Source organism: Leopardus geoffroyi, chromosome D2 (assembly GCF_018350155.1).
Source record: "Leopardus geoffroyi isolate Oge1 chromosome D2, O.geoffroyi_Oge1_pat1.0, whole genome shotgun sequence".
NCBI classification, from domain to species: domain Eukaryota; kingdom Metazoa; phylum Chordata; class Mammalia; order Carnivora; family Felidae; genus Leopardus; species Leopardus geoffroyi.
The window spans coordinates 49,788,771-50,072,052 of NC_059334.1; the positions used below are offsets into that span (position 1 = coordinate 49,788,771).

Below are 283,282 nucleotides of genomic sequence, written 5' to 3' on the forward strand. Positions count from 1 at the left end.
GCTTGTGCTTCAGATGCTGAGAGTCACAATTGTTCAGAGGCGCCCAGAGCTGAGTACTCTCCTTGTCCTCTCTTAGGTCCAGGAAGTAAATCTATTTGCAGCCTGTTCTCCATCCTTCCATGCTCTTGTAAACCCTGGGAAGTACAAAGCTCCTGAGGGGCATTCTCGTTCCCTGAGTAACATGGTTGTTGTGCTCTTTTTCTCTGAAAGCTCACGTTACTTCAACCTCTCTTCCCTTCCCAGTGAATGAAACCTTGAAGGCCGTGTCCCATGTCCTCATCAGCCTGCCTGTCACTAGCACAGGAGAGGGAGCGATAACAGTCGTTTCAGGAGCAAGAAGTAGGGACACGCGAGCCACCAAGCAATGTGTGCCAGATGCCATCTGTGTCTTATCTGGTTTAATGCTTCCCAAATTCCCATGTTGTTGCTGATGAGGAAAATGACACTTGAAAATCTGCGTAGGGACGTGTATAGCAGCTTTATTCCGAATCGCCAAAATCTGGAAGCGACCAAGATGCCCTTCAGTGGGTGAATGGACGGATAAACGGTGGTACCTCCAGATGACAGAATATTATTCAGCACCGAAATGAAATGAGCTAGCAAGCCAGCAAAGGACATGAAGGAAACTTACATACATATTACTAAGTGAAAGAAGCCGATCCGAAAAGGCTGCACACCCTTTAGGATTCCAGCTATACAACATTCTGGAAAAGGCAAAACTACAGATAGTAAGAGATCAGTGGTTGCCAGGGTTAGGGGAGAGGAAGGGATGAACAGGCACAGAGGATTTTTAGAGCAGTAAAGCTCTGCTGTGTGATACTATCACAGTGGATCCTGTCATTATACATCTGTCCAAACCCACAGAATGTGCAGCATCAGAATGTACATTGTGGGCTCTGAGTGGCTGTGATGTATCAGTCTAGGTTCATCGCTTGTAGCAAAAGTAGCACCTTTGGTAGGGAGGTCCACAGCAGGGGAGGCTATTCATGTGGCGCAGGGGGAGAGGGGGGCCGTGGACACATGGGAAATCTCTGTACTTCCCTCTCAGTTTTGCTGTCAACCTAAAACTGCTCTAAAAAATTAAATCTATTTTTTTTTTAAATAAAGTGTCACTTGGAGAGGTTAGGTAACCTTATGTGGCTTGCCCAAGGTCTCATGCCAGTGACTGGCAGCGTTATGATTTGGAGTCCTGTCGTTTCTGGCTCCCCCACCCGTTTTCTCATGAGTGCATGAAAACAAAGTGGTCCCTCTTGATCAAAATAAAAAGCTTCTGCACAGCGAAGGAAGCAATCAGCAAAACTAAAAGGCAACCGACAGAATGGGAGAAGATATTTGCAAGCGACATAACAGACAAATGGTTAGTATCAAAAATCTGTAAAGAACTTATCAAACTCAACACCCATAAAACAAATAATCCAGTGAAGAAATCGACAAAAGACATGAATAGACGCTTCTCCAAACAAGACATCCAGATGACCAACTGACACATGAAAAGATGCTCAACGTCACTCCTTATCAGGGAAATACAAATCAAAACCACAATGAGATACCACGTCACACCTGTCAGAATGGCTAAAATTAAGAACTTAGGCAACAACAGATGTTGGCGAGGATGTGGAGAGAGAGGACCTCTTTTGCACTGCTGGTGGGACTGCAAACTGGTGCAGCCACTCTGGAAAACACTATGGAGGTTCCTCAAAAAATTAAAAATAGAACTACCCTACGACCCAGCAATTGCACTACTAGGCATTTATCCATGGGATACAGGTGTGCTGTTTCAAAGGGGCACATGCACCCCCATGTTTATAGCAGCACTATCAGCAATAGCCAAAGGATGGAAAGAGCCCAAATGGCCATCGATGGATGCATGGATAAAGAAGATGTGGTATATATACGCAATAGAGTATTACTCGGCAATCAAAACGAATGAAATCTTGCCATTTGCAACTATGTGGATGGAACTAGAGGGTATTATGCTAAGAGAAATTAGTGAGTCAGAGAAAGACAAATATCATATGACTTTGCTCATATGAGGACTTTAAGACACAGAACAGATGAATACAAGGGAGGGGAAGCAAAAAAGAATATAAAAACAGGGAGGGGGACAAAACAGAAGAGACTCTTAAATATAGAGAACAAACAGAGGGTTGCTGGAGGGGTTGTGGAAGGGTGGGGGGGGGGGGATGGGCTCAATGGGTCAGGGGCACTAAGGAATCTACTCCTGAAATCATTGTTGCACTATATGCTAACTAACTTGGGTGTAAATTTAAAAAATAAAATTAAAATTAAAAAAAGAAAAAGAAAAGAAAACAAAGTGGTCCCTGACTTAGCTTTGCCTTCCAGCACTGGCCTCGCATGGCCTCCTGCACCACAAGCAGTTCCTCTTTCCCAGTCTCTGGGCCGATTCTGTGTGGACAGCAAGAGGTGATGGCCCTCAGTGTGCCCATATGACAGGCCAGAAGGGACTAGCCCAGCCCCAAATGCAGAACGAAGGTAGCACTGGAGGCTGCCGCCTTTCTGTCTGCTGGTAACGTAAAAATTAAAACAGGTCCCTTCCATATGTTCAGGAATAAAGTTAGGAAGATTCAGGTCCAGGCCAGAGCCAGACTAGGCCTGACTTGGTGCGAAGGAACCCTCTTATTGACCATATCAGGGGGGCGTCCCAGACCAAGGACTGGAGCTGAGTGAGGTCAGACTCAGAAAAATGAGGGTGTCTACACAATGGAATCGGCAGATTTTATGCACAGGACAATTTCTTCGTAATCAGGATAATTTTATCCATCGCCTCTTAGGGGTAAGACATGGTTTCCTTGTACCAGTGGAGGAAATTCTCCTCAGAAACCTGGTGCTTGCTGGGGAAACTATTAAGTATTCTGGGTGAGTATAATACTGATTTCAAACAACTGTAGCTGAAGTCATCAACAAGCACAATGGTCATTGTACATACAAGAATCGGGGCCATATTTTACCTCTAGGTAAAAACTATTTTTAAGGTGTTTCGTAAACCACTGGCAAGGTCAACCATACTCAACATTCCAGAACACACAGGGGAAATCTCCGTGGGCGTGCCCAGACCTCTAGGCTACAGCCATTCATTGTTCCGACGCTTCCTGCGCCCTGTACAGAGCTGTCCCGTCGTCAGCAAGTCTGCAAGGCCTGTCTGTGACAGGGTCTGTGGGAGGAGGCAGGCCCACCGCGCTGGCCCCACAGGTACTGACGGCACCGAAGTGTGCACACCGTCAGGCTCACCCCCAACAAGCCTACTGTGTTCCCGCAGAAATGAGAGCCAAAGCAGACCACAGGGTCATGGTGAGCATAAAGTACTAAACACAGAGCACTTTGCACCTAACCTGTCATATGGTCAGTGTTCAGCAGTGGTCAGGAATAGGGTCACTACTCCCATCACCAGGCCCCAGTGCATTAAGCAGTATCTTCCTGATGCTTGATATAGTTCACAAATAAATGAGTGCATACGTGAAAATGAAACACAAATGAGTGAAGAACTCCCCATTTTTGTAATGAGGATATTAAGAGTCAGAAAAACTATGTTATGTAGCCTCCCTGAAACAGAGTTGGCCAAGGAGATATAAGTGGATGTTGTGAGTGGAGCTTTCAGGAAAGCAGGTTAGCGGGGAGACTGACAAGTAGCACGAGTCTGTCTCTCCTCTCTCTAGGTGTGAGGATGGAGATGTGATGGCTGGAGTTTCAGCAGCCACTACAGGCTCTGAGTTGACCTTGAAGAAGAAGTTGCAAGCTAAGGGTAGCAAGACTTAGAAAGAAGATACCTGTGTCCCTGATATCTGTGGGGCCACCATAATGTTCCTGGACACTCATCTCACCTTTCACATGGCAGAGGGGAAATACCCTTCTATCTGATTCCAGATATTACTATGTTTGGTTTATGTTACTAGAAGCCAAATACATTTCTAACTGAAAATGTTCTGTGACCTGGCCATCTCTGGATTTTGCTCCTCCCAAATGCCTGTCCCTTCTCAGCTTCCTTTGCTGGGCTCTATTGTTCTTCCTTCTCTAAACACTGGATTAATGTAGGGCTCAGGCCCACGCCCTCCTCAAATCCCACAGCTTAAAATACCAAGCTAGTGATATCCAAAGTGACATTAGTAGCTCAGACCTCTCCCCCAGACTCCTATCCAACTGCCCAGTTAGCATCTCCAAATTAGCATGCCCCAAAGAGAAACTTAATATTCCTCCGCCCTCACAAACAGATTTCTCTCCCCACTCCCCCATCTCAGAACATGGCCCCACAGCTGCTCAGTCCAAAAGGCTAAAAAAGTTATGAATTCCTGTCTCTCCTTCAAGCCCAAAGCGAGGTTTGTCACTTCAGAGCATAACCCACATCAGCCCACATTTCCCCATCCCCTGATCAACCAATCCCCTGCCCTGGGCTCCCCGAATCTGTGCAGGCCCTTGCAGCCTGCCCTGCACATGGTGTCAGAGTGCCACTGTTCTGTGCAGACTCCCCTTCAACAATGTCCTGTGGCTGTAAGAGTACAATCCATGCACCTCACTTTGGCACCCAGGGCCCTATGATCGGCCCTCACCTTGCCCCTCTCCACCACCTTCCAGCTGCACTGGCTTCCACCTCTCTCCCTCCAGGAAGTGCCGGCCTCATTCCCCACTCAGGGCCTTTGCACTCACTGTCCCAGCTACCAAAAGTCCCTCCCCAGGATCATGCTGGGAATGGTACCTTTGACTCTCGCCCTACAGCTCAAATATCACCTCCTTGCCATCCAGGAGCCTTCCAGTGGCTCCACTCCTCTCCATCAGTTTACCTTGTGCTATTTTCTTTGTGACTTCATTATTATCTGAAAATGGTCCTATCGATGCCTTTGTTTTCTAGTGCATTATTTAGAATGTGCACCTCATAAAAGCAGGAATTCTATTTGTCTTCATCCTGGCTTCTAAACTGTGCCCGCCCAGAGAGACTTCTCAGTCTGCAGGCTTCCACCAGAATTCAAGAGCCATGCCATTGTTATCAAGTGATACTGTTTATTTACTCGGTATCTTTAGCCTTCCTTCTGATCTCCCGCTCTTCCATTCAAATTGATAACATGCACACATGTACCAATTGACCTTTCCATCCTGGAGTTCTTAATGTTTGATTCTGCTTTCCGTTCGAATAGTAGAAGGTTTAGCATACTTTCAGAGCCTTTGCATATAAAAATGGTTTTGCCTTAATATATAAAAGTCAAATTAGGGGTAATAAACACAATTTCTCTGAAAACTTAGAAGCTGCCCCATTGTCTTCCAAAACTTACTGCTGTGAATGAATAATCGTACCATTATCCTGATGGGTGTTTTGCTCCTCCCGGAGCAACATGTGTGCTCAGATTCCATACTTTTATACCTACTTTTAAATGATTAGGGGTGCCTGGGTGGCTCAGTCAGTTGAGCATCCAATTTCAGCTCAGGTCATGATCCCACCACTCAGTGAGTGCAAGCCCCACCTCACCCCCACCCCCATCGGGCTCTGTGTTGACAGCTCAGAGCCAGGAGCCTGCTTCAGATTCTGTCTCCAGCTCTCTCTGCCCCTCCCCCTGCTCGCATTCTGTCTCTCTCTCCTTCAAAAATAAAAAAAATTAAAAAAAACATTTAAAAAAATGTCAATCACTGATTAGATTATGAGGATGTATCTACGTTTGGTTGGGTTTGGGTTTTTCATAGCAGATAATAAATATCATTATTTAAGTAAGTCTACAAACCAAGTATACTTTCCCAGGTCAGAGACGTTTTCAAACCTTGTATCCTTGGATATTGCTTCTTTCTGAATGTTTTTATTTCTTCCTCACAATAGCCACATTATTCAAAGATTGATGCTTTTATTAGGTTCGGTAACTGTTCTATTTCTTCCTATTAGTTTCATCCCTTTGTCCTTTTTCAGTGAATTCTAGGAGAGCAATTTAAGTTTGCCCTCGACATTACAGCATTTTTCTGCTGGTTCAATCCTTCCTTTCACTGACACTGATAGACGTATGTGCCCCTGAATTCTTTTTCTAATCTGAATTCATATCTCAGCCTGTTGCTTTGTCTTCCTCCTGATCTCTTTCAATAACCTCACATATTCTTCAAGTTCACAAAGATCGTGAAATATTGATCTTTAAATTATTTTTTTTATTTCCTCCTAATAATAAATAGTTCAAAAGTTGTGTTTTCAAATGTAGTCTGTGTATTCATTCAGTTGAGAGCTTTTCATTGGTTCTCCAGTGATTCTGTTTTTTTGGTATATTCATCCTCTGTAAAGATCTCCTTGACAATAGATATGCATCACAATTTTACCATTTGTGTCCTTCTATGGATCCCCTGGTCCCCTGGAGAATGTTCCCTGCAGAGCTAAGTTGGTTCATGCCCCTGTCCCAATGTCAGTGGTTTGGTGGCTGATACTCATTTGGGGGGCTAAGGATGGTCAGGTTCTCTGACGCACTTAGGGGCAATTTATGTCCTCACAAATAAAGGGAGGGGCTTGGTTTTCTTCCACCAGATACAGTGCACAGAAGACATAATGATGCTCTTCCTCCCTCAGCCTCGTCTGCAGCATTGGTCTTTGGGCACCACACCTTTCAGGATTTGTTGTGACATGCTCGAGGCTCTCGCCTTATCTCCCCCAGACTGCAATGGGCAGGGAGGCAGGGATGGGGATGCTCTTCAATACTCTGCTGGGTTCACAGCTTCTTCAGATCTTGGGGGAGGGGGGACACCAAGGCCTCTTCTCACCTACCTCTGGCCAACTGAGCCGCTAACAATGAAAATGTCATCAATTGTGCTCCTGAAATCTGTCTCATTGTTGCTGAAGATAATAGAAATCCCTCCCAAGGCTAACAATTGTTGACAGTGTTCCTGTGGCTTTTTTTGTGTGTTGTTTTCTGGTGATTTTCTGTACTTTCATGTGTATTTTAAGGACAAGTTGGAAGAGAGACTAGTGGGGCTAAAATAGCCTCAGGCCACAGCTAGCCTCCTTTTCTTTGACTCTTCCATGACACAGAGCCCAGAAGCTGGCAAACGGTAGATTCTCAGTAAGGAAAGTAGAAAAAATTTAGTTTGGTCTGAGACATTTGGAACCAGAAGCCGACCTGGAACCAGCCTAGGATTTAGGTCAGGGGTCCGGATGTAATGGGTCACAAGAGGGGAAGTAGGCAGGAGACGAGTCCAGTGTGGACAGGAGGCTGCCCAGGAAGAGTCAGCTGAGAGGCTGGGGACTCCATGTGGAGCTGATATTGGGCCATCAAGGATTCTGAGGTCTTGCGTCTTCCTTCAGGAGAGTATTGGGAACGGCTGGGCTTGGGAATGCCATTGACCTGCGGTGTGGGCCTCAGGGCAGCAGGATGTAAGACCCAAACCGTGTAGCCAAGCCCTCCTGGCCCCTCTGCAACATCTCCGCATCTGAGGCTCCATCCCTGAGGGAGCTCCTCAGCATCCAGGGACCGAGGCTTCCATTCCCAGCAGGTGGTCCAGCCACCTGCTCCTGGTGCTTACCAAGTCTCCTCCTCCTTCCACCCCAAGACTTTCAGACTGGGGTCATGTGAACCCTAAGAGTCCTCTTCTCTGAGCCCCATGTCTTCACAAAACGTGACTTCTAGATGTGTGTGCCCAGGTCACCCCACACACACGCCCCACATGTGTTTACTGAGCACGGGCAAGCCAGCGAAGGCGTAGGGCAGTGTCTGGGGGTGGCCGTGGCAGGAGGGACGCAGGATTCTGAAAACCCTACCTTCCTCTGCTCAGTAGGGCTGAGGGCAGCAGGGCCAGAGGAAGGCGAGAATAAGTCTCTCCATTTCCTTTGCCCAGGTCACTAGGGAAAACAAGCAAGGAAAACTGAGGAGGGGCGGAAGAGCGACGATGCCATCAAAGCACCCTGAAACAGCCTCCTGCTCTGAGAACCGAGCCAGCCCCCGGGTCCCGCCACATGTGCCCAATCACTCCGACCTCCTCTGCCCTGGAGAATGAGTCCTTGGAAGAAAAACTGCCCCCACCCCACATTCTACTCCCGGAAAGGTGCGAGTGAACGTGTCAGCCACCAAGGGTCGCCAGCTCTGCAGGACCCTAGCCTGCATGTGACAGTGACGGTCAGAGTTCGGAGGGTTCCCAAACCTGCTCCCGTCCCACCTCCTGTCACAGTCGGGACAGAGGGATTCTGCAAATGCTTTCAGGAAAGAATCATTCTTTCTTGGGGCATGTGCAACTGCAACTAGTTATTTTAGAGCACATTCCACATACACATTAAAGGGAGGTTAAATATCGTGCCTAAAGCAACGAGGGAGACTTCTGGGAGCTCTGAGAATCCCCAGCTCAGTTAAGTGGGTGAAAGATGAGCATGTGGGAGGGAGGTAGAGGAGGCAGAGGGGGGTTTGCCTGCGAACACACACCTTCCAAGCTGATTTATGTCCCACACCTCTGACCTGTCCGTCCACATGCCACAGGCACATACCAGAAAAACACTGACATTGCAACTTCCCACGTTGTAAGACACCGCAGAAGCTCCAAGACAGAAGTTCAAAGCCATAATAAAAGAAAGCAAGAGAAGCCTCTCGCCTTACTTTTTTAAAACCATGGAATCGTCCCACCTATAAAAAGTATTTTTGGGGCACCTGGGTGGCGCAGTCGGTTAAGCGTCCGACTTCAGCCAGGTCACGATCTCGCGGTCCGTGAGTTCGAGCCCCGCGTCGGGCTCTGGGGCTGATGGCTCAGAGCCTGGAGCCTGTTTCTGATTCTGTGTCTCCCTCTCTCTCTGCCCCTCCCCTGTTCATGCTCTGTCTCTCTCTGTCCCAAAAATAAATAAACGTTGAAAAAAAAAAAAATTTTTTTTAAAAAAAAAGTATTTTTATTAGGGAGAAAAATGAGGGGAAAGAAACTTAACGTATGAATAGAGACAGAGAGGATTAGATAATGTCCCCGATACTACTATCACTAGAAATATTGAGCCTTAAGAAAGTCACTAACTCGCGTACACACATGGGCACAACCCTAGGCTTTGCACACGCAGCACCTTTCCAGTGACTGCTCAGGATTCTCTCCGTGCCGCTCTCCCGTTACTCCAAAAGCGGCGTTATTACTTTTCCCATTAGCACTGGGTACAGCCTGCACCTCTGCCTGCTGGGCCACCCGTCGGCCACCCTTCTCTTTCCCCAGGCTTCTGTCAAAATCCCACCCAACCCACAAGGACATCGTAAATTCCGTCTTCTCCAGAGAGCTAGGCCTGAGCCTCAGCTAGGAGGAAGGTCCTCGAACCCCTGGTTTCCTGCCACATTTATACTTTCCCTTATGATCATCTGCGTACACATCTTCCGTCCCTTAGAGACCCGCCACCCCCCCCCCCCCCCCCCCGTCAACGGCAGCCACAGCCCCTCGACACCTCACACTATTCCTGGCACCTGGACACTCAAGAATTTTGAGGGTGGCTGAAGGTGCGAGTGGTTTGCAAGCTCTCCCACTAACCGCATCGTCTGGTTTCGTGAATGTGTCACAGCGCAGGGAACTGGCTTTCTCGTTTTTATGATAAGGAGAGAAAGGAAAAGGAAAGACGAGGAAGGGGAAGGATAGAAAGAGAGGCTTTGGAGAAACAGGTTTATTGAACTCTTCCCTGGCAGCTCCTGGAATCCCGGAATTATTGAGGGAACAGTTTCCTGAAAGGATTGACCCTAAGTTCTTCCTCTTCTGAGTCATGTATCCTACAAAAATAGCTAGAAAAGCAACTGCTCCCTGGCTGCGAGCTTTATATATGTAGTCAGGCAGAACAGGGCATTGCTCACAATTCGTCCCTGTTTATTGAGAAGACTTCTTATTAAGCCCAGGAAGGGTAAAAGCTGAGTGTCTGAGGTTTGGAAGGCGGGCTGGGCAGGGATGGGTGTGAGAAAGAGGGGCAGAGGGGAAAGCAGGCAAGCCTGAGGGGCCAGCCTCCAGCCTGTGACTCCACGCCCTCGGTACAAGACTGCAGAAATCACGAGGTGCCTGCTACGTGTGGACTTGCAGAAACCAGTGGCAAATGGGCTTCCCTGCCTGTGAACTTGGCAGAGCAGAGAAGCCGTCAAGACGCGGGGCTGTGGCTGCAGAGGGCAGCCAGGCCCACAGATGCGGCCAGGTCTCTACTGCAGTCTGAGGAGTTGAGGTTTGGGCCGATTATATCAACGTATCAACATTTTCAGGGGCGGTAGGCGTCTCAGCTTGGATTCCTTTACACATACACATGTAGGCTTAGCACGATGCCTGAACTAAGCAGGTGCTCCTTAGTGTAAGCTCCAAGTGGCACTTTGGACCAAGAGGCTGTCACCAGAGCATAGCAGAAGCTGTTCTAGATGAGATGAGCCGCCCTCCTCCACCCACTTTCTAATTCTTCCCACGCTTTACACATAACCAACTCGGGCCAGAGGCGGGGACTCTCCGGGGCCCGCTGTTCCAAGTGGAGACCACAGAGGCCCCGAATCACGGCAGGTTTGGAATCTAGAGGTGCTGGGCTGGATGCACCCTCTCCCATAGGGGTCCCAGGCGCACGTGCTCACAGAGAGGGCTCTACGCCCATTGGTTTGGACCTCATGAGTCCATCTGGGAGATGATTAAAAGGGGGGAGGGAAAGATGACACATTAAATAATGTAGAAAGCAGGGTCGTGTTTACTTTAAAGATGGAGAAAACAGTTTGCCAGTAAAACACAGTTTTCTGTTTCCCTCTAGAATTCTGTTATTAAAAATAATCTGCGATGAACCTCAGCACCTCTCTCACAAGACCTTCCAAAAGCTCTAGTAATAAAAATAATAAAGCATGTTCAAGAAGAGCAGAGTGCATTCCAGCCAGACAGCTGGACCACATTGCCTTCTGCACGGCTGGGGGGAGCAGGGAGGACGGCAGCTGGCAGATTCATAAATTAAGCACATTAAGGACAAAATTAGTAAATGTAAGTAAAGGAATGTTGTTTCCCCGGCCATTCGGATACACTCACACACGCCGTCTAAACATAAACATTAATTCGACTCTCGCATCCTCTCTTACTTGTACGCACAAGCACCACGGACACACAAAGGCAGACCCCGAAAAAGCACAGATGCAGAGACTCGCACACAGTCAATCCTGATTTGTGTGCACATGAGCACACTACAAAGACAACACAGGCACCCACAGCCGGCAGTAAATGCGCTGGTGGCTCTCCGTGGCTGTCAGGCTTAACCTCTGGAGCAGAGTGTCACGGAGAGGGAGCGGGAGGGCCAGAGTCCCCGCAAAATCTCACAGAGATCTTTCCCGGCAGCGCCTTATACAGAATTCTCTGGCCCCAAGTAGCGAAACAGTAATGCCCGGGGTTCGTTGAGTGCCACAGAAAATGAGGCCCTGTGGGTTTGCTCCTCTCGTGGCCCCCAGCTCTGAGGCATGCTCGGTGCCCGAACACTACCTCAGGGTCTCTGTGGAGGGGCAGACCCTGACCTCTTCCCCGAAAAGCGCGCGTCATTAAGATGTGCAGGGTGAGCCTGGAGCGGCCCAACCCTGTCCAGGTGGAGAAGCATTGTTTGGTAACCTCCAATGTCCCCCATTTTAAAGTCAAAAATTTTACAAAATGCTCACTGAAAAAAACCAAATATTGGGATTTTGAGAATTACATTTTGTAACATGTGGTGGGCACGGGGTGCTTTGTTTTCTCTCTCCGCCCCACAGCCCTACTCCTTCTCTGTTCCATAAGGACGCCTGCGTTCTTTGAGAAGATCCACGGAGGGTATGGGACCGAACTCCCCTCCTCAGGGCACAGGGGCCAGCGCCCCCAGTGAGTAGGGGACGCCTGGCCTGGCCAATCCAAGTCTTGCTCTGCAGTTTTGTGTTGGGACTTGGGAGAGAGACACTCTTTCCTCTAGATTTGCTAACGTGGATGACAGGACCATGGTCATCTGTGGCCACGCCCTCCCCTCCCTGCTTCAGAGAAAGGGTAAGTCAGCACAAAGGGTGGGGGCAGGGAGGCCTGACTTTGCCTGAGGGCAGCGAGCTCGAGTGAGTCCTGATTAACACAGATAAAGTCACATCTAGAAGACTCTATTAAACTCAAATCTTGTTATCACATTGCACGTGGACATTAAAACCCCTCAGATGGCAGCAGCTATGTCTGCTGGAGGTGAAATTGGGGATTTTCAGGCATTGGAGAAATTCTTTTGACGGGAGAAACCACACCAGAGGGCAGATGCTAAAAGGAGGGCTGGCTCCTGGGAGCCCCGAAATAGAATACAAACTGCTTCTCCTGAACAGTGACAGTTGGTCCCTTCAGAGCTTGGCTAGTCTTACCAATGAGGGCATCCAGCAGCCAGGTCACACAGCGGCCACAGGGCCTGTGGAGAAGGGTGGGGGTGCCCATCTGGGAGAACACAGGCACTCACGCAGGCAGGCAAAGAGAGCCCACCGCTTGACCTAAGGAAGACTTCTCTGTGTGGGAACATTTCTCTCTTTCTATTTTAGAACATGACACATGGTAAGATTCACATTCTAAAAGATGTGCTTTTTAACTAAATAATAATAGATCAATGAAATCGTGGAAGATATCCACCCCATAATGCAGAATTAGCATGAAATGTTTTTGTACATCTTTATTTCTAGATGTTTAGATTCAAAATAAATCAAAACAAAATGTTCTCAGCTTAATGTAATTTTATCAACATAATAGGTTCCTTTCCTCAAGTCAATTATCATTAAAGTTTATCAGAAACCTCCCCTCTATCGTAAATGGAAAGAGTAAGTGTGAATGATATTATTTTTCTTTTGGAAATATTCGCTGGGTTGTAGAAAAGCATGTTGAGGGGCACCTGGGTGGCTCAGTCGGCCGGATGTCCAACTTCGGCTCAGGTCATGGTCTCACAGTTCATGGGTTCGGGCCCCGCGTCAGGCCCTGTGCTGACAGCGCGAAGCCTGGAGCCCACTTTGAGTTCTGTATCTCCCTCTCTCTGTCTCTCCCCTGCCCCTACTCACACACTGTCTCTCCCTCTCCCTCTCCCTCTCTCTCTGTCTCAAAAATAAATAAACACTAAAAAAAAAAAAGAAAGAAAGAAAGAAAGAAAGAAAGAAAGAAAGAAAGAAAGAAAGAAAGAAAAGCATGTTGAGATCCTTTCAATTTATCTGGAATAACCTGATGAGTCAGAACTAATTTTCCTCAAAGCTTTAAAGACTGAGCCTAGAGAATCAACATCTGCACGTGCACACTCGCTCACCCACTCACTCACACACTCACATCCACACACTCATTCACACTCACACACACGTGGCCCTGTGCTAGCTGCCTTGGGGAAATTAAAAATTAATAAGATGCAGCAGAACCTTCTATTGAGGCTTCCCACTGCTGGAAGAGCTAAAGCACACCCATAAATAATTCTAGAACAGGCTGGTCTAAGGAGGTCAGAGTGTTTTATAGAGGAAGTGGGACTTGAAGATGGAAGCACTTCAGATGATAAGGCGGGAAAACAAGAACATTCTCAGAGGCAGGGACTGAGGTGTAGGTAGTCTGTAACAGATGGCGGAGGTCCTTGAACTCTGTGCTCAGAAGTCTGAATGCTATTACACAGGCGAAAGAAAGTCTGTGAAGGACAAGTACTGGACAGTGACACCCCCCAGGTATGTGTCTCGCGGAGGGCCTTCCAGTGGCAATGTGGAAAGTGGTCTGAACTGAGTTACCCTAGAGACAGCTGAGGCTGTGGTTGAGGCCACTGAGCTGCAAATGTGAGGACTACGGACAGAATCGGAGTTTCTCTCAGACTAGCAGAGTAACTGTAAGGAGTCAAAAAGTCTCCCAAGATAATGCCATTTACAGAAACAGAATAAAGAAAAGGCCTAGATATCCCCCCCAAGACATTAGTTCTAGAGACATAAAGAGCAGTCCACTTATCCTGGTGGGAAAGTTCTATCAGCAGAAAAAAAAAAGGGGGGGAGGGGAACAGCAATTCTCCTTTATCACCCTTCTTCTATTCTCGGCTAAAGAACCATTAAACCCAGAAGAAGAAAGTAAACCCAACGTGAGGAAGAAAGGATGCTGTGGTCCCCAGAATGCATATATGAGCTCTCCTAGTATATGCATGTGGGTTTTAACTCTTTTTTTTTAAATAGCAGACTGGGCAGTTCTGCTTTTGCAGGACCATGCCTTTACTCGTGGCAAACCCTTTGCTAATCTTGCTTCCTTCTTGGGTTTTAATCACTGGGAGTTCTTCATACACACCCATACTGCCATGCTGATTTCCCTGGAACTCCATTGTCATTTTGTGGCAACTGTATCCTCATATTGTGATCAAATGATTTACTTTGAGGAATGGAGTAGTTCAGTGGGATCACAGTCAAGGTATTTGTCATACCTTCTTTACTATAATCTCCCTGTGCATGTTTTTTTTACTGTTTAAAATGACTAAGGAGGAGCCATGGGCACCAGTAAAACCCAGAGTGGGTGAGGGGTCCTGGGGGGAGCTAATGAAAGAAGAGTCTTGGGGACCCACAAGTATCAGTCCTGCTCAGAGTCAGCCATGCATGCTCCCTCACCTCCTCCCAGACCCTCTGCTTATCACCAGAGGGCTGACTGTTCCAAAACCATCGCTCGCATTAACCATTCAGTTGGCATGAAGAACCATACAGGTTGAAAGCATGCTTGAGAAAAGAAGAGGAGGTCTCAGAAGCATGGAGGCCAGAGCAGGCTGGGGTTGGGGGAAGAGAACCCATGGAGGAGGAGGGTCAGGCTGAGAATGTACACAGTAGCAAGAATCCCAGGAAAGGCCCAAGATTAAAACCTGCCTTTGATAAGACTTGATGCAGGGCCCTGGAGTTCATATCACGTGCTCTAAGTGGTCAGGCACCCACTTCCCTACCACAGTATAGTGTCCACATCACAACTTCACCATTCACTGGCCCCTGCCAGAAAGGGCCTTTGGCTGCAGGGGATTCTCCCCCAGCAAAAAGAGGTGGGCTTCAGTACATGAGCATCATTTATTCAAACTGTTCAGGCAAATTTATCACTGGAGATCCCAGAAGCTCATGAAAATAGAGCTTTCATTTCTGCCTTGACAGACAATGTTATGTATGCTAATATCACAGGCAAAGTTAATAGAGATTGCCTTTTCCTTAGTGAATTGAATTTTTATTTTACTGAATATTGTTTGAGATAGATGCACTACTCAGAGGCTTCTTTTCCTAAACATTCATTCATTCCATGAGTCCCTGAGGATGCCACATGTGTGCTGGGAAGAGAGGCCTTTGGAGACCAGAATAACTTGGCTGCTGCTGGAGGGCTGACTGTCAAAACTGACATGTGATGTAGAGACAAGGGAGACACCGAGCGCGGAGGGTGACCAGCGAGCCCAGGAAGGGCACGGAGCAGGGACAGGGAGGACAGGTGGGAATTTGCTGGGCAGAGAAAAAGAGAAAGGCAGTTCAGAAAGAGGAAATGCCTCTTGCAAAAGCCAAGATCTTGAAGAATTAAACTAAGGAAGTAGCAATATAAATATAGGGAGGAGAATAATACAAGACCCATTAAAGGGGAGTGAATTCCAAAGACCTTCCATAATGGGAGTGAAGGAGCAGAGGCATCGAGCCTGACAATGTCAGGGCTGAGGAGCCGGAGCCAAGGTGGTGTCTGATTGAAACTGGGAATAGGAAGAAGCAGAATTTCAGGGAAGGAAATGAGTTCAGTCTTGACCATGCCTGTGGGACAGTCCAGGGCAGGTCTTTACTGGGCCTTGCTCCTGTGGAGGTCAGGGAATTAGGGTCCATAGTAGGAAAAAATCCAGGACATCTGAGTTACTCAGAGCATTTGATAAATTAGCAGAGAGCAGAGATATGCGGAGTACATTTTCCTACGGTTTGTAGAATTCAGATGTGTAGAAGTTGGGTGCAGAGAAGAAGACATAGTTTGGAGAGACTACTGAAGAACAAACATCCCCAGATGTAGAAAGAGAGAGAGCAGACTAGTAGGCATGTGGGCTTCTTTCTTTGTGTCAAGAGCTTTCTCTCTAATGCCTCATCCAGTCGTCCTAAAGACTGTCCCTTGTTGCTATCGTCCCCATTTTGTAGGTGAGCAAAGTAAGTCTCAGAGATGTGAAGTGACTAGCCCGTAACCACACAGCTATTACGCGGCAGAGCTGGGATTCAGATTACTGCAAAGCCTGAGTTCTTGCCACTGTGCCGAGCAGCACCACGACTCTCTGACAATGGCAAGGTCACGCCTTCAGATTCTGGAAAGAGAACAGGTGAGAGACGGATTGAAAAACCGCCCGACCACTTTGACATCCATCCGGGGCATGAATGCCGGCCTAGTTCCCCTGGGGTTTGGGAGGTAGGAGCTGCATTGAGTGACTGAAGCAGAGACTGGAAGGGGAACAACATAACGCCAGGTTCTCTTTCCAGAGCTTCACTGAGAAGTTGAAAGTGCTTTCACCCAGGCTTCGGAGCAAGAGCGTTTTTGTTTCCCCAGGTTTTTGCTGCTGTTGGTATTTGAAACTTGCACAAGCTCATCATCTGTGGAGAAGGGGTCAAAGAAGGAAAACTCAAGGACTCAGGAAAGCAAGGGGTTAAATATAGGAAGAAATGAAGTATCTAAGAGAGAGGAGGTGAGGCCTCAAGATCTAAAATGAAGGAACTATTATTCCTGGATGAGGGGGTGGGGGCACCTTTGCTGAGAGACCTAAGAACGGGGAGAAGAGCCAAGAAGCAGATAGATCTGTGGCTTTGGAGACAGGAAGCCGAAGGAGCCCTCATCAAACATAAAGCAGGGGGTGTGGGCAGCCACGGAGATGGGGGCGAGGAGGAGCGAGGTGACGGGAGGAATGGAAGCGGCTGCCGGCCAGAGTCCCGTGTGCAGTGAAGCGTGAAGACCACACACTGGCGTCGCATGGAGAACGTAACCCTCCCGTCTCCTTGGCCAGCCCTCAGCCGCAGGTGAGCAAGGAGGGGGAAGCAGACGGCTCTGCGGGTTCACAGTTGGGCTCTGGCAGAAGGTCAAGGGGGAGAGGGATCCCACCGGACTGGCGGGACACGACACGGAAAAGACATTTACCAGAAGAAAGGCTTGTTGCCATGTATGTTGTGACGGGAATTGGCAAGACTTTTATATCATCAGGAGTCTAATTCAGCTCAGTTTTGAACAACGTTGAGATAGCTCTCCTTAATGCTTTGTTTCAAGGTTCCCTAATCTTGTACCCCCACCTCTCTTTCAACACACAGAAGATAAATGCTAAAGTGACAAACTTCCCAGTTTGCTTCAGGAGACAGAGGAAAGCAAAGCTAGAGGGCCATCTAGGATGCAGAGAGGAAAGCGTGAACCGTCTACACGCACAGGCAGCTCTCCGGGCCCGTGCCGTGCGCACAAGTGACGCCGGGTCTGGGGAACTCAGGACTGCCAGTGCTGCTCTCCTCCAGAACTGGTAAGCGTGTCCTTGGAGGCTCAGCTTGCTTGGAACCGTCTTCTTCCACATTCTTCTCCTTGCAGCAGTCTCTATCCTTTTATCTTGAAAATAAGGCCTAGGACCTGGAGGGGCTTAATGCCTCCAAAACTCTAGCAGTTCATGGCCCTTCCTTCTTGTTGAGTGGCCAGTCTACAACCATTTCTGATGCATCCTCCGGGGACCCTCACCCCCAATGCAAAGCGAGAAACATTCAACTATGAGAGCTCTTCACAGAGTGAGAGACATGGCCATGGAAATTATAATCCTTTTAGGGAAAAAAAAAAAAAAAATGAGTGGACCCAGGGTGCTGGGTCTTTCCAGCTTCCAGACGGATGCCAAGCCGACATCAGAGGCCCAGGCTTGGGACAGACAGGAAGCCAGGATGGAAAAGAATGCCACTGTTTAAACACCTTCCCGGAGTCTTGTGCCTCTTCACCAGAGTCTTAAAAACCATTTGATCCAAAATACTTAAAAAATGGTCGAGGGGCGCCTGGTTGGTTCAGTCAGTTAAGCATCTGACTCTTGATTTCGGCTCAGGTCATGATCTTATGCTTCGTGGGTTTCAGTCCCCCATTGGGCTCTGTGCTGACAGTGCAGAACCTGCTTGGGATTCTCTCTCTCCTTCTCTCTCTCCCCCTCTCCTCTCTCTCTCTCTCTCTCTCTCTCTCTCTCTCTCTCTGAAAAATAAATAAGTAAACATTTTTTAAAATAAATGAATAAAGTAATTCCAAAACGTAGCCCCTTCTCATCATCTCGGCCACTATCAGGCCAGTCCAAACCACCACCTTCTCTTCCCAAATCATTACATGAGACTCTTCCCTCTTCCCCCTGTTTCTGCCCTTGCACCCACATACTCTTCCAATCTAGACACAACACAACAGCCAGAATAATCTTTTTAAAGCTTAAGTGAAATCATGTCACTCCTTTGTTGAAAATCCCTCAATGCCTTTCCCTCTCAAAGTCCTTAAAATGGCCCAAATAATTACCATGGCCTGAAGTCCTCACCATCAGCATCCCCAAGGACTCCTCTGTCAGGCTCATCCTGGCCCCACCCACACGGGTCTTGGGTCCCATCTCAGGGTTTTCATAGGCTCCCCCCAGGTCTCCTCCTGGCTTGTTCCCTTGCCCCTTCAGATCTAGGCTTTACCTGGCCACCTTATTTAAAACTGTCAGCACCTCCCTCCACCCACCCAACTCTCTTCTCTTCCCTGCTCTCTTGTGTTTCCAGAGCACCGATTACTTTTCTTCATCTGATATAGTTTAACTTGTTTATTTGCTCATTTTCTCTCTTCTACCCCATTCCATCCCTCACTGAACATAAGCAAGCTGGGATATTTTTTTCCTCTGTTTTATTCACTTCCTGATGTCTACTGCAAAGACCAAGAGGAGGGCCTCAATAGACCTTTGTCAACAAATGCATAAAAAATCAGGTCTCTCTTCACTTTCTCTCCTTCCTGTAATTTCTATCACCTTTTGTGGTTTTTTTAATTTTTTTTTAACTTTTATTCATTTTTTGATAGAGACAGAGCGTGAGTGGGGGAGCGGCAGAGAGGGAGGGAGACACAGAATCCGAAGCAGGCTCCAGGCTCCGAGCCGTCAGCACAGAGCTCCATGTGGGGCTCAAACTCACAGACTGTGAGATCATGACCCGAGCTGAAGTCGGACGTTGAACTGACTGAGCCATCCAGGTGCCCCTGGATTTGATCTGATCTGTGAGGATCCCTCCAGTTCTTCTCTTTCTCTGCCTCAGATTTTAGAGTCCATTTGTCATTCATTACTGCTAGTGAGTTTTCATTTAATCTGTGCCATTGTGGACTATTTTTTAATTTCCAAGAACACTGTCTTGTTCTCCTGCTCCTTTTTCATAACTGCCTAAGCTTGTGTTTAATCAAAGCAGTGGCTCCTAAGCGCTTTCTGAGACCAGAAAAGACGCTTCTGTTTTCAGCATTAACTATTTGAGTCTGGGGGGGCTTGCTTGGATTGCAGGGCTAGACCCCTCCTTATGCCAAAGTGCTGGCTCACAGAGCCACCCAGTGGCTTTTTCCCACGCATCCGCATTTGTGAGCAGAGGCCTTGACTGATCCACTTGGAGTCAGAAACCAGACATCAGGCTCCAAGTCCTTCCTCCTGCTGCCGCTTCCCCACGTGGGCCTCACTGCACACCTGCCTGACACAGAGGTACACCAGATGGTCCTTTAACCCCCTTTCCAGATTCTGCAGTTGATGAGTCCATGAGTAACATACTTAATAGCATTTGATAGTTATTGGATAATTTTCTTATCACCAAGGTAATTATCAAAGTAATTCCACTTCCTGGTCATTACCCTACACAATATTTACAAGGCGGCTTGTTAAGCATGGTACAGAAATCATAGTTTTAAAAAAAATTTAGAAATGATGCTTATTGAGCACCACTGCATCCAAAGTTTAGGTTTGTCAAGGGACATCATCCTTGTTTCTGTGAAGCTTAAATACTCATTGGAGAGTGTTCCAAATGATCCACAGCTGTGATCCAAACAAACCCAAACTTAGTGGGTAAAAACAACAACCACTTTCTTATCTCTCCCAATTTCTGGGCCCAGGAAACTTGGCAGTTTGGCTGGGTGATTTTGCTGTTCCACGTGGCATTGCAGAGGTCACTTGTGGTATTCAGCTGGCAGGTGGACTCTTTTGGAGGGACCAGGCTGGTTTCACTCACACATCTGGTAACTTGGAAAAGATGGGGACAGGGCTCAGCGGTGACTGTCAGCCAGAGCTCTAACACTCCCTCTCCAGCATGGTGATCTCAGAGTAAGTGGACTTCTCAAATGGGGCCTCGGGATTGCGAGCCTGGGTGTTTTGGTAAATGAGACAGAAACTGCATGGCCTTTTATGACCTGGTCTCAGAGTCAATGGTAGCATCACTTCTGCTATATATTATTGTTCCTAGCAGCCCACTCAGATTCAAGGGAAAGGGGCATAGAGACACCACCTCTCATGGGAAGAGTGTCAAAGAATTTGCAGCCATGTTTTAATATCCCCACAGGAAGCAATAATACTTAAAAAAAGAACCTCTTTAAAAGAAACCTCTTAAAAAAGAACTTCTTAAAAACAACTTGACCTATGCATGACTGTTTACAGCAAATCTATTCATAGACACCAACAATGAAAATAATCCAAGGGCCCTTCAATGGTTGAGCAGATAAACAAACTATGGTACCCCCTATGATGGAATGCTACTCAGCAACAAAAAAACACGTATGTTATTGATACACGCAATAACTTGGATGAAACTCAATGGTATTATGCTAAGTGAAAGAAGCCAATCTCAAAGGTTACATCATCTGTCATTGCATTTATGTAACATTCTCAGAATGCCCAAATGATAACTATGGAGAACAGTTTAGTAGGTGCCAGGGGCTGATGGGGTGACTATAAAGGAACAGCACCAGGGAGTTTCTGGAGTGTGGAACAGTTTTGTACGCTGATAGTGGCAAGTGGGTACTTGTGTTAAAACTCGTAGAATTATACTCCCCAAAAGTGTCATTCTTACTGGTATGTTAATTTTAAAAATAAAATAAAACATGGGAATGCAAGCCGGTGCAGCCACTCTGGAACAGTATGGAGGTTCCTCAAAAAACAAAAAATAAAACTACACTATGACCCAGCAATTGCACTACTAGGCATTTATCCACAGGATACAGGTGTGCTGTTTCGAAGGGACACGTGCACCCCCGTGTTTATAGCAGCACTATCCACAATAGCCAAAGTATGGAAAGAGCCCAAATGTCCATCGATGGATGAATGGATAAAGAAGATGTGGTATATATATATACAATGGAGTATTACTCAGCAATCAAAAAGAATGAAATCTTGCCATTTGCAACTACGTGGATGGAACTGGAGGGTATTATGCTAAGTGAAATTAGTCAGAGAAAGAGAAAAATCATATGACTTCGCTCATATGAAGACTTTAAGAGACAAAACAGATGAATATAAGGGAAGGGAAACAAAAATCATATAAAAACAGGGAGGGGGACAAAACAGAAGAGACTCATAAATATGGAGAACAAACGGAGGGTTACTGGAGGGGTTGTGGGAGGGGGGATGGGCTAAATGGGTCAGGAGCACCAAGGAATCTACTCCTGAAATCATCGTTGCACTATAGGCTAACTAATTTGGATGTAAATTTTTAAAAAATAAAAAATAAAATAAAAAAAATAAAGTGGGTGGGAACAGTAAATAAATAAATAAATAAATATAAAACAACTTTGAACCCAGTGACAATTACCTTATTCTGGGCTGACTACATGGGCACTGAGGCAATTCTGAATAAGAGACTTCATCAGTTGTGCAGGGGATGCATGTGCTGGGGAAGTGAGGGGAAAATCCTGTCTCATACTCTTCACGCCCTCACCAAGGGCTCTCAGTTCATTCTGACCTGACTCAGGAGTGGAGCCCCAGTGAGTCCTGCCTTGCCCGACAGCCAGGGACGGAACAGAGGCACAGAAAGATTCAGGAACCTGCAGGAGTCACACACCAAGTCGGCAGCTCTGATTGCCAAGAACCTCCTGCTTAGCAGAACTCCTCATGGCCCTGTGAGCATCTGACGGCAGGCACAAAGGACACCCGCCAAAACTCCTCCAGACCCCTCCCCAAGCTTCATTTTTCTGCAATTAAAATATTTGTCAAAGACGATTTAATCCTACTGCTGTAAAGTGCTATGTCAAACAGATTTGGCTCAACATTTTTAAATGTTCTACGAAATGGTTACTCCCAACAGTAATTCAACTATGTTACCATGGCTTTAAACAAAAACAGCAACTAAAAAGACCATATTTTGACATACCAGGAAAAATCATTTTGAGGCACAGAGTCATGAATACTTCGGTAGAAAAAAAAATTAAGTCCAACTGTAACAGAGATCCCTAAAATGAAATCTCAGAAAACCTGTAAGTCAAAGGAGGGACAAATACAAATCTAAGGAAAGCAGAGGCCATGATATTAATACCAAACCGTGCAAGAGAGCGGTTTTTTGGGAAATTCTTGATTCGTTTAGCTCCATTTCTATTCACCACACTTTGTTTGGATTGCCCCTTTGGATCAGGAGTAGTCTGAAATATAGCTAATGGTAAATCCAAATTGTAAAGTAGACAGCTATTTCCATAAGTGAAAATACACGTAGATGTGTAAGTAGGTTAAGTCCATTTATGTGAAAGAGTATTTAAGTGCTAAGGACAGATTGTGGCCTGAGGAGCCTCAGGGAGGGGGGAGGGAGGAGATGGAAGGACATCTTCGAGGTTCAGGCGCCTGCAGAGGGAGAACACAGGGGCACAGGGCACGGCGGGGCCAGAGATACACATGGCCACAGACCGTGTGGGTAGAGAACTTGGTGGGTAGAGAACTTGGTGGGTAGAGAACATGGCGGGAGGCCACAGACACTTAGGAAGGCACACGCCTGCCCCTGCCTGAGTCACACTGGTGGCCCAGACTCCTGGACATCACTCCATGCCCTGACTGAAGCCAGATGAGAAGAGGAAGATCTCACGCCAGACACCAAGAATGGACCGCTGCACCTCAGGTTTCCCAAGGGCACCCCTGCTTTCTATTCCTCTCCTTCTGAAGGCCCCAAAGTACTCGATTACCATTGCATCTGTGAGATATCTAAGGTTCCGCCTTCCCTTTGGCCTTCTATGTCTCCATTTTTTTTCTTTGCTAATTTCTTGCTGGCAAATAAAGACCAAATGAGGAAGAAACAATCTCTTAGAGAAACCAAGTTGTGCTTTTTGCTCCCGGTCTGTTACTAAAGATGTCATCAAGAATCCTCTGTGGTTTTGTTTTTTGTTTTTTTGTTTTTTACGGTCTACCCAACACACACAATGTAGAATTCTAGGGGGGAAATATGCAATGGCACGAGGAGGGTCACATTATGATGTTGGGAAGCACAGTCAAAAAGAACATCAATCCTCACTGTGGTTTCACGTCCAATTTACGTCACAGGTCAACACATACAGTAACTCCTCCAGGAATTATAAGGACAGAATAGAATAAACCAGTGTCCTAGGGAGGTTTTAACGTATCTACTTTGATACACATTTTTAACAGTTCAAGTACATAGAAATCAAGACATAAAGAATCCAAATAATATACAATCTGTCCCTGGTTCGGAAGTATGCACATTACTTTTTGCTATTTCAGAAGAGTGCTGTAGGGGGACTTGTAACAATTAATCATGTTTTCAATTACAAAGAGAAAATGAAATATTAATTCTGATCTTCACTGTAAAACTCACGTCTCTGCTCAGCCTGCCTATGACATGTCCTGGAGAAAGACCAACAGCCCAGTCATGTCCTATAAAATCTACACAGAGAGACAGTGAAGTGCATAGTCCCTGGGATCAAACGGGCTGTACCTGGCTCCAACCCTGTCATTCACAGTGTGACCTCTCTATACCTTAGTCGTCCTCTTCTTTAAAATGGGGAAATGACGGGGGCGCCTGAGTGGCGCAGTCGGTTAAGCGTCCGACTTCAGCCAGGTCACGATCTCGCGGTCTGTGAGTTCGAGCCCCGCGTCGGGCTCTGGGCTGATGGCTCAGAGCCTGGAGCCTGTTTCTGATTCTGTGTCTCCCTCTCTCTCTGCCCCTCCCCCGTTCATGCTCTGTCTCTCTCTGCCCCAAAAATAAATAAACGTTGAAAAAAAAAATTTAAAAAAAAAAATAATAAAAAAATAAAATGGGGAAATGACAGCCGTGGCCTCAGAGTACTATGGGGCCAACTGAATAGAAGGTTAGAGTAGGTGTTAGTTATTAAATACATACATAGAATTTCAATCTATCCACACTGGGAATCATTGAAATATTTATTCCCTTTGGGGAAAAAATGTTATAGGTAAAAGGCACATTTATTCCTTCTAAATTCATACTATTTTACAGTAGGAAATGCGGTACACATAAAATGCTTCTGAAAGTGCCCAACAAATAGAAAATGCACAGTAATAGCTATTATTATTATTACTACTACTACTACTACTACTACTGCTACATCATCCAGGGCTTAAAAACACTATTAAAAAGAAGCAATTCAAAGGAAGAAATGGTTCGTGCGAGAGATTTGCAACTTTAAGGCTGTAAGTGTGGGGGCATCCAAGAAAGGAAATAGAAATCTTACACTCAGAAAATTTCAGAGAATAATTCTCAGTCTGTATTACTCAAGAGCTTTAAACATGCACAGAAGAGAAAACCCAGCTCGGCCTGGCTTAAAAATAATCAAAACACACAACTTGCGATCCAAGTTAATACAGCTTTAGAGTTGGTTGACCCAGGGGCTCTCCAATGTCATGAAGCTCTAAGCTTCTGTCTTTCTCCCACAGCACTGTTCCATCTTCTCATGACTACAGTTTGGCCGCCTGTAAAAATCAGACGATAGGCTTCTTCATTCTTGCCTAGAGGAGGTCCCACTATTTCAACATAAGTTTCTGCACCCCTGTCCCTGAAGACTGTGGCCAGGGGAAGGGCTGGTGCCTACCTGAAGCAAGAACTGGGATGGGTGCTCACCTTCCCCTCCGATGGCAGACGGCAGAAAAGGGGGGAAATTCAAGAGATAATGTGGGCAGTAATAAATGTTGTAATAGTGCTGAATAGTGAATAGTAGTAAGTGCCGAATAGTTCACCACTGTGTTCGCTGTATCCCTGAGTGAGTTTTTCCGGCTGCAAACATTGGATAGTTAATTAGCTGTGCACACCATACACATCCTTTGATCCTTTGAGACAGATTTGCCACATGCGAGCAGGCCAGTTCTGCCTGAAGGGTGGCCGGTGAGCTATTCTGTCAGAAATCATTTGCTGACTAATTAAATATCCAAAGAGATCAACAGGCTTCTCGTGTGGTCCCTTTCAGCCAAGTGTTTCTGTGCTGGGCAGCATGAAAATCCAGGATGATGGCTCCACTGGGCTCAACATGGAGATGTGGCCCAGAAGGCCATAGTCTCACTGTGCCTGAGGCTGAGACCAGGTCAGGAGGGCCAATGCTGACCCAGGCCCAGGCCGTGCTCCCTCTATCGTACTTCCTCAAATTAGCCGTGTTGATTACGCAGCCAAATTACACAGCTTTCTGAATTCATCCAAAATTCTGACAAAAGATTTTTTTTTTTCCAAGTCTGGTTTATTTCCAAAGGTGAAAAAGTCTAAATTGTAAAATATTTCAATGTCTCAACAAAAGTAAACAAGGGAGAATTAGGTGAAAAATCATGGAAGTTTATAAAAACCCCTACACAGAATGAAGAATCCCCAAGGGCATTTGTCTGGTTTAAATTAATAACTTAGGCTACGATTAAAACACCGTTTGTATGAATCCTCCAGTTACCCCACATAATGAGAAAGGTCAAGGTATGACCATGTGTGACGTATGGTTTGGGGCCTTGCTCACATTCTTCCATTTGGAATGAGAGCTCGCCTAACTTCACCTGGAGGCTCTGTGCCATTAGCACGGAAGCATGTGCCTCCTGGAATCTCAGGAACCTGTAGCCCCACATCTAGCCTGGAGTGATACTAGCTGTGGGCCCTGTGCCTTTTCGTTTAAAATTCACTCAAACAATATAAATATCCGTAAGATATAAATAAAGAGCTAAAGAAAGAGTAAAATATTTCTTTTTTTTTTTTTTCAACGTTTTTTATTTATTTTTGAGAGAGAGAGAGACAGAGCATGAACGGGGGAGGGGCAGAAAGAGAGGGAGACACAGAATCGGAAACAGGCTCCAGGCTCTGAGCCATCAGCCCAGAGCCCGATGCGGGGCTCAAACTCACGGACCGCGAGATCGTGACCTGGCTGAAGTCGGACGCTTAACCGACTGCGCCACCCAGGCGCCCAAGAGTAAAATATTTCTTAACCAACTGAGGCAGAATCACTCAGAGAATCGTGGCCTAGGTACAATGTTCATTTAACCCTATAAGCATGTACTTACTCTCTTGGGAACAATGAAGCCCCATTGTCACATCCATTTAGTGGCATCTGTTTACCTTCTCAAGCACTTCCCTCACTGGTGGCTCTTGGGCAGTTTTACAGCATCTCAAATATGTTTTTGGGCATCCACTCAGGGGATCACAGTTACTTTGTTTCCACCTTAGTAACATGGTGAATCATGTTAACACATTTCCTTTTGTTGCACTATCCTGGCATGGCTTAGACAAACCTTTCTTGGTCTGGACTCACTATTTTTTTCAAAATGTTTGTTTACTTTTGAGAGAGAGAGCAGGGGAGGGGCAGAGAGAGAGGGGGACAGAGGATCCAAAGCGGGCTCCGAGCTGACAGCAGCAAGCCCAATGTGGAGTTTGAATTCACGAACTATAGATCATGACCCAAGCCAAAGTCAGACACTCAACCAACTGAGCCACCCAGGTACCCCAGGACTTACTACTAAGAACATTGATTTGTTAACATTTTAACTGACATTCTGCATCTCTGTTTATGAGTGAGATTAACCTATATATTTTCCTTTTCATGCTGTTCTTTTTCCAATGTGGGATCAAGGTTATGTTCACAGTTTAGAAAAAGATGAGGACTATTTCATCTTTTCCGGTGTTCTGGACCAGTTTAAATGACAGAAAGTATCTATTCCTTTTAGGATACTATTTTCATAGTACTTTTTGAACTACCTCTTCAATTTTTTCCACGGTCATTGGGATCTTTTGGAGCTTTCTGGAATCAAATGTAGAAGTTTAATTTTCCGGAATTTGTTCTTTCCATTTAGATAACTTAAATATATTTTAAAAGGGTTTCTTTTTAGAATAAATGTTTTACGTTTCATGAACCACACTGAGCTTCTTACTCTTCTGTCCTAATATTGTCTCTCTTTATCTCTTGACTACTGTCAAGAGGTTGATCTATAATGATACTTATAATTTTTTTCATTTGTCAGTATTCATTAATTTGTGATTTTTGTTGTTTAATGACTCCTTTCTTTTTTTTTTTTTTTTTTTCGACGTTTATTTATTTTTGGGACAGAGAGGGACAGAGCATGAACGGGGGAGGGGCAGAGAGAGAGGGAGACACAGAATCGGAAACAGGCTCCAGGCTCTGAGCCATCAGCCCAGAGCCCGACGCGGGGCTCGAACTCACGGACCACGAGATCGTGACCTGGCTGAAGTCGGACGCTTAACCGACTGCGCCACCCAGGCGCCCCAATGACTCCTTTCTAAAATACATTTAAAAGCAGGAACACTCCTCTGAGTTGCATTTAAACATAATATGTCATGCTGTTGGTGGTATTTATTCCTAAATAGTCTGTACTTTGTAACTGATATTCTTTATAGTCAAGAGTTGTTTAAAACACTGATTTAGGTTTTTTGGGTTTTTTTTTTTTTTCAGAGTGGATCGATCAGTTTAGAGGGACTCTCTTTTTGTAGGTATTACCTTCAGAAGGTATAGCATGTATGTTTTCTTATATGTGTGATAATAGTCATAAAATTTCCCCGGGTGTTGGGAAAGAACATGTATCTTGCTTATTAAATATTATAGTACATCAGTTATATTAATTGTATTATTCAAATCATCCAAATTATTACACATTTGTTGTCACTATTTTGGCCACTTTCTGAAGTATGTGCAAAAGCACACATGATTAACACATCTTAATGGGTTTTTTAACTCTTGCAAGATGAACATTGGCTGCAATAATTACAAAATTCAAAAAAAAATAAGTACGGGGCACCTGGGTGGCTCAGTCAGTTAAGCGTCTGACTCTTAATGTTGGCTCAGGTCATGAATCCAGGGTCATGGGATCAAGCCTGCATTAGGCTCCACATTGAGAATGGAGCCTACTTAAGATTCTCTCCCTCTCTCTCTCTCTCTCTCCCTCTGTACATTTCCCCCGCTCACATACACTCTCTCTCTCTCTCTAAAATAAAAAAAATTAAATAATATGGATTTATGAATGGATAGAAGGATAGAAAAATGGATAGGTATTTAATAAAGGAAACAGCAAAATATTCATTGTAGACTCTAGATAGTGTGTGTATACAGACGTTCAGTGTATAATTCTTTCAACTTTTCTGTTTGAAGATTTTCATAATAAAATGTTCAGGGGCTCCTGGGTGGCTCAGTTGGTTAAGAATCTGACTGTTGGTTTCAACTCAGGTCATGATCCCACAGTTCACGGGATCAAGCCGCACATCAGGCTCTGCACTGACAGCACGGAGCCTGCTTGGGATTCTCTCTCTCCCTCCCTCTATATCCCTCCTCTCCTCGCTCACTCTCTTTCTCTCTTGAAATAAATAAATAAACATTTTTAAAATGTTCAAAATAAACATTTTTAAAGCCAACTTCATGGATGTGTGCTTTAAGAATGCCCACCAAACTAAAGTCCTCAAAACAAGTCCTCACTTGTCTTCATCACCCACAGACATTTACGACTGAAATTGATGCAAGAAAATAGAGCATCGCTGGTCTTGCAAATAAATGCTCAAGTTTAAAATCTATAATAATAACAACAGTGAACACTAAAGCTTCACTGTGGACCAGAGCATGTATTATCTCATTTGCTCTCCACAACAGCTCTTTGTGGCAATAATTAATATCATCATTTTATAGGTTAGAAAACTGAGCCTCTTATAAGTAAGGGGATTTTCCTACATCTAGACAGCCTATCAGTGTCAGAGCCAGGATTCAAACTCAGTTCCATGTGACTCTAGAGCTCACACCCTTTAGCCTGCAGACTCTGCAGACCTGCTGGGTCAGTACAGGAGCCACTAGCCACACGTGGCTTCCAAGCACTTGAAATGCAGTAAGTCTTCATTGAGATGTCTTCTGAGTATAAAAGACACAGCAGATTTCTAAGACTTGGAACAGAGAAAAAAGAAAGATCTTTCTGATCATTTTTTAATATCATGGGCTAAGATAATATTTTGGAAAACCGGGCTGGATAAAATATTTTCAAAAGTAATTTCGCCTGCCACTAGAAAATGTTAAATAACATATGTAGCTCACACTAAATTTCTGCTGGGCGGTGCTGCTCTAGTCCTATTTGACTCTGATATGAATTGTTTTGTGTTTCTCTCCTCTGATGTGAATCGACGGCCTTCTTGCGACAAAAATAAGAACACTAAGAAAGGTGGCAAAAAGGATCACATTAGAAGCACATTGTGCCAGCCTGAACTTCAAGGAAGGGAGAAGGTGTTGTCCTATGTGGGACAGTGGAGGCAGGCAGGCTTAAGACTGCCAGGCAGATGGCATAGAAGGGCTTGTGGGCTGGTTTAGCTACAGGAGGGGTTCTTCTGTGAAGGTCAAATAGACCTGTGCACACGAGGATGGGCCAGTCATGGGAGTCGCTGGTTACCGAAGGCCTGCGACATGAAAGCGTCTCGACTCTGCTGGATTCACAGAGGCTCATGGTCATTTAGTAACAGTGACTTTCACTCCCTGCTCGTCTCAGCCTCCCCTGCACAGAAGTGTGGAAGAGGTAAGAGTAGAACCCCAGAGCAGCAGAGATAAGGCAGTGCCTCCAGGGACACATGTGGCCCCTGGGCTCTGGAGCCCCAAAACACTGCGCCCCCTCCACCCCGTCTCAGAAACCTGAGCTCACACTGAGGCAAGACTGGAACGGAGGACACGTGAAGGGAAGTAACAGCCTTAGGTATATTGGTGCCAGATTGTGAATGTCTTTGGAGTCTATCCTAAAGGAAATGGGAAACCACTGAAGGTGCAGCAACAGGAGGCAAATTAACATCAGGTTGGCAAGAGGGACAGCATCATGGAATTTAATTGAAAAAGACTGAAAAGTCTGCTGGTTCTCCAGGAGCGTGTGCCAAATGTGACACTTTAGCAAGATGGGAGACTGCTGCACATTGCCAGGAGGGGCTCCAGGGGGACTTCTAAATCCTTCCTCTAGATGTTCGATTTCACTATAAACCCGTTTCTAACGTCCTTTCCATTTCTGAAATTCCCTGACCCTGTCATGCTGTGATGTTGGGGCTGTTCTTTGTTCATCTTTCCACATGTTTCTGAAGAGGAATAACTGATAGAATATTGACTGATTATATGTAAGCCATAGAATACGCACACAGTGTATGTTATAATAAAAAGAACCATCCGAATGCATGACGTTTCATTTCCAGTCATCCTAGCTACGCCCTCTGTCATATAGAAGATAATATCTCTTCCATTCTCTGCCCCAAATGAAACGGAATTGTAGAATACTGCAGATATTGTGGTCGTCGTGCTAAGCTACACTGGTTTTAACAAAATAAAACCGCTCAGAATGGAATGGTGGTGCGCATCCTCCAGCCTAGTCCTTGGAACCATCCCCATCAAGTTGCCAAAGTGGTTTACCAGTCTTGTAGATTGCAGCCTTCATCGTGACCTTCTCACAACCATATTCATGGTGGATGGCATTCATGGGGCGTGAGGAGCCGGCTGGGCTCCTTTCACATGTGTTTTTCTGACGCAACTCTGCAAAGTGGGTCCTAGTGGGTGCTCATTGAACTGACAGGAAAACTCAAATTCACAGACTTTGTCCCCCTCCTAGAAGGGCATCTCTCCAGACCCCACGCTCTTTCTAGGACCTCAGGCCACCTCTTAACACCTCCACATAGATACTCAAACACCAGGAGTTTCCAGATGCCCCTACCCTTTACCCGGAATTCCCTCAAGGCTAAAACACTCTGCTTCTTCCACCATTCTCCATGATCCTGAATCCTTTCTCTATCCCACTCACCTTCTGGTGGCCATTCCCCATCCACCCAACACCCCCCACCCCAGTTACTACTACTGTTACTCTAATTGCCATTCACTCCATATCTTTATCAAATTCATCGACAAGAATGAGGAGTAAAACAAAAGGCAGCACAGTATGGGTATTCAGCTGTAGAGTCTGGAATTCCTAGGTTCCAGGGTCAGTTCTGCTACCTGTGAACACCGTGATAGGGTCAAGCTAATGAAAATGGCTGGGCCTCAGTTTCCCCACTCGTAAAAAGACAATTATCTTTGCTCCCTCCCAGAAAAGTAGAGGCACAGGAATGGTGCAACTAAGGAAAAAGCCAAATCAGGCAGAAGCAGAAGTACCCTTGTCTGGAGAGAAGACAAGTTCAAGTTCTGATGCACTACAGAAAAGGTGGTATCATGTAGCATTGAAAGCATGGACCCTGGAGCCAACAACCCTTGATTCAAGTCCTTAACTACTTTGGTTTCCTCCTCTGCTTAACAATAATAGTAGGAGTATCTGCCTCACTTAAAGAAGCTACCTTATGGATCCTGGCCAAAAACCCTGTTACAACAACACCCAACTTTTCTGAGATAATTTGTTGGTGGAAGAGGCGCCTGTAATTCTAACACAGTCTTCAGTACATGGGAAGGCTCGCCTCTCAAAGATTTGTTTATTTATTCGTTCAAAAAAAAACATGTTGAGGGGCATCTGGGTGGTTCACTCGGTTGAGTGTCTGACTTCAGCTCAGGTCATGACCTCATAGTTTGTGAGTTTAAGCCCCACAGCAGGCTTTTGCTGCCGTTAGCACAGAGCCTGCTTTGGGTCCTCTGTCCCTCTCCCTCTTTGCCTCCACCCCGCTCATGTTTTTGGGTTACAACAATGAAAAAATATGCCTGACCTCATGGAGCTTACATCTTATAAGAATAAGCAGTAGATAATAAGTAAGCAAATCAAGTAAGTACTACGGTATAACAGCACAAAAAGAGAGGAGAAGACAGGTTGCAATGTTAAGGAAAGCAAAGCGGGACCTCGTGAAGAAAATGACATCTGAGCAAAGACTAGAAGGGGAATATCAGGAGGAGGAGGAATTTTGCAGACAGAGGTGCTTAGCGGTAGGAATGTTCTCCATGGATGCGTGCCTAGTGCCCCAGAGGAATAGCAAGGAGGCCATGGGGAACAGACTGAAATGAGGGGAAGAAGAAAGGTCAGAGAGATATGGGGGCCAGATGGTGGAGGACTTGTGGACCACTGAAAAGGTTTTAGCCTCTGCTCTAGGTGAGTTGAGAGGCACTGCAAGACTTTAAACAGAAGAAGGCCACGAGCCCTCTGATATTTTAAAGGATCATTCCAATGGTTCTGTTGATAGTAGCCTATAACAGAGGAAACTGAAGCAGCTTCTGTTAAGAAGCTCCCACAATAGGGACACCTGGGTGGCTCAGTCAGTGAAGCGGTGGACTCTTGATTTCAGCTCAGGTCATGATCTCACAGTTCATGAGATCAAGCCCCACGTCAGGCTCTGTGCCGAAAGTGCTGGAGCCTCCTTGGGATTCTCTCTCTCCCTCTCTTACTCTCTCTCTCTCTCTCTGCCCTTTCCCAGTACACACATGTGCTCTCTCTCAGAATAAATAAATAAACCTAAAAAAAGTAGAATCTCCCAAAATAATCCTTAGTTACAAGCAGGCTGTGTCTTCAACCAAAGAACAACAAAGGAGAGGTTTAGTAATTAGATTCTAGACATGTTTTTCATTTTTCTCTTTTTTTGTGGTAAAATGGCATAACATAGAATTTATCATCTTCACCATTTTTAAATTTTTTAAATTTTTATTTCAGAGAGAGAGAGAGAGAGAGTGCATGTGGGGGAAGGGAGCAGAGGGAGGGAGGGAGAGAGAGAGAGACGATCTCAAGCAGGCTCCACACTCAGCACAGAGCCCGATGTGAGGTTTGATCCCACGACCCTGGGATCATGACCTGAGTGGAAACCAAGAGTCAGACACCCAACCAACCGAGCCACCCAGGAGCCCCGCATCTTCACCATCTGTAAGTGTGTGGTTCAGTGGTATTAAATACATTCACGTTGTCATACAGCCATCACCACCATCCATCCCATAACTCTTCATTTTGTAAAATGGAAACTTGAACATCCTTTGAAGGTAGAGACAGCCATATTTCCTGACAGATGGTGGACATTTGATCCGATATCATAAGCATATCCTTTTTTGAACAAAATGTGGTCCAGGCATCAACCATTGGGCTGTGGACATTACTTCTGTGGAACTGGTCTGTTGGAGATGTTTCTATAAAGAACCCAGGACTACTGGGCAAGCGGCTGCATGTCCAGACCTCTTGTCTGAGTACATTATCCTATTACCCTGAAGGTCATACGGGATTTCTCTTACACATTGTTGGAAATTGTCACCAAGGTGTTTGAAAAGCCAGAAGCATTCTGTTGGGTCCAGGAGTCATAGTTGGTGCATGGACAGACAGAAGATGCTAAAGCAAAAATGCATCCTGGCAATTAGGGCTGCAGTGGCTGAAGCCAGGCCCAGGGCTGAGGGGAGATGGCTCCCCCCCACAAGGCACTGCACCCTCTCGATATGATCTGGGATGGGAGAGCCCAAGCACCACCTCCCAGGGTTCTCAAGGACCCACGGCGCACCAGCAGCCCCTTGGGCTACTCCGTCTTCTAGCTTACCTTCTGCTTTTGGACACATTCCCAAAAATATCATGATAGTCTGGAGCCAATGGAAGTCCCAAATGTTGGCAACATCTTTCTGTAAAAGGCCCGATGGTAAATATTTTAAGCTTTGTAGCCACCTGTCCCAAGTCACAAGTCTTTTGATTTTTTCCACCCATTTTAAAAAGTAAAAACTATTCTTACCTCGCTGGCCGAACAAAAACAAGCTGTGGCTGGATTTGGCCTGCTGGCCATAGTTTGAGGACCCCCAGACTAAACCACGCATCTCAAAAGGGCCTCATGGGCCACCATGGCAGTCCCAAGGGTGAGGTCTCACTGTCCAGCTCTCCAACTGCCTGCCTTGTCCCCTCCAGTGCAGCCAGGCTGGGCACAGAGCTTCGAGGTTATGCTTACCATGGTCAACTTTCTGCTGGGGCCCTAGCTTAGTCATGACTGCTGTAACAGTCATGTACCAAGTGTGGGCCCACTGCTAAGTCACAGAGATGCCGCACAAATTAGAACAAGTCACCTGCTCTTCACAACACTTTCCTGCCATCTACTGGAAAAACTGTTATAATAATAAACAGAGCGACACCAACTATGCATTTGAGTAGCACTCCCTTAGAGTTTTGCGATGATCTTGTGCTCAATTTAAGCAGTGGCCCTGAGTTCAGGAAATATAGAAGGGGAAGAAACTCACTCACAGGACTTCCAGAAGATATCATGTAAATGACAAAAAGATCTCTCTTCCACAACTTTCTAGAGTTTGTGGGATAGGAGGCAGACGGGAGAAGGGAAGCAAGAGATCTCATTGCTGTTCTCATCCAATCTTTGCAGGATGAGACTGGAACTCTGCCCTACACTGAAGGCATCCTGAAAACACAAAGTCTTTCTCAGGTAAATGGGATTCCTACAAACTTGCTTGGACTCTGGAGAGGCTGAGAAGAGAGGAGACCATCAGCACCTGCTGATTTGAACATGCTTCTAAGGGGCACACAGCACTGAAGCCCTATTAGTTTTGAAAGGACTCTGAGCTGAGGGCCAGGAGAACCTGAGTAAGGCTAAGCTTTCCCACTGACTCTATGACCTTGAGTGAGCACCTGGCCTCTTCCTGCCTCAGTTTCTTGGTCTTTCTGATAAGAACAACACTACTAATGATGCTATCTCATGGAGGTCATGTGACAATGGTATGCACTCCGTTTGCACAGCATTATAATTAGAATGTGCAATCCAGCGACCAAAAGGCTGGAGCGAGAACAGGAAGTAAATGGAAAAGGTCTGGTTCTACTTAAATAAAGTGTAATCGAAAAACCAGGAAACACTGCAAGATAAGAGATAACATGAGTCCAGGCTTTCAGGACCTAGCAACAAATCCCCAGGTGTCCAAATGAAAAAGGAAAAGGGTCAGAGACTGAGACCAACTCATATTTGCAAAGACTATAAGGTCCACCATCTCTAATTTAAAACTAAAGCCTTTGCTATTTACTCTGGGGAGGAAGGGAAGAAAGAAACAGGGGGTGATCTGTTTCACCCTGCCCCCCAAGTCTCCTGAAATTCCCAGCATTCTAAGGCAGGGAGAGAATCCAGGTCAAGAGTTCCCACAGCAAAACAGGTGTGGGCACAGTGTAGGCTCAGGAAACCCAAGGAGCATGTCAGATGGAACCCGGGGGGCCTGGGATGCAGAGAGCCCCATGTCAGGCCTGGGGTGGGGAGCAAGCATAAAGTGCAAACATCAGACTCAGATCTGGTAACAAAACCATCCGAGGAAGAGCCAGAGGATCCCAGTGTTGTGACAGCTGCACAGGGGCAGCTCAGCACCGGGGATGCCTGTGTGGGGACAATGGGTCCTTTGTGGGTGCAAGGCAGGGGGGTGGTGCAAGGGGGCCTCTCCAGGACCCCGGGAAGGGAATGTTGCATGGGAAGGGCTGAGCATTACAGTTCACCAAACTGTCTACCATGAATTGACAAGGCCTTTGACCAGCTTTAAAAACCAGTTTCCATCTCCTCATCCACATACCATAACTGAACTTCCATGTTGAAGCTTCTGTCTGGAAACTTGGGGTTTCTCTGGGTCTGGCATGTTGTAGAGACTGCCTCCTCCTTCGAGCCCAGAAGGGCATTCAGCACACACATGGCACACAAAACATAGACAATGTCCAATTCCACTCTGATCTGAATTAGGAAGGCAGGAGCCCCAAGGGCTCACCAGCCATGCTTTCTATAATTTTCTTAAGAGATTCAGGAGCAGGATTCAAGCTCTCCTCCTTTCACATCTTGCTGCTCTCATCCCTCATCACCCTTCACCACGAGCAGCCACCACGAGCCAGGTCCACAGGGCACAGCTACCCTTGGCCTCCATGACTCTGTCCTCGGAGAGTGGGCACTGTACCCTGTGCTGCTCACCAAGCCACAGGCACAAAATCCTCCCCACCCCCCAATACCCCACCACAATCTGAGCCCAGATTGTAAATTTCAGGGAATTTGAAGAACTTGGAATGAGCCAAGGGAGCTATAACAGAGAATAACTTAGAAGTAAGCCCACATCTGGCCACGAACTGACACTGTCTACCTTACTCAGGATCCTCTGTACGGCCAAAGGTGACCAGCCACCAGAGCTAGCAAGGCCATGATCCGGCCTCCATCTGCTACTCATGGGGGATGTTTCTCAATTTGTTCAGAATTCAGACATTTGGGATACCTGGATCTGCTCACAGACCCCAACATCTCCCAAGTCCCATGTCCTGCCCCGGAATCCACCATTTCCCAGGATGATTGACAATAAAGGCCCATTCTCTTTAAGACAAACCCACTCCACTCAAGGTTGAGCCTTGGGGTCTTGACCTGATGGCCCACCATGAGGCACAGAGGATGGAGTGCAGATAGATGATGATGATGCTTGGGCAGAAGTGTTCCTTGTCGCCCAAGGGCCTTTCCTTCCCCAGACAAGTAGACATAGATTTGCCCCATGATTTGGGGAAGGAGAGTCAACTGTGGAATCAAAACACAAAGACAAGACAGACTTAGCTTCTTACTTTAAAAGGTACCATCCAGGTATGAAGCCAAATATTTGAAATAGAAAGATACAGAGTTTTGTTACCCACCACGACTACTGTCCTCATCTTCAATGCATCCATATATGTGAAATGGGAAGCTAAGAATGTATCTTCTTTATATATGTAACCTATTGTATGCGTCTGTGGGTATCAGAGTGTACCATGTGTGTATATGTGTGTGTCAGTATGTGTGTGTGCGTGTGTGTGTGTCTGTGTGTGTCTGTGTCTTAGTGTCTCTGTGTGTGCAGGAGTATGTGTGCACCCTCCAAGCTGGGGAACTGAAGGAATTGACGGGAGAGGAAGCATAAGGCTCAGGCCCAGCACCAAGGCCATACTCTCCCCCCTTCCCTCTGTAGGCTGAGTGGACACAAAGCAGACTGTACTTGAAGTCTGAAGGTCTGATCTAGAACGGAAACCAGAGGACAGTAGCGGTGAGCCTCTTAGAGAGACCTGTGTCATCCAGCCTCAGGGGAGAAGTGGGTCTGAGTATGTCTAGGCACCAGAGGACACATAACAGCCCCACCTGACCCACACAACAGGCAAGAGAGGCCATCCTTAAGTTCGAAAGGGACCAAGGGGGACTTGGAAGTTAGATAACCCGGGTGGATCTACTCAGAGTCTTGAAACTGGCCTATGGGAAATTGCATCAAAGAACCCACTTGGACAGCCTCACTGTCCACTGAGACCCAGTGGAGATTCTGCTACCACCTCAGCAGCTCTCTCTGCCCAGGGAGCCAGGGAACCATAGGCATCGCTCCCAGAGCCCTGCCCAGCCCGTTTGTGGGTGGCCCAAGAGAATAAGGAACATAAATTGGAAATAGGCAGGGATCAGCAGAGGCCCCCGAGAGACCAAGGCCTTAGTAGAGGCTGGCCAGCCTGTGGTCCCAGGTGGGTGGTGGCGTCCAACCCTCTACACTCTAGTTAGAACCAGTCCAAGGATACAGTGAGAGGGAACCAGTGAGTTTTAAACCTAAAAATGGTTGAGCAATCATTAACTCGGGAGAGTTAACCAGGAAGTGGTGATGTATCTGTAACAGGCAAAAAAGAGAAAGAAACTAGACGGGGATTACAGGAAATAATGGCAGTGCCATTTCCTTTACAACCCAGTCTAACTGAGAGCTCTGGCCCACTACAAAGACATTTCCAGCAGTCCGCCAGTCTGTTTAATCGGCACCCTGAGTAAGTCCCCATGGAGAGGCTGCACCAGGTAGAATCCACCTACCCTGCCCTTCCCTGAAGGCCTGTCCCAGCCCATTGTCACACCAGTGTGACAGATGTCCAAAGCAAAGGAGAGAAAGCAGGTTCCATCAAAACCGCATGATTGTAATCTACGCTGCTGTTGCTGTTTTTAAAGGATTCCTTCGGACTCGAATGATCCGTGTGGAGTGAAAGTCAATAAACTTCAGACCATAAAACAGAGAGCAAACTGCTCCAAGTTTTCGGACGATTTTGCAGTGTAAAGCCCAAAGCCGTTGGGAAAGGTTCCTAAGCGTGCCTGCACTGCCCCCTGCTGGAAACTTCCCGCACCAACGCGCCTCGGCCACGGGCTGTCGGTGTGCACCGCGAGAGCGCTCAAAGACGCCCAGGCGTCTGCGCTTCCCCCATAACCCGTCTGTCTTCACAAAACACTTCCGAGGCGACCTTCTAAGTAGAGCCGTTCTTAATTCTTGGAAATCGCTGCATCCGGACGCTGACTCGGGCCCGGGAGCTGCTCTGGGATCCCCAGCCGGACCTGCGGACCACAGCGCCCAGACCGGCCGGCTGACTGTGGGTTGCAAGCCTGGACCGAGGGGAAGCTCAAGGAGGTGATAACGTGTTTTCAAACAAGGATGAGCGGCTTGCTGCCATTGGAGTCCCCCGGGGCTGTCCCCTCTACCGTCTGCTAGCACATCAGAAAAAGCGCCTTCCATAGCAGGGAAGAGGACCCCTACATGACATGGCTTCTGAGCCCAGGAAGTGACTGGGCCCAGCTTGGGAAGAGGACCCCAAATCTCTGATTGGGCACAAGTGCTTCCTGAGGGGGAGGGGCAGCAGCAGAAGCTGCACAGAGATAGTGTAAAAGTGCCATAATCAGAAAAATACAAGCAAACCTTTGGAAAACTACCCAACATTAAAGACCACGTTTGAAGGTTCCTGAGTGTCCAACAATGTGGGAATGGGTATGTTATAATTAGTAATAGCCATTTAACAGAGGGGACAGTTTTTATTTACTAATGTGACCACACTGTGCCTTTAAAATGCACCCAAAAAAACCAGAAATGTTCATGGTGACTTTCTGTTTGAGAGGATTAGTAACAAATTTTTCCACTTTGTATTCTCTATATTCTTATATTACAAGCTGTATTGTTCTTGTAATCCTAAAAACATCTTTATTTTTAAAAAGAACACTTGGAGGGGGCGCCTGGGTGGCTCAGTGGGTTGAGCGTCTGACCTAAGTTCAGATCATGATCTCACGGTTCATGGGTTCGACACCTGCATCTGGCTCTGTGCTGACAGGTCAGAGCCTGGAGCCTGCTTTGGATTCTGTATCTCCCTCTCTCTCTGCCCCACCCCTGCTCACGCTCTGTGTCTCTCTCTCAAAAATAACTAAACATTTTAAAAATTAAAAAAAAAAAAAAAAAAAGAACACTTGGAAATAAGAGAGGTTATAGACACACAGGTTAGAGTACTTGACCTTGGGCAAAAAGAGAACTCCATCTGCTTCCAAAGAGGTGGAAGGTGGCCTACATGATGTCCATTCTGACAGCAAGGATACAGAAGAGCTGGGGGCTCGGCCTGATTGTTCTCACTTCCTCATGAACAGGACAGGATGCCCTCTGTTGAGGAAAGGGCTGCTGGCCGAGAAACTGGAGCCTGAGGAGTGGCCACGAGAGCTCAAAGGAGACACATAGGGGACAGGAGTCTAGTGTTCGGTCAGAGGTATAAATCTGGCACTGGATGGCAGGCAGGGGCTGGTGGCCCCACTCCCCTGGCTTTGGGGCTATGAGAAAGCTCTTTATCATGGCTTTCCTGACTCTTGAGGGTTTGCCTTAATTTTTCTCAGCAATACTTTCGTAACTTTTAGTATAGAGATTTTGTATGTACTTTGTTAGGTTTCTTCCTAGGTATTTGATGGGGTTTTTTTTTTTAGTTTTTTTACTTATTTATTGTGTGAGACAGAGAGAGAGAGTGGGGGGGAAAGGGCAGAGATAGAGGGAAAGAAAAGAATCCCAAGCAGGTTCTGAACCATCAGCGCAGAGCCCAATGTAGGGGCTTGAACCGTGAGACCATGACCTGAGCCGAAACTTAATGGACTGAGCCACCCATGTACCCCCTAGATATTTGATATTTTGATGCCATTGTAAAAAAATACTTTATTTCATTTTCTAATTTGTTGCCATTATGTATGAATACAATTAATTGTTTATTGACTGTGTCCTGTTACCTTGCCCAATTGCAGTATTATTCTAGTAGTTTTATTTTATATTCCATAGGATTTTCTACATACACGCAAGTGCGCTTGGTCAAGATCTTGCTCTCATAGTCAAGAGGAGATGTAGCTAAATATTATTAAAGCTGCACAGAAAGGTGCAAAGATCATAAAATACGTAATGACAAAGTGCTGTGGGATGTCTAAGAGCTCTAGAATCACTGGGTAACATGAAACCCTTAGGTTCACAACCAGCTCTGTTTTTCACAAAGTGAAACATAACTGCCAGAATTAAGCTTCACAGCTCCGTGACACAGGCAAGGTTTGTTGTCATTATTTGAGACCCAATGGTCTCAATGGTGTGCCCAGTGTGGCAGAATGATGGATCTCTGCTGGGTGCGTGATTTTTATATTTGTACACTTCCCACCATTGGGCCAAAGATGGTCCTTGGAAGTTATCTAATGATTAAAACCATTAAGCTGGAAAGGACCTCTGATGAACCTCTTTTCTAATTTAGCACTGCTACTCTAGAAGATTGTTTGCCCTCTTGAGGCACAGACATGATCAGAGCCAGTTAATTATGCCCCTCTGGGTTTCAGAAGCACTTTCAACACACAGAAGAGAAGCAAAGTCCCTCCCTCTCCTGTGCTCTTCAACCGGACTTGACCTACAGTCTGACCCAACATCTATTTCCTGTTCGGAAATCCACTACTTTTTTTCATGGAAACTATACCAACTTAACCAATTCATTCTATAAATTCCATGTTTTTTTCTTTCCCCACCTGGACCCTAGGATTCTCCTTTTGATGTTCCCTCCTTTGGAGGGTGAACAAACCAGAACCTCATTGATCCCTTCCAAACAATACCATTTAAGCCTCCAGCAGTCTGCTTCCCTGGGGTCTGTCAACAAAACAAACAGCCCAGAACTCATCCAGGACTTCTCAGGAAAGAAAAGGGAGGGAAAAGAAACTTAAAACTACTGTGCCCTCTGGTGGTCATGAGAGAAACCAAACATACCAAAATATCAAATTTCCCAAAAGTTCTTAAGCTACATTTAAAAATATTTGCTTATAATTTTATAAAATATACCTTTACCATCAATTACATCTTTATAAATGTTACAAAATAAGTTATATCTATAATTATTAAATCTACTCTTTAGATTTACCACTACTCTTTTTTTTACTCTTTCTTAATTACAGTACTATTTGTACCTATTTGATCTGTTTTTCTTGATCTTTTCTTTCGTGAATTGTCTTTTTGAGGTTTACAATTTTAAGGTTTTCTTTTCTAACTTGTTTTTTCCTTTTATTCATATTATTTTTATCTTATACTTCTTTGAATCCCCCTTCCAAGAAATGCATATTGAATGTCTTTTGGTTTTTTCCTTTAGTGATAATAAAAACACTACATGTGAATTTTCTCTTGAATACTGTTTTGATAAAAATTACAGATTTTGGGAGTACCTAGGTGGCTCAGTCTGTTAAGCATCTGACTCTTGATATCTGCTGAGGTTGTGATCTCACAGTTGTGAGATCAGGCCCCACGTCGAGCTCCACATTGAGCGTGGAGCCTACCTTGGATTGTCTCTCTCCCTCTCTCTTTGCACCCCCCAAAATAAATATACAAACTTTAAAAAATTACAGATTTTCATATGTAGTGTTGTCATTTAATAAACAGCATGTTGCTATATTTCTTAATTTCCCACTTTAGCCAATTCTTATTGATGGAATTGAGCACATTTTTTAATTTTTATTTACATTTTAGTTAATTAACATATAGGGTAATATTGGTTTCAGTAGAATTCAGTGATTCATCGCTTAAATATAACACCCAGTGCTCATCCCAACATGTGCCCTCCTTAACACCCAATACCCATCTAGCCCATCTCCCTACCTACCTCCCTTCCATCAACCCTTAGTTTGTTCTCTGAGAGTCTCTTGTGGTTTGCTTCTCTCTTTCCTCCTTTTTCCCCCCTTCCCATATGTTCATCTGTTTTGTTTCTTAAATTCCACGAGTGAAAGAATTGAACACATTTTAAATGACACAATTTTGCAATTTCTATTGAAACATTTATTGTTATTAGCTTGCTATATTATGGGAAGAATTTGTGGCCTTAAGATTTTTGTTTATTTTTTGTAATGTGTTGGTTGTCTTCATACTGTAATGAATTAGGTTTGTAAAAATTTCAGACAGTAGAAAGTCTTTCAGACTCAGATTCTCTCAGTTCATTCTATTTTATTGTTTTGTAATATATACTTAATTTTTGCCAGCTTGATTTAATAATATTAACTGAGAATGGTAAATTCAAATTTCTAAACAGCATATTTTGTCAAATACTCCTTAATTCTAAAAATTTTTTTTTCAACATTTATTTATTTTTGGGACAGAGAGAGACAGAGCATGAACGGGGGAGGGTCAGAGAGAGAGAGGGAGACACACAGAATCGGAAACAGGCTCCAGGCTCTGAGCCATCATGAGCCATCAGCCCAGAGCCTGACGCGGGGCTCGAACTCACGGACCGTGAGATCGTAACCTGGCTGAAGTCGGACGCTTAACCGACTGCGCCCCCCGGGCGCCCCAAATACTGCTTAATTCTAAATGTTATATACCTTTGTGTCAAAAAGTAACAAAGTTCATAAACTTTTTAAAACACTGTCTTTAATAAAATCATAATTTTTGTTAAATGCTACATATATATAGCCGATTTCTATTGACTAAACAATGCTTAATATCAACAATGCTGTGTTTGTATTTGATAAGACCTTGCAGGGTTATTTTGTTTCAGGTGCTCCTACCGCAGTCCAATGCATATCCTGTCAAGATGACCCAGGGAGTTGGAAGAAGCAAGGCATTTGGAATCAGAACTGGGCAGAATCCCAAACTTAGCACTTCATGGTTGTGAGACCCTGGATGTGCAATGGACACCTCTCTAAGGTAGAGAGAGTGCCACTGCCTGCTACATGGGATTGTTGTGAGGAATAAATTATATGTAATATACATAAATGTCTACGGAGACACATCTGTTTCCAAAAGCATCAGTCTTGGGACTGTTCCCAAGTACATTCTTGGGAGCTTTTTTTTTTTTTTTTTTCCTAGAGAGAGAGAGTGAGCACAAGAGGGGGAGAGGGGAAGAGGGAGAGAGAGAGAGAGAGAATCTGAAGCAGGCTCCGCACTCAGCGCAGAGCCCAACGCAGGGCTCAGTTTCACGACCCTGGAATCCTGACCTGAGCCGAAATCAAGAGTTGGACACTCAGCTGACTAAGCCACCCCACCCAGGACACCCATTCTTGAAAACTTTTGTGTAGTCACCATGGGCTAGTATTTATGGGGGACCCAATATGCACAATGAATTGTAATTTTTAGGCTAATCAACATTTAGGAACCTATCCTGGAAATCCAGGGGAAGGAAGGTCACACATTGGTGGAGTGGCAGAGAGGCAAGAGCGGGGGTGGCAGATCTAATCATTAGTTAGGAATAACACTGGGAGGATAGGGTTTGTTGGAATGTGGGAGGTGAGAGGGGAGCTTCTTTGGCATCAGAGGATACATACTGTGAACATTCCCAATCCACACCCAATATTTTATATATAGTAATTCCTTGTGTATTTCTTGTCTTTAGATGAGTGAATGTATTCCCACTAATCTTTTACTAAGGTTAAACAGGAAAACAGTTCAGTTCTAATCCTCTGGTTGTTATCCTAAAACAGTATCAGCCTCATTTAAAATATCTTAAAATAGCAATGAATGCACAAAATCCTATTTGCCCTTTAGATAAGTGGAAGACTAATGATTTTTGGCTTCTCTCAATCCACTTTCCCATTCCTTCCTATTGTCTCATTACCTAGTCTGTAATCTTAAGTGCTGGAGAGCCTGGATAGCTCTAGGTGTCTGACTCTTGATTTTGGCTCAGGTCATGATCTCACTATGCTTGGGATCAAGCCTCACACCGGACTCTGTGCTGAAAGTGCTGAACCTGCTTGGGATTCCCTCTCTCCCTCTCTCTCTGCCGCTGCCTTGCTTAGGGCCTCTGTCTCTCAAAAAAATAAACAAATAAACATTTTTTAAAAGAGAAATCTCCTCTCAAATTTAAAAATAAATGAATAAATAAATACATAAATACATAAAATGATACTATCTTGAGGGTGGGGGAGGGATAGATGAAATATGTGATGGGGATTAAGGAGTGCGCTTGTCATAATGAATACTGGCAGATGTATGGAATGGTTGAATCACTAGTTTGTTCACTGGAAACTAAGACAATACCGTATGTTAAGTGTACTGGAATTTGAAATGTTGTGTTAAAATTTTTTTTAATTATTTTAATAAAATAAAATGATACTATCTTCTCTCCCAGTGTGTGTGTGTGTGTGTGTGTGTGTGTGTGTGTGTGTGTATGCATTGTTGTTATTGTTGCTGTTACATCCATTTCTCTTAGTCCACCAGATTTGTTAATAATTTAGCCTTACCTATTGGGATTTGGTGATTTTCTTTAATCTCCAATTTCTCCAAGTGGTTTTGAGGCCCACCAAGAGCTTTTATCTCCCAATAAGACTGATGGTTCTGTTGTGTTACTTAGTTAGTATGGTGTCTCCTGTTGGGTGTCCAAGAAAGGAGACCCTGAGACAAAGACTTAGGAGCAAGTAAGTTGAGAAGCACAGTTAGGCAGTGGGAAAATGAATGAGAAATGGAAGGAAAATCAATCGAGGGTACATGACAGAATGGGGTACCACTGTGGGCAAACGGAATACAAGCCTGCTGGTCCCTCTGGGAAATACAGAACACACTCCAGAATTGCACAGCTGGGAAGGGAGCAAGCTGGGATATTTCTCCATGAATTCCTATTCCTCCTTGGTTGAAGGTGATTCCTGAAGACATTAAATCCCCATCACTTGAGGTCTGCCACACTCAAAAAAAGCCAGGCAAATTCCTATGGCCAAAGAAAATCCTTAAGCCAGGAACTTGGGTTCTTGAGGTAAGGAGCCCTCCACAAATGGGAACCTTGCCCACTGAAGCTTAAGGTGAACTCAGGAGATACAAGAGGGGCACCAACAGCATCTGCTAAGGGTGGTATTTTATAAAGTCCCACAAGAAACACTTGGCTTTGCCAAGTGGACATGTTTGGGAGTAACCTCACAGTGGTGCTGCTTGTCCTTGGAGCCTGTGCCATGAGAACACCCTCCCCAGAGACCTCCAGGCCTGTGAACAAGAAGAGAGTCCCCAAATTACATCAACTTCCTCTTTAGTTGTAGAAAGATTACAGAAAAATATTATGTCCCTTGCTTTGCGAGTAAGCACTTTTAAATGTTAAATATTTTGTAACTAAATACTTTAAAGTTTTGGGGCACCTGGGTGGCTCAGTCGGTTGGGCGGCCGACTTCGGCTTAGGTCACGATCTCGCGGTCCGTGAGTTCGAGCCCCGCCTCGGGCTCTGGGCTGATGGCTCAGAGCCTGGAGCCTGCTTCCAATTCTGTGTCTCCCTCTCTCTCTGCCCCTCCCCCGTTCATGCTCTGTCTCTCTCTGTCTCAAAAATGAATAAAACGTTAAAAAATAAATAAATAAAATAAAATAAATAAATAAAGTTTTATCACTAAAGGCATTTCTGAAAATGTTATTCAGAAAAATGTAGGAAAATACTTTCTAACAGCTTGTTTTATGAATTAAAACACCTCATTTCAGCTCCTAGTACAACAAATTTTATTTTAAAAGCATTCTAGTTAGTAAACCAGCAAGTTCAGAATCAAATACTGGAAAAGTCATAAACGCCTACCAACGTTTGTATACTATACAATGGAATATTAGTCAACCATAAAAAAGGATGAGCTCTATCATTTGCAATAACTTGGATGGACCTGGAGGGTATTATGCTAAGTAAGGTAAGTCAGAAAGAGAATATGGTTTCACTTAAATGTGGAATCTAAAAAACAAATGAATAAATAAAAAACACAAAACAAGAAAAAAAAAACAGAATCAGACTTAGAAACGCTAACTGATGTTGCCCGAGGGGAGGAGAAGTGGGTATGGGAAAAACAGGCAAAGGGGAGCAGGAGATACAGGCTTCCAGTTATGGAAGGGATAACTCATGGGAATAAAAGGTACAGCACAGAGAATATAGTCAATGGTATTGTAGTAGTCTTGTGTGGTGACAGATGGCAGCTATGCTTATCGTGAGCATAGCATAACACATAGAGTTGTTGAATCACTATGTTGTATACCTGAAACTAATGTAACATTGTAGGTCAACTGTACTCAAGTTAAAAAAAAAAAAAAAAAAAAACTTACCGACATTTGAAATGCCAACTACAACGCTTTTTAATAGTTGAAATTTTTAAATAGCTGGAAGGATTTCAGAAATAAACAAAAAGGACACAAGCACAAATGACGTGTTCACATGTGCCCACTGGCATATTTTGCCAGATATTTACATTTTTTAATGAAAAACATGTCCCAAAATGGTATAGCATAAACCATTTTCTCAATTAGAGTCCATTTCCATAGTGCTCTGAAAACAGCAGTCTTTGATAACGTGAAGCATACATTTAGCACTCACCCTACAATTTATCTTTTCTCTTGTTAAGTAAACACTAGGACTTCTGTTTTCAGAAATGGAATAACCATCAAAGTACGCTTGAGTGTCTGAAAAATACTATGCACTTGAGTGCGCCTGGTTTCCATAATGAAAAGATGCACTCAACTCATAGCAATTTTATCAGATTTGAACATTTGGAAAGATACTTCCATTACCAAGCTCTGCACCACCACCACCTCCATCATGCATTTATCACTAAGATGGAAGTTTCTGAAAGAAAACAAATCTATGTAGCTGTTCTTTAGGCCTGAAGAACTTAGATCTTGGTGGAGCATTCAAGAAATTTTTAAAAGCTCTGGAATCTAGACAGGCTACATGTGTGACCTACCAATGAAGGCTCCCACAGGTCACGATCAGGGTCTTTCAAGACAGTGGTTCTATGTTGAGTTTAATCTATATTTAGAAGAACTCTAATGTTTCTTATGAACCCTCAATGCAAGTGAGATAACTTCGGGTCTGAAAGTGACCAGCTCTGTCCTATTGTATTCTTACAAATGAAACGTGTTGAAATGAGGAAGGAAACTTTAGCTGAAGTGCATCTGCTAAATATAAAATGACACTTTACCAGTAACAATCTCTTGTTTGTCTTGGAAGAAGAATTATTTTTATCTTCAAATGCAAAGACTCATGGGTTTCATATTCAGCTCTCAAAGTCACTGCAAAAGTTTAGGTCAATTGCAAAGCAAGGGAACAGCCTACAAGACCACCTCACTTCTGACATCAGTTTCAGGTTTGTGGAGTTCCCAAAAACCCCCTCAGTTTTGACAGCGTTGCTTTCCCAGAATTCGTGTGACAATACGCACAGCGTATTGCCAGCCAAGGAAGTTCGCCTGAGCCTTGATGTCCAGGCTGTTTATTTGGAGTCCATCACACAGACATGATTTATTGTCCATGTGGCCAATCTCAATCTCCATGTAACCCCAAACTCCCACCCGATGTCATACTATTGCTACCTGGAGTGTCCAGGTCCCATCCTGAGACTATCTAGTGTGGCAGCCCACACCCTAAATCACATTTTTATACTACTCAGTATAATTGAAAGCTTCCAGGCAGATGAAGACACCATCAAGCATGACATTCCAAGAGCTTAGAGGTCCCCTTCCGGAACCCAAGGACAAAAGTCTGACCTTTTGGGGGCAAGGTTAAATTCTTTACTACACAGTAAAGTCAGGTGTATGATGATTACAATTGCTTGGTTTGTATTTCAAGAAATGTGTTTGACTATTCTGAAACATGGTCGAAGCTTGTAAAGCCTTTAAAACCAACAGTTGCTGGGGTGCCTGGGTGGCTCAGTCGGCTGAGCATCTGACTTCAGCCCAGGTCATGGTCTCATGGTTCACGAGTTCGAGCCCTACATCGGGCTCTGTGCTAACAAATAGCTCAGGGCCTGGAGGTTGCTTCAGATTCTGTGTCTCCCTCTCTTTCTCTCCCCCTCCCCTGCTCATGCTGTCTCTCTCTGTCTCTCAAAAATAAATGTTTAAAAAAATGGTTTTTTTTTAATTTTAAACCAACAGTTGCATTTTTTATTTATTTTAAAATAAAAATCATAACTTTTTTACTTCCATTACAGCAAATAAAAATAAAACTAATTTTTAAGTTTTACTTGGAAAGAAAAATGAGTACGAAGGGAAAAAAGAAGAGAGGGAGGCAGATCATTTGTATGTCCTTACGTTTATCTTGCCTTTGTAATGTCATCACTCCCAACAGATTTTACTTTCTTCTTTAAAGTGGGGAAATGCCACAAATAAGAGAAGATGAGCGAGACACAATGACCAAATGCAATGTGGGATCCTGGACTGGACCCAGGAACAGAAAACGAACACTAGGGATAAAACTGGTGAAATTTCAGTAAGACCAGTGGTTTACAGCAAGTGTTACTGTTGGGTATTGTGCCAATGTTAATTTCCTGGTTTCTATTGCTGTTATAATTCTCTCAGTTGTTATTATGAGGGAAAGCTGCGTGAAAGATAAATATGACAACCCCTGTATTGTTCTTGGAACTCTTCTGTAAGTCTAAAATTGTCTTGAAAAAAAAAAAGTTAAAAGAAAAAAGAGTTTTAAATGATCTGTTTACTCACGGATTCTCTAAAATAATCATTTTAATCTTTTCAGAGGTCAACCAAGTCTTTGATGAAAAGTAAGTACTATCTGCCCTGAAAGTTCACTTACGCCATTTTGCAAGTTCACAGACCCACATGCGGCCCATCCACAGGCCCCCAGTGAAGAACCCAGGCTCCAAGGGCTGCAGCTAGGACTTGGGTGTGGCCGGAAGTGACATCCAACAGATTATCTGAGCAGAACAACTTCTGTCTCTCCCTGCAGTCCCAGTCATGGGCTGCTTGGGAGGCCTTCCTACAAAATGGGCTTACAGAAACACAGTATTTCATGCTCGCCCTTGACAGCTCCTCAAATGGGTCATTATGAGAGGACTACACTCACCCACACAACAAAGGCCACCTCCTCTTTCTGGGCCAAGCAGCACCATAAGTATATCCTAAAGGGATCCTAAAGACAGCCCCACTAAGTGATACCAAAAAGGATAATCAGCTCTGGGTATTAAAGCCTCAGCAGGAAAGAATGGCCTGGGGCCTAGCACTGGGAATAGACCCAAATATATACTAAGTGTGGGGCATCAATCCCTACCCCCAAACTGCCCCTCCCATCTTCTGCTTTATAAGCAACTCCATCAAGAAACTGAATGAAGAAAGGCATAACTAGTTACATGCCAGAAATAAACCGCAAGGATAAAAATCTGTCTGAAGCCTGCACAGTTTCCACAAGGACTAATGATTTAGACTTGAACAGCTGGGGGAGTTACAAAGTTACAAAAGTGAAGATGCACACACTAGGCGTCTCTAATGCCGAATTATTAGTATCAGGTAAGAATAGTGAGATCAAACACAAGACATATCTGCTCGAAGGGACAGAAGCAGCTGTAGAGAACAGGAATGGCTAGTCCAAGGAGAGGCCAGGATGACTTCCAGCCCTGAGAAATAGCTAGCAAGTCAAGAGACACTTGGATGGCTCTAGCTGAGAATTCAACAAACTTACCAGAGAATTGCATTAAAGCACAGATCCCTCTCTTTCAATAGGGTCAGCTCCTCAAGCCTGGCCACTGGTCAAAAGGGGCCTGAGAGACAGCCAGCTTTCTGCCAAGCCCTGGCCTCCATGATGGACATAGTGGGATGGTTTTGGAGGGATGGGAAGGCTGCTTAGTTCAGTGAGTATACAGAACAATGGGACGGAAGACATAAAACACAGCTGTTGACAAATGACTAAAGGGGCTTGCATTTTTGACAGGGACTAGAATAAACACAGACTTGAGACATAATGAGAAATATTCTGATAAACTCTTCCAGGAGGGCAAATTCTACCATTCTAGACCCAAAGACTGCTCAGAACTATGGCAGCAAGCGAAGGACTTGAGCATCATGCCATCTCATGGAAACTTCTGGGGCAGCCCCTCCCTTCAAAGAAACCACAAGTCCCTTGCAAGTCAATAACTTACTTTATAAACTTGGATCCTGCAGCTTTCATTCCACATTTAGAATACAATTATCTGATTTTTGCCCCTCTGGGGAAAATATCCTAGACATAGTATGTACATTTTTAGGACTTTTCGATACATATCACTAAATATCTAATCCGAAAGACTGTCTCAGTCTACACATGGATGAAAATGTCCATTGCCCTACTCCCTTCTGTAATTTTTGCCATTAAGTAGTTAGGGAAAAAAATTTCCTATTTCACCTGGCATTTTAAAAAGATTAATAGCAAGTCTGAGAATTTTTCTTTAATTCAATTTTTTTCTTTTGTGAGGTGCTGTCCTTTGCCAGATTTCTAATGAAATGTTTTATTTTTGTATGTTATCTTTAAGTATGACAGTTACTAATATTTTCCCAGCTTGTCATATTTTACCTTCACAAATGGTGTTGACACACAGAAGTGTTGGATTTTAATACAGTCAAATCCAGCAATCTTATTCTTTATTATTTCTACCTTTGTTACCATGGTTAGGAAAGCCTTTCCTAAGCCAAGATTATAAAAATATTAATCCACACATTCTTCTGGGCCTTTTGTGGATCTGAGTTTTACATTTTGTATTTAATCCATCTGGAGGCTATCTTGACTATAGTAAGATTAACGTTTCACTTTATTTCTCTCCCAAATGTTTAGCCTTTTGTCGTTAACACCATTTATTGAATTATCTGTCCTTGCCTACCATTCTGAAATGCACGCAAAGTCGGGGAAGAGTTCTTCAGCAATTGTTCAAATCTACACTGCCGACACCATCACCCGGATCCCCCGCCTCCTGTTGAGTGTGGGCCTTAAGTTGCTGGTGGTGGTTGAAAACTGGGCCCCATTTAGGCTGAGGGTGAAGACTGCTAAGTGTCTGTCTAGGGAGCATTAGGTCGCATCAACTCCAGGCCTAACTGCTTTCTCCCCTATTTCCATTCAATATGCCTACTTTCCTGAGACTCCTTAAGAGAATTTATGTAGATTTGTGAAAAAAGTAACTAAAGTCCTCCTTTACAGCCACCTTTTCCCACCAAAGCTTTGTCATCTACTTTCCTGGTGAGATCTGAAACTTGTCCTAATGTCCACAGCTGATCCTGCCCTCCACAGAACCAATAGACCCAGAGTGACTTCCAGGCGCCTGGTGCTGTTTATCAGCGGATGAAATGACTCCTGGTCCTGGGGTCTGGGAGGTGATGCACGCAGCCCTACTGGCACGGCCTTGGGAGAGAAGAAAGCAGAGACACTCATACAGCATCGCCCAATCAGACATGAGGTCTGGCTTTTGCTGTGTGCTTCCTGGGCTTTGAAAAAATAAGAGTATGTGGCTGCTCTACAAGGAAGAGACAGAGTAGGGATTGTGCCCCATCTCCTGGTGCAATACCCCTGTCTCTCCCTGACTCTGGAACGAATGACAGGAGGCACCACAGGGAGTTGTGCAGTGGTGCTGAGGGGTCTTTCAGGAGTAGGAGACATCAGGGAAGTTTCCACTGCACACGCAGGGACCTCTCAGTGAGGCAACTGCTGGCCCAGGTTTTAAGGAAGGTAGTGTGTTTGTTTCTCAACTAGACTGTCAGCTCCCTTCATAGAAGGGAGTGCGTCTTCGCATTTGTGTCCCCAACATCCATCGCAGTACCTGACACTTAAAACGGGCTCAGTTGGGGCGCCTGGGTGGCGCAGTCAGTTAAGCGTCCGACTTCAGCCAGGTCATGATCTCGCGGTCCGTGGGTTCGAGCCCCGCGTCAGGCTCTGGGCTGATGGCTCAGAGCCTGGAGCCTGTTTCCGATTCTGTGTCTCCCTCTCTCTCTGCCCCTCCCCGTTCATGCTCTGTCTCTCTCTGTCCCAAAAATAAACGTTGAAAAAAAAAAAAAAAAAACGGGCTCAGCATGTGCTCACGTGGGCAGCACATACACCAAAATGGGCCCGGCACACACAGATTCAATGAACTTAAGTAATGATGTATTACTGGTGATGGTAATGACTAATATTACTTAACACTTTGTATATACTCTGTGAAATTAATTTTTGGTTCTGTTTTGCTTAACAGGTAGGTGGCTTTGGGGTAAAGGACAAGAACATAATAGCAAGAGGAGACGGGTCTCCAACTAGAAGCTCTGGAGGAGGGAGCCTGAAGAGAGGTACAAAGAGCAAGAGAGCTCCAGGAAGAAGGAAAGCAAAGGTGATTCCAAGAAAGAAAGAGCCCCAGGCAACAGCAGCCTCCGTCCTCAGGAACTTGGCAGCCATCCTTCCCTGTCCAAATCCCCTCTTGGGGAGGCCAGGATCCTATAAAAGTGCACTTGAAGGGGTCTTAGGGTATTTTTCGAGATCCTTTATCTCTAGATGCTCAAAAGCCATCTTGTCCCTTCGCAGTATCACACGACGGGACTAAGGACTTCATGCCTGTGTCTGAGTGGGCTCTGCACAGACGCCCCATAAAAAAAAGAGCTCTTGCTCCATGTGCTGGTTTTCAGGACTTAAAATTTCTCCACGTTTCAGTTAGGTCTCCAGTTAAGAAGAAAAATCTAATTTGTTACCCTACAAAATACTGTTTTCTCTCCATAACTTCTCCATGAGAAATTTCTCCATAATTCACAAGGTATATGAAGAATAACTTTTTCTGGGTTCACTCACATACCTGTCTTTGCTCTTACGGAACAGAATGGGGGTCACCTGGCCTGGGCCCTGGCTCTCCCAAGAAACCCACCTGGCACCTGTCCGGTCACCTAATCATACCCCGGTCTCCCCACCAGGGTAGGAAGCCTATCCAGAGTCCGGTAGCTAATCAGTGGTGGAGCCGATATGCAAACTCAAGACAAGATTCTTACCAAAGAGATCTGAAGGGAATAGCTCTACACCTGACAGCAGTATCGACCTTCCAGGCCCTCGAAATTCTTCAGTTGTGACAAATTCTTCCCCGTAGTCTCTGCTTGAAAGATCTGCTCCTAGCTTCAGAGCTGTAACTACAGAAACTTAGTCTTCGCTCATGCAGAGGCTCAACTCATAACCCCTAAGAACCCAAGACTCTTCTCCCCCCGCCCCGGCCAAGACTTTGTTTCCTTCCACGAAGCCCTGCAAGAACCCCGGATTCCCGATTTCCTGGCCCAGCAGACGGCTTCCCGAGGCTGCTATTCCAGGCCTCGCTAATCTGAGCGGCTGCGTCTGGGTCAGTGGACAGGGCGCCTCCTCCTTGAGGCCAAAGGGGATCCGCCTGTGGACCTCGCGCCGGTGGAGACCCTCCAGAGCCCGAGCGGCAGGGCGCGCGGCCGAACTACGTTTCCCACAGTGCTCCGAGAAACCGGGACGACCAAGGCCCGGGACCCGGCGGGCAGGCTCGCGCGGAGCCTCCTGGGAGTTGTAGTTCGGTCCGCTCGCGCCGGCGCTGCTGTGGGCTCCGCGCCGGCCTTTGTCTGTCTGAGGGCGCGCGCCGCTGCGGTGAGTGAGGCCGCCGGCCGGGTCAGTGAGCCCAGGCAAGGCGGAGCCGCGTGGGCGGGCCGCCGCCCCCTGGCCCTCCGAGGCCCCAGTGGCCTTGAGCAGGCCTGGCCGGCCTGAGCCCCGAGGGGGGCCGCCCGCGAGGGGAGAGGCGTGCGGCCCGCACAGAAGGGTCTAGCTGGACCGGAGAGCGGGGTGCTGAGGTCCAGCACGCAGGGCGGGCCCGGGGTGGGGTGCTGAGGCGGGAGGGGACAGTGTGCCCGGGGGAGCAGGGGCCCCTCCGACCGCCGCTCCGCAGGGCAGAGCATGGGTGAAGGCCCCGCACCCTGGAGACGCGGGAGGGGGAGGCCACAGGCAGGTGTGCCCAGGGGCCTGCAGCGAGGGTTTCACGACACGGTCCGGGGGGGAAAACGCAATCTCCAGGGAGGGGGAATGGGAGAGAGATCAGACTTGTCAGGGTGGAGAATGGGAGAAAGGACAAAATGGACTCAGAGGTGTGGAGAAAAAGAATCACCCTCCTCTCATCTTCTAACCCTAAAACTATCACCCAAGAGGTTACCAAGACAGCAAAGTTTACCCCTTCTGCTGGGCCTCTCCTGAGGACTCTCAGCATCAGGCCTTCAGTCTGTAGGTTGTAGCAGAGATTTTGCACATTTGGTTCTTTCGTTCTCCCAAGATCGACGTGATATGACAGTGTCATTAACCCATTTAGTCAGTGAGAAAATAGAGCCGGGGCTGTTTGGTTACTTGCCTAAGGTTGTGTGGGGGTAATGGAGCAGACAAGGCAAGAATCCAAGTTTCTCATGGCCTAATTCTGAGTTTTTCAAAAGGATAAATAGCCTTTCTGATAGGAAAAGCAATTTTCTACTAATAAAGCTACTTCTTTAAAATCTTCTGGAAACCATTTTCTCAGATTTGTGACCCAGGGAGAAAAATAAGACAATGTCCTTTTTTTTAATCAAGAGACACAGCTGAGTTGTTACTTGTTGGAAGATCTCAGCATGCGCAGAGGTAGAGCTATAAATTCTACCCTCTTGTTCGGACCAGACTATTTGCTGGATGCCCCAGGGACAGAGTCCAACCCTGGGTAGCAGTTTTCATGCCTTTTCCACAGACTCTTGATGGATGTGCAGTAGTTGAGCAGTAACACCTTGAACCAACAAATGAACACCCTGTAGCATCCTGGCACTCTCACAGAGGATTCCTTTGTAGCTTCTACTCCAAATTGGAAGTGAGGCCTCCAAATACAAGTTTTTTGGGTTTTTTTATTTTTTTCCAAATACAAGTTTTAAATGCCTCTCCAGTCAAAACAACACGTAGCCAAGTGTACAGCTGTCAAGTGTAGCATTTGTTTACTTTAACAAAACAAAGCACTGTAGCATCACACTGCTATTGCATTAAATCAGGAGGCGAGCATTTTGATGAAATATATTAGATGGAAATAAGGATTATACATTGAACCACTGCATACAGTGTAAGAATTCGGTAATGAGGATCCTAAAGTAAGAAGGAAATACTCAAAAAAAAGGGGGGGGGAGGGATAGAAAAAGATAATATGGAGCAAGAGGATTCCTAGGATCTTGAAGATCAGTAAAATCTGGTCAAGCACTGTTACATTTGATTCCATTTTATAAAAATTCTCACCAGCTCTTTAGTGATTAAAGAACTGTCTAGTGTAAGGGCATAGACTTTGGACCTCAAAAGTCTTTAATTTGATCCTTTGCCTATCGTTGACTCCTTATTGGCTCTGAGAATTGGAGCAGGTTACTTATCCTAGTTGGAGTACCTTGGCTTGGTTTTGGGAGTCTGGGGTAGGTCTTCCTTTTCCAAGAATTGACAAGTATTTACACATAGAATTGGTATTCTCATACCTTGAAGAATAGGAGAGAGCAGTCTGGATCTGGAACCTCCTAAATATTGCTAAAAGGTAAACATACGAGATCTCTTGTTCTGTCCTTATAACCTAGGGGATCTGGAGGGGAGAGCTAGAGCCATTTGCATCCTAAAACCAATCATGAAGGCTGAAATGTTGGGTTTTTTAGATTCTGAATTCCTTTGGAGGCTTGAAGGATAAAAGAGAAGGTGGTTAGATGGGGAAAGGAAGTGGGAGATCCCAATCACATGCCAAGGCTAAAGTACAAACAGGAGTGACCATTATCTTGGGATTGGCAGGAAGAGATTTATGTTTATGTGTTCTCTGCTTTCCCACCTCGTGTTTCCAGTTTGACTCATTTATGTGTGGTCAGGGCACCTTTTGGCCAACTTTGCGGTCACATTATAGGTGACTTAGATTATATCAGTCCAGATTTCCTCCATTTACTCACCCCAAACTGGAGCTCATGTTGACTTTATCCTTCTCACTTATCAATTCTCCTGCCCTTTCCTGTTTGTTTTTGTTGTTCTGTTTTTTGTTTGTTTGCTTTTTCCTCCTCAGGTGTTCAAGAACAGCCCATGGAAGAATCATATGAAGAGGTGGTGATTAAGGTCATACGGCAGGCGTGGACATGTTTGGATTTCCAACAGCTACCCTGCTGGACTGTCACGGAAGATATGCTCAGAATGTAGCATTTTTCAGTGAGTGAGTCGGTTGATCGCTGAGATGCCCTCAGCTCACAACATTCCGTGTCCCTGTCCTCAAGCACTGGTCAGCAGACTGAGGAAGCAGAGGAGACATTTCTTTGGAGGAGTTCACTGTTCCTGGGGGTTACAAGGAAAGCTTGCAAGCTAAAATTAGAAATAGCGGTAGAAATCAAGCAAGAGAATGGTCTTGATATGGACGCAGTTTTGAGGTAGTCTCTGAGAAAATGAATGAGCAGCTTTACATCTCAGCACAGTCACTGAACAAGGGTAAGGCAGAAGAACGAGGAGAAAATCTTCCTAGGATGACTCCAAGAAAACTGTTAATAGTGATGAAGGGCCCAGTGCGGTAGGAGGCTCAGAGGCAGGGCAATACGGAAAACGGTGTCAGTCAGCATCTGCATAGGAAGTGTTTGAGAATAACTTCCAAACCAAAATTGGTCTCAGTTCCACTGTGGCTTAATAGACTGAAATAGCATGGATTTTAAAGGGGAAAGTTTCTTGGATCAGATTCTATAATTGTCCTAACGTGATCTATGGTATCAGATAAATTATTTAATTTCCTTGAGCTCCAGGCTCTTCATCTGTAAAATGGGACAATAAACTCTACCTTGCAGGGTTGCAGGGATTAGATAATAGATGTAATGTACAAAGCGACCTGATATATATTTTTTCTGTTGTCATGGAGCTTACTCCACTGTCAGGAAAACAGATTGGTATAGAGATGGATTTCTCATTTATTGATTTCTTCAGAGCTTGTACCAACTTTTATATTTTTTCTTACTGGAGTGCCTCCAAAATTTTAGAGCTTTAGGCCCTACGCAACCTGGATCCGTAAACTTTTTTGGAGTCCGATAAAACTTGGGTATGGGGCTCTATTTGATCCTATGTAGTTTTCATAATTTTTCTGATCCTAAGGCGAAATTAAACTAAATTTAGAGGCAATATACTACTGTGGAGCATGCCTGTGTTTGAATCCCAACTTTACACTTAGCTGCAAGGTCTTTGACAACCTCCCTATGCTCTCATTTCCTTATCTGTAGCAATCTCATAGTATTGTTCTCAGGATTAAATTATCTATGCAAAGTTCATAGTATAATGGCTGGCACCTAAGCACTCAAAGCATTGTTTCTTTTTTCCCTGTTCTTCCCACTCAGCATATTGGTGCATCTTACATGACTTCCCTCTCATTTTACCAGATGTGATGACAGAAGCCCACCACAAATATGACCACTCTGAGGCCACAGGATCCTCAAGCTGGGATTTCCAGAATTCTTTCAGAAGGGAGAAGCTGGAACAAAAATCCCCAGATTCTAAGACACTACAGGAAGATTCACCTGGAGTGAGACAGAGGGTCTATGAGTGTCAGGAATGTGGAAAATCCTTCAGGCAAAAAGGTAGTCTAACCTTGCATGAGAGAATCCACACCGGTCAAAAGCCCTTTGAGTGTACCCATTGTGGAAAAAGCTTCAGGGCCAAAGGCAATCTTGTTACACATCAGCGAATACACACAGGAGAGAAGCCCTATCAGTGCAAGGAGTGTGGGAAAAGCTTTAGTCAACGAGGTAGTCTGGCCGTTCACGAAAGACTCCACACTGGACAGAAACCGTATGAGTGTGCTATTTGTCAGAGAAGCTTCAGGAATCAAAGTAACCTTGCTGTTCATAGAAGAGTTCACAGTGGTGAAAAGCCCTATAGATGTGATCAGTGTGGAAAAGCCTTCAGCCAGAAAGGAAGCTTAATTGTTCACATCAGAGTCCACACAGGCCTGAAACCCTATGCCTGCACACAGTGCAGGAAGAGTTTCCACACCAGGGGGAATTGCATCCTGCACGGCAAAATCCACACAGGAGAGACACCCTATCTGTGTGGCCAGTGTGGGAAAAGCTTTACTCAGAGGGGGAGTCTGGCCGTGCACCAGCGAAGCTGCTCACAAAGACTCACCCTTTGACCACTCTCTTCAAGTGAAGTTCTCTTTATGAATTAAAAGTGCAAAATCCTCAGATCGAGCAACCTATCCAATTCTATGGAATGAATGCAGACTCTTTCAGAAAGACCATCATTGGGTAGGGCATACTGACTTTTCTCCTTTCCCCCAAATGAATATGAAAAATAAATGTCTTGTTTATTATCATTATCACATATGTTTCATAATTTCTGTCAGTTTATTTGGACCTGATTTCCCAAAGTAACTCCATTAATCTCACGCATACTGGGAGATTGTTCTGTGTATAACAGATAGAGATTTTAAATCTGTAGTTGACATCATTAGTTTTTTTAAAAAAATCAGCCCCTTATGAATGCCAAGATCTTTTCTTTACATGTTCAAATCAATCTTGTATTGGATTCAAAACCACTGGTAAGAATTCATCCCAAAAAGCTTGATAGCAAATCCTTATGATCTAAAGAGGTAAATTATATCAAAGGTCTCTGGACACAGAAATGTTTTAGAAATACTATGGGTTTGATCAGTGATGCAGTATTGCTCCCAAAGATACCCTGATACCAGTTGAAAAAGTATAGAAGAATGTTCATATCACCCCAATTCATTATAGTCATAAACTGGATAAAACCCAACAATAGGTAAAGTTATAATATAGTGGGGTATGTTCATATAACGAAATATAACTCAGCAATAAAAAATAACACAGCTGATACAATAATATGGAAGAATCTCAAAGCTTTATATTGAGTGAAAGAACACAAATACACACACACCAAGAAAAACTAATCTATGGTAATAGAAGTCAGATAGTGGCTAACTATAGGGGGAGGGGCTGGGTAAGGACTGACTTGAAAAGGGCACAAGGCAACCTTATAGAGTGAAAACAAGTGCCATACCTTATTTCAGGTTTCAGATGGTGGATGCCTGGGTCTATAGAATTGTCAAAGTGTACTGAACTCAACATTAGGGTCTATGCATTTTCTCACGTGTAAAGTATACTTCAGTAACAATGAGATATTTTTAAAACACTGCACACAAGTCCCTTAACACTAATCTCATGAAGAGATGGGGGTCTGTCCCTCCCACTTGAGTCTGGGTAGGCTTGTGACTGCTTCAAACAAAAAAACAACTGATGCTACATGATATCCAAGAATAGGTCTGAAGAGCTCTTTAAAGGTGTGAAAAATTTCTACATAATTCTCTTGAGACACTTACTCTGGAGAAAACTAGCTGCTATGTGAAAAGCCTATCTTAAGACCACTATGATGGACAAAGCCGCTTATAAGTGCTCCAGTGGAGAGCTTCAGCTGAGGTCCCAACAGAGAGCCAGCATCAACTACCAGCCACGTGAGTGAGTTATTGTAGATGTCCAGCCAAGTGTAACCTGCAGATGACTGGAGCCCCAAGTGACATCTGACCAAAACTGTATGAGAGACCCCAGTAAGAACAGCCTTGCCAAATTCCTAACACAGAATCATGAGAGAAATCAAAAGTGATGGTATAACCACTAAATATTTAGATTATTATACAGCAATAATAGAACATATTTTCTAAAAGGATAAGATACTATGAAAAGAAAAGGAAAAGTCTGGGAGAACAACTTGAGATTTTCTTACTGATTAAACCAAAACAGGAAATCATGATTTAAGATTCACCGGAGAGCTTAAGATTTATTTTTTTTTTAATTTTTTTTTTCAATGTTTATTTATTTTTGGGACAGAGAGAGACAGAGCATGAACGGGGGAGGGGCAGAGAGAGAGGGAGACACAGAATCGGAAACAGGCTCCAGGCTCTGAGCCATCAGCCCAGAGCCCGACGCGGGGCTCGAACTCACGGACTGCAAGATCGTGACCTGGCTGAAGTCGGACGCTTAACCGACTGCGCCACCCAGGCGCCCCCGGAGAGCTTAAGATTTAAAAATAAACATTTATTTTGACAACATAGAAGGCAAGACATAGAGTAGTTAACCCAGATACAAGTTAATATGAAGACGTAAATGCTAGTCTCTAGCAGTCCTGCACTGTAAGAAATTTATTAGATACTTCAGTAACAAGGCAGTTTAAAAACACTGCCCACAAATTCTCTGATCTCACGAAGGGATGGAAGTCTATTTCACCTCCACTTGAATCTGGATTGGCTTGTGACTGCTTCAAACACAAAAAAATAGCAGAACTGATGCTACATGACTTCCAAGAATAAGTCTGAAGAGCTCTTTAAAGGTGTGGAAAGTTTCTGCATGATAGGTAGAGATAAATACATACAGACACAGCTATATATAGATAGAATGCTAGTTCTGCAGAACTAGTAAATAAGGAGTAAATAGGTCAGAAAATATAAAGGGCCTTTAAAAATATTCTTTCTATTCTTGATACATGTACTATTAGATTTCTTCAAAGATTGTTGGCTGCTTATATTACAGTAATAACAAAAGAAAGTTCCAGTTTAAGAGGACACTGTAAGAAGATCCTGGACCCCCCTCTTCCCACAGATACATTTAATCTACAGCCACATATGAAACCATTTCCTCTTTACAAAACTAAAAACTAGCTGAGTGACTCCTATATATAACACAAATTTAAAAACCTCACATTGAAGCAGGTAGAAGAGGCTGAGACCCTTTTGCCATAAATCCTACCCCTAGTACAGCAAACCACAATCAGGAGGGAATACACAACCTGAGGAGCAAAGAGCTTAGCCCCACGTTGGTTATTCCAACTTTTAAGACTGAAGACAGGAGTCCCCAAAACATGTAGTTTTGAAAACCAACAGGACTCACATTCATGAGACCCACAAGACTAGAGTGAACTGAAAAACAGCTCTTAAAGGGCTCTCACACTTGGGGCGCCTGGGTGGCTCAGTCAGTTAAGCTCTCAGCTGGGGTCATGATCTCATGGTTCCTGAGACTGAGCCCCACGTCAGGCTCCACACTGACAATGCAGAGCCTGCTCGGGATTCTCTCCCTCTCCTCTCTCTTCCCTCCCCATTGTGCTCTCTCTCTCAAAATAAATAAATAAACTTTAAAAAAGGGAGGCAGGGGACACTCACACTTGGACTCACCCCAGAGAAAAGCACAAGAGGCAGCCAGTTGAGAGGTGCCCAGACTTCATGTGAAAGAGTCGTATTTTCGGGGCACCTGGGTGGCTCAGTTCATTGTGCGTCCAACTCTTGATTTTGGCCCCAACGTTGTGGGAATCAAGCTCCGCATCAGGCTCTGTGCTGAGCTTGGAGACTTCTTAGGATTCTTTCTCTCTCTCCCCCTGCCCCTCTCCCCTGCTCATGCTCACTGGCACTCTCTCTCCCTCTCTCTCTCTCAAAAAAAATTAAAAAGGAGTATTCTCTTATCTTAAAGTGATGGCCTGAAGCACAAGCCTCTAATTGAACGCACACCCTAGGGGCCTTGCATCTCCAGAGGTGGAAGATGGCTGGCACCATCTTTGCACTGTCCCTCTGCCTCACTGTTCAGCTCACCCGTTATCTCCCAGGAGGGAGCTTATGCCCTCCTCTGGCACACGACTTCTTGCAGCTCTGGCCTAGGGGGACAACTCTAGGTCACCTGAACCTGGTGCCCAGTGGGGCTTATGCCCATGGGTCCACAGGACTGTAACCAATGTAGAAATAAGCTTTTGACTGGCTACCACCCTCAGGGCACAACAAGAGACAACAGACCAAGGCACTCAGTGTTTCAGTGTAAGAAGCCTATTAGCTTATCTTCATAGCTGGGGCGCAAAGGGCAGGATTGTAATTGAACACACAGGTAAGGGCACATGGTAATTCTCTCCAGAGACCTCGAGGACGTCATCTTCACGTTCTCCCTCTGCCGTGCTCCACAGCACCAGTATTTCCCAGAAAGGTGCTCATGCGTGTGTCTCATGTTGTCTCATGCTCATGCTGATTTTTATGGCTCAACATCCACAAATCTATCAAGGTGACACACATTAACCAAATGAAGGGTAAAAATCCTGTGATCATCCCCATACAGTAAAAGCGTATGACCAAATTCAACATCTGTTCCTGACAATAAAAACTCTCAATAAAGTTGGTAAGAGGAAACACCCCTCAGCAAAATAAAGACCATATAGGACAGCTAACATCATACGCAGAGTAAAAAGCTAAAAGCTTTTCCTCTAAGATCAGAAACAAGACAAGGATACCCATTATCCTCACTTTTATTCAACATAGTAATTAAAACCCTAGCCAGAGCAATTAGGCAAGAAAAAGAAATAAAAGGCATTTTATTTCGAATTAGAAAGAAGCAAAACTGTCACTATTTGCAGATAACATGATCTTATATATAGAAAACCCTAAAGACATCGCACACACACAAAAAAAGTTAAGACTAATAAATGAATTCAGTAAAGTTGTATAAATAAATACACAGGGGCACCTGGGTGACTTAGTTGGTTGAGCATCTGACTCTTGATTTCAGCTCAGGTCATGATCTCACAGTTTGCGGGTTCAAGCCCTGCATCTGTCTCTGTGCTGACAGTGTGGATCCTGCTTGGAATTCTCTCTCTGCCTCTCTCTCTGCCCCTCCCCCACTTCCCCTCTATTTCTCTCTCAAAATAAATAAAAATAAACTTTAAAAAAGAAATGAAATATACAAAATCTGTTGCTTTTCTGTACACTAATAACAAAATATCAGAAAGAGAAATTAAGAAAACAATCCCATTCACAATTGCATCAAAAAGAATTAAATATCTAGAAATAAATTTAACAAAGGATGTGGAAGACCCATACACTGAAAACTCTAAGACATTGATGAAAGAAATCAACGTTTATTTATTTTTGGGACAGAGACAGAGCATGAACGGGGGAGGGGCAGAGAGAGAGGGAGACACAGAATCGGAAACAGGCTCCAGGCTCTGAGCCATCAGCCCAGAGCCCGACGCGGGGCTTGAACTCCCGGACCGCGAGATCGTGACCTGGCTGAAGTCGGACGCTTAACCGACTGCGCCACCCAGGCGCCCCGAAAGAAATCAAATAAGACAAATAAATGGAAAGATATTTCATGCTCATGGATGGAAGAGTTATTATTGTTAAAATGTCCACACTACTCAAAGCAATCTACAGATTCAGTGAAATCCCTGTCAAAATTCCAATGGCATTTTTCACAGAAATAGAACAATCCCAAAATTTGTATAGAACCATAAAAGACCTGGAACAGCCAAGGCAATCTTGATAAGAACAAAGCTGGAGGCAACATGCTCCCTGATTTTAAACCATATTATAAAGCTATAGCAATCAAAACAGTATGGTACTGGCATTAAACAGACACACAGATCAATGGAATAGAGAAGAGAGCCCAGAAATAAATAAGCACATGGCAAATTAATCTATGATGATGAGGGGGGTTAGATGGGTGAAGGGAGTCAAAAGGTACAAACTTCCATTTATAAATAAGTCACCCTGCCAAGGCACTCCCTTCATGGAGTACCCTGGGAACCCCCAACCGATGGCCCACCTCAGCTCCAGCCACCCTGCCAGGGCACCCCCTGCAAGCAGCACCCCAGGAACCCTAGACCCACGCCCTGCCTCTGCTCCAGCCACCCCCCTCCCCAGGGTGCCTCCTGTGCTGAGCACCCCAGGACACCCTGGCTTGTACTCACTTCAGCTTCAGCTATCCTGCCAGGGCACCCTCTGCATGGAGAGCCCCAGGACTGCCCCAGGCTGTACCTACTTCAGCTTCAGCTGTCCTGCCAGGTGCCCTCTGTACAGAAAGCCCTACCTGAGGTTCTAGCCTATAGTGTCTACCACCAAATTTGTGAGAAGGCATTCAGATCAGTATTGACCAATGGAAATACGATGCAAACCCCAAATATGGGTTGCATATATAACTAAATTTTCTAGCAGACACATTAAAATCATTTTAAATAAATTTAATATTTAACCTATATATCCAAAATATCATTTTGATATATAACATAAAAATGACTGAGAGACTTTAGTTTCTGTTTGTCATGCTACATCTTCAAAACCCAATGTATGTGTTACACTTATAACACATCTCAACTCAGACTAACCTCTTTTTAACTGCTCAATAGCCACTTGTGGCTACTCTACTGTGTCGCCCTTAAATGATTCAACCAGGCAACTGTTAAGTCAATGCCAGTCTTGAGTTTTCCCAGCTGAGACCCAAACTTCACACTGTTAGAAAGTTGTCCCTGCCATGCTCTTTCTGAATTCTTGATACTCACAAAGTCTGTGAGTATAACAAAATGATAACTAAGTTTGGGTGGCTTGTTATGTGCCAGCAGTAACTGGGATGCCAGTCTGAAAGTCTATAATTTATTTAAACGTTTTCCTAATTTAGGTGTTTTTCCCACTTCTTTTCAGGATTTTATTATAAACAATGCTATGATGAGTAATATAAGCTTTCTAAGCTAATCAAATTATTTCCTTGAGAGTAGATTTTCTGGGTCAATGGGAGCATACATTTAGATTGACATTCATGTTGTCAAACTGCTATCCAAAGCTTAACCAGTTTTCACTAATAACACACATATGCCCAACGGTGCTACTAATTAATACTAACCATTTTTAGTTTCTTGAGTTGAATGTTTAGTTCCTTTCCTTTCTGTTCTATAAAATTCATAAATAATCTGGCTTTAGCTTATGTTTTAAACTACCACTGATATATTTGTATTATAAAAGATTGAAGTAATGCACAAACTATATAAAAGGGGCCCTACACCATTATATAATTTGGCTTTTTTCCCACTTAAAGTCTTGGTTATCTTTCCGTGTCAGTTAAAAAATTAACCCATTAAGTGCTTATTGATTGGATGGTTGCCTTATAATTGCTATGTATTAAATTACTGCATGGTAGTCCAAAGAATGCATGTATCTTAATTTAACCATTGCCCTAGTGATAGATATTATGGTGACTCAAATTGTGCATTACTATAGTGCTCTAAAGACTGCCTTTACTCTTTATTGGATTTTAAGAAGTAGAAATGTTAAGTCAAAGAGTAGAAGCTTTCTAAAAGTTGGCAGATACAGTCAAATTATGCTTCTCATCACCAAACACTTCATTAATTCACAATTCCTTCAACAATATGTAAGTGTGCCTATTTTCTTGCACCCTCAAAAGCACAAAATATTTTTATCTTATTAATTTTTTGTCAATAATGACAAAAAAATCTGATCATTTTAATTCACATTTCTCTAAAGCTGGTTATTTCTTTTGGACTATTTATATTTCCTTTTTCTGACAACTGTACATTCATATTCCAAGCCATTTCTCCACTGAGATTTTTATATTATTCTTATGTACCTTTATGAACCCTTTAGATATTCTAAGTATTGTTTGTTATTTATGATGGTGATAATATTCTCTCCAAGTCTGGCTCTTTGTATTTTAACACCATGAAGCCTATGGTCATACAAAAGCTTTTACTTTTTATGTGGTTATTTATTTTATTTTTATGGCTTCTGTATTTTCTTATTTAGAAAGACAACTAGGTTTAACTATATTAAATTATACATTAATGTATATGCGATTAAATATTTCAAAAGAAAAGTCAAAGTAAAAATTTCACTTCATCATACCAATAAAAACATTCTTCTCAAAGATAAAAAAACCTTTGGACTTTATTTTACTAGATCTTTTTGAATACATAGGATATATACATATAAACAAAATAGCTTCATTTCTTAAAATGTAAATTGGACCACAATATGTAGATTTTCTGCAACTTAACTTTTTTTTTAACTGGAACAAGGTATCATGGGATATTTCTATGGCTCTCTATAGAGCTCTACTTCATTCTTTTTACTTGCTACATAGTGTTCTATAGTAACTATTTCCATATTGATAAACATTTAGGTTCTTCAAATATTTCACTAATACAAACCATACTACAGTGAACATCCTCACAAGTGAGAAGTTCTCCAGGATAGAGGTACGCAGACTATTTTTGTTAAGTGTGTGATTTGTCGAATGTCTCCCCTTTGACAGTCAAAAAGAATAATTACTTTTGCCTGATTTACCACACTAATTACATTTGATGGCTCTTTCTTTGTTATGCATTTTCTTATGTTGTTTAAGGGCTGAACTCTGAGGAAAAGCCTTCCCACATGCATTACATTCATAAGGTTTTTCTCCGGTATGGATTCTCTGATGTTCCACAAGGCCAGAGCTATGTCTGAAGGATTTCCCACATTTCTTACAGTGATAGGGCTTTTCTCCAGTATGAATTCTCTGATGTCCAATAAGGGTTGAGCTCTTCGTAAAGACTTTCCCACAGTCATTACATTGATAGGGTTTATTTCCACTATGAGTTTTCTGATGTCCAGCAAAGGATGAGCTATACCTGAAAGATTTTCCACACTTACTACAGTGATAGGGTTTCTCTCCGGTATGCATTCTTTGATGACTAACAAGTGTTGAGCTCTTCCTAAAGGTTTTTCCACATTCATTACATTGATATGGTTTCTCACCAGTATGGATTTTCAGATGTTCCAACACAGTTGAGTTATCCCTAAAAGCTTTCCCACATTCCTTACATGTAAAAGGCTTCTCTCCACTATGTATTCTCTCATGACGAGTAAGGGCTACATTCTGAGCAAAGGCTTTCCCACAGTCATTACATCTGTAGGGCTTCTGACCGGTATGAATTCTCTGATGACGTAAAAGGATAGAGTTCTTTCCAAAAGCTTTTCCACATTCATTACATTTATGAGGTTTCTCTCTAGAATGAATTTTCTGATGATTAACAAATGTTGAGTGCTTCTTAAGGAATTTCCCACATTCAATACATCTATAGGGTTGCTTGCCTGTGTGGATTTTACGATGATTTAAAAGGGATGAGCTGCTCATAAAGGCTATCCCACATTCATTACATTTATGGGGTTTCTCACCAGTATGATTTCTCTGGTGGCTAATAAAGGAGGAATTATATTTGAAGACTTTCCCACATTCCTCACATTTATAATGTGTCTTCTCTGCGGAACTTCTGCCCTCCCAGTCCAGGCCTCTCTCCATCATGTCAATTTTTGTTTGTTCTCCCAGATCAGATCCTTCAGAGGTATTTTGCTTTAGGGTGGACACCTTTGTTTCAAACCAGTACTCCTGGACTGAAAAAAATTTTTTTAATTCAAACACTCTCTATGTTGAAATACTGAAAGTGTGAGCTGCACAGGATAAGAATAATGTTCTCTTCTACACAAGGAAGGGTTATGTAAAATTAATTCATCCCACTTGTGACTCTTGCTAAGAAAAGATGGCAAGACTAAAGATAAAAGTTAAGTAGGTGTCTAAAGAAATGGCAGGAAGTTATATTATAAACTTTGTATTTAAAGAACGCAAAGAGCATCTAAGAAGTTGGCAAGTTAGGAAGGTAACACAGAACCCGCCCCTCCAAAAATAGATGAGAATGTGAGAATACACACAAATTTGGAGAGAAAACCAAGTATTACAAAGCAAACCATGATTGCTAGCACAGAATCCTGTAGGGTAGTACATCTGAGAACATTTTAATGTCTCCAAGAACTTAAGGATAACATTTCATTGTGAGAATTTAACAGAGAACCAATATTTAATGTATCAGAGAAAAACCAGACAAAACATTTAAGGAACCAAAACAGTTCTCAGGCCTAAAAGATTCTAGACTTTAATCTAAGTTTTTAACATACCTAAAAAAGAACATACCAAATTGTCACTTTTTTGTTGTTGTTGTCACAAAGTACACACACAAGACCCAAGAGAAAATATGCAAGATGATTCTGACAAGTAGATGCCAGAAAACTAATGCAGCCATATTTGTGATAAATCAACAATCAATGATCAATTCTTTTACTGAATGAATTTTTCCTATATACAGATATAGATATATACACACATACACATATATTTATATTTTTATTATTTGTATTTATATTTATTATGATTCCATACATCAGATACTAGAGCTAAGATTTATTTTTTTAGGAAAATGCAAGAAATGAAGCCTGGTGAGTAACAGCCCAGATCCTTCAAATGGCCTTTAAAGGGATATACATTTAATGTATAATGGTTAAACTAGAGAAAATTTCAAGATACTGATTGTAAGGGTAGGTAGAGGCAAATTAGTCATATGAAGAGAAATGCAAGTATATGGACATCTGTTTTATGACAAAGGTAGCTTGCAGAGCAGTGAGGAACAATGGTACTTTTTTGGGAGAGTTAAACATGAACGCTACCTCTTACCATGCATAAAAAATCAGTTTCAAAAGTATGATAAATCTAAAAGGCAAACAATAAAGCTCCTAGAAGTTAACATAGAAGAATGTTTTCATGAACTTGGGGAAAGATTTATTAAAAAGGACACAAAAAGCACTGTCAAGAAAGGGAAAGATTGATAAACTAGAGATCATTAAAATTAAAACTTCTATTCATCAAAAGACCATTAACAATGAAAAGCAGAGAGAAGGGTGATACTGCATATGTAATCAACAAAGGGCTCTCTGAATAGATATTTCGTGAAAGATGATATATAATGGCCAATAAACATTTGCAAATGCCCTCAACCTCATTAGATATCAGGGATAAGGATATTGAAACCACATGAGATACACAACACACCCAAAGAATGCCTAACTTCAAAAGACTGACAATATCAAGCACTGGTAAGGATACGGAAAAATGAGTACTCTCACACACTGATGGTAGAAATATAAATGGTACAAACCTTTAAAAAACTATTTGGCATTATGTAGTAAAGTTGAATATATGCATATCCTATAAAATAGAAAATCCACTCCTAAGTATGTGCCCAGAAGAAATGTATCTACATGTGAACCAAAAGATAACCCATAAAATTGTTCACAGCATCTCTAATATTAGTCAAAACCTGGAAATATCCCAAATATCCATCCAAATATATGCAATAAGCTATGGTATAGCAATACAATGAATGAAATACTCCATTTCATTTCATGTTTTCAAAGCATGGTCCCCAGTCCAGTAGCATTAGCATCAGCATCACCTGGGAACTTGGTAAAAATTTTCAGTTCACTCTAAACCAAATAAATAAAAAACTCTGAGGGCTGGGCCTAGTAATTGTACTTAAGCATGCATTCTGATGAATGCTAAATTTTTAAGAATCCTTGGTCTACACAAAGGACAATGAATGAAAATGGCCAAATAAACTTCAGTGTTAGTCTGGGTGGGGAGGGGTTAGGGCAGGGGAACATGGCTAATGATTGGGAGGGATCAGCATGTTATTTAGTAGTATTCCCAGGGTTCTTTTCCTTGACCTGAGTGTTGGGTACATAGTATTCGATTTAAAAATACTATACTAATTTAGAGGTGCTTAGGTGGCTCAGTCAGTTAAGCGTCCAACTCTAGATTTCAGCTCAGGTCATGATCTCATGGTCATGAGGTCGAGCTCTGCATCATAACCAAGAGGCATTTGATAAAATTCAACATCGTACTTATTTTAAAATAAATAATTTCTTAATGAAAGAGGTGAATTAAATTTTTTTAATGTTTATTTTTTTATTTTTTGAGAGAAAGAGAGACAGAGACAGAGCACAAGTGGGGGAGGGGCGGAGAGAGAGGGAGACACAGAATCTAAAGTGAGATCCAGGTTCTGAGCCGTCAGCACAAAGGGCTCGAACCCACGAACTGTGAGATCGTGACCTGAGCTGAAGTCACACACTTAACTGAGCCACCCAGGTACCCCGAAAGAGGTGAATTAAATACTTACTACATATAACATTCAGGTTTCCCAAACCAATAACCAGCTAAATGGGAGAATCCTAGACACAATCTTATTAGAGACACAAAAAGACTATCCTATCCATCATTACCATTATTGTTGACAATACAAAAACAAGTCGATATAAAACAAACTTTAAAAAAAAACACATGCTCGACTACACTCCTGATAAGAGAAATGCAAACTAAAATTACAATAAAATTAAAGTTTTTAACTATCAGTTTGGCAATGATCAAAAAGTATAAGACACTGTTGGCAAGGTATGATCAGATTGGCATCCATACATTGTCATTAGGAGTATAAATGTATATAATCTCTATGGATACTGGTAATATTCACTGAATTTAAAAATATACTTACCCTTTCACCTACAAATTCTTCTAGAATTTATCCTATAGATTTACTTGTACTTGAGAGAACTGATGTGTATAAAGATAATCACTGCATCATTCATAGTTATTATGTCCATCAACAGGGAACTGATAACATAAGTTACAGTACATCCATAAAATGAAACACTGTATACCCATTAAGAATAAAACAGCACTCTAAATGATGTAGCTATTTGAAATGATTTCCAAGATATTACAAAAGATACACAATACTGTACTACCATGTGCTTTAAAAAAAAAAAAAAAGGAATACATGTATATTCTTGCAAAGCACACATTATATCCAGAAATTTCCACAAGAAATTTATATGAGAATGCCTCCAGAGAGAGGAACTGGATGATTAAGAAAGGTATGTGAAGGGAATGCGTGGGTGGCTCAGTCGGTTAAGCATCTGACTCTTGATTTCGGCTCAGGTCATGATCCCAGGATCAATAGGAATGAGCCTCACATTAGGCTCTGTGCTGACAGTGTGGAGCCTGCTTGGGATTCATTCTCTCTCTCTCTCTCTCTCTCTCTCTCTCTCTCTCAAAAATAAATAAACTTAAAAAAATACATAAATAAAGGTATGTGAAGAAGACTGCATACAATTTGAACCATCTGAATTTTGTACCATATGTATTTCTAAAAACTAAAAGAGTAGAATATGCAGAAAAGGAGGATGAACTGTGAAACATGGAATGGTTGTGAAATCTTTGTCTAAAGATTTATTAGTCTTCTAAATGGATGGAATAAATATCAAAGGAAACGTTGCTAGTTTTTACTACATCTAAATTCTAAACATCTTATTTCAAAAAATACCAAAATTAAAACAGAAAGAACAAAGAATAAGGAAGACTGAGTTACTACTACTACTGAATTACTCAATAAGGAATCTACACAAAAATTTAGAGGGAAAGGGGGCGCCTGGGTGGCTCAGTCGGTTAAGCGACTAACTTCAGCTCAGGTCATGATCTCCTGGTTTGTGAATTTGAGCCCCACATCAGGCTCCTCAATGATGGTGCAGAGCCTGCTTGGGATTCTCTCTCTCTCCCTCTCTCTCTGCCTTTCCCCCATTTGTGCTTTCTCTCTCTTTCAAAATAAATAAATAAAACTTTTACAATTTTAGGAGAAAAAAAGTTAAACATAGTAAGAACAAAAGAATTACTGAAAAGCGTTAAAAAAAAACAAAACAAAACAGGGGCACCTGGGTAGCTCAGTCATCTAAGCACTCAACTCTTGATTTCGGCTCAGGTCATAATTTCACAGTTCATGAGATCAAGCCCTGAGTTGGGCTCTGCTCTGGCAGCATGGAGCATGCTTGGGATTCTCTCTCTCCTTCTCTCTCTGCCCTTCTCCTGCTCACACACACGTTCCCTCTTCCTCTCTCTCTCTCTCTCTCAAAATAAATTTAAAAAAACATTTAAAAAAAAACCCAGGTTAAACAAATATATCACTGGTATTTTCCACGAAATATAATTATAAAAGTTTCTCTGAAGATGATATAGGCAAAATGACAATTACGAGTTTTTAAAAAAGGAATACTAGCAAGATAAATGTTGTAGGTGAGAGAAACATCATGTTTAAAGACTTTGAAATGAATTATGATGCAAAGAAAGCGATTTACAGAAATTTATGCAAAGTATACACAGAAAAAAGATGAGAGCCAAGAGCAAAGGATAACAGAGACATTTTAAAAGGGGAGAAAATGCTTCCCCATCAACTTGTTTGCTAAAAATAGTAATTATCTGATAGTTAGGAAACTATGCTTATAACTTGGAATCTGCCACTGCCACTATATGATTAAAGATGATGGATATTAAAACCAGAAAAGGATATATACAGTCATTTATTAAGCTAACCATGAGAGAATTTGAAAGGAATTGAAAATGGACAGAAGATAGAAACAAAGTACAGCCCGACAAGTGCCTGAAAACAGGGAGGGAGAAAAAAAAAACACATGAAGAGACTGAGGACTTCAGGCGAGAAGTCATGGGCCTGAGGCCCTCGAGAAGGGAGCAGCTCTCCACGGGCACGGATAGAATGAGGAGAAAAACGGCAAGTCATTTGACGCAGCGATGACATTAAGAGGAGGAAAGCGGCGTCAAGTTCCCCCACGCGGCTGCACAGACACGCGCCCTCTGAGGTGAGCCTTGTGACCAACAAGTCCTCCTCACCACTCTGTGCTGAGCTGCTGCTTGAAATGGCCCCGCCTCACTCACCTGAACAAGGACCTGATGGAACTTGCTGTACTTCCATCCATGGCTCTGACCCTTGCTCCAACTGGGTGATTAGTTTGGGTTTGGAAGAGAGAAGCCCTGTTCACAGAAAAACACAAAAGGAATGTGACTATGGTCATGAGCACAAGCGGTCATCCCAGACCTCAGTCTCAGGAAGGTTTCCACATCAGAGAGGCCTAGAGGGTGGTATGAGGATGTCCAAATCATGTCCAAATCATGCTAGTTATAGAAAGGTAGGAGGGAAGGTCAGTTAGAAAACCAGGCCTCCTTGCGGATGAGAATTCCTATTGTTGGTGGCAGACAAATCCTGAGATGGAAAATTTAGAAAACTGGGCTAGACAACACACATAGCTGCCATCTTAAACTCTGTATGGCTCTGACTTTCTGAGAGATGGGACTGTGCATAAACTCCAGCCTCTAAGTCCATGCTAAAAACAAACAAAACTTCCTATTTACGATTTAAATACCCCAAATCATTTACCCTGTGAAAACACACAGTTGCCCAGGAAATCAATTTTGAATTAAAAAGACATCCTTACCCACTGACACCAGATTCCCATAGTTTTCCAGCATCACATCCTTGTACAGGGCCCGCTGAGCAGCATCCAGGTGTTTCCATTCAATCTGGGTAAAGGCCACAGCCACATCCCCAAATGTCAGTGATCCCTGCAAAGTCAAACCCAATTCTTCTCACCAAGGAATGTTTATACCCTGAAGTAGGGAACCAGGAAGTCCTCATCAGAAAAGGAGAGCAACACCTTCAAGGCCAGCTTCTGATACTTCAGCTTGTTTATGCAGAGGGAAGTGGAACACAGTTAACAAAAGGACCAAGGGGGAAAGTAAATGACAAGCTCAGGAAGCAGACTTGCTACCCAGGAACAAAAAATCAAAAGAAGCTGGAAAATCCAGCCAGGAATAAGAGGAGGTCATGGCCCCTCATTTCAACCACACTCCTCACGTTCTTCCAACACGCCTATCATGCTCCCTCCTCTGGGCCTGGCATTTGCTCATTCCTCACTTCACAGGTCTTTGCTTAAATGTCACCTCCTCAGAATGTTCTTCGCTTTTCTCCCATCCTCTACCACTCTCCATCCCATGTCCCACTTCACTCTCTTCACAGGATTTCTCACTACTTGGCAGGACTAGATTTATCATCTATAATGTGAGCTCCAGGAGCTTAGGGACCACTTGGGTCACTGTTGTCCCCCTCGCCTTAAATACTGCCTGGAACATAGAAGTGTTCAAGGATTTGTCAGTCAACAAATAAATAGAAACTCCAAAAGGCATGCAAAATGATAGTGGATTTGTCCTAGAATTTACTAGGAAATAATATATATTTGTCAATTGCCTTTCACAGCAATAGCAACTTAGTATGTACCATGCACAGTGCTAAGCCCCAAGATAAACACCATCTCTCTGCGTTTCTGCCATGATGGTCTATAAAGTAAATCTATTTTATAGCTAAAGATACTAAGGCTCAGAGAGTTGAAAGAACTTGTTCAAAGTCACAGGGCTGGTTGACTACAGAATAAAAAGGGGCTTTAAAAAGTGATAGTGAGACAATGGAGCAAATAGGAAGATATTTCATAACATATTAATATGTCATAACATATTAAAACATATTAAAAGGAAAAAATGGATAAGCCTAAAAAATACTTATACAAAAGTGTTTCAAATGAAATAATTTGATTTGTTAGTGCAATAGGAATATGGATCATCTTTAATTTTTAAAATTTTCCTTTACTCTTAATTTGTATAATAGTCAAGTAGGCCTTACTTCCTTTCAAAATGCTAATTTACTTCCTGTCAACTTCTCAAAATTCTTCAAAACCCAGTTTTCTCCAGCATACAGGCAAACTCCAGCCTGGCATTCTAGATCCCAAATGTTTCCAAATTTCTCTGGAACCCGTGTTCATGGTTCAAATATAATGGCTTCACTCATGTTATAGCCTTCCCCTAGTCACCCCACCTTCTGCAATTACGCAAACTTAATTTAATCTTCAGGAAGAACTAAACACACCCTGAAGACTCCTCTGACCCCTGAACATCAAGAGGGCATTACCATCATTGTGTCATATCTATCAGCCTCTGTCCTTGTATGATGTGTCTGTCCTTCATCTTCTGCGAGGTGGCAAACTCACTTTGAGACAATGGCTATTCCTTACCTACAAAGTACTCTTCAGTTTCTAGCACTCTAGAAAGCATGGGTAGCAACCATCTATTTAGTGAATGACTCTGTAATGTGTAGAGAGGACATGAAGGGAAAACAGTGGGGAGAGGGGTCCTTTCTCCGCAGCGCTGCACCTATCCAGGATTGGCTCAGGGAACCTAATTTGGTCCATACACAGGGCAGAGCACCTTCCAGACAAGCATAAACCCAGCTTCATTTTGAAAGGGTGGCAATTCCTCAGGAAAAGTTAAAACCAAACTTGCCTGGATCTGGGCTCTTGGTAGCCTTGGGGCCATCTGTCTCCTGAACTGTTCTCCCAGGCAAGGGCAAAGAATCCTGAATAAGCCAATCTGGGAAAGAAGAAAGGAAATATGAGGAAGTCCCTCCATGTCCTAAACTAGCTAGAACTTGCTCTCTGCAAGCTGAACCGACCAGTCCTCCACCCTCCCTACTCCGCACAAAGGTGGGTAGACAGGTGAAGGTGGTTAAGATCAGGACTGGCTGCCTGGAGTCCGGCCTGGCAGCAAGCTCCAAGCCAAGCTCTGGCTGTCAGGCACCTTCGCCAAAACGGTGGAAAGTCTCGTCGGTGACTCGATCTCTGGGCCTCAAGGCAAGCCTTTAAACTCTCAGGCGCCGGATAGGGGCGGCCATTCAACACAGTACGGCTCATCTGGGTGGGGCCCCGGCCACATCTGCCTGTCCCCTCGTAAACCGGCTCCTTTCTCGGCCCGCCCTGGGGAAAAGAGGGGCGCACCAGGTCTCAGTGCCTGCCTGACGGCCGCCGTTCCAGAACGGCGCTGGGCGTGCTGGCCTACGAGGCTGCGCGCGCCGAAGAACTGCGACCACCCAAAGCGGTACTGGTCTCCGAGACCGCGAGCAGGCAGAAACCTCGCTCTACTCACACGGAGGCCGGCAGGGCCGGAAACGGAAGCGGCCGCGGAGCCCCTGGGAAATGTAGTCTCGGATGCAGTCAGATCTCAGGGTCTCCATCGTATGCCTATGTTGGCATCTTTGGAGAGCTTTGAAAAGTAATGGGGCCTTGGTCCCAGCTCCAGAGATTCCGGATTTATGCTCTAGGTATAGTCCTGGCATTGGGATTTTTAAAGTTTCCAAGTGATTCTGATGTGCAGCCAAGATTGGTACCCAATGCTAGAAACTAATGCAAATCTGTAAGGCATATTTTATGTTACTTTGGGGCAGCTATTTATGATTGATTTGTTCACCTATTGGTTTCAGAGTAATGCTGTTTTGATTTCAAGTTAAAAAAAAAAAAAAAAAAAAAAGCATGTTAGAAAAGCAGAGCACCCAAAACACTAAGATTTTTCTATTTGCTAGCATAGAAGATGGAACAAGATTGGATCCGTTTTTTAAAAATGTGGTTTTTTGGGGGTGCCTGGGTGGCTCAGTCAGTTGAGCATCTGACTTCGGCTCAGGTCATGATCTCACCGCTGGAGAGTTCAAGCCCCGTGCCAGGCTCTGTGCTGACAGCTTAGAGCCTGGAGCCTGCTTCAGACTCTGTGTCTCCCTCTCTCTGCCCCTAACCCACTCACATTCTGTCTCTGTCTCTCTCAAAAATAAATAAACATTAAAAAAATTTTTTTAATTTAAAAAATAATAATAAATAAAAAATAAAACTTTTTTTCAGGGCACCTGGGTGGCTCAGCTAGTTGAGCATGTGACTTTGGCTCAGGTCATGATCTCATGGTTCATGAGTTCAAACCCCACAATGATTTGCTACTGTCAGCACAGAGCCTGCTTCCCATCCTCTGTCCCCTCTCTCTCTGCCTCTCCCCTGCTTGTGTGCTTTCTCTCAAAAATAAATAAAACACTAAAAAAATAAATGGATACAAATGTGTTATTTTCTAGAAAAAAAATCCTCCTTATACACTCCAGGTATTGGACAGATTAGGAAGGAAAAATGTATCTCTTTTGTTCAGTTAGGACTTCTTATTTGAAAGACTATTTCTCAGAATGGGGCAGTTATTCACTGAATTAATAGTGATTAACCAATGCCCTGCTAAGTGCCACTCACTAGTCTAGATGCTAAGGACAGAGCACTTGACAAGGCCTCCCTCCTTAACCAAACTTTGTTCAGGGTCTTCTCAATCCTCTTCTCAATAAGGCCTTGTCTTTGGCCTAATGAGCCCAATTTTAGCAAAGGATCCCACTAAACCAGTTCATCAAGAATTCCCCCACCCTTGGATCCAATCAAGCTTCTTTTCCCCCATCCTTGATACCTAACCCAATTCTGCTCTGCCCTCCCCCCACCTTGATACCTAACTAATTTCTTCCTAGAAATTTTCCATTTACTCCCTCACCCTATCAGTTGGCTACAAAACCCCATTTGACCCTGTTGTGTTGGGAGTTAAGCTCAAGCTCTCTCCCATATTGCAATGCAATGAAATCTTAAATAAACCCTTCTTTTCAATTCAATAAGTGTCAGTATAATTTCTCTTTGATGCAGTAAACAAAATAAACAATGTCTCTCCCCTCAAAGATCTTACATTCAGATGGGCATCAGGAAGAGAGAGATTCAACAAAATCAGGGTAAAGAGGTAGGAAGAGGATTCTTATTTAAAATAGAGCTGTAAGGATTGGCACCTTTGATAAGAGATCATATGTTCAGAAGTCTGAAGGAAATGAGGTAACAAGAAGGAGTATACCTGTGGGAAGTCAGATAAAACAGCAGATGCAAAACCCCTACAGAATATGCTTCATTTATTTGAGGAACAGCAAAAGGCCAATGTGCTTACAACACTAAAAACATAGGGAAAAGCTAGAACACGGGTGTGATGATTAATTATATGTGTCAACTTGGTTGGGCTAAAGGGCACACAGACAGCCGGTAAGACATTAATTCTTGGTGTGTCTGTGATAGCGTTTCCAGAAAAGAGTAGCATTTGAATCAGCAGACTGAGTAAAGAAGATCCACCTTTACTAATATGGGCAGGCATCATCCCATCCTTTGAGAGCCCAGGTGAACAAAAAGGGGAAGGATGAATTCTCTCTTTCTTCTTGAGCTGAGGCGTTCATCTTCTCTTGTCCTCAGACGTCAGAGCTTCTGGTTCTTAGACCTTCAGACTCTGGGACTTCCCCCAGCACACCACCCCCTCCCTTCTCAAGCCTTCAGCCATTGGTCCCACTGGTTCTTGGGCCTTCAGACATAGACTGAATTACAACGCCAGCTTTCCCAGTGCTCCAGCTTGCAAGTGGCAGATCATGGGACTTCTCAGCCTCTATAACCACATAAGCCAACTAATTAATTAAATACACATACTATCATTCTATTTCTCTGGAACACCCTGACTAATACAATGTTGGTCCATTTAGTCCACTGCAAGGATATTGGCTCTAATTTTGAATGATATAAGCCATCAGAATGTGGGGAAATGGGAAGCCTCATTGTTGGTAGGATCATAAAATGGTGTGGCCACTTTGGAAAATAGTTTGGCAGTTCCTCAAAACCTTAAATATGGAGTTACCATATCATTCAGTGATGCCATTCCTAGACACCTACCAAAGAGAAATGAAAATATACATCCACACAAAAACTTGTACACACGTGTTCACAGCAGTGTTATTTATAAGAGCCAAAAGTGGAAACAGCACAAATGTCCACCAACTGGCAAATGGATAAAAAGTGTGGTATATCCAAACGATGGAATGATACGTGGCAACAAAAAGGAATGAAGTAGTGATATATGCTACATAATTGATGAACTTTGAAAATAATACTAAGTTAAAAAAAAAAAAAAAAAGATAGTCACAAAATACAATGTGATTCCATTTATACAAAATGTCCAAAAAAAAGGCAACTTCATAGAGACAGAAAATATATTAATAGTTGCCAGTGGATGGAGGGAAGGAGGTATGGGGAATGACTGTTAATGGGTATGAAGTGATGAGGGGTGATGTTTAAAATTAAGGGGCGCCTGGGTGGCTCAGTCGGTTGAGCGTCCGACTTCAGCTCAGGTCACGATCTCCCGGTCCATGAGTTCGAGCCCCGCGTCGGGCTCTGAGCTGACAGCTCAGAGCCTGGAGCCTGCTTCCGATTCTGTGTCTCCCTCTCTCTCTGCCCCTCCCCCGTTCATGCTCTGTCTCTCTCTGTCTCAAAAATAAATAAATGTTATAAAAAAAATTTTTTTAATAAAATTAAATAGTAATTATATTAGTTTCCTAGGACTATCATAACAAAGTACCACAAACTTAAGCAGTAGAAGTTCATTTTCTCAGTCTGAAGGCTAGAAGTTCATTATCAAGCGAGGCTGGTTCCTTCTGAGACTTTGGGTAAAATCCTTCCTTGACTCTCCCTACCTTCCTGTGGTTGCTGTCAATCCTTGGCATTTCGTGGCTTGAATACTCCTGTGTGTCTCTGTCTTCATATGGTATTTCCTCTTATAAGGATAGCTAGTTATATGGGATTACAGCACACCCTAATGACCTCATCTTAACTTGATTATATCTACAAGAACCCTATTTCCAAATAAGGTTACATTCTGGAGTACTGGGCGTTAGGACTTCAAGTATGAAGGGTGTGGGGGAGGACACAATTCAACCCATAAAGCTTAGTTTTGTGTTTTATGTTTTGTTCCTTAATGGTTTGCCTTTAATACCTTTAATTTTTTTTAACGTTTATTTTTATTTTTGGGACAGAGAGAGACAGAGCATGAACGGGGGAGGGGCAGAGAGAGAGGGAGATACAGAATCGGAAGCAGGCTCCAGGCTCTGAGCCATCAGCCCAGAGCCCGACGCGGGGCTCGAACTCACAGACCGCGAGATCGTGACCTAACCGCGAGATCGGACACCTAACCGACTGAGCCACCCAGGCGCCCCCCTCTAATTTATTTTTAATAAAGTTCATATATTATAAGAGAAAGGATCTAAATTTGTCTCAAATGATTGCATAATCTTTTCAACACCTTTCATTGAAAAGTCTACTCTTTCCTCCAGCAAATCAAATGTCATCATTATCTTATGCCACACTATAGTGTTTCCCAAACAAAAATTTGGGGGATTTCTTAATCTGTGCTGTTTTTCAGAAACACAGGGCTCAGATAAACTTCAACACTCTCACTATTAATAGGAAGCGGTTAAATAAGTTATAGTAAATCCAAATGAAAGTTTACTAGGCAACCATTAAAAATTTCATTGTGGATATAAACATATATTACATAAATGTGCTGACAAAATTGGGGGGGCCTGGGGTTTTTTTAATTGAAGTAAAGTTGACACACAATGTTACATTCATTTCAGGTGTACAACACAGTGATTCAACAACTACACATTATGCCATGCTCACCACAAGTAGCTACCATCTGTCACCATACAACTATTATAATACCATTGACTATATTCCCTGTGCTGTACCTTTTACCCTCGTGATTTATGGATGAAATATTGTGAGTGAAAAAAAAAATCAGTTTCTAAAAGAGCCTATGTAGCATAATCCCATTTAAGTATCACATAACAATGACATAATGCCAGAAACATGCTCAGCAAGGGCCTACTGTAAGGTATGACTCAACTCAGGCCAAGAACTATGCTAAACCTTCTACTTGAATCATTTCATGTAATACTCAAAGCAACCCTATGAGGTAGGTGCTATTACTATTCTCAACAGAAAAAACTTTTTGTTCTAGAAATTTCAAAATATGCACAACATGGGAATAATACAGCCTCCAAGTATCCATAACCCAGATTCACAAATATTGAGACCATGCCTGTTTTAGTTTATCTGTCAATCTCTCCTTGCCTTTTACTGAACTATTTAATCTATAAATAATCAAGTATATATCTTACCTAAGGGCATTTTAGTTTATTTTTTACATTGTATCATTATTACACTTAAAAAATAAATAATAATTTGAGAGGTTGAATATACACATGGACAATAGAAAGACCATATATAAAAACAATCTGCAGCAACCAGCTCAGGAAACCAACCCATAATCTACGATAACTAGCCCAGGAAGCCAGTCTGCTTGTAGGCTGACTTGTAAGATGTCAGAATATCATCTCTAGCAATCAGCCCGGGCAGCCAAACTATCAATCATCCCCAAACAGTCAGGCCTTGATTAATAACTGACAATATCCCTAAGTTTTGTCCCCACTTCCAATTTAGGATCAGAGAAAGCCAAATATGCTCCCCTAACCAATCACATAGGATGCCCTCTTCTACTTAGCCACCTCCAGTTTCCCTGCAATCAGGGCATACCCAAAGCCTTCCTTTTTTCCACTCTAAAGCTTTATCACTCCACTGCCTTTGAATCACTGCCAAAATGCAAGGGATGGTAGCTGAGCACCTTGCCATAGCATGCTTCTTCTCATTTGGTTGGTCTTCACTTTTTCCACAAATTCTTTATATCTAATATCCAGTCCAAATTCAAATCTCTGTAAGTGTCCCATAGATTTATTTTGTGTCTAGTTTGTTTGATTCAAACGGGAACCCTTCAAGCCAGGCCTGGGTCCTTACAACTTGATGGTAGTAGTCTTTGGAACTTTCTTGCTCTCTGGCAGACAAGTTGTTCCAGGCTTGCTCTATGCTTTGTCATGAACCAGCCATTTCTCCAAAGAGCCCTGGCTTTTTCAGTTTACTGCAGTCTTTTGGAGTCACTTACAAACTGGAGCTTGTGAAAGAGCCTGTGGAACCTCAGGCCAGTTTCATTGGTATCCTCAGCTTCTTGTTGATGATTCCGCTCAGAGTGGAGCTCTCTTCTTGGAGGACTGTATTATTTGGTGGCATTTTCTGTGTTCTGGGTTCCAGAACTCTCACGACCTTGGAACAGCTGCTGAAGCCTGATGGTGATTCGACCCCCCCTCTTCTAGGATCCGTGGGGATCCCCTGATCTTGGTTTTGTTGAAGATACTGTCCAACGGGATGTTTTCTCCTGCTATCCTAGTGACTCAGTCCATTTTTGTGAGTGATTTGGGGAATTCATAAGGATCTTGCCCTGCTCCTCGTTTAACAGATGAGAAATGTTTAGAGAAGCTAAATAATGTGGCCTCAGTGTGCTCATCTGCAAAAACGTTAATAATCTCTGCTCGCCTGCCTCCCAGGACTGTTGTGAGAATTAAATGATATAAAAGAAGTGAAAAGTCAGAAATTCAAGGAGAGGGATGCCACAGAGCTCAAGGGCAGAAATTCCTGGAGCAGCGCCTCCACCTGAAGGGCATGTCTCTAGTGTCTGGGGCCACCTACAGGTCAAAACTGAGAATAACAGTTACATTAACTTTTACCGCCCGCATTGTGATGCACACCTTCCATGCCTTATTCCATGTAGTTCTCACAACAGCCTGAAGGGGACAGGTTTCCTGAGCCTCATTTTACAGAGGAGGAAATCCGGGCTTGGTGACATTGATAAACTTGCTCGTGATGTCAGTTTTCTGGTGGCAGAGCCTGTATTTACACCCAGGCTATCTGACTCCACAGCCCCTGCCTTCAGCTGCTCTGCTCTGGAGCCTGAAGGGGAGAAGGTGTGGGTTTTCACCGAAATGAGGGAAAGACAGAAGACAGAGGAGAAGGTGAGCCAGGTTATTGAGCTATTGAGAAGCCTGTGCAGCTATTCTCAATATCCTCTTTCACTGAGGTAGGTGACTAAGCTGAAAGCCAGGCTAGCACATTTTTGGGGGTAGCCTCCCAGATTGCAATTGCCCCCTTAGAGTCTTTCAAGGCGTTCTTGGAAATATGCCACTCTTCTAGGGTTTCCAGATAAAAGTCAGGATGCCCAGCAGCGTCTGAATTTCAGACAAACATTACAAAGAACACACATCTAAACAAAAAAATAAGGCCATTCATTGTGTATCTGAAATTCAAATTGAGCTGGGCATCCTGTATTTTCATTTGCTAAATCTGGCAACCCAACTCTGCCCACCCCACGCAGGCTTTTTTCTTTTACATTTTTTACATTTTACATCATCCTAACACAACATCTAAAAAGCCACAATTTTTTGGTTTAAAGATTTTTAGCCCTTTAGGGATACCCTGTGATACGCTTAACCTTAGTTTGGGGGGGGACGCTCCTTAAGAATTTATCTACTCATTAGTATCCTTAGTTGGCAGTGGCCGACATCTTAGAGAAAGTCACCAGGTGGAATCTGAAGAAAGGTGAAAGCACAGCAACAACAATCAGGATGAAGAGGCTGCTGGGGGAGGAGAGAGGATTCATAACGCTGAAAACCACTAAAACCCTCACCCCCAGTGCTGGTGGAGCCCTGGGGAGAAACAGCACTGTATGTGACAAGGTACACAGAATATACTCACTGAATGCTTTTGAATGAGTAAGCGCAGGAATGATGCCGAGGTGCATCTAGTAGCAGGAACACTATAATGATAAGTGTCTACCCCTGGATCCCTAGCAAGGCAGCACCAAGAGCCCCTCATTACTAGGCAGGACTAACTTCCCTCCTTTCCCCTCCCTGCTTGTCTGAGGGCACTTGACCAATTCTCTCCTTTTCTCTGGGCCTCAATTCCCAGTCTGAAAAGTGAAGAAGGCTGGATGAGACCCTCCTTATCACCCTCTTCATTTGTATGCTTCACATTTGAGCACATTCCAGGGACAGTCTGGGAAACAGAACTGGACATATTCTTAGAACTTGTAGGAATCTGGAAGGAGGCAGCTCTGTGTTCCCCTGTTCTAGCCAGGAGCCAACCTGGCTGGGCTCAAATCCACACAGGAGCCCTGACCTCCCTTTTCCAGCTCCTACAGTGATTTCTGCAGCTTTCCTAGGAGTCCACTATGACTGGACCTGCATCTACCACCATTTCTATGTTGGGTTGATCCCTCAGCAGGCTGAACTGGGAGGCAGGGCCCAAGGGGTCCAACAGAAGTTCCTTTCCTCATCTCTATTCTGGCCTATTCCATTTGTGATCCCCTGAAAAGATGAGGTGACAGACAAATGTGCTATACTGAACGTGTGCCCAATTCAATATCCAAGGTGCTGAGTTTCAATCCCGGCTCTGCCATTTACCACCAGCAGGATCTTGGGCAAGTCACTGTCCCTTTCTCACTCATCCTCTGTGCCTTCAATTTAAAAATAAGTGAGCAGGGGCACCTGAGTGGCTCAGTCAGTTGAGCATCCGACTTCGGCTCAGGTCATGATCTCACGGCTCATGAATTCGAGCCCTGCATCAGGGCTCTGTGCTGACAGCTCAGAGCCTGGAGCCTGCTTCAGATTCTGTGTCTCCCTCTCTCCCTGCCTCTCCCCTGCTTGTACTGTGTCTCTGTCAAAAATAAATAAATACTAAAAGTTTTTTCTTAAATAATAAATAAAACAGGGTTGTTAACAGGCAATGATAAACATTGAGCCCTAAGCCCAGTGCAGGGCATCCAGGAGGAAATCAGTAAATGGAAGTCCCTCCACCTTTCTTTCTGTGTGTCTCCCAAGGGCTCTCCAGCTGAGGCCTACAGACTGATGTGCTCCCTGGCCAGTGCTCCTCCAGGTCCCAAGACCACAATAAGCAGAAGATGCAGACCCCAAATGAAGACCTCTCAAGCTTCTTCCCAGAGCATCTGGCCCTGGCCACATGGAGGACTTAGCTGGGCCTCAGTGGCCTCAGGGGGCCATACCATAACTGCCCTTCTCTGGGGTCAGGGATGGAATCAGCTAAGAAGAGATGGCAAAAGGGTACTGGATAGGGGTGGGGCAAGACTAAAGTAAGATTGAAAAAAAAAAAAAAGTACCACTAGATACATCCACACAGCAGATCGTTTGACTTGGAAAACAGATACGAACATTCCTGTGAGCCTCAGCCACACTATTTAGGTAAAAAAAACTCCTTACTATATTGTGAGTCCCCTAAACAGGGCTCAAGAAGGACTTCTACTAACAAGTCTGCATTCATAAATGTGACAACTTGGAAGCACTGAACAAGCTCCCTGAAAACCACAAACTACAAAAACAAAAACAAAAAAATAAAATGATCTGAAGAGTCATGTGACTATTAAAGAAACTTAACTTGTAATTTAAAATAAAAGGAAATCTCCAGGCTTACATTGTTTCACTGGAGAAGTCTATCAAACATTTAAAGAGGAATTAACATAAATTTTATGCAATCTCTTCCAAAAAATAAAACAAGAGGAACTATTATTTCCCAGCTCACTTTGTGAGGCCATTATTAGCCTGATAACCAAAACCAGACAGCATCAAAACAAAACAAAACAAGGGCACCTAGGCTCAGTCAGGTAAGCATCCGACTTCGGCTAGGTCATGATCTCATGGTTTGTGAGATGATCTCATGGTCAGCACAGAGCCTCCTTTGGATCCTCTGTGTCCCTTCCTCTTTTTGCCCCTCCTCCACTTACACTCTCTCAAAAATAAACAAACATTAAAAAAAAAAAAAACTACAAACCAATATCTCATTAATTTAGATGTAAAAATACTCAACGAAATATTATCAAATCAAATCCAGCAAAATAATAAGAGGATTACACACCTCAGCCAAGTGGAATTTATTCTACATATGCAAGATTGGTTCAATACTTGAAAACCCATTAGTATATAATCTACCATATCAATACTAAAGAAGAAAAATATTAAGATCATATCAATTGATATAAGAAAAAGCATTACATAAAATCCAACAACTACTCATGGTAACAATGCTAAGCAAACTATGAATAGAAAGGAATTTCCTCAAATTGATAAAGACCTAAAGTAACACCAAAGTTAATGTTAAAAGTTCAAATGCTTTCTCCCTAAGGGGGAGGGGGGGACAAACAAGGATGTCTATTCTCATCAGCTTGTTCATCATAGTGCTGGAAATTCTAGCTTATGCAATAGGTCAGAAAAAACATAAAGGGAATATAGATTGGAAATAAAGAAGGTAAACGATCTCTAATTGTAGATGACATAATTCTCTATGTGAAAAATGTCAAAAAAGCATTTAAAAAAGAAAACCCTCTGGGGGCGCCTGGGTGGCTCAGTCGGTTGGGCCTCTGACTTTGGCTCAGGTCATGATCTCATGGTCCATGAGTTTGAGCCCCCTGTGGGGCTCTGTGTTGACAGCTCAGAGACTGGGGCCTGCTTGGGATTCTGTGTCTCCCTCTCTCTGCCCCTCCCCTGCTCACACTCTGTCTCTCTCTCTCAAAAATAAATAATGATTTAAAAAAAAATTTTTTTGGGGCGCCTGGGTGGCGCAGTCGGTTAAGCGTCCGACTTCAGCCAGGTCACGATCTCGCGGTCCGTGAGTTCGAGCCCCGCGTCGGGCTCTGGGCTGATGCCTTGGAGCCTGGAGCCTGTTTCCGATTCTGTGTCTCCCTCTCTCTCTGCCCCTCCCCCGTTCATGCTCTGTCTCTCTCTGTCCCAAAAATAAATAAACGTTGAAAAAAAAAAATTAAAAAAAAAATTTTTTAAAGAAAACCCTCTGATAAGCACTAAGTTCAGCAGAGTCTTACACAAGATCAGCACACAAAAATTAATCAATTTTCTATATACTAAACAATAAATATGTGAAATCTGAAATTAAAAACACAATATCACTTATAGTATAAGAAAATTAAATATTAAGGTATAAACTTAACAAAACACATACAGGATCTATATCCTGAAAATTACAAAATTTATTTATGTAAGATGCTGCCATTAGGAGAAACTAGGTGAAGGACACGGGGACTTCCCTGTACATTTTTTCCAACTTCCTGTGAATCTATAATTATTTCAAAATAAAAATTTTAAAAATACATGAACTGAAACAAATTGGGGAATAATAATGTGTTCTCGCACAGACAATAATGGGTGAGTGTGAGCACATGCTATGTATGAATGTGGTTGTGTGGGAACATGCTGTGAAGGGGTACAGATTGTGTGTATGTATATAGTTTGTGTGAATGAGTATGGGGTATATGTTTGTAGGCAGGCTGATCACTGTCAGCAGAATGCCGTTCACCACACATCCCAAGGTCCCAGCACCACCCTGGGAGGAAATTCTCCAGGGATCATTCTCCAGGGATTCTAAACTGCACAGAACACAAGGTGAAGGTCTTTGTCCCCCTAACAACCCCACCTGAGGCCCCTTAACTCATCCCTACAAACACCTCCTGACATTTTCTAAGTATAATACACCATAATTCGGTGATAGTTACCTTCAACCATCTAGAAGCCTGGAAAGTTTCTGAAACACTTTAACCCCCTTTGCCTTCCTGGGGGTTTCCTCGAAAAGGGCTGTGGTTACTGGGTCCCTTTCATAAATGAGAAAACCAAGTTTTCAAGGGGAAAATTATTTGGAAACACAGGGGAATAATAAAGGGAATCAACTGTGAAGAACACGTGCTCTGGAATATTCAGAAAAAAAATCTGGACTTGAATCCATACTTTACCCTTATGATGAGACACTGAGTATGCTTCTTGAAACTTCTAAAATGTAAAAGCTGCAAAATGGGGTTACACCACCCTCCCTGGACAGTTCCTGGAACATCGTAGGCCCTCATGTTTGCCATATGAATGAACTTTGGAGCCAAGATGGTGAGGCCAAATAGCATATATTCATTTCAAAATATTTTTAGGGGTAAAGACAAAATTACAGGTGATATCTTTACATTCTTTTCACACCAGTAACACTTCAAAAACTAAGAACACTTCAATGGGTATTCCTAAAATAACTGACACACTTAAAAAAATAATAATAATAAGGGGTGCCTGGGTGGCTCAGTCGGTTAGGCCTCAACTCCAGCTCAGGTTACACTCTCATTCTTTGTGAGCTGGAGCCTACGTAGGGCTCTGTGCTGGCAGCTCCAACCTTGGAGCCAACTTCGGATTCTTCTCTCCCTCTCTCTGTCCCTTCCCCTCTCACGCTCTGTCTCTCTCACTCTCTCTCAAAATAAATAAACATTAAAAAGTTTTGTTTTTTTTTTTTTAATAATAATAAGATAACTTAAACAAACTAGTCTCTAACCTCAAAGGACAGCTACCCACTGAACCCCCGCAGCCGGGAACTGGCCCGGACCTTCGCCGGAAGTGTGCGCCGGAAGTGGGTACCACCGGCCCGCAGCTTTCTGGGACTTGTAGTTGGGGGCCCTTAGGCGCGGGCGCGGGTCAGTCTCGGGAATACTGCGCTTGCAGGTGTAGGATTCCACGTGGGCGGTGAGACGCGCAGGACAGGCAACGCTGCGGGTAGGGAGGCATTCTGTGGTTGGGATGTGGGAGTGACGCGGTGGTGGCGCAGGACCGCTGAGACCCGAAAGCCTGGCGGGGCGGCTGTGAGAGGGCTCGCGACCAAGAGGAGGTGCGGCCCGGGACCACACGTGTGGGGGTGTGGGGGTGTGTGGGGGGGTGGAGGGGTGGATGGGGGGGTGGGAGTCGCGACGGCCTCTGTGTCCGCCTGGCCGGACCGCGATCACCTGACACTAAACGGCCCCCAGCGCAGAAGCGGCTGCGGCTCCGAGGGGCCCATCTCTCTCGCCCGGCTTAGCTCTGGCATTGGCCGGCCTGGAGGCTTCGAAGTTGGCCGTACCGGCCATTTCTGTGCCGGTGACTGGCCTTATTCCAGGGTTTGCGGTGGATGTTAGGCGACCGAGAGGGGCCCCTTTGAGAGACCTAGGTTTCCGTCCCCACAGCACTGTCCTCACACCCCAGAAATGAGGAAGGTCGGGGAAAGCGCCTCGGGGAGTGGAAATCCATTCTGAGGCAAAGCATCCAAGCTGAGAGCTCCTACTGCTCTTTCTAGAACTTCAGGACAGAAATCAGAATCCCTGAGGAAAGGGACACATCCTAGTGTTGCTGGGAGCAGCGGGATTTACTTACCTTCGTGGGTTTGGGGGAGAGGCTTGGCCTGTTCAATCCAAAGCCGTGTGGAGAGAGGTGAGGGAGGGGCAGCACGGAGAGACTAGAAAGAAAGCTCGGGAGATGGCGTGGGAAGGGCTACTGAAAAGGGGTTAGTAGCAGGAGCTCAGTAACTTTTTTCCTACAGTCTTGCTGGACTGGCTGGTCTGTATCCTGCAAGGTGGACTTGATTTTCATGGCTGTTTCTCTTTCCCTGACGCCACTTTTCCAGGACAGCGACCTTCCAGAGAGGAGGAAATGACCTAGTGCCAGGTAGGTGAGTTGGGGTTTCTTCTCTGTGAAAATGCCATCTCTCTGAGAATGGACAGAACCTTTCTAGCTTGGAACAAAGAAAGAACATTAGCATGAATTGAGTGCTCATCTGGTGTCAGGTCCTGTCTTTGTTCTGTATGATCTTTTTATTGTCAGACGCCGGTGTGAGACCTGAAATATTGTATACATATGGGTGTAAGAACATTAATATGCTAAGGGCATATAGCTACCAAATGATGTCGCCAGAGTCTGCACAGGTGGCCGCTTACTTTAAATTCCACATCAGTTTTCACTGAACCACTCCGTGAACTTGGCCCACTCCCCAGAGCACCGCGCTGTGCTCTCCCATTGAAAGAGTCCACACAGCGTCTTTGCCTGGTCCTCTCTCAAAGCCTCCCTTTTCCTGCCAAGGCATTTCACTCGCATTGAAAGTTATTCAGAGTTCTCACCTGTTCCAGCCAGTGCTAAGTGGTGTCAGGAGAACAAACAGAATTATAAATTGTGGTGCTTTTCTGCATGAGCACATTCTGTGTGTGAAAGAATACACATCTTAATAATAACCATTTATTTAAATTTTTTTTTTCAACGTTTATTTATTTTTGGGACAGAGAGAGACAGAGCATGAACGGGGGAGGGGCAGAGAGAGAGGGAGACACAGAATCGGAAACAGGCTCCAGGCTCCGAGCCATCAGCCCAGAGCCCGATGCGGGGCTCGAACTCACGGACCGCGAGATCGTGACCTGGCTGAAGTCGGACGCTTAACCGACTGCGCCACCCAGGCGCCCCAATAATAACCATTTATTAAACATTAAAAAGTTTGGTAAATGCCAGCACAGTTGTTACCAAATCACTCCCAGTAATACTTCTTTTTTTTTTTTTTTTAATTTTTTTTTTAACGTTTATTTATTTTTGAGACAGAGAGAGAGCATGAATGGGGGAGGGGCAGAGAGAGAGGGAGACACAGAATCCGAAACAGGCTCCAGGCTCCGAGCCATCAGCACAGAGCCCGACGCGGGGCTCGAACTCACGGACCGCGAGATCATGACCTGATGATCATGACCTGATGAAGTCGGACGCTTAACCGACTGAGCCACCCAGGCGCCCCGATTCCCAGTAATACTTCTTAACCAAGCTGTTCATCAGAGTTACTGTGGTGGTTTTTAAGAATTCAGATTCATAGACACTACCCTCACCCCAAACCTACTAAAAGGAGAGTTTCACTTTTTTTTTTCTTTAATCTTATTGGCCTCTGTACATCCAAAGATTTGTTGGATTTGTTATGAGATATATCTCTATAAACTTAATGTGAGCGTCATTAAGGTAGGTAAGATGGGTCATTTATCTTTTATGCTCTGGTTGCTTTGTTCCCTTCACCAACATACCTACATGTTTAATTGGTCCAATAAATTGTTAAATTACTGAGTAGTACTTTTGTAAAAACTGATTTCTCATTTGTCTCCATAAAACCATTCCTCGAAAGTTACCTCGAGGTTAACACTTGGAATCATAGAATGTTTGAAATGGAAGGGGTCCGCCAGCCCCCTCTCTGCCTTGGGACTGGCGTTTTACAGAGAGCTCTAAATCTGAGGGAGCTGAAGGAAAGCACCATGTCCCCTGTTGCAGAAGCAGCAGAGTCAGAAGGAAACCCCATGTCTTCTAACTCTATGCTCTTCCCTCTCCATAACTAAACAGGTGAATTATACCAGAAGTTACTTGAATAAAATATCAGGCTGGATTTTAAGGAAGAAGTAATTGGTTCTTTGCACCACCACCAGAAAGACCATCTTTTTGCTTGGCAAAGACAGTCTTAGATACATAGGAAGAGACCATGAGCTCTTATAAAGATCTGTTTAGAGGACAGTAAGCTGCCCCAAGGTCCTAAGAGCATGCCATCTCTGTGCCTTGAAAAGGAATTGAGGACTTCAAGGGAAATTAATGTGAATGAAACCCTGTGCTCTATATATTTTCCTTCCTTTTCCTCTACCTAGGCCCTGATGAAGATTATTTATGATGAAGTTGGGGATTGCTAATATAGTGGAATTTTGAAACTCTGGTATATATTAATAACTTTTGAATTTAAAGAAAGACTTTATTCCACCAATACTTATTGAGTGTTCTCTTATGTACCAGACATTGTCCTTGAGTCTGAAAGGCAGGAGTCCCAATTTAACCCCTCCCTCTGTGACCTTGAGTAAGTCACTTCACTATCATGAGCCTTGGTCTTCTCATCTGTAAAATTAGAGTGTTTACCTTGATGATCTCAAAGTTCACGTATACTTGTATCTTTTCATCATTCATTTAAGTTGAATGTGAATTTGTAACTATCGTTTAGATCCCTAGTCAGTTGTGCTAGTTGCTGGGGATTTAAAGATTAGTTGAACATGGCCCCTATCCTTTAGAATCTTGTAGCCAATTTGGAAGACAGACTTTATAGCTATGGTAGAGATATGTGAAAAATAGTATGAGATCTTGAAGGAAGAGGCATTTAACTTATCCTCACGCTTCAGAAAGGCAGTTGTTGATTGTCTTGAAACTGAAAGGAGTTGCAAGATGAATGGAAGAAATAAAAGTCAGGACAGAAGCAGCATGTAAAGGGCTATTCTAGATTACAGCATGACATTTGGTTAACTGCAGGTAATCTAGTCTGACGACAGCACTTGTCTACCTCCTGACTTCTGCATTACTGTTTTCCTGCCTCTGAGTAAATTGTTGGATCCAGCAAGGATGGGCTCTGGAAAGGAAGTGGAAAGTTACATGATATAAATAGTTTTAAGGAGTTTGACATTTGTCAGGTGGGAACAGGAAACTGCTAGTCCCATGACCTTTCCCTTTGGTTAGCCTTCAGGATACTGAGTCTACCTTGGGTGTAATTCATTAGCTCCACTGATATCAGGGGAGACTGTTCATTATTCAGATTCCTTCCCCCAGCTTTGTCTTTGGCAGAACCACTATTTTCTTTCCCTTTATCACACTGATACCTTTCATGTGGCCCACTGTCCTACCATTTCTTATCCTGGAATCTTTAGTCTACTGCAGAGTTAGTAGTCCATCAATATATCCTTTCCATTCTTGACATGGAATTCTCCCCACCACTTTATCTGTGGGATCTTAAAAAATTAGTAACTCTGTCTTTCAGTCTCTGGATTGAAAAATGACAAAACTGGTATTTTAAAGACTTGGTAAGGATTTATTGTGGTCTGGAATAAGAAATGGGGGCCTTACCTACGACGGTGGCAGTGAAATAAAGGAGAGGTAACACTTTGAAGGGAGATTTAGGAGAGAAGAGTTCACAAGATCTGAAGTGGTTTGAAATTATTGAGGCAGGGCGGGAGTCTTAGACCATCCAGATGACTGAGTGGAAGGAAGATGGTTAAAAAATGAAAGGGGAAAAAAGATAATTGATGGACTTGAATTTCAAAAGGAAGAAGATTGAATCTAGAATGCCACGGGAGAGGTTAGCCTCATACATAAAGAAACCTTGTTCTCTGAGGTTGAGAAGAAAGTCTGGTTGAAAGGAGTGGCTAATCCTAATGCTTGACGTTCCCCTGGCCCCTGTCCTCACGGGTGTATGTATGGCACCCTGAGGCAGCAACCTCCACTTGCCGCTTTTCTTTCCCACCTTCACGCAGGAACTTGCAGCCTTCTTGAGCCCAATCTTATCTCTCTCTCCTCAGATACAGTGGAGACCTGAGAGCTTGGGAGGAAACTGCTGCCTTCCCTCATCATTACCTTCCACTGGTGACAAGTAGGGTAGTCCTATCATTCCTGCAGGCGGCCTGATTGTCTTCAGTTTCCTGAGGCGCGAGTGGGTAGAGCCCCTTCAGCCTCAGGCCTGAGGTGTTGGAGTTCTGAAAGTTAGCAGGTTCTTCCCTGGCCCAGAGTTGAGCTGCTTCTGTGGCTTCACTTCGTTCTCATTTTATGTATATTCTGTCAGTCTGCTTTTTAGGTGTGGCCTGTAGGCTGGTGGCAGCCCACAGACGGCTTGTTACCAGTCTGCAAAGACACAAGGAGAGACACTGAGAGTGTTTAAAATAATTCAATATTTTAATAATAATTTAACAATTTAAAAATGGCTTCAGTATTTTCTATGTCTGGGTTTTTATTTTCTAGTAACTCTTTTTTATTGTATTTTACAAAAATGTGACAAGTCTGACATATTGGAAACTTTTTAAAAGAAAGTATTCCTTCACCAGAGGTAATTTGAGAAGCGTTGCTCCATCCACAGAACTCTGGAAGGAACCAGAGTCACTGTGAAGTTAACTAAATAAATGTTTGGACGCCTATTAAATGACAGGCATTGCTTGAGGATGCAAGGATCAGACACCTCTCTGTTCTTAAGTAACATATATCTTAGTGGGGAGAGATGGTAAATAAGAAAGCAAATGAATAAATAAGAAAATGAGATAAGGCACAAGTAGTGCAAAGAAATGAAAACAAAGAGAAGTGATAGTTTCTGGATGCTACTGTGGATTAGACCATCAAGGAAATGCTTCTCTGACGAGCGGTAGTTCAGCTGACACCTGAATGAAAAGGAACCAGGTGTGTGTGGATGTGGGAAAAGAATGTTCTGGGCAGAGGGGACAGCCAGTTTAAAGGCCCTAAGTTGGGATAGGTTTGATGTTGTCAAGGACCTGCAAGGTCACTGCGGCCAAGTATGACACGTAGGGAGGAGTGACTTGGGTTGAGGTTGGAGAAGTGACAGGACCCCAATCTGTGAAGCTTTGCAGACTAAGATGAAGGGTCTGGATTTTACTCGATGTCCATTGCAAACCTTTGGAGGGTTTCCTGCCTGATGTGATGTTTTAAAAGATCACCCTGGCTACTATGTGGAAAATTCATTGTGTGCGGTAGCAAGTGTGGAAGCAGAGAGACAAATTGGGAGGTTGGTACAATTCAAACTTAATATGGCTGTGCTCATAATCTCCAAGGTGGAGAGAAGTGAGTAGATTCTGATGTGTTTCAGAGATAGAATCGATAGGACTTGGTATGGATAAAATGTGAGGAAGAGAGGAGAGAATCAAAATGACTTCTAGGACTTTGACTTCAGCAACTGGGTGGGTTGTGTGGCCATTTACTAAAATGAGGACCCCTAGGCAAAAGCAGATATTGATGGAGATTTTTAGGAGCAAGAGTTCCACTGGGGTCTATTAAATTTTAAGTGCCTCCTAGACATCCAAGTGCAGATGTTAAGTGGGATTTGGAGTGTAGAGGTAAGGGGAAACATTGCTGGAGGTAAATATTTGGGAATACCTAAGGATAGTATTTTATGGTATGTGTATATGTGCTATTTTCTTTTTTCCAGGAACGTTCAACTACTTAGTTTAGAAGTAGAAAGAACATGATTGATAGGACTAGGGAAAGACTTGAAATCAGAAGTATACTTTGAGGGGGAAAAAAAAGAAGTATACTCTGGCTGGGAGGAAAAAAAAGGAAGAGTTAGCAGGTGGTGCTCTTGATAAAAGAGGTGTGTTGGAAGAGAAAGAGCAGAAAGAACAGGAAGATGTTTTTAAAGAGTAGGATAGTAAGAGATTAATATTTCAAAAGCAGGGTGGTCCATATAGCAAAATGGCCCTGGTTATGGTCATTGAGTTTGAAGAAATGAGGCAGAGATGATTAGCACTAAAGTAGTTAAGAAACATGAAGTTAGAGTGTTTAGCAAATTGTTCTCTTGGGTGTTGAGATTATCAGGATAATGATAGGAATGGGTGGAAAAGACAACTCAGCAATGTCATGAGATGAGAGTGACAAGGAAAGATTCAGTAACTGGACAGCTTAAGCTTGGGTGAGTTATGGACAGGAAGGGAAGGATTTGGATAAAAATAGCAAAGTGGATGAGAAGAGAAAGTTGTTCCAACAAAACTTGACTTAAATGACTCATATCCCTGAACTATACTCTTCTGTACCCTTCTTGTCCAGTGCTACTGACCCCACATTCCTTCCAAGGCATTTGTGCAAATGGTTGCCAGTCGAGGAGAAATGTGTTTAATGTTTTAGAAGCTAGTAACATTCAAGGATGTTTCTTGGGGCTTCACTGAGGAAGGGCAAGGCTGTCTGGACTCCGCTCAGAGGACACTGCACTGAGCTGTGATGCTGGAGAACCACAGTTGGTCTCCATAGGTAAGAACATGAGCCTGGACACCTGCCTATTAGAATCTTTGTTTCTTCAAATTTAAATAGTGATGGGGCCCCAGGGGTGTAGTTTAGGAATTGATGTTTCCTAATTTTTTTTTTTTTCTGGCACAAAGGATGTTTCTGATTATTCTATGCAGCCAAAGAATTTGGCTTGTTAAGAATTGGAGAATGTAGGGGCGCCTGGGTGCTTCAGTTGGTTAAGCATCTGAATCTTGGCTTCAGCTCAGGTCATGATCTCACAGTTCATGAATTCGAGTCCACATTGGGCTCTCGTCTGACAGTATGGAGCCTGCTTGGGATTCTCTCTCTCCCTCTCTGCCCCTCTTCTGCTGACATGTGTGCTCGCTCGTTCTCTCTCTCTCAAAATAAATAAATAAACTTTAAATTAAAAAAAAAGAATTGGAGAATGTAGCTTTACTGAGTCATTTAAAAACCCTATCCCTTGGGGCGCCTGGGTGGCTCAGTCGGTTAAGCGTCCGACTTCGGCCCAGGTCATGATCTCACAGTCTGTGAGTTCGAGCCCCGCGTCGGGCTCTGTGCTGACAGCTCAGAGCCTGGAGCCCATTTCAGATTCTGTGTCTCCCTCTCTCTCTGCCCCTCCCCTGTTCATACTCTGTCTCTCTCTGTCTCAAAAATAAATAAATGTTAAAAAAAAACAAAAAAAAACAAAAAAAAAACCATATCCCTTATAAAATCATCCCTTGGGACTGAATTTGTTTTCTGTACAGTTACCCGATCCTTCTTGTCTCCCAGTTGTGATCTCTCAGACCAAGGTGAAGATCATTATATAAGGGAAAATAAACTCCAAAGGAATCAGTTAGGCATCATGGCAGATTATAAGCCCAGGCCAATTCATGAAAGAGGAGTCCCTTTTTTAATATTCCTGGAGTTCTCTCTGAAGTTCTCTGGTCTGTGGAGAAAGCTAAGGCCTCAAAGGATAGTCTCCACATACTGATCTCCCTTTTTCTAGTCACTTACTCCACTTCCTTTTCAGAAGTTTGTGGTCTTTCCCATTTACACTGACCTTCTTAACTGAACTCTTGTCTTTTCCCACATTTTCCCCACATTGGCCTTGTACTATCTCTGCTTGACTTTATTTTCATTAAATATCCCCTGCCCTACAATGTCTAGTTTCCATTGCTTCTTTTCTTACACATTCAGGGATTTATCCATCTCCCCTTCTGAATAGAAGAAAATACTTTTGATGAGACAAAATTTCATACCATAAAGAAAAATATGGATATAACTGACAGTTTTTCTCAAAAAACATTTTGACTGCTTAAATCAAAGAAGTTAAACATTTTTGATATAATAATTCATTTTTAGGTATCTACTGTAAGGAAATAATCAGTACTCCAACCAAAAATCATGGAGAATGATAAGTCATTATAGAATTATTTAAAATACTGAAGGGGCACCTGGGTGACTCAGTCAGTTAAGCATTCAACTCTTGATTTTGGCTCAGGTCATGATCTCACAGTTCATGAGTTTGAGCCCTGCATCAGTCTCTGTGCTGGCAGTGCAGAACCTGCTTGGGATTCTCTCTCTCCCTCTTTCTGTGACCCTCCCCCACTTGTTCTCTCTCTGTCAAAATAGATAGATAGATAGATAGATAGATAGATAGATAGATAGATAGATAAAATGAAATAGTGAAAAAATTACTCACCAAACATATCAGAGGGTGTTGGTTATACAAATTATAATGGAACATATAAGAGAAAAATGTGTACCCATTAAAAAATTTAATGATAAAAAATTTTTAGGGGTGCTTGGGTGGCTCAGTCAGTTGAGTATCTGATTCTTGATTTTGGTGCTGGTCATGGTCCTAGGGTCATGGAGTTGAGTCCCATGTGGAGCTCCATGGAGCCTGCTTAGGCTTCTCTCTCCCTCTGTCCCTCTCTCCCACTTGTGTTCTGTCTCTAAAATTAAAAAAAAAATTGTTTTAAATAATTTTAATAGATAATTTTTTTTTCAACGTTTATTTATTTTGGGGACAGAGAGAGACAGAGCATGAATGGGGGAGGGGCAGAGAGAGAGGGAGACACAGAATCAGAAACAGGCTCCAGGCTCTGAGCCATCAGCCCAGAGCCTGACGCGGGGCTCGAACTCACGGACCGCGAGATCGTGACCTGGCTGAAGTCGGACGCTTAACCGACTGCGCCACCCAGGCGCCCCTGTTTTAAATAATTTTAAATGTTTGTTTATTTATTTTGAGAGAGAGAGTGAGCATGGTGAGGCGGAGAGAGGGAGAGAGAGAATCCCAAGCAGCCTCCACACTCAACATTCAGTGTGGAGCCTGACACAAGGTTCAATCTCTTGAACTGCTAGATCATGACCTGAGCCAAAATCAAGAGTTGATGCTTAACCGACTGAGCCACCCAGGCGCCCCCACAAAAGGCTTTTTCACAGATGTAAGATACATATATACTTACTAGATTAAACCATGTGAAATTGCCATACCGTAGTAAAAACAGACGTTGTACAAAACCACCAAAAAGAAATAGCCTGTAATAATGGCTATCAGGGCTTTTTTCCTGCCTCTGTCCACATGGTTCTCTTCCCTCAGTGACTATGGCTCTTGAACCATTATTTTCAACTAAACCTGGGAGGTGAGGCAAGCACCACAGAGTGAAGAAGTCCCTGTAAGTAGTGAGAGGCCTGTGCTTTCATTTTCTTTATATAAACATAATGCCTGTGCTCTATGCTTCCAGTTTCAGTCTCAATGCTAGGTTTTCATTTTTCATTGATAAAACATTGAATGTGGATGTCCAACATTTTTTAATGCAAGTAAGATATAAAAATCTCAAAAATTGGGGCACCTGGGTGGCTCAGTTAAGTGTCCAACTCTTGATCTCCGCTCAGGTCTTGACCTCAGGGCCCAGATTCAGGCTGCGCATTGGGCTCCATGGAACCCCCCTAAAAAAAATATTTCAAACTCCCTCTCTCTCTGCCCTTTCCTTCTTGCTCTCTGTTTCTCTCATTCTCAAAAATAAATACACATTAAAAAAAAAAAAAAAAGGGTGTGGCACCTGAGTGGCTCAGTCTGTTAAGTGTCCAACTTTGGCTCAGGTCATGGTCTCATGGTTCGTGGGTTCGAGCCCTGTGTCAGGCTCTGTGCTGACAGTTCAGAGCCTGGAATCTGCTTTGGATTCTGTGTCTCCCTCTCTGTCTGCCCCTCCCTTACTCACACTCTGTCTCTGTCTCTCAAAAATAAATAAATGTAAAAAAAATTTTTCTTTAATAAATTATTAAAGCTATACTACAAAAATAAAAAGGTGCACAGTGTAAACCTTCCTTCATGTCCCTAACTCCCCTCTACCCAGGTTGTGGTCATTTGCTGTCACAAGCCATCTGCAGTGACTAAATCTCCTGCAGTTATCATTTCACAAGTCTACCTGGAAATCTGAAGAATGAAACTCCCAAGCCAAAATGTGGAGTGCATACATTTGTGATTTTGATCATTGTCAAAATGTCCTTCTTGGGAGTGTTACAAATTTACACTCACAAGCAGTGTGTTTTCAGGCTTTTGGTTTTTGCCAGTTTAACAGGTGGAAAATGGTATCTCAGTATGGTTTTAATGTTTATTATAATATACTGCTAATTTTCAGTTTATCAGTATTTTATATTTTATATTGACTTATTTAAATCATAATGAGGATTTAGCTCTTTTACATTATTTTCCCCAACATTCATCCACGATTAATGCTTACATTGCTTTGACTTCATAACGCTTGTTCCCTGCAGGGTAAAGTAGTGTACTATAATTACAGTTCCTTTTTTTTTTTTTCCTTTCCTAAAGCTAATGCTTGCTTTTTAAAGTATTTTATTTGGGGTGATTTTCCATGCTGTTTTATAGTGGTTTGGTTAATTATTATAGTTTTCTCTTATGTAACAACAGTCGATTCAACTTAACTGTCTATTTTATTGGCTTCTTTGCTCACTGCGATTTCTTGTATTGTGTATCATCTTCTTCACAATCACTTTTCCTCCAAATGGAAGATAATGCTCAATTATTTCAGGCTTCCAGTATTGTTTATTGGTAGTTCGGTGTTAATATATTAATTCTCATTTATTTGCACACAACCTGCCATTTCTGTCTGGATGCTTTTGTGTTTTCTGGTATTTTTTTTTTTTCCTTGAAGTCCTGAAGTTTCACATACAATTTTTAGCATTCAGTGAGCACTGAATTGTGAATTCTAAGAAATATTTTTATCTGTTACTGCTTTGATCATTTCTCTCCCTCCCTTCAGTCTTCACCATATTCACGGAACTACTACAAAATGGGCTTTTACTTTTATCTTTCCATCTGTCTCTTTTTTTACTCTGCATTCTAAGAGAATCCCTCAATCTTCCATCTTAGCCATGTGTTCATTTTGCTTCTCGACCCATTGAGATCATAGACCTTAGGATCAGACAGCTTGACGGTAGCTGTGACATAAGTTACTTAACCTTTTCAACCTTGGGTTTCCTCATGTGTAGAATGGATGTCATAAGAGTTCCTCTTACATAAGATTGTGCAACTAGTGCCTGAGTATTTCAAATGGGCATGACAGGGATAGTTGTAATCCTTTTCAGTCCTTTTATTAATTTGAAAGAATTCTGATTATTTTTCATAGCAATGTGTTTATATTTTATTAGATTATGTTGTTTTTCTAGATGCGATATCCTCTCAGATTTCTCTGGGATTTTAATGACGTACCTTTTAAATTCTGTTTCCTCTGGTCATTATTTCTTGAGTTTATGCCAGTCTTCATTTATGTTAGTTTTCTGCTTTTTTTTTTTTTTTTTTTTGTCTGCTTATATTGTTTTTATTGTCTCATTTCTTTTTTCAAAAGGCTTATGTTCACAGTATGACACTGGAGTATGTATCCTCAGCTGATGCTTGGCCCTCTTTGGTGCATGCATGCTGTACTTATAGAGGACGCCTCTGCTGATTGGGTTTGAGACAGATATAAGAATCCAGATGGTGGGTGGTTGTAAACCCCTTTTTTAAGGTTGCCTTTTCAGTGCAAAATTACCTGGGATGTGCCCTGCTTCTCAATCTCTAGCTCTGAGGTATCTCTCTTATCAGAAATCCCACTTCAAGGGTTACCTCGAGCCTTATTCTGGGCACATGTGGAGTCAGTTGCTTCTTTTTGTACTTTAATCAACACTTTCATTGTGCAGGTTCAGTATTACCTCAACTTCTGGTTTTGTCTCCAGCCCAAATAATACTATTAGGAGTTTTTCTTTGGCAGACCATTTATTTTGTTCTTGAGGCTTTCTGTGGGGCCACTACCCTTAGCCACCCAATGTTTCATTTTTTTGTAGGGAAGAAGGTGCTTGGGAGAGTGGTGCTGCTAATGGCAACAACTTGTCCAGCCATTAGAAATGCCTAACATTAGGGGCGCCTCGGTGGCTCAGTCGGTTAAGTGTCCGACTTCAGCTCAGGTCATGATCTTGCGGTCTGTGAGTTCGAGCCCTGCGTCAGGCTCTGTGCTGACATCTCAGAGCCTGGAGCCTGCTTTGGATTCTGTGTCTCCCTCTCTGGCCCTTCCCCTCTTGAACTCTGTCTCTCTCTCTCTCTCTCTCCAAAGTAGATAAACAAAACCAAAAAAAAAAAAAAAGAAGAAAAGAAATGCCTAACATGAATTAATAAACATGTTTCCAGGGTAAACCTCTCTTTATAACTGTTGATTCTGAGTTTGGAATTTGAATTTCTAGGATTTGTTGAGATCGTAGTCTTTTGGAAGCCCTTTTCTCTGTATGTGATTTGAGTTGTGCATTTGGGTTTTGGTTTTTTTGTTTGTTTATTTGTTTTTGGTTTTTGTTTTGTTTTGCTTTGTTTTGTTTTTTGGGGTTTTTTTTGGATTCTCCCATCAGTTCTCATTCATCTGCTTTTTATCATCTGGGAGCTTCTCAACATTTTTATTCTGCTAATTGTGGCCTATTTTTACAAGACTATTGGGGACTTCTTTTTTGTCACCTCAGTGTAATATTAAGACACTCACTCTAATTGTTTTGATGAACATACATACTAGTAAGTCTAAAATCTACATTCCTGGCACAGTTCTCTCTCAGGAGTTCCAGGCCCATATTACTGAACAGTACAAGAACAGCACCACAAATTAAACAAGGCAAAGTTTGTGTTTGTTATTGGTCCCCACTTTCCCATTCCAGCCTGTCTTACCAAGTACAGCCCCATACCTGGTCAATTCAAGTAAGGAACTTAAGGATCCTGGTGGGTGCCTCCTTCCCCTCCTAAGTTTAGTCAGTCATCATGTGATTTACAACTAATTTCTCCCTTTGTCTTGATAACCATCCTTATCACTTTGCTTCTGATTTGCTGCAGCAATTGTTTCTCTACCTAAAGTCTTGCTTATTTCTGATGGTGTTTAAAATCACAAAATCAGGTATTTTGCTCCCCATTGAAGTCCTTTAAATCCCTGAGGGTTGTAATCCTAAATCCTTATAGTACACGCCAAGCCCTTTGTTCTGGCTCCTGCCTTCCTCTTCAGAGCACACTTTTTACCACTGTCACCTGTTTTATATCCTCCACAAGGAGTTGTGTATAGTTTTCTGGAGCATGTCATATTTTCTCTGCATTTTCACTTTTTTCCCCCCCTTCCATTTGCTCCCAGAAATCTTCCCCAAGGTTTGCGTTGAATGCCTGTACTCTGTGCTCCCATGACTGGTTGTGCGTGCATCTGTTGTCATACTTACGGTTATCACTGTTGATACTGTCTTTCTTCCTAGTAGGCTCTAGCTTGTTAAGCAGAAGAATTTCTATTTTCTTCTTTGTATCCCCAGCACCTTTTAAAGTGGGTTACCAATTTAAATGCAAATTTAATTAAAGTACAATGAAATAAAATGAAATGAAATGTTATTTGTGACAAGGACACATTCATTGCCTATGCAAGGTTAGGGGAAGAACAGTTTTTTGTTGTTGTTGTTTAAAAGCTGAGACAAGATTTCTGCCTTGTGTAGCTAAGCCTTCTCTCCTTCTGACATTAACCCAAAGGACATGACTATAAGGACGAGACTGAACCTTTTCCTAGTTACTAAATCTTCAAGCATTAGGCATTCTAGTTCCAAAATCTTGAAATCTACTCTTTGTATGTTCTTATCACTGAATTCTCTTTGTTCCCTAGGAGATTTGAATGAAAATTCTATGGAGAATCTTCAAGAAAAAAGACTTAGGGATCTATTACGTAGGGGCTTTTCTGCTGGCTAATTTTAGAAGATATGGCCAGCACAATAACAGAGTCAGGATTGTATTGTGAATCTTCCAGGAGAAGGGTACAGGAATCCTGAACTAGATTTTTCCCTTTGTCAGAAGTAGGGAAAAGCATCTTCTGTATTTCTAGAAACAAGAGCAGTATGGTGACTCTTCAAAGTGATGATTATAAAAACATGGCAAGTGAAGAATATTTGTCTTTGAAAGTCCCAAGCCAAGTGGCCACAAAGGGCTCCTCAGTGACTTTCTGCAAAAATGAGCCCCAGGATCCTCAGAAAAGTAAAAGTCTGTTTATAACTGAAGAAGGCACTGAGAGAAAAGTCTTGGGAGGAGAAAGTCCTCCCATGGACCATTGTTCAGAGAACCTTCAAATTAAACTTTTGTCTGATGTAACAGAACTGGTCTCGCCATTGGTCAGTGGTGAGGCAACTTGCCAGAATGGCCAGTTGAGAGAATCTTTGGATCACTTTGACTGTAACTGCAAAGACATTTGTGGTTGGAAATCACAAGTGGTCGGTCGTAGTCATCGGAGAGCTCATACAGAGGAGAAACCCTGTAACCATTACAACTGCAGGAAAAGACATAACAACAGCTCAGGCAGTAATCCGTGTGAGAAAATCCACACTGCAGAGAAGCTACACAGATGTAGTCAGTGTGGTAAGGACTTCAGCGAGCGCTCAGAACTACTACTTCATCAAAGACGCCACGCAGAAGAAAAGCCCTACAAATGTGAGCAGTGTGGGAAGGGCTTCACGAGGAGCTCCAGTCTCCTCATCCATCGAGCAGTCCACACGGATGAGAAACCCTATAAGTGTGACAAGTGCGGAAAAGGCTTCACAAGGAGTTCAAGTCTGCTCATTCATCACGCAGTCCATACAGGCGAGAAGCCTTATAAATGTGACAAGTGCGGGAAGGGCTTTAGTCAGAGCTCCAAACTGCACATTCATCAACGAGTGCACACTGGCGAGAAGCCCTATGAGTGTGGGGAGTGTGGTATGAGCTTCAGTCAGCGCTCCAACCTGCACATCCACCAGCGAGTCCACACTGGGGAGAGGCCCTACAAATGTGGGGAATGTGGAAAGGGCTTCAGTCAGAGTTCGAACCTTCACATTCACCGATGCATACACACAGGTGAGAAGCCCTTCCAGTGCTACGAATGTGGGAAGGGCTTTAGCCAGAGCTCTGATCTCCGCATCCATCTCAGAGTCCACACTGGAGAGAAGCCCTATCACTGTGGCAAGTGTGGGAAGGGATTTAGCCAGAGCTCAAAACTCCTCATCCACCAGAGAGTGCATACTGGAGAGAAGCCCTATGAGTGCAGCAAGTGTGGGAAGGGCTTCAGCCAGAGCTCCAACCTCCACATCCACCAGCGGGTTCATAGGAAAGATCCTATTAAATAAGGTCTACTGGAAAGACTTAAACATTTTTAATATCACTCTTCCCTTTATATTCTCAGGAGAGAGATCATAGGTGATTCAGATATGTTCCCTCACTGAAATTTATTCATCCATTTAAAGTATTTAAGTACCAAGCACTTTGTCATGCTATACAGAGAACCGATTGTTCTGGTTCCTCGGATGGGTAGAGTGAAATATCTGTACTTTGCAGTTCAGCCAGTGTTATTAGAACTGTATATCCTACCCCGCATTTTTAAGTGCAAAAAACTTTATATTTGTGCAAGCAGAACATGTTTCCCTTTGTTCACATTCTGAGAAATTGAAACTCTGGTTTCTCTTCAAATCATGTGCCTTGTGTTTTTCCTATTTCCTTCCAGCCTTGATGAGCTCTCTCTAAACTGTGATTGCATGTGTTAGTTTTAGGTCAAGGGAGTGGTGGGAGATACTCTGGGCATGAAATCTCTTGTGTTTATGAAAAAAATATACCAACAGTGTGTGGCCACGTGGCAGGTGGTAGAGAGGAGCTACTTGTGTGGTACACCCCATACACTGTTTTACAGAATATTGAACCCACCCCCCTAAGGCAGCTGCCTAGGAACAGAAGTAGTTCTTTTTCCTGGGTGCGGCTGGTCTATTGGGGTTCTTCCAGATATCACCACTTCAGATGACCCCCCGCCACCAAACTAAAGCCAAATAGGGTACATATACCATGTTGAAACATAGCAGAAATGAAATATATCTAAATGTATTTAATTCCTCACTACCTCATTTCCTTAATTTTCTTCAGCACTCATGTCTGTGCTAAGCAAAACAAAGGAGCCCAGAGAGAAAATTTCTAGTATTTTTCTCTTTGGGCTTATCTCTTGTTTTAATATTTGCTGTACCCCCCAAAAGCCATTTGTTTTCACAGAATCCCCAGCCTGTTTAGGTCTCACTATAGATCTAGAAGTCTGATTTATAAAATTATTCTTATATTTGGCTGAAAGTACTTCACATAAAAATAGCTATATGGGGCACCTGGGTGGCTCAGTTGGTTAAGCCTCCAACTCCACTCAGGTCATGATCTCACATTTTGTGAGTTTGAACCCCATGAGAGGCTATGTGCTGACTGCTCAGAGCCTGGAGCCTGTTTTCAGATTCTGTGTCTCCCTCTCTCTCTGCCCCTCCCTGCTCACACTCTGTCTCTCTCAAAAATAAATAAATGTGAAAAAAAAATAGCTATATAAAAACATTTTAACCTATTTGGAAAGTATGTTTGGGATGACCAGGCTTAAAATATGCAATGTATCACATATACTTCACTTGCAGCGTGACGCCAGGACACTTCAAAGAGACATTTGTCCCCTAGAAGTCGATACAAGAAGCGGAAGCAACAGTTGAAAGAAAAGTGATTATGTACATAACTAAATTGAAATTTACTATACAATGAGCAGCCCTCATTTTCTCACTAATGGTTAATGATTCCTCAAGCAGTTCTCAGGTGGTTACCTAGTGTTTCATATCCCAGTTTTTCACCAATAACTAGTATCCATATATGAAAAATATGGATGCTTACTTATTAGCTTGAGAACATGGGGTTATAACTAATATATCCTGACCAACGTAAGCTGAAGTAGTTAACTGGACATAGATAACAGGAAAAGTATACATTAATTTTGGGGAAACAGCTCATCTCTATTAAGGAATAAAGAAGAGAGATTAAGACATTTGCCTTTAAGAGATAGTTCCAGAATATTTGACTCCACCCTTGAGTAAGCGTTCCATATGCAATGATTAGGGTGATGATTAAGCATCTGCCCTTTAGCCATTCCATAATGTCTCACTTGTTTGGGTACTTTAAGACAACATCACAAATGATGTGATTCTGTTTCACCAATCTCTAGAATAATGAATGAATGCTTCTCATTCCTTCTACCCTCATAGATCATACCTGAGTATCTATTCAGGATTTCATTCTTTGTCACATATGTCTTCTAACTACCTGATATATGGAATCTAACTGGGGTTTGGAGCCAAATATGATCACAAGAACCTGTGTGCTCTGAGGATAGAGGGAGGTCGGAAGTCCAAATCTCAAATGGTTATAAAATAGCTTATTTTTCCAAATTTCCTTTTATACATAACTTATGATGTCAATGTTTTTAACTATGTTTAGCTTTTACTATTTTTTTTTAAGCATCATCTTCCTTAATACAATTGAAATATGATCAGAGTCCTTGGGAAGCATTTCACGGATTATGGGAAAGAAGTTTGTGGAAAAGAGGGATTTACACATGAAAATACAGGGGGAACAACAGGGGATATGTCACATTTCATCAGATCTTAAGAAACCATTGATTGTGAAAAAAGCACTTTGCTAAGATACATCCCAATTTCATGAAAAAAATATATGTGTGCTTTAGGATTGTTGAAGAAGAGTTTTTTCAGAGTTCAAGGGTTGCCCTAGGCTTGATACTTGATTTGAACAAAGACCTTTGGCTATTCTCAGTAATCATCAATTATATTCAATTGATAATTCTGTCACTATATAGGTTACAGATTATTTGTTGAGTACTTGAAACACTTTTACAATTCTTAAAATTCTTACCTATTCATTGGGTGCTGTTCCTTCTGTATGGGTTGTTTAATATCTTAAAGTCAAAATACTAGTGAATATGTGATTGCTACTTGTCACATTTCCAAATTATAATCTGTTTAACTTTTTTAAGATTTTATTTTTAAGTAATCTCTACAACAAACATGAGGCTCAAATTCCCAACCCCGAGATCAAGAGTTGCATGTTCTACCAACTGAGCCAGCCGGGCACCCCTAATATTTTAATTTTTCCTTCCCACCCCCCACCCTGACAGCCAGAGTTAGGGGATAGAATGAAATATGGAAATTCCCATGGCTTTCCCATTGTACTTTCATTGATGAGAAAGCATCATGACTGGTCATGGAGTACAAGACTATACCCTAGGTAATGAAAACAAACAAAAGTTCAAAGCAACATGCCCAAAGAAGTTGCAAGAGTAAAACTGGCACCAGATTGGTACCTGAAGGCAGGTAATAACAGCAAGTAGGTTCAAGAGTTAGATCTGGGAAAAGCTAATACATAGGAACATGTGGCAAGGGCCACAGAAATGTCAGTGTATGGTCAACCCAAGCAAAATGACTAGCAGAGAAAAGGCTAGAAAATACGCTTTTTGTTAAACATCTCTCTGGACAGCATTAAAATGCTAAAAAGAAATTTTTTACATTTATAAAACCACAGCAATAAAGAGAACAGGAGGAAGACCATAACAAACAAATCTCAACAAAAATTTGAAAGATGGAAGGGGGGTGGCTATTGTATCAGAGCAGAAACAGGCACCATTTAAACTGCTTGCGTATGAAGATAAGGACAAAAAGTAACCAGTTTGGCTCCAGTCTCAGAAATGCTTAATACTGTGGAAGACAGGGTGAGACATGAAGGGAAAGCAGTGAAATTAATGGCCAGGTGTATATGAAACATTCACTTAACCCCATACACCCATGCCCTCCTCTCCAACCCCTGTGCCCTTGCCAACCAGAGATTTACCCTTCAGCAAGAGGTGGGAGTTCTTTGCAGAAATTGGCCCGGAGGGAGAGACCTGTATTCTGGCATTTGAGAATCCAACAGTAAAACAGTTATCTTCTATCTCCAATACTTACAGCTTCAAAATGCACGAAATAAAAACTGATAAAATTGGGGCACGTGGGTGGCTCAGTCGGTTAAGTGTCTGACTTTGGCTCAGGTCATGATCTCACGACTCATGAGTTCAAGCCCCGCATTGGGCTCTATGCTGACAGCTCAGAGCTTGGAGCCTGTTTTGGATTCTGTAACTCCCTCTCTCTCTGCCGCCCGCCCCCCCCCCCCCACACACACACACACACACTCGTGCTCTGTCTCTCTCTCTCAAAAATAAAATAAAAACATTGAAAAAAATTTTTTGAATGATAAAATTGAAGGGTGCGTGGCTGACTCAGCCAGTGAAGCATGCAACACTTGATCTCAGAGTTGTGAGTTTGAGCCCTATGTTGGGCTCAGAACCTACTTAAAAAAAAAAAAACTGATAAAATTGAAATAAATGTAGACAAGTATGGTTATTTCAAGTATTTCAACACTTAAGTGATACCACAAATAGAAAATCAGTTAAGGCTGCTTAACCGAGTTACCCAGGTGAAGGGCAATCCAGCTTTAAACAAAGACACGCTGAAACTCTGCAAAATGTTCTTATGTTAGCTACTTGACTATTAAGATTCTCTTAAAGTTTTAAACTGTCAAAAAAAAAATCAGTTAAGGGTAAAAAAGACCATCAACTAATTTGATTAAATGACATACATAGAACACCACCCAACAACAGCATAATGTACATTCTTTTCAGGTGCAAATATTGTGAGCTATAAAACGAGTTTCAAATGATTTAAAAGAATGGAAACTATACAAGGTACGTATAACCAGAAAATAAATTAAAAATCACTAACAGATATCTGAAGAACCCCAGATATTTGGAAATTAAATCACCCTCCGAAATGAGTCATGAAGAGGAGGTAAAAAGGAAAATTTGAAAATATTTTGAACTGAAAGTATATACCGAAATATTTGGATCTACTAAAGCAGTGTGGAATTTTAAACTTTATGCCAATAAATTCAACAACTTAGGTGAAATGTAAAAACTCCTTGACAAGCAAAAACTACCAAAACTCACTCAAGAAGAAAAGAAATGTGAGTAGCCCTAAAAGTTGAATTTGTAGCTGACAACCTTCCCCCACAAAAAAAAGTGCAGACCCAGATGGCACAAATGAATTCTACAAATATTTAAGGGAGACAGCAACAATTCTATACAAATTCTCTTCTAGGAAGAAACACTTAACAACCCATTTGTGAGCCAACATTACCCACGTACCAAAGCCAGGAAAAGACCTCACAAGAAAAGAAAATCATACATCAACATCTCTCATGGATACAGATGCAAAAATTCTTTTAAAAAATAGCAAATTGAAACTACTATCTATAAAAGATGGTAATACCTCATAGAGTTTATCCTAGGAATGCAAGTTTGCTGTATCATTCAGAATCAATGTATTTCATCATACCGACATACTAAAAAAGAAAAACCCTATCTTATTTAAATGCAGAAAAAGTATTTGAAAAACATCAACATTCATGATTAAAAACTCTCAATTGGTAAGGAATTAAAGGGATCATCCCCAATCTAACAGCATGTCTATGAAAGAACCAGCACCTGACATATTTAATGGTGAAATAAAACGCAGTTTCCTTCTAAAACTAGGAAGAAGGCAAAGATATCTACTCCCCTCTTCTAGTCAACATTGTCCCAGATGTAGCTGGTGCAACAACACAGTAAAGAGAAAAAGGAGGGGGGCCCACCATAAGTCTGAGCATGCACCGTATGCCAGGCTGCATTGGTTTGGGGACAATTGAGCTGGGCCTAAGTATTGGGACAGAGCACACCATTAAGGGCAGATAGAAAAGACACAGATGGGGGGGGGGGGCACCTGGGTGGCTCAGTTAAACGTCTGACTGCGGCTCAGGTCACGATCTCACGGTTCGTAAGTTCGAGCCCACGCCAGGCTCTGTGCTGACAGCTCAAAGCCTGGAGCCTGCTTCGGATTCTGTGTCTCCCTCTCTCTCTACCCATCCCCCACTCATGCTCTGTGTCTCTCAAAAATAAACATTAAGAAAAAAAAAGAGTCACAAAGACCCAGGCACATGAAGGGAGAATACCATATGACAGCAGAGACATTGGTGTACAGTTGCAAGCTAAAAAACACCGAGGACAGAGAGCCATTACCAGAAGCTGAGAGAAATGAGCAATGTAAACATAAACACTGTAAACATAAACACAAAACCCATAAAGTGCTATAAAGAGAGAGAAAAAAATTGGATATGGTTTCAAGGAAGCCATGAGATGAGATAGTAACAAAAGAATAGGCAATAGCATTGAATCTTGCCCAAAACTGAGGGGCAAGAGAATATATTAGATTACAGAGTAAGGGGTATTGATTGGGAGGAGGAAGCATGGTCATGCAATGTGTGAAAAAGCCATGCAGATGCCTCTGATAGTCCTTTCCCTTCTTCTCCCCACCCCTCCAACGTTAATCTAGGCAAATCCTAAGCAAAACCCATTGTTAGTGTTCCTTTTTTCTATTCCCTATGAGTTATATAGCTATCACTATCAGGGTTCCTGTTCAAGATGGCAACAAAGAAGGATCCTGAACTCACCTCTTTTCATGGACATACCAAATCTATAGCTACATACAGAACAATTTCCTCTGAAAAACACCAAACAGGTAAATCACTTTATCTCCATTTTGTTAAGGTGTTTTTCTGAGGTTTTATTTTGTGCTTTCATTTGGAACGTATTCCTCTGTTTTTCCATTTTCCTTCACTTTGCAATGGTTTAATGCATTGTATAAAGCAACCACCTCTCCCAGTCTTGAAGGAGTGTCCTTATATAGGAGATATACCTTATTGTTCAACCCAAACCTTTGTGATTGTCTAAGCACCTACCTTATTTTTAGTGGCTCCCAGTAGTTCAGGATGTGACAAGATCTGTCAGTGTCCCAAAGAGGAGAATCCCAGTCAGCATCTAAATTCAGACTGATTGAAACCCAGACCCTCAGGCAGCAGCTTTTTTTTTTTTTTAATTTTTTTTTAACGTTTATTTATTTTTGAGACAGAGAGAGACAGAGCATGAATGGGGGAGGGTCAGAGAGAGAGGGAGACACAGAATCCGAAACAGGCTCCAGGCTCTGAGCAGTCAGCACAGAGCCTGACGCGGGGCTTGAACTCACGGACCGCGAGATCACGACCTGAGCCGAAGTCGGACGCTTAACTGAGCCACCCAGGCGCCCCGTGGCAGCAGCTTTTAAAGTATGCAAATATATCTCTTCCAGAGAAAGACTGGGAAATGTTTCTGTCTGCTCACTTTGCACTGGGCACTGGGGTGATAGCCAGTTAAGAACTGTTTCTTTCTTTGCTATCATCCCATAGAACCCATGAACACCAGCCCCACTGGCCACCACAGCCAGGCTATGAAGGATATGTCCCCTGGGCAGCAAACACACAATTGCAGGCACCAGACTTGTACACAGACTCCTCAGAGACACTGATGACCTGGGGCGGGGCAAAGAGATTGCATAAAGATGGTGCCCACTGACATCCCAAGTCTCTAGAAAGGATTGCAGTCCTTAGTACATCAGACTATATAGAGTTACATCTATTATGATGGTGACACAGCAGTGCAATGTCTTTTCAAACAAATAAAACCATGTCTCTATGATAACCATATGGTTAAAAAAATAATCACACTATTGAGTTGATGAATTGCAAGTCTAGATGTGAAAGTTTTTTTTAAGATTTTAGTAGAAAACAGATGAATAACTTCATGAGCTAGGAACAGGCAAAAAACATAGGACACAGCAGTAACCACAAAAGAAGAGAATTGGAACACATTAAACTTAAGATTTTCTGTGCAAAAAAAAAAAAAAAAAAAACTATTAACTAAGTAAAAAGGCAAGCCATGGTGGATGAAGATACTGCAATTCTTATATATGACATGACCAAGACTGTAATTCAAGAATATATAAATAAAACCTACAAATTAATAAGACAAAAGCTGGCAACACAATAGAAAAATGAACAAAAGACTTAAGCACTTCACAAAAAGACAGCTTATCCAAATAGCCAGTGAACACATGGAAAAAATATTCTACTTTATTAGCCATCAAGGAAATGTAATGAAAACCATAAGGCAGGTTTGCCTGGCTGGCTCAGTTGGTAAAGCATGCGACTCCTGATATTAGGGTCGTGAGATCAAGCCCCATGTTGGGTGTAGAGCTTACTTTAAAAAAACAAAACCCACAAGGCAGAACTACACATCCACCATAATGGCTAAAATGAAAAGGCAGACAATACCTGCATTAGTGAGGATGTGAAGAAACTGCAACTCTCATACACCTGCTGTGAAAAACTAAATTGAAGCAACCAGTTTGGAAAATGATGGCAGAATCGACTAAAGCTGACTATATGCATATCAAATGACTTAGGATTTTACTTTTGGTGTATGTTGAACAGAAATGTGTTCATATATTCATCGAAAGTCAAGTAATGAAATGTTAATAGCACTATTTGTCAGAGCCAAGAACTGAAAATTCTCCAGTGCTTGTAACAGAACAGGTAAAGTGTGGTATACTGACACAGGGGAATATTACACTACATTACTAATCACCAGACCCAGAGCACCTGGGTGGCTCAGTCGGTTGAGTGTCCAACTTCGGCTCCGGTCATGATCTCACCATTCATGAGTTTGAGCCCTGTATCTCTCTCTCTCTCTCTCTCTCTCTCTCTCTCTCTCTCTCTCTCTCTCTCTCAAAAATAAAAAAAAATATTTAAAAACAATAATAATGAGCACACCACAATTACATGCAACTATAGGGATGAATCAAACAAAATGTTGAATGGAAGAAGTCAGACATGAAAGATGTATATTGAGTGATTTTATTTATACCAAATGAGTAGAATTAGTTCAAGATTGAAAGTAAAAAATCATCTGTTGCTTATAATATCTATTATCTGCTAATAGGCATAAAGCCAGCTGCAAAGTTAATAGAAAATATTTCTCCCAAGTTCATGCTGCAGATGTAAAATGTCCTAATGACCCCCTTCTTCAAGTTACTACTGCCTTTTTACTAATGATGCCCCAGTCCTAACTTGCCGTTCCCATTTGCTGAGCAAACATTACTGAGATACCTAATTGCTCAGCTGCCTTATGACAGCTACCATTTTAGAGCTGATCCCAACTTCCCCTAACTCCTCAGAGTTATTCAACCTAAGCCCAGTGTTTCCCTGCTCCCTCTTCTCACCAGATGCACTCAAGTTGCTGAGATGCCCTCTCTTATTGCAGCAAGCCAATAAGCCTACACCTGAATTAACTACCTTGCTGTTCCCATCTGCTTAACAGACATTACTGAGATACCTAATTGCTAAGCTGCCTTATGAGAGCTACCAATTTAGAGCTGATCCCAACTTCCCCTAACTCCTCAGAATTATTCAACCTAAGCCCAGCCTTTCCCTGCTCCCTCTTCTTACCAGGTGCACTCAAGTTGCTGAGATGCCCTCTTATTGTAGCAAGCCAATAAGCCTACACCTGAACTTAGTTGTTGTTCTTGGTGGTATTTAGCTGGTTGGGCATTAAAAATACATCAAAAGCAGGAAAAAATAATGCATGAGGTTAGAAGTGAGAATAATAGCTAATACTGGAGGCGTAGGGACTACGAGGGGGCACAAGAGTGACATCTGTAGTATTGGTAATACTGAATTTCTTGAACCAACTGGTGGTTATGCAAGTGTGTTCACTTTATGAAGATGAGTTGAGCTGTATACTTATAATTTGGGCACTTTTCCCTATGTTATACTTCAATAAAAAGTTTATTTTTTAAAAGAGCAGTCTCCCCATTTCTGTGTCCATCAAGTCTGTTCATAGGCTGTCCACTCACAGTCTGCCCTTTACTTCCTTACACCTACTTTTCATCTAATTATTGTCAGCAGGGTGACTAAAGGCTTCATTTCCTATGATCTAGAGAGTCTAGTCTTTGCTGTATACGCCCCTCTTGGGACTTTTGGGACTATATTGTCTGAAAACACATGGTTGGACTTTTTTATACCTAGCATTGTGTGTCCATCTATGCTAACAGTTATTCCTGTTGTTGGCACAGTTCTTAATTTTTCTGGAAAAATTCAAGTTAGTTTCCAGTGCATATCCTTCTTGACTTGCACAAGTAGAAACTGATCTATAATTTTAAGCACTGCATTTCCTTCACAATTCCTTCACAATTTCAGAGATTGCTAGTGCAGCTACAAAGCCACAGCTGTGACAGTGGGTGGAGATAGATGCTCATGCATGGAGGTTTATGTATCTGGAGAGCAGTCTCCAAAAGGAGCACTAATTTAGGGACTATTGCTGAGGCAGCTGCGTCCCGTGCTCCAGGATCAGGGACTACTGAAGAATTGGCAGTCGCCTCTCCCCTTGTGCTTCTCCCTGGGATGGAGGTGATGGGGTTGCAGCCTCCCAAGACTGCTGGCCTTCTGAGATGAGCTGCTGCTGATTCTGGACCATGGGCAGACAGGGCCGCAGCATCTGCCCCTGCTGTTCTCCAGCCAGCCCACTGGCCATGGGGCGGCTGCTGATACCAGAATGGGGGCAGACAGGGCCACAGCATCTGCCCCTGCTGCTGTCGATACTGGACCATGGGCAGACAGGGCTGCAACATCTGCCTCTGTTGTTCTCTCCTGCCAGGCTGCTGACCCTGGGGCTGCTGCTGATACTGGACTATGGGCACACAGGGCTGTGGCATCTGCCCCTGCTGTTCTCTCCAGCCAGCCCACTGGCCGTGGGGCTGCTGCTGATACCAGAATGGGGGCAGACAGGGCCACGGCACCTGCCCCTGCCATTTTCCCCAGCCCAGCTGGGCTGCTGGCCCCAGGATGAAAGATATTGCTGAAGTATACTCTTGAGGCTCCCATCTACGAGCAAATGCCAAGAAGGAAAATCCTGAAGCATAACCTGTAACAGCTGTCTCATGTCTGATTGTGGATCTTTCATATCAAGAAGTAGCTCCTGGGGACTCTTTGGGTGTTGGAATTTTACAAAAGCTTGTAGAAGCATCTTGATCATTGGACTCAACGGTTCTTCCCTTTCTAGACATTCCTGCAATGATTTCTGCAGGAGGTGGTGGTCAAATTGCTCAGATAGCCCTAGGTCTTCCCCAGAGAAGCCAGTTAGTATCCTAAGGGACTGTCCTGGGATGGGATTTTGTCTCTGACTTCCTGATTCTCTAGGCTTTCCCTTCGGAGAATATGTCAAAAGTGAGAGAGTGGTTTGAGGCCAGACTGTTGAGCTGCCTGTGGAAGAAGGGGAACTCTGCCAAGCCCCAGAAGGTCCTAAGCTTGCCATGACCATCACAGGGAAATGTGGGGCCACACCTACACTCCTGCCTCCACGGTTCCCGGAGTAAGACTTTTCTCCAGGAACATGCTCTGTCTTCCTAGAATCACTAGGTATAGTAAGCTTGTCATCAGGACCCTTGAGAACAGGATCTTGTCTGGGAGCCTGGTTCTGTCCCCAGTAGGCCATTGCTTCTTTACTTGTTGGTGTCCAGCTCTTCAATTTAAGGCCAAAATCAAGTGGGAGAACAGAAAAACAGTGTTAATTCATTTACCCATTGCAGTCCCATCACTGCCTTAACATGAAATCAGTATTTGCTTACTAAACTCAGTCTTAGCATTCTGGTCACCTAGCCAGTCACCTGTACTCCTAAAGAGCACAGACATAGCTCAGATCATTAGCCCAATATTCAGAGATCTTGGTGGTTCGACCCCATTCCAGCTTTCTATGATCTTTTCTTGGTATTCCCTTCCTTATAGGCTCTCAGAACACTACTCTGTTTACCATGTTCTCATACCTGCAGGCCTTAACCAAGCCCTTCCACAGCCCAGAGAGCCCTTCCTGCACTATCTTCCCTATCTTGAAAACCCTTTTCACCTCCCAGGATGCATGGGAAGGGCAATCTTATGTTTGCTGAAATGATGACTTCTCTGATGATATGACTGCCTTCATCTAGACTTTTATCTGATTATCAGATTAGGTTGTGGGACAGCAGAGTCTAAAGCAGTGCTTCTTTAACTTGGCTTTTTATCAGAGTCAGCAGGGAGATAGCTACTGAAGCCCACAGAGTCCCAGGCTCACTGACACTGAGTAGCATTTTTAACAAGCTCCCCAGTTGATGCTGATGAAAACCAACGTTTGAGAACAGCCCGAAACCTTAAAACATTGATTAAAGTCCTGCTCTAACATTTGTCATCTATGTGGCTCTGGAGAGGTCTAGAATCTCCCAGAACCACACTTTCCTTGTAGGAAAAAGTGGGGATAGCAAAACCATTCTACATTTCTTATAGACTTTCAAAGGTAAACTAAAGGGGGCTTTATAGCCTGAATGGTACCATGCAAATATGTCCTTATCCTGGTGGGAGAAACTGACAAGTGTGACAGCTACAGTCAAGCCCCATGACGCTGCTCCTGCCCCAGTCAGCCATGTTCTTGTCCTCTTCCTCTCCAATATGAGATGTCCAGAAGGACTTTGCTAAGACAGCATCTAGGGCCAGAAAGAATTTGATCCACACACACTGGTAAAGCTTTCTAACATTGCCAGATGTACAATATGGTAGACAATTTCAAACAAATTCTTAAAATAATCCTGACACGGAATGTATCTTGCTAAGTATCTGATAGGTTAATTCATTGCGTACACGTCCCATGACAGTGGAGAAGTGGCAAAAACAGCCTCTCATAATCTGAGAATTGAGTATCTAATGTTTCAGGAGAGAAGGATAAGGAAGATACAAAACAGGCTACATGACACACTAAATAAATATGTGCAACAGTACTCCCATGATGCATTCCTTCTTCCCAGGGCATATGAGCCTCTCAAAGAGAACGAGGCAGGATATAAACCTAACACATTATCCCCCATGCAGGAAGCAGCACTCTGAGAATCTGGCCTCCAGGAATCCAAGCCTAGAAAATATCTGTAACTAGGCAACCAAGATGCCAGGGGTTTTCACACCTCTTTCAAAGCTACTAATATCAACCAGGGAGTCAGATGGCTTCCTTCTTAGAAGACTTGGGAATCACTGTGTCTGCTTTCCTTCCTGTAAATTTCATGAGTTTTATTCACAGAGCACACATGCTTATGCCTAATCTTCTTTGCATCTGATGGAGGCCCTAACTTCTCGGCACCTACCACTGACCCACCAGGGGCTGGACCAGCACCATGCTGTGGAATGTGCCTAGCTCAGAGATGCCACAACTATGCACAACACCTTATAGGGCCTTTATCTCTTCACCAGCCAGGGCTCTTCATTCCTGCTCTTATGAGAATTCCCTGGAGAACTCTTTAAACATTCAGTCTGAACTTCTAGAGATGAGTCTGATATAATATAAAGATTAAGAACACTACCTAGATGGCAATTACCCATTCTATCTGCACCCACCCTGAAGGTGCCAAATGGGGCAAGACAGAAATGTTTTCTGAAAAACACTGACCTTCAAAAAGAGTGTCTTCCTTCCTCACCACCACCAACTCCTATCTCCATGGCAAAGCCCTAGTGTTTTTATACCTTGAGTTTTAACAATAAACCATTTACATCACCTGATATTGCCTCTAGTGCATGAAGTGATATTCAAAATTGAACTATTTTCCAAATAACACTTCCTGCGTATAAAATCTAAAAAATGTAAAACAACAATTATAATATATGTAAATATATTTTATAAAATATAATAATTATGATATTGTAATTTCACAAGTGGTGAAGTAAAGCTAGTATAGTTATACATTGCTAACAATGTTATAAACTTGTGTGCCTTATCCTGAAAATAATGATTCAAGTCCTTTGTCAGAAAAATAGATACTATACCCTCAGTCCTTGTAAACTCTTTTAGGTAATCTGTCTTAAAGGAGTCATTCTCTACAAATCAATGGGGTCCACAGACCAGCAGCATCAGCCTCACCTGGGGACTAGTTAGAAATCACCTCCTCAAGCCTACTCCAGACCTCCTGAATCAGGAGCTCTGGGGCAGGGCACCACCCTGTGCTTTAATAAGCCCTCCAAGTGACTCTCATACCCACTCAAGTTTGAGAATCACTGCTGTAAAGCGACAGTTCTCAAACTTGACAGCACATTAACATCACAGCTTAAGAAAATCCCACCTGCGAGATTTTTGCTTTAATCGGCCTGGGGCGGGGCCTTGGCAAAGCTCCCCAAGTGATTCCAATGTTCAGTCATGTTTAAGAAGTAATTCAATAAAGAGGTGCCCGGGTGGCTCAGTCAGTTGAGTGTCCAGCTCTTGACTTTGGCTCAGGTCGTGATCTCACAGTTCGTGGATTCAAACCCCACATTGGCCTCTGTGCTGACAGAGCAGGGATTGGGACTCTCTCCCTCTCTGTCTGCCCCTTCCCCTCCCCCCTCCCCCCCCCCCCCCCCCCCCGCACGCACACTCTCTCTCTCAAAATGAATAAATAAACTTAAAAAAAAGTAATTCATGGGGCGCCTGGGTGGCTCAGTTGGTTAAGCGTCCGACTTCGGCTCAAGTCACGATCTCGCGTCCGTGAATCCGAGCCCCGCGTTGGGCTCTGGGCTGATGATGGCTCAGAGCCTGGAGCCTGCTTCCGATTCTGTGTCTCCCTCTCTCTCTGCCCCTCCTCCGTTCATGCTCTGTCTCTCTCTGTCTCAAAAATAAAAATAAACGTTAAAAAAAATTTTTTTTTAATAAAAAAAGTAATTAAAAAAAAAGTAATTCAATAAATCCATCACCAGCCTTCAGTGCTATATTTTGTTTTGTTTTGTCAAGTGGGAAAAATGTGGATGTGACCTCAATGTTCAGATTTTTGAAGTTCATGTATATTCATTCAAAGTGGAAGTAATGAATATTACATATTTTAAAAAGAAAAATTATTTTTTTTTAATTTTTTTTTCAACGTTTATTTATTTTTGGGACAGAGAGAGACAGAGCATGAACGGGGGAGGGGCAGAGAGAGAGGGAGACACAGAATCGGAAACAGGCTCCAGGCTCTGAGCCGTCAGCCCAGAGCCTGACGCGGGGCTCGAACTCACGGACCGCGAGATCGTGACCTGGCTGAAGTCGGAGGCTTAACCGACTGCGCCACCCAGGCGCCCCAAAAAGAAAAATTATTAAGATATAATTTACAAGCCAATTAATCATGCATTTTAAGAAACTGAGTATTACCTATAAAGAGAAAAAACAAACTAAAAGGAACTACATGAAAATGTTAAATGTTTGTTTTATAAACAAATTTTTTCCTATTGATCTGTATTTCCCACGTGCATTTAAACGTGGAAGGGTTTTTATATAAAATTATTTTATTATTACTTTTTTTAGGGGCACCTGTGTGGCTTAGTTGGTTGAGCATCAGACTCTTGATTTTGGCTCAGGTCATGATCCCATGGTTGTGGGATCGAGCCCTACATCAGGCTTTGTGCTGAGTATGGAGCCTGCTTGAGATTTTCTCTCTCCATTTGCCCCTCTCCCCCACTTGCTCTCTCTCTAAAATAAAAATATTTTCAAAGAAAGTAGTATTTTTTTTAAAAAGTAATTGATGGATGATATCAGTGTTTTGTTGAAGTAGCATGCCCTAACATATAAGCAGTAGATGAATAGGTAGAGATTTAAATCTCTTGAAAAGGGACTCAGGGACACTGAAACTCTATTAAGTTTGTTTTTCTTTTGAATGTGCCCCTTTTTAAAAAATTCTTAATTCCAATGTAGTTAACATACACTGTTATATTAGTTTCAGGTCTACATTATAGTAATTCAAGAGTTCCATATATTACTCAGTGCTCATCAAAATAAGTATACTCTTAATCCCCTTCAGTTATTTCACCCATCCCCCCCCCCACCAACCTCCCCTCTGGTAACTATCAGTTGTTCTCTATAATTAAGAGTTTGTTTCTTGATTTCTCACTTTGCTCTCTCTTATTTTTTTTTCCTTTGCTCGTTTGTTTCTTAAATTCCACATATGAGTGAAATTATATGGTATTTTTCTTTATCTGACTTATTTCACTTAGCGTTATACACTCTAGATCCATCCATGTTGTTGTAAATGGCAAGATTTTGCTCTTTTAATGGCTGAATAATATTCCCTTGTGTGTATACACATACACCACATCTTCAGGATGTAAAGTATGACACCATATACCAAAAACATGAGGGGTGCCTGGGTAGCTCAGTCATTTAAGCGTCCAACTCTTGATTTCAGCTCAGGTCATGATCTCATTGTTCATGAGTTCAAGTCTTGCATCGGGCTCTGTGCTGACAGTGCGGACTCTGCTTGAGATTCTCTCTCTCTCTCTCTCTCTCTCTCTCTCTCTCTCTCTCTCTCCCTCTCTCTCTCTGCCCCTACCCTGCTCACTCTCTGTCTCTCTCAAAATAAATAAACATTAAAAAAAAAAAAAAAACATGAGCGGGGCAGGTGGGGAATAAAGAATGGGCTTAAACTTAAGCAACCATCAACTTAATATAGACTGCTATATGTAGAAGATGTTATGCAAACCTAATGGTAACCACAAATCAAAACCCAGTAATATAGGGGCGCATGAGTGGCTTAGTTGATTAAGCATCCAAACCTTGGTTTCGGCTCAGGTCATAATCTCACAGTTTCAGAAGTTCGAGCCCCACATTGGGCTCCATGCTCACAGTGTGGACCCTGCTTGGGATGTTTCCCTCGCTCTCTGCCCCTCCCCACTCTTGCTGTCTCTGTCTCTCTCAAAATAAATAAATAAACTTAAAAAAAACAGTAATATATATGCAAAAAACAAAGACAGAGGAAATCAAGTCTATCACTAAAGAAAGCCAGCAAACCATGATAGAAGAGAGCAAGAGAAGAAATGATCAGAGAAGAACTACAAAAACAACCATAAAACTAGTAACAAAATGGCAATAAATAACATACTTATCAAAAATTACTTTGAATGTAGATGGACTAAACTCTCTAATCAAAAGATATAGGGTGATGAAATGGATAAAATAACAAGACCCATCTATATGCTGCCTACAAGAGACACACTTCAAACCTAAAAACACATGCAGATTGGAAGGGAAAGGATGGAAAAACATTTACCATACAAATAGAGATCCAAGAAAGCTGGGTGGCAACACTTCTATCTGACAAAATAGACTTTAAAACAGACTGCAACAAAAGACAAAGAACAAAAGACCAAGAACAAAAGACTGCAACAAAAGACAAATTGTCCTTCAAAGAGGACAATTGAACAAGAAGATATAACAATTGTAAATATTTATGTGCCCAACATGACAGCACCCAATATATAAAACAGTTAATAACAAACATAAAGGAATTAATCAATAGTAGTGCAATAACAGCAGGAGACTTTAACATCCCACTTACATCAATGGATAGGTCATCCAAACAGAAAATCAACAAGGAAACAGTGGCTTTGAATGACACACTGGACCAGATGGATTTAACAGATATATTCAGATCATTCCATCCTAAAACTATAGAATACACATTCTTTTCAAGTACACATGGAACATTCCCCAAAATAGATCACATATTAGGTCACAAAACAAGTCTCAACATATTCAAAAAGATCGAAGTCATACCATGCACATTTTCTGACCACAATGTTATGAAACTAGAAATCAACCACAAGACAAAATCTGGAAAGAGCACAAATACATGGAGGTTAAATATCATGCTACTAAAGAATGAATGGCCAACCAAGAAATCAAAGAAGAGATCAAAAATTACATGGAGACAAATGAAAATAAAAACTCAACAGTCTAAAAACTTTGGGATGCAGCAAAAGGGATTCTAAAAGGAAGTTTCTAGCAATACAAGCCTACCTCAAGAAGCAAGAAAAATGTCAAATAAACAACCTAATCTTACACCTAAAGGAGCTAGAAAAAGAAAAAAAAAATACAAAACCTAAAATCTCTTAAGTTTTTAAAAAAATTTTTTTAATGTTTTTATTTATTTTTGAGACAGAGCATGAGCAGGGGAGGGGCAGAGAGAGAGGGAGACACAGAATCTGAAGCAGGCTCCAGACTCTGAGCTGTCAGCACAGAGCCCGACGCAGGGCTTGAACTCACAGAGTGTGAGATCATCACCTGAGCTGAAGTCGGACACTTAACCAACTGATCCACCCAGGCACCCCTATTAAGTTTTTAAGATGTAATTTCAAGGGAGTAAAATGATGTCAATATATCATAGCACATAAATTAATCAAGCTTTTGGGGCACCTGGGAGGCCCGGTCGGTTAAGTGTCCAACTCTTGATTTCAGCTCAGGTCATGATTTCATGGTTCATGGGCTCAAGCCCCACACTGGACTCCATATTGTCAGCACAGAGCCTGCTTAGGATTCTCTCTCTCCCTCTCTCTGCCCATCTCCTGATTATGTGCTCTCTCCCTCTCAAGAATAAATTTAAAAAACTAATTAAGCTTTTTCCTACTTGGGTATATTAATTTCAGTGAAAACCTAAGTAACATTATTAGTTCTCAAACAGAACAGAGATTGAGAAGGAAATATAAAGAGCAATAATTTGATAAGGCAAGAACCCCTGAATCAAGATGGAGAGTCTTTCAGACCCAGGACAGTGGGAGAAGAAAGTAAGGAAAGAGGGACACAGAGAGAGAGAGAGAAAGAAAGAGAGAGAGACCATTTTATGTCATAACTCCCTCTATATATTCAGCATTTATTTTGAGAGAAAGAGAAAGAGCACAAATGGGAGAGGAGCAGAGAGAGGAAGAGAGAGAATCCCAAGCAGGCTGCACGCTGTCAGCCCAGAGCAAGACGCAGGGCTCAATCCCACAAGCTGAAAGATCATGACCTGATCTGAGATCAAGAGTCAGACATCTAACCAACTGAGCCACCCAGGTGCCCTGATATTCAGCTTTTTAAAATAATAGCCTTGAGGGGCGCCTGGGTGGCGCAGTCGGTTAAGCGTCCGACTTCAGCCAGGTCGCGATCTCGCGGTCCATGAGTTCGAGCCCCGCATCAGGCTCTGGGCTGATGGCTCAGAGCCTGGAGCCTGTTTCCGATTCTGTGTCTCCCTCTCTCTCTGCCCCTCCCCCATTCATGTTCTGTCTCTCTCTGTCCCAAAAATAAATAAACGTTGAAAAAAAAAATTTTTAAATAAAATAATAGCCTTGAGCTACAATTCATATATCATAAAGTTCACCCTTTGAAAATATACAAATTAATGGGTTTTAGTATATTCACAGAGTTGTATAACCACCACCACTATCTAATTTTAGAACATTTCATCACCCCAAAAAGAAATCCCATACCCAATAGCAATCACTTCCCCCTTTTCTTCTCTCCCATCTCCTAACAACAACTAATCTACTTTCTGTTTCTGTAGACTTGCCTATTATGGACATTTTGTATAGATGAAATCATACAATATGTGGCCTTTGGTGTGGCTTCTTTAACTTGGCATGTTTGCAAGGTTCATCCATGTTTTAGCATATATCAGTACTTTGTTCCTTTTCATGAGTAAATAATATTCCATTGTATGTATATACTACATTTTGCTTATCCAATAATCAGGTGATGGATATTTGAGTTGTTTCTATCTTTTTGGCTATTATAACATATTATGCAACATATGGACATACATTGGCATATATTATCAATTGTCTTGGATACATACCTAGGCCATGGGTTACTCTATGGGCCATATTTTTGGGCCATATGCTTGCTCTATATTTAACTTTTGAGAAACTGCCAGACTGTTTTCCAAAGACTTTTGTATTGCCACTAGCAGTGTATGTGGGTTCCAATTTCTCCACACCTTTGCCAACATTTGTTATCCGTTTTTGTTTTTTTTTTTTTTTCTTATAGCCATCTTCATGGTGTATTAAGTAGCATCCTGGAGATTTCATTCTTTCTGGGGCACCAATAGCTCATTAGACATAACTGATATGGCAAAAAAATATTTTCCCTACTAATTCCCCCAAATGAATACTAAATCAAAACATAAAACCCTGTCAATAATACAGACCTCCTCATAGTGGTAGATTTCTTTTTTTTTTTTTTTTTTCAACGTTTATTTATTTTTGGGACAGAGAGAGAGCATGAACGGGGGAGGGGCAGAGAGAGAGGGAGACACAGAATCGAAAACAGGCTCCAGGTTCCGAGCCATCAGCCCAGAGCCCGACGCGGGGCTCGAACTCACGGACCGCGAGATCGTGACCTGGCTGAAATCGGACGCTTAACCGACTGCGCCACCCAGGCGCCCCTAGATTTCTGTTCACCAAACAATTATAGCACCCCAAGTCCATTAAACAAAACAAACAAAAAAAAAGAGAAAGAGTGTCTGTTACTAGTATTTAGGTATAGACCTAGTATTCAGGTCTCAGGAGAAGTATATTCTCCCAGAAGAAATCAATAAACAGATCACAACATTTCTGTGTTTGACTCTCCAAAGTGAAGCCACATGTATGAGTTTGATGAACTCTAGGAGCAGTGAAAAATCTGTTGTTAATCTGTTTTGTGGAATGATTATGTCATTTAACTTTTTATTTTACGTGGATATAAAAGAGGGAGTGGGAGAGAAGCTGCCAATAGCTAATTTAACAAGATGGACACAGAAAGTCACATGAGAGAAAAAATTAACTGACCCTTTCCTGAATATCTCATGATTCTTCTTAGCTGTCTGTTCCAGAGCAAAGGGGAGAGGGGTGTGTGAATATGTGCATTGTGTGTGCATGAATGTGCATGTATGTTTTCTGATTAAGGTGACTTTTCCCAGGAGCTTTCTTTCAGAGGATGTAAGGCTGGGCACACTTGAATAAGGGACAAGGATCCTCACAGAATTTTGGTAATATACAGTAGAGACGAGATTAGATTAATGGTAAAGTGAGAGAAAATATACGTACCCTCCAAAGCATGCACTTGGGTGGCATTAGCATCAGACTGATAGGTCACTACCTCCTAGCATTTCTAGTGTTATGGCACCAATGAAAAGCAGTAATATTTTTTATGGTGTACACTGAAAGGAATTGGGAGCTGTCTACACAGTACTTGGTGGGAAAAAACCATTGTATTATTTATATATAATAAAGTACCAATATAGTAAGAAAGTAAAAAGTATTAGGGAAGAAAATAGACATTGAACTTAGATAAAACTTCCAAATAAAGTCGTTAGACATTTCTAATGAGAAACTGAAGCTTGAGGAGCACCTGGTTGGCTCAGTCAGTTGAGTGTCCGACTCCATTTCGGCTCAGGTCATGATCCCAGGGTCAGAGAATGGAGTCCTATGTCAGGCTCCATGCTGAGTGCTGAGCTTGGAGCCTGCTTGAGATTCTCCTCCCTCCGTCCCTCTTCTCTGCTTGCTCTCTCTCTCTCTCTCTCAAATTAAAAAAAAATGAAGCTTGAGTCCATGAATATACATTCTTAAATATCATATTTAATTCTTAAAATTAGCCACATGCAATTTTTATGAAGAATTTTTAATAATGTTTAATGATAATTTCTTCAAATTAGAGATGGTCACCACAGTGAGCTAGTTTTATTTTTTTAAGTTTTTATTTTAATTCCAGTTAACATACAGTGTTATATTCATTTCAGGTGTATAATATAGTAATTGAACACTTCCACACATCATCCTGTATTCATCACAAGTGCACTCCTTAATTCCTATCACCTATTTTAGCCATCCCCCCATAACCATCAATTTGTTCTCCGTAATTAATTAAGAGGCTGTTTCCTGATTTCTCCCTCACTCTCTTATTTTTTCCCTTTGCTTGTTTCTGAAATTCTACATGTGAATGAGAGCATATGATATTTGTCTTCCTCTGACTTATTTCACTTAGCATTATACTCTCAAGCTCCATCCATGTCGTTGCTAATGGCCAGACTTCATTCTTTTTTTATGGCTGAATCATATTCCATTGTATATATATATATATACATTATATATTTATACCACATCTTCTTTGTCCATTCACTATTCCCCACCCCACAACTTTGCATCTATCAATGGACACTTGGACTGCTTCCATATCTTGGCTATTGTAAATAACCCTGCTATAAACATAGGGGTACATGTATCCCTTTGAATCAATGTTCTTGTATTTTTTGGGTAAATACCCAGTAGTGCAAATACTGGATCCTAAGGTAGTTCTATTTTTAGTTTTTTGAGGAACTCCATACTGTTTTTTACAGTGGCTGCACCAGTTTGCATTCCCACCAAGAGTGCACAAGTGTTCCTTTTTCTCCACATTCTTGTCAACATCTGTTGTTTCTTGTGTTGTTGCTTTTAGCCATTATGACAGGTGGGAAGTGATATCTCATTGTAAGTTTTTTGTGGGGGTGGTTTTTTTAGACAGAGAGCGTGAGGTGAGAAGAGGGGCAGAAGGAGAGAATCTTGAGCAGGCCCCGTGCTCAGCGCTCAGTGCAGAGCCCAACACAGGGCTCAATCTCACAACTGTGACATCATGATCTGAGCCCAAATCAAGAGGCAGATGCCCAACCAACTGAGCCACCCAAGTGCCCCCCCTTTTTTTTTCCTCATTGTAGTTTTGATTTGCATTTCCCTGGTGATAAGTGATGACGAGCATCTTTGCATGTGTCTGTTGGCCATCTGTATCTCTTCTTTGGAGAAATGTCTGTTCATGTCTTCTGCTCATTTTTTAATTGGATTATTTGTTTTTGGGTGTTGAGTTTGATAAGTTCTTTATAGATTTTATATATTAACCCTTTATCAGATATGTCATTTGCAAATATCTTCCTTTCCGTAGGTTGCCTTTTGGTTTTGTTATTTCCTTCGCTGTGCAGAAGTATTTTATTTTGATGAAGTCCCAATAGGTTATTTTTGCTTTTGTTTTCCCTTACCTCAAGACATACATCTAGAAAAAAGTTGCTATGGTCAATGATAGAGAAGGTACTGCCTGTGCTCTCTTCTAGAATTTTTATGGTTTCAAGTCTCAAATTTGTCTTCAATCCATTTTGAATTTATTTTTGTAGATAGTGTAAGAAAGTGACCTAGGTTCATTCTTTTGCATGTTGCTGTCCAGTTTTCCCAACACCATTTGTTGAAGAGATGTCTTTATTCCCATTGCATATTCTTTCCTGCTTTTCAAAGATTAATTGACCATACAATTGTGGCTTTATTTCTGGGTTTTCTATTCTGTTCCAATTAACTATATGTCTGTTTTTGTGCCAGTAGCATATACAGTGAGCTAGATTTAAAATTTTTTTTAATGTTTATTTTATTTTTGATAGAGAGTGACAGAGCATTAGCAAGGAGGGACAGAGAGAGAGGGAGACACAGAATCTGAAATAGGCTCCAGGCTCTGAGCTGTCAACACAGAGCCCAACACAGGGCTCAAACCCAACAACCGTGAGATCATGACCTGAGCCAAAGTCAGACGCTTAACCGACTGAGACACCCAGCGCCCCCTTTCTTTAAAAAAAAAAAAAAAATTAATATGAAATTTATTGTCAAGTTGGTTTCCATACAACACCCAGTGCTCATCCCAACAGGTGCCCTCCTCAATACCCATCACCCACCCTCCCCTCCCTCCCACCCCCCCATCAACCCTCAGTTTATTCTGTTTTTAAGAGTCTCTTATGGTTTGGCTCCCTCCCTCTCTAACTTTTTTTTCCCCATCCCCTCCCCCATGGTCTTCTGTTAAGTTTCTCAGGATCCACATAAGAGTGAAAACATATGGTATCTGTCTTTCTCTGTATGACTTATTTCACTTAGCATAACACTCTCCAGTGCCATCCACGTTGCTACAAAAGGCCATATTTCATTCTTTCTCATTGCCAAGTAGTATTCCATTGTGTATATAAACCACAAAAAGTAAATAAACATTAAAAATCTTTTTAATATTTATTTTTTGAGAGAGAGAGAGAGAGAGAGACAGAGACAGAGACAGAGTGTGAGCAGGAGAGGGGCAGAGACAGAGGGAGATACAGAACTTGAAGCTGGCTCCAGGCTCCACGCTGTCAGCACAGAGCACGACATGGGACTCGAACTCACAAACTGAGATCATGACCTGAGTCCAAATCAGATGCTTAACTGACTGAGCCACCCAGGCGCCCCTCACAGTGAGATAGCTTTAAACATTTTACAGCTATCTTACATTTGCAGCAGTTAAAGTTTGCATAAATATTCGTATATTTTATTTTTCTTTCATGTATGTTAAAATTCCATGTCATGATGCAAATGGCTTTCAAATACAATCAAACTTTTTATCAGATATTAAAAAATAATGATGTTCTGGCACACCTGGGTGGCTCAGTTGGTTAAATATAGGATTCTTGATTTCAGCTCATGTCACAATCTCACAATTCTCTGAGACTGAGCCCTGTGTCAGGCTGTCAGCCCAGAACCTCCTTGGGATTCTCTGTCTGTCTCTCTCTCTGCTTCTCTTTCTCTCTCAAAATAAATATATAAACATTTTTTTAAGTAATAATGTTCTAATTTTCAGAACATAGATAGCAGTGTAGTATAATGGGTAAGATCATACATAGACTATGGAGACAAACTTCTTACATACAAATCCTGGTTCCACCATTTACTTATTAGCTGGAACTTGGAAAAATCCATCAAAAAAAGCACTACGTCATGGGGTGCCTGGGTGCCTCAGTCAGTCAAGCATCTGACTTCGGCTCAGGTCATGATCCCACATCTGGTGGGTTCAAGCCCCGCATCAGGCTCTGTGCTGACAGCTCAGAGCCAGAAGCCTGCTTAAGATTCTGTGTCTCCCTCTCTCTCTGCCCCTCTCCTGCTCACACTCTGTGCCTCTGACTCTCAAAAATAAATAAAAACATTACAAAAAAAATTTTAAACATATTGGAATAAAGACTGCACACAAAGGCAAAATTTTTTTAATTTAAAAAATAAATAAACTGTTCTACAGCATAAAGAAAAAGGAATACTTTCTGATTATTTTAATGAAGTAATTATTTTATTTATACAAAAAATGACAAATATTGCATCACAAAGGAAAATTACAATTCCATAATTCTAATGGATTATTCATGAAGAATAAGTCTTAAAAAATAGATCAACAAAGTCCAGGAACAAATTAAAAGAAGGACACCAGGGTAGCTCAGTCCATTGGGCATCCAACTCTTGATCTTGGCTGAGGTCATGATCTTAGGGTTGTGATCTCAGGGTACTGAATTTGGGCCCCACCTTGGGTTCCATGCTGGGCATGAAGCCTATTTAAAACAGCAACAACAAAAACAAAAAACACAAGATATCCAATTGCAGCTGACCCAAGGAAAGTGAGATGGTCCAAAATATAATTACCTTCATCATAGACATGGAAAACACATTTGAAAAAAATTTTTTGCCTTTTCTTTCCTGACTTTGGTGCAAACATTTCTAGTATTTTCCTATTTATCATAACACTGTCTTTGGGGCTTATGTTAAGGAAGTATGCATCTCTTAATATTGTACAGAGGTTTTTAAAAACCAAATATCTTAAATGGAAAATGGTATGAAAACTTGCAAATATGTTATATAAAGCAGGACACAACACAGTGTTCTCTTAGACCAAAATACAGTTTCCAAAGTCTCAGGTGACTTTGCTTCTTAGGCCATTCTCAGGTATATCCTAGTGAATCAACAAGAAATTTTAAAACTTGGCCATTTTGAACTAAATCTGTTTTTCAGTGAAGCCAAACTACATGGAAGGAGACAGAAAGTAGAAATCCTCTATTGAAATGAATCTTCCCCATTATCCAATAGCAAAAGTTCATGGTCCTATGTCAGAGATCGTCTGTCCACTATCTTGGAATTTCTGGAATGATCTCCTTTGCTTTCACTTTCTTTCCCTCCCTCAAATACCAGGGCCACTAGGATCTGGGGACTTTGCATCAATACAACTTCTGACTCCAATCTGCATTTCATATTCAGTGCAGTGATGTTATCAGGAAGGTCACGGGATTTACAGAAATACAGCAAGTTACAGAGAATGTAAAGATTTTTTATTGGCAATGTATATGGTAACTTATAAAGGCTGCTATGCAAAAGGAAACAACAAAGAATTCCTTGAGAAGAATTTCCTAAAACCCCAAGGTTCCAGGTCCACAGGTATGAAGCTGTGAATTATACTACCCATATGAAGTAAGGACTCTTTCCATTGCAGAATCTCCCTTTGACATTCTCATTGGATTTTATATTTATACCATCTTGTCCTTCTGGCCCATTCCTGACTGTTTTGTAGATTTGCTACATGTATCATATCAGAAGCAAATGACAAGTGAAAAGTAACTGTGACTTATTTCTAAACATTTATTCTAAAATTGATTAAAATGAAGGTCAATTTCCCAGTACCTTCCAAGAGCAGGCATATCCCTAAGACCTTGTCCAAGGCCCATGTCTGCAGAAGATTTTTATGAAATTTGACATGCTGATTCTTAAATTCATGTTTAAAAGAAAAAGGTCAAAAGCAGTTAGCTGAATTTGAAAAACAAGAATAAAGATAGCTACATTATATTGAGATTTATTTAAAAGTGATAGTTACAAAAGTGTCTAGTATTAGAGATAGGGATAGAGATAGACAAACCAGCAGAAGAAAATACAGAGCCTGAAAGTAGACCATCAAATAAATGGAATTTGGAATATAACAAAGACAGCATTAAAATAACCAGAGAGGGGCGCCTGGGTGGCTCAGTCGGTTGAGCGTCCGAGGTAGGCTCAGGTCATGATCTCGCGGTCCGTGAGTTTGAACCCCATGTCAGGCTCTGTGCTGACAGCGCAGAGCCTGGAGCCTGTTTCAGATTCTGTGTCTCCCTCTCTCTCTGACCCTCCCCCATTCATGCTCTGTCTCTCTCTGTCTCAAAAACAAATAAACGTTAAAAATAATAAAAATAATAATAATAATTAATAAATAAAATAACCAGAGAAAGCATAAGTATTTAATAAATGATATTGAGGCAACTGACTTTCCATTTGGAAGAAATCTAACATCCTACCTGAAACATAACTGAAATATAAAAATAAGTTTTACATGAATTTAAGATGTAAATATGAAATGTAAAATATCCCTTCAGGGGGAAAATATATACTTGTTAATAATGAGGGTTGGAAAGAATTTTATTTTTTAAAAAAGAGTTAAGAGGCAAAAGCTCTAAGAAAAAATATACATTTTAATAATTTACAGTTAAAATTTTCTCAAAGAGGTGGCCCAGTCGGTTGAGCATCCAACTTCACTCAGGTCATGATCTCGCGGTCTGTGAGTTCAAGCCCCGCATTGGGCTCTGTGCTGACAGCTCAGAGCCTGGAGCCTGCTTCAAACTCTGTGTCTCCCTCTCTCTCTGACCCTCCCATGCTCATGTTCTGTCTCTCTCTCTCTCTCTCTCAAAAATAAACATTAAAAAAATTTTTTTTAATTTTCTCAATGACAAAATAAATACCCGTAAATGAAATTAAATGCGTTAGGCAGGGAATGGAAAGGCTTATTTGCAAAGCATATAGCAAACAAAGATTTTTATCCACAACATCTGTAAAGAACTCTCACAATTTCTTTCCTAGTGACTATCCTAGAAAAGCCTAAATTCTTACAGTTTTTTAAAAAATTTTATTTGAGAGAGCGTGCATGCATAGGAGAGGGGCAAAGGGAAAGACACAGAATCCCAAGCATGGTCCACACTCAGTGCAGAGCGCTACATGTGGCTCAATCCCATGAGCCCCGGGACCATTACCCCAGCCAAAATCTGAAGAGTCTGATGCTCAACCTAACAAGCCACCCAGGCACCCCTCTCACAATTCTTAGAGAAAGCAATGAATGGAAGGAGAAAACAGAGTGGCCTATTAACATAGGAAAAGATGCACAACATCAATACTATTCAGAAAAATGCAAATTAAAACAGCAAAAATGCCTTGCAAGAACATCAGGTAACAAAAAATCATAAGTCCAATAATTTCAAGTTTTGGCCATGATGCATGAAAACGCGAATGCTCATATACTGCTTGGTAAGAACATAAAATCTGTACAATCCATTTAGAAAGCATTTTGGCATTATCCTGCAAGCTAGTGATTCCATTCCTAAGTGTGCTCCCTGGAGAAATTATCCACGATATGCAAACAGACACATGTACAAGAATGTTCATTGCAACCGTTTCTGAAATTGAGGGACATTGGAAACAACAAAAATTTTCATCAATTTTGAAGTAGATAAAATATTATGACTTATGCATACACCAAAATATCACAAATAAATCATTTCTTTATGTAGCAATGTGAATGAATCACATAAAACTAATTTAAGTTTTAAAAAGCAAATTGCGGGGCAGCTGGGTGGCTCAGTCGGTAAGTGGCCAACCCGATTTCAGCTCAGGTCATGATCTCACAGTTTGAGAGATGGAGGTCCCCAAGTGGGGCTCCGTGCTGCCAGCATGGAGCCTGCTTGTGGTTCTCTCTCTCCCTCTCTCCCTGCCCCTCCCCCCCCACACTCTCTTTCTGAAAATAAATTAACTTTAAAAAAAAAAAAGCAAACTGCATATAGACACAGTTTAACAGCATTTATATAAACTGTAAAAACAGAAAACCTATGCCTTTATTTGACACACATCATTTTCTAGAGTGAACTTTTTACCATTATAAAATGTCCCTCTTTGTCTCTAGTAACATTTTTGTCTTAAAGTTTATTTTGTCTAAGAATAGTGTAGCCACTCTGCTCTTACATGATTACTGTTTTTACAGTATATCTTTTCCATCTATGTCCAACCTATTTGTATCTTTGAATCTAAAGTGTGTTCTTTGCAGACAAACTATAGTTGGATATTAATGAGGTTTCCTTTCAGTCCAGTCTAACAATCTCTGGCTTTTTATCAGTAACATTAAATGCAAACAGATTATTAATATAGGAGAATTTATATCTGCTATTTTGCTAATTCTTTTCTCTATGTCTCATGTCTTTGTTGTTGTGGTTCCTCAGTTCCTCCTCTACTATACTTTTAAAAATCAAGGAGCACCTGGGTGGCTCAGTCAGTTGAGTGCCCGACTCTTGATTTCTACTCAGGTCATGATCTTACAGTTTGTGAGATCGAGCCCTGCATCCGACTCTGTGCTGACAGCCTGGAGCCTGCTTGGGATTCTCTCTATCCCTCTCTCTCTCAAAATAAATAAAAGATGAATGACTACTCAAGTGTACATTTTAAAAAATAAATTAAAAATAAACTAACCAATACAGATTATTGCTTGATATCATCTTAGGACTTTTAAAGAAGTTAAGGGAGGGGTGCCTGGGTGGCTCAGTACGCTAAGCATCTGACTTCAGCTCGGGTCATGATCTCGTGGTTTGTGGGTTCAAGCCCCACGTCAGGCTCTGTGCTGACAGCTCAGAGCCTGGAGCCTGTTTGGGATTCTGTGTCTCCCTCTCTCTCTGTCCCTCCCCCACTCATGCTCGCTCTCTCTCTCTCTCTCTCTCTCTCTCTCTCAAAAATAAATAAACATTTAAAAAAAATTTTTTTTAATCTAAAGAAATTAAGGGAAAAAAAGGAAAGGAAAAACATATTTATAGACTCATATAGATTACACGTGATAAACCCAACAATCCAATTCTATAACTATTGTTAAACAATGATATTTTAAATCAATGTTAAAAACAGAAAAAATAGGAGCACCTGGGTGGCTCAGTCAGTTGAGCATCTGACTTAGGCTCAGGTCATGATCTCGCTATTGATGAGTTCAAGCCCTGCATCAGGCTCTGTGGTGATGCTCAGAGTCTGGAGCCTGCTTCGGGTTCTGTGTCTACCACTCTCTTTCTGTCCCTTCCCCACTCGTGCTCTGTCTCTCTCTCTCTCAAAAATAAACATTAAAAAAAATAGAAAAAACATTTATACTGTATTTTATATGTCTTTTTCCACTGTTCCTAATTTTGGGGGTAGATTCAAGTATCATCTGGTTTCACTTCCTTTCAATCCTAAGGACTTTCTTTAGTATTTTTTTGTGGAAATCTGCTAGCAACAAAAATTCTGTTTTTGTTAATCTAGAAATGTTACCTTGCCTTTATTGTTTTTAATAGACTTAACTTTTTAGAGAAGTTTTAGGTTCACAGCAGAAGTGAGCAGGAAGAAAGCTCCCAAACACCGTCCCACCCCCCAACCCATGCACAACCTCTCTCACTATCAACACTCTGTAGCAGAATAGTGCATTCGTTACAATTGAGTCTAATTGACACATCATTTCACCCAAAGCCCATAGTTTTTATTAGGGTTCATTCTGTGTGTTTTCTATTCTACGGATTTTGACAAATGTATGACATGTATCCACCATTATAGTATCATAAGAATAGTTTCACTGTTCTAAAAATCCTCTGTGCCTATTTATCCCTCCCTCCCCCACCCCCTGGCAACCACTGATCTTGTTACTATATCCATAGTTTTGCCTTTTCTAGAGTGTCATGTAGTTGGAACAAGCATAATGTTTGGCCTCATCAGATTAGTTTCTTACACTTAGTATAATATGCATTTAAGGTTCCTCTGTGTCTTTTCACAGCATTTCTTTTTAGCACTAATATTACATTGTCTAGATGTACCACAGTTTATTTATCCTAATAAAAGACATTGTGATTGTTTCCAAGTTTTCACAATTACGGATAAAGCTGCTATAAACATCCATGCGCATCCATACCTTTTTGTGGACCCAAGTTTCAAACCCCTTTGCATAAATACTAATGTGACTGCTACATTGCATCGTAAGAGTATATTTCTTCACACACACTCCCCCAGTTTTATTGAAATATAATTTACATACATCACTGACATACATCACTGAACATACAAACCGAATGAGTTTCAGATGTACAGCATCATGGTTTGACTTACATACTGTGAAATGATTACCGCAATAAGTTTAGTTAACATGTATCATCTAATATAGATACAATAAAAAGAATGGGGTAAAAAGAAAAAAAATTCTCTTTGTTTTTAAGGAATGATTTTGTTGTTGTTTTCTTTTATTTTTTAAGTTTATTTATTTATTTTGAGAGAGAGAGCCTGAGTGGGCTCGAGTCAGGGAGGGGGGAGAGACAATTCCAAGCAGGCTCCGCACTGTCAGCACAGAGCCTGATGTGGGGCTCAAACTCTTGAGCTGTAAGATCATGACGTGAGCCGAGATGAAGAGTTGGATGCTTAATTGACTGAGCCACCCAGGTGCCCTGAAAAAATTCTCTTTGTAATAAGAACTCTTAGGATTTATACTCTTAATAATATAACACTCTTCATATATATCACACATTAGTGGTAACTATACTCATTATGTTGTACATTACATCCCTAATACCTATTATCTTGTAACTTGAAGTTTGTACTTTTTTTAAAACTTTTGTTTTAATGTATTACATAATCCGTTTTCTTATAATAAATCAGAATATTTAATCATTTCTTTTTTTCTTACAGCATCTTTGATTTAGGCAGGAGTATTAAATCGAGCTTTTTGATATTGAGAGGTCAGTATTTTTTTTTGTTTTAAAGTAAGCTTCATGCCCAGCGTGGAGCCCAACACAGGACTTGAACTCAAAACCATGAGATCAAGACCTGAGTTGAGATCAAGAGTCAGACGCTTAACTGACTGAGCCACCCAGGTGCTCCAAAGTTTGTACCTTTTGACCACCTTCCTCCAATTCCCTTTCCTCCCACCCCTTCCTCCGGTAACCACAAATCTGATCTCTTTTTCTAGGAATTTAGTTTGTTGTTGTTTTTTAGATTTCACATATATGTACAGTATTTGTCTTTTCTCTGTCTGACCTATTTCACTTAGCATATGCCCTCAATTTCCATCTGTGTTGTCTCAAATGGAAGAATTTCATTTTTTATTAGTATGTTTAGTTTTATTTTAAAAAATGCCAAAATGTGTTCAAATTGTAGTCCCACCAGCAGTGAATGAGAGTTCCCGTTGCTCCATATTCTCGCCAGCATTTAGTGTTGTCAGTGTTTTGGCTGTGTGCCATTCAAATAGGTGTGCAGGGGAATGCCATTATTTTATAACCTTCATTTTTTCATATAGTAACTTTGCTACATATAGAATTCTTGGTTTTACAGGGTAGTTTTTATCTTTCCTTTCAGCACTTCATTTTTCCTTTTTCTTCTTGAGATATAACTGATACATAACATTGCATAAGTTTAAAGTGTACAACATATTAATATGACACTTTTATATATTACAATATGATTACCGCCACAAGGCAGGCTTTCTTGACTCTTTTATTCTTCTCTGTTTGTTCTGCTCTGACTGGGTTGTTTCAAAATTCCTGTCCTCTATTCTGCCTTCCATTTGCAAATGCCCTCTACTTCTTTTTTTTTTTTTTTTTTTTCATTTCACACATTGAATTCTTGAGCTCCAGAGATTCTGTTGGACTCTTTTTTGTGATTTCGATCTCTTTTATAAGTACCTCATTTTGTTCATGTATGTTTTTCTTCGTTTCATTGGACTGAGTTTCCTTGTAGCTAATTGACTTTCTTCAAAAGAGCTATTTTGAATTCTTGGCCAGCTAGATCACTAAAGTCCATGCCTATTAGCTCAGTTATTAGAGAACTGTTCTCTTTTGGTGATGACATGCTTTCTTTATTCTTCATCTTCCTTGTGGTTTTGCACTGCTGCTTTCATATTTGAAGTCGCAGACACCTCAAATCATTACTAGTTGCCTTCAGATGGGGTATATTATTCATTGGTCCTGTTATATCTGGAGTTTCTCCACCTTTGTATGGAAACTCCTGTTACACACTTCTCGTTCCCTCTTGTGGGAAAATTCTTAAGCTTTTGTGTCTTCCCTGATTTTTATAATTCAAGAAGCTTGATTGCTCAAACCTCTCCTTTGATTTCCAGAAGGTGGTGCTATAGTTCAAGTTTGAGGATCATCCCACATCCACAGACGTGGTCTGATTTTCTAATAGCACTCCATTTACTTTTTACTAGACTCACCTGGTGGCCATACTCAGGAGTGTGCACACAAAGAGCCAGCCACAGAGTGGGAGTTGTAGATTTAGTGCTAAGGGTGTTCAGGGTGTTAAGGGTATTCAGGGTCTCCAGGGAGAGATCCTTGGGTGAGGCTCTCACACAAGCTCATGGGCAGACTCCCTACAGAAGTCCTGAGGGTAGTCATCAGAAACGGTTTCCCTTTAATGCCTTTGATCATCTTAAATGCCTCTTTCCTGATCTTCTCTTTCCTTCGCACCTCAGAGAAACTGGTTACTCTCTAGCAATGTCTCACAACCGGGGTAACGAGGCACTCACTCACTGCTTTCCTTTTCCCCTGCAAGAGAGGTTGCTGGAAGACAGTTCAGCTTCACTCTCGCCTTAGAGGATAGGCAGTGCTGGCAAAGCTCCTCTTACCTTCTCCACTGCATTCAATCTCATTTTTCCCCCCTCCAATGGCATGCTGGAATCTCCCCCTTAGGAAAACTGGACTTCAAAGTCTCTCTCGTCTGTGGGTATCTGCCCAGGTCAGCACTCCACATTTTCCCCAAACACAGCCAAGAGGGACTGGGGCAGGTTCATTGGCTCTCCTGGTTCTGCAGCTCCTACCAAGGTCTGTCTGCCTATTACTGAATAATTACACGTGGGCAAGACTACTTTCGCATTCCTTAGCATATGGTACCGAATCCCACAAATCCTACACTTTTGTTCATGACACTTTTGTTCATGAATGGATGCCTAATTAAATGTAAAAGTAGAGAACAAGAAGGAAGAATGTCTGTCACACCATCATGCTGACTCTCCATTCAGCTCTCCATTCAGCACTTGTAATTTCATTCTATTGTTTTTGGCCTCCATTGTTTCTGGTGAGAAATCAGCTGTTAATATTATTGTATATGGTAAATTCTTCTTTATTGCTGCTTTCAAAATGTTCTGTTTCTGCCTTGACTATAATGTGTCTAGCTATGGGTCTGTTTGTATTTATACTACTTGGCATTTATTGGGGTTCATGAATGTGTAAATTAACATTTTCATCATATTTGGGAAGTTTTTGGACATTACTTCTTACTATGTTTTCTATACCTTTCTCTCCTCTCCTCCTGGGACTCCCATTATTATTTTGTTGATATGTCTGCTGGTGTTCCACAGGTCTCTGAGACTCTGTTCACTTTTCCTCATTCCTCTTGTGCTCTCTGGTATCTAGGCTGTAAAATCCCTATTGCTTTATCTTCAAATTCACTGATTCTTTCCATTGCCAGCTCAAATCTGATTTTAAAAATTCTTCTACTGAGGTGCCTGGGTGGCCCAATTGGTTGAGCATCCAACTTCAGCTCAGGCCATAATCTCATGGTTCATGAGTTAGAGCCCCACATTGGGCTCGCTGCTGGGCAGAGCCCACTTAGGATCCTCTTTGTCCCCCTCCTCCCCTGCCCTTTCACTGCTTTCACTCTCTCTGTCAAAAATAAATAAAACATTTAAAAAGTGTTTTTAAATCCTTCTGCTAATTTTTTTTTTTCATTTTACTTCATTGTACTTTACAAGTCTATACCTTCCATTTGGCTTTTTTAAATAATTTCTATCTTTTTATTGATGATCCCTATTTTTTTAAGTTTTATTTATTTTCAAGAGTAAAAAGGAGATTGTGTGAGTGGGGAGGGGCAGAGAGAGAAGGAGAGAGGGAATCCCAAGTAGACTCCCTGCTGTCAGGGAGTATGTGGCTCAAGCTCACAAGCTGTGAGTTCATAACCTGAACCGAAATCAAGAGTCAAACATTTAACCAACTGAGCCACTCAGGTGCCCCAGGCATTTTTTTTTAAGATTTTATTTTTAAATAATCTATACCCAGTGTGGGGCTCGAACTCACAACCCCAAAATCAAGAGCTAAATGCTCCAACAACTGAATCAGCCAGGTGCCCCTCGTTCAGCCATTTAAAAAAGTTACGTTTAAAGGGGGGCCTGGATGGCTCAGTCAGTTAAGCATCCAACTTCAGCTCTGGTCATGATCTCGCAGTTCATGAGTTTAAGCCCCGCATCAGGCTCTGTGCTAACAACTCAGAGCCTGGAGCCTGCTTCAGATTCTGTGTCTCCCTCTCTCTCTCTGCCTCTCCCCTGCTCACAATCTGTCTCCCTCTCTCTCTCTCTCTCTCTCTCTCTCTCAAAATTAAACATTAAAAAAAAATTTTTTTCAAAGTTATGTTTAAAGAATTTTCAATCATAAGTGAAAGTACTCACTTACCAGCTGTTGAGCCTGGGATGAGTTACTTAACCTCTCTGTTGAAATAATATTATTTATAACAGGGGGTTTGGGTGAAGATTAAATGAAATGACACAGCAGATCTCAAAGTGTGGTCTCTGGACCAGCATTATCAGCATTAGTTGGAACTTGTCAGAAATGCAAATTATCTAGCCCCCTCCCCCACAAATGACTTTGATGCATCATGCTAAAGTTTGTGAACCACTGGGATAAAGTATTCAAAACATCTAGCACATTGGGGCACCTAGGTGGCTTAGTCACTTAAGTGTCTGACTTTGGCTCAGGTCATGATCTCATGGTTCATGACTTCAAGCCCCATGTCAGGCTCTATGTGGACAGCTCAGAGCCTGGAGCCTACTGTGGATTCTGTGTCTCCCTCTCTCTCTCTGCCATCCTCCACTCACGCTTTGTCTCTCTCTCTCAACAATAAATGAACATTAAATAAAAATAAAAATAAACATTTAAATAAACATCCAGCACATGGTAATAATCATAGCTATTAACTTGTAATATGTAGCATGTGAAAAGCATTATGCTAGGGTTTTACATGACTAATATTACTTAACCACCATAACAATCCAGTAAGGTTTCACTATATCCCTTTTATAAATGAGGAAACTGAGGCCCAGGGAAGATAAGGAGCTTAGAGTTGTTCTGTATTCAGGTTTCTTGTTTTGAAACATCAATGTAGTAAGCCACAGATTCACTCACCTCACTCAATCACATGCTTATCAGTCTTATTTATCACCCATTTTACAGATTTTTTTTTTAAAAAGTGATTCCCAGGGGTGCCTGGGTGGCTCAGTTGTTTAAGCCTCCAACTCTGGATTTCTGCTCAGGTCACAATTTGTGAGTTTGAGCCCCATGTCGGGTTCTGTGTTGACAGTGCAGAGCCTGCTTGGGATTCTCTTCCTCCCACTCTCTCTGCCCCTCCCTTGCTCATTCTCATACTCTCTCGCTCTCTCTCCGTCTCTCTCTCTCCCTCTCAAAATAAATAAATAAACTTAAAAAAAAAAGTGATTCCCAGAGAAGAAAAGTGACTTTCCGGGAGTCAAACAGTTAAAGGAAGAACCAAATAATAATAATAAATTTTTTAAATAAAAAATAGTACCTTATTAAAATAGCTAAAGAAATATATCCAGAGAAAATAAATTTGTGTATGACTATTAGCCTCTTGGTGAGAAGAGTTGCTCACAGAGTTGAGGACACCGGAAGCAACATCAATAGCCAACTAAAATACAAGGCAAATAATCAAGTGGTTTTCTTTGCTCTGGATGAGCCAAAAGATGTTACTACTCAGTTATTATTGTTTATTCAGAATGTCAGTAAAAAGTTTGACAAAGCAAAATCAGACCTATAAATACAGAGAACTGATGGCTGTCAGAGGGGAGGAAGGTGGGGAGATGGACAAAATAGGTGAAGCAGGGTGGGAAATACTGGCTTCCAGTTATGTAATGAATTAGTTACAAGAATAAAAGGCACAGCGTAAGGAATGTAGTCAATAACACTGTCAATGATAGCACTGTATGGTGACAGATAGATGGCAGCCGCACTTGTGGTGAGCAAGGCATTATGTATAAACTTGTCGAATCACTGTGTTGTACACCTGAAACTAAAGTAACATTGCATATCGGCTATACTCAAAATTTTTTTTTAATTTTTTTTTAATGTTTATTTATTTTTGAGAGAAAGAGAGCACGAGCGAGGGAGGGGCAGAGAGAGAGGGAGACACAGAATCTGAAGCAGGCTCCAGGCTCCAAGCCATCAGCACAGAGCCCGACGTGGGGCTTGAACCCACAAACCGTGAGATCATGACCTGAGCCAAAGTCAGATGCTTAACCGACTGAGCCACCCAAGTGCCCCTATACTCAAAAATTTTTTAACTAATAAGTTTGAAATCATTGGAGAATTAGTTCCTATGAACAGTCTGTGTAGAAATATAGAAGAGAGTATTTTCAAATAGGTTGAGAAAACACTAATTCAGTACAACTTGATGTAGAATCTGCTAAGATGTGTTACAACTGATAATAATGAAAATATAAAGCAGAAAAAGGTTGGCCGAAGTAAGAGTTAGAGAGGTCTTGGGCATGTTGTGTGTGCCTGAAGTATCTGTGGAACAAGCAGACAGACATTTTCAGGAGGCCACTGGATGTATGGTTCTGAATTCAGGAGGGAAGCCCGAGATGGAAATTAATTTCACTTGTTTTTCTCTTTTTATCTTTGGGTGCCTGTGGCTCAGTCAGTTAAGCATCCAACTCTTGATTTAGGCTCAGGTCATGATCTCATGGTTCGTGAGTTAGAGCTGCACATTGGGCTCTATGGTGACTGTGCAGAGCCTGCTTGGGATTTTCTCTCTCCCTCCCTCTCTCCCTCTGAAAAATAAACAAACATTAAAAAAAAAAAAAAAAAAAAAAAAAAACAAGGGCAAAATGGTAAGAACTAAGATAATCAAAACCACAACATGGATAAAACAAAATCACAGCAAGAAATGGAAGAAAATCTGCTTTTAGTTCCAAATGGTGCTTTTACAGATTTTAGATAACTGCCTAAGAACAGACTTCAATAACAAGGAACCATAAAACCTCAAGAAATAATTCTCAAAAATCGAAAAATTTGACTACTGAATTGTGAAAAACAAAATCAAAACTCTTAACGGGAGGCCTGAAATAGAATGGATAGACATAAATGACTAATTCTGCAAATATCCTAGAATGTAGACTAAAAGAGAGACTGCCAAATGCATATGGGAGGTCAAGCGATCCTTCTTGATAATATAAAAAAGTAAGTGTTCCAGCTTATTAGTCATCACAAAAGTAGAAACTGACTTGCCCTCTACTATCTATTGAGTAGAGAGACATAACAGCCTGTCAAATTACTCAAGAAATACACAACCTAGATCAAGAAAAGGAAAATGACTACCCCATATAAGAGGAACCAGAATCCCGAGCAAAGAAGTCTAAGCAAAGTAATTTGTAGACAAAGACAATGATATTGGCTGACATATCCAGGAAAGCTAACATGTGAACAATAAGGATTCCACTAAATGAAAGGAACAGATGGAAGAGAATTAATCATAAATGAATAAGATACTTTCATAGTTGAAAGCCTTTTTTTATGTTTCCTTTTTTTTAATTTTATTTTTTTTTAATTTACATCCAAATTAGTTAGCATATAGTGCAACAATGATTTCAGGAGTAGATTCCTTAGTGCCCCTGACCCATTTAGCCCATCCCCCTCTCACAACCCCTCCAGCAACCCTCTGTTTGTTCTCCATATTTAAGAGTCTCTTCTGTTTTGTCCCCCTCCCTGTTTTTATGTGATTTTTGTTTCCCTTCCCTTATGTTCATCTGTTTTATCTCTTAAAGTCCTCATATGAGTGAAGTCATATGATATTTGTCTTTCTCTGATTGACTAATTTCACTTAGCATAGTACTCTCCAGTTCCGTCCATGTAGTTGCAAATGGCAAGATTTCATTTGTTTGATTGCCCAGTAATACTCCATTGTATATATATACCACATCTTCTTTATCCATTCATCCATCAATGGACATTTGGGCTCTTTCCATACTTTAGCTATTACTGATAGTGCTGCTATAAACATTGGGGTGCATGTGTCCCTTTGAAACAGCACACCTGTATCCCTTGGATAGATACCTAGTAGAGCAATTGCTGGGTCCTAGGGTAGTTCTATTTTTAGTTTTTTGAGGAATCTCCATACTGTTTTCCAGAGTGGCTGAACCAGCTTGCATTCCCACCAACAATGCAAAAGAGATCCTCTTTCTCTGCATCCTCGCCAACATCTATTGTTTCCTCAGTTGTTAATGTTAGCCATTCTGACGGTGTAAGGTGGTATCTCATTGTGGTTTTGATTTGTATTTCCCTGATGATGAGTGATGTTGAGCATTTTTTCATGTGTCGGTTGGCCATCTGGATGTCTTCTTTGGAGAAGTGTCTATTCATGTCTTTTGCCCATTTCTTCACTGGATTATTTATTTTTGGGGTGTTTAGTTTGATAAGTTCTTTATAGATTTTGGATACTAATCCTTTATCTGATATGTCATTTGCAAATATCTTCTCCCATTCTGTCGGTTGCATTTTAGTTTTGCTGATTGTTTCCTTCTCTGTGCAGAAAGCTTTTATTTTGATGAGGTCCCAGTAGTTCATTTTTGCTTTTGTTTCCCTTGCCTCCAAAGATGTGTTGAGTAAGAAGTTGCTGTGGCCAAGATCAAAGAGGTTTTTGTCTGCTTTCTCCTCAAGGATTTTGATGGCTTCCTGTTTACATTTAGGTCTTTCATCCATTTTGACTTTATTTTTGTGTATGGTGTAAGAAAGTGGCCCAGGTTCATTCTTCTGCATGTCACTGTCCAGTTTTCCCAGCACCACTTGCTGAAGAGACTGTCTTTATTCCATTGGATATTCTTTCCTGCTTTGTCAAAGATTAGTTGGTCATACGTTTGAGGGTCCATTTCTTGGTTCTCTATTCTGTTCCATTGATCTGAGTGTCTGTTCTTGTGCCAGTACCATACTGTCTTGATTACAGCTTTGTAGTATAGCTTGAAGTCTGAGATGGTGATGCCTCCTGCCTTGGTTTTCTTTTTCAAGATCGCTTTGGCTATTCGGGGTCTTTTCTGGTTCCATACAAATTTTAGGATTATTTTTTCTATCTCTGTGAAGAATGCTGGTGTTATTTTGATAGGGATTGCATTGAATATGTAGACTGTTTCGGGTAGTATCGACATCTTAACAATATTTGTTCCTCCTATCCAGGAGCATGGAATCTTTTTCCATTTTTTTGTGTCTTCTTCAATTTATTTCATAAGCTTTCTATAGTTTTCAGTATATAGATTTTTCACCTCCTTGGTTAGATTTATTCCTAGGTATTTTATAGTTTTTTGTGCAACTGTAAATGGGATCGATTCCTTGATTTCTCTTTCTGTCGCTTCATTGTTGGTGTATAGGAATGCAACCGATTTCTGTGCATTGATTTTATATCCTGCAACTTTGCTGAATTCATGAATCAATTCCAGCAGGGTTTTTTTTTGTGGAATCTTTTGGGGTTTCCATATAGAGTATCATGTTATCTGCGAAGAGTGTAAGTTTGACCTCCTGCTGGCTGATTTGGATGCCTTTTATTTCTTTGTGTTGTCTGATTGCAGAGGCTAAGACTTCCAATACTATGTTGAACAACAATTGTGAACATGGACATCCCTGTCTTGTTCCTGACCTTAGGGGGAAAGCTCTCAGTTTTTCCCCAATGAGGATGATATTAGTGTTGGGCCGTTCATATATGGCTTTTATGACCTCAAGGTATGCTCCTTCTATCCCTACCTTCTTGAGACTTTTTATCAAGAAAGGATGCTGTATTTTGTCAAATGCTTTCTCTGCATCTATTGAGAGGATCATATGGTTCTTGTCCTTTCTTTTATTGATGTGATGAATCATGTTAATTGTTTTGCAGATATTGAACCAGCCTTGCATCCGAGGTATAAATCCCACTTGGTCGTGGTGAATAATTTTTGTAATGTATTGTTGGATCCGGTTGGCTAATATCTTGTTAGGGTTTTTTCATCCATGTTCATCAGGGAAATTGATCTATAGTTCTCCTTTTTAATGGGGTCCCTGTCTGGTTTTGGAATCAAGGTAATACTGGCCTCATAGAATGAGTTTGGAAGTTTTCCTTCCATTTCTATTTTTTGGAACAGCTTCAAGAGAATAGGTGTTAACTCTTCCTTAAATGTTTGGTAGAATTCCCCTGGAAAGCCTTTGTCCCTGGACCCTCGTTTTTTGGGAGACTTTTGATTACTAATTCGATTTCCTTACTGGTTATGGGTCTGTTCAAATTTTCTATTTCTTCCTGTTTCAGTTTTGGTAGTGTATATGTTTCTAGGAATTTGTCCATTTCTTCCAGATTGCCCCTTTTATTGGCATATAATTGCTCATAATATTCTCTTATTATTGCTTTTATTTTTGCTGTGTTGGTTGTGATCTCTCCGCTTTCATTCTTGATTTTATTTATTTAGGTCCTTTCCTTTTTCTTTTTGATCAAACTGGCTAGTGGTTTATCAATTTTGTTAATTCTTTCAAAGAACCAGCTTCTGGTTTCATTGATCTGTTCTACTGGTTTTGTTTTGTTCTTGTTTTTGTTTTTTTGGTTTCAATAGCATTAATTTCTGCTCTAATCTTTATTATTTCCTGTCTTCTGCTGGTTTCAGGTTTTATTTGCTGTTCTTTTTCCAGCTCCTCAAGGCGTAAGGTTAGGTTGTGTATCTGAGACCTTTCTTCCTTCTTTAGGAAGGCCTGGATTGCTATATACTTTCCTCTTATGACTGCCTTTGCTGCGTCCCAGAGGTTTGGGGTTGTGGTGTTATCATTTTCATTGACTTCCATATACTTTTTAACTTCCTCTTTAACTGCTTGGTTAGCCCATTCATTCTTTAGTAGGATGTTCTTCAGTCTCCAAGTATTTGTTACCTTTCCAAATTTTTTCTTGTGGTCGATTTCGAGTTTCATCGTGTTGTGGTCTGAAAATATGCACGGTATGATCTCAATCTTTTTGCACTTGCTGAGGGCTGATTTGTGTCCCAGTGTGTGGTCTATTCTGGAGAACATTCCACGTGCACTGGAGAAGAATGTGTATTCCGCTGCTTTAGGATGAAATGTTCTGAAAATATCTGTTAAGTCCATCTGGTCCAGTGTGTCATTCAAAGCCATTGTTTCCTTGTTGATTTCTTGATTAGATTATCTGTCCATTGCTGTAAATGGCATGTTGAAGTCTCCTACTATTATGGTATTATTATCGATGAGTTTCTTTATGTTTGTGATTAATTGATTTATATTTGGGTGCTCTCACATTTGGAGCATAAATGTTTACAATTGTTGGGTCTTCTTGGTGGATAGACCCCTTAACTATGATATAATGCCTTTCTTCATCTCTTGATACAGTCTTCATTTTAAAGTCTACATTGTTGGATATATGGAGTATGGCTACTCCAGCTTTCTTTTGTTGACCATTAGCATGACAGATGGTTCTCCTTACTTTCTGTTTTAAATTTTTTAAAATGTTTTTATTTATTTTTTTGAAGAAGAGAGAGAGACAGAGCATGAGGAGGGGAGGAGCAAAGAGAGAGGGATACACAGAATTTGAAGCAGGCTCCGGGCTCTAAGCTGTCAGCACAGAGCCCGATGCAGGGCTCAAACTCACAAACTGTGAGATCATCACCTGAGCCGAAGTCAGACACTTAACTGACTGAGGTACCCAGGCACCCCATCTATTGCCTTACTTTCAATCTGAAGGTGTCTTTAGGTCTAAAGTTGGTTTCTTGTAAACAGCATATAGATGAATCTTGTTTTCTTATCCATTCCGTTACCCTATGTCTTTTGATTGGAGCATTGAGTCCATTGACATTTAGAGTGAGTACTGAAAGATACGAATTTATTGCCATTATGATGCTTGTAGAGTTGCAATTTCTTGTGGTATTCTCTGGTCCTTTCTAATCTTTGTTGCTTTTGGTATTTCTTTTTCTTTCTTTCTCTTTCTTTCTTTCTTTCTTTCTTTCTTTCTTTCTTTCTTTTCATCTTTTCTCCCCTCAGAGAGTCCCCCTTAAAATTTCTTACAGGGCTGGTTTAGTGGTCACAAACTCCTTTAATTTTTGTCTGGGAAACTTTTTATCTCTCCTTCTATTTTGAATGACAGCCTTGCTGGGTAAAGAATTCTTGGCTGCATATTTTTCTGATTCAGCACATTGAATATATCCTGCCACTCCTTTCTGGCCTGCCAAGTTTCTGTGGATAGGTCTGCTGCAAACCTGATCTGTCTTCACTTGTAGGTTAAGGACTTTTTTTTCCCTTGCTGCTTTCATGATTCTCTCCTTGCCTATTTTGTGAATTTGACTATGATACGCCTTGTTGATGGTTGGTTTTTGTTGAATCTAATGGGGGTCCTCTGTGCTTCCTGGATTTTGATGTCTGTGTCTTTCCCCAGGATAGGAAAGTTTACTGCTATGATTTGCTCACATAACCCTTCTACCCCTATTTCTCTCTTCCTCTTCTGGGAACCCTATGATTCTGATGTTTCTTTTTAATGAGTCACTGATTTCTCTAATTCTTAAATTGTACTCTTTTGCCTTAATCTCCCTCTTTTTTTCTGCTTCATTATTCTCCATAAGTTTGTCCTCTATTATTGCTGATTCTCTGTTCTGCCTCATCCATCCTTGCAGCTGCAGCATCCATCCGTGATTGCAGCTGAGTTATAGCATTTTTTATTTCATCCTGACTAGTTTTTACTTCTTTTATCTCCCATAGTCGAAAGCCTTTGAGTTTTCACATTGAAAGAGATATACTAAGAGAGTTAAGAAATAAAAAAAGACACACAAGCCGTTGGTTTCAACTCTGATATTTAAAGAGCTTGCAGGTTGTCACTCCCATCCTAAAATCCCCTAAAAATCAATGACTTTCCTTGAAACCATCAAGAACTGAAGTCACAAGGCAAACTGTCACCCTGAAATCTAGACAGGTAGACACATGCAGAGTCACAGCTGCTCACAGCTGCTCCAAGTGAGCAGAAGCTGGCAGAGCCATAAGCTGGTAAATTTGCTAACTGCTGGGGGCTATGTTTAGAGAAGCATCAGAGTAAACCAGAGGGTACAGCAGTGGGGCTGCCACACTTTCATGGGCTTTCTGTCCCACAACTTCACCAGGTTCTCATGAAGAACATCCAGGAAAGATCCACTTAGACCTGGCAAGAGTAGGGCAACAGTAACTATTGTGGAAATATGTTCAGTATCTTCTTCATAACAAAGGCTTACTCTCTGAAATCTAATCCCAACTGAAGGAAGGGAATTCTTCTCCACACTATCCATCTCTAGCCTTCCTGTCCCATTTAAGGCTGGAGGGCAGGGAACAGTTTTTGAAGGTTATTGTTTCAGGGGCGTCTGGGTGGCTCGGTCAGTTAAGTGTCCAACTCTTGATTCCAGCTCAGGTTATGATCTCATGGTTCATGAGATCCATGAGATCTCTCTCTCTCTCAAAATAAATGAATAAACATTTAAAAACAAATTTTTTTAAAAAATGAAATCTTGCCATTTGCAACTACATGGATGGAACTGGAGGGTATTATGCTAAGTGAAATTCGTCAGTCAGAGAAAGACAAAAATCATATGACTTCACTCATATGAGGACTTTAAGAGACAAAACAGATTAACATAAGGGAAGGGAAACAAAAAAATATATAAAAACATGGAGGGGGACAAGCAGAAGAGACTCATAAATATGGAGAACAAACAGAGGGTTACTGGAGGGTGTGTGGGAGGGGGGACAGGCTAAATGAGTAAGGGGCACTAAGGAATCTACTCCTGAAATCATTGTTGCACTATATGCTAACTAATTTGGATGTTAATTTCAAAAATAAATAAATAAATAAATAAATAAATAAAACAAGTTAATAAAAAGATAAATAAATAAAGCATCATGTCACAGTGGGAGAGGAATGGTGGGAGATCCGAGGAGTAAGAACAAGGTTAACTGGAATGATATAAAACAGAAAGTTCTTGACACTGTGCTTATAATGTGCCAAATAAACACATGATTGTGGAAAAAGCAAAACAAAAAAACAAACAAAAAATAAATAAACAAAAACAAAATTTTTAAAAAGTTATTGTTTCAAGGAATTGAGGAGAAACTCAGCCAAGAAAGGAAATAGAAGGCGGGAGGAGGGGTAGTTATACCTCTGAAGAAACACTTGTGAAAATCGCAGCCCAGGGACACAGACCCACTAAAAGACTAAGATTTAATCATGAGATCTTAGAATGCTTTCCCTCCACACTTTATCACCACACCAACAGGATTCCAGCATAACATCAATAGATTATAGCTAAAAAAGCTACAAGACACAGACTCTCCACTGAGGCAGAGTTCTTAAGGAATCTCAAAGTCTTCAAAGAAGGGAGACAAAAATAAGTACACCAGAGGAAGTGAAGCCCCGAAACAACAAACATTAAACATTAAACAACAAACATTAAACAAAGCTCATCTGCTAGCCAGAATAACATAAGTCCTCACACTAAAGGTCTACTTACCTCAGTTTCTATTACCAGATACCTGTTCAACTTTGAACAACAACAACAACAAAACTATGACGTAAGCCAATAAAAGAGAAAATACACTTAAAGAAAAAAGGAATAAGAACCACACTCAGCTATGAAACAGATGTTGGTATTATCACACAGATAGTTTAAAATAACTATGATTAATAGGTAAGGACTCCCCTTCAGAGTTTTGTCAAAGGCAAATGGTTTTATTTTTTATGTTTTTCATTTTGTTTTGTTTTTTTAGTAATCTCTAACCCAACATGGGGCTCGAACTCACAGCCCTGAGATCAAGAGTAGCATGCTCTTCCAACTGAGCCAGCTAGGCACCCCCAAGCAAATGGTTTGAAAGACATTTTAAAAAATCCACTCAGTACATCACAATTGAGAATTTTATTAACAAATTTTTAGGAGTAAAATTATTAAATTTTATTAAAAATTTCTTTCAAAGAAAGAAGTGAAAAAAAGTATTTGCAAGAAATAAATAAGAGAAAAACCTGCTTCAAATTCTGTGTCTCCCTCTCTCTCTGCCCCTCCCCCACTCACTCTATCTCTCTCTCTCTCTCTCTCTCAAAAATAAATAAATGTTCAAAAACAATTTTTTTAAGAAATAAAGAGAAAAAGGATTACTGTCCAAATTACATAAAGGATTTTTACAAGGTCATAAAAAATAGAGGAAAATGGGCAAATACATAGACAAGGCAATCCATTATCATATCATATATGAAACATCACAGTTAATCAATAATTCATGGTAAATAGTAGACCAGCCATGGCAGGTATTCAACAATAGGAAATAGGAAGTCACTGTATCAGCAGGGGCCTCCAGTGTCACAGGATCCTGGACTCTACCCTATTGATGGCTAGCAGCCAAGAAAGTGGAAGAAACACTAACTGATTAACATTTTAGACAAATTACTGAAAACAAACTTGAGATCTAGAAAAGAAGCATAAAGTCTAGAACAAAGAAGAGAAAATGAAACTGTGGTAGGCTACAAGGATAAGACAGAAAAGACAAATTTAAGAAATATTAACAATTTAAAAGAAACAAGAATGGGATAACTAACTAGAATGACAGGAGAACTGAGACAGAAAATGGTATAGGACTTCTATCACATGGATGACTGGCTAAGCAGTGTTAATATGTGACAGAGAATAAAGAAACACAAGTACTTTAATTATGGATCTGTTATTTTTGGATGCTCTTGAACAAGTTACACACAGGGGACTAGCAGAGAGGTACGCTGGAAAGACAGACTCCCACAGGTGCCCATCAGCTATGAACACAGAGAAGATGAATCTGTGAGGGCAATGAGAATAACAAGAAGCAGAGAGATGGGACATGCTCCTGAGGATGATAATGTTTAAGGGCAAAAGGATGGAAGAAAGCACCACAAAATACAAAATACAGACAAAGGCACATCCAGTGGGATGGTGTCAGAGAAACCAACAAGAAACTCTCAGGAGAGAACAGTCAACAGTGTCCATGAGACAGCAGGTACTGGTAATAGCCATCATTTTATTGTAATTAGATCACTGTGACCTTTACGAAAAGACGTTAAGACAACTGGAAAGGAAGAAGCAAGAATGGTCTGAAACGTAAAATAGAATTATGGACATAAGAGCCAGAGAGTATAACCCTGAACTATCTGTGCCACCACTAAATACAGCCTAACGGGGGGAAAAATCATTTACTGGAATAATCAGTAAAGAACATACACTTGATTCCTTCTTCCAAATACTCTACATTTTATCCCTGGATCATACAGGAACATCAGAAAATGGTCTAGAGCACTGCTGTCCAGTTTGGTAGCCACAAGCCACATGTGACAACTAAGCTCTTAAAAGTGTTGATATGTGAGTCGATACTACTCAAAGCAATCTACATATTCAATGCAATCCCTATCAAAATAACACCAGCATTCTTCACAGAGCTAAACCAAAGAATCCTAAAATTTGTATGGAGCCAGAAAAGACCCTGAATAGCCAAAGCAAGCCTGAAAAAGAAAACCAAAGCTGGAGGTATCACAATCTCAGACTTCAAGCTGTATTACAAAGCTGTAATCATCAAGACAGTATGGTACTGGCACAGAAACAGACACATAGATCAATGGAACAGAATAGAAAACCCAGAAATGGACCCACAAACATATGGCCAACTAATCTTTGACAAAGCAGGAAAGAATATCCAATGGAATAAAGACAGTCTCTTCAGCAAGTGGTGCTGGGAAAACTGGACAGCGACATGCAGAAGAATGAACCTGGACCACTTTCTTATGCCATACATAAAAATAAACTCAAAATGTATTAAAGACCTAAATATAAGACAGGAAGCAACCAAAATCCTAGAGGAGAAAACAGGCAACAACCTCTTTGACCTCAACAGCAGCAACTTACCTGACATGTCTCTGGAGGCAAGGGAAACAAAAGCAAAAATGAACTATTGGGACCTCATCAAGATAGAACAAAACAAAACAAAACTTCTGTACAGTGAAGGAAACAACCAGTAAAACTAAAAGGCAACCAATGGAATTGGAAAAGATATTTGCAAATGACATATCAGATAAAAGGTTAATATCCAAAATCTATAAAGAACTTTTCAAACTCAACACCCCCAAAAAACAGTGAATGGGCAAAAGACATGAATAGACACTTTTCCAAAGAAGACATCCAGATGGCTAACAGACAGACACATGAAAAGATGCTCAACATCACTATCATCAGGGAAATACAGATCAAAACCACAATGGATATGACCTCACACCTGTCAGAATGGCTAAAATTAACAACTCAGGCAACAATGGATGTTGGCAAGGATGCAGAAAAAGAGGAACTCTTTTGCACTACTGGTAGGAATGCAAACTGGTGCAGCCACTCTGGATAACAGTATAGAGGTTCCTCAAAAAATTAAAAAATAGAACTACCCTATGACCCAATAATTGCACTACTAGGTATTTATGCAAAGAATACAGGAGTGCTGTTTTGAATTGGCACATTCACCCCAATGTTTATAGCAGCATTATCAACAATAGCCAAAGTATGGAAAGAGCCCACATGTCTATCAACCAATGAGTGGATAAAGAAGATGTGGTACACACACACACACACACACACACACACACACACACACACACAATGGAATATTACTTGGTGGTCAAAAAGAATGAAATTTTGCTATTTGCAACAACGTGGATGGAACTAGAATGTATTATACTAAGCAAAATAAGTTAGTCAGAGAAAGACAAACATCATATAACTTCACTCATATGTGGAATTTAAGATTCAAAACAGATGAACGTAAGGGAAGAGAAGCAAAAATAATATAAAAACAGAGAGGGAGATAAACCATAAGAGATTCTTAAATACAGAGAACAAACTGAGGGTTGCTGGAGAGTGTGAGGGGGGTGGCTAAATGGGCAAGGGGCATTAGGAGGGCACTTGTTGGGATGAGCACTGGGTGTTACATATAAGTGATGAATCACTAAATTCTATTCCTGAAATCATTATTACACTATATGTTAACTAACTTGGATTTAAATGAAAAAAAAATAGCTAATTAGAAAACAACAAGAACTAGCTAATTAGTAATTTTGCTAAGTCCAAATTAGAGTTATCATTGGGATATTAAAAAAAAAAGACCAAAAAAGATGTTGATTTGTTCATAGGAACTACATTTTAATTGCTTTAAATGAACTATCTACATGGGGCTAGTGGTTACTATACTGTACAGCATCCAGTACCAGACACGATATTCTGATTCTCTGAAAATCTATATCCACTGAGTTCTCCCTTAGCTCTAGAGTCCTCTGTTCCCATTGAAGAATTGCTCAGTGAAAGAGGCTGCATTTCTTCTAGGGAAGTTGTTAGAAGGTTGTACACTTCATCATCCATACAGAGTGCAAGAAAGGAACTTCTTTTAGACTTTAATGCTAGCAAGTCTTCATGCCCCATAAATAATCAATATGGTTTCTGTTTATGGAAAATGTAAATCATGTAACAGATTCTGCATGACTATCAGAAAGATTAGGAACAAATTTGCAGCTTATCTTTGATAACTCTAAGATCATAAGATCTGTCCATATCTATATATTACATCCTTCTGTTCTTGATCTGCTACTGTATATTTTCCCTATTGTTGATTTGTAATTTCTATATTTCCATTCTAATCTACTAACTCTTAAAAGTCTCACACAAGGCATTAGAAATAAACTGGGAATAACAAACAACTCACCTGGGATCTGTGCATTTTCTGGTTTGGAAAAGTGTAGAGAAGTGTAAAGGTAGAGCTGAGAAGAAGGAAGCAAGAATAAAGTCAGGAAAATATGGCCTGCCTTGCAGTTCCTGGATTCACCTTTCTATTTATTTCTTTTTAATATTTACTTATTTTTGAGAGAGCGCGAGCGTGCGCACGAGTGGGGGAGGGGCAGAGACAGAGGGAGACACAGAATCCGAAGCAGGCTCCAGGCTCTGAGCTGTTAGCACAGAACCCTATTTGGGGCTCGAACTCACAAGCCATGAGATCATGACCAGAGCTAAGTCCGCCACTTAACCAAATGAGCCACCCAGGTGGCCCTGAATTCACCTTTCTAAAATGCACCACAAAAGAGGCAATCTAAACAACACGGAAACATATCAGTGACTAGATCATATTCAGCTTTGACATGTAGTTTTTGAGTAGGTGAAAGTAAACATACACATCCCATTGATTATATTGATAATTTGCCTATGATTTAAGCACACAAAAAAACTTAAAATACAACCAATTCATACATTCAGAATACTAATATAGGAGTGTGTTCTTTAAACTCATGTGGTTAGAAATACTAAGATTGCATTATCTATTTCCCTACCAACATGATCCTGGAAGTATTGTTGAACAATTCACAGAAACTCTGACAAAGAGAATCAGTATTCTAGTAAGTTTTTTTTTAATTGTCCAAATTAGTTGCAATTTCATAACCTTTTGATAAGAAACTTCTTTTAGCTATGCAAAGGAGGCATCTTGGGAATCAAGAAACCAAGAAACTCTCATGTCTTGATCAGTAACAAAGGAGTGATCTGAAACAATTCATTTACTTTCTCAGGCTCTATGTTTCCTTTCAAATGGGGCAGAAATAGATAATCTCGAATGCCTTTCTTGCACTACTATTATGTGATTCTAAGTTCAGAATAAAAAAATAAAAATACCTAGATACTAAAAATACATGGATATACATCATATACAGGCTTAGGGTTTGGGAAAAGGAGAACAAAAGAAATGTGGGCTGTGTAAGGAGTTAAATAAAACTTTCTTGCTGGTGACCCTTCTCCCATGCTAATCATCCATAAGGAGGTGATGTTTCCATGCAGCTTGCCCCACTCATCACTTAAGACAGCACACCTCTCCAGTGAAACCTGGTCTCTGAAATCACAGAGCTGTGATGGTTTCAGTTGTGACACCTGAAGTTATGTTTATTTAGAGCAGGGAGATCAAAAATTGCTTCTGGCCTTGGATATCTAGAGTCTGTTCCTTTGGGGGGTCTCCTTCACTTCTGTTCTGAAGCTCTGGTGAGAGGTCTGAGGAGGGTCTCAGGGTGTTTTCTTTGGATGTTTTTGTGCAGTTCCTTCCCTTTTATCTTCCTAGAATTGCTTTGTTGCGAGGGAAATGGAACTGGGGCCCAGAGGACAAAATCATTCAATTTGAATTTTCATATAAGACCCCCAATCTGACTCTCTGGACGGTTGCTCCCCAGACTAGACCTTCTACAGGCTCAAATCAGGACTGCTGGGCACACAAAGCTGAGAAAGATGGGAGGGGCCCATATCCTGGATTATGGACTCTGACCTCAGAGTCCTTCCTGAGAGCCAGGAGGGCATCTGTGCCACTTAGGGACCGTGAAAGAACCCAATGGTGGTTTCCAGGTAGAGTGGCCTATTAATAACAGGAGGTTCGGACAACGGACCCGACCTTGAACCCAACCCCCTCACCTGCCGGCTGAGTGAACTTGGGTAAATAATTCACCTCTCCCAAGACTGGTTCTCATTTGCTAAAACAAACGTTTGTGAAAATTCAAAGAAATAACAAACGAAAACAGCTGCTTTATCATTAACCACCACACACTAGGCTCAAAGCTTCACATATGCCTTCGCTCTCAGCGCAGAGAAGCCCGCTGAAGAGCCGGGCCTCCCCTAGGGGGCGCTGCTGGGAGCCGACCTGGGCCGCTTTCGCAGGCTAGGTGCACAAGGCTGCAACCCTCAGAGGACGTGGCCAGGCGGCCCGCCACAGGGCTCCAGCGTCTGGACGCCGGGCCCCGCTCTCTCCGCGTGGGGATCGGGAGCCGATCCAAAACGCACGGTCTCCGCCCAACACACACACACACACACACACACACACACACACACACAGCCGCGGGCCTCACAGCCGTGTGGGTGCGCACACACACACACACACACACACACAGCCGCGGGCCTCACAGCCGTGTGGGTGCGCGCGCGCACACACACACACACACACACACACAGCCGCGGGCCTCACAGCCGTGTGGGTGCGCGCGCGCACACACACACACACACACACACACACACACACACAGCCGCGGGCCTCACAGCCGTGTGGGTGCGCGCACACACACACACACACAGCCGCGGGCCTCACAGCCGTGTGGGTGCGCGGCTCCGCAAGACCACGCGGACGGAGACCGTCTACCCCACGTATCAGAGTGGTGAAGGGAACGCACATGCGTACCGGAGCCGCGCGGGTGTGTAACTTCCCATCAGCCCCGGCGGGGAACGTGTGCGCCTCTGCGGCGGGCCGGGCGGGGCGCGCAGGGTAAGTATGCGCCGGACAAGTTCCGGGAAACGCTGAGCTGTCCCGGGAGACGGGCGGGGCCGGGGCAACAACGGAAGCAGAGGCCAGAGACTCGCCCTTGTTGTGAAATACACCCGAACGGCAGGGTTCTCCCAGTACAGGAAAATAATGATGAATGTTTCATTATCATGCTTTTTACAACGCTAGCCTCCAAAGACTACACGGTAATACATGAAAATTTTAGGAAAATCAGAAAATACGCACAAACAAATGAAAGAAAGGAACAGTGGACATAGCTTCACCTCCCGCTCCCTGAAATTTACCTGCTTAACCGTTAGACGCAGCCTTCTTACAGTTTGCAGAAATGTGATCATAACACGCATTTTTACCACTATCCTTGCAGAAAACAATTTCTTGTAATATATAACACCAATTCTTTTTTTTCCAATAATAATAAGTTCCACTCACAACAGCATCAAAAATTGTGCAAAATAATTGAGTTAATAATCTATTTTTAAAAAAGATATTTTGTGGTATATCACATTTAAAAGACCTGGATGAGTAGATATTCCTATGATTTTCCTAGAAAGGTTCAATCTTCAAAAATATTCCAAACAGAATCTCAACAATTTTCTGTGTTTTTCTTTTTGCTTTTTATTTTGTATTATCTTACTTGATATTGTATTGTAACCCTACTCTAAGAGAAAAAATAAGAAGAAAAAAAAGAAGAAAACCCCAGTACTGCTTAACATATATTAAAAGTATTCTATTATAACTTTTTTTAAATTTGAAATTGGCACAAAAAGAAAAAGAATATTTAAGAATTCAGAGGCACCTGGGTGACTCAGTGAATTATGAACCCAACTTCAGCTCAGGTCCCTTCCTGGGTTTGAGCGCTGGGTCATGCTTTGTGCTGGCAGCTCAGAGCCTGGGGCCTGTTTCAGATTCTAGGTCTCCCTCTCTCTCTGCCCCTCCCCCACTCATGCTCTGTCTCTGTCTCTCTCAAAAAATGAATAAACATTTTAAAAATTATCTTAAAAATTTTTTTAAAAAAGAATTCATTACATGGTTACATGAGGAAAGAACGGAGTATTCAATTCATTTTGGACAAATAGATCCTTCAAACTGAATGAACTTGTACACCAGTTCAAGACTCGTGCTCTGTCTCTCTCTGTCTCTCAAAAATAGACATTAAAATAATTTTTTTTAATTTTATATGTAAATCATTATATCCTTTTCATAATTTTTTTTAACAATGTGCCTCCCACCTCTGACCTCTCAAAGAGCCTAGATACAATGATCTCCCAGTAGCAATGAACACAGTTAGTACTCAGAAATTATCTGTGAAAAGTACATAATGACCTTTGGAAAAGTGATTGCAAGTCTGGCCAAGAAAAGTACAAGGTAAAACTAAGAAAGCTTACTGTGCTAAAGAACAAAGAAGAACTTGCAGATCAATGGGGGTAAAAAACAGAAGCAAGTTTGAGGAGGTACTCATAGCAAAATCATGGGGTCAATTAAAGCACCTAAAAGTAAAATTTTTTAAATTTTTTTAATGTTTATTCTTGAGAAAGACAGAACATGAGTGGCGGGAGGGGCAGAGAGAGAAGGAGACACAGAATCCCAAGCAGGCTCCAGGCCCTGAGCTGTCAACACAGAGCCTGATGTGGGATTCAAACCCATGAGCCCAGAAATCATGATCTGAGCTGAAGTTGAACACTTAATCGACTAAGCCAACCAGGTGCCCCAAAAGCATAATTTTTTTAAAGGGGAGGGGGAATATTCTCAGAAAGGCCAAGAAGGGAACTGGGACATTTGGCTCCATCCATAAGTAATGAGGCTATTCCTACCTTAGTGTCAGTGGAGACCAGCTGGGTTGCAAGAACTCCCAATCTCCCTCGAGAGGAACAAAGAGCCCCCAAGTCAGGTTTCAAACAAGGATGAGTGAGAAACCTCGAATTCTACCTCCATCTATCAGTAAAGGGACACTGCCCCCAATTCTCCTGCTGGAGCAGTGTTAGAGAAAGCCGGTTAAAACAGATGTAAGTAAGATCTAGCATCTTCTAAGATAATATGAAAATATCCAGGTTCTAAGCAAAATTCACTCATAACACAAAGCAGGAAGATCTCAAATTGAATTAAAAAACAATAGATGCCAAGAGGACAGGATGTTAGAATTATCTGACAAAGACTTTAAAGCTGCCATGATGAAAATGCTTCAACAAGCAATTACAAAAGCACGCGAACCCCATTTCAAAACTGAAGAATAGCAGCAAAGAAATAAAAGATACAAAAAACCTTAAATGGAAATTTTAGTAATGAAAAATACACTAAGTGAAATTAAAAACAAAGTGGATGGGCTCAAAATAAAAAATAATGAAGGGGACAAAGGAAAGAATAGTGAACTGAAACAGAAAACCATAGACACTGCTCAATGTGAAGAACAGAGAGAACAGACTAAAGAAAAAAAGCCCCAGGGACCTGACAGACTAACTGTGAAAAAATTAACATTCACCTTCTCAGAGTCACAGGAGAGGAAAAAGAGTAACACTGGACACGTACCTCAACAAATAATAGCTAGAAACTCTCCAAATTTGGTAAAAGACATAAACATTCAATAAAATGAGTAAACCCAAACCAGATAAAGCCAAGGAAATTCCATATCAAGACACACCTGATCAAACTTAGGAAAACTAAAGATTTTTTAAATCTTGAAAGCAGCAAGTCAGCAATGACATCTTACTTCTAGGAGCAAAATCTTCTGAATGACAGTGCATTTCTCTTTAGAAACTACAGAGGCCAGAAATAAGTGGCACAAGATTTTTCATGTGCTGAAAGAAAAGAAATGTCAACCCCAAATGCTACATCTAGCCAAAATATCCTACAGTAATGAAGGGGAAATACAGTCAGTCTGAGGTGAATTCTCAGATAACAGAATTTGTCACCCTTAAACCTACCCCTAATAAATGACTAGATTAAGTTCTTTAAACAGAATGGAAATGTCTAAGGAAGAAACCATGGAACATAGTAAACAAAAATAGGAGTCAAAATATTAGACTTTCCTTCTCTTAAATTTTCTAAGTTGTATTTTACCATTGAAGCACAAATTATAATGTTGTCTGATAAGAATCTGAATGCATGTAAATTATGAATGTATGTGTGTAAACTATGAATGTATGTAAAATCTAAATATGTAAATGTAGGCACCTGGCTACCTCAGTCCTTAAAGCATGCAACTCTTGATCTCAGGGTTGTAAGTTCAAGCCCCACAGTGGGTATAGAGATTACTTAAAAATAAAAAAATCTTTATAAGCAGTAGAAGGATGGGGGCGCCTGGGTGGCTCAGTCGGTTAAGCGTCAGACTTCAGTTCAGGTCATGATCTCACAGTCCGTGAGTTCGAGGCCCGCATCAGGCTCTGTGCTGACAGCTCGGAGCCTGGAGCCTGCTTCAGATTCTGTGTTTCCTCTCTCTCTGCCCCTCTCCTGCTCATGCTTGGTCTCTCTCTCTCTCAAAAATAAATAAACATTAAAAAATAATTTTTTTAAAGCAGTAGAAGGAAAAGGGATGTAAAGGGAGGTAAGATTTCTATTCTTCACTCAAATAAAATGAGAACACAGTTAATGGGTTACATATATATCAGAGAAACCACTAAAATAGCTACACAAAAAATATACTCAAAATCCTAGATACATTGGGGTGCCTAGGTGCCTCAGTCGGTTAAGCATCCGATTATTAATCTTGGTTCAGGTCATGATCTCACGGTTTGTGAGCTGGAGCCCCGCATCAGGCCCTGTACTGAGAGTGCAGACCCTGCTTGGGATTCTCTTTCTCCCTCTCTCTGCCCCTCCCCGCTCTCAAAATAAACAAACTTTTATGTTTTTAATTTATTTTGACATTTATTTTTGAGAGACCGAGTGACAGAGCACTAATGGGGTGCGTGGTGGGGGGGGGGGGCGGGGGAGGCAGGGGACACAGAATCCAAAGCAGGCTCCAGGCTCTGAGCTGTAGGCACAGCGCCTGATGTGGGGCTGGAACTCGTGGACCATGAGATCATGACCTGAGCCAAAGTCAGACGCCTAACTGACTGAGCCAACCAGGCTCCCCAATAAATAAACTTAAAAAAAAAACTATAATACATCAAAATGGAATTCTAAAAAATGTGCAAGTAATCCACAGAGAGACAATACAAAGAAACAAGAAACAAAATGAACAAATATAAAACACAAACCAAAATGGCAAACTTAAATCCTAATATATCAATAATTACACTAAATCTAAGTGGTCTAAAAATGCCAATGAAAACCCAGAGGTTGGCAAAAAAAATTTTTTTTAAGATTTATTTATTTATTTATTTATTTATTTTGGGAGAGACAGCAAGTGGAGGAAGGGCAGAGAGAGAGGGAGAGAGAAAATCACAAGCAGTCTCCATGCTGTCAGCGCAGAGCCCAATGTGGGAGTCAAACTCACAAATCCATAAGATCATGACCTGAGCTGAAACCATGAGTCAGAGGCTTAACCAGCTCGGCCACCCCGGCGCCCCAGCAAGGTGGATTTTTAAAATATAACCCAACTATGTACTGTCTAGAAGAAATTTAATTCAAATACAATCCTATAGGTAGGATGAAAGTAACAGAATAGAAAAATATATATCAAGCCAACATTAATTTTTAAAAACTTAATGTAAAAAAAAAAGCAAGAGCGGCTATATAAATATCAAATAAGGTAGACTTCAGAACATTGAAAATCACCAACAAACAGAAGGACATTATATAATGAGAAAAGGGTTACTCCAAGAAGGCACAGCAGTCCTAAATGCATATGTACCAGACAGAAGAGCCATATAATACATGAAGCAAAAAACCAACTGAAAGGATACACAAATCCACACTTAAAGCTAGTGACATCAACATACCTCTCTCAATAATTGATACAATAGCTAGACAGAAAATTAGGAAGAATATAAAATAACTCAATAGCAACATCAACAAAATCTAACCAACATTTATAGAACACTTCACCCAACAACAGCAAATACACATTCTTTTCAAGTACCCGGGGAATGTGTACCATAATACAAACTTCAACAAATACAAAAGAACTGAAAACATACATAGTTCGTTCTCCAACCACAATAACCAAACTATAAATCAATAAGAGAAAGAGAACAAGAAATTTTCCTAACCCTTGTAAACTCAACAATACACTTGTAGAAAAATCTATGGGTCAAGGGGAGTCTCAGTGGAAATTTTTAAAAATACATCAAACCAAATTAAAGTGAAAATAAAACATATCAAAAATTGTGAGATACCAGCTAAAGGAAATATATAACACTACGTGCCCAACTCAAGGTTAACACAAATTAGGTATATACAGGCATTTATTGCTTTATTATGATATTTACTTTATTATGGTGTTCTGGAACTGAACCTGCAATATCTCTGAGGTATGCCTATAGTGGTAATGATTGCATAACTCTGTGAATATACTAAAAATCAATAATTTGCACACTTCAAAGTGGTGCATTTTATACTAATTATATCTCAATAAATTTGTTCTAAGAAATGAGCACATAAAGTTTCCAAGAGGAATGAAGTATAACCAGTAAGTTAAAAAAAATATTAAACCAGGGGTACCTGGCTGGCTCAGTCAGTAGAACACGTGAGTCTTGATCTTGGGGTTGTAAGTTCGAGCCTCACATTAGGTGTAGAGTTTACTTAAAATAATAATAATAATAATGGGGCGCCTGGGTGGCCCAGTCAGTTAAGCATCCAACTCTTGATTTCAGCTCAGGTCATGATCTCGCAGTTTGTGGATGGAGCCCCACATTGGGCTCTATGCTGACAGTGCAGAGCCTGGTTGGGATTCTCTCGCTCCCTCTCTCTCTCTGCCCCTCCCCTGCTTGCACTGGTGCTTGCTCTCTCTTTCTCTCTCTCTCTCAAAATAAATAAACAAACATTCTTTAAAAATTAATTATAATAACAATAATAATTAAAGCAGAGAAAGAAGATAGTGACAACACCAAGTGCTGGTTGTGAGGGCAACACGGAAGAACACTACCATAAACACAGCTCCCAGTTCACTGGGCCCAGCAGTTTCTGAATGTGTACAATTCCTGAAAACTTTGAAAATATGAGAAGGAATTGCATTGTTTTGAATTTAGTGCATTATGTAAAAATTTATTAGTATTATACAGTACTACTTATAACATGTAAAAATATTTGTTCATATTTGCACAATTGAAATTTTCCCCCAAATGCTATAGTACTCTCTTATGCAAGACTCACACACACAGAGACAGACAGATATGCACAGTAAAAAAGTCAGAAAGGAGGGGCACCTGGGTGGCTCAGTCTGTCGAGCATCTGACTTCGGCTCAGGTCATGATTTCACAGTTCTTGAGTTCCAGCCCCACATCAAGCTCACTGCTGTCGGCACAGAGCCTGCTTTGGATCCTCTGTCTGCCCCTCTCTCTGCCCCTCCCCTACTCTCACCCTCTCTCTCAAAAATAAATCAAACATTAAAAAATTATTTTTAAAAAGTCAGAAAGGATAAACACTAAAATAATAACAAAAATTACCGCTATGTCAGTGACTAATATCAGTAGTGGTGCTGAAAGCAAACATTGCTCTGACGTATAAATCAGGGGTTCTCACACAAGGGCTTGTGGGCCAAATCCAGCCTGTTTTTATCTGGCCTGTGAGCTAAGAATGTTTTTATCTTTCTAAAGAGTCATTAAAAAATATGTTCTAGAAATATTATGTGGCCCAGAAACCTAAAATATTTACTGTATGGGTTTTCAGAGAAAAAGGCTGCTGACCCTTGATCTAAACCGTTATTTTCTTGAGGCACCTGGTGGCTCAGTCGGTTGAACGTCTAACTCTTAGATTTCATCTCTGCTCATGATGCCAGGGTCATGGGATCCAGCCCCACATCGGGCTCCAAGTGAAGCCTGCTGAAGATTCTCTCCCTCTTCCCCTCTCTCCCCACTTGTGCGCTCTCTCTAAAAAAAATAAGAAAGTAAAATAAATTTTAATAGAGAGAGAGCTGCCTGGGTAGTTTAGTCAGTTAAGCAGTTGACTTCGGCTCAGGTCATGATCTCATTGTTCGTGAGTTCAAGCCCCACATTGTCTGCACTGACAGTGTGGAGCCTACTTGGGATTCTCTTGCTCTCCCTTTCTCTCTGCCCCTCCCCATCTCTCTCAAAATAAAAAAATAAACTTTAAAAAATAAAAATAATAATTGGGAATGCAAGCTGGTGCAGCCACTCTGGAAAACAGTATGGAGGTTCCTCAAAAAACTAAAAATAGAACTACCCTTCAGCCCAGCAATTGCACTACTAGGCATTTATCCACAGGATACAGGTGTGCTGTTTCGAAGGGACACATGCACCCCCATGTTTATAGCAGCACTATCCACAATAGCCAAAGTATGGAAAGAGCCCAAATGTCCATCGATGGATGAATGGATAAAGAAGATGTGGTATATATGTACAATGGAGTTATTACTTGGCAATCAAAAAGAATGAATTCCTGCCATTTGCAACTATGTGGATGGAGCTGGAGGGTACTATGCTAAGTGAAATTAGTCAGAGAAAGACAAATATCATATGACTTCACTCATATGAGGACTTTAAGAGACAAAACAGATGAACATAAGGAAGGGAAACAAAAAAATATATATAAAAACAGGGAGGGGGACAAAACAGAAGAGACTCTTAAATATGGAAAACAAACGGAGGGTTACTGGAGGGATTGTGGGAGGAGGGATGGGCTAAATGAGTAAGGGGCACTAAAGGAATCTACTCCTGAAATCATTGTTGCACTATATGCTAACTAATTTGGATGTAAATTTAAAAAAATAAATAAATAAAACAAGTTAAAAAAATATATCTTCTGGCTAAAAAAAATAAATAAATAAAAATAAAAATAATAAAATTTAAAAAATAAAAAATAAATAAAGAGAAGCCAAAATGTATGTGAAATCTTCTGGCTTAAAAAAAATAATTAATTTTAAAAAGTTATTTTCTTAACAAAGATTATATTGTTAATTCTCTGTAAAATTAAAAACTAATAATATTTTGAGGCGCCTGGGTGGCTCAGTCGGTTAAGCGGCCAACTTCAGCTCAGGTCATGATCTCGCAGTCCGTGAGTTTGAGCCCCGCGTCGGGCTCTGTGCTGACAGCTCAGAGCTTGAAGCCTGTTTCAGATTCTGTGTCTCCCTCTCTCTGATCCTCCCCCGCTCATGCTCTGTCTCTCTCTGTCTCAAAAATCAATAAAACGTTAAAAAAAATTAAAAAAAAAAAACTAATAATATTTTATATACAGTATTAGTTTGCAGCAGCAACAGATTGTTTTAGTTGTGAAAGGTTGTATGCCTAGATTTAGGAGCAGCTTTTGGAGGAAAGAGAATTTTGGGTAACAGGCTCAGAGATCAGAAAATTTAGGACTCCCTCAAATCTCATGGATATGAGGCAGGAGGTCCCTCTGGATTATCTGCCCTTTGGGCTATCCACTCACTTTCTCCATAAAAGGAAAATCATATGGGAAAGTCACCTTTTTCAGCAAGAGACAGGCTGCTTGGAGTGGGGTCAGCAAGATAACTCTGCAACCTTGGGGGAGTCTGCATTGACCTGGATTCCAAGCCAGCATTTTCTAGGGAAGTTCAAAAAAACACCACAAAAAACAAGCCTGACCAAAAGAATATAAGCCTGACCAGCTATATATTTATTTAAAACTAAACACACACACACACACACACACACACACACACACACCTCTTTATGGTAGGATGTATTACATAGCTGTAGGCCAATACTCCTTCTAAAAATGTCTAGTAAAGCCCATATAAACAACAAAAACATATTTAAAGGTATCCAACAGTTGTGGAAGCAACAAGGATAAGGGAAAACAAAACTTCAGAACAGAAAGAATCAGGAGGAAGTACAAAGCAACAATACTTTTAGCAGTGGTATACTATCGCTGGAATCACAATTTCAAGAGCCTCTACTAAGAGGCTAATGAGATGAGGCCAAAAGGCAGAACGAAGTTTTTCTCAGTCTTGCAGTGCTTAGAAAATAAAGACTTTCTGGGTGAGGTTACCTAAAAACAAAACAGGCAAGATATGAAAACCCTAGAGAAGGTAGTGAATTGTTCTTTGGGATCTAAACCCACTTTTAATCCAGGACTACTTACCAATTCTGGCACAGATAAAGGTTGAAAATAAGGCTTGAGCCCCTGCAGAAAGCAGTTGTTGAGGACAGAGATTTAACATTCATGAAGGGCTGGAGTTAAAAGCATGTCTTTAAATATATAAACTGTCTCAAGATAAGTACCAAGTTTGAAACTCTATGAGAAGACTTAAAATTTGTTAAGGGCAAAATTGAATAATTAAACAAGACAAATAGGCACCAGAGGTTAGGACTTTATCATATCTCTTAGGGTAACTTTATTCAACCCATAACAATTGTAAATGACAAGAATCAGTCACTTGAGGACAGAGCAACAGAATTTGCCCATCTGAACCAGAGAGAAAATACGCTGAAAGGGGGGAAAAAAAAAAAGAACAAAGCCTTAGGGCCCTCAGCTGTGTGTTTAAAAAAATAATGGCTAGGGGCGCCTGGGTGGCGCAGTCGGTTAAGCGTCCGACTTCAGCCAGGTCACGATCTCGCGGTCCGTGAGTTCGAGCCCCGCGTCGGGCTCTGGGCTGATGGCTCAGAGCCTGGAGCCTGTTTCAGATTCTATGTCTCCCTCTCTCTCTGCCCCTCCGTTCATGCTCTGTCTCTCTCTGTCTCAAAAATAAATAAAAACGTTAAAAAAAATTTTTTTAAAATAATAATAATAAAAAAAAAAAATAATAAATAATGGCTAAAAACTTCCCCAAACTGACAAAGACAAATCTAAATGGAAGATGCTAATCAACCCCCCCAAAAATCTATGCTTGGACACATCACAATTAAACTTCTGAAAGCTAAAGAAAGAACCCTGAAAGCAGCCAGAAACAGTACTTCACCCACAGAACACCAATTTGAATGATGGTGGATTTCTTATCTGAGATCATGGAGGCCAGAAGGAATTGTCACATTATTCAAAAGTTCATAGGAAAATACATCGTAAATTCTTTATCTGCTTTGAAACCCTCCTTCAGGAACAAAAAATAAATAAAGAAATTCTCACATGAAAGAAAACTGATAGAATTTGTTGTAAGGAGACCTACCATTAAAGAATGACCAAAGAAGGGGCACCTGGATGGCTCAGTCGGTTAAGTGTCCGACTTCGGCTCAGGTCATGATCTCATGGTTTGTGAGTTCAAGCCCCACATTGGGCTCCGTGCTGACAACTCAGTGCTCCAGACTCCATATCTCCTCTCTCTCTTCCCCTCCCATTTTCACACTCTGTCTCTCCCTCTCAAAAATAAACATTAAAAAAAAAATTTTTTTTAAGAATGGCTAAAGAATAAACTATCCTTTACTCATAAGCTTTATAATTCATATTTCATGGTTGAAACAAGTTTAAATACCATGTTGATGCAGGGAAATTGAAAGGATCACATGAAGGACTACATTTTGCTGCTTTTCCTGCTTCTATTCTTGCTAGGACCTGCACCTTTGCCCTACACATGCCTTATTGTACAATGTATGTCCTTATAAGGTCAAGGAGTTAATGATTTCTTTGGAGTCTTCCAGCACTATAGATAACATCTCAGGAGTGACCAGGAAGGGTCCTCATGTAGTTTTCCAGACCACTGACTCACGGAGACCCCTGGCCCCAGGGCATAAGTGACCTATGGAGAACATCTACACACTGTTTTAACCAGTTCCTGGAAGCCTGAGGAAGACAAGTACTACAGTCGTCAGCAAAAATCCCAGACCCCAAGCAAAGAAGAGATTCACTCTCCTTTCAATGTCTCTCAGACACTCTATCTGCTCTCTTTCTATGTCTTCAATAACCTCTGTTCTCATCTCTTCTCAGCTCATGTTTGATTTCTATCCTGTGCAAAGCCAAGGACCGTCTTGGCTGGTCCATGTGAGATCCTCCTCTGGGTCCTTGGACTCAGCCTGCCTGCATCAAAGTGATCCTCAAGATAATAATATTTAAAAGTAGGGAAGGTAAAAAAACAACTAAATGGAAGTAAGGTTTCCATATTTAACACTAAATGGTAAAATGCTGACATCAGTCAATGGTGATAAACATTCAGTTATGTATATATTGATATCAGGAGCAACTACTACAAAAATTGACACCTACAGCTGTTCGAAGCAGTTAGTTGGGTTCTAACAGGATGCCTGGAGGGGCGCCTGGGTGGCGCAGTCGGTTAAGCGTCCGACTTCAGCCAGGTCACGATCTCGCGGTCTGTGAGTTCGAGCCCCGCGTCGGGCTCTGGGCTGATGGCTCAGAGCCTGGAGCCTGTTTCCGATTCTGTGTCTCCCGCTCTCTCTGCCCCTCCCCCGTTCATGCTCTGTCTCTCTCTGTCCCAAAAATAAATAAACGTTGAAAAAAAAAATTTTTTTTTTTAATAAATAAATAAATAAATAAAAAAAGAAAGTCAGAGGCCTGTCCCTGCAGGGCCACAAGGCCACAAAAAGCTGGATCAAACCAGACAGGCCTAAGATGGCAGGTGCCATGACAGTATGAGAAGTAAATGAGATGATTCATTTTCAGAAATACCAAATAAAAGCTGTGCTGTCTACTTTACAACAGGTTTACAACCTATTAGAAATATATACCAATCATCGCCCCCCAAAATGGAGTCCCAAACCCTTAGATACTTCACTTCCTGATTCTTCTTCCCTACCCATTTCTGGGGCTTATTTTCATAGGCTCTGCAATGAGCATGTGCCAAAGAACTGAAGTCTCTGCATCACCTCAAAGAATGTATTTTTTGCCTTACATGGTCATAGGCAAATTCCGAGTAAGGCTGTAACCTCTATAGTACTCAGCCAATGAGGAATCAGGGGAGGGATGTGCATGCTACGAGATAAATTGCCTGCCGTAACTGCACAGCCCCCCCCACCCACCCCCCCCACCCCCCCCCCCGACCCCGCGCCCTGCAATATGCCTGTCCATCAGACGCCCGCTCTTGCAAGAACATTGATTAAAGCCTTGCTTCACTGTGCTCTGAATCTCTGTTTCTCTCCTTTGGTAGGGTCACTGGGCTTCTCACAACAGGAATCCCTGATCAAATAAGGAAGAAAAGTGCAAAACCTTGTTTCCAAAATATCCCTACCTCAGGTAATGAATATTCCATCCCTTGTTGACAACTGTCAATAAAAGATAGAAACCCAAACCCCAGGGCGCACAGCTCTGTCTGTCTTGAACTTAGGTGCTCTCACATCTCAAGAGTGTACTTTCACTTTAATAAACTTTTCCATTTGTGCCCCCTTGTCTGCTGTGTTGTGTCTGTCCTTGAATTCTTTCTCGTGAGGAGACCAAGAGGATTTGGTGACATCTTTGGGATGGGTCTCAGGACCCAGGATCTCCCCAGTTCACCCAGCAACACAGCTACAGCAAACAGTAAATGCAACCTAACCCCTAGACAGATAAATGTTAAGACCATACACTAAAGGCCTATTTCCCTCAGCTCCTCAGTTGTGATGATTTTGTGAAAACTTGACTCAGCTAAAGGATGCCCACACATCTGGCAAAACATTATTTGTGGGTGTGTCTGTAAGAGTGTTCCAGAAGAGGGGCGCCTGGGTGGCTCCATCGGTTGGACTTCTGACTTCAGCTCAGGTCATGATCTCATGGTTCGTGAGTTTGAGCCCCGCATCGGGCTCTGTGCTGACAGCTTGGAGCCTGGAGCCTGCTTCCGATTCTGTGACTCCCTCTCTCTCTGCCCCTCCCCTGTTCGCACTCTGTCTTTGTCTCTCTCAAAAATAAATAAAACGTTTAAAAAAAATTTTTTTAACTAAAAAAAAAAACCAAAAAGTGTTCCAGAAGAGATTGTCATTTGAATAGGCAGACTGAGTAAAAGATCACCCTCACCAATGCAGGTGGGTATCACCCAATCCACTGAAGGCCTGAACAGAACAAAAAAGTGGAGGAAGGGTGCTCTTTCTGACTGAGCTGGGATATCCATCCTCTTCCCACCCTTAGACATCAGCACTCCCAGCTGTTAGGCCTTCAGACTTAGACAGAAATACACCACTGGCTTTCCTGATTCTCCAGCTTATAGATAGCAGATCATAGGACTTCTTGCCTCTATAATTGTAGGAGTCAACTCCTATAATAGATCTCCTCTTTTTTTAAATTTTTTTTTTCAACGTTTATTTATTTTTGGGACAGAGAGAGACAGAGCATGAACGGGGGAGGGGCAGAGAGAGAGGGAGACACAGAATCGGAAACAGGCTCCAGGCTCTGAGCCATCAGCCCAGAGCCCGACGCGGGGCTCGAACTCACGGACCGCGAGATCGTGACCTGGCTGAAGTCGGACGCTTAACCGACTGCGCCACCCAGGCGCCCCATAGATCTCCTCTTATACATACCTACCTATATCCTATTGGTTCTGTTTCTCTGGATAACTCTAATATACCAGTACATCATGTTCATATTTCAATAAAAAGAAGGTGGGGATAGCAGAGTCACTGGCATTTTGGTGGTAACTGAAACCAGCAATGAATCAGATGGCTTAAAGGAAAGACACTGAGGAGGTCAAAGGGCAAATACAAGATCTGAGAAAACTTCACTCAGAAGCCTGGAAGAACAGGTCATGAAAAATGAAAAAGAATTATCTGGAAGGTAAAAATAAAACTAGCAACCCACATTGAACACACAGTTCTTCACTTGTGGAAAATAAACACAAAATGAAAAAGCAGAGATATTTTATGGAAACCAAAGGCACAACAGTTAAGAATTAAGATAATCTAAACAACTAAACATGAAAAAACCAAAATCACAACAAAAGGGGTGCCTGCGTGGCTCAGTCAGTTAAGTGTCCAACTTCAGCTCAGGTCATGATCTCACAGTCTATGGGTTCAAGCCCCCCATTGGGCTCTGTGCTGACAGCTCAGAGCCTGGAGCTTGCTTTGGATTCTGTCTCCCTCTCTCTCTGCCCCTGCCCTGCTCATTCTCTCTCTCTCTCTCTCTCTCTCTCTCTCTCTCTCAAAAATAAATATTTAAAAAATCATGAAAAATGGAAGAAAATCTGCTTTTAATTCCAATGGCACTCAATATAGATATAGATACAAAAAACCCGTTTAAAGTAAGAATTGATTTCAATTACATGGAGTCATCAAAGAATGAGTTATCAAAAGTTAAAAATTGACAGGTAAATTATGAAAACCAAAACTCTCAACTGAAGGCTTGAAACAGAGTAAACATAACTGACCAGTTGTACAAATCTCCTAGAGCATATGACAAAGGAAAGTGACTGCCAAGTACACATGGGAGGTCCTAAGAAGACTGAGCCTTCTTTCCTGGGCATTTAAAATAGTAACAGACTCTGGTCCAAATGGCGACATAGAAGGCTCCTGAAGTCACCTGCTCCAATCAACATGCTGAATCTACAGCAACGTACAACTCCTCTGAAAGAAATTCAGAACCTAGCTGAGTGACTCCTTCATAAGCAGTGAACAAGAAAATACCCACATCGAACTGGATAGGAAACACTGATACATAGCTCACCATAAACCCCACTCATGGTATGGTGCTAATATAATCAAGAGTGAACTCCCAACTCCAAGCTTTTCCATGAGGAGCAAAGGTTTAGACCCCACATCTAGTGCCTCAACTCTTAAGATTCCTACCTGGACAGGCCCCCAAAACACCAAGCTCTGAAAGCCAACAGTGCTTGCTTCCATAAGAGCTACAAAACTATAGGGATGCCTGAGTGGCTCAGTCAGTTGAGCGTCCAACTTTGACTCATGTCATGATCTCACGGCTCGTGTGTTCGAGCCCCACATGGGCTTGCTGCTGGCAGTACAAGGCCTGCTTTGGATCCTCTGTCCCTCTCTCTGTGTCCCTCCTCCGCTCATGCTCTCTCTCTCTCTCTCAAAAATAAATAAAAATGTTTAAAAAAAAGATTTTAAAAAAGAACCACAAGACTATAAAGCAAACAAAGAACAGTTCTTAACAGACTCCTGAGATGCTAAAGCTATCATCCCACGTCTCCATGCAGAAAGAACAAGATCTCCCAGTCTTTTTCCAAAAGAGGCCCATTTGCATACTTTTGCTACTTGAAGGCCAGGCATCTACTTTAGCAGGCAGTTAACTGGATCCTCCCAGAAAGCCAGAGAAACCATGACACCACCTCCACCTTCTCCCTAAAACCCACCGCAAAGAGCCAGTATCTGCCTGGCAGGACCCTGGATATTATCTGGCACCCCAGCTTTCATGGTTACTGCCCAAGTGACAAGCCCCCAGATCACCTGGCTCTGACAGTCACCGGGACTTACATTCATGAGACTCACAGGACTATGGCAAACAAACAGCTCTAAACAGGTGTAGGATTCCCCATGAGTATATACCCAAGCCTGGCACAGAGGGAGCATTAAAAAAAGCCCATCTCCAATTTCTCCCTGGAAAGGGCCTAACTACATACTTTCCCAGCTGCTGCCTGATGGTTCAGCTTCCAATAAGCCTGCATCTAGGTGCCAACTGAGATCCTTGCCTTTGGTACACTGACAGTTCTTGGCACGCCCTTAACTACCAGGAGCCACTGAAAACAAAGGCAGCTTAGACAACACAAAGGTTGAAGATACCTGAGTGCTGGTGAGGCTGCGGAGGAAAGGGAATCCTTGTGTACTATTGGTACAAATATTAATTGGTGCAGCCTCTATGGAAAACAGCATGGAAGATGCTCAAAAAATTAAAAATATGGGAGCGCCTGGGTGACTCGGTCAGTTAAGCCTCCAACTTCGGCTCAGGTCATGATCTCACGGCTTGTGAGTTTGAGTCCCGCGTCAGGTTTTGTGCAGACAGCTTGGAGCCTGGGGCCTGCCTCAGATTCTTTGTCTCCCTTCCTCTGCCCCTCCATCGCTCGTGCTCTGTCTCTCTCTCAAAAATAAACATTAAAAAAACTTTTTTAAAAATTAAAAATATGATCCAGCAATCCCACTTCTGGGTACATATCCAAAGGGAAAGAACACAGGATATTGTAGAGATACCTATACTCCCATATCCACTGCAGCATTACCCACAATGGCCAAGATACAGAAACAACCTAAGTTGTCCATCAACAGATGAACGGACAAAGATGTGGGGTATACATACATACACTAAGGACTATGATTCAGCCATGAGAAAGAAGGAAATCTTCCTATTTGGGACAACATGGATAGATTCTGAAATCATTATCATGCTGGATGAAGTAAGTCAGACAGAGAAAGACAAATAAACATAGCCCAGCATCATGTACACGTGGAATCTTAAAAAAGTCAAACTCCAGAACAAAAGGTAGAAAAGTGACTGCCAGGGGCTGGCCAGTAGTAGAAATAGGGAGAGTTTGGTAAAAGGTTACAAATTTTCAGCTGTAAGATGAATGAAGTGAGGATCTAATGTACAACATGGTAACTATAGCTGGTAACACTATCCCATGTAATTGAAATTTGCTAAGAGAGGAGAACTTAAATGTTTTCACCAGAAAGTAAAACCAAGTAAGTATGTGAGGGAACAGATGTAACAAACAATTAACTAGATGGGGGAATACTTTCACAATGTACATGTACATCAAATCACATTTTTTGTTGTTGTTAAAGTTTCTATTTTTCGGTAATCTCTACAGCCAACACGGGGCCTGAACTCACAATCCTTGAGATCAAGAGTTTCACGCTCTTCCAACCAGGTGCCCCTCCACTTTAAATATCTTACAATTGTATTTGTCAATTATACCTCAAAAAAACAGAACACATTTAAACATAAAATAAATACAATGAAATAGTAACAGTGTTCCAGCTTATGAGAATACCAGGACCCTGGCCCAATACAAGACTGAAAGTTAATCGTAAGATTACAAAATGTTGGGGCGCCTGGGTGGCGCAGTCGGTTGAGCGTCCGACTTCAGCCCGGGTCACGATCTCGCGGTCCGTGAATTCGAGCCCCGAGTCAGGCTCTGGGCTGATGGCTCAGAGCCTGGAGCCTGCTTCCGATTCTGTGTCTCCCTCTCTCTCTGCCCCTCCCCCGTTCATGCTCTGTCTCTCTCTGTCCCCAAAATAAATAAACGTTGAAAAAAAAAAAATGCTTCCCTCTCTACAACTTCCCACCACATCAACAGGCTCCAGGGCAGTAACAACAGATAACAGATGAAAAAGCTATACAGTTTCAAGACAGAGAAGGCCAAAGTCAAGAGGGGAATCAAAAACAAGGGCACTTAGGGGTGCCTGGGTGGCTTAGTTGGTTAAGCATCGGACTCTTGATTTTGACTCAGGCTATGATCTTATGAGATCAAGCCCCATGTTGGCTCCTCGCTGTCAGCTTGGGATACTCTCTCTCCCTCTGTCTCTGGCCTTCCCTGCCCATGTATGTTCGTATGCACGTGTGCTCCAGGGCAAGCTCTTTCTCAAAATAAATAAATAAAAATTAAAAAAAAAAAAAAAAAAAAGGACAGTAAAGACATTTGAAGACTCTGGTACCTATAGCTGTTTAACAAACATTAAACATTGCCCATCTCCTAGCCAAATTAACATAAATCCTCACATTATAAACCCATTTATCTCAGTTCTGTTACAGGATACATGTCCAGCTTTCAAAAAAATTGCAAAGCATATCAAAAAGCAAGAAAAAAAGCACACAGAAGAGACAAAGCAGTCATCAGAACCAGACTCAGATACAACACAGATGTTGGAACTACGACACAGGGAGTTTAAAATAACTATGATTAATATGTTAGAGAGTTGAATGAAAAAATTAGACAATATTCAAGAACAAACGAGTAATATAAGCAGAGAAATAGAAATTCCAAGAAAAAAAAGGAAATGCTACAATTCAAAGCCACAGTAATAGAACTGAGGAATGCCTTTGATGGGCACATCACAAGGAAAAAACCAGTGAACTTAAAAATAGGTCAATAAAAACTACACAAACTGAAATGTGAACAGAAAGAGGATGAAAAAAATAGCACATCCAAGAACTGTGGGTCAACATCAAAAGGTATAATATATGCATAAGTAGAGTGCCAGAAGCAGAACAGAGGCAGTATCTGAAGTAACAATGACCAAAAAATTCCAAAATTAATGACAGATTCAGGAAGTTCAGACAATACCAAGTGGGAAAAATACCAAGAAAACCACATCTAGGCACATCATATTTAAACTGCAGAAAATCAAAGACAAAGGGGAAAATCCTGAAAGAAGCAAAGAAGTGGGAGGTGGGGGAAGGCTGGGGGGAGGGGGGTGCACCTTACCTACAAAGGAACAATGATAAGAATTACAATAGACTTCTCAGAATCCATGCAAGCAAGAAGAATGGAGTGAAATATCTAAAGCTTTGAAAGAAGATACGGCCAGGCACGCCTGGGTGGCTCAGTTGGTTAAATGGTTAAGCATCTGACTCTTGATTTTGGCTCAGGTCCTGATCCCAGGGTCCTGAGATTGAGCCGTCTGTGGAGCCTGCTTAAGATTCTCTGTCTCTTTCCCTCTGCCCCTCCCCCTGCTCATGTTCCCACGGGGCACACACATCCTCAGGAAGGAAGGAAGGAAGGAAGGAAGGAAGGAAGGAAGGAAGGAAGGAAGACAGCCACCAACCTAGAATAAAAAAGATGCACCGTTGGGGCGCCTGGGTGGCTCAGTCGGTTGAGCGTCCGACTTCAGCCCGGGGTCATGATCTCGCGGTCTGTGAGTTCGAGCCCCACGTCAGGCTCTGGGCTGATGGCTCAGAGCCTGGAGCCTGCTTCTGATTCTGTGTCTCCCTCTCTCTCTGCCCCTCCCCCGTTCATGCTCGGTCTCTCTCTGTCTCAAGAATAAATAAAAACGTTAAAAAAAAAAAAAAAAAGTAAAAAAAAAAAAAAAAAAAGATGCACCGAGGCATACATTTATATAACACTGAATGACAAAGATAAACTCTTATAAGCTTCCAGATGAAAGAACACTGACTCACAAAGTAAAGAGATATATCCTAACTTTAGATTTCTCCTCTGCAGTGGTGAAAGCAAAAACACAATTAGATTATGAGAAAGAATTTCAATGCAGAAATGCTATATCCTATAATATATATAAAATAAATTGCTTTTCATATGACAGGCCCCAAATCGGATATGTTCAAACAGGCAGGGCCTCAAAGAATAAATCACCTACTGGATCTCTGCAGAGAAAATGCTGAGGAGGCACAAATAAGATGCCAAACAAGTCTCAAGCAAGGGGAAGGTGAAGAGGAGGGGAAGGAGTGGGAAACAACAGATCTTGTTGGTGATACACAGCTACAACTAGATGGATAATATTAACGTGATTTGAAATGTACCACGTAATGTTAAAGACCTCTTAGAAGAGACTCTCCGTAAGGAAGGACCAATAATACACTGATAAGTTAGCAAAATGAAGGAGTCTGGGTATGGGGTGCAGGAGACCAAAGCTTTCTAAGATCGTCTAAGAGGGGCTGGAGGAGAAAGGGTCGCAGTTGCTACACCACGGAGCAGCAGAAGAGCCATGAAGCTTAATCCTGATGTGTCAGTAGATACGCGCTCAGTTATAATATTCAGCAGTAAATTGGTAACTGTGAGAATTAAGAATCAGAAGTCTACCAGATTAACAAAGAAGAAAAATTAAACACTAAGAAGTTTGAACAAGCCAGAAAAAGTAAAGTTTCTGAAAATGTACAATTAGTAGCACAAAATTGTGGTATATATTTGTGTTATGCTAAAATATAATATTTAGCAAACTAAGATGGATATATAAAACCAAATATATGGATTATTGCAGAAAATGTGAATGGATATATTTCTATTTTTTTTTTTTAATGTTTATTTATTTTTGAGACAGAGAGAGACAGAGCATGAACGGGGGAGGGTCAGAGAGAGAGGGAGACACAGAATCTGAAACAGGCTCCAGGCTCTGAGCCATCAGCACAGAGCCTGACACGGGGCTTGAACTCACGAACCGCGAGATCATGACCTGAGCCGAAGTCGGACACTTAACCGACTGAGCCACCCAGGCGCCCCATATATTTCTTATCCAAGACGGATTGACATGGTGATCAAAAAAACCAAAATGCTGACATTTGTTGTTTATTTTTTTTTTTTTCAACGTTTATTTATTTTTGGGACAGAGAGAGACAGAGCATGAACGGGGGAGGGGCAGAGAGAGAGGGAGACACAGAATCGGAAACAGGCTCCAGGCTCTGAGCCATCAGCCCAGAGCCCGACGCGGGGCTCGAACTCACGGACCGCGAGATCGTGACCTGGCTGAAGTCGGACGCTTAACCGACTGCGCCACCCAGGCGCCCCGACATTTGTTGTTTATAAAAAAATAAATCTGAAAGTGATAAGGAATGGTGAAAAATGAAGGAATGAACAAAATGTTACAAAAAAATGCAAATACAAGGGAGGCAAGCATGGCTTTATTTATATCAGATTAACTACAATTTACAGCCTTTACTTTCAGTAGGGCAAAGACAGACATCATGTAATGATAATAAATGACAAAAATTAATCAACATTGAAGTTAAATCTACATGCATCCAAACAGGTTTCTAAAAATTGCCATAATTACAGAATAATTTGGTTAAAGAAAACAAACAAACCACAATTACAGTGAGAGACAATATATCTCTGTCAATAAGAAAGGACAAGTATCGGGGCGCCTGGGTGGCTCAGTCGGTTAAGCGTCCGACTTCAGCTCAGGTCACGATCTCACAGTTTGTGAGTTCGAGCCCCGCGTTGGGCTCTGTGCTGACAGCTCAGAGCCTGGAGCCTGCTTCGGATTCTGTGTCACATTCTGTGTCTCCCTCTCTCTCTGCCCCTTCCCTGCTCATGCTGTGTCTCTCTCTGTCTCAAAATTAAATAAACATTAAAAAATTTTAAAAAAAAAAGGACAAGTATCAAATGGAGTTTATTTAACCCTTGTGTCAGGTAATAAATGACAGCTAAAATTCAACAGGCACTTACTTGGAAGAGTACCTTTCACAGAATATTTTAAATATATATTATTTCATATTCAGGGCAAACCTATAACATAGGTATTATTTCCCCCCAATTAACAGATAGGAACATTGAGACAGAAAAAAGTTATCGACTTTCTAAAGTCATCCTTAACTGGAATCGGGTCATCTGACGATAAAGATCCGCTTATAATTGTTCTGTTATACTGTGATTTCAGAGAAAATATTATTAAATTCTACAAATTCTATAAAAGAGGTTTTATAACCTACTTTGTCTGATTATGACATATAAAACCAAAATGAAAAGGGGCGCCTGGGTGGCGCAGTCGGTTAAGCGTCCGACATCAGCCAGGTCACGATCTCGCGGTCCGTGAGTTCGAGCCCCGCGTCAGGCTCTGGGCTGATGGCTCAGAGCCTGGAGCCTGTTTCCGATTCTGTGTCTCCCTCTCTCTCTGCCCCTCCCCCGTTCATGCTCTGTCTCTCTCTGTCCCAAATATAAATAAACGTTGGAAAAAAAAAAAAAAAAAAAACCAAAATGAAAAATATAATCTCTACCAAAAAGTCATTAACACATGAGATGGTCTCCAAATTAAAAACTAGGTCAAAGAAAAGTAACCAACATCCAAATTACTAATTTCCTAGAAAAGAACAAAGTGGGCACTTCTTGTTTTGTTTAATGTTTATGTATTTATTTTGAGAGAGAGCACAGGAGCACAAGCAAGGAAGGGTGTGGGGCGGGGAGGGGTGGAGACAGAGAATCCCAAGCAGGCTCCATGCTGTCAGTGCAAAGCTCTGCATGGGGCTTGAACTCACAAACTATGAGATCATGACCTGAGCTGAAAACAAAAATTGGACACTTAACCAACTGAGCCACACAGGTGGCTCACCCCATTTAATGATTTTCAACACTATGTGCCACTGTCCTAGGTACTTGGGATACAACAGTGAAAAACAAAATTCACCTCCTCTAGCCTTCAGGGGTTGGTGGTGGGGCGGGGGGGGGGGGGGGGGAGGGGGTTACATTGATTCAGAAAGGGGAAAACAGAGGGTAAACTATATAATAATAAAGAAACCGTAGAGTAGGTTAGATGAAAAGTGCTATGTTAAAAATACAAAGTAGACCAGGGCACCTGGGTGGCTCAGTTGGTTAAACGACTAACTTCCCCTCAGGTCATGATCTCACAGTTTGTGAGTTCGAGACCCACGTAGAGCTCTATGCTGACAGCTCAGAGCCTGGAGCCTACCTCAGATTCTGTGTCTTCCCCTCTCTATACCCCTCCCCTGCTCACAGTCTGTGTCTCTCTTGTCTCCCAATAATAAATAAATGTTAAAAAAAAAAAAAAAAAAAGTGGTTTTTTAATTAAAAAAAAAAAAAAATACAAAGTAGACCAAAATTAGGCGATGCGAACACTGGGGGTTAGCGTAGCAATTTTAAGCTGGGAGTTTGCCTAGACCTCACTGAGCACTGACCTTTGAGCCAAGCCCTGAGGAGGAACGGGAGTGCACCACCAGGCTCCCTGGGTAAAGCACATTTGGAAGGTATATTTGGTACAAGGATGAAGGTGGCATTGCGCATGGTATGTTTCCAGAACAGCAAGAAACCAAGCAGGGCTAGAGCACAGTGATCAAGGGGCTAAGGAGGTGAGATTGGATCAAAAAAGAGCCACATAAGCCACTATAAGAACTTGGGCTTTTACTCAGAAAAATGTAGATGTTGAACAGAGGAGCGACCTAACAGAACCTGGCTCATATTCTACAAAGAGCACTGTGGATGCTGTGCGGAGGGGCCAGGATTGAGAAGCATCAAGACCTGCTCTGTAACTATTTCTATAATCTAGACAACAGCAGATCAATTATTCTGGCCTGGTGAGGGTAGCTGCAGCAGAGAAGATCAGAAGAGGTCACACTTTCGATACATGTTAGATACAGGGCCCAGTGGTTGTGCTGACAAAGAAGATACGGAGCACAAGAAAAATTTAAAAAAAATTTCAAAAGGTCAAGGATGATTCCAAAGAGTCTGCTATTAAACAAGGAAAAGGCACCAGAGGGGGCTGGTTTGGGAGGGGAAGCCCAGGAAGTCAACTTTAGTTACACTGACCTTGAGTCTATAAAACATTTAAGTGGAGACAGAGAGCAGTTAGATATATGCATCTCAAGTGCAGGAAGAGATCTGCAGGCCAGAGATTATCAGCAGATGAGAACAGACGAGATCGTCAAGGAGAGGGGGTGCTCAGGCAGAGGAACGACTAGGACCAAGAACTGAGCTCTAGGGCACACCAACATTCAGAGGTAGGAAGAAAAGGAGAAATGAGCAAATGAGAGAGAAGGAATATTGACAGAGTGTGAAAGCCAAGTGAATCAGAAGGAAAAAGTAGCCAGTGGTGTCAAAAGTGACTAAAAGAGGACGCAAGAAGAAGCCTTTTACCATTAGATTCAGCAATGGAGGGCATTGCTGAGTTTGACTAAAAAAAACGAAGGGAGAAGATAGGGTTTTAAGGCTTTTAGTTCATAGCAGGATGCTAAATTAACACCATTGTTGGCTCCCTCCCAGAAGATCAGTCCAGGGAGAAAGAGCTGGAAAGCAAAGCAAACTGTGAGTAACCCTTTGTGGGACTCTGGTTAACTGAACTGGTGTGTGTGAGCCATGCTTTTCGCTGGAACAAAAAGCACCTACTCCCACTTGGGGAGTGACAAACTGGGAAGAAACAACCACAACTTTTATCGTGTTCTAAAGGAAGATTTCCTTAATATAAAGAAGTTAAATCTATACTTTAAAATTTTCCAGAAAGAAGGGAGCCTGGGTGGCTCAGTCAGTTAAGTGTCTGACTTCAGCTCAGGTCATGATCTCACGGTTCATGAGTTCCAGCCCCATCAAACTCTGTGCTGACAGCTCTGAGCCTGGAGCCTGCTTCGGATTCTGTGACTCCCTCTCTCTCTCTCTGCCCTTCTCCCGCTCGCACTCTGTCTCTCTCTCTTAAAAATAAACATTTTTTCAAATTTCCATAAAGAAAATCCAGACCCTAGATAAATTCACTTAATTTTATAAATAAAAAATAAATAACACCAATCTTATGCAAACACTTCCAGAGATGAGATAATGAGGAAATCAGTAACAAGTTTTTTGAGGCCAGTATAAAATTGACATAAAACCTGACAAAGACATTATAAGAAAGGAAAATAACAGTCTCTCTCATGAACAAAGACAAAGAAAAAAACCGTAGACAACTTATCATGAAACATATTTAAAGGTGATAGAATAAAAAGGCCAGGGGGGATTTTTTTCCTCGTTTAACATCTGAAAATCAAGCACTAATAGATTTACCTCAACCAACATGCTAATATCAATCATTAAAAGAACACAGGAGAAAACCGTATATAATCATCTCAATAATCAACACCCATTGGATGATAAAAACGCTCAGCAAACTAGGAGCAGAAGGAAACTTCCCAAAGGATATCTACCAAAAAAACATACAGCACACATCAAACAAAGTGATAAAATATTAAAAACTTTCCCTTGAGACTGGGAAGAAACCAAGGATGGACTAGTTCTATTCCATAGTACTTTATAGCTCCTAGCCACAGCAATAAAGAGACAAAATAAACAAATATAAATTTTTAAATGAACGAAAATCTATTAAATGGGGGCACCCAAGTGGCTCAGTTAGTTGAGCATCCAACTCTTGATTTTGGCCCTAGTCATGATCTCAGGGACATGGGATAGAGCCCCACATTGGGCTCTGTGCTGAGCATGGAGCCTGCTTAAGATTCTCTCTTTCTGTCTCTCTCTCTCCCTTGGCCCCTCTCCCCCCACTCGCAAGCTCTCTCTAAAAATTTTTTTTTAATTTTAAAAAAAGACAAAAGAAAAAGTAAAAAATGTCCATACAACATAGTTGTGTAGGTAGAAAATCCAAAATAATTTACAGATGAAATATGAGTTAATAAATGGCAAATGTAGAGGCCACATTTAGGCAACAGCCTTGAACAATGAATATAGAAAGGGCCCAGGGGGACCCCAATCCCCTGGCTGAATACACAGTCTCATTAGATGACACGCCTCAAAATATCCATAGGCCTTAACTAATCAGTGGGCTAGTTACAACCACGCAGAGTTACCAAGAAAGGGAAAATTCCATTTGTCCCCTACCTTCTCACTTTTCCCCTTTAAATACAGCCCCCACCACTGCCTTATTGCAGACAACCTCTGCTTTGCTGTCCTGCCCTCTACTCCCTTGGGGTGTATTTGATAAACTTCTATCTCCTTTGTTCTGCCTCTGGTGAATTCTTTCACCTCCATCCTATTGGGAGAGACATCACAGTAAGGTCACTGAGAAAAAGTTCAATATACAAAAATTGACTATATTTCTATATACCAGCAACACCCAAATAAGGAGAAAAATTTTCAACTAAGGATAACTCTAATAAAAAAAATTACAAGACGTATATATAGAATTTATCAAACAGTGCTGAGAAAAAGAGAGCCTAAATGAAGAAAAATGTCATGTTCATGAATTGAAAATTCAAGTCTTTATTAATATGACCAGCCTGCCAAATCAATCTATAGATTCAATGTCATACCAAATTCCAACAGATTGGCCGGGGTGGGGGGGGGGGGGGGGGGAGTTGACAAAGATTATTATAAAGTTTATATGGAAATACAAAGGACTTAAAGTAGCCAAGACAAATCTTGAAGAATGAAAGTAAAAAACATATTCCCACAGATATGAATACTTTTTATAAAGCTACAATAATAAGGGCAGGGTAGTATTGGCATGAGGCTAGATAAAGAGACAACTGAAGAGAAATAAGAATCCAAAAAGAGACACACACATACATGGTCACCTGATTTTCAACAAAATTCTCGTGGGAAAGGAAGTCTTTTTCATAAAAGGTACTACAGGAACGGGATAGCCATAGCTCATGACAAAAAAAGAGACAGGGAAAGATACATGTGTGTGCATTTATATATAATAATTCAAAAGGGATCATACACTTAAATGTGAAAGTAAAACAATCTGAGCTTTTATTTATTTATTTTTTTCAACGTTTATTTATTTTGGGGACAGAGAGAGACAGAGCATGAACGGGGGAGGGGCAGCGAGAGAGGGAGACACAGAATCGGAAACAGGCTCCAGGCTCTGAGCCATCAACCCAGAGCCTGACGCGGGGCTCGAACTCACGGGCCGCGAGATCGTGACCTGGCTGAAGTCGAACGCTTAACCGACTGCGCCACCCAGGCGCCCCAATCTGAGCTTTTAGAAGAAAAGCACAGGTGGATTCCCTTATGACTTTTGGACAGGCAAAGATTTTTTAAGCAGGACACAAAGAGCACTAACAATTAAAGAAAAGATTGATAAACTGGACTTGATTAAATCCAGAAAAAGTCTCAAAGAAGATATTTGCAGTACATGTATCCGACAAAGGACTCCTATAAAGAACATACAAGGAATTCCTACAAGTTAACACAGCAAAGACAAGCTACCAAAATTTTTAATGGACAAGACTGAAACACACTTCAACAAAAAGATATCAAAATGGTCAGTTAATATGAACAGATGCTCAACATCATCAGCCTTCAGAGAAGTGCAAATTAAAATCACAATGAGATACCACTACATTCACTCCACCAAATACTAAAAAGAAAAGAAAGAAAATGAAAACAAAAGAAACCTCACAACCAATATCAAATGCTGTCAAGGGTCAAGGATACAGTGCAACAGGACTGGTGGATGGCTGGTGGAAAGGTAGAGTCGTACAACTATTTTGTCAAACCACTGGCAAAATCTGTCAAAGCCAAACATACATATGTTCTATGACCCATCAATTCCACTTCTAGGTTTATATTCCTCAGAATCAAGTGCATATGTACACCAAAAGACATATACAAAAGCCAGAATTAAAAACAGCCCAAATATCCATCTAGAGCAGAATGGATGAACTGTGGTAGAGTCATACAGTGGGAAAAAAACAAACTAGTGCTACCCTACCCGCGGATGATGTTACAGACGTAACACTCAGTAAAAGAAGTCAGATGAGACACAAAAGAACATATATTGCATGATTCTATTTATATGAAGTTTAAAATAAGACAAAACTAATAAATGTTAATAGAAATCAAAATAATGGTTCCCCTCAAGTGAGAGTGGGCAAGTACTTGGAAAGAACACAAAGGAAGCCTTCTGCATTGCAGAAAATGACCCTTATTCTGACCTGGGTGATAGCCGCCCAGATGCATAGTGTACGAAAAATTCAGGTTGTACCCTTCGGATCTGTGCACTTAATTTCAATTTCAAAAAAAAAAAAAAAGAAGAAGAAAGAAAGAAACATTAACAACTTGAAAGTAACAAGATTTACTTACCAACTGGATGTGTAGGTTGCAGGCAAAGGCCAGCACTTAGAACAAAAGCTATGTTTGTTACCTGGATGATGAGCTGGCTGGTAATAACATTTAGTAGGAAATAAAGAAGGGTGGCAGGGCAGCGGGGGGATCTATAGAGTTTGAAGGGCCTTTAGACGAGCCATTCACAGTTGGCCATTAAGGTCTAAGGTAGGGGAGAGGGCTGGACCAGAGAGCCAGATTCAAGCATCCCAGCAAATGGTATATCTGCAGAGAGAACAGATTAGTCAGCAAGACCAGGAGAGTGAGGACAATCACTGGAGAGTGAAGAGATCAATAACAGACACTGTGGGAGAAACAATAAGAGGCAAAAAGAGGAAGGAGACTCTACTGAGAGGACAGAAAAGAATTCCAGAAGGAGGAATAGACCAGAAAACAACCAACAAGACTTTCTAGGAGAGACTGGACATGAACGTAAAAACTGGACAGAATGCTCAATTCACTGAGCATTACCTTAATTAAGGTAACTTCAGTACTAAAGTATCCATGACATTTGCCATAATAAGATCACTAATGTCCCTTACCAGACAGATCGAACAGTGATTTGGTTTGAAATATGGAAAGGAAATGGGGAAACCTTTGCCAGAAAAAACCTTTAACCCATCTGTTGCACACTCTATACATATCATTAAAGATTATCTGAAGGTGGTATAATCCATTCTTTTTGGAGACATCCCTGGTTCTATGCCTGGATTAGGCAGAAAAGGGTCGATGGGGGTGGGGGCATACCTGGGTGGCTCAGTGGGTCAGGCATCAAACTCTTGATTTCAGCTCAGGTCACCATCTCACAGTTCATGGGATCAAGTCCCGCACTTTCCAGCCTACTTTGGATCCTCTCTTTCCCTCCCCTACTTGCGCATGCTCTGTCAAAATAAATAAACAAACGTGTTTTAAAAAAAGAAAGAGGTCTAGGGGCGCCTGGGTGGCGCAGTGGGTTAAGCGTCCTACTTCAGCCAGGTCACCATCTCGCAGTCCGTGAGTTCGAGCCCCGCGTCGGGCTCTGGGCTGATGGCTCAGAGCCTGGAGCCTGTTTCCGATTCTGTGTCTCCCTCTCTCTCTGCCCCTCCCCTGTTCATGCTCTGTCTCTCTCTGTCCCAAAAATAAATAAACGTTGAAAAAAAAATTAAAAAAAAAAAAAGAAAGAAAGAAAGAGGTCTATGGCACCATGGTGTTTTGGCCTTTAGAAACCTGGACTGAGTTCTCCTTTAGCACAAGTGTCCTGCTTCCCTTGAGGAGCAATTATAGGCAGCAGGCTGCATTACTTCTCATAGTAACTGAAAGATTATTTACTATGTTACACAGGAAGAACAAGACAGGAACATTTTTAAGAACTCTTATGTCTTCTGAGGAATTAGCATGACAGTTTCTTCAGGGGCCAATTCAAACCATGCAACAGAAAATGTCTGCATCTTTGCTACGACTATCAGAAAAATCAGGCAAATTTGGCTATAATATAAAATCTGCATATTTCTGCACACCACTTTGTCCTCATATTGATGCGCTCCTGGCTATTTTCCCTGAAGCTGATTTTCATCTATATCTATATTTCCATTCTAACCGACTGACCCTTAAAAGCCTCATACAGTCACAGTAAACAAAATAGGGAAAATAAACAACTCACCTGAGATCTATTCATTTTCTATGGAACTAGGAAACATGTAGGGAACTACAAAGGTGGAGCTAGGGGAGAAGAAAGAAAAAATAATCACAAGAGATCTGACCTACTTTGCACCTCCCTGGATTCTCTCACCTATAAAACTCCACTCACTAGCTGGATAAAATGTCCTCCTGTAGAACATCCTTTGGTCCTTAACTACCTTGACAGTAGTTTCTGTCTTTTGATGGAAGCCCGTTTTGACTTAACTGTATCTGAAAATCCGACTATTGGTTAGACCGCAAATGAACAGGAGGACCCTGACATTTACCCTCTCTGGCTCAGTGTTTTTCATCTTTCGTTGTAGGCAGAAACAGGTAACCCAGAAGTTCTTTCCTGCACTACCTTCTGAGTCTGCGAAGTCAGAGGAGAGGATGCAACACATCTGTCAATGCCGCATGTGGCATCAGGGCCCCTCAGGATCTGAAAAGGGTGGAGCATTTGAAAGACATCAAAGTCTGTTAGGGAGGTCTCAGAATTTTCTTGGTGGGTTGAAAACCAGTGTCACCCACAGAGGGTAACTACACCTGCTGTGGTGAGAATTTTGTACTGTACATAATTGTCAAATTACTATGTTGTACGCCTGAAACCAATATAATGTATGTCAACTATACTTCAATAAAAGAAAAATGCCGTCACCAACCCCCCCCCCCAAAAAAAAAAAAGAATTTTCTTGGTGGTAGGTGGTATTTCTTTCTCCCAGACCATCCTCTCTCAAACCTGCAAATGAAGTGAGCTTTCCTTGGCAGGCTTGCCCTTTGGCCTTAGCCCTAACTCACCTCTCCTAAAACCTGGCTCAGAACTCAGGTTGTCAAGGTTGAAGGGGGCTTGCACAACACAAGGATCACATACTGCTACTAGCCCTGCAAATCTACAGTCTGCTCTTTCTCTGCCTCGCCCTCCTCTGCTCTGCAGCCCTGGTCCGGGATCGCCATTCAGACTGGCGATCTTACAGGTGGGATTCCTCTTTACAAGAGCTTGGTTCCTAGGAATCAGGACACGAATGTCAGGGACAAAATCATTTTAGTTGTAACCTGCCATTAGGGTCTCAAATCTTGGAGCTCCCTGGGCCCCAGAATCTTGGGCTGGTCCTTCAAAAACCCCAAACTAGGACCACAGGCTGGACAGTTCGTTCAGACCAGGCCCAGAACTAACCATTATGAAGAGTGACCCAGGAAACCTCACGAGACACCAAGAATCCCCAAAATACCAGTGTCCCACAATAGAGCGGAGTCTACGTTATACTTGACAGCGATACCCTCTGTCTCAGTGCTGGGTCGGACACAAAGCCGGATTTAGGCAGAATCATTTCTTAGGGAGGAGGCAGCTGTGGACGCGCCTCCTAGCGCCACCTCCCGCGGGGCTGCACGATCCGAGGCACTCGCGGGCCTGAGACTCCATTTCCTAATCTGTTACAGCAGAAGGGTGAGGATTCCCTGCATCGCCGAGCGCGCGGCGGCCTCAGAACAGGAGGGCCAACGCCATCGCGGCCTTTTTGAAAACCATCAGGCTCCGGTAAGCGTACAAAGATCTGGTCCGGATCCGCCTGCCCGGCCACTCCCGCGGGCACGGATCCGAGGCCCACGCCCCGCCCTTCCGCAGCCGCCGCTCCCCAACTGCGCTCCAGCCCCCGCCTCGCCCAGGGCCAGGCCGCGCGCGGGCGACGCATGCGCCAGAACTCCCGCCCTCCCCACCCCTTCCCCCCGGCTCCCGCGCGGCGCAAACCGCAGACCCGGAAAGCGCTTCCCATCAGGCCCCGCGGCAGGAACCCCCCCCCCCCCTCTCCCGCCCCGCCCTAGAGGGGGAGGGGGGTGCCGAGCCGCGTAGGCTATAACCGTGAGGGGGCGTGAGGCCGACCTTCGGCCATCCCAGACTCGTGGGCGAAAGTCTCGAGAGGTTTCGAGCCGAGCGAGCGTTGCGGAGGAAAACAAGCCCTTGGCCGCAGAGTTTCCCCCAGGAAGGCGCGGCAGCTTGGAGCTGGACGTGTTGGTTGTAGTAGTAATGATAAACTATGATGGTGCCAGCTTCTCAAAATTACTTGCAATAGGCAAAAATTGTAGATGAATTAAAATACAAACCGAAAGAAAACGACTATCACACACTGCCTGATCTCCGTTAGATGGCTGTGCACCATCTTCTGACATTTTACAAAAATGGCATTTTAAGGACGTGACTATTCTAGCATGTTTTCAGTAAAGAAGGTAAACATTTTCTTGGTCAATTTATGTCCCGGCTCTTTCTTATTGATACTTTAAAATAAATAGGACATTCGAAAGAATTTAATGAGCGGACACAATACAACTCTCATAGAGTCAAGAGCTGTTAATATTTTGCCCTGTTTGCTTTATCTAGATGTGTAGTCATTTATGATGACACCAGCCCCGAATATGTCATCATGTATCACCTAAGATTAAGGGCATATTCCTCCGGGATCACAATAACATTATCACACCTATACTATTTAACACTAATTCCATAAAAACCATTTAATATCAAGTCCATATTCAAATTTCCCCAACTGTTCCAAAATGTCTCTTATAAAAGTTTTGAGTTTTTTTGAAACTATTTTTTTTAAACCAGGATTCAACAAAACCCAAAACAATGGAACCCACATATTATAGTACATAGTGGTGGTGTATTAGAATGTGTAAGTGAAAATAAGACAAGATTTACTCTCTAGATAATTGAGTACTAATTTTCCCATTGGAATAAGTGTAGTGAGTGCATTCTGAAAGAGCATAAATCTACCAATAGGATACAGAAATTTTGTTTTAATTCTACTTCATATTTTCTGAGCATTTAACAGAATTCAGCTACCAATTCAACTGCATAATCCATCAAACTTGAATTGTATTAAAAATCAAAATTTGGAGCAGCTGGGTGGCTCAGTGGGTTAAGCTCTGACTTGGTCTCTGGTCATGAACTCGCAATTCGTGAGTTCAAGCCCCATGTGAGGCTCTGTGCTGACAGCTCAGAGCCCGGAGCCTGCTTTAGATTCTGTGTCTCCTTCTCTCTTTGTTCCTCCCCTGCTCGAACTCGCTCTCCCTCTCTCTCTCTCTCTCAAAAATAAAGATTTAAACAAAAATTTTTTAATCAAAATTTTATTCCAAAGCTATCAATTTTCAGGCATGTTTTACAGCACAAGCTCGAATACTACTCCTAAGTAAATATTAGTTGGTTAAAAAAAGAAAGATTTTTAATTTTAACAACACTGAATATTAAAGTAGCGACACAAGTCTGCAGATCACAAAATGAATGTTTCAAAACACATACGCCACATTTACAGGAGACTTGATGTGTGATAGAGTTAAATTTTGTGTGTTTAAGGTAAAGGGGATTTTATATAGTAGTATAACAAATATTGACCTCAATTTCCTGCTCAAGAGTTTTAAAAATCTATGACTCCCAACAATTTTTTTAAAATATTAAGAGAATTTCATTATTTTAAACTTTGTATATAACATATAACTTTGAAATATTTATTCACATTATTTTAAATTTGCAGAACTTAAATTCCCGTATGTGACAGCAATATCCTTAACAGGCAGTCTTTTGCACAGTTCAGGTATGTGTGAATTTCAGTCACTATGGTTTAGTTAAATAACACTGGCCCCACAACAATATGATTCCAATTTCAGCCACCACTTTATATTAACTGAGGAATCGCATGAAGTAGAATCTTAGCTGCTAGGTCTTCAGTCTACAAATCACTAATAATGGCTGCACATCATGATCAGTGACAAGTCACATCCCTTCTTTCAAAGTCTGCCCGTGATCCATCACTGTAAATCTGTTACTCAGTTCACACTGAGAGAGCAACAGTTGGAGTTGTGTGGGCTCTTTGTCTCCCATTGGTAAACTGTTTTGGTTACTGAGAATTGCAGAACTCTCAGCGCATAATAATTCCATCCGGACCTCTGCTGGGAGACAAACTCTAGTATGGCATCTACCAGCATCAGGCTGTGTCCCTGGGATGACCCCAGCCACTCCCATGCCCACCTCCCTACCCTGCCTGCCAGTCATACGCACACACACACACACACACACACACACACCATTAAAATGTTGGGCCAAAAAACTCAACTCTGCCAGAATTTGCTGTTTGTGCCAGCCAATAGCGATAGGCCCCTAACTTCCTTTTCTTAGAGCATTTACTAATTAGGAATTCTTCCTCTGTCCCTTTGAGATGTACATGTACCACCAACTCAGAAGTGTCTCTTCAAGAACCTGAAAGCCATTTCCTTGAAGTGTATTCATCAGGAAGGATAGGGCCTCTGTCTCCCAGTCTCTGTGGGAGGATAGAATTCTAAATTAAATAATTACAGATGCAGCTGACCTAATCACATTTATACTTTTTAATATTTCACTTCTCTGACTCTACTTGAGCCTCTGCTTTCCCCCACCACATTCCCCTTTTAAAATATTATGGGGCGCCTAGGTGGCTCAGTCGGTTAAGCGTCCGACTTCGGCTCAGGTCACGATCTCGCGGTATGTAAGTTCGAGCCCCGCGTCGGGCTCTGTGCTGACTGCTCAGAGCCTGGGGCCTGTTTCAGATTGTGTCTCCCTCTCTCTCTCTGACCCTCCCCCGTTCATGCTCTCTCTCTGTCTCAAAAATAAATAAACGTTAAAAAAAAATTTTTTTTAATAAAATATTGTATTACCTCCTGGCACGTAGGTGGCTCTGTCGGTTTAGCATTCAACTCTTGATTTTGGCTTAGGTCATGATCTCACGGTTCATGAGATTGAGCCCCACATAGGGCACTGCTCAGAGTCTGCTTGGGATGTTCTCTTTCCTCCCTCTCTGCCACTCCCAACTCTCTCCCTCTCTCTCTCAAAATAAATACACTTTAAAAAAATCCTATCACTTCTGCACAAATTAGAATAGAGCTCAACCCTTTCCTCTACTGTCAGTAACTACTGGATAAAGTCTATTTTCACCACCTTAACTAATGTCTGGCTGTATTTATCTTTTTTTTTTAATGTTTTTTTATTTTATTTTATTTTTGAGAGAGACAGAGCACGAGTGGGTTAGGGGCAGAGAGAGAGAGAGGGAGACACAGAATCTGAAGCAGGCTCCTGGCTCCGAGCCGTCATCACAGAGCCCGTTGCAGGGCTCGAACTCATGAACCGTGAGATCATGACCTGAGCAGAAGTCAGACACTTAAGCAACTGAGCCACCCAGGCACCCCAGCTGGGTTTATCTTTGACATTACCCAGAAGAAAGGAGATGGACTTCCCATTCAAAATTGGGTTTGGGTGTCAAAAGCGATGGCACCCCACATGCACAAAGAGGGTTTATCACTCATCTAATGAGGCTTTCTGGAGTGAACAGGGATAGTTTCCATGCAAGTCCCAAAACGGCTTAAGAGAGCCCTGAAAAGACTGGCTTAAGGGTTTTATTGGGCTTAAGGGGTGGGACTGACATGTGGGCTCATGGGCTTGTGTGACTTGAAATTCCCTCCAGAGTCAAAGAGGGGGATTACCTGGGCTTTCACATCAGCTTGCCCAGACGTAGGGCAGGAGGAGAAGGAAGACTGGTGGAGCTTAAAAGCTGTCATTGTTGCATCCACACGACTCCTGAAACAGAATGCTACGGGCACCGGTGACAGTCACAACAAAGTTTATTGCAATGAGAGGCAAGGCAAACCGATCAATCGGGACCGACACTCTTGACCAGAGTGCGGTCTCGAACAGCCGGAGTACAGAATTTTTATAGCCGACCACTTCGTCTTATTATCACCTGGGAACAGAACAAAGGAATAGTTCCCAGGTGGAAACAGTTCAAACAGGCCCTTGCCCCAATCCAATCAAGCGCTAATCCATCCCTTGATTGATAGGATAAGGCTGTTATCTCTTAACCTATGGTGTTAAAACAAAGATGTTATCTCTTAAGGCTACCGGTTAGCCCTACCCTTACAGTCATCAGTCAAAGGTCAAAAATGGGTCGGACTATTACACAAACCAGTGGCATTAAAAAAATAATAGTAATTAAGAGGGAATTGGACAACAAGGATGAAATTGTAGCAAAGACAAGCAAAAGTTATAATGCTAGAATGAAATTCAAGTTGAACATAGAGTTACAGAAGAAAGAGCTGGCCAGGGGGGCACCTGGGTGGCTCAGTGAGTTAAGTTTCTGACTTCGACTCAGGTCACAATCTTGTGGTTTGTGGGTCCGAGCCCTGCATTGGGCCATCTGCTGTCAATGCAGAGCCTGCTTCGGATCCTCTGTCTGCCTGTCTCCCTGCCTCTCTGCCCTTCTCCCGCTCACACTCTCTCTCTCTCTCTCAAAATAAATAAACAAACATTTAAAAAAAGAAAAAAAAGAGCTACCAGGGAAATTTCGACACTCTCACCATTTAAGAGGCTCTAGATTTACAGCCAGAGGAACTTGCGGAAGGGGAACGCATCCACATAAATGAGGGAAGTGATAAACGGGATGAAAATGTCCCAAGGAAGTGATGCTGTTTTTCTGGGTTTGTTTTTTTTCTAAGTAACTGTGTTAGACTTCTGTCTGCTCAATATGTGGATGTCCAGAATTTCAGAGGGTATCCAGCAAACTGTGCATAAATGAAAATAGTGGGACCAGTGTCCCTTCCCAATTCAGTTCTTCGGAAATTGCTACAGAGTCACACGTTTGCAGGCAGTTTATTATTTAGTGTTGCCTAGCAAATAACCCACAATTTGGTGGCTTCGAACAACAAATGTTTCCTATCTCGCACCATTTCTGAGCATCAGGAGCAGCTCATGTGTGCACTTCTGGCTCAGGTTCTCTCTTGAGGTGGCACAGCAACTCTCAGCCAGGCCTCAGACACCTGAAGGCTTGGCCAGGCCTGAAGCATCTGCTCCCAGGCAGACACACTCACATGGCTATTGGCAGGCGCCTCAATTCCTTGCCGGGTGAGCCTCTCAACGTGGCGACTGGCTTCCCTCAGGGCAACCAATCCAAGAGAGAGAGGCGGAAGCCACAGTGTCCTTTAGAACCTTGCCTCAGAAGTGACATGCCACTTCGTCTGCATCCTGTTGATCACAGAGGCAACCCTCACTCGATGTGGGGGGGGGGGACTATACAAAGATGTGAATATGGGGGCAGGATCAGTGAAGGTGACAAATCACCCAGAAGGAAGATGACAGTGTGAGGGTGTCCTCTGTAGAATGCAATCAGGGCTCTGTGTGTGTGTGTGTGTGTGTGTGTGTGTGTGTGTGAAATCCTTTACACCCATCCATGTTTCTCTTCTAGATGTTTTGCTGCATTTCTCTTTCATTTTTCAACTCTTCCCTTGAATTTTGGTTTTATTCTTTATAGTTTAAAAAACGGCCCAGATACATTTTTATGGTTGAATGTATATTTTATACAAGTTCAAGTTCCAGGCTTGGTGAGTTTTCCTAATTTTTTTCCGTCTTCCAGTGTGAGGGCTGCATTTTGTGAGAGATGGAATCAGGGAATGCTGCTTTTTTTTTTTTTTTAATGTTTATTTTTGAGAGAGGGAGCAATTGGGGTAGGAGCAGAGAGAGAGGGAGACAGAGGATCAGAAGCAGGCTCCAGCTGACAGCAGAGAGCCCAATGCAGGGCTGGACCTCACAAACTTCAAGATCATGACCTGAGTCAAAGTTGGACACTTAACCAACTGAACCACCCAGGCGCCCAGTAAATTCTGCTTTTGAACTTGGTGGAGAGAAATACTGACATGTCACTGCGGGCAAAAGGGATGCGGGAGGAGAGAGGAAGGAATTACTTTTCCCAGTCACAGGATAAGAGAGCACATGTTCCCTGCCCTCTGCTTTTAGAGGTCTTCTAAGGGACCATATGTTTTGGATGGACAGCTGACTGGTAAACATGGATATTACTGCCTGACACAGCACAGAAGCCCATGTTTTCTATTATTTGAGATAAGGTCCTCTAGTATATATTGAAGCAAATGTTTAAAATGGGAGGCTATGGTCCCTAGTCATCTGTAACTTGCATCTATTGAGAATCTGTACATTTCAGGCACTCTCCAAATGCCTCGTCCTGAATATGACTGAAAAACATGAAGTTCAGGGGCAGGAAGGCCAATTGGGAGGCCATTACAATAATTCATGTACAAAATGATGATGGTTGCTGGAATCAGTACAGAGAGAAGTGGAGTGAAATATGTATTTTACGGTACAGCTGATAGGATTTTCTGACAGTGTATGATGTGAGAGAAAGAGAGGAGTCAGAAATGACTTTGACCTTTTTGGGCCTGAGTAATTGGGCAGATGGAATGTCATCATTATGGGGAAACTCTAAAGGTTTGGTTAGCTGCTGAGAGTAGGATGATTTTGAACTTATCATCTAAATATGAACGCTTTTGAGAATGAATATGACTGCTATTAGTCACTAGGCCTAGATGATAGGAGCAGACTGAGACTGTCCCTTTCAGACCAGAGAGGATGGTTTCCTTACTGACAGGACAGGAGAACGTACTGGATGTTGAAATAACTGATATATGAGATAAGTATAAATTAAAGCATCTGGAAGAATGGAAGATCTTTTTAAATATTTATTTATTTCTTTAGAGAGAGTGGGGCAGTGTGAGCAGGGAGGAGCACAGAGAGAGGGAGAGAGAGAATCCCAAGCAGGCTCTGTGCTGTCAGTGCAGAGTCCCAAATGGGGCTCGATCCCACAAACTGTGAGATCATGACTTGAGCCAAAATCAAGAATCAGACATTTAGCTGACTGAGCCCCCAGGCGCCCCCTGGAAGGATGGAAGATAAACTAGACTATAGTCACATGGTACAGTTGCTGAACACATGAAGAAATCAGGAAGATTAGTTGTTTCTGAATCTGAAGTGATCTGAATGACAGAATGATCACCCAGGTCCAGCTACATGAGTGGAGGTACATGATAGGCAAAGTTAGCCAGGTATGGGGTTTGACCAAATGGTAAAGCAAGGAAGGAGGGACTAATAATGATTGAGAGTCAACATTAAGCTGGACAAGTAGGGAAGGGGGACACCACTGGGTGAAGGACATCTAGAAATGACAAAGTCTCAGACATGATCAGGTTCTGATTGTTCTCCATGCCCGAAGGTGGAGATTACCAATGAGACTGTATGTAAATACTCTTCCTTCTTACCCTTTCACACTCTTGGTTATTTTGTAAAGGTGAGGGAGGGGGGTCTAACAAGAATAGGACATTGGCGGGGCACCTGGGTGGCTCAGTTGGTTGAGCAACCGACTTCAGTTCAGGTCACGATCTTGTGGTTCGTGAGTTCGAGCCCCGCGTCGGGCTCCATGCTGACAGCTCAGAGCCTGGAGCCTCCTTCGGATTCTGTGTCTCCCTCTCTCTCTACCCCTCCCTGGCTCATGCTCTATCTCTCCCTCTCTCTCAAAGATAAACATTAAAAAAAAAAAAAGAATATGACACCGGGGTAAAACTAAATCTATACATTTATTCAGTAAACTAATTATCATAATCAAGAATACCTCTTTCTCTTCTGTGAAATATTTTTTTCTTCCCTGATCTGATTCCCTTTCACCTAAAATGGTGAAATGGTCTAAAATGACCTGGCAGTGCTATCTAATAGAAATATAATGTGAACCATATATGTAATTTTAAATTTTATACGGGCCATGTTAAAAATGTAACAATAGGGGCGCCTGGGTGGCGCAGTCGGTTAAGCGTCCGACTTCAGCCAGGTCACGATCTCGCGGTCCGTGAGTTCGAGCCCCGCGTCAGGCTCTGGGCTGATGGCTCGGAGCCTGGAGCCTGTTTCTGATTCTGTGTCTCCCTCTCTCTCTGCCCCTCCCCCGTTCATGCTCTGTCTCTCTCTGTCCCAAAAATAAATAAATGTTGAAAAAAAAAATTAAAAAAAAAAAAATGTAACAATAAACAGTTGAAATTTGGGGCACCTAGCTGGCTCAGTCAGAGGAACGTGAGACTCTTGATCTCGGGGTCATGAGCTCGAGCCCCATGTGGGGAGTAGAGATTACTTAAATAAATAAAACCCATTTTAAAAAAAGAAGCAGGTGAAATTAACTTTAATAACAGATTTTATTTTTTAAATATTCAAAATATTATTCCAATATATAACCAATATAAAAATTACCAAGATACTTCACATTTTTTATTGCAGTGTCATACTTCTAAAATTTATTTCACATACTTTCTTCACTTTGGATTTCACAAGCCACTAACTCTTTGAGTCTCAGTTTCTTAATCTGTAAAATGGGAACACTAATATCCATTTTATCAGGCTGACCTGGGGTTTAAAAACAGTATGTGCAAATCAATTGCAGCAATGCATGCCCAGTAGAAGATGCTTATAAACAATAGTCGCCCCTTCTTCCATTAATCCTCTCATCTAGGCCAAGAGAAAAGTAATCATCCCTTACTTGCGAATGAGAAAACTGAAATGCAAGAATGATTGACAGACGTGTCCATGTTATCACGGTGAGAAAGGATTGGAACCCAGTTACTCTGCTCCTGGCCCAATCTATTCACTCATTTACATCCAAACACTGTAGCTTCTGGGGATGAAGCAATAAACAGGACAAAGTTTCTGCTCTCATAGAGCTTCCATTTTAATGGACAGAAAATCAACCATAAATATGCCGTGTGGTAGTGACGCAAAATAAAGCAGAGGGATGAAGATTGATGTGTGGTGAGTGGCGGAGCCTTTTACGTAGGACTCAGAGGAAAGCCCATGTAATGAAGTCGCATTTGAGTAGAACTCTGAAGGAGGCAGGGGAGTGAAGCGTGTGGCATCTGCGATCAGATCATTGTAAGCATAACTGGTGTGATCTGGAGACGGCAAGGAAGCCAGAGGGGCTGGAGGAAGGTGAAGTAGGAAGAAGAGATCAGACGGTGGGGTTGAGAAGTAGATCCCGTAGTGCCCCCGTAGTCCCTTGTTCTTAGCACACTGCTGTCCTGCTCCTCAGAGAACTCGTCCAGTTTTTACTCCGTGACCCAGGAATTCTTCTCTAGTACTCTTCTCCCCTTCCATCCTACCATCCGTTAGTAGGCATCATAAACGCTCTGATAATAAAAGGATGTAAAATTGAAAATTTGACAATTCTCCAGATAGATTGCTGGTAGGATCATCACAGGGAAGGTGTTGTCAATCAGGTATCACAGATGAGGAAATGGACACAATACAATGAAACTTTTTTTTGGTCCTGGGTCTTCAATATCTGCTGTGTATATGATACTTAAGAGCATCTGAATTCAGATGCTAAATTTTCATCAGAAAGACTTCAGGGGCAAAATACATACATACATACATACATACATACATACATACATACATACGAGAAATACTTGAGGGGCACCTGGGGGGCACATTGATTAAGGGTTCCACTCTTGGTTTTGGCTCAGGTCATGATCTCACAATTCGTGGGTTCAAGCCCCACTTCGAGCTCGGTGCTGCTGGTGTGAGGCCTGCTTAGGATTCTTTCTCTCTCTCCCTCTCTCTGTGCCTCTCCCCTGCTCTCTCTCTCAAAATAAATAAACTTAAAAAAAAAAAAGAAATGCTTGATCTATATTTAGATTTCATAAAATTTACTATTGAAAAAATATTTATAGACCAAGTTATTCCAGGCCCACTTAAAAGCTTTCCAGTAACTGAATCAAATATCTGTGTTTAAACTTACATTAAAATTGAAAGGAGGGGCACCAGGGCGGCTCAGTCGGTTAAGCATCTGACTTTTGACCTCAGCTCAGGTTTTGGTCTCAGGCTTGTGAGTTCAAGCCTTGCATTGGGGAGTGACACACCCAGGATGGACATTACTTAAAAAGATAAAAAAAGAAGAAAGAAAGGAAAAGGAAAAGTTCCATTCTTTCGTCACAGTAGTCACATTTCAAGTGCTCAACAGCTACATGTGGCTTCATATCAGATAGGGCAGTTTTAGGCAGACGCGATCTTTTTAAGGAGTACCTTTGTGAGTTTCCTAATTTGTGTTTCCACAGGGTTTGTATTTATCTCTTCATTATACTTACATCTCATTATAAGGGCCTGAGGGTTTTTATATCTTTTCTTGGAATTATACTCTGTGATATTTAAAAAGGTATTCCTTAGTCATCTTTCTAGCCCCAGAAAGCTAGAAAGGCCTGGCACCATTCCTGGCCAAAACCGGGGCTTGGGCAAGTTATTACATTTAGTAAACACATTGGTAGTATAGTGAGTTAAATAGCAGCCTCCCAAGAAGATATGCCCAAGTCCTAACTAATCCCTGGAACCTGTGAAGGTGACCTCATTTGGAATAAGGGTTTTTGTAGGCATAATTAAAGGATCTCAAGATGAGATCATCCTGGCTTAAGATGGGCCCTAAATCCAACGACAGGTGTCCTTATAAGACACAGGAAAGGAGAAGACACACAGAGAGCTTATGACATACAGAAGAGCTTACAGACATCCAGAGACACACAGAAGACATACACACAGAGAGACAGGGAGAAAAGGCCATGTGAAGATGGTGGCAGAGACTGTAGGGCAGTCACGAGCCGAGGAATACCAAGGATTGCCAGCAGCCACCAGAAGGACGGAGGACTGGGGTGGGCCCCTTTTCAGAACTTCCGGAAGGAGCCAGTTCTGCCAACAGCTTGATGTCAGACTTCTGGCCTCTAGACCTGTGAGAGAATTTTCATCTTAAGCCACCAGGGCTATGGCAATTTGTACAGCAGCCTTGGAAAGACAAGTAGCCTGTCTCCTTGCCACAGATCATGATCATGTCAGGAGGCAGAAAGTCTCAGAGGAGTGACTGAGATGGTAAATCACCTCCCTGGATTTTACTTTATTTATTTTTTTTTCAGTTTATATATTTATTTTGAGAGAGAGAGAGAGAGTACAAGCAGGGAAGGGGCAGAGAGAGAGAGAGACAGAATCCCAAGCAGGCTCATGAACCGAAATCATGACCTGAGCCAAGATCAAGAGTTGGACACTTCACTGACGGAGCCACCCAAATGCCCCATCCTGGATTTTATTAATAACCAAAAGAGGGCTGGGGTGGTGCCTGGGTGGCTTAGGCGGTTAAAGCCTCTGACTTCAGCTCAGGTCATGATCTCGCAGTTCGTGGGTTCGAGCCCCACATGGGGCTCTGCGCTGACAGCTCAGAGCCTGGAGCCTGCTTCAGATTCTCCCTCTCTCTCTGCCCCTTCCCTGCTCGTGCGCTCTCTCTCTCTCAAAATGAACAAACGTTAAAAAAATTAATAACCAAAAGAGGGATCTTGTGACTGGAATATAGATAAGATGCCATGAGACTCTGAAGGTGATTTTAGAAAAGGAGCATGGAGAGAATACAATCTTGTAACAGAACTAAAGGTTTTTGATAGCCCCCTGCAACATTTTAGCTAATGATGGAACACCAAAAGAACTCCAATTAAATCTGGTAACCAATCAAGGCTACTTACTATCACTATTGCTGATATTGTCCACAAATTTTTATCAATGCAATAATTCAAGAAACAAAAGTAGATTATCTATTAAAAAAGAATTAAGTTTTAAAAACAAATGAGGGGTGCCTGGCTGGCTCAGTCAGTAGGGCGTCCGACTCTTAATCTTGGGGTGGTGAGTCTGAGCCCCATGTTGGGTGTAAAGATTACTTAAAAGTGGGGCGCCTGGGTGGCTCAGTCGGTTAAGCGTCCGACTTCAGCTCAGGTCATGATCTCGCGGTTCGTGAGTTCGAGCCCCGCATCGGGCTGTGTGCTGACAGCTCAGAGCCTGGAGCCTGTTTCGGATTCTGTGTCTCCCTCTCTCTCTGACCCTCCCCTGTTCATGCTCTGTCTCTCTCTGTCTCAAAAATAAATAAATGTTAAAAAAAATTAAAAAAAAAAAAGATTACTTAAAAGAAAATAAAATATTTAAAAACAAATTGAAAACCAAACTAAGAAAAAAAAAAAAAAAAAACTACTGAAATACTAGCAAGATATTTGAACTATTTAATTACCCAAAAACTTTCCTATTCCCCAGTAATCTGATAAAATGTGACTAAATTCTAGTCGTATTGTAATAAATATAGAAGCATCAAGGTATTTGCTGAGAAGAGCATAACATTTATAAGGACAAACTCAAATCGGTGTGGAGAGATACAAAATAGAACTTGTTAAACGGGGTAAGGCAAGGACATGGGTCAGGGTGGGGGTGCATCTGAGCACTGGACAGTCTAGCTGGGTCCAATCCCAGGACAGCTGACACAGGCCAGCAGAGGGTGAACCGCTTCACCTTTCCAGCCCATGGATCATGGTGTTTCCTTTGAGGCAGTAAGGCCAAGGAACAGAATAGGTAACACCATACAGATGCGCAGTTGTACGATTTATTAACAGAATCGGCAGGAAAAGCAACAAGTTTCTAATGTCCAGAGACTCTCTTCTTGAGAGCCTTCTAAGCCATTGCTTCCTACCTGTTTCTCCACCGTCTTCACTTGTCACACAAATCCCTCATAAAACATTACTGCAAAACACATCTACGAGTTGGGTACCCTTAAGTTACTGATATTCCATTTGCTTCTGTTTCCTCATTTATAAAACAATAGCGGTGATATTACTATTACACAGACCATAAGGGAGGTACTCATAGAATATATTTTATTTTATTTTTTTTTAATTTTTTTTTTTAACATTTATTTATTTTTGAGACAGAGAGAGACAGAGCATGAACGGGGGAGGGGCAGAGAGAGAGAGAGACACAGAATCAGAAGCAGGCTCCAGGCTCTGAGCCATCAGCCCAGAGCCCGACGCGGGGCTTGAACTCACGGACCGCGAGATCGTGACCTGAGCTGAAGTTGGACGCCCAACCGACTGAGCCACCCAGGCGCCCCAGAATATATTTTAATTGTTACTTCAACAGGGTCCCTAAGGGGGTTGAATCATTTTATAGTTTTATATTTGGATCTGTGATCTGAGTTAAAGTATAAGGCGTGAAGTTTCAATTAGGATTTATTTTATCCATATATGGATATCCAATCATTTGGCACTGAATTATTAATTATTAATTATTAATTCACTGAATTAATTCACTGAATTATTAAAGACTATCCATTTTCCACTGAATTTCTGAAACTTTGTCAAAAATCAGTTGGCCATATTTGTGTCAATTTCTGGGCTCTATTTTGTTCCACTAATCTATCCCTTCACTAATACCGTGCTATCTTAATTCTTATAGCTTTATAGGAAGCCTTAAAATTAGGTAGTATGATTCCTCCAACTTTATTCTTCTTTTTCAAAACAGTTTTGGCAAGGGGGTGCCTGGGTTGCTCAGTCGGTTAAGCATCTGACTTAATTTCAGTTGAGGTCATATCTCATAATTCCTGAGATCGAGCTCCAGGTCTGGCTCTGCACTGATAGCACAGAGCCTGCTTGGGATTCTCCCTGCCTTTCCCCTGCTCATCCTCTCTCTCTCTCTCTCTCAAAACAAATAAATAAACATTAAACACAAAAGTTTTGGCAAGGCCCCTGGCTGGCTCAGTTGGTGGGGTGTGTGACCCTTGATCTCTGGGTCATCAGTTTGAGCCCCACGCTGGGCATAGAGCTCACTTAAAATAGTTTTGGCTATTCAGTTCTTTTTTCATTATATACTGTTTCTCTTTATCCCTGGTAATTTTCATTGTTCAGAAGTCTACTTTGTCTGATATTAATACAGTCACTTCAGATTTTTGTTTACTGTTTCATGTTATATCTTTTCCTATCCCTTTATCTAAAACTATCTATACAGATTTTCTTGTAGATACCGAGTCTTTTTTAAAGCCATTCCAACAATTGCTGTTAATTGGTTTGTTTATGCCATTTATATTTCATGCCAAAGAGTTAACACAGCAGGCCTGAGCCTGCTAACTTTATCAAGGCCTGCTTGCAAGGCCAGCCCTTGGCTGGTATCTGAGAACATGCCTGATAAATGGCTGCCTACACTTATAAAAAACTTTCCCTAAATGGTAAGAGTAGCTCACTGCACCTAAACAAACGTGTATGCTGAACACCTGGTTTCCTTCTGGACGTCTGGGATTTCAGTGACTGCCCCGAGTAACACTGGTACTTTGTGCCTCCGTGATTGACTTCTGAGAAAGATCCCGAATTCCTAGCTCTGGTGAGCTTCCCTCATAACAACACTTCACACAACTTGTTGCTGGCAGAATTCAGAGCATCCTGTGTGACTCCACTAAGAGGACTCTGGGAAGCTCAGGCCTGGTTTCTTCCACACATCACCCCATGAACTTTTGCTGATTCTGTTTTGCATCCTCATAATGTAAATATATCTTAGCCACAAGTACGACTATATCCTGAGTCCTATGAACCTTTCTGTGAAAAATCATTTAATTTGGTAATAGAAATTTTAGTTAAGTGTTTCACTCAGCAAAACAAACCTAAAATAAACTAACAGTAAAAAGAAAGTTTTAAATTGAGGCTTCACAATTTCATATACTCACAAAGACCAAAACCCTACAGTATGAATATTATGTTTCAATTTTCAAATTTAACGTTATAAAACCTTAACTTACCTTAGAAGAAAAGATTAGGGGGCACCTGGCTGGCTCAGCTGGAAGGGCATGCGACTCTTGATCTTGGGGTCATGAGTTTAAGCCCCGCGTTGGGTATAGAGATTACTTAAATAAAAATAAAACCTAAAATATATATATTAGAATGAAAAAAATCAAAATCTTAAAAAATTATGACTCTAATAGCTATAATTGAATTTTTCAAAAGCATGTCTCTTGACTGTGTTTAGAGCATCATGGCATAAAAGTTTTATTTCACATAATCATTTTAATATGCATATATAATTGCTGAGTTACACTACTACAATATAAATTGAAATAAGCTCAAAATGCAAGAGACATTTTGAGGCATTACAAAATATTAAAAAGGCAATTTTTAAAAAATACTGATTTCACAAGTTCATGGTGCAAATCTGTTACACAGCTTCCACTTCTGTAATAACAGCTGCTCATTGTATAAGCTTAGACTTCAGTCAGTGGAGTTTTCCTATAAAACTAGTTATCTCAGGGGCAGCTGGGTAGCTCATTCAGTTGAGTGTCTGACTTCGGCTCAGGTCATGATTTCACAGTGCGCAGGTTCGAGCCCAGTGTTGGACCCTGTGCTGACACCCCAGAGTCTGGAGCCTGCTTTAGATTTTGTGTCTCCCTCTCTCTGCCCCTCCCCTGCTTGCACTCTGTCTCTCAAAAACGAATAAACACTAATTTTTTTTTTAAAGAATGCAGTGCATTTAAAAAAATGAATTGTATTTTTTATACTAGCAATAAAATATGTGGAAATCTAATTAAAAAATATAATACTATTGGGACACCTGGGTGGCTCAGTCAGTTGAGCAGCCGACTCTCAATTTCAGCTCCAGCCATGATCCCAGGGTGGTGAGGCCAAACCCCCCATAGGGCTCCATGCTCTGCTTAGGATTCTCTCTCTCTGTCCCTCTACCCCTCTCCCCTGCTCACACTCTCTCTCTCAAATTAACAAAAACTGTTTTAAATAACAATACCATTTATGATAGCTCAGCAAAATCAAAATTACTTAGGTATTTAACAAACATAACAAAACATATGGAGGACTGGTATGCTAAAAACTACAAAAAACTTATGAAAGAAATCTAAGATCTAAGTAAATGAACAGACGTACTATGCTCAGAGATTGGAAGACTCAACATAGCAAAGACAGATGTCAATTCTCTCCCAAAATGATATATAGGTTTAACATATTTCCTATCAAAATCCCAGCAATATTTTTTATAAAATATAAACAACTGTTCTAAAATGTATATGAGGAGAGCCTGGGTGGCTCAGTCAGCCAAGCATCTGACTCTTGATTTCGGCTCAGGTCATGATCTCGCAAACCTTGGGATCAGTCTGAGTTGGGCTCCCCAATGATAGCCTGATAGCATGGGTCCTGTTCAGGATTCTCTCTCTCCTCTCTTTCTGTCCCTCCCCCTGCTCATGTGCAGTCTCTAAATACATAAACAAACAAATAAACATTTAAAAAGGGGGGGGGGTGGCTCCTATAAATCAGCAGAAGAGAGAAAAGAGTCCAGATCTAGACCCACACAGACAGGGCCATTTGATTTCTTACAATGGAGCAAAGGCAATTCAGTAGAGAAAGTAGTCTTTTCAACAATGGTGCTAGAATGATTGTATAGCCATTTTTCTGCATACCCATATCTATAAAGAAAAAAAAAAGATGGGGTGCCCAGCTGACTCAGTCAGTAGAGCAAGCGACTTTTGATCTTGGGGTCCTGAGTTTGAGCCCCACGTGTAGGGTACAGTTTACTTAAAATTTTAAAAAGTGGTTTTTAATTAAAAAAAAAAAAAAAAAAAAAAACAGAGAGAACCTTGAACTAAATCTCACACCTCATTAAAAACAAAAACAAAAAACTCAGAATGAAACTTAAATGTAAACTGTAAAGGTATAAAACTTTTAAAAGAAAATATAGGTGAAAAAATCAAGACCTAGTGTTATGCAAATAGATATAATACCAAAAGCAAGATCCATAAAAGAAAAAGTTGACAGACTTGACTTCATCAAAATTAAAAATTTTTTTGCTCTGGGGGCGCCTGGGTGGCTCAGTTGGTTAAACTACTTCTGCTTAGGTCATGATCTCGCGGTTTGTGGGTTCGAGCCCCATGTGGAGCCTGCTTTGGATTCTGTGTCTCCCTCTCTCTGCCCCTTCCCCAGTCACACTATGTCTCTCTCTCTTTCAAAAATAAATAAACATTAAAAAAAAACAAAAAACAAAAACAAAAACAAAAAAACTTCTGCTCTGCAATACTGTGGGGGAGGAGCAGAGAGAGAGGGTGACAGAAAATCCCCATCAGGCTCCACACTGTCAGCGCAGAGCCCAATGTGGGACTCAAACCCACAAATCATGAGTTCATAACCTGAGCTGAAATCAAGAGTTGGACACTTAACCAACAGCCACTCAGGCACCCCATACAATATTAAGAGAAGATGAACTATAAACTGAAAGAATTTTTTTTTTTTTAAATTAGGCCTCATGCCCAGCACAGAGCCCAACATGGGGCTTGAACTCACAACCCTGAAATCAAGACCTGAGCTGAAATCAAGAGTCGGTTGCTTAACCAACTGATCCACCCAGGGGCCTCTGGAAGAAAATTTTATAAATCACTCATCTGGACCTGTATTTAGAAAGTATAAGGAACTGTCAGATCTCAACAGGAAGGAAACAACCCAATTTTTAAAAATGGGAAAAACACTTATTCAGATACTTACAAAGGAATATGGGGATGACAAGTAAGTTCATGAAAAGATAATCATTAGCCATTAGTGAAATGCAAATTAAAGCCATGATAAAATATGGCCATATAGCCCATTAGAATGGCTAGAACAAATATTTTAAGTTTCTAAAACGACAATATCAAGTACTAGTGAAGATGTAAAGCAACTGGAACTCTCATGCATTGCTAATGGGAATGCAAAATGGTACACACACTGGAAAAGTTTAGTAATTGCTTATAAAGTTAAATACTTTATAATCTAGCAATCCCACTGGGGTTAGGGAGGTAAATTGGTACGACTATTTTAGAAAGTATCTTTATGGGGGTGCCTGACTGGCTCAGTCATTAAGCGACTGACCGACTCTTGATTTCAGCTCAGGTCATGATCTCAGGGTTGAGAGATTGAGCCCCGAGTCCAGATCTGTGTTTATAGCATGGAGCCTGCTTGGGATTCTCTCTCTCCCTCCCTCTCTGCTCCTCCCTGCGTACACACACACTCTCTCTCAAAAATAAACAAACTAAAAAAAATCAAATGAAATGATAGTATCTTTATGTGATGAAGTTGAATGTGGGCAAACCCTATAACCCAGGAATTCCACTGCAGGTATAATCTAAAGTAAATCTGGCACATGTGCTCCAGAAGACATATGCTGGTTCAAAGTACCAGTGTTTATCATATCCCAAAATGGAAATAACTTATATGTCCTTTAACAGAATAGTGAAGAAATAAGTTGTTGCCTGCTTATTAAACGGAATATCATAGGGCGCCTGGGTGGCTCAGTCGGTTAAGCTTCCGACTCCAGCTCAGGTCATGATCCTGAGGTTCTTGAGTTTGAGCCCCTCACAGGGCTCTGTGCTGACAGCTCAAAATCTGGAGCCTGCTTCAGATTCTGTGTCTCCCCCTTTCTCTGCCCCTCCCTGACACCCCTGCCCTAAGGAAGGGATTCCTCACACTTGTCCCTCTGGATCCTCCTGTCTCCATCTCCCCAGACAGAATAGCGATTCCCCCACTGGAGCCAAGAACCTTGGCTCGCTCTACAACGACCCCCCCCCCCACACACACACACACACTCCAAATCCCAGTCCCATTGTCCCCACCCCCAGAGGGCCCAATTCTCTGCAGGTCCCAGTTGTACGACCCTCAGCCTCGGACCCGCCGCCCGTCCCGCCCCTCACATCGGACTCCGAGTCTCCACGCTCTCGCTCTTCTTCACATTCCGCACCTTGGTCGTCCCTCTGAGCACCCAGGGGAGGATGGAACACTGGGGACTAGGCATTTGTAGCTAAGGCAGTTGGAGCTTGTTTATTATCACCATGGAAACCCCTGGCATTGCTCCCCTGGCGGGGCCTCCGAAGGGTGGGGTCTGGCGCGCGGTAGCCCCCCCCGCCCCGCCCTTCGGGCACACGCAGCGCTTCCGGCAGCCCCGCTGTTCTGGGCTTACCGGGTCTCCGCTCGACCCTGCACCCCCAGCACCCGGGAGCACCAGCCCCGGGAGCCCGCGCCCCCGCTCCGCTTCCATATTCTCGCCAAACCCCACCTTCTTCCCCAGGAAGATGGAGCGGGAAGGACTTAGCGCGGCGGGGCAGGCCCTCAGTGGCTGGCTCCGGGGGCGGGGCCGCGAGGGCGCCATTGTGACGCGCCTGAAACGGAGCGGGGATTGGTCTGCCAAGCGTGGGCGGAGCCAGGGCCTGTGGGTGCGGACAGTGAGGTAGGGGAGTGGCGCCGCAGAACATTCCTGAGTCGCTGAGGCTGCCCACTGAGAAGCACTTCAAAGGGCGGACCCCAAGACGTCTAGATAGAAGACCACCGTGAGAGGAGATATGGAGTCGTTTCCTGCCGAGGGAGAAAGAGGGAACCAGGAACACCAGAGACATAAAGGCTGCTCAGAGGGCAGAGCATGAGGAGTGGGCGCAGGTTGTGCTCCCAGCTCTTGGGTTCCTACTCCGCACTGTCAGGTAGCTTCACCTGGCTCTAGGTTCCTCTGGAGAACAGGGCTTTGGCTTCTGGCCCGGTTCTCAGAGACAAAGTGCTGGGGTAGAGGATGTCATCGCTAAGATCTTCATTGCTGGAGAAAAGCGCCAGTTCGACGTCGTTTGAGTTCCTCCTGCATCCAGGCCACCAGTGTTGTAGCTCTCAAGACAGACTGAATTTGTACACAGTCGTAATTAGCAGTATGGAGGGCCAAAAGTTGTCATATTTCTGTAGCAAAAGGTGCTAAGCAGTCTTCTTTTGCTTTCCATCTTTAAAAAAGATTTTTTTCAATGTTTATTTTTGAGAGACAGAGTGTGAGGGGGGGAGGGGCAGAGAGAGAGAAGGAGACTCTGAATCTGAAGCAGGCTCCAGGCTTTGAGCTGTTAGCACAGAGCCGGACTTGGGGCTCGAACTCAGGAACCATGAGAACATGACCTGAGCCAAAGTTCAGGCTTAACCGACTGAGCCACCCAGGTGCCCCTGATTTGTTTTGTTTTGTTTTGTTTTGTTTTAATCCTTCATTGTTTGATCATAACTATGCGTAGTCTTTGGTGGGCATCACCAATATGAATAAACTCCCATTTCAGAATTACACGTAAGCAGGGGCGCCTGAGTGGCTCAGTCGGTTGAGCGTCCGACTTCAACTTAGGTCATGATCTCACAATTCGTGGATTTGAGCCCTGCCTCAGGCTGTGTGCTGAGAGTCCAGAGCCTGGAACCTGCCTCAGATTCTGTGTCTGCCTTTCTCTCTGCCCCTCCCCTGCTTGTACTCTGTCTCTCAAAAATGAATAAACGTTTCAAAAATGAAAAAAATTAAAAAAAAAAAAGAATTATATGTAAGCATACACAAAAAATAAAACCTTACAGGCTATAATGAGAAATCAAAACATTAAGGTGAATGGTAAAATGGGGCAAGGTCTTTGTATATAAAAAGCTTGCATGTGAAATGCAATGTGGCTTGTGTGTTGGGTTCTAGAATCATAGAAAGACATCAATGGTAAAACCAAATTAAAGTCTATAGATTAAGAGTATTCTACCAATGTGAATTTCTTAGTTTTGACAAAGGTGCCATGGTTATATCAGACATTAAATATAAGAGAAATAGTAAAGGGTATGCAGGAATTCCCTATACTATCTTTGCCCCTTTTCTGTAGATTTAAAATTATCCCAGGGGTGCCTGGGTGGCTCAGTCGGCTAAGTGTCCTACTCTGGATTTCGGCTCAGGTCATGATCTTCACAGATTGTGAGTTCGAGCCTGACGTTGGGCTCTGCGCTGACAGTGCTGAGCCTGCTTGGGATTCTCCCTCTTGTTCTCTCTGCCCCTCCCCCGCTTGCATGTTTATTCATTCTCACTCTGTCTCCCTCTCTCAAAAGAAATAAATAAGCTTTAAGTAACCAAACTCTATCTTTGAAAAATCAAGTAATCCCATAATAAAAATTTTATTTTAAAAAAAGTATGAACAATTATCCTCCAGGAAAAGAGTTTTATTTTTGCACTCAGAGCGCTGGTGATAGTTATTATAACTTGAGTGATCTAGGTATGAGGGACAAAAATACAGTCAACAACTCTTTTGCCTCAATTCCAGCTTTTGGTTCTTCCCTACCCAATATTTCAGAGTTCCTTCCTGGGTCCCCACACACCCCTCTGGTGTGTAGCCATCAGTCACTGCAAGTGACCATACCTGGTCCAGGTACTGCCCCACTACTTTGCTGTTACGTGGAAATAAGTCATTCCAGCATTCCTGACTGCTTCCTGAATGGAAGCTGTAAGTGGTAAGAACCACAAAGGTATGGGAGAAGTTGTGTCAAGGCATTTTCAAATTAAAGAAGAAGGAAACTGCCTCTTTTACTCTGAAAACACATTAGCCTATCTCCTGAGCTTTCCTCAGTGAAGTGTGTATCATGTGGCCCCCAGCCTTCACCCCAGGCACAGGAGTTAATTGACACTGTAATGGAAGGCACAAGACTGTAATACACCAACAAAACATGGAAACCAGATAGTCACTGGGGAACTAGGTAGAACAGCCCAGCTTTTCGCTGTAAAGGTGACTAGAAGTTTTCATTCAGGGAATCCTCCCATAGTAAAAGATAGATATAAATATTAAGAGCAGAAGATGTAAATATTAGAACAACTGGGACTCAGAGATAAGTTTATCTTCTGGAATCTGGCGATTTTCATTATGCCGTAGGAGTGGAGGCTCCCAGTAGAGCAGTACTGTCCAATAGAAATATAATGTGAGCCACATATGTAATTTAAAATTTTTCTAGGAGGCGCATTTACAAAAGTAAGAAGAAACAAGTAAAATTAATTTTTTAATGTTTATTTATTTATTTTAAGAGAGAGAATCCCAGGCAGGCTCCACACTGTCATCACAGAGGCTGATGTGGGACTCGAACTCACAAACTGTGAGATATGAACTGAGCCAAAATCAAGAGTCGGATACTTAGCCAACTGAGCCACCCAGGTGCCCCTCAGGTAAAATTAATATTAATGTTTTTATTTGTTTCAGTATATCTAAAATATCATTATATATGCAGTCAATATATAAAATTATCGGGGCGTCTGGGTGGCACAGTCGGTTGGTTAAGCGTCTGACTTCAGCCAGGTCACGATCTCGCGGTCCGTGAGTTCGAGCCCCGCGTCAGGCTCTGGGCTGATGGCTCAGGGCCTGGAGCCTGTTTCCGATTCTGTGTCTCCCTCTCTCTCTGCCTCTCCCCCGTTCATACTCTGTCTCTCTCTGTCCCAAAAATAAATAAACGTTGAAAAAAAAAATTAAAAAAAAAAATTATCAATGAGACATTTTATATTATTTTTTACTGGATTAGACCTTTGAAACCTGATGTGTTTTTTCCACTTACAGCACATGTCAATACGGATGTTAAGTTTTTATCGGTAAAATTTACATTTATGGGGCGCCTGGGTTGCTCAGTGGGTTGAGCGACCGACTTTGTCTCAGGTCATGATCTCGCGGTCTGTGAGTTCCAGCCCCACGTTGGGCTCTGTGCTGACAGCTCGGAGCCTGGAGCCTGCTTCGGTCTCTGTGTCTCCCCCTCTCTCTGCCCCTCCCCCACTCATGCTGTGTCTCTCTCTGTCTCAGAAATAAATAAACATAAAAAATTAAAAAAAAAAATTTACATTTAAAAAAGTAGATTCACATATCCATGTTGTTCCAAACATAGTTAAAAGTTTTCCACTAACTGAATTGAGTATCAGTATTTAAATTTATTTTTTAAATCAGTATTTAAATTTGAAATAAGGCAAGGATGTGAAAAAATTGGAACTCTTGTGTGTTGCCAACAGGAATGCAAAATGGTATAGCCACTACGGAAAGCAGTATGGAAAATCCTCAACCATATGATCCAGCAATTACATTTCTGGATATACACTCAAAATAATTGAAAGCAAGGTCTGAAAGAGATATCTGTACGCCAATGTTCATAGCAGCATTACTTACAATAGACAAAAGGTGGTAGCAACCCAATTTATTGATAGATGAATGAATAAACAAAATTTGGTATATCCATACAATAGAATATTATCCCACTTCAAAAGAGAAGGAGATTCTGAGACCTGCTACTATGTGGATGAAACTTTAGGACATCATGCTACATGAAATAAGCCATCACAAGTTGAGTACTGCATGATTCCACTTACATCAGATATCAAAAGTACTCAGATTTATAGCACCAGAAAGAAGAGCGGTGATGTTGCAAGGAGCCGTGGGGAGGCAGAAAATGGGGGAATTGTTTAATATGTGTAGAGTTCCAGACTTTCAAGATGAAAAGAGTTATGGAGATTGGTTGCTCAACTTTATTACTATTTTTTTTTAAGTTTTATTTTATTTTTGAGAGAAAGAGCATGAGCAGAGAAGGGGCAAAGAGAGAGGGAGAGAGAGGATCCCAAGCAGGCTCCAAGCTGCCAGTGCAGAGCCCAACAGGGGGTTCGATCTCACAAACAGCAAGATCATGACCTGAGCCAAACTGGACGCTCAACCAACTGAGCCACCCAGCCGCCCATGCACGACGTTAAATGTATTTAACAACACAGATCTTAGAAAATGGTTAAGATGGCCAAATTTTTATTGTATTTATTTAGAGAGAGAGAGCACACATACACAGGAGGGGCAGAGAGGGAGAGAGAGAGAATCCTAGGCAGGCTTTGCTCTGTGAGCAAAGATCCCAATGCACGGCTCAGCTCACGAACCATGAGATCATGACCTAAGCCAAAGTCAGACGCTTAGCCAACTAAGCCACCCAGGAACTCCATAAGATGGCCAATTTTATGTTGTGTATTTTACCACAGCTAAAAAGTTAGAAGGGCGCTCTGTGCTGACAGCATGGAGCCTGCCTGGGATTCTCTGTCTCCGTCTCTCTCTGCCCCTCCCCTGTTCTTTCTCTCTTAAAATAAACATTAAAATAAAAAGTCAGGGGCATCTGGCTGGCTTAGTCAGTAGAGCATATGACTCTTGATCTTGGGGTCATGAGTTGGAGCCCTATGTTGAGTGTAGAGATTACTTTTAAAAATAAAAAATAAAAATATTAAAATATTAAAAATAAAAAGTCATGTCGTCAGTCACACTAGCCACATTTCACATGCTCAATAGCCTTGTGTGGCTAAATGCCCCCCTTATCACACAGTGCAGCTTTAGACTAAGAAAGGAGGAACTGAAATGCTACTATCTTCAACTGCCACTTTGAAAGGGTTTCTCCAAGGCTGGTTCTGCTCTAAGCCACCGCCTTTCTCCCCTGTGCCTGGAGGGCTAGAACCTGTTACTTAAGTCTTGCCTGTGTTAAATACTCACACTAATTACTGCAGAATAAGCTTCGGTTTCCTTTAGGGAGTCTCACTTGAATACAGAGGGCAGGGCAGCCTTCTAATTATTGGCTATCCACTTTGACTCTGTGGGTGTAATATTTCTCAAAGAGAGGTGCAAGAGACTTCTGCTAACTCCAGTTGTCACGCTGTGAAATTGTATCCCAAAGTGGATTATTTAACACTGAAATCACTGTGATCCAGCGAATAAGATTTGAGAGCAACTTGTATTAAGTCTCATTTGTGAATAGCACAGAGATTTGACCCCTCAGGGACAGAAAGAAGGGTGAAGGAGATATGAGGTTTGCTCTCGACTTTTTCTCTAGGGCTTAAATGTGGTTGACTTTTATTTACAGTTGTTAATATACTTTAAGTTTCCTATCAGGTGCTTAATATATATTTTAGACAAGGATTGATTAGAGTTGTTTTTAATAGTAATTTTTGTATTTTATTACTATGTGATCTAATCACATTTTACAATTTCAAGGTCTTTTTAGTTAACTTGTAGCTCCTGAGAATTTTTATTCTTTTCTGAAAGGGCATAATATGTGATAAGCCTGATAAGACACACATTGTGCCTTTTCAGAAAAGAATGAAAATCCCTTGGCTTGGTGATAAGCTCTCTAAATGCAAGGACAGAACAATTTAATTCTTTTTGTCTTCCATACCATTAAGCACAGGGCTCAAGTTCTCAGTAAGTATTTGCTAATGGCTAGACATACTTTTTCTGCAGGTGTTCATGTGTGTTTTAAATGAAAATACCTAGTTTTATTTAACAAGGTTTAAATGTCTTTGTTGCTCACCAGTAATCAAAGGCAGGCGCCAAGTTTAGCTTAGTTACTGAGTATCCAGGGCAGTTGGAATGGTCTCCAGCTTGAAGGAAGGGCCCAAGTAGTATTGAATAGATAAATAAATGAAACTAACTGCTTTTTAAAGTGAACTGCTCTAAAATGAGTCGAGGTGGTGCTTCCCTGACTCAGTCTGTAGAGCATGGGACTATTGATCTCAGGGTTGTAAATTTAAGCCCCTTGTTGGGTGGAGAGATTACTTAAAAATAAAATCTTAAAAGAAAGAAAGATGTACATTATGGAGCACCTGGTTGACTCAGTGGGTAGAGCATGCAACTCTTGATCTCGGGGTTGTAAGTTCAAGCCCCATGTTGTGTGTAGAGGTTACTTAAAAACAAAATCTTTAAACAAATAAAAATAAATAAAATGAGCAGATAATCGCATGTATTAATCCTTAAGAAGAACTCTCCTATAAATATTTTAAGTGTTAAAAAATACAGCAAAAGTGAGGTTTTTGACATCCTCTCGGATTTTATAAACATAAAGTCACATTTAAGGGGCACAATTGTCTGAGTACATTCAGCACCCAGAAGAGCCAGGCTCACGGGAGCTCAGCCACGGAAATAGGGGCCTCTCTGTCAGCTGTGGTGAAGATGAATGAAAACCAACTTTGTGACTCAGCCAATGTCCCAATAGGAAATGAAGAGTTTATAGTTCACATTCTCAGGAAATGCCAAAATGTTTTTCATTGTACTTACAGAATTCAGTAGATTTATTTATAGATTCAATATTCATGACTGCATTGTAAATTGAGTCAGGTTGCCCTCTCACTTAGAAGATAATACGAAGGCCTTTACCAATAGTAACTTGTTGGTTGTCAGTTAACAGAAGTCAGACTGGCCAGGACAGAAGAGAGTCACTGGTAAGACCCCCTATTTCACTGTTCAGATTCAGCCCAGGGAAGTTAAATGACTTTTGCAAAGTCGCCCAAATAGTAAATTATTGCACAGAACCTGGAAGGCTTGGGACCCATTCTAGCGATGTTCCTCTTAAGCCAGACTGATTCTTTGCTCTATGTGTAAGTGTGCTTGTGTGTTCCTCACTTTGTACAGTAGTGTGGGACTGTCAAGGTGACCATGCAAGCTGAAATGATGCAAAGCGATGTTAGTGCTCAATGGGGAAAAATTATTATAAATTATTATAAATATTCTTATTTCTGTGATAAAAATTTTTGCCAAAACTTTAAAAACTCTCTGACAGTAATAAGTGTACTGGGAAATGAAAACAACACTAAAACTAATATTTATTTTGTATTCTGGAACCTATTAGAAATGTTGAGAATTAAAGGGTTTTATATGTAAAAACTTACCACGAGTAGTCTGAACAATGCTTGCCTCTTATGTTCATTGTATAGCTTATGACAGAAAGAGCATCTTTTTAATTCCTTGGCCAACTGTCATACTCCTTTATAAATTTGGATCACCTTCCAACATCTTATCATTTGCACTTTTAATGTCAAGAAATATCTCCAAGAATCCTCTAGCACAACGTTATTTTGCCAGCATCACCTCCTCTAGGACACCTTTAACCTTTTCATCACAAATACTTTTTTTATGTTAAATTCTCTTTCAGCAAGTTCCCCTGGCTGCAGATCTGGAGTCTCTTGAACACCAACAATGTCAACATTCCCCCTGTCAGCTCTTTTGGCTATAACTCCATTTACACTCAGTTCCAATTTCACTCCCAGCATTATCATTTTTCACTTATTTGCTGCACTTTTGTCTTTGTTGGTCAATTCTCTCTTTTGATCATCCATTTTTTTTTTTTTTTTTGAAATGTCACATAGTTTTATTTTGGGAGACAAGAGGTGACCCAGTCACATGCTTTTCTGTCCATATGTGAGCTGTACAACAGACTCACAGTGATGATCACTGACAGAGAACTTACATGCCTTGTCACTTTACACATCTGTTATGTATGTAGTGATTTATGGCCTGAAGAGCTAGCAGCCAAAGTTTATATTTTATGCAATTACAGTTAATACACTGTGGTAACTAAAATTTGAACCATCTTGTTGAGGGACTAATATGTAACTAAACCATGGTAAGTGTAATTTGTGCATAAGGGAACCCTACAAAGTGAGGGCTGGCTGTGTCCAGGTGCAATTAGTAGAGAGTTTAAGAGGAATATAGACTTGAAGCTTTGACAGACTGGTTTCAATCCAGGATAACCGTCGTCGTCAACCTTTTAAAAGAAAAAGGCAAGCAATTCAGCCAGCAAAATTGAGTTTATTGGGAATGGCAGAGGAATGGCAATTCAGAACAAGCACGCTATGGCAAACCATAAGGAAGTACAGAGCACAATGGAGGAGAGCATCCTTTTATAGAGGAAAGGAGGAAGTTGGGAAGGGGTGTTTTGAACAAAGTTCATTGGAGGAAAATGAGAAGTCATTGGCTGCAGGTAAAAATGAAAGGCAGCCTTTCATTGAAATCTTCCTTCCTGCTGGATTATGCAAACTGTGAGGAGTGGCTTGTGTGACAGCCCTCCCTTCATGGCTTCCTGACTAATTTTGAGTTAGTTTTCCTTAACACCTTTTTACACCCTTAGGCAAGTCCTTCACCTGTAAAATTAGACAAAACTATCCCATCTCTCAGGGTTACTGTGAGAAGTAGTGATCATATCAAGATTTGATTTCACTCAGCATTGGGCAGATGCCTGCCAGGCTTAGCAGCAGAAATGGAATTTTAATTTTCCATAGACAATTCCAAAATTACTTTTACATTCTTATTGTAATTAAACAGGAAGATAAAATACTTTATGGAAGCAGATCACTCCCTTTCTTGCAGTCCAAAACCTCTTAAGACTACTTAAGGTGTCTGTCTAGTTTTGAGGAGGTAGGGAAGGAAGAATATCTAAAGGAAGGTATGCTGTAGCTGTCTTAAGAGGACTGCCTTATTCTGGGGAGGGAGGAGATGGAACTAGGGTGTTAGATGAAGAAAGGGATGGGATTTTGTGCACTGATCTGTGTTTCTCTGAGTCATATCTACATGGTATCTTTATTATTTGGTTTGCAATAATGTCCAGAACATGAGCCAGTCTATTAACAAGTACAAGAATAAATACATTCCAGGGGCCCCTGGCGGGCTCAGTCGGTAAATCATGTGACTCTCAATCTTGAGTAGTGAGTTCCAGCCCCATGTTGGGGTGTAGAGATTACTTAAAAAACAAACAAACAAACAAACAAAAAACATTCCAGTAACAAGTAACATAGTAACATTACCTTTTTTCACATCTATAATTTTAGTTTACCACTGTTCTTTCTCAGTGTGTGTGTGTGTGTGTGTGTGTGTGTGTGTGTGTGATAGGCATTAATGATAACAAGGTAGATGACTCATAGTCTTTATTAACACTTTATTCCCAGTGCATATAAGATGGTCATTGAGAAAGTGTAAGAACTTTTTCTCTGATGAGGGGCTTGCTCCTCAGGTTCTGGTGATAGCCAATGAAATTAACATTGATAATAGGCAGTTAAGACCTGTAAGAGCAAAGAGAGACAACTTATTGCACGAGGGCCCCCAGATGACCTAGAAGTGAGGTTGCTACAATGAAGCCCCTAAGTTTGGAGTGTGATGCTTGCTCAGCACTTCGAGATGATCTCCAGTGCTTACAACCTTGACAAAATATAGACTTTGGATAAGAAATGCCTGAGAGTTCTCCCTACCACCTTTTTTTTGTTGTTGTTGTTACTGAGATGTGGCCTCAAGTGTTTTGGGTCCATGCACTCTCCCTCTGACATGGGAAACAATAATCAGGGATGGTCCTTCCTTGAAATTAGGGAAAAAAGGCTACTGAATTTGGAAAACCTAAGTCTTGATCAGTGATGCTTTCAGAGACCAATTTTGACCAAAAAAGAGAATGTGAAAATTAATAAAGGAAACCTGAACTAAAATTGGAGTTGGGAAGACTTCTAGAGGAAACTCTTACCCCCATCACTGGTCAGTTACCCCAAAGAAGAGGAGAGATACCTCGCATCTCCAACTGGAAGATGTCACTACTTTACTACCCTAGCAAGAGAAAAGAAGATGTTCTCCTGCCCAGCAACAAGCCCAGCCAACAGAAAATGCTGCAGCTCAGCCAATGAGAAGCCTTGTCACCCTGAACTCTTTCCTACTAGAACTTTCATTTTTCCTTTGCCAATGACTTTCTTGCCCAACCCTCCTTTCTATAATAGCCTTCCATTTTGTAGAACTCCTTGAAGTTCTCTCTCTGCTTGCTGCCCAATTCATGAGTCACTTGATAAAGCCAATCCATCTTCAAGTTTACTCAGTTATATTTTGGTTTTCTTAACACGAGAAACCAGGAAGAAAGGACAAAGGGCAGGAATAATTGCAGTTGGTGGTTATCCCAATATTCAGAAGAGTGTGAGCATGAAGGAAACCTTGTTAACACTTTTAGGTACATCCTTGTAGAGCTTTTTAATGTATGTAGATATATATTGTACATTTGATGACAATAGCAAAATATATCATTTTAGGAAAATGTTCACAGGACTACTTTTTTTTTTTTTTAAATTTTTTTTTTTCAACGTTTATTTATTTTTGGGACAGAGAGAGACAGAGCATGAACGGGGGAGGGTCAGAGAGAGAGAGAGAGGGAGGCACAGAATCTGAAACAGGCTCCAGGCTCTGAGCCATCAGCCCAGAGCCTGACGCGGGGCTCGAACTCACAGACCGCGAGATCGTGACCTGGCTGAAGTCGGACGCTTTAACCAACTGCGCCACCCAGGCGCCCCCACAGGACTACTTTTTTTAAAAAAAGATTTCTACTGTGGCACCTGGGTGGCTCAGTCAGTTAAGCAGCCAACTCTTCATTTCCTCTCAGGTCATGATCTCACGAGCCCTGCATTGGGCTGCATACTGACGGCACGGAGCCTGCCTGGGGATTCTCTCTCTGCCCCTCCCCTGCTCGTGCTCTCTCAAAATAAATAAACTTAAAAAAAAATGGCTGCTGCCACATGTCAGGAAAGCAGCAGAATCAACTGCTTATCAGATCAGGTGATTTATCTCTTCCAGTATATTAAGCAGCAGGGCACTAAGAACTCAGCTATGTCATTAAATACCCATCTATTGTATAAGTGCAACTAAAAATTTTGGGCGGCTTTCCGTATCTATCAAGGTTCAAAGACAAGAAGAGTACCACCAGAGAATGTGTATATATATAATTTTTTACAGAGATTTGAAAGTTATACTACTGTGGGAGCTGGTTAAGCAGTCTCTGTCTGCAAGGGAAGGCGGATATGAAGTCGGGGACAGCCAGAATGGCTGGAACTCACAAGTCAGAGATGAAGCTAAAATTCACCTTAGCTCTCCTTGTTCTTGCCTCTGACCTTGGTAGTGTGGGTATCCAGTAGAAGACCCTTCCTTCCTGAGCTAAACACACACCTGGTCCGGGAGTGGGGAAGTAAACAGAGGCCGCAGGGGAGGGACAGCGGCTATAAGGCTAGGTGCTGCCACCCACGTAGGATGATAAGGAACCGCAGGTCCTACTGCCTGAAAGCTCACACAAGGGTCTCTCTTGAAGTCCCTACCCCAAATGGAAATACACAGGGAAGGGAATTCTGGGCAATATCCTCCAGCTTAACCAGGCGGCTACCCGTGAAGCCATTGACCCTGATTTCTTTATTGTGCCCCACGTGGCCTGCCCCTGGTATGCCCTGACAAGAGCAAGAGTTTAGGACATGTTAGTGATTCTTCATTTGAGGCTAACTGCGATACAGGTTTTTTTGTTTTTTAGTTTTTTTGTTTGTTTTTTTGATAGGAAGAGAGCGCAAGCGGGGAAGGAGAGGGTGAAAGAGAATCTTATTAAGCAGACTCCATGGGACGCTCAACTGACTGAGCCACCCAGGCGCCCCAGTACAATTAATTTTTGTTTTTTTCTTTCTTGTACAGAAGAGTAAGCCCTATCCTTTCTATGTTTTTTCTGTCTCTCTCATTGCCACTCACATACCAAACCACTTTACTCAACTGATCTTTAGCTTACAACTGTCCCCCCCACCTTTTTTCTGTTGTAGATCAAAAACTTTCAAAGTCAACGTTATTTAAAAAAAATTTTTTTTTAATGTTTATTATTTTTGAAGGAGAGAGATACAGAACATGAGTGGGTGAGGGGCACAGAGAGAGGGAAACACAGAATCCGAAGCAGGGTCCAGGCTCTGTCACAGAGCCCAGTGAAGGGCTCAAACTCATGAGCCATGAGATCATGACTGGAGCTGAAGTCGGACACTTAACCAACTGAGCCACCCAGGTGCCCCTCAAAGTCAACATTATTAACAACTTCCATTGTGAAGATAAAGATCTGAAATTTGTTCCAATTTTGTACGATAAAATTTGGGGTTTATTTTTTTCATAAAGTAGTCAAAATGTACATGTTAACAGGATGCCATTGCTGCTTAATAACTCTCAAGTGATTGAAAAAAAAGAGAGAGAGAGAGAGAACTTCTGACAAAAGCATAGATCATGAAAATGCTTTGCATATATTCAGCCCTCACAGGGAGTGGAGCTCCCATGGCCTGTGCCCACACTTCTGTCCTATCACCTCTGCCCCACATGCAATGAGGCTCAGGAGTCATTGGCTAACTCTGGCCCCTTTCTCACTTGCCCTTGGGGAGCACAAAGTCTGCCGTGAAGAACTGGAGGTAGGAGAGTCTGCTCCCTAATAAGGCACTAGTCCCCCAGAGGGGTGGGGATTGTGGGGCTGATGCAGTGACCTCAATTCAGGCTCCCTCCCACCCGTCCAACCATGATGGTTTTGAAATAGAAGCCGCACTGAGAAGGAATTGTTTTCACCATATTACCTTGGGTGAGGTCAGATGCTGATCATAAGAGAGAAAAATGGGGAGCCTGGGTGGCTGAGTCAAGTTGAGCATCCGACTTTGGCTCAGGTCACGATCTCACTGTTCGTGAGTTCAAGACCTGCATCAGGCTTGCTGCTGTCTTCCTGTCATCCTGTCAGCCTGCCAGCCTGTCAGCCTGTCAGCGCAGAACCCACTTGGGATCTTCTGTTCCCCCTCTCTCTGCCCCTCCCCCGCTTGTGCGCTCTCAAAAATAAATAAACATTGAAACACAGAGAGAAAACAGCTTTATAGTTTTCTGTACTCAGCTCTCAAGGGAGAACATGTGCCACCCAAGGACACTCAGGGGAAGCACCAGGTTGGTCATGAGGCAAAGCATGGGGAAACTCCTCAAGGGCAAGCACCTTTATTGTGGCTTTTGCTGGAAGGAAAGGGTTAGACAGGGCAAACAGGTTTAAGATTGGCTAATTTGAATAATTTCAGTGGGCTCTGGGGCACAGGGGCTGTCCCAGGATGCCTGGTACTTGGCACTGGGGTAATTAGGGTGGGTGTTTTGTGGTCCAGAGTATATAAGTCAGATAAGCGAGATGTTTAGTGTTGCAGACTTAATGGGTTGTTTAGGAAGGGGAACTGACCAGCCTCTAGCCAGGGCCCCAAAACTGGATCAAGAGAGCACACAAGGACCCATACAAGCTTCTATCACAGCAAGCAATATTCTTTTTAAAAAGTTACATAAATGAACACACATTTTGTTACTTCTCTGATACCAAAACTTTAATACTCCCTGCTGACTATATTATCTTCAAATTTTTTTCAAATTTTGAAATATTCCATCATTAAAAAATTGTATTATATAAATTGTTTTTTAAAGAGTTGAAAACACCTTAGAGCACTGGTTTAGCTGCAATTTTTTGTCCCCAAACAATGAAATAGTCAATATGTCAAAGTGTCAACATCTCTTACATCTGTACAATATCTAATTTTCTGCATGTTTTAAATATTCCATTTTTTTTTTTTTAATGAAAGTTACTGGGGCACCTCAGTCGGTTAAGTGTCCAACTTCCGCTCAGGTCACGATCCCACGGTTTGTGAGTTCGAGCCCTGTGTCGGGCTTTCTGCTGACAGCCCAGAGCCTGGAGCCTGCTTTGGGATTCTGTGTCTCCCTCCTTCTCTGACCCTTCCCCACTCGTGCGGTATCTGCCTCTCTCTCTCAAAAATAAATAAATATTAAAAAAAAATTTTTTTTTAATGAAAGTTTCTAGGGCACCTGGGTGACTCAGTCAGTTAAGCATCTGACTTCAGCTCAGGTCATGATCTCACAGTTCGTGAGTTTGAGCCCTGCATTGGGCTCTCTGCTGTGAGCACAGAGCCTGCTTCTGATCCTTCTCTGCCCCTCCCCAGTTTGCACTCTCTCAAAAATAAGCATTAAAAAAAAATCTTTAAGAAATGAAAGTTGCTGAGAGAAAAGGAGGCAGAGAGGAGCTGCAAGCTGTCTTGCATCTAGCACATCTTTTTTCTTTCTACTTTTTGAGATATAATTGACATCTTGATGTCAATCTTAACATACATCTTGATCCAAATGAAGTTTCCTGACTCTCCTGAGGCCCCATAGAAATGAAGACATCTAACTGTACATACTTTTGGATGGGAAAACTCACAATCAAGCTAAAAGCTTATGACTCAGAATGAAGACAGATACACCTTAGGTCACTAACGTCCAAACCAGGGCTTTTTCCTGCTAGCCCCGTTGAAGAAAAGGTCAAAGGGCAGCCACACGATATTGCCCAGTATCACCCAGTCCACGTGCAATCCTTTGCCAGGCAAAAAAACCCCAAAAAACAAAAAACAAAAAACAATTCAAGCAAGTAACTATCAAGCTAAGAGGGGTACTGTAATCCCTCTTTTACTACTTAATACAGAGTGCTATTTGAAGTAACTGCAAAGTAATCCCTGAACTGCAAATAACCCAGGGATCCAGCCTGCTGTAGTGGTGACTGACTTCGCCATTAGGTTAGCATTAGTGCTGCCTCAAAGGTGCATGTTTCTTTTTCCTTTTTATTGATGTAAAGTTGGTATATAACATTATATTCGTTTCAGGTGTACCACATAATTCAACATTTGCATGTACTACAAAGTGATCACCACAGTAAGTCTAGTTACCATCGGATACCATACAACTGACCTCCTCCACAAAGACGCATTTTTCTGTATTGGTCAAGAAAAATTATCCAGATGGGGCTATGACTGCTGAGCCAGCCTGCATCCCACCTGGGTTATGTCATCCCTCATCTCTGCCTACTAGAGCACCCGGCCGTAAAGAGAAACATTACATTTGGACAGGATCTATGCTGCTGCTGGACAATTCAATTTACTTTTTACTTCATTCTCTTCTCTCAATAGGAAATAGAGACAGAAACAGGGCTTGTGAGCCAGCCTGGACGATCTCTCTCTGTTGGGTTCAAGAGTACAGCAGTTAAGAGTGCATACCATAGATTCAGAGCACCTCAGAGTGCCAGCGTTTAGACCTGCCATCCACAAGCTGAGTGACCTTAGGGAAGTTACCTTAGGGACCCTGTACCTCAGTCTCCTTCCACTACACGGTGATGATGATAATAACATCTACCGCTGGGTTGCTATGATGGTTAAATGAGATTGAGTATTCAGATTGTCCCAGTGAAGGTACAATACATGTAAGCTATTGTTATTATTGCTTTTTGACAGATACTATGGCTTGGAGTAAAAGTCTTCTCTGAGCCTTGGGATGCTGCCTACCCATTGGCACTCTTGTGGGGAAGGGGGGGGGGGCAAAGCTTCATGGGTAAAGTGTTCTTTGAAGAGATAGTAGTAACTAGAAAATTTTAATGGACTCCAGGCAATACAAACTTTTGCACCATTTGTTATGGACCAGTGGCTTCCACAAAGGAGCTTATTTTTTATTTTCTAGAGGGAGTGTGAGCGGGGGAGAGGAACAGAGAAAGAGAAATGTTTTAATGTTATTTTTGTGAGAGACAGAGTGCTAGTGGGGGGAGGGGCGGCGAGAGGGAGACAGAATCTACAACAGGCTCCAGGCTTCAAGCTGTCAGCACAGAGCTGACACGGGTCTCAAGCTCACAAACTGCGAGATCATGACCTAAGCTGAAGTTGGATCCTTAACTGACTGAGCCACCCAGGCGCCCCGAGAAAGACAGAATCTTAAGCAGGCTCCATGCAGGCTCTGTGGAGCCTGCCGCAGGGCTTGTTCCCACAACCCTGGGATCATGACCTGAGCCAAAATCAAGAGTTGGACACTCAACCGACTGAGCCACCCAGGCGTCCCAAGAAGCTTATTTTTAAAACTTAGGGCGCTTGGGGCGCCTGGGTGGCGCAGTCGGTTGAGCGTCCTACTTCAGCCAGGTCACGATCTCGCGGTCCGTGGGTTCAAGCCCCGCGTCAGGCTCTGGGCTGATGGCTCAGAGCCTGGAGCCTGTTTCCGATTCTGTGTCTCCCTCTCTCTCTGCCCCTCCCCCGTTCATGCTCTGTCTCTCTCTGTCCCAAAAATAAATAAACGTTGAAAAAAAAAATTTTTAAAAATAAAATAAAATAAAAAATAAAACTTAGGGCGCTTATTTTGAAAACTGAGAGGCACCTGGTGGCTCAGTCCGTTGAGTGTTGAACTTCAGGTCAGGCCATGATCTCACGGTTGGAGGGTTTGAGCTATTGTCAGCATGGAGCCCACTTTGGATCCTTTGTTCCCCTCTCTCTGCCCCTCCCTGCTTGTGAATGCTTGCTCTCTCTCTCAAAAAAACAAACAAACAAAAAAACCCCAAACCTTATAAAATATTTGTTGAAAGGTATTAAATTTGTGATAATCTATTTACATAAACAACAGAAATAAAAAGGTCAGTCTGTGAGAGGATACATCTTGGGATGATCTTCATTTGTGGTGAATTCAATTGTTTTTATTTTTTATTATTTTTTAAATGTTTGTTTGTTTTTGACAGCATGAGCAGGGAAGGGGCAGAGAGAGAGGGAGACAGAGTATCCGAAGCCAGCTCTGCACTAACAATGGAGAGCCGGATGCGGGCCTCAAACTCATGAACCAAGAGATCATGACCTGCGCCAGAGTCGGACACGTAACCAACCTAGCTACCCAGGTGCCCTCAATCGTTTTTAAACCACAAACCTTAAAGGTGCATCTCTCTGCATGTACTCTCAACAATGAAAAAACATGTCTCTTTGTAGATTTCAGAGCTTAGTTGAGACACTTTTGTGGACACGGAGGTGAAAAGAATGGAGATCCCTAAGACTCCACAGCTGAGGTGATCCAAGTAGGCCAGGTGTGGGCAAGCGTTTTCCAATTGGAGAGATGAACTGGACATTTGTGGAAAAGGCCTGGATCAGTGGCACTCGTATGAGCAATTCCAACACTCACTGTGAAAGGGTGTCTGTCTACATGTGAGTGTGCTGGCTCTCATCTCTGAAAAAAATATAGTGGACACCTGGGATGACTCCTAGGGGCCAGAGGGAGACTCAAAATCAGTCCAAGGCCCTAGTCTTTTCATTCAGAGAAGCCCTCAAAGACTATTGATGAAGGTCAAGCAGCCCATCTGGCACAGAGTCAATGAACTGTGTACATAAACACCTTGGATCTGGTTTCACAGTCCCTTCATTCTCAAGAACTGTTTTTTGGTAAAATTTTAATATTTGCCCCAGAGTGGCTGCTTACATTTTCTCTCCAGAAACAGACTGCTCTACAGCGAGAGCCGTGACAGTCCTTGCGGGGTTTCCCAAGAATACCCACCTGATTTTTGTAGGACTCTTTCTCCTCAATTTTTGCCTTAATTTTCTCCTTGTACATTTTCATCTCTTCTGACAGCTCTTTTACTGTTTTCATTTTTTCCCCCCTGGAATCAACTTTCGTTTTTTGACAAATAGCTCCTTCCTCTAATATTGTCATCCACTCATCATCTGCCACTATTCCAAGCATTCTCTTAATTTAACCAGTTATTTTTTAATGTACTGTTTTTTGTTTATTTATTTACTTTTGAGAGAAGAAACGGCCGAGAAAGAGGGAGACAGAGAATCCCACGCAGGATCTGCAATAACCAGAACCAGTTGTGGGACTTGAACTCATGAACCTTGAGATCCTGACCTGAGCTGATATCGAGTCGGAACCTTAACCGACTGACCCACCCAAGAGCCCCTAACCAGTGATTTTAAAATAATCTGCCCTGCTTAACCTATGATGAATGAATGTCTTGATCTCTTCCTCTTGTATGAAGAGAGTCTCCAAAAATAAAATGGTAGTAATAATTAACCCCAGAACACATCAAGAAAATCTCCACTGACTCAAGCTGGGTCGCCATATCCACCCAGCCTGTAGTCTCAGGTGTTCTGACTGAAACCCTTGCATTCTCCGTGGGTCTTCCGGGTCACCTTCAGAGAACAGAGGTTTTTCAGCCCAAGTGATAATTACGTGAGCAACCTCGGTAAACCTGTTAATCCTTCCCTAAATCCTCCAATCGGGCCGCCTTTATCCCTCTCGGTGTTCTCAGTTCCCTATTTTTTCTCTCGACAGGAAGTAACTCTCTTTTTCTTTTCTCATGCTTGTCTTCAATCCAGAAGTTCTTTGGGCTCACTGTTTGGTGGGGGTACTCTGAGCCAGTATCCTAGTACCCTCAGCAGCTTAATATGGCTCAACAGCCCACGCCCCCCACCCCCCCGCCGCCTCTCACTAAGAAGGGCTCACGGGGATCCTGCCGCTCCCCTCCCCGCATTGCCCCCCTCCGCGGGCCCGTCCCTGCCCTGCGCCCGGCCAACCAATCCCTGGCTCCACTCCATTCGCGTCACAATGGCGCCCTCGTGGCCCCGCCCCCGGACGCCAGCGGCGGAGGCCCCGCCCCGCAGCGCTCATTGCGTCTTTCCGGCTCCGTGTTGGAAGTAGCACTGCGCTGTGTCTTCCTGGAGAAGAAGGTGGGGTTCCGTGGGGAAACCGACTGGCGGTCACGCCGGCAGCCGGAAGTGGGGCGGGGGCGCGGGCTCCCGGGGCTGCTGCTCCCGGGTGCTGGGGTACAGGGTCGAGCGGGGACCGGGCAAGCCTAGAACGGCGGGGCTGCTGGAAGCGCCGCGTGCGCCCACGGGCGGGAGTTGTGCACTCGGGCCTACCGCGCGCCAGACCCCGCCTCTCGGAGGCCCCGCCCAGGGCGCGCTGCCAGGGGTTTCCATGGTGATGGTAAACAAGCCTCAACTGCCTCCGCTACAACTGCCAAGTTCCCCGCGTTCCACCCTCTAGGTGCTCGGAGGGACGACCGTGGTGCCGGATGTGAAGAAGAGCGGGAGCGTGGAGACTCGGAGCCCGAGGTGAGGGGCGGGACGGGCGGTGGGTCCGAGGCTGAAGGGCCTCACAGCTGGGACCAACAGGGAACTGGGCCCTCTGGGGGTGGGGACAGTGGGGCTGAGATTTGGGGTTGGGGGAGGTTAGGTCTGAAGTCAAGGGCTCACATGCAGGGACCGAATGGAGACTGGACACACGGGCTGGAAACGGCGGAGCTGAGAATTGGGGTCGGGGGGAATGGGGTCAGAGGTCAAGGGCTTTACACTGGGGGAGTGGACCACGGGGCTGAGATCAAGGACTTTACACTCGAAGACTGGACCGCTGGACTGAGATTTAGGACCAGGGGAGGCAGGGCCCGCGGTGAAGAAGGGAGAAAAGTCCTTGTACGGAGGACTGCAGGGGAAGCAGAGCTTGAGCGCCCCTGCCAGGAATACCGTGAGGGCATCCGGCGACCGTGGGAGAGGGGCTTCATTTAAAAATGAAAGCAGTACTTTCACGTGGTTGAGTTGCACCGGACTGGTTGGGAGTTGACTCCTCCCCCCTCCCACGTTCCCGCTCGCTGAGCCTCCACTTTCGATCTTTGCGGCCTTTTCTTCCTCTCCGGGCGGCGTGTGTGCTCTGATCGCCGGTGTGCGTTTGTCTCCTGTCCTTGGAGGTATAGTGTTTGCATTTTGGGTGAAACTCTTTGGTTCTCGTTATCTTTGCCTGGTGGCCACATTTCAGCCGAGCGAGATTAATCGGCCATTTCTTTCTCCTTGTGCTTTATTTCTTTGTATCCTTGAATATATTTTTTGCTGATTCTTGACTGCGCCTGAGAAACTTCTGGACTCTCCCGGCGCCCGCGTTGCGCCCTCTACCTTCAGTGCACCCGCGTGGTTCACTGAAAGTGGCTCTGGGCGGCCTGGTGACGCCGAGCGAGTCGCGCGGGGACTCGACGGACCCTGGTCTTTCATAGAAACGGTTGGGAGGCCACGGGCCCCTCCCCGTTGATCTGTACCTTTAAGGGGCTCTCAGGAACCCCCCCCCCCCCCCCAGCTGCCTGCCAGACAAATCCCCAGGCCTGGGAGGCCCCCTTCCCCCCCAGCGCCCCACGCCGCCCTCCAGCTCCTGCAGGACCCCCGCCCGGCGTGTCTTCGGTCTCGGCCCGCCTGCCCGCGGGACTCCTTTCTCAGTAGCTTCCTTCCCCGGAGGCCCTAGGACGAAAGAACGTGCTTCCTTCTCTAGTTTTCGCAACTATTTGTGTGGCGTCCGGGCTCTTGCCTGCCACTGCGGGCCGCGTGCGTGGCGGGAGAGGAGCCCGCGAGCTGCAGCGCGCTAAGGGGGGAACCGCCGGATGGGGGTGGGGGGTGGGGAGCGCCGAGGGGTCCGGAGCCTAGTGGAGCCGGGAGAGGTTTGAAGACTGCAAATAATACTCCTTTCAATTCAAAACAACGTCGAAATCACCTATCTTAATGTAATTCTCACTATTACACGTTTTTAAAGGTTAACTGTTTATTTCTGAATTTCTAGTGAGAATGAAAATACCTCGGGTTCTCCGGTTAGATAAAAATATATTAGGATATGTCAGTGAAAAGTGATGTGATGTTTTCAGTGTTAATGTCTAGAGAAGATTCGTCATTTTAAAATATGTGAGTAATTTTCTACTTTTAATAAATATTGGGAGAGTGCTGATGTTACTAATTAATATTTAAGCGAGTCCATCTTTAGTTATCTCTGGTGCCCGTATGCATTTCTGTAAATTGATTCGGCTCATTGTGTATTATGGTGTCTTTATTTTTTCTCTTTTAACATTCTTTTTGTGGTATTGCTTTTATTAAATTGACAAGTGACTGGCATTCACTTGAGTATTGTTACAAAGCTCCCTTTAAACATAAAATATTGAAGTAAAAATGTGAATTGATTTGAGTGAAAAGATTAATTAAATAGGTTAGTCCTCAGATGTGGCCAAAATTGTGAAGGAGATTGTGGAGACCTGTGGTGCCCATCGAGGGTAGTAAGTTCATGGAGGGGTTACAAAAACGGGAGGAGGGCTCCTCAGTCTGAGCTCTGGTTTTCGGACTCTTGTCGGAGCACATTAATTGACCCTTACTAGGTCTAGGCACAGAGCTAGGAGTTTCACCATGTTTTTAAGTCACATGCTCGTGAGTAGTCTCGTAAGGGGGGCGTATTGCTGTTCTCCCTGTTACAGATGAGAAAATGGAGGCCAAGGGGAAAATGAAGTCACTTCCCCCGGGGGAGGGATACAGCTGGGAATTAGGACTCACGTCTGTCAGACGGGAATAGCCCTACTCGGTCAAGGACCCTGCCCCCCAGTTTATTGCCCTGAATTGCCGTTCTTGGGGAAAACAAGAGGCTGGTCAGAGGGAGACTCAGGCCTCACCTGAGACCAGTCTGGTTTATTTTACAACTAATTCCAGACTTAATAAGGGTCTTACTCATAAATATTTCAGCTTACATTTCTACGGATCTTTAAAAAATATAACTGCAATACTATTATCACACCTGAAGAAATGCTGATTCTTTGAGATCATTAAGTACCCCGTGTTCAAGTGTACCTGACTGTACAATAAATATTTTTTTACAGCTGGCTTGAATTGGAATCTAGACAAGGTCACACCTTGTATCTGGGAGATCTATCTCACTCTTTTAATTCAGAGCAGTGCTGTCCAACGGAAATACAATGCGAGCCACATGTAATTTCACATTTTTTAATAGTAAAAAGAAAGTGGTGTAGTTCATTGTAATAATTTAGTTTAACGTAATATATATGCAAAATATTTGCTCATGTAATTTTAAATTATATTTTCACTTTTTTTCAAAATCCAGTGCATACGGCACCTCTCCGTTTGTACCAGCCACATTTTAAGTGTGGCAAGTAGCTTCCTTATTAGTGCAATCTAGAGGTATTTTTTCTTTGTTAAACGAATTGGGTACGGTGTCAGAGTTCCTTCTCAGGCTTTGGCTTTTTCTGATTACATTCAGTGGCGTTTGAATCTCTGACCTCTGCATTTCCTGTGAAATTTAGGGTTCTGTTGAGATTTTCTTTTTGGAAAGAAGACTTCACTGGAGGTGCTGTGTACTCCTGCCTGAGGCACTTCTTGGCACTCCCCCTTTGTGAAGTTAGCAGCCATTGATGGTCTTTTCCCTAGATCTTTTGTTTTGTTGATGTTTCCAAAATAGTGATAACTTTAAATATTGCTTCTCATTTATTTGCAGGAATACTTCTATAAGGAGGTAATTTTCTTTGTTAACCGTTTGATTACTGTAAGTTGTATGTTATAAATGGCAGGTTAAGTTTTTGATTCATTCCTTATGTTTATCAATATCTAACAATTTATTGAATCTCTAGCAGGTGCCAAAGACCCTTTTTCTGGTGTCTTTATGATGTGCTTTAATCCACTGTGGCTTTTAGTCTCTTTGGTGCACAAATTATCCAATCTCTGGCCAGTGGGAGCCTTTCAAATTGGTTCCTGACTTTGACAGGAAAGACCTCAGTGGTCTTTGATACCTTCCTTATTAAATGGGTCTACTTCCTTATTAAGTGGGTCCATTTATTCAACTGGACTTATAGTGATAGGCAGTTGGGTTGTTTCTAGCCTTTTCCTATTAGAAGTAGAACCGAGATGAATAGGCTTTGCAGGTGTCTTTGCTTTTTTTGGCCATTTAATATTTCCACAAACGGTATTTAAAAGTGCCTGCTTATCTATAGCCTTGTCAAGGTAATGCGTTTTCAAAATTCTGTATTTTTTGCCAATATGGTAGGTATTTTAAATGTTATTTCATATTAGATTTTATCTTAAATGGGTAAAGTTGAGCATCTTTTCATGTTTAAGGTAATTTCTTTTTCTGTCTACTATACCTCTAGTCCATTTTCCTTTTTGGGTAGTTGGATTTTGTCTCTTTTTAGATGCTCTTTATATGTTAGGGATATTAATAATGCTTTGGGAAAAAATTGCAAATATCGTTCCCACTTTAGCATTGGTATTTTTGTTTAGCTTAGTATTTTTTAGCTATTCATAAGAGGTTTGGAGGTTTTTGTTTTGGGTTTTGTTTGTATTTATGTAATTAAATTTTTCAGTGTTTTCCCATATTCTGGGTTTGGGGTCATGATTAGGAAAGTTTTCCCTACTTCCAGTTTATGGAATTCATCTATTTTCTTTCTTTTCTTTTTTCCGTGTGTAGGATATTGCTTAGCATTTCTCATAAAACGTGAAAAATTCTTAGTTAACTCATTCCCCTTCATTAATATGTCAGTGTGACAGACTGTAGGGATTGACTTTGAAATGATGAGCTACAATTGTATTGCTGGATTTGGTTGCTGATAATGTCTTTAGGAGCTTTTTATCTGAGTTCATGAGGAAAATTAGCCTGTGAATCTTGGTAAACTAATTCTAACACTCTTGGGAATGGAAAATCAAATCAGGTTGATTGTTGATCAAAACAAAAATGCAGATGGAAACAAAGCTTTATAAGTTTAAAAAAACATCCATATGGACTTGGGCTAAGAAAAAGATCTATTAAAACGGTACAAAAAGTGATAATGATGAATGGGTTAAAAAAGAAAAGACTAGAATGGAAAGTTCTGAATTCCCATTAAGTTTCTCAGACAGTTACGCTTCTTTTACAGAAATCCTCACCTAGTGTGAATATTAAAAATTTCTGTTGCACTCTCTCCTGCTTAAGTCCATCTGCATTGCAAAGATGTTCCATTATTGACGTCTCCACAGGTCTTTGTTCTGCTTTACACAATATTTAGTTAGAATTACGCTGTCCAATAGAATATGAATGACAAAGGTAATTTCATTTTTGAGATATAATTCACATACCATACAGTTCATCTAGTACAAATGAGAGGTTTTTAGTAAATTCACAGCATTGTAAAAACCACAATTACCTAATTCAAGAATATTTTACATTGAAACACCCTTAAGCATTCTTGGGGTACATCCTGCTTGGGCATGGTGTATAACCTTTCTTACATGTTGCTGGATTCAGTTTGTAGTATTTTGTTGAGGAATTTTGCACCTTTATTCATAACAGATATTAGTATGTAGTTACCTCTTCCTGTGAAATCTGTTTTGTTTGGTTTTGGTATCAGAGTGTTCAGTTTGTTAAAGGGGTGCCATAACAAAGTAGACTGGGTGTCTTAACAGAAATTTGTAGTCTTGCAGTTAGAGTCCAGAAGTCCTAGATGAAGGCATCAGCAGGGTTGGCTCCCTCTGAGGGCCATGAGGAAATGATACATTCCGGACCGCTCTCCTTGCTTTGTTAGATAGCTGTCTTCTCTTTCTTGTGTCAGCTTGTCTGTGTCCAAATTTCCCATTGGAAGGACACCAGCCATAATGGATTATGGCCCACTCTAATGATGAAATTTTCAACCCATAAAGCAGGGTAATATTGGCCTTGTAGAATGAGTTGGGATGTGTTTTAATAATTTACTATATGTATTTTGATTAACTGTTATCTAAAATATTCCAACATGTAGTCAATGTTTTAAAATTGAGCTATGTTACATTCTTGTTTTAATCTTTGCAATTCAGTGTGCGTTTTATACTTAACAGCACATCTCAATTTGTACTTGTCACATTTCAAGTGTTCAGTAGGCACATGTGGTTAACGGCTATCATATTTTTATCCTTTGTACCCAATTTGTTCTTTTTCCAAGCAGTTTTTTCTATACTTGAAACTTAAATTTAGAAGTTCTAGCAACATATGCCTAGGTTATGTCTTTTAAAAATATCTGTTGGGAATAGGGGCGCCTGGGTGGCGCAGTCGGTTAAGCGTCCGACTTCAGCCAGGTCACAATCTCGCGGTCCGTGAGTTCGAGCCCCGCGTCTGGCTCTGGGCTGATGGCTCAGAGCCTGGAGCCTGTTTCTGATTCTGTGTCTCCCTCTCTCTCTGCCCCTCCCCCGTTCATGCTCTGTCTCTCTCTGTCCCAAAAATAAATAAACGTTGAAAAAAAAAATTTAAAAATAAAAATATCTGTTGGGAACCACACAACCATGTTTATCTTAAGCCAGGAAAATCTCCTTCCATTATTTATCTGTTCTATTTGTGTCTTTCTCCTTCTGGAATCCCTATTGTTGACATGTTATTTCTTTTGTCTCGTGTTACATCTTGTGTCCTCCAAATTTCATATCTTTTTCCCTTTGTTTCTGTTTTTTTCTCTTTGAGATATTTCTTGCACTTATTTTTCAGGCCACTATCCATGCTTTCAGTTTATTACTAACTTTATAAACTCAAAATTTGATTGTTAGTACTAAAAAGTGTTGTATTCTGTAACTGAGTATCTGAAAGTGCTCTTTTTTTTTCTGTTAAAAAATGTATGATTTTGTTCAGCACTTCTCATTCCCTGATAACTGTTTTAAGCTGTTGTCTAAATGCATGGTATCCTCTCTGGGTGCTTGAGTCACTCTCGTGTGCATTGTCCATTCCTTTCCTCTTGGTTCTGTTCTCCACTCTCCAGGGCAGTGTGCTCTGGTCCCCTGAGCAGCAAACATTGAGCACGAGCTGCTACAGCAGTCTCCGCTCCTCTGGCAGCTGCCTGGGACCTGACAAGGTGTCAGCTCTCCACAGAGCCCCAGGAGGAAGCTCTAGGCCCCTTAAGGGACAGTTGGCATGTACTGCAGCCATGGCTCCGGGAGACTATGAGTGTAACCCCCACAAGCCTTCCTGAATGTGGGATCTAAATGGTCACCCACCCAGGGAGGGGCTGCTTACTCCGGGGGAGAGAGCTACAGGCGGGTTGGTAGGGGAGGTGGTTCGGAGATGGTCTTAGCAGTTGTATTTTAACAGGTCCCCCTCCCCCCCCCCTTTATATTTCCTAGCTAGGCTAGAATCATATTTCCTACTGTGGATGGGGGGAGCACTACCAATTAATAGAGATGATGAATGCCTCACTTGAGAACAGATTTTACCTTTAGCAGTGGAAGTCAAATAGTGGTTTTTTTTGTTTTTTTAGGAAAACTTCACCTGATATATTTTTTTCCTCTCATAATTTGGATTTCATCTTTGGATTCCATCTGTGGAATGCAGTCAATAATATCCTAGAGCAAGAGTTGCTAGTTCTATGTTGGATAAAAATTTGTCCCTTATGTTAATTTTAATACAAGTAACAGAATTTACCTAACATTGTATTATACTGTTTTTGCTTTTTAGTTAACACATTTTTTGCAAAATGAACACTGAGAGAAACAGTGAATTATCACCCCAGACTTAGCTACAGTACATAAACTAAAGGGCTTAATAGTTAAAAGATAATGGAAAACAGCTTTCCTGTTTCTTACGGCTCATCTATATCCCCTTTTTGTGGATAAAAATATAGTAACAGCAGCAAACACTTAGAACGTTAAATTATTTAGTGATCCATCTACAGCTTCTCTTTAATAGCTCTGAGATAGCTTTGTGTATTGAACTTGGTTTGTTGTACAAATTAGGGTCAGAATTCTCACACTTCAGAAGCATGAGCCTCTTGAAAATTTTGGTACAACTGTGTGGGGGTGTGCTTTCTTGAAGCAGCTCGTTCAGACCTAGGTCATATTCTCAAGAGAGTGACAGTAAGAAGTGTTTAAGAGCCACTGACTTTATAAAATTGCTAGGTTAGAAGAGATTTGGTTTGTAATGTAATTTCCAGTGGAACAGGAATACTATCCATATAAAGAATTTGAACAAGCATTCAGGGGGAATAAGCAGGGTAATGTTCAAAGGAGCAAAAAATACGATTTTCTAAATTCTGCTTTTGAACCCTACATATTTACCAGGGGGAAAAAGTTTCACATTCCCCCCCCCCCCCCCCCCACGCTTCTGGTTTAAGTGTCACTTCCTCAGATCCCCAGTGTAAATTAATCCCCATTTTCTAGTTTTGGGCCATTCAGATTTTGTCATCATACATTTATTTCTTTATTGATTTCCTAGTCCACTGTTCTGTGGACCTAGCACAGCGCCTGCATTTTGTAAGTGCACAATATTTCTGGGTTAATGACTCCCAATTTGGTAAATTGTATCTACTGTGCATCACTCAAATCCTTTCACAATTGCTTCATTTCTATCACAATACGGTACCATTAGTTTTTCCTAAACTTGTGTCATTGCTTCCCATCTCTATGCATCTGTTCCCACCATTAGTTTTCCAGATAACAGCTAGACTGTTCTGTTGAAAAGCAAAAACTCAAATTTACAACACATTCCATTTTGAAACTATTAAGTGACTTCTCATTGGCCTTAGACTAAAGTACAAAATACCAAACCAGGCTTTCAAAGCTGTGTGGAGGATCTTCCTCTTTTCATTGGTCTCAGATCTTCTCTGCTTTCCTCTTTCATTGGTCTCAGCACAACATGCTCCTGTGTCTTCGGTACTTGTTGTTCCTTCACCAGGCAGGAACCATATCATGGCTGATAAATTATTAACAGCCACCTCCCCCATATCACCAACCAGTTAAGCCAAGAAGGCATATGTAAAACTACTTAACCGCAAGAAATATATACAAATAAGTGAGAAAATGCACACCAGTCGTATAGATAACCAAGAATATATTTTGAGGAGGTTTTTAAGATGTGAAATTAAGGGGTGCCTGGATTAAGCATCCAACTCTTGACTCGGGTCATGATCTCACGGTTTGGGAGTTCAAGCCAGTGTCAGGCTCTGAGGCTCAGCACTGACAATAAGGAGCCTGCTTGGGATTCTCTCTCTGGCTCCCTTTCTCTGCCCCTTCTTTGCTCATACTCTTTCTCTCAAAATAAACTTAAAAAAGTGAAATAAATGCTTACAAAGCAGTCAGGGTACCTCAGTTCTGTAGAGATACTTTTCCAAAAACAAGCCAATTTTGTGGTTCATTCTTCAAAATACTGTTTTGCTTCTCGAGTTCAGTTTTTAGTGCCTGTGTCTTTCCATGGGAGGCTGGATTTTTAATATCATCCACCCAGCTTCAACAATTACCAGTCAAGGACAGTTTTTCTTTACATCCCCCACCTAATAATTTTTAAGCAAATTCCAGCAAACATACTATTTCATCTCCCAATAGTTCCAAGTGAATCTCTAGAAATGTGTTTTTTAAACATAACTATAATTCTGTATCTAAAAGAAGTAAATGTAATACTTTAATACTTTAAAGTTTTTAGTCAGTGTCCAGAAATGTCTTAAATGCTTATCAATTTGTTTGACTCAAAATCCAAATATGCCCCCGTGTACTGTGCATTTGGTACTTGGTCTTTCCCCCGTGTACTTGGTCTTTTCCCTTGGAGCTGTTTTCTAATGGACTGAACTCATCTGTCCTTGTAGAATTTCCCCCAGTCTGGCTTTGCATACTCTCACCTAGTAGGTTCCTCTTACCTATAAATCCTATTTATTTCACAGTTATTTCTAGTAAGTAGATTCATAGTTTTTTCTTTTCTTAAATAATTTCATTACTAAAGGTGTTTAACATAGGAAAGTAGAGACAAAAATATAATGAAACTCCCATGTACCCATCACCCAGTTTCAATAATTAAATCATGGCCCCTGTTGGTTTCATCTGTAATCCCACTCAGATTTAGAAACATTCTAGGTATCAAATATATCTCTTAAGTAATGACTCCATAAATAAAATTGCAGCACCATAATTAACAACTAAAATTTTTAAATTCTTTGAAATAATTCAGTCACTGTTCACACTGCAGTTGCTTTAGTAATTATTTTCAAGATCGTATGAATTCGGATTCAGGGCTTCATGAAATGTAGTTCTTTTTCGTGTATTAAGAATTGCGAGTCTTAAAATTAATCTTTTAAATTGATGCAAAATATTTATAGGCGTTCATGGCCAAATATATAAAACAAGACTATATATAAAGAGGTAAAGAAGTTCTACCTTTTGTCCATTAGTTTCCATTCTAAATTCTTTCAAAGAGGTTTGGTGTATTTTCCCTCGGTTTTTTTTTTCCTTTTTTTTTTTTTTTTTTTTTTTTTTGAGTTTACGGTTTCTCCTTCCAACTAAACCGTGCCGATCTACTCCTCTCCTGCGCTGTTACTCTGGACTTTTCCCCATCTTGGCATCTTTCCTGAAAACTCACTCAGAACGGTCTTCCTCGTTGCTTTTCTTCCCTCCTTCCTCCCACTTCCTGCCTGGGCCGACCGCGCGGGCCGCGGGCCGCACCTGCAGGACGCGTTTCCATTGGTGACATCTTGGCGGGCCCATCGGTGGCACTTCCTCCTTTACACCCCGTGACCCACGTCCGGCCCGCCGCCCTCAGTCACGCGGCCTCTGCCTCCGGGACGCAGCCCCGCGCGCCGGCCTTCCGGACTCCGGACCCGTCGTGGTGAGCCGCCGCGAGCGGACGACCCCCACCCACCCGCTCATCCACCCTTACCCAGCCCCCAGTACACCCCCACCGCCCCCCGCGAGTCCCGGGAACTCATTTCCCCTCCTCCGCAACTCCCCACCCCCACCCTGCCTGCTCCAGGAACTCTTTCTTCCCCCTCGTTGCCCCAGGAACTCTTCTCCCCCCGCGTCCCTTCTGCCCCAGGAAGTCCCCCCGACCCGACTCAGGAGCTCCGCCCCCCACGGGTCCAGGGAAACTCTTTCCTGGCCGCCCCAGAAAGCACCCCCCTCCCAGGCCCCGACTCGGGAGCTCCGCCCCCTCCCCCGCGGCTCCGGGAAGCCGGGACGGAGAACGCTGGCCCCACCTCACTCCCTCCTCGGCGGCCTAGAAGTTCCCACTCCCGCCTCCGTAAGCTTCCCCCCCCCCTTTCTCTCCTCCCACCACCAGGCCCGGGAAGCCTTCGCCTCTTGACCTCTTTCCCCCTCCCCCCTCCCGCGCGGCCCGTGAAGCCTCCCCACCTCCCCCCCCGCTTCCCTCCTCCCTCGGCTCGTCCCGCCCCCGCCCCGGAAGCTCCCGCTGATCCCGCCCAGGCCCCGCGACAGGGCGCTCCGGGGTCTCGCCTTCCTGTGGGGCTGAGCCGAGCGTAGATTGTCGGATCCGCCAGGTAGACGACGAGTGAGCCCCCGCTCTGCACTTCGTCTGCGAACCCCCGCCCCAGGAGCTCAGCGCCTGAGACCGCAGCTGTGCTTCCCGCCGAAATCGCTCAGACGCGCCCCTGGCGGCCCACGGCTGCAAGCTTAAGAGCGCAGTTTCAATTTCAGGTTAATAACAAAAGGAGACGCACCTGGACTTTACCGGAGCCTTCTGCGTTTTTAAGCGTCGGGTGGAATTAGGGGTCCTTTGGCTGTAAACCGCGCTTGTTTGAAAATAGAAATCAGTCCTGCTCCTCTCAGCGGTAAGTCTTAGAGCAAAAATGTCAACTGCGTAATCCTGAGGCAGCGTCTTTTGCTCACTGTGGTTTTAAGAGTAGAACTGTTTGAGTAATTAAGATACTCAGGACAACCTTGCTCTAGTGTGCCACCAGCTGTAGGCTAGTATTTATTTACAAATAAGGGTGAAATTGCTCCTTAGGTCCTACTGCAACACAGATGCAAATAAAAGGGTGACGCCACGGTCCCTCTGAATACCCACCCCTTCCTGAACAGAGGATGGGGGTTTAAGCCGGCCTGTGTACTCCGTAGATAAACCTAATCAGTCATGGCACTCGGAGGCCCGCCCTGTTTATCTTGATTGGATCTACCTGAATCCGAACTAAATCCCGTCTAACCAGTACAGTGAAGGAGAGAGCACATTCTGGAGAGCCTCCCAGGAGCCTTAGGAGTCTGTTTATAAATGCAGAATCTTGCCCTATCCCACGTACGTTGTTTCAGAATCTCACATTTTAACAACATCCTGTACAGTACAGATAATTTGAATCTCCAGTTGCGGGACCTAAGAGCAGTATATTTTCACACTCCAGCGATTACAACGTGTGCTCCTGTGAGACCCGTGCTCTCTATCAGTGCTTCAACGTGTGTTCGCGGGCATGCGCGCCCCATTTCAGTCTTGTGAAAACTGGCCTCAGCGTGTCTGGCCGCTCCTACGCGTGCATGTACGAGGAGGGTCCCCACGATGTTGGTCTGCAGACCACACTGGAAGGAACCAGGAGCTGGGGTAAACCATATAAAAGAAGGGATTCAGGTCATTTAAGATGCTTGAGTTCTACCTCTCAGATTCCACTGGGAGCTAGCAGGAGGGACGGTTGAAGCTTTTTGAAAACCATCTTCCAGAGAATTTGAAATTAAATACCTTACTTTTATACAGGTTCCCCCAACACTTCCGGGATAGTATCTTATGTAATAATCACAGGAGGCTATAAAGACAAGTTTATCTTTAACACGAGGCACTTAAGCGAAATTAACTTGACTTTCCCGGTTTTACCTTTCCCAAACTAAGAATGTAGTTTAGTTTTCCAATGTACTCCTGAACTTCATATATCCTGATCCTTTGGGACACCTTCATCACTTGGCTGTGGGTGATGGTAGTAATGTTTTTCCTACTGAAAAGCATATTTTAACATATACTTATATTCTTGTCAAGTTAATTAAAATATCAACATCAGAGCAAATACAGGTCACAAGAAATGAAGTTTATCAAACAAAACTGGGAAGGAAAGACTTGGGTATCTCCACCCTGACCCTCAGGGAGTCTTACAAATTGTAAATTCTGTTGAATAGTTTCTGGCAAGCAGACTGTGGCGCTCCTCCCAGTAAAGGTCTGGCAGCTTCTGGAGTCTCTCACCTCCTGCCCCTGAGGTCCCTACCCGGAACTGTTCTGGCCTTGTTCCACCCCCTCCCTGAAGAAGCCCCTCCCACCCTTAGTATTTAGATATCCTCACAGAGCTTAGAGTTTTCTAAGTCTCATCTGAGGCTAGTGAGTGTTTTCTTGCTGTTATCCTTTGTATTACCATATGAAAAGGTAAACCTTTTAAATGCTATGGGGGCTGTCCTGGGTGTGTGCTTTAATTATGGAAGCTTCATGGCTTTAAAAGAATTGCTGCCCCAACCTGCTCTTCCCTGGAGAAAGGGAGCTGGAGCCCATCCTAGCCCCGGCACCACCATCCCTGTTTGCTCTGGTGAGTGCTGGGCCACTGAGGCAGACGGCCATATCGCTCTTTTTTAGGACAATTCGTTAACCTACCAGGAGTGTCTCCGACTGTGGGCATCCCCTCCCCCCCCGGGTTGTTCTTTAAGGTGAGCTCTTTTAAGAAAAGTAATTTCGGTTTACGTTTGGTATATTTAAGTAGGAGATTTTTAAAGCATGAAGTAAAAGCTTTATCATTAGCTTTAAATCTAAGCGCAGAAATCTATAGCAGTCTTTTACTGAGTTTTAGTTAATGTCTTGAGCACTGTAAAACTCTACAAGGAATCCAAATGTAGAAGATTCTGAGGGCAAAGTGAGGATATTGAATTATGTTTGCATCTAAAATTAGGTTTGAGTTTCATTGAAAGAATACGGAATTACGTGTCATAGGATTTCTTGCAAGAAGTGGAACAGAAAAATAATTCTGGAGTATAAGTAAACTTTTGTAGACATGTGTTTGAGAAAAGAATGCTCTTCTCCTTGCCTTCAGAGAAGTCACTTTGTTTTTGAAACTTTTTCTGAAGTAAAACACTTCTAATCTGTAATGTATTGTTAGGTATTTTAAGTAATTCTCCTATGAAATGTTTGTGTTCGCTTATGCTGCCTGCATGTCTTTCAGCCTAGACTGCCATATTGTAGAGGGAGGTGTTGACCTCACATGGCCACCAGTTAATCTCTTGCTAATCTTGGGCCTGCTCTGTTGGGGGTGGGGCCACAGTGACCAATGGAACCGACACAGCCTGTCCCCGTGTCCCTGGTAGGCTTTCCAAGCAGTTTTGAAGACACATTTTGAACAAATCAGAGCAAGAATGTTATGGGAGTGTAGAACCATGAGACTTAATTCAAAGGGGAAGATCTTGTGGAAAGGTAATATGTTTGAGCTGAGACCTTAAGGATTAGTAGGATTTGACTAGACAGAAGGTTGGGTGGAGTGTATTTGGAGAGAGAATTAATTATCACGTGTGTCAAATGCAAGGGAGCAGAAAGCCTGGCACATTCCAGGCATAGGAAAATGGATAAAGGAGGGTTTTTGTTTTTTTGTTTCTTTGTGTTTTTTTTTGTAAATAGGAGTGATGTAAGCTAGATAATTGTGTTTGTTGCAGGCCAAAGTTGCAAGGTCTAAGCGACCCATTAGCACTGTGGTTTGTGTTCCACTGCCGGTGGGAAGCCACTGAGAACTTGGAACAGGAGAATGACATAAAGCCAGTTTTAGGAGAACACTTGAGCTGCAGATTGGGTTGCAGTAAGGGCTAGCCATTACACTTGGAGAAGTTTAAGAACCAGGTAAGAGTATCCTGGCATGGGCTGTTGGTACTGGAATTTAGAAATGAGGAAGTAGAAATGAATATGAGGGCAATGCAGAAAGAAAGTTTGACAGTTGAAATCACAAAGGAAGGAATTATTGAGTCCTTACTTGAGAAATGGCTAGGGACTGTGTATAGAATTGTGAGAAACTTATTATTTGTTGAACTCGAGTTCCTGAATAGGATTTGGGAATGTGGGTTAGGGTGGTTAATGGGATCATTCCAGAGAGAATGAATTCATTGGATTTGAATTCATTGGGTGAAGTTGTCCAAGGATTATTTCACTTTCTTTGTAGAACCTCGGGATGGCAGGTAAAGCTATTTATACCTGCAGCCAGAGTGCTATAGAAGAGTGTCAGAGAAAAAGGCTGCTTTCATTTGTGGTGTATAGGGGCTGTGGATTAGTTTTGTATACCAGTCTGGGCCTCAGGAAGCATAAGTAAGGCTGGGGACTTGAGTGTCTTTGGCCCAGAGCTAGTTGACCTTGATCTTGTGAGGCTGCCTAGAAAAGGACTCACCCAAGTCCAGTGATATCCCTGCAGTTGAATGTTGAGGAAGGACTCCCTGGAAGAAGCTGGGAGAACCTATTTAGGGAATTAATAGGAAGACCAGGAGATGGTTACATCATAAGAGCCAGAGGGAGAAGGGAGTTGCTTAAATCCTGCTGCGGGAACAAGTAAAATGAAGACAAAAAAAAAACTTTTCTTCCCAGTGGAGTGAAAGGTTTTGCCCTTTTAATGGTAAGGAGTAGAGGTGACAGTAGAGGCCTGCCCTCTGAGATTTTACTGAGAGGATCAGTAAATCAGCAAGTAGCTGGAGGCAAAGTTGGTGTCAGGGAAGGTATATTATGGTGTTGGTATAAATTGGCATATAATTGGTATAAATGCGCATGCTGTGTTCAGTGAAGAGACCGTGAAGATCAAGAATTTCTCCGGGGTGAATGGAGTTGGGACCAGAGCAGGACTGTGATCCTGCTAATGATGTCAGCTAATAGGAGAAGCAACTTCTTGTTTATAAATTTTTAGACTTTGTGGCAGTTTCTTCACATCGTCCCCATTCTTTGAACTAGATGATCACCCAAAGATGAGGGAAGATTAGGTGAGGTTGCCACAGGTTACTCAGGGCTTTGGGAGATTGGGGTTGGTGGTAGAACTTAGGCAGTATTGAGGGCCCATTTTAAGGTTGGTGACCCTGATTCTATGGTAGTCATTCCCAACTGGGAGCCATTTTACCCCCAGGGAACATCTGGGAATGTCTGGAGACATTTGGGGGTTGTCACAACTGGAGAGGGGTGCCTTTGGCAGCTAGTGGGTAGAGGCCAGGGATGCTGCCTGACACCCTACGGTGCACAGGCCTGTTCCCCACAACAAGGAACTGTGTGGTCCAAAATGTGTGCCACTAGCCACTCAGTACAACCATGAAACAGATAGTTAATCTTCCTGGGCTGTTTTACTGGGCACAAACGATAAAGGAGAAAAGAGCATATGAATTCCATTTGTTGTAGGGGGAAGGACTGAAATCATTACAAAATTATCCTTTCTCACGTTAGCAGTTTTAAAAATAAGTGCTTCATAGAGTGATTTTGTCAAATATTTAAATTACTATAAATCATAACGATTCAAAATGGTAATTTGTCAGTAATTGTTTTTCCTTTATACTAGTGCAGTTGAACCTTTCATATGTTACAAATTTGCTCTGCCTTTTCTCTAATAACCAGAAAATGCCCTTGCTCTAACCTAACCGGTACTAATTCCTCTATGATCATGGCACTTACCCTCTTGCCTTTTATTTTAGCAATGTAATCTCATGTTTTCCTCCAGTTCTGAAAAGTTCTCTTTTTCTAGATATTGGCTTATTTCATTCTTTTGTCTTCTCTTCTAGAACTTAAAATAATTGATGACCGTTAGAAGTGATAGGTTTTGGCTTCAAAGCTTCCATATTGCTATTTTATTTTTCTAAGTCTCCTAATTCTTTTTCTGTCTGAATAATATGTACATTTGGAGGGGGGAGACCTTGGATTGAATCTCAGCTCAAATGTATTTTGTATATTTTCTTAACATTTAATTTTGCTTCTCTTTTTTCGTCTGCAAAATCAGAAAAACAACATTTACTGCATATTCTTGTACATAATAAATGAAAAATTATGTAAAGTAGTTTTTGCTTTCTTTTCAGCCACAAAAAGCTGCACCCAAGCTTGTTTGACGTCAGTCCTCTCAAGTGTCCATGATGCTGGGCCCCGAGGGAGGTGAAGGCTTTGTGGTCAAGCTCCGTGGCCTGCCCTGGTCCTGCTCTGTTGAGGATGTGCAGAATTTCCTTTCTGACTGCACAATACATGATGGGGCTGCAGGCGTTCATTTCATCTACACTAGAGAAGGCAGGCAGAGTGGTGAGGCTTTTGTTGAACTTGAATCAGAAGATGATGTAAAAATGGCCCTTAAAAAAGACAGGGAAAGCATGGGACACCGTTACATTGAGGTGTTCAAGTCCCACAGAACCGAGATGGATTGGGTGTTGAAGCACAGTGGTCCAAACAGTGCCGACACCGCCAATGATGGCTTCGTGCGGCTTCGAGGACTCCCATTTGGATGCACCAAGGAAGAAATTGTTCAGTTCTTCTCAGGGTTGGAAATTGTGCCAAACGGGATCACATTGCCTGTGGACCCCGAGGGCAAGATTACAGGGGAAGCCTTTGTGCAGTTTGCCTCACAGGAGTTAGCTGAGAAGGCCCTAGGGAAGCACAAGGAGAGAATAGGGCACAGGTATATTGAAGTGTTCAAGAGCAGTCAGGAAGAAGTTAGGTCATACTCGGATCCCCCTCTGAAGTTCATGTCTGTACAGCGGCCAGGGCCCTATGACCGCCCTGGCACGGCCAGGAGGTATATTGGCATTGTCAAGCAAGCAGGCCTGGAGAGGATGAGGTCTGGTGCTTATAGTGCAGGCTATGGGGGCTATGAGGAGTACAGCGGCCTCAGCGATGGCTACGGCTTCACCACTGATCTGTTTGGGAGAGACCTCAGTTACTGTCTCTCAGGCATGTATGACCACAGATACGGAGACGGCGAGTTCACTGTCCAGAGTACCACTGGACACTGTGTCCACATGAGAGGGCTACCGTACAAAGCCACAGAGAACGACATTTACAACTTCTTCTCTCCACTCAACCCTGTGAGAGTCCATATTGAGATTGGCCCTGATGGAAGAGTGACGGGCGAAGCCGATGTTGAGTTTGCCACTCACGAAGAAGCTGTAGCAGCAATGTCCAAAGACCGGGCCAACATGCAACACAGATACATAGAACTTTTCCTGAATTCCACAACTGGGGCCAGCAATGGGGCGTACAGCAGCCAGATGATGCAAGGCATGGGGGTGTCGGCCCAGTCCACTTACAGTGGCCTCGAGAGCCAGTCTGTGAGTGGCTGTTATGGGGCTGGCTATGGAGGCCAGAACAGCATGGGTGGATATGACTAGTTTTGTAGGAGCATTTGAGTTATTGCAATCAAATTTTCACAGGCAGCCAACAAGCAGTGAAAAGCAATTATTACTCTAGAGGAAGCTGTGGGACCCATTTTGCACCATGAGTTTGTGAAATCTGGATTAAAAAATTACCTCTTCAGTGTTTTCTCATGCAAACTTTCTTCTAGCATGTGATATTGAGTAAACTAAAACTATTTTCAGCTTTTCTCAATTAACATTTTGGTAGTGTACTTCAGAGTGATGTTATCTGAGTTAAAGTAGTTTTGAGTACATTAAATGGATCTTTTACACCACATCACCGTGAACACATTGGGGAGACGTACTTTTTTGGAAAACTCAAGGTGCTAGATCCCTAATTCAAAGAGGAACATTTCTCATGTTTGTTCATTCTAGTTTATTTTCATTTAAAATCTTTTAGGTTAAGTTTAAGCTTTTAAAAATAAGTTAGTTTTGAAAATTGAGACACATTACTAATACTGTAGGAATTGGTGAGGCCTTGACTTAAAACTTTCTTTGTACTGTGATTTCCTTTTGGGTGTATTTTGCTAAGTGAAACTTGTTAAATTTTTTTGTTAACTAAATTTTTTTCTTAAAATAAAGATTTTTCCACAATGACTGGCACCGACTATATACTCACCAAAAAGTAGCAAAATGGGTGGTTGAAGAGAAGAACTTGCTTTAATACTGCTGTATTTCAGTGTGAATTTCAAAATAATTTAGCACATGAAATCTAAGATTTCCCTCTATTCCTATACCACGGTTAAATTAAAAGTTTGGTTTTTAAAATGTTAAATATGAGTGGTGGAAATGGTGACTGGAAACGCATCCCAGAGTATTGAAATAGAAGCACACAGTCCCAGCCTCCCGTGAGACTAGAGTGCTGTTCTTGATCAGTTATTTGTTGTGTCCTGCTCTTCCCTTATTTTATGCTGGAGTCCTGTTCGTTTCTCATAGCGGCCCTTCATTTTGGGTGCCATACACTGGCAGTTATTAACCACAGTTTTTTTTTTTTTTTAAATATAAAATGTGCTATTTTTTTTTCATACTAGCTCAAACACTCCCAGGTTAGCAGTTACAGGTTATTGCAGACTTCACATAAGCTTGGGACAGATCTGTTTCCAAATTAGAAAATCACCTTCCACCTAGCAAGTAGAGAACCATGTCCAAATTCCAGGCAGCTCTGCACACAGCTTACTGCCCGCCATCACTTTTAATTTGACATAAACTAAGACCATCAAGACTTTAAGATGTGAATGGAGTTTATTTAAAACAACTTTTTGATGGCCACTTACTGATTTTGCAAACTTTGTCCCCCCACTTGTAGCCCAGATATCCTAACTTCACCAGTTCTGGGGTCTTCATCTGGTATCATTTCAAAGGGACAAGCTTCATTTATAGACAAAATACTTTATTGATTAAGCCCTGAAGATTTTGCTAAATAAGCATTTATGTAAACTAGAATCTTACCCCAGCCCCTCTCATCCTCCTATGGCCTCATAGCACCACCTTACCTGCCTTTCTTCCCACTGGTGTTCTGCAGATTCAGATAGTTTTAGATAGGGCAGCAGCAATACCCAGGAATGCCAGAGGTTCCAGGACACAGGCTGAACTAGGAAGGTCCGCTCTGATGAGTAGGTAACGTGAGATTCTGGGGAGGCAGAGCTCATGCACCTGATGTGAGCCATGTTCACAGGGTCTCTACCCATCCCATGGGTCTACCATCTCCCAAGTCTCCAGCAATAGTGCATAGGGATGCTAAGGACCTGGGTGGTCAAGACCCAGAAACCAGGTAGAACACCTGAGAGCTTAAGAAACCTGCAATGACAAAGATTTGATAGGGCAGTGAAGTTTTAAGGAGTATATACACCCCGTATAAACCTCCCTTGTTAGGTTTAGGGTCCAGATAAGGAAGGAGTGGGCTCCAAGAACCTGGGATGGGTTCTCCGGAGGAATGTGCTATATTATCTGAAATTGCTCGGCCAGCAGTAGTGGCTCCCTCCTACTAGAAGTAAAACTATTTGGAGGCCTCACCTGTGGTAGGTGATTTATAAGACGTCCTCCTCATCAAAGTCCACTTCCGGTATTGTTTCTAGAATGGATTGGCAGACTGCCTGTCAAATCCAGCCTGCTGCCTGTTTTTATGTGGTCCATGACCTGAGAATGGGTTTTACAGATGAATCAATTTAATGTCAGGGAGCCCCAGTTAAAAACTCCCCAAATGAATCCCATTCTTATTAGTAGACTAAAAAATTTATGCCTTGGCCTGCAAAACCTAATATAATTTGCTATCTAGTACCTTCAAGGAAATTCTGCTGATTTTTCTGTTCCAGAAAACTAGTATCAGGACTTAGCATGACACAGAAGGGAGAGGCCCCACTGCAGGAGGAAATGCAGATGCTACCAAACAGCCAGGGCCTGATTGATATGTGTGGACAGGAGGGGGTCTGGAGGATGCTGGACCAGAAGGTTGAGTGTAAATGATAACCAGCATCTCCTGTGACTAAGGATTTAAATTTTGAATAAAATGCTTGGAATCCATCCTAACAATCTGCTGCAGTCAACTCTTGAAGCTTGGAGACAGCAACCTACTGGAGGAAGGGATGCTGGCTGTTGAGAAAGGGGTCATCAGATTCAGGTGGGCATGTTAGGATTTAGTATATGAAGGCAGGAAAAACACCAGCTAAAAGTGTGCTGTAGAGGGGCACCTGGCAGGCGCAGTTGAAAAGCATGGCAACGCTTGATCTTGGGCTCGTGACTTCAAGCCCCATGTGGGTATAGTGATTACTTAAGTAAATTTTTAAAAATGTTCTGTGGGAGGGCCCAAGGACACTTTTAAGTTGATAAAGGAATGTGCTAGGGAAGCGCACAAGCATTTTAAGCTTCATGGAAACACAGCCATGGTTGGCAGTACAAGAAAGGGTTAAAGGGATTCCATCACATGTGAGGTAAGCATGATTGCCATAATGGACAGTGAACCCAAAGGCAGTAAGGGGCTTCACCTGGCCAGATCTGTGGTTAAGGACCTCTGTATGGACAGGGTCCACACACAGGCACAGCTATGAGGTCTGTCAACTTTCTGACCCCAGATATTACTCTTTGACTCTATGAGCAGAAAGCTAATTGAAAATCAGGATTTTCTTTGTTAGAGTGGGAATGTGAGAAGGCCAAGTTTGCAGGGCAAGTTCATCTCACTGTAGGTCAAACAAGTTTGCAGACCCCTGCAGGTACCTCCCTGAGTGCATTAGTACAAAGGGGTACATTAGGCAGTTGACAGCTGCCCTCCCCCCTGCACTGGATCCTTGGCTTGTGAATTAGCCATAATGGCAGGAAAGGCCAAGGGGAACCTCTTGGTGTTCCCCATTCAATACTGTGAATAAGGAGAGATGCCACAACATCTGAGGGTTGAACCATGCTTGCAGACTATTTAGAAAGGCAGACGGGCATCTGGGTGGCTCAGTTAAGCGTCCAACTTCGGCTTAGGTCATGATCTCACAGTTCGTGGGTTCAACCGCTGCATACGGCTCTGTGCTGACAGCTCAGAGCCTGGTGCCTGCTTCAGATTTTGTGTCTGTCTCTCTGCCCTCTTCCGCTTACGCTCTGTCTCTCAAAGGTGAATGTTCAAAAAAAAAATTTTTTTTTTTTTAATTTAGAAAGGCAAGCAAATGCCTTTTTAATTTACTTGTGTGGTTTCAGCAAACAGCAGATGCATTCTGGTAGAGGATAGTGGATGACCAGGAAATTAACCAAGTTATCTCAGCACAATTCAGTGCTTAATGAGGTGCCCTTGCCAGTATAAATCAAGTCTCCAGCACTTGAGAACTCCTGACCTAATGAATATATTTCCTTTAATCAGCATCAAGGAGGAGATTAAAAATTTTAACCTCATAACATTAGAACACATTCCCTGACTTCTCCAGGGCTGTGGTAACTCTCCTGCTCTCTGTTACATAGTAGAGTCTGGAGAGACATTGATCACCTTGCCGTGCTCCACTGTATTAATGACATCTTCATTGTGTTTGTTGGGGGAGGAAGCAGAATTCTGTGTGCTAAAGGGAGGAAGAATTCAGGGCTCTGCCACATCATGGAAGTTTTTTAAAGTCTGATAGTCTTGGGCAGGGATAGGCAAAACTAGGGTCCTGGGGCCACATCTGGCCTGCTACCAGTTCTTTGTAATGTTTTATTGGTACACAGCTATGTCCATTTGTTTTGTCTGTGGCTGCTCTTGTGCTACATTGACAGAGAGGTGGGCAGTTTGATTTGAGACCATGTGGCTCACAAAGCCTCATGTATGTACAATCTGAGACTTTACAGGAAGTGTTTGCTAACTTTTGGCTTTGGGCGGATCTGGGACATTTCTTCCTCCAAAGTAAAGGTCAAGACACTTCATCACTAAAAGACATAATTTTGGGGAAGACATTTTGGATTTTGGATTTATTTCATTACATGAGAATACTGCTCCTACCCAATTATTAGATGACCAAAAGGCTGCAGGGGTCCTGCAAGCTGCCCTGCCATCTGCCACAGAGGACAGAGTAGGCCCCATGATCGAGGTATCTGTGTTCATAAATGGTTTTGTGTGGTGTCTCTTGACCAGTCTCAATGAACAATCCCAGCTCAGACCCTGAGTGTTCTGAATCAAGGCCGTGCCCCTATATCAGAGCTATTTACTGTTCCAAACGCAGCTCCTGGAGTTACTGAGCCTCACTCTGCACTAACCGCCACCCATGCTCTGTGGTGTTGGCAGAGGCATCAAATCATAAGGTTCTTTTAAGGCATCTCAGTTTTGTTTTTAGTTTTTGTGTAAAGCTTCTTGCACATACTCCATTAGATTTGCTTCCAGTATTATATTTTACATGGTATCTCTGATTGGCTTAGCTTGTTGCTGGGACTTCTTAGGACTAAAAAAAAAAAAAAAAAAAAAATACTATGGATTTTTTTTTTTTTTAAGCAAACTCTACACCCAACGTGGGGTTTGAACTCACAACCCCAAGATCAAAAGTTGCATGCTCTACCAATTGAGTCATCCATGTGCCCTAAGTGCCCGAAGAAATACTGTGGATTTTTATATTGAGTGTGGCCTTGCCGAATTCAATAAATTTACTTATCAATGCAGGTTTAAGTGTAGATTCTTTTTTTTTTTTTTTTTAATTTTTTTTTCAACGTTTATTTATTTTTGGGACAGAGAGAGACAGAGCATGAACGGGGGAGGGGCAGAGAGAGAGGGAGACACAGAATCGGAAACAGGCTCCAGGCTCTGAGCCATCAGCCCAGAGCCTGACACGGGGCTCGAACTCACGGACCGCGAGATCGTGACCTGGCTGAAGTCGGACGCTTAACCGGCTGCGCCACCCAGGCGGCCGTTAAGTGTAGATTTTCTATGTAAAAAAATGCTGTTTGCAAACAATGATAGTTGTTTTGTTTTGTTTTTTTCCTAATCCCTATGTACTTTATTCTTTTTTTGCCTTGTGGCCTGCTCTTAGATCAAAGTTTGTCTTTTGTCATTAGAAACGTGATGCTAAACAAAGTGGAGTGAGAGGACATCCTTGTTTTATTCCCAGTTTCAGAGAGAAAGCTTTTGTTATTTCTCCCTTAAAATATTGTCAGGGCACCTGGCTGGCTCAGTCAGTGGAGCATGTGACTCTTGATCTTGGGGTTATAAATTCAAGCCCCACGTTGGGTGTAGAGATTACTTTAAAAAAAAATCCTTAAGATAAAGATTGTTTTTTTGGTCTCATACCCTTTGTTAAGAGAATTTGGGGCTCCTGGGTGGCTCAGTCGGTTAAGTGTCCGACTTCAGCTCAGGTCATGATCTCACGGTTCGTGGGTTTGAGCCGTGTGTTGGGCTCTGTGCTAACAGCTCAGAGCCTGGAGCCTGCTTCGGATTCTGTCTCCCTCTCTCTCTGTCCCTCCCCCGCTTGTGCTCTCTCTGTCTCTCAAAAATGAATAAACATTCGAAAATTTAAATTAGGAGAATTTCCCTTTGCTTCAGGTTTAGTATATGTACATTTTTTAATCGTTAGTAAATGTTGAGTTTTAAATTATTTAATGCATTTCTCTCCTTACATTATCTTGATATTCCTTATTATTTATCTCCCAATTCACTCTTTCTCTGCAGCTAAGCCTAACTTGTTAAGCATCAGTTATGTTCTTAACTCCAGGTAAGAACTTTTAATTCTGAGGCACCTGACTGGCTTAGTTGGTGGAGTGTGCGACTCTTGATCCTGGGGTTGAGTTCAAGCCCTGTGTTGGGTGTAGAGATCATAAGTAAATAAACTTTAAAAAAAATGTTTTTAGTTCTAAAATTTGATTTTTTTTACATAATGCAAAAAATTTAATTTGTTCACAGTTCTGGAGATGAGAAGTCAAAATCAAGGTGTTGGCAAGGTCATGCTTCCTCTGTAGTTGCAAGGAAGAATCCTTCCATGCCTTTTTCTAGCTTCCATGGTTGCCAGAAAACTTGGCATTCCTTGGTTTGCAGCTGCATCATTCCTATCTATGCCTCTATTGTCACATAGCCTTCTACCTGTGTCCAAATTTTCTTCTTTATAAGTCCTTGAATTAGGGCCCACCCTAATCAAGTATGACCGCATCTTAAAATGATTGTATGTGCAGAAACCCTATTTCCAAATAAGGTCATAGTCTCAGGTACTGGGGGTTAAAACCTGAGCGTACCTTTTTGAAGTACACACAGCTTACCCCACAATGCATCCACTCTGTTTTCTTCTGAGACTCTCCATATACCATCTCTCCTTGAACATACCAGTCACAGTTTAAAGTCGTGGTCTGATCAGTCTAATATCTGCATCTTCTTTTTCTGTGTTTATGTTGTCTGGCGTCCTTTGTTTTTTTATGCCTGGATATTTTTGATAGGGTTTAGATATTGTGTACATATATTGGAGGCATAGGATAATTACAAGACCCATGTGCTATTATCATTTAAGAGGGGATTGGTGGCAGGCATGCAGCCAGACTTTTAAAAATTACCCTGAGAACACAAAAAGCTCAAAATGGCCAATATGTACTCAGTGGAAACCATAAAATGATAACTTGAGAAGAGCCAAATCTGTGACCCAAACTCAGAAAATTCTGTAGGCACCAATTTGAATTTACACTCTGGTAGGGGTGGGAGACCATAACAAATAAATCAATAAACATAAATAGTATATGAATTAGGGCTGAGTACAAAGAAGCAGCAGCAATCAGTAATGAGGACAAATGGTGGTGGTGCAGTTGTAGGGTGGCCAGGAGGCCTCCAAAAAGGGCCTAAAGGAGGGGGGAGTTCATTGGTGGTGATGCAGGGATGCTGGGCAATTGGGAAAATGGCCAGCAGAGGGAGGAGTGCAGTGCCTTAAGGCTGAGGTTGCGGACAACAGGTGTTCAGACAATACAATACCTAGGAAGCAGGGCGAGTGTAGGAAAGGACAGTGGGTGAGGATGGAATGTTGGTAGGGACTGGGGTCAAAAGTAGGGCCTATGGGCCATGTTAAGGGGGCTTTTCTGGGGTGCCTGGGTGGCTCAGTTGGTTAAGCATCTGACTTTGGTCCAGGTCATGATCTCACGGTTCCTGAGTTCGAGCCCTGCATTGGATTAACTGCTGTCAGCACAGAGCCCACTTTGGGTCCTCTGCCTCCCTCTCTGTCTGCTCCTCCCCTGCTTGTGCACTCGCTCACGCTCTCTCAAAAATAAAAACATTTAAAAACTTTTAAACAAAAAAAAGGGGATTTTTCTGTAAGGTAAATAGGGTATCCCTGGTACATTTTGAGCAGAATTGCTCTAATCTTCCCGTTAGAATATTCCTCTGGCTGGGTTGAGACTTGAGTGATAAATCCCTCTACAGAGCCGGGCATAGAACTTAGTCAGTCAGTCACTCCCTCATGTTAGCTGTTGGTCCTTACTTCTTCTCCTGGGTTTTACAGCATTTTACACAAAAATTGAGGGTAAGTGGTGCCTGGCCGGCTCAGTCAGAGTATGAACTACTCAGTAGAGTGAGTGCTCTCAGTCAGTAGAGCACTCTTGATCTCAGGGTTGTAAGTTTGAGCCCCACATTGGATGTAGAGATTGCTTAAAAATTAAAAAATTGAGAGTTAGATGCTGCTGTACATTCTGGGAAACAAATATTACAGTGTTTAAGTTACTAGTCTTAGAATAAAACAACTTTTTCTCATTAATAGGCCCTTACTTGAAAAGCTCTCCCTCAGACTACTACGCAGCAATACAAAGTAATGAGATATGTGTGTGTGTGTGTGTGTGTGTGTGTGTATGTGTATGAGAGGGAGACAGAGAGAGAGAATAGTATTTATATATAACAGAGTTAATAGAATTATCAAACTTTTACCTTGATTATTTCTGGGTGCTGGGTTAAAAATTGATTTACTCATTATCTCTGTAATGTTCAAGTTTTCTGTTACAAGCATAAAAGATGTTTGCAATTAGAAAAAGAATAAGATTATTTAAATTTAAAAATGGGGAGGGGGTACCTGGCTGGCTCACTCAGTAGAGCATGCAATTTCTTTTTTTTAATTAAGTAATCTCTATACCCAGCTTCAAATTCATAACCCCAAGATCAAGACCCTCCTGCTTTTCTGACTGAGCCAGCTAGAAGACCAGAACATGTAACTCTTGTCAAGTAGTCAAGTAGTCACCACATTGGGCATAGCACTTAACATTAAAAGTACATATACATACATATATACATACAATGGGGAGAGATATATATAGTCCCGAAGCAGGCACAGTCACTGGCTTTTCTCCCAGATAGTGATAAATACCAGAAAGGCAGGGTAGCCCAGTCCTTCAGAAATAGCTCAGGAGCAAGATGGCCTGTGAGAACCTCTGAGAGCCTTGGTTTCCTCCTCTGCACAGATGGAATGATACAAATTGAGTTAAGGTGTGAAATGTTTGTTAACAATGCCCTTCACATACTAAGTATTCAATTACATAGAAATTATCTTTTGCTATCTCTGGTTCTCTGGGCAGCTCCTCCTCTGGGAGAAGAGGGCAAAAGGAAGGGAATTGGGACTAAAGTCACACCCCTCCAAGGAGAACTGGGCCGGGGAAGGGGTCTCTGAGGCACCGGGAGAGATTTCACATAGGAACCCTGAGCAGAGACCCCTCTCATTCTATGGCTACCTTTCCCTCTCCCGACTGGGGGTGGGGGTGAGGTGAGGAGGTGGGGACTGGACTTGTTTTTCATGGGAATCCACAGCCCAACTCCAGGGCCCAGCTGTCTAACACACAGGCTAACTTATTCCCCATTACCATCCCTATCACACTCCCTGACTTCTACCCATAATTAAGCCAGACCCCCCGACGTCCTCCATGAGCCTTGCCCCCTTGCCCCTTGCCCCAGCCTTGGTCAGGCAGAAGCAGCCTAAACCACCAGGTACCCACCTGTAATTGGACAAAGTCAGGCTCACTATGCTGGGCACTGAAGGAGTCCCACATATTGGAGGTGTAGGGGTTGTGGAGTCCCTCACCCCAGAGTGCTTGCTTATAGGACTTGAGGGAACTGTGCAACTTGTTCAGCTGAAATTGCAGTAAAGCTGTGTTTGGCAGGTTGAGAGCAAAGCAGGACTGGGACTGGGGTCCGCTGCCAAGTGGAGCCAGGAAACTAAAATGTTATGATGGATGTGGAATGTCATCGTGTCCAGAAACCCTTTACTGGAGCGGGCGCCCAGGTTGGAATCCCTGAATATCCAGTCAAAGTGACTTAGGTCCCATGGCACCTGGCTGGTCAGTCAGTAGAGCATGCTATTCTTGATCCCCCAGTGGTGAGTTCAAGCTCCACGTCGGGTGTAGAGAATACTAAAAAAATAGTAAATAAACTCTCCCCCCCCCAAAAAAAGTGATTTAAGTCCCCCAGGCAAGGGTGGGGTTTCCTTCTTACTAGTAAGATTTCCAACAGCAGAGCTTCTTAGGCTCGTGATGGTAGAGACCTAACTGTTTCAGGAAGAAAGCAGTTGGAAGGGGGGTGGGGGCGGTACCTGATTGGCTCAGCCAGAGAAGCAGGCAACTCTTGATTTCCAGTCATGAGTTCGAGCCCCACATTGGGTGTAGAGATTATTTTTTATTTATTTACTTTTGGGGGGGAGGGGCAAAGAGAGAGAGAGGTAGAGAGAGAATCCCAAGCCAGCTGCTCACTGTCAGTGCAGAGCCCTATGTGGGTCTCCAACCCAGGAACTGTGAGATCATGACCTGAGCTGAAATAAAGAATCACAGGCTTAACAGACTGAGCCACCCAGGCACCCTGGTGTAGAGATTACTTAAATAAACTTAAAAACAAAAAGAAAGCAGTTTTCCCTCACTCAGAAGGTGGCATTTTGACCACGTGGCTTCCATGTCTGCCACTCTAGCCCCACCAACAGCCACAGACTTTGCTTTCCTGGTGGAGCTCATTTTTAGCTTCTCAAATGCAATCCATGCACACCAGCATCCTACATGTCCAAGGACAGGGACCTGCACCCCACTCCCCAGGGCTGCAGAGCGAGTTTGGAAGCCACCTTCTGAGGCTCTGACTCTGTGGTGCTTGCGGCTGTTGCCCTGTGTTGGGCTGCGTGCCCTGTGCTCTCCGCCTTCCTCCTGTTCCCACGTCCCGCACTCAGGAGGGGACGGTGTTTCTGCCTGTAGTGGCCGCACCTACCTCCTTCCTCTTTGATCTCATCGCACAGGTTCCAGTCATACTGACTTGCCTCTGGTCTTTGCAAAAGGTCGATTGCACACGCTGATCTCTCCACCAGGAGAGATGTTTGTGTGGCTCACGCCTCTAATCATTCACCTTTGAGGATTCAGCTCAAATGTCACCTCTTAACCCGAACACATCACCCATTGGTGCCCACGCATTCCAGCCGCTGAAACACACTTGTATCTCCTTCACAGCATGCATAGGCTCAGAATCCCGGGACATTAAGGGCCTTATAAGGATGGGTCCTGGCGGTGATGAGCTTGGCACAGCCGTCAGCCTCCAGGGCTCCCTGCTGCCCTTGGTCACTCAGACAGTGGCTGCACTTTCAACCAGGTGTCTTGGGTCTCACTCAGGTTCTTGAAGTTCTTGCTGCAGCTCTGGGCAAGCCTTGGAACTCTCCCTTACCTCTACCTCCTTATATATCCTGTTTCAAGGGCCCTAAGCAGAACTATGAATCTCATTTTTAGACCTCAGGGTCTGGGATGGGCTGCCAACCAGAAGATAGGGTCCTCAGCTTTCAGACTCCCCTGCTATAGCCTCCTAACCCAAGTCTACAAGTCAGGGGCCTGAATTCTAGGACACATACTTTCCACAGGACCCACACCACCCTTAAGAAGTGGAGGGAGGGTTTGGAGCAGTGCACCATTAGAGCTGGCTTGAAGCAACACCAAGATGCACCCACATGGCTGTCCCATCACCCCAGATCCAGACTGTGCACCACTGTTTGGCCGGGACAGGGCAGATCTCTGCTGCTGGGCCTGCCTCCACCCCAGGGCCTATGTATGCAGGGAGGGCTGGACTGAGTGCACCTGACTCCTTCCATCCTGGGCTATGGAGGTTGGCACGAAGGATGAGGCAGCAGGACAGATGGCTACTGAGGTGGGAGAGACATTTCCCCAGCCCCACTCTGCACATGTAGGGACCTTTCAAGTGAGGTGTTCCAGGAGTGGACTTGGACATACTGGGGGACCTAGATTTGTGCACTATGCAGGGCTCCTTGGGATGTGGCTCATAGTAGGGTCCTATAGGATAGTGCCTAGGGTGGGCAGAGGGTCTGTGGGTTGGTCTGAGGGTTATATTGGGTTTTACTGGGGTGAATCAACAAAAGCTTCATTTCCTGAGTGGTGTGAATGATAGACAGTATTCACTGAGTGAGGTGGCACCTTAGTGGAGGGCGAGCCCCTGGGGTCATTCTAGGTTAGAGGATGTCATGGGTACCTGGCTCATTGGGACTTCTAGGGTCTCTAGGCAAGGTGTGGGAATCGTAAGATCTTTTGATAGAACACTGAGGTATCTTGCACAGTGCATGGATGAGACAAGGGATCAATTATCAGGAGGTTTTCAAAGTGGAGGGCATGTGGGGAGTGGGCCTTAGGACAGACATGCGGCCATAAGAAACCTTAGCAATCCACTGGACCCCCTACCCACCAGCCACTGAAGGGCCCGAACATTCCTGAGCAAGATGTGAGAGTCTTTGCCCAGCCTGCCTATTCCCAACCAGACCCACAGAAAGTCACAAGACCACTGGAGGGAGGAGTGAGACAGTTTAATTTAGAAATAAGCTTTAGACGGTGTCCTGATCAGACAGGAGCTGAAGGGCCCAGCTTTGGAGAGAAAGGCCATCGTGTAAGGGCCCCAAGGGGGGAGGGAACAGCATGGGAGCTGGTACGGAAAGTGCCACAAAGCTGGTCCTGTGCTCAGCGGGTACTGGCAGAGCCTGAGGAGAGAATGGGGTGAAGTCCTCATAGACCTGGTCTCTACAAGACAACCCCCTCAGCCTTCGGAGACCCCAAGGCTGGGCTGGCTCAGGACAGTCCTGCCTTACACATGGCATAACATTGAACAACTCAAATAGTATGCCCACCCTCCCTGAGTGCCTGGAAGCCTCTCAAAGAAGCCAAAGAAGCCCGTCTCACCTGGAGTGATGAGTGGAGTGGCTCTCTCAGGTAAGGGGCTGAGAAAGGGACACATGAAATTAGTATCTCCCCACCCCAAACTTCTGTCCTTATCCCGCATCAAGACTCCTGGTGCCCCCTCCCCAGGGCTTTGTGGGGCTTTGTGCTCACAGCTCCAAACCTGTTTTCAATCCTCTCTCTTTGCCCCTCCCCCGCTTTGAGCATGTGCGCAAGTGCCCTCTGTCTCTGTCTCTCTCTCAACATAAATAAAATAAACTTTAAAAAACAAAACAATACCAAGGGTTATAGCTCTCTCCCTATTTGGGGAGCTTTGGGGCTGATTATCTGTGAATAACAAATCCCACTGCAAGCCCAGGGGGCAGCCAAGAGGCTCTCCTCTTCCTCTGAATTGCAGAACTTTACCCCAAAATAGGTGTGCTCAGCTCCAGGTGCATACAACAGGGGCCCTATCTCACCTGTGCTTCTTATTGTACTTGCATTTGCATTTTCCACCTGGGAGAGGACAAGATGGTCAATGCAAAGAACCTGGGGAGCCTGGGCCATACCCCCCCCCCCCCAAGCCCCTCCCGCCTCCCGCCCCATGCCCTGCCTGCCAGCCCACCACTCACTCAGGGCTATCAAGATTCCAGCGATGCACAGGAGCCCTCCAACAATCATCCCACCCAGCTGCAGGCTTTCCCAGTCTGGGGGAGCAGAGGGTGAGCTGGCACCAGCCTGGCTCCACTCCACTCACTCATTCAAAAGATATTTATCATCACCTGCTTGTACAAATGCACTTGCATTCCAGGCAACAAGAAAGACAAGTCAGTAAATAGATACACCATATAATATCTGGTGGCAACAGCACTAGGGGAAAAACATAAGCAGAAGGGCACAGAAAAAGGAGGAAGGCTTTTCTGAAAGGTGGCACTTGAGCTGAAGCTAGGGGGGAGATGAGTGTGTAGGGATACTAGAGGACACAGTGCCAGGCCAAGGAAGAGGAAACCCGCCTGGGGGTAGGGGGGGGGGTTGTAGGGTAAAGAGCCGGGTGCTGGGGAAGGCGGCAAGTGAGAGTAAAGGGAGGATCAGGTGAGATACCTGGGGACCCAAGAGCCTCCAGCCCCTCCCCCACAAATCTTCCTAAATATCCTGTGGGCACCTTCCCTCCTTGCTGGAATGAAGTTCTCCCAAAGATCATGTTGCATGTTGGCCTTTCGCTCTTTTCATAGACCATGCTGACTCTGCAGTCCCCAGTCCCAGCCCCATCTTGCTGCTCTTCCCTCATCAGCCCTCACTAAGCTTTAGCAAAAAGGTCCAGCCAGGATAGGCAAAGGTAGGGTAGGGGTGGGGGGTGGGAGTGAGGGATATCAGCTCTTACCATAATAGAAGGGACTGTCTTTATCTGTGGGAAAGGGGAAAAAGAAAAGAAAAAAAAAAAAAAGAAGAAGAAGAAAGAATGAGGACCAGAACCAGGAGGCAGCATGTGGAGTCTTAGAGGGAAAATGTGGGGCAGCAGGAGCAGGGCAGTTTGGGGCCTCACTCACCGACCAGATCATTGGCTTCCAAGGCAGGCAGGCCTGGGTGGGAAAAAGCAGAGGGATCTGTATTAATTCGTGACACTGGTCTCAAAATGAATCAGCAGTCAGGACCTCAGCCCAGAAGGGCAAAGATGACAACCAGCCTCATGGGTAGGGGGGACCCTGGACCCTGGAGTCACCAGTTCCCTTCCTTCTTCACACCTTTCCCAGCCCCATACAACCCTGGGATTTGATCTCTCACCCCATAGCCATGCACCCCCTCCCCAACTCGCCCTTCCTGCTATTTCTCTTGCTTCCTGGTAGCCTTTCTTGCATATGAAATGGGATGGTGTGTTGGTATCTTTTTACCCTCTTCTGAGAAGCCTCCTACACAGACTCTGGCCAATGCCCTGTTAGGGAATAGGGAAAGCTTCTCTCTCTCTCTTTTTAAAATTTGTTTATTTTGAGAGAGAGAGTGTGAGTGGGGGAGGGACACAGGGAGAGGGAGAATCTCAAGCAGGCTCAGCATCGTCATTGCAAAGCCCAATGCAGGGCTCAAACCTATGAACTGTGAGATCATGACCTGAGCCGAAGTAGGACACTTAACTGACTGAGCTACCAGGCGCCCCAGGAAATGCTTCTCTCTTTATGCCAACAGATGGTTATCGTTTTCCAAAGTTCAGTCATGTAGGACAATTTTGCAATATCCACTTCCTAACTGTATTATTATTTCCTTAGTGCCGCTCTTTAAATTGATGGTTTAAATGAAAACACATTTGTTCGACATCAGCCCCCCCCACCCCCTTTGGGAGATGCTGCCCTCGCTTTCACTGCCTTGGTGGGAGGGTGAGTGGCAGCAGGTTCACTTCTGGGGGCAGGGGGGACTCACCTGCCAATGTGAGGAGAAGGGCCGGGGTCACTCTCTTCATGATACAGCTTCAGGGCAGGGCTGCAGGGGAGGGGGACAGGCTGGGGTCAGATAGCCCTGACCTGCCGGAGGCTCACAGTCCCTGAGGCAAAGAACCAGGGCACAAATCCCAAGGGTGCACTTGGCTTATGAGGTGGTTTGGGGAAAGTTACCAATTTCTAGTAGTAATGACTAGTGGAGTGACATATATTCAGCTACTACTAGTTAAGTATTTAGAACAGTGCTTGCATGGAGTAAGTGGTTTGTTAAAGTCTTCGTTAAAGTCTTTAATCAGATGCCTGACTCTTCGGTCAGAGGAGCAGAGCTGCTGTGCTAACTCAGGTTTTGGTGCCTGCCTTCCTAACCCCCACTCAAAAGGCGAAGGCACCCTGAGCTATTTTTCCCAAAGGTCTGGGCCTCAGGCACTATCAGGATGAATTCCAAGATAGTCTCTGCAAAGGGCCACCCTGGGCTGAGCAGCAGAGGAGGGAGCAGCTGAGCAGGCGAAAGGTGGTGGTGGAGGCAGGTGAGAGCCACCCACCTCAGCCCCAGCCAGGGATCTTGTTCCAAGGCGGCCCCAAATTCCACTCTGAGTACAGACTGCTATTGACAGGAAACTGACAGAAGGAAGGATCATTACTCCTTTTTTCTTTCTCCTTGGGGTGAGAACTATCCATGTCTCTATTTACTAGTTCAGAGGGTGGCTGTTTCCTTAAGATAAGACCCCTTCCAGCTTTCTGCATGTTGTTAGCTGCAGGCAAGCATAGGGATTGTCAGCTGTTGCAAACTGAAGCCCTCGTTGTGATCTGCTGAGCCCAAAGGGCTGGAACTCTAATCCCCTCAAAACCACCGATCAACTGTGTGACTCAGTGGGTTACTTAACCACTCTGTGCTTCAGTGTCCTGTAAAACGAGGATAATTAATAGTAACTGCAAAAGGTTATGATTGAATTAAATGAGTTACTATATGTGAAGCCTAAGAATAATGCCTAGCACATAGTATGGAATGAAATGTGTGTTACGATAAACAAATACATAGCCCTTTACTTGCTAGGTGGAATGTTTTCCTGATTCGTGAATCGCTTAATAAAGCCAATTTGATACATAAATACATGCATACATACATAGGTCCTTTTGTCCTGGATGGGAGGACTATTAATGTGCAGCTTCTGGACGTGGGAGTCTGTCGGCTTTTAACAGTCTCTGCAGCCAGCCCTCCTTTGGACTCGTCCCTCCCTCACCACCCTCAATAATGAGGGTTGCAACTCCACTTTACATACTCCTTAGCCAAAGGCTGGCTTCTGTTTCCTCCAGCCCGTGGGTTACACGGGTCCTCCACGGGCCCGTGGGTCTGGGTCCTCCAGACCGTGGGTTACACGGTCCATATGATGGTGGTCATAGAGCAAGTAGCCTCCAATCCTCAAAACCCTCAAACATGCATCCTATTACTGATGATACCCAGGCACCTGCCACCCCTTCCTCAGACAGGTACCTCCTCCACCCTCACCCTTCTTCCCCCACCCTTCTGCTTAGCAGCCCTGAAATCCTAGCAGACACTTGCTTACCTGCGAGCCAGGTGCAAAAGGCAGGTTTGGAGAGGCTGCTGGGGCTGTGTTGAATCCAGGTGGGTTCCGGCTCTTTAAACCCAGCAACTCCGCCCAGGGCAACAATGCCATCAGGCAGGAGGGAACTAGTCAGATTCCTTGAGATTGCTGTGGCTCCTTCTCCACCCACCCCCCCCCCCCCCCCACTCCTCCTGCTCTGGAGACAGCTTGTCCTGCCACACCCCATGCAGAGCTGAACTCCTAGGGGCCCCAGGGCCATCAGAGGCTAAGGTGGTGGTGGGAGAGGGATGGGCCGGGTCTCAGACCTTTCTCTTGAGCAGAAGGTGGACTTGCAGCTTCTTTAGCTCACCTAGATCCTAAAAGAGGGGTCCAGAGGGGGCTGGGACACAGGATGTTTCTGGGTTCTTGTGTCAGCAGTGGAGGTTCCAGGACTTCTGTGTGGGGTGTAATCAGATCAACTAGGAGTCAGGGACTGGCCTGAGGCTCCATTTGCTCAATGGTCCCATTGCTCTTCCCTGGACTGGATGTTTATTGAGTGGGAGGGCTGGGGCTGGTGGCACCCTTCAGGATCGCCCACCCTCTGACCAGGCCCTGACACCCATTTATTCCAGGGAAACTGATGGCTGGGATTAGAAACCATCCTGGCCTAGGGTGGTTTCCTGCCTACTCCATGGAGTATGGGAGGAGGGATGGTACCAGGAGGAAGACTGTCAGCTCAGGCTGAAGAATGGGCTGCTTCCCTCTGTGCGCCCCCATATCTGCCTCATGTGGTGCTGGCCAAACTCCTCTTTTGCCCCTCACCCCACCACATGCTTTTGGCCTGTGCCCTTGGCCCTATTCTGCTCTCCCTCCTCCCCAATTCCTCTGTGTTTGCTGCTTTTACCACTGGATGGTGATCAGCTGAAGGCAGGACTGTTGCCTCCCTTAATCCCCATGGCCAGTCATAGACACCAATAAATAGATTTTGATTGAATTGTTGAATCAACGAGGACAAGAAGCCACCAGAAGCTCCCAGTGCTGGGGGTCAAGGGGGAAAACAAAGCCTTGAAAGGCAGGGCGGGGAGGAAGAGGGAGGATATTCCTGTGTGAACATTACACCTCCTCATGAAAACCTTCCATGGTGCTCCCTGTCTTCAAGTTTCAGTTTCTACAGAGTTCAAGTCCAGGGGCTCTGGGGCCAGGAAGAGCTAGAGTTGATGCCCAGCCTGCCATTTGCTCAATGGGTGAGCTGAGGTAGCTCCTTCATCATCCTGAGTCTCAGTTTCCTTTCTTCTAAAGTGGAGTTAATGACAGGACTTCTCTTCAAGGTTTGGGGTGTAGGTCCTGCCCTCAATGTGTATTTGTGGAGTGAATGCCTCCTAGGTCTGGCATGGGGAAAGTTTGTTAACCTCAAGATTCAGAAGAACCACTAATTACACATACTTTGGAGTCAAATCTAGGCTCTGTTAGTTAGTTGCTATGTGCACTGGAACAGCTAATTTCCCCTCTTCCTGCCTATTTATTCATCCATAAAGTAGGAACCATGACCGCGCCTACTCTGAATGTTTGCGGTGATGATGACATCTGATTGTGCTGCTCAGTTCACTGTAACTATAGCCGTGAATGGCTCTGATATACACACTGAGACATCTGCAGCATAAGAGGAAGGGGGTCATCAGTACAGACACCCCCGTGAAGAAACCACATTCCAGAGAAGAGAAAGGTCTTGTTCAAGGTCACACTGTGCCTTGGTAGCAGAGTGGAGCTCTCAGCCCAACCCATCAAACCCTTCGGTTGAGTTCTTCTGCCCCGTCAGGCTCCAGGGAGGAATAAGCAGAAATGAAGCAGGCATTTGTAAAAAGGGGACACTTGGAAGTCCCGAGTGCCCTTTTTGCTTTGGGAGGTCTCCAGGAAGTATGAAAAGGACCTCAGGTCCACTTCAAAGGCCCTAGCACTTTTGCCCTACCCTGCACCTTCTGCCCTCTTCAGGGATCCTGCACTCTCATCCATCACCATGAGATATTATCGTCTTTTTTTTTTAAGCTTATTTATTTATTTTGAGAGAGAGCGAGTGAGAGAGAGCGAGCCAAGGAGGGGCAGAGAGAGGGGGAGAGAGAATCCCAAGGAGGCTCCACGCTGTTAATGTAGAGCCTAATGTGGCGCTGGAACCCATAAACCGTGAGATCATGACCTGAGCCGAACCAGGAGCTGGACACTTAACCAAATGAGCCACCCGGGTGACTCAGAGATTTTATCATCTTTTTTTTTTTTAATTTTTAAAAATTTTTTTTTTTTAACGTTTATTTATTTTTGAGACAGAGAGAGACAGAGCATGAATAGGGGAGGGTCAGAGAGAGGGAGACACAGAATCCGAAATAGGCTCCAGGCTCTGAGCTGTCAGCACAGAGCCTGACGCGGGGCTCGAACTCACGGACCGCGAGATCATGACCTAAGCCGAAGTCGGCCGCTTAACCGACTGAGCCACCCAGGCGCCCGATTTTATCATCTTTAACAGGTAGAAAGAAAACTTCACCTGAACCAGGTGGTATTGACACTAGTCCAAGGTAAAGGAGGGGTAGGTTGAGCCTGGGGCAGAACCAGGGAGAGGGAGCCCAGCTGCCCGTGTGACTTCTGCAAGCACAATGGTAAGTCACCACCTCATCTTTTCCTTTTGCCAAAACTGACTGTAGGTGTAAGGTGCACCATGGCTGAGTGGTAAGTACATCTGTCTCCTCTGAGGGACCTCAAAGATTGGCCATTGACTCAGTGGCAGGCAGCAATGCCTTCTATGCTGGAAGTGGTACAAAGTCAGTTCCCAGGTTAGTGAATTTATCTTTTTTTTTTTTTTTTTAATTTTTTTTTTTTTCAACGTTTATTTATTTTTGGGAGAGAGACAGAGCATGAATGGGGGAGGGGCAGAGAGAGAGGGAGACACAGAATCAGAAACAGGCTCCAGGCTCTGAGCCATCAGCCCAGAGCCTGACGCGGGGCTCGAACTCACGGACCGTGAGATCGTGACCTGGCTGAAGTCGGACGCTCAACCGACTGCGCCACCCAGGCGCCCCGAATTTATCTTCTAAGACTTAAAACCAGCACTTATGGATGGTCATGAAACTGGGTGTTGAAACCTTTAGAAGTTTTGCATGGTAAGAAGTGTTTACTAAACTGTCTTTTCATTCATTAGGAGTGTTTAGGATGAACAGTTGCCCTCTCAACTGAGAGGCTGGACTGGCAGTGAAGGCTGTTTTCAGGAAATTACTTTCAAGGCGGGCTGGCCACTTGCCCTGATTCTTGGACATGCATTCCTCATCAGAATCTCTGGAGCCATCCATTTGGGTCTGATTTCTTTCTCTTTCTTTTTTTAAATTAAAACAAAAATTTTTTAACCTGTATTTATTTTTGAGAGAGAGAGAGAGTGCAAGTGGGGTGGGGGTGGCGGAGGAACAGAGAGGGAGACACACAATCTAAAGCAGGCTCTAGGCCATCACGGGGCTCAAGCTCACAAACTGAGAGTTCATGACCTGAGCCGAAGTCAGATGTTCAACTGACTGAGCCACCCAGGCACCCCGGGTCTGATTTCTTATCTACCAAATGGGAGAGCTGGGTAAGAGGCAACTGAGGCTTCCAGGAAAATCATACCTTGGGTGATGAAAGGCTGAGAGGAGTGGGTGATGGGGAGCCACACTTAGTTGGGTGGGTGCAGATGACAGCCTGGAGGTATTAAAGTTGAGAGAGAGAGAAAACTGTGATCCAGCTCTGAACACTTTCTTCCCCTTCTGAAGTCAGCGTTGCAAAGGATTACAAAGGAGGGAAGTCTGTTGCCAAGAGTGGCTGCCTGAGAATCAGCACTGACGCCCAGGGTCCCGCCTCTGCTCATGTCAATCACTGCCACAGCTCCTTACAGTCCCAAACTGCTTTTCCCCTTCTGCAAGCACTAACTATTGCTCTGTGAAAAACAGAGATGCATCCTCAAAACCATTCACTGCACTGAGAAAAGGTAATAAAACAGGGATTATCTAAGATTGACCAGAGGTAAAATAAAAAGGAAGTGGCTGGTATCTTGCCCGGCACATGGCGGGAGCACAATGTGTTTTTTCCTGCCTCCCAAGATGGAATGAATGTCACAGACATCAACAGGCTGATTGTCTATTTCGATGGGGTCTGGTAGAGTAGGGAAAAGACCCCATTCATGAGGGGAGAGGTTACTCCAGTTGTCTCCGATGTTTCCTCCCTTTGAGAAATACACACTAAATTCCCACCCGGACCCACTTCCTGTGCTCTGTCTCCCTCGGGAGCCCCCCACCCTCCTTACCCCCCTCTGCGTTTTCAGCAAGTTCCCCTATGTGTGTTCAGAGTGCTGGTCTGAGGCCTTTAACGATGGGGGTTGAGGGGGTGGAGCTAGAAACACAGCCTCTGTGAGAGAAGGTTAGCGGGTGTAAGGGTGCAAGGGCGGCCATCTGAAGGGTAGCGGCGGTCTGAGGGCTCACTTTTCAGGAGTCAGGCCTTGGCTGACTTGTGAGTTGGGGAGGCATCAGGAAGGGCCCTCTGCTGCGATTCTAAGTGCCTTCTGGGAGAGGGGATAAGGAAACGGTGCAGGGGCGGGAATCTCACGAAGGGGGATATGTGGGTGTGTGTGGCAGCCACTCCCCTGAAGAGTGTGTAGTGAACGCTTGGCTGTCTTAGGGCCAGTCTGGCCTCCAGAAATGGCTCCTCCGCGTCTAGGAAGCTCCTTCCTAGAGGCTATTCATTACCACCCTCCCACTTCACGCAAAGGACTGAGAAATAGCCAATCAGAATAGGACCGCGGTGGCTTCCAGCCAATCAGCATTAAAGGAGGGCTGTTGCGGCCCGGCCGCGGGTGAAGCCGCCTGCGAGGCTAGGGCCCAGGCAGTGTGGGCGGGGCTTTCTTGTAGCGGAAGCGGTTCTGTCCCTCTTCGCGAGGATTGGCTGCTCCGGTTCAACTGCGTGCTGTCAAGGAGCCTCCCTATTACGCATGCGCAGTCACTCAGGTGCTCTTCGTAGCCCAGTAAAGGTCGGCTCTCCGGTCAAGTCGCGCAGTGTCTTTGTCCACCCATTCATACGTTCGCGCTCCCATAATGGTCACAGTCTTCCGGAAGTCGTGGTCTTCAGTAACTGGGACCCTAGAGGCTGAGGGATAGCTGAGGTGAAGGGACAGGACAGCTGGTGAGCCCAGAGCAGGTAAGGTAAGATAAGAGCAGGGCTGCCTGTTGAACAGGCAGGAGGAGGCGGGCTGCGTGAAGTGAGGCCAGAAAGCTGCCAGGGGACCTTGGACTTGGGGAGCGCTTCAAACTGAGGGCAAATTACAAGCCTGAAGACCTGTGCAAAAGGAGAGAAGCGGAAACGGTTCACCGAACTGAGGCCAGGCGACGTCACTTCTCGTTGACCTTTCACTGGGCTTCTGTTAGAGCTCAGTAATGCTTTCCTCCCACCCACAGGTCCACAGGCCCCTTAGCATCCTTGTCCAACTGCTGCTTATGTCTCTAATCAACCAGACTTCGCAGCTGTCCTCTTCATTTCCCAGGGGTACTCGATAGTTAACAACTTGGAACATAAACCTTCCTGTTGTCACACACACACACACACACACACACACACTCACAACCTATTTCAGAGTTCTGTATCTCAGGTCACCCCCTTATCCACGTGTCGCACAGGCTACCGCTAAGCACGTAAGGAAAGGGCACAGGCACCTCTCACCCTGGCCGACAGCAGCTTCGTTTATAAGAGCAGCCTAAGCGAGTGCTTGCTACTTGGCAGGCTGTTTTCCAGGACTTTCCACGTGTTAACTCATGTCATCCTCACAACAGCCTATCTAGAGAGGATTCATCACCCGATTTCAGGATGAGGAGGTGAAGTGAATGGTTAAGTGAAGCTCTGGGCCACACAGCTGGAAGTGGCTACTTGGCCCCAGAGCTGGCTTTTAACCACCACTCTCCACAGTAAACTGTGCACATGATTTATTTCTAATATGATTTTATTTTATTAGAAATTTATTTATTTATTTAGAGAGAGAGTGTGTGTACATGAGCCAGGGGAGGGGCAGAGGGAGAGAGGGAAAGAGAGAAGCCCAAGCAGGCTCTGTGCCAGTAGTGTTTTAATATGATTTTATAACAGTTCTGTTGAGAAATGATTCACCTACCATACAATTACCCCATTTAAAGTGTACAGTTTAGGGGTGCCTGCTTAAGATTCTCTCTCTTTCCCCCTCTGCCTTTCTCCCCTGCTTGTGTTTTCTCTCTCTCTCTAAAATACAAATTAAAGGGGTGCCTGAGTGACTCAGTTGGTTAGGCATATGACTTTGGCTCAGGTCATGATCTCATGGTTCATGAGTTCCAGCCCTTCATCGGGCTCTCTGCTGTCAGTGCAGAGCCTGGAGCCTGCTTCAGATTCTGTGTCTCCTTCTCTCTCTGCCTCTCCCCTGCTCATGCTCTGTCTCTTTCTCTCTCAAAATAAATAAACATTAAAAAAAATTAAAATAAAGTGTACAGTTCAATGTTTTTTTTGGTATGTTCACAGAGCTTGTACACATTATTTTTAAAAATATATTTCTCTTTGATGTATGTGATTTTTATGCAGATAATGTCTAAATATTTTTTTAAATTTGTTTTTAAATTTATTTTTATCTTTTAAAATTAATTTATTTTTAGAAAGAGAGAGTGAGAGCAGGGGAGGGGCACAGAGAGAGGGAGAGAGAGCATCCCAGGCACATGGTCAGGGTGCAGAGCCCGATGTGGGGCTTGAACTCACAAAACCGTGAGATGACCTGAGTCGAAATCAAGAGTTGGTCGCTTAGCCAACTGAGTCACCCAGGTGCCCCTAAAAAAATTTTTTTTAAGTAATTTCTATACACAATGTGGGGCTCAAACTCACAACCCCAAGATCAAGAGTCACATACTCTACAGGCTAAACTAGCCTGGCACCCCTAGATATTTTGAATCAGTGAGTGTACTTTTTATTTTCACTAGGGTGCCAATTGTCAAAAAGTTGGTATCACTATACAAGTACTATGTATGCCATGCTTTTAAAAATAAGTTATAGGGGTTCCTGGCTGGATCAGTTGGTAGAGTGTGAGACTCTTGACCTTGGGGGTCATGAGTTCAAGCCCCACCTTGGGGGTAGAGTTTACCAAAAAAAAAAAGAAAGAAAAGAATATAAGTAATAATTTGATTTTGCAACTTTCAAAGTATTTTCACTCTAATATAATTACTTGATATCTATTTAATAATTCCACATGTATTTTGAATCGCACTACAGTTTTGGCACTTTTCCAGGAACTGGGGATTCTGAACCAGGCAATGCAAAGCTCTGGCCTTGAGTGGCTGGGATCACAGTGAGGGCAGTGAGCTGGAAAAAGAAATAGATGGTACAGTATTTCAAGTACTGATTGACAGGTGTAGTGAAGACACAAAGTGGCTGAGATACAGAGTGATGGGGAGGAGAGACAGCTTTCTTAGACTGGTAGGTCAGAATTGGTCAGTGATAGAAACATAGGTTTAAACCATTTCTATGCCACAGTCATAAATTTTCCTTTGCCACTTTTTTTCTGGCTAAACTGAGCCAATGAAGTCAAACATACCCAGATTTTAGATTAGAGCATAATTTACAAAAAGGGTTTCTTATCTAGAGCCAGTGCCTTTCATTCCAAGAAATGTCTCTCCATCAAATCTGTTTATCTTGTTAAAACAAGACAACAGGCCCCATATGGAGATACTTCTGCTAAGCCACATCACCAAACTTAGACTTAATTTAATTACAGTTTGACTCTGAAATGGAATCTTAAACCAGTCAATCAGGAACTACCTGATCAGCAGTAGAGGGGTAATCTGCCTGATAACCCCTGCCTTCTCTCAAAGGAAAGTGACCTTGGCACAGCCAATCCACTTTTTGCTAGTATAACTTCTTTGTTTCCTCTCCCTTTTGCCTATAAAAGTCTCTTATTTCACCTCAGACCTCCTTTCTTTCTGCTAGATGGGATGTTGCCAGATTCATGAATCACTGAATAAAGCCAATAAATAAGATCGTTAAAATTTACTCGTTTGAATTTTGTTTTTTTAACAATCTATCTCTTTATATAAGTTATAATAAGTGTCTGATAAGGAAAATTACGTAGTTATTTGGCAGTATTAGAATAAAAGAATGTTTTTACTGGCATTGTTAAAGTTGAAAGACTAAAAACCGTGTTTGTATTTGAGAGACCAAAGGCACTATGATTGGAAAGGGTCTGCACTGAAGCTGGTTTTAGTTCTGTGTTTGTTAGCAATGTTGACTATGAATGTCAGTTTCTAGAAGCTTGTCTGTTAAGTTGAAGAAAGCGTTGAATTTGTGACCGCTTGAAATCTGGATTCAAATGCAGTCAAAGCTGGACAAAGTCTTTGTTGTCTCCACTGCATTAGCTAATTTAAAAACCCTGCAACATTTTGCAGTTTCACCAGTACACAAAGGCACTTAGTGTTTTGTTCTACTCCAATCAGACTACAAAAGAGAATAACAAGTACCTCCAAACAATGTTTACCAAACTAAAAAGAACTATTGAGAAATTAAAGTTCACTAAACAATGAGAAATAGATCATATTTTAAAAACTGAGCAGCAGTTTTAACTTTTTGCTTGTAATGTAAAAGTAAAATGCCTGTTAGTTTGATGTGTAAAGTCTTGAGAGCTATTAATTACCTTCAGATTCTTAGTAAACTAGTAAAATATTAATATATTAACTTGTAATGATCAACATTGGGATTTTCCACAGTGCGTGCTGAAGCCATCCCCTCCACCACACAGCCCTTGGAGAACCAGTTTTGCTGCTAGAGGTGGGTGGAGTTTGCTGTGTTCTACCCTTTCATCCAGGGTGACTGAGACCTTCTAGGCTTCTAGATCTAGGTACAGTGGGATACACAGGTCTCGTTCCATTTTTAAAGGGGTACACCTGTCTTAAGAACAACATTGCTTCTGAAAACTGAAGTGCAAACCTGATGCCCAGGAGCGATGCCCTGGGTGTGTCCCTTGGAAAACAGATACACCTGCCCCAGAAGACCCCCGCAGGCAGATCCCAGAAGTGGAAGCTGAAGCTCACACAATGCCAGAAGTTCTTTCTAGGAAGAGAACATAAAACCATTAACATAATGTTTGTGCAAAAGTTTGTTCATATATACGTTAAGATTTTACTTTTTATTAAAAAAATTTTTTTAATGTTTATTTATTTTGAGAGAGAGAGAGAGAAAGCATGAGCTGGGGAGGGGCAGAGAGAGAGACACAGACTCCAAAGCAGGCTCCAGGCTCTGAGCTGTCAGCACAGAGCCGATGCAGGGGTCAAACTCACAAACCGTGAGATCACCACCTGAGCTGAAGTCGGATGCTCAACCGACTGAGCCACCCAGCTGCCCCTTAAGATTTTATTTTTAAGTGGTCTTATACCTAAGGTGGGTCTCGAACCTACGACCCTGAGATCAAGCCTGGCATGCTCTACCAACAGAACCAGCCAGGCATCCCTGAAAGTTTATATTGATTTGGAATGACAAAGCAGAGCAATTGCAAATTTAGAAAAGCTGACACAAAATTTTTAATGCAACAAATTTTAAAATTGTCAAAATGTGAATTTTACTGGTAACATTAACTGCATAAGCTTGTCACTACTTCATCTGATAGTGATTTCAAATATTTTAAATTAGAATATATAAAATTAGAATAATTTCTATGGGAGAGAATGGAAGATAATGAAGTCTTCCTTCTTAGCCTGATTAACTCTTCTAAAAACATTTTTACTGAAATTTAGAAAACTTGCTTCTAGCTTCACAATGTATCATTGCTAATATCTTGTAAAAGTTTTGGGTGCTGTCAAATTTGGGAAAATCTCTACTGAGTTTTTCTTTTTTTAATTAAAAAAAATTTTTTTTTAACGTTTATTTATTTTTGAGACAGAGAGAGATGGAGCATGAACGGGGGAGGGTCAGAGAGAGGGAGACACAGAATCTGAAACAGGCTCCAGGCTCTGAGCTGTAAGCACAGAGCCCGATGCGGGGCTTGAACTCACGGACTGCAAGATCATGACCTGAGTCGAAGTCGGCCGCTTAACCGACTGAGCCACCCAGGCGCCCCTCTACTGAGTGTTTTTTTATGCATGAGCAGCCATATTTCAGGGTGTTTCACTTTTTTTTTTAATGTTTATTTATTTTTGAGAGAGAGGCAGAGCATGAGCATCGGAGGGGCGGAGAGAGAGGGAGACACAGACTCCAAAGCAGGCTCCAGGCTCTGAGCTGTTGGCTCATAGCCCAACGCTGGACTCCAACTCACAGACAGTGTGATCGTGACCTGAGCTGAAGTCGGAAGCTTAACTGACTGAGCCATCCAGGCGCCCCAGTTACCTTTTCTTGTGTATTTCCCACTCTTCACCATTCTTTGAATTGGTGATGCTGGGTGACCACACTGGAGGTTTGCTCCAGAAGACTTGGAAGGGACCCTGGAAGTGTATGTGGGGAGGAAGGGACCAGGTGGGTGAAGAGGGTCTTGGACAGTGAGGAAGGGGTCTATGTGGAGCCTGGACGGTGTGTGGGAGGGAGGTCTGGCTAAGGGGGTTGGGGGACAGGGTGTGCGTGTGTTGAGGGGGGAGTCCCGTTGTGGGGAGGAGACCACGGTGTGGGGGCACACACTAGAGGAGGGCTGAAAGCAGGGTAGTGGCCAGAGCTTGGGGGGATCAGACTTGGAGTGGGGGCTTGGGACCTGGGCCAAGATTTCCTGGGCTTGTGTGGGTGAGGGGCCTGGAGTGGGGGGTTAGGGACACTGAGAAACTGGAGAGGGGGCTGGGGTGTGGGAGGAGGCCCAAGTGTGGGTGGAGCTGGGTGTGGTAAGGGTCTCAGGCCCTGGAGTGGGGAGTTATGGGTGGGCGTGCCCTGACTTTGAGGAAGAGTCCCTGCTGTGGGACCTGTAGACAGGAGGGTGGATCCCAGAGCCTGCAGAGTGGCTAGGATTGGGGATACTGGAACTTTGTGGCAATCTGGCTATGGGAGGTGTGGGGGAGGGGGTCAGGATGTGGGTGGACATGGGTGGGGGTCAAGGGGGCTGGTGGTGGAGGGTTTTCTGCCTGTAGGCCTAGGCCCCAGGAAATGGGGGAAGCTGGGGTGTGGGACCCCTAAGCTTAAGTTTCAGTAGCTTTAGTAGCTCAGAAATGTTCCCACTAGGACTGTTTTGTTTTTAGTGTTTATTTATTAGTTTATTTTGAGAGAGAAAGAGAGCGAGAGCATGTAAGCAGGGGAGAGGGATAGAGAGAGGGAGAGAAAGAGAATCCTAAGTAGGCTCCACACTGTCAGCACAGAGCCCAACATGAGGCTTGGTCCCACAAACTGTGAGATCGTGACCTGAGCAGAAATCAAGGGTCTATTGCTTAACGGACTGAGCCACCTAGGCGCCCCAGGACTGGGTTTGATAGAAGAAAACCCAGAAACCGTGTAAATAACCATTGACCAGAGAAAGATAATTACAGCATTTTGTGGGTTAGAACTTTATTCGGCAGTGAAATGAGTGATTTAGTCATGGATTAAGGTAAAAACCAGTGTATCGAATGAAAAAAGTTGTAGAGGAATGCCATTTTTATATAGTTCAAGACTATATATGTAGTAAAGCCATAAATGAAAATACTAGAGTAGATAATAATTTAAAAAGTAAGGGACACCTGGGTGACTCAGTAGGTTAGGCATGGGTCTGTTGATTTCGGCTCAGTTCACGGAGCCCATGTCGGGCTCTGTGCTGAGCCTGGAGTCTGCTTGAGATTCTTTCTCTGTGTCTCTCTGCCCCCCACCCCCAAATAAATAAATAAATAAGCTTAAAAAAAGAAGCGAGTGCACAGTTCAGACTGGAGTTTCCTCTGAAAAGTGAGGAACGGAGTGAGGCCTCGTGTGCACGGGAAACTTCACCTGCCTCGGTAACTATTGGGTCTGTTAAAGTTGACCCGGTGCCGCCTGTTTGGCTTTTCCGTTGTACCAGAGAATGACGCAGAGCACAGGTAGCAGAATGAAGCACAGTTAACCACTGGCAGGAGAAGGCTATGAAGGAGCAAAGCGACTGGTAATTTGAGGAAGGCCTTCCAGGTTTTTCATGGGAATGGTACAGCTGGTGTCTGAAATGGGAATAGAGGGATTATTCGGAAGACCCAGCAGCTGTGGTTTGGACAGCTTGGACTTGACAAGGGAATGTTCTGAGGCTAGCAGCTGTAGGCTGGGCAGGCCAGACTTTCTGGAGAGGGATGCAGAAGAAGAGGTAGGGCTAAGTGGTGTGGAGGGATGAGGAGGCCCAGCTGAGGAGACAGGACATTTGAAAGCCACTATAGCCAAGTCTCACATCTCAGGTCCTATAGGGTCTCTCACGACATTTAATTTGATGCAATGGATGAATTTAGAGTCACTGTGCCCATTTTACAGACAAGAAACGGAAATCTGGACTGATTCAGTGAATTTGCCAAGGCCAGTCTGACCCCAAAGTCCCTGGTCTTAGCACTGTTCAATACCACACTTTGCAGCATTAACTCATTGACTCCTCACAACAGCACTATGAGGTTGACCCTATCAGTGTTCTGTTCTCTAGTCGGGGAAGTGGAGGCACAGAGAGCCAGATGGTAATCGATGAGACCAGAATTAGAATCCAGGTCGGGTCCCATAATCTAGGCCTCAGGCCAGTGACAGTGGCGGGGGTGGAAGTGCTTGTGGAAGAAAACAATGTGGCCAGGGGGTGGCACGCAGTAGGGAATGTATGAGGGGAATGACGGATTGAACGTGGGAGTTCTCATTTCCCATCTTCTATGTCCCTCTCCTGTTAACTCACCCCGAATTCTCCCAGAGCCTGTGAGTGCCTACATGGAGGCAGTGCTGGTTCTACTGATGAAGCCGTGAACTGAGCAGACTGCATGGGGCAGATGAATTCGATTCATCGGCCCGGCAGGGGTCTTCACTGAAGAAGCCCAAGACGGATTGTTGGGCCCTCCAAATTCACAGCTGTTTATCAGCCTCAGTGGGACAGCCCGTTGGGAGAAAACCCACAGTCAGTTTTGTTTTCTCCTAGGCAAATGCTATAGATGTTTTTATATATGAAAATAGACATTATGTATATGAAAGAGGAGAGGCAAACACTCACCAGGAGGAGTGCTGGCTGAAGACACCATGGCAGCCAGGTTTGGGAAGCTGGAGAGTGGGACCTCCCACAGCAGAGGCAGCACCCTCGTCTGTCCTGGGGAATGCCCTGAGATAAGCTAATTTGTGCTAGAGAATCCCCGAAAGAAGTAGGAATTACAGTGCCCCGGACCTTCAGAAAGTGGGTGTTCAGGTTTGCTGGAGGACTGCCTGGAAGTCCCCTTGAAGGGCAGGGGTAAGGGTTTTTCCCGGCACAGGATCCTCTTGCCTGGCCATTCTGTGTATCTGTGGCTCTGAGTTCCTTGGTGTCACTTTCTGGGTCTGACTGGGACTCTCTTTCCCTCCCTCTAGCTATCCCTCATCCCTCTGGGTCTCTGAGTTGTTTGCATCCTTATTTCTGTATCTTTGCTATATCCAGGTGTCTCTCACAGCTTCCCTGAGCCTGCTCGACTGGGAAATTTCTGTGACTCCAGATGTTCAGTTTTAGTACCCTCCAGGCCAGGCCCAGCAATTAGCCCCTCGGGGTACAACCCTACTAGGCATGAAGCCAGTGGTTAGCTCATCACCCAGGGTCCTTTCTGGGGCGTGGCCTTTGAGTCAGGCCAAGCAAGGGTGTGGGATCCCAGGGCAATTTTCATTTGTGGGAGCAGGGCAGAGCCCACCCCCAGTAGCCACAAGGTGGCAGCAGAGGACTGTTGCAGCAGCATTCTTTTCCCTACTGCACTCTCACTGTTGAGACACTTCCAGGTTAGAGGGAGTCGATTTGGGGTGTCAGCAAATTCGTTCAAACCTAAAGTTTACTTTAAAAATCAGGACTAGCCCACCAATTTTCATGACATTTAAAAGGTTTGTAGAGTTACTACTGTGCTAGACGTTCCTCGTTGAGCCCCAGTTTCCTTTCCTCTAACCTGGGGATAATAGAATAATCTACCCAGTGGAAGTAATGTGAAATGAGACCTGGTACAAACTTAGTGTATAATGACTTTTTTTAATTTTTTTTTTTCAACGTTTATTTATTTTTGGGACAGAGAGAGACAGAGCATGAACGGGGGAGGGGCAGAGAGAGAGGGAGACACAGAATCGGAAACAGGCTCCAGGCTCTGGGCCATCAGCCCAGAGCCCGACGCGGGGCTCGAACTCACGGACCGCGAGATCGTGACCTGGCTGAAGTCGGACGCTTGACCGACTGCGCCACCCAGGCGCCCCTAGTGTATAATGACTTTTGAGTAACTTTACCGTCACATGCTTGGATCCTTTTTCACCACTGGCTGGTGCTATTCCCTTGGGTCAGTGTTCCCATGGGCACCCTAGGGCAGGACCATCCTTGGCTTGACCTGGCTGGAGTTTTGGTGGGAAAAACTTGTATTCATTGTGTCCAGATGCCTTAACATCTATACTTCACTAATCATTAAGTATCTGAATATGTATTTTTTGAATCACTGAATACATCCTATCAAGAAATGTACAAAAGAAGTCTGCATAAGGTCCATTTAAGCATTATATTTATCTAACCACTGTATAGATGGAAACACCTGTCTACAAAGATAAACATGTATTTTTGCATATTTTGCTATTTCTCCACTTGGAATCAATTTTAGCACTATTCTACACTTTTTCTTCACGTTGTCAATATTTATGTAACCACTATATTTGTCTAACCATTCTACCTATTTACATATAATTTTTACCAAACCAGTCTACAGACTTCTGTAGGAAGGTAGCTGTATAATACATTTCTTGGATAGTTGGCACATCAGATTCCCTCTCTGTTTTATAAAGTGTTTTATATACTACATGCTTCATATCACTCATGTGTGTGTACCTTGCCAGTGTTCTTTGTGAGGACTTTTTCTTTTCTTTCTTTCTTTCTTTCTTTTTTTAATTTTAATGTTTACTTATTTTAGCATGAATGGGGAGGGGTGGGCAGGGAGAGGGGGACTGAAGATCCGAGTGGGCTCCATGCTGACAGCAGTGAGCCTGACGTGGGACTGAAACTCATGAACCATGAGATCATGACCTAAGCCGAAGTCAGACGTTCAACCAACTGAGCCACCTAGGTGCCCCAGGTGAGGACCTTTTCTGAGCAGCCATCTTCTGGCAGGACCTGGTAGCCACTCTGATCCAGAGTTTGTGGTTAGAGAGTCCCAGCCTGGGGGAAGTAACTGTGAGCCTTGGTTTTCTCATCAGTAAAATGGGCTTAAGAGTTAGGATTGTGATCATTATTTTACACCCAGGGGTTAATAGATAGATGTTCACATCCCCCTCAAAATTCATCTGCTTAAATCTAATTCCCTACTGTATTTGGAGATGGGGCCTTTGGGAGGTGATCAGGTCATGAGGACAGGGCCCTCATGATTGGGACTTGTACCTTTATAAAAGAGACCCCATGTTGCTGTGGTGGCTGCTGGGATGCACTGCAGTGAGTGGTCGTGCTGGGCAACTGTCTGTGTGACCTTTCACCCACGCCCAGTGGTCCTGGTGGTGGCACAAGGCAGAAGCCATGGTGGAGGTGGCATCTGCATGGGCAGAAAAGAGAGACTGCAGAGAGCTCCCTCGCCCTTTCCACTGTGTGAGGACACACAGTAAAAAGACAGCTGTCTGTGAACTAGGAAGCGAGCTCTCACTAGACACCAAATCTTCCAGTACCTTGACCTTGGACTTCCCAGCCTACCAACCTGTGAGAAAGGAATTTCTGTTGTTTATAAGCCACCCAGCCTGTGGTATTTTTGTTATAGCAGCCTGTACAGACTAACTGTCCATTTTGGCAGACCCTAGAGTAAGAGTCCTGGTAATGAGCTTGTGACTTAAAAAATAATGATTTTGGGGGTGTCTGGGTGGCTCAGTTGGTTGAGTGCCCGATTTCAGCCCAGGTCATAGTCTCGAGGTTTGTGAGTTCAAGCCCTGCATTGGGTTCGCTGCTGTCAGCGCAGAGCCCATTTTGAATCCTTTGTCTCTCTCTCTCTCTGCCCCTCCCTGCTCTCAAAAATAAATAAACATTAAAAAAAAATGACTTGGGGCACCTGGGTGCCTCAGTTGGTTAAGCATCCGACTTCGGCTCAGGTTGTGATCTCATGGGTCGTGGGTTTGAGCCCCGTGTCAGGCTTTGTGCTGACAGCTCAGAGCCTGGAGCCTGCTTTGGATTCTGTGTCTCCCTCTCTCTCTGCCCCTCCCCTGCTCTCACTCTCTCTCTCTCTCTCTCTCTCAAAAATAAATAAACATTAAAAAATTTTTAATTAACTTTACAAAATTTTTTATTGAAGTATAATATACACATGGAAAAATATGCTAAGTGTCTAACTTTTTAAAAAAAAATTTTTTTTAATGTTTATTTATTTTTGAGACAGAGAGAGACAGAGCATGAATGGGGGAGGGTCAGAGAGAGAGGGAGACACAGAATCCGAAGCAGGCTCCAGGCTCTGAGCCATCAGCCCAGAGCCCGACGCGGGGCTTGAACCCACGGACCGCGAGATCGTGACCTGAGTTGAAGTCGGATGCTTAACCGACTGAGCCACCCAGGTGCCCCCCTAAGTGTCTAACTTGAGGAATCTTTGCAAAGTGAGCAAACCTGGGTATCCAGCATGCAGCTCGAGAACCAACATTACCAGGACCCAGAGACCCCACAGGCCTCCTTCCACTTGGCCCAAGTAATAACTCTTTGAACTTCTAACCCCTAGATTTGTTTTTCTGGCCTTTGAACTTCATATAAATGGAATCAAACAGGCTGTCTTATTTTAGGCATTTGTGAGCTTTTCTCATATAGTCAAGGCCTTTTTATTCTCATTATTTTATGGTATTGCCTTGTTATTGTATATTATTCAATTTATTATTTTTTTGAGTTTTATTTATTTATCTTGAGAGAGAGAATAAGCAGAGGAGGGGCAGAGAGAGGGAGAGAGAGAATCCCAAGCAGGCTCTGCACTGTCAGTATGGAACCCAATGTGAGGCTCGATCCCACAAACCATGAGATCATGACCTGAGCTGAAATCAAGAGCTGGACACTTAACCGATTGAGCCACCCAGGTGTCTCTGTTTATTATTTTTTTTAAAGGTTCTTTTTTTTTTTAATGTTTATTTATTTATTTATTTATTATTTTTTTTTTTCTTTTTCAACGTTTATTTATTTTTGGGACAGAGAGAGACAGAGCATGAACGGGGGAGGGGCAGAGAGAGAGGGAGACACAGAATCGGAAACAGGCTCCAGGCTCTGAGCCATCAGCCCAGAGCCTGACGCGGGGCTCAAACTCAGGGACCGCGAGATCGTGACCTGGCTGAAGTCGGACGCTTAACCGACTGCGCCACCCAGGCGCCCCAATGTTTATTTATTTTTGAGAGAGAGAGGATGCATGCACAAGCGAGGGAGGAGCAGAGAGAGAGGGAGACACAGTGTGAAATGGAACAACCACTGTTCCCTTGCACCCCTGGAGGCTTGGCGTTTTCCAATGTTTTTATGTTAACCTTTTTGGTAGGTGAGCTTTTAATCTGCGTTTCCCTGATAACTAATTAAATGGGGCTGCTTCTCATATGCTTCTTAGTCATTTGCATCAACTCTCAGGAACAATGGGTCTTCTTTTTTTTAATAAATATATATAGAGAGAGGCAGAGAGAGAGAGAGAGAGAGAGAGAGAGAGAATCTCAAGTAGGCTCCACACCCAGTGTGGAGACCGATGTGGGGCTTGATCTCATGACTGTGAGATCATGACCTGAGCTGAAATCAAGAGTCAGATGAGCCATCCAGGCATCCTAAGAACTATGGGTCTTCTGTGTCTTCTTCTGTTAGATGATCTTTCCCTTTAATTTGTAGCAATTCTTTACTTTCTTGATGCAGTATGTTGCCTTCTCACTTTCTTTAATGATTTTTTTTTATGAACAGAAATTATTAAATTGAAAATTTCCAGTTTATCAATTTTCTTTTTATGGTCAGTGCTTTTTACTTGCCATTAAGAAATGTTTGCCAACTTTAAGGTCATGAAGGTATTCTCCTTTGTTTTTCTTTTAAAGCTTTGTGTATATATTTTTTACCCTCACATGTAGATCAGCACTCCATTTGGAACTGATTCTATGGTGTCAGATAGGAGTCTTTTCCATGTGGGAATCCAGTTGGCCCAGTACTGTTTATTGAAATGTATATCTAAATATATACATATTTTTCTCTTAAATTTTTTTAAATCTTTATTTATTAAAAAATTAAAAAAATATATTTACTTTTTGAGGGAGAGTGTGCAGACAGGGAAGGGGCAGAGAAAGAAGGAGACACAGAATCTGAAGCAGGTTCCAGGCTCTGGGCTGTCAGTACAGAGCCCAACATGGGACTCGAACCCATGAACTGTGAGATCATGACCTGAGCTGAAGTTGGATGCTTAACCGACTGAGCCACCCAGGTGCCCCTGCAGTGGTAATTTACAACACACCATCTTTTGGTCCATCCTGCCCCTGCCCAGCTTCTCCATCCTCTTTTTTTTTTTTTTTTTTTTTTTTTTTGGGGACAGAGAGAGACAGAGCATGAACGGGGGAGGGGCAGAGAGAGAGGGAGACACAGAATCGGAAACAGGCTCCAGGCTCTGAGCCATCAGCCCAGAGCCCGACGCGGGGCTCGAACTCACGGACCGCGAGATCGTGACCTGGCTGAAGTCGGACGCTTAACCGACTGCGCCACCCAGGCGCCCCTCCATCCTCTTTTTGAGATCAACTCCCACATGGCTTATACCAAATCCTTGTTTCAGAATCAGCCTCTGGGGAACTGGAAATCAAGGCACAGTCTAATACAAATGATCACTTTCTTTAATATTCTAATACTGCTAGAACTTTAGAACATTTGAACTCTGTTAACTCCTCATCAATTGCTGCATTATTGCTGCATTGTTGCTCTCATGGATTTTATTTTACTATTATTTTTAGTTTAGAGAGAGGAAGAGAGTGAGCGCATGATCAGGGGAGAGGGGCAGAGAGAGAGAGAGAGAGAGAGAGAGAATCTCAAGCAGGTGCCATTCTCAGCACAGAGCCCAAGGCAGGGCTTGATTCCATGACCCTGAGATCATGACCTGAGCCAAAATCAGGAGTATGATGCTCAAGCAACTGAGCCCCCCAGGCACTCCTGCTGTCATGTATTTTAGTTCTATGTGTATATAGAGGTATTTTTTCTCTTTTAAAACAGCTTTATTGAGATATAATTCACATACTATACAATTTACCCATTTAAAGTGTACAACTGAAGGTTTTCAGTATATCCACGGATAGGTGCAACCATTACCACAACTGCATTTTAGATTTTCATTACACCCAAAAGAAACCCCACACTATGTCAGCTATACTTCAATTTAAAAAAGAAAAAAAAAAGAGGTAACATTACCCATGCCCATCCCCCACCCCACCCCAAAGCAAAACCCAGCTCACAGCCTTTAGCTCTCATCTTCCTAACCCCTTGTCCTCTTAGCTCTAAACAACCACTAATCTATTTTCTGTGTCTTTCTATTTCCCTATTCTGGACTTTCATATAAATGGAATCATGTATTGTGTGGCCTTTTATGACAGGCTTTTTACAGGTAACCATGTTTTCAAGGTACTTTTGTGTTGTAGCATATGTCAAGACTTCATTACTTTTTAAATTATTTTTACATTTTTAATTCTTTTTAATTTTGAGAGGGAGTATGAGTGGGAGAGAGGTGCAGAGGGAGAAAGAGAGAGAATCTTAAGCAGGCCCCATGCTTAGCGCAGAGCCCTATGCGAGTCTCCATCCCACAACCCTAGAATCATAACCTGAGCCAAGATCAAGAGTTGGATGCTTAACTGACTGAGCCACCCAGGCATCTAGCACTTCATTGCCTTTTTTTTTTTTTTTTTAATGTTTATTTATTTTTGAGAGAGAGAGACACACAGAGCACAAGCTAGGAGGGGCAGAGAGAGAGGGAGACACAGAACGCGAAGCAGGATCCAGGTTCTGAGATGTCGGCACAGAGCCCGACATGGGGCTCAAACTCACAAACAGTGAGATCGTGACCTGAGCTGAAGTCAGACGCTTAACCGACTGAGCCACCCAGGCACCCCACTTCATTCTTTTAAAAATTTTTTTTTTCTTTTTTCTTTTTTTTTTTTTTTAATTTTTTTTTTTTTCAACGTTTATTTATTTTTGGGACAGAGAGAGACAGAGCATGAACGGGGGAGGGGCAGAGAGAGAGGGAGACACAGAATCGGAAACAGGCTCCAGGCTCTGAGCCATCAGCCCAGAGCCCGACGCGGGGCTCAAACTCACGGACGGCGAGATCGTGACCTGGCTGAAGTCAGACGCCCAACCGACTGTGCCACCCAGGTGCCCCCTTCATTCTTTTTTATAGCCAAACGATATTCCATTGTGTGAGTATATCATATTTTGTTTTCCATTCATCCACTGATGGACATTTGAGTTGTTTCCACCTTTTGGCAATTAGGAATAATAGTGCTATAAACATTTATATGCAAGTTTTAGTGTAGAAATATGTTTTCATTTCTTTTGGGCATATACCTGTAAGTGTAATTTTTGCGTCATATGGTAACTCTATTTAATCGTTTGAAGAACTCAGACATTTTACATTCTCACAGTATGTAGTGTTCCAACTTCTTTATGTCTCCATCAATACTTATTGTTGGCTAATTTTTTTGATTCTAGACATCCCAGTGGGTGTAAAGTGGTATCTTTGTGGTATTGATTTGCATTTCTCTGATGACTAATGTGTCACGTTTCTTTTCATGTGCTTATTGGCCATTTGTGTATTTTTGTTGGAAAAATGTATCTTGAGATCCTTTGCTCACTTATAAACTGGGTTATTTGTCTATTCTTTCATTCTTTTGGATGCTATTGTGAGCATTTTAGTAAGTTAATTTTTGGATGGTTCATTGCAAGTGTGTAGAAATACAATGGGCTTTTGTATATTCATATTTTATCCCATAACCTTGCAGAACTCATTTATTAGTTCTAATAGGTTTTTGTTTTTTTTAGTGGATTCTTCAGGATTTCCTATAAACAAGATCATGTCATCTGTGAATAGAGACAGTTTTTACTTCTTTTCTTTACAATCTCGATGCTTTTTATTTCTTTTTCTTGCTTAATTGCCCTGGCTATCACCTCCAGTACATTTTATTTTGAATGTTTATTTTTGAGAGAGAGAAAGAGTGCAAGCGGGGGAGGGGCAGAGAGAGAGGGAGACACAGAATCTGAAGCAGGCTCCAGACTCTAAGCTGTCAGCACAGAGCCGATGTGGGGCTCGAAATCATGAACCGTGAGGTCATGACCTGAGCCGAAGTCAGACGCCTATACCCGATTGAGCCACCCAGGTGTCCCATCCTCCGGTACAATTTTGAATAGAAGTGGCAAGAGCAGATACCCTTGTCTTTTTCCTGATCTTAGGAGAAAAGCAATGTGAATATAGATTCCCCACCACTTGTTCTGGCTTGCTTTGGTTCTTGTTTGCTTGCTTATTTGTTTTGCAGCTTCCCTCATCTGCTAAATGTGAAGTCTGTTTCCCCTGCAATGTGGAGCCTCTGATGACACTCTTCAGAGCATGCAGTCTTGAGCATGTGCCACTCACCCTGGGGTGATAATGCTGTTAGCAGGGCTCTTTTTTTTTTTTTTTTATGTTTATTTTTGACAGAGAGAGACAGAGCATGAGCGGGGGAGGGGCAGAGAGAGAGAGGGAGACACAGAATCAGAAGCAGGCTCCAGGCTCTGAGCCATCAGCACAGAGCCCGACGCGGGGCTCGAACTCACAGACCGTGAGATCATGACCTGAGCTGAAGTCAGACGCTCAAGCTCAACCGACTGAGCCACCCAGGCGCCCCAGCAGGGCTCTTTTTGAGTGTGTCTTTCCTTGATCTCTCTGTTAAGCTGTCTGCCTCATTTTGTATTACATCAATATGTTAGGTTCCACTAATTACTGGCTAATTGCTGTATTATTTTCTACCGTGCCCTGGGGCATAAATTGTTCATTGGTCTGATCCAATTAAATTCAGGCAAGGGTAGTTTCAGAGGCCACTTTTTGAGTAGGTGGGCTATTCTTAGCTCTCTTTTCTCCTGGTTATCTCTAGTGAATTAGCTGGCCTATGGTTTAGTGTGTTGCTCTTAATTAAGAGGAACTATTGTTTTTAAGGGTGTCCTTAAATTTGAACTTCTCTACGCTCAATTTCAAATAAAATCAATTCCTTTGGGGATAGCTTCAGAGCTCTCTTTTCTAACTGGCTGCCTTCCCCCCAGGCAATATCTGTGATCCACTATTTAGGGAGCTGAGTGGGTTTGGTAGCCCCTGGTCTTCTCAGCTTGCTTTTCTGGTGTGGAACCTCTCTCTGCCCTAGAAATGATGGGGCAGGAGTGATCAGGACCTCAGAATTCTTGGCCTGCTTCCCCTGGGCTAGAACCTCCATTCTGTAGGTTGAGAACAGGAACCCTTGACCTCTTGGCTACACTCACCAGTAACTTAGCCCCTTCAACTTGGAGTTGGAGATGAGAAGTGCTGGTAGCTTGCTTCTCCTGGTGAAATACAGTAACCCTTTGTATAAGAAAAACACTCCTGGGGCACCTTGATGGCTCAGTTGGTAGAGCATGAGACTCTTGATCTCAGAATTATGAGTTTGAGCCACACGTTAGGTGTGGAGATCACTTAAAAGTAAAATCTTGAAAACAAAGAAAAACACTCCTGTGTTTCTCTTTTATTCTCATACCACTGTAACACTCACAACACTCCTGACACTAGATGTGTGTGTTTCCCACCCATGATACAGTTCTGCAACACTAGCCAGTTGTCCTACAATTCAATTCAGTTCTGACACTACCTGGAGTTAGTGTTAGATCCCACAGTCTAAGGGTTCACCCTTGCAAGACTGCCCCACTTCAAGTTAATCTGTTGATTTAAGTAACCTCTACACCCAGTATGGGGCTTTAACTCACAATCCTGAGATCAAGAGTTGCATGCTCTTCTGACTGAGCTAGCTAGGTTCTCCCAAAGGACAGCTCCACTTCAGATGCCAATGGCAAGTTCCAGATTATCATCTGTACTTACGACTACATGGCTATAAATTGGGGTTCCTATAACCCCCTCCTAGGGGTTGATAACTTGCTGGAGTGGCTCACAGAACTCAGGAGAATACTGATTTATTTTTGCCAGTTTATTATAAAGGGTATGATAAAGGATATGAATAAGCAGTCAGATGGAGGGATACATGAGGTCTGGAAAAGTCCCGAGAGCAGGAGCTCCTGTCCTCGTGGAGTTGGGGTGTGTCACCCTCCTGGCATATAGGTGTGTTCACGAACCCAGATCTTCGAATCCCATACTTTGGGAATTTTATGGAGGCTTCATTCCATACATGGAGGCATGATCTATCATTAACTCAATCTTCAGTCCCTCTGGAGGATGGGCAGTGGGGTTGAAAATTTCAAATTTCTAATCATGGCTTGGTCTTTCTGGTGACCAGCTCCCATCCCAGAGCTATCCAAGAGCCCACCAAGAGTTGCCTCATTAGGATAAAAGACACTCCTATCATCCGGGAAACTCTAAGGGATTTAGGAGCTCTGTGTCAGGAACCGGGATCAAAGATCAAATATTAGGAAAAAAAAAAATGCTCAAAGTGCTCTTATCACTTAGGAAATCACAAGGGTTTTAGGAGCTCTCTGTCAGGAGCTGGGGGCAAAGATAGATACTGCTTATTAGTTTACACACTTGGTCGGGGACTGAGGGGAGAGGGAGCCTTGTCTTCTTGGCTACATCCTCCCAGAGTAGAGCTTCCCTCAAACTGAGCTGGGGAGAGGGGAGGAGGGAGGGAATAGGATGCGATTCAAATCCCAGACTCTCGCTGGCCTTACTGAGTTTTAGTAGCTTTTCTTGAATAAATGTTTCTTCACTGACTGAATGCCCTTAGGACAGTTTCCAGAAACTTTAAATGGTGTAGTTTTTAAAAAATAGTGTTTACCTGCTTTGCTTGTTTCCCTGGGAAGTGGGTCTGTGGAGCTCCTCGTGCGGCCATCCTGACGAGGCAACTAACGAGGCAACTCGGGGCAACTCGGTGAGGTGAGCGGAATTTCTTAGCAGGTGCTACAGTCTCCACAGAGATCCTCAGAGAAAGGCCCTCCAGCTTGGTTCTGCCCTCGGGCACGCCCCCGCCAACATCAGTAGGAAGAGCTTGTTATCAGTTACCACATGTCTTTATTTAGCACTTAAGTATGTGTGTCCCCATTTTGTTCCATAGTTTTTACCAAAAGCCCCTGTCCTTCCTCCTCTGCTCCAGCAGGGATAGAATCGCAGATGGCGCAGCCCGCGGTGGCTCTCAGCATTCCCCGTGTAATCTGCTAACAACCTACCTTTCAAAGCTTACTAGTATTTCTCACTTTTCACTGCCTTGTCCTTTCCTTTGGCAAGATTCCTTCCTTCATGAGGAAGGGGGTCCCAGGGCAAGTTAGAAAGGCCAGAAATCATCTTGGAGTCCAAGGGCAGCCCCCCGGAGTGGGGGGGGGGGTGTCCACAGGGATAAGCTCCAAGTACCCTGACACCAGATGGCCTCATGGCAGGCAAGTGGGGCCAGCGGCTGAAGGAAGCTGTGTGCTCTGCAGGGTTGTAGTGCGAGTGCCTGACAGCAAGCTTTGGAGAGCCCAGACCTCCAGGGCCAAGGCATTCATCTCAGGAAACAGACCACCAGCTGGCCGACACAGCTACCAGCTACACAACTGGGTAAGGAGCCGAGCCTGCACCACCCAGGAGGCTC

General features: G+C 42.8%; 6 protein-coding genes and 5 long non-coding RNA genes across 54 annotated transcripts in view; 5 read left to right on the forward strand and 6 right to left on the reverse strand.

Moving 5' to 3' along the window:
- Positions 1-24,409: 24,409 nt before the first annotated feature.
- On the reverse strand, positions 24,410-34,138 carry LOC123576775. The gene is made up of 3 exons (XR_006701575.1): positions 33,939-34,138; positions 33,753-33,831; positions 24,410-24,772 (listed from the first exon to the last, which is right to left on the reverse strand). It is a non-coding gene; the product is annotated as an uncharacterized LOC123576775 (long non-coding RNA).
- A 19,480-nt stretch (positions 34,139-53,618) lies between these two features.
- On the forward strand, positions 53,619-58,448 carry ZNF32 (zinc finger protein 32). Of its 9 annotated transcripts, none has more exons than XM_045438088.1 (3): positions 53,619-53,734; positions 56,166-56,305; positions 57,466-58,448. In XM_045438088.1, the coding sequence occupies exons 2-3, from the start codon at positions 56,236-56,238 to the stop codon at positions 58,257-58,259; spliced, it is 864 nt and encodes a 287-aa protein (XP_045294044.1). In that variant the 5' UTR covers positions 53,619-53,734; positions 56,166-56,235; the 3' UTR covers positions 58,260-58,448. The 9 variants fall into 9 exon arrangements, with proteins under 9 accessions (XP_045294044.1, XP_045294048.1, XP_045294047.1 ...); XM_045438092.1 differs by having other exon boundaries at positions 57,508-58,448; XM_045438089.1 differs by lacking the exon at positions 53,619-53,734 and adding an exon at positions 53,756-55,658.
- A 7,379-nt stretch (positions 58,449-65,827) lies between these two features.
- ZNF485 (zinc finger protein 485) lies at positions 65,828-75,653 on the reverse strand. Its single transcript, XM_045438097.1, has 5 exons — positions 75,486-75,653; positions 74,995-75,081; positions 73,101-73,227; positions 72,544-72,639; positions 65,828-67,328 (listed from the first exon to the last, which is right to left on the reverse strand). The coding sequence occupies exons 2-5, from the start codon at positions 75,025-75,027 to the stop codon at positions 66,247-66,249; spliced, it is 1,338 nt and encodes a 445-aa protein (XP_045294053.1). The 5' UTR covers positions 75,028-75,081; positions 75,486-75,653; the 3' UTR covers positions 65,828-66,246.
- Positions 75,654-87,317: 11,664 nt separating this feature from the next.
- Positions 87,318-184,608, forward strand: ZNF239 (zinc finger protein 239). 14 transcript variants are annotated; one of them, XM_045438106.1, is made up of 4 exons: positions 87,692-87,808; positions 88,635-88,759; positions 90,748-90,812; positions 102,022-103,847. In XM_045438106.1, the coding sequence occupies exon 4, from the start codon at positions 102,251-102,253 to the stop codon at positions 103,505-103,507; it is 1,257 nt and encodes a 418-aa protein (XP_045294062.1). In that variant the 5' UTR covers positions 87,692-87,808; positions 88,635-88,759; positions 90,748-90,812; positions 102,022-102,250; the 3' UTR covers positions 103,508-103,847. The 14 variants fall into 14 exon arrangements, 11 of the variants coding, with proteins under 11 accessions (XP_045294062.1, XP_045294060.1, XP_045294056.1 ...); XM_045438108.1 differs by having other exon boundaries at positions 87,704-87,808; positions 88,719-88,759; XR_006701578.1 differs by lacking the exons at positions 90,748-90,812; positions 102,022-103,847 and adding an exon at positions 184,520-184,608 and having other exon boundaries at positions 87,318-87,808.
- Positions 91,926-102,026, reverse strand: LOC123576788. The gene is made up of 2 exons (XR_006701582.1): positions 101,594-102,026; positions 91,926-92,752 (listed from the first exon to the last, which is right to left on the reverse strand). It is a non-coding gene; the product is annotated as an uncharacterized LOC123576788 (long non-coding RNA).
- LOC123576786 lies at positions 94,952-95,813 on the reverse strand. The gene is made up of 2 exons (XR_006701580.1): positions 95,570-95,813; positions 94,952-95,326 (listed from the first exon to the last, which is right to left on the reverse strand). It is a non-coding gene; the product is annotated as an uncharacterized LOC123576786 (long non-coding RNA).
- Positions 184,609-185,584: 976 nt separating the features above from the next.
- On the forward strand, positions 185,585-242,508 carry HNRNPF (heterogeneous nuclear ribonucleoprotein F). Of its 23 annotated transcripts, XM_045438111.1 has the most exons (7): positions 223,715-223,779; positions 224,099-224,166; positions 234,274-234,430; positions 234,604-234,841; positions 235,255-235,388; positions 237,155-237,225; positions 240,592-242,508. In XM_045438111.1, the coding sequence occupies exon 7, from the start codon at positions 240,643-240,645 to the stop codon at positions 241,885-241,887; it is 1,245 nt and encodes a 414-aa protein (XP_045294067.1). In that variant the 5' UTR covers positions 223,715-223,779; positions 224,099-224,166; positions 234,274-234,430; positions 234,604-234,841; positions 235,255-235,388; positions 237,155-237,225; positions 240,592-240,642; the 3' UTR covers positions 241,888-242,508. The 23 variants fall into 23 exon arrangements, with proteins under 23 accessions (XP_045294086.1, XP_045294070.1, XP_045294081.1 ...); XM_045438114.1 differs by lacking the exons at positions 223,715-223,779; positions 234,604-234,841 and adding an exon at positions 185,611-185,727 and having other exon boundaries at positions 234,189-234,430; XM_045438122.1 differs by lacking the exon at positions 237,155-237,225.
- On the reverse strand, positions 194,975-200,719 carry LOC123576787. Its single transcript, XR_006701581.1, has 2 exons — positions 200,663-200,719; positions 194,975-195,212 (listed from the first exon to the last, which is right to left on the reverse strand). It is a non-coding gene; the product is annotated as an uncharacterized LOC123576787 (long non-coding RNA).
- An 11,596-nt stretch (positions 242,509-254,104) lies between the features above and the next one.
- FXYD4 (FXYD domain containing ion transport regulator 4) lies at positions 254,105-258,831 on the reverse strand. The gene is made up of 8 exons (XM_045438137.1): positions 258,458-258,831; positions 256,876-256,935; positions 256,014-256,046; positions 255,848-255,871; positions 255,099-255,173; positions 254,946-254,982; positions 254,491-254,528; positions 254,105-254,291 (listed from the first exon to the last, which is right to left on the reverse strand). The coding sequence occupies exons 2-8, from the start codon at positions 256,913-256,915 to the stop codon at positions 254,272-254,274; spliced, it is 267 nt and encodes an 88-aa protein (XP_045294093.1). The 5' UTR covers positions 256,916-256,935; positions 258,458-258,831; the 3' UTR covers positions 254,105-254,271.
- Positions 256,521-258,393, forward strand: LOC123576785. The gene is made up of 2 exons (XR_006701579.1): positions 256,521-258,209; positions 258,257-258,393. It is a non-coding gene; the product is annotated as an uncharacterized LOC123576785 (long non-coding RNA).
- Positions 258,832-280,300: 21,469 nt separating the features above from the next.
- Positions 280,301-283,282, forward strand: part of LOC123576782 — a 3,972-nt gene continuing 990 nt past the window's right edge. Inside the window, exon 1 of the mRNA XM_045438136.1 lies at positions 280,301-283,248. Within this exon, the coding sequence (XP_045294092.1) occupies positions 282,952-283,248 (297 nt within the window). The 5' untranslated portion in view covers positions 280,301-282,951. The remainder of the gene's footprint in view (positions 283,249-283,282) is intronic.

Coding starts and splice junctions, on each gene's coding strand:
- ZNF32 (XM_045438088.1), top strand. CDS start 56,236: ATGTTTGGATTTCCAACAGCTACCCTGCTGGACTGTCACGGAAGATAT. Junction 56,306..57,465: donor TCAGAATGTAGCATTTTTCA/GTGAGTGAGTCG, acceptor CTTCCCACTCAG/CATATTGGTGCATCTTACAT.
- ZNF485 (XM_045438097.1), bottom strand. CDS start 75,027: ATGGCCCCAAGGCTACCAAGAGCCCAGATCCAG. Junction 73,228..74,994: donor TACCAAGAGCCCAGATCCAG/GCAAGTTTGGTT, acceptor TTGACTTTGCAG/GGATCACTGACATTTGGGGA. Junction 72,640..73,100: donor TGGGAATCTGGTGTCAGTGG/GTAAGGATGTCT, acceptor TTCTGTGAACAG/GGCTTCTCTCTTCCAAACCC.
- ZNF239 (XM_045438104.1), top strand. CDS start 102,251: ATGGTGACTCTTCAAAGTGATGATTATAAAAACATGGCAAGTGAAGAA.
- HNRNPF (XM_045438130.1), top strand. CDS start 240,643: ATGATGCTGGGCCCCGAGGGAGGTGAAGGCTTTGTGGTCAAGCTCCGT.
- FXYD4 (XM_045438137.1), bottom strand. CDS start 256,915: ATGAAGAGAGTGACCCCGGCCCTTCTCCTCACATTGGCAG. Junction 255,174..255,847: donor AGACAGTCCCTTCTATTATG/GTAAGAGCTGAT, acceptor CTGCTCCCCCAG/ACTGGGAAAGCCTGCAGCTG. Junction 254,292..254,490: donor CACTCCACTCATCACTCCAG/GTGAGACGGGCT, acceptor TTCTCTCCTCAG/GCTCTGCCAGTACCCGCTGA.